General features: G+C 41.8%; 2 protein-coding genes across 4 annotated transcripts; both read right to left on the minus strand.

Annotated features, from left to right (window-relative positions):
- Positions 1 to 26,693: 26,693 nt before the first annotated feature.
- Positions 26,694 to 177,392, minus strand: LOC139161888 (A.superbus venom factor 1-like). 3 transcript variants are annotated; one of them, XM_070741584.1, is made up of 39 exons: positions 177,290 to 177,392; positions 157,080 to 157,272; positions 151,970 to 152,132; positions 139,424 to 139,494; positions 136,679 to 136,764; positions 134,121 to 134,203; positions 133,620 to 133,710; positions 132,767 to 132,869; positions 132,280 to 132,400; positions 130,062 to 130,177; positions 118,533 to 118,685; positions 114,751 to 114,960; positions 114,445 to 114,639; positions 114,059 to 114,220; positions 113,837 to 113,966; positions 112,733 to 112,807; positions 102,460 to 102,571; positions 98,061 to 98,146; positions 97,807 to 97,946; positions 96,756 to 96,968; positions 92,312 to 92,375; positions 83,695 to 83,781; positions 73,527 to 73,730; positions 72,860 to 72,935; positions 72,077 to 72,239; positions 62,712 to 62,807; positions 60,599 to 60,749; positions 56,500 to 56,663; positions 54,731 to 54,889; positions 50,215 to 50,365; positions 42,520 to 42,574; positions 41,706 to 41,793; positions 40,762 to 40,851; positions 36,502 to 36,607; positions 33,851 to 33,940; positions 33,604 to 33,687; positions 31,306 to 31,389; positions 29,597 to 29,732; positions 26,694 to 26,977 (listed from the first exon to the last, which is right to left on the minus strand). In XM_070741584.1, exons 1-39 carry the CDS (start codon positions 177,358 to 177,360, stop codon positions 26,836 to 26,838), a joined length of 4,764 nt encoding a protein of 1,587 aa, XP_070597685.1. In that variant the 5' UTR covers positions 177,361 to 177,392; the 3' UTR covers positions 26,694 to 26,835. The 3 variants fall into 3 exon arrangements, with proteins under 3 accessions (XP_070597685.1, XP_070597686.1, XP_070597687.1); XM_070741585.1 differs by lacking the exon at positions 73,527 to 73,730 and having other exon boundaries at positions 177,290 to 177,391; XM_070741586.1 differs by lacking the exons at positions 133,620 to 133,710; positions 134,121 to 134,203; positions 136,679 to 136,764; ... (2 more) ...; positions 157,080 to 157,272; positions 177,290 to 177,392 and adding an exon at positions 132,951 to 132,999.
- Positions 177,393 to 191,117: 13,725 nt separating this feature from the next.
- Positions 191,118 to 273,311, minus strand: LOC139161886 (A.superbus venom factor 1). The gene is made up of 40 exons (XM_070741582.1): positions 273,142 to 273,311; positions 259,812 to 260,004; positions 257,273 to 257,435; positions 255,358 to 255,428; positions 254,835 to 254,926; positions 253,511 to 253,593; positions 252,341 to 252,431; positions 250,937 to 251,039; positions 250,481 to 250,601; positions 247,793 to 247,908; positions 247,247 to 247,399; positions 245,743 to 245,952; positions 245,425 to 245,619; positions 240,450 to 240,611; positions 240,228 to 240,357; positions 239,106 to 239,180; positions 236,969 to 237,169; positions 231,690 to 231,801; positions 229,211 to 229,296; positions 228,961 to 229,100; positions 227,877 to 228,089; positions 225,339 to 225,402; positions 224,927 to 225,013; positions 222,766 to 222,969; positions 222,087 to 222,162; positions 220,520 to 220,682; positions 216,114 to 216,209; positions 214,719 to 214,869; positions 213,545 to 213,708; positions 211,994 to 212,152; positions 207,497 to 207,647; positions 204,402 to 204,456; positions 203,995 to 204,082; positions 202,812 to 202,901; positions 199,342 to 199,447; positions 196,458 to 196,547; positions 196,213 to 196,296; positions 193,884 to 193,967; positions 192,320 to 192,455; positions 191,118 to 191,419 (listed from the first exon to the last, which is right to left on the minus strand). Exons 1-40 carry the CDS (start codon positions 273,210 to 273,212, stop codon positions 191,278 to 191,280), a joined length of 4,971 nt encoding a protein of 1,656 aa, XP_070597683.1. The 5' UTR covers positions 273,213 to 273,311; the 3' UTR covers positions 191,118 to 191,277.
- Between the last annotated feature and the right edge of the window lie 15,047 nt (positions 273,312 to 288,358).

The raw sequence follows: 288,358 nt of genomic DNA on the forward strand, positions 1-288,358 counted from the left end.
TGCGGCAGTTTAGTTTGCGTCATCATTTAATCAGAAACTGTTCAAAAATTTAAAGACCGCAATGAAGTAGCTATATCGAAGCCAACTAGTGTTCATGTATTTTCAAACATTTCTTTAATGCCGTAAGAAGCTTTGTAGTTAATGAGTTGCCTCGGACAGGAAATGAACACTTGGACACCAAGCTGGGTAAAATGGGTCACTTTATTAAATATTAACAGAAAGACCTGCAGGGGTCGCTAACTGGGGTGGAGTTTCCTGAACATAAATATGCTTGGGCAACTAAATGGGCGTAACTCCATGCCTGGTCAGAGTGAGGCATGCCCCGCCTACACCCAGCCCGTAAAGCCACACCTGGCATGTGGGAGAGCTCACCTGCATGACCCGGAACCGGAAATGACATAGGTGAGACCAAAGTGCACCCCATTCACACATGAGTTGTGCAACGGGGGTGCCAATCATCTTACAAAAGATGCCCAAAAGAGAACACACAGGTGCTACTGCTATATCTTATTAGGCTGTTTAAAAGCTGATCATTGATTGGTTAAGGCGCAGCAAGTCAAATAGACTTGCCGCCAAAAACAAATAACTGTCAAAAGGTTTTCCCGCACTTTTGCAAGGTATAAATAGACGCGGCTTGTGCCGCTGTTCTCTGTTGGAGACTGTGAACTGAGCTGAACACCTCTGATCATTCTCTGCAAATAAAAGAGCTGTTATTAACCTGTGGTCTCCAGTCTCCTGATTTAACAGTGGCGATGAGGGTGCCCAACCACCACGTTCCTGATGGCCTCCTCCATGGCACAGGCACTGGCCTTCTTCAACCCTGATCAAGATACTTGGACAGCCTACATGTCCAAATTCAGAATATTTCTCGAAGCAAGCAACCTCCAAGACGCATCCGATGACAGGAAGCGCACTATTTTCCTGAACTATTGTGGCCCCGCGATCTACAGCCTCTCAGCCACACTAGTCGACCCTGGCTCCATGGAGACTGTTGCCTGGACGGCCCTCCAAGAGAAACTGGCTACCCATTTCCAGCCCACCACCCCTGCCCGCATCAGCCGGAACCAATTCGCACACATGTGGCAGGCTGACGGGGAATCCATCAACGACTTCGCAACCTGACTCCGAGCCCTTCCATCAAAATGCAAGTTCAAAGACCCAGAAGAGCACCTCACCGATCGCCTCATCTTCGGCATGAGCAACATAACCTTACAGAAGGAATATCTCATAGACGAGGACGCTACCCTCCAAGACATCCTAAAAGCTGCCAAAGCCGCAGAAATCTCAGACGCCTCCGTCTCTGAAATAAAACAAGTGACCTCCTCTGTCAACCACCTTCCAGATGACACCAAAAGCCACTTGGACTCCCTCGATGAAAGGCAACTCGATCCTCCCACAGAGGACAACTCCTGTCTTCAGATTCAATGATCTATTGCCTACTGCCGCCGACTACCTGTAAAATGTAACAGCTGCAACAGCAACCACTCCAGAGCGCGATGCCCCTTCAGAGATTCTTACTGCCGTCGCTGTCAAAAGACAGGACACATTGCCAAAGCCTGCTGAGCAGCCCTCTCCGGAGATTTTCCTCAACCCAACACGCACCCGATGATGACGTCTCCAAGCGCCAAACCTTCCTTCAACCACGCCAACTTCAAACCAGCCACAGGACCCAGAACTGTCAACTGCAGAGGTAACCCATCCATTAACATTAACTATAACTCTTCATTGATGCAAGGCAAACTTTTTACCTCTTTGTTTATTAACAGTAAGCCTTGCAAAATGGAAATAGTCACTGGATCCAAATACTCAATTATGCCTTGGCATAAATTTCGGCTTTAGATGCCACACATTCAAACGGTGCATTTGCGCCCTTGGACTTCCAGATTGTCTGATTTTCAAGGGAAATATATTCCTGTTGTGGGTTGTTTTGATGTACCAATATCTTGTAAAGGGTGTCAAGGGAAACAATTATTGTGGTTGATGGCCACAAGCACACCTCTCTTGGCTTACAGTGGTTTGACCCCAGCCCTCGATGTTTTACGCTTGTTCCCTCTCTCACTTGAGAAAGAATTCTACAAGGTTTTTGAGCCCGGTCTTGGCACCTACATAGGGATGCCTGTTTCCTTTAACCTTGACCCACCGGTCACCCCTACCTGCCTTAAGCCCCGCCGCGTCCTTGTTACCTAAAGTGGACGAGCAGATCGATAAATTAATCGCCCAGGGAATTCTTGTCCCCACCGATCATGCCAAATGGGAGACCCCTATTGTCCTCCCTTTTAAACCCGATGGCTCTGTCCGCATATGCGCAGACTATAAACCCACCATTAACAAGGCTCTGCAACACAACGCCTCCCCAATCCCCATCGTGCAACATTTATTGCACACCTTGGGCAGTGGCTCCATTTTTGCCAAAATTGACCTTGTGCAGGCTTACCAGCAGTTTCCCGTAGATGCAATCACTGCTGAAGCCCAGACCATTGTCACCCATAGAGGGGCTTTTAAATGCACCAGATTGCAGTTTGGCGTCTCCACCGCCCCAGGCATATTCCAGAGCCTAATGGAACGCCTCCTTAATAAAATTCCTGGTGTGGTGCTCTACTTTGATGATGTCCTAATCTCCGCCCACTCAGAATCCCAACTGTGGGACAGGGTTCGCACCATCCTTAATAAAGTTAAAGAAACAGGGCTGCGCATAAAACCTGACAAATGCTCTTGGGCAAGTTCCAAGTGTAGAATTCTTAGGCTTCCACATAGACAAATCTGGCATCCATCCCACAGACTCTAAAATAGCCGCCATCCAAAAAGCCCCCACCCCCCTTAAAAAATGGATTTACAAGCATTTCTTGGCTTGCTGATTTTTTACTCCATGTTTCTTAAACAAAAAGCTACAGTGGCGGAACCTCTGCATTGCCTTCTTAAGAAAGGTGCAGCCTGGACATGGGGACCCACTGAACAACTCGCCTTTCAATCCATTAAAAATTTACTTTCATCTGAAAGCGTCCTTGTGCAATATAATATTACTATGCCTGTTACCCTAACCTGCGACGCTTCCCCCTTCAGCATAGGAGCTGTCCTAAGTCACACTTTCCCTGACGTTACCGACGCTCCTATTGCCTTCTACTCTAAAACACTTTCTCCTGCAGAAAGAAATTACTCGCAACTAGACAAGGAGGCTCTAGCTGCTGTTGCAGGCGTTAAACGCTTCCATAGCTACCTTTTTGGCTGCCCTTCACCCTGGTAACTGACCACAAACCATTGCTGGGAATCCTAGCTGGGGACAAACAGACTCCCCCATTCCTTTCCCCTTGCATGACCCGTTGGGCTATTTTCCTGGCAGGGTACAACTATGTCCTTACCCACAGGGGGGGGGAGGAAATAGGACACGCAGATGCATTAAGCAGATGCACACAACCTGAACTGGTTTGTGACCCAGCACCTGTATCAAGCATATTACTTATAGAAATGAACGAGTCTCCCCTCCTAACTGCAGAAGAGATAGCTAAGGAAACAGCAAAAGACCCATCACTATCCCTGGTGAAACAATGGATTCTAAAAGGTTGGCCAAACAACAAAGTTAATGATGTATTGCAATTGTATAAAAACAAACAAACAGAATTAAGTGTATTAAGGAATTGTATACTATGGGGGGCCCGTGTTGTAATTACCCAAACAATTCAAAAAAGAGCTCTGAAACTCTTGAACCAAGGCCACCCAGGCATGGTAAAAATGAAAAGCCTGGCCAGAAGTCACTTATGGTGGCCAGGCTTAGATAAAGACATTGAATCCTGGGTGGCTACTTGCTACCCTTACCAGCAAACGTGCCCAGAGAACCAAGCCCAGAGAACCAAGCCAGCCGAATGGGATACTCCAAGGGGGCCGTGGTGCAGACTTCATATTGATTTCGTAGGGCTCATAGATGGACAATCCTTTCTCATCATTGTAGACGCCTACTCAAAGTGGTTGGAAGTCGTTCGCATGACCACCACTACAACAGCAGCCACAATTAAAGCCCTAAGGCACCTCTTTGCAACTTACGGTATCCCCGACATCTTCGTTTCCAATAATGGCCCCCAACTAACTGCCAATGCACCCCGTAACCACAAATCCTTTCCCTCGTCCAGGATGGAGTAGGCAAAAAACAATCCGTAGCAAATGCTATAAGATTGCAAAAATTCCTACTCGGCTCCAAACCAGGCGACCTATAAAAACATCCTGGATTGAACAGAGGGTGGGTGGGTGCCCATCTTGTGGCAAGCTCGAGGGCAAGAGGAGCCAGGGGGGCAAGCAAGCCCTGATAAAGGGCGCATGCCCCCGCCCCTGGCTTCCCAGAATGCCCGAGCGGCCACTGTGTACTCTGGGGCATTCCCGTGCTACTGCGTGGTGGTGCCAAGTTGGTTCCCACCATCTCCAACTCTCCGCCAAGCATTAATTCGCCTGGCCTCTCATTAAAATTGATCTTCACAGTAGCATCTGTTGTTCATACAAGCCAGAATTTAGTTGGCTACGACCACCTAGGCATTGATGTCTGAATTTAGTATGCCATGTTTATAGAATATTATATTCTGAGCAGAGCCTGGTTACAAGCGATGTGCCACAAGGGTCTGTTCTGGGTCCTATTGTTTTTAATATGTTTGTGAGTGACATAGGGGAAGGTTTGGTACAGAAGATTTGCCTATTTGCCGATGACTCTAAAGTGTGCAATAGGGTTGATATTCCTGGAAGCATCTGTAATATGGTAAATGATTTAGCTTTACTAGATAAATTGTCAAAGCAATGGAAACTGCAGTTTAATGTTTCCAAATGTAAAATAATATAAGGGCACACTAGATGGATCATGAGGTCTTTTTCTGCAGTCAATCTTCTATGTTTCTATGTTTCAAGATCATTGAGTTGTTGGGATTGGAGTGATATATAGATTTATAGATTTATAGATATATAGATTTAATAAATAAAAAGTGAATAATTTTATATTTATATTTTACCTAATGGATACTATGAGGACAAAGACTTTTCTGGACAATGACTGCCACTCTACCACCCCTTCCCTGGAATCGTGGCTGATGTAAAATCTGAAACCCACCCGGGCAGATCTCTGAGAGGGGAACATCCTCCTCTTGGCCCAGCCAGGTTTCAATTATGCATGCCAGGTCAACCCCCTCTTCCAGAATTAAATCCTGAGTGGGGGGGGGCTTTGCTGACAACAGACCTGGCATTAAGCAACACCAGCCTGAGGCCAGGGCCCTGACATCCCAAGTCACCAGGTATATAAGTGATGTCAGAACAAATAATCGCTTTGAAATAGCGACTCCTAGTTCCCTGAGAGAAGCCCACCCCTTGCTCACCATATCTACCTTTCCCAGTTACAACAATGATACTCCAGCTCTCAAATAACCTACAAATCTTCCCCCTACACACACACACATTTACAGCCCTCCTCTTTCCTAGCAGCTCGGGTTCACCACTCATACCAAGCGGAGAGTTATATCTGGGTCCCCATCTGCTTCTGTTTACACACTCAGCAGAGAGGACTCCATTCTTTGCCTCCGTCTCACTCATTCTCCCTGAAACACAGTCACTCCCAATCCATCCCAACACTCTTTCCACACACACACACACACACACACACACACACACACTCCCCTCCAAGATAGAACCAATCTGTAAATTAAAACAAGATGATAAAGCAGGATAATTAAGACAAGGTGATAAAATTCGTATGGTAACTGCAACCTTAGGTGGCTTGTGAGGGTAGTTTATAGGGAAGTGAATCAGAAAGAAGATACCACCCTGATATGGACTATCGTTAGGACCCATAATTGTGGCTTGCCAGTGAAACATGCCCTTTCCAACAGGGCCTGCAGAATACTGAATTAGTTTCCTCCAATAGAGGAAGAACAGGCAGGCTCAGACAGTGGAAACAAACCGACTCTGCATCAGGCAAACAGTTCTTTTTGTCTTTCTTCTTCTTTAATTCTTCCACAAGCCTCCTTATGGGTTTCCTGAAGTCCACCAAAATCCCCAAGCTGCCCCTGGACTACTCCAAAGTTTCTCATTAGGGTATGTGTGTGTCACGGAGATGCTGCCAATAATGTAGTGGACAAAGCTTCTCCACTCATCCACTGCTCCCTGCTGGTTCCTGTCCTCTCCCAAGCAATCACCACTGCTGCCACCGGCTCTCCTAAGCAAGCTCTCTGCCATACTGAAACTGGGCCTTGCCAGAACATTTACCCACATGCAGCGTGGTTCCAGGATGGTGGAGAACTTCCTTGGCCTTACCCCAACTCAGGCCTAGGCCTCCCTCATACAGTAGATGTACTGTGCAAAGGGAGCCTGATTAGACTAACCATATCCCCTTGCAGCTTAAAGGACAATGAAAGAACAGAGTTTGATCACAGATTTGAAGAAGAATAGAATTGTGCCTTCATCCAAGGCCAGGCAATTCCCAGCTTGCATACAGTCCTCCAGTAACCCATTTGCACAGCCCTACACCTGAAACTAAGTTGCTTGAATTTGGCTGCAAAATGGCTAGCTTTTGACAAAACAGGGGCATTTTTTTCTATCTCCCAGCACCCAGGAACTCCCTATAGGCTTCCCAGACCCTTTGCCCACCCATTTTTGGGAAAAAACGGGTGAAAAAACAGCCCATTTTCCACAAAACTGAGCTGTTTCTGCCTTCTAATTACCCCATCCAGCATGACTGGAGGAGGAATTCTGGGAGTTGAAGTCCACTAGTCTTAAAGCTGTCAAGTTTGAAGACCACGGATTAGGGGTTAGGGGTGCAAGAGTCTTCAAACTTGACAGCTTTAAGACTAGTGGACTTTTGGACAGTGATGGGCTACCAAATATTTTACTACCACACTGTGGGCTTGGCTTATGCATTTTGTTTCAACACCTTTCAGTGCAAATTTATTTATTTACTTACTTACTTACTTACTTACTTACTTACTTACTTACTTACTTACTTACTTACTTATTAGATTTCTATGCCGCCCTTCTCGAGGTGATTCAGGGCAGTGTACAACAATTGGGTGTTCTTGGGTGGAGCTTCATTTTCACTACCCCACTGCATTCTCCCCTGTCCGGACAGTAGCCCACTCCTGATTATCTACTATATAAAGTATATGTACACATACACACACACAACTCTTCTAAAATTATACACATTCAACCTCATTTACTGTGATAGGAAAAACATACCCAGAGCCCAAAACGGAAAACAAGAAAAAAAATGAAAATTTTGCTACCGGTACTGTGTATCTGACCGTACCCATAGGAGCCCACCACTACTTGTGGACTTCAACACCTATTCCTGAGCTAGCATGATTGGAGGAGGAATTCTGGGAGTTGAAGCCCCCAAGTCTTTAAGCTGTCAAATGTGAACTTTGTAAAAAGTGTACATGGTTGTAAAAAGTATTTTGCTACACTGGTATTTTATTAAATAATATATTACTAGACCATTTGGTTCAGAATACATTTTCCTTGTTTTGCACCACTAAAACCTAAGTGTGTCTTATACTCCGGTGCATCTTATACTCCGAAAAAATACTGTAGCTTTATATTTTCTTTATTAATTTTTCATCTGTCCCTGTTAATGTTCTGTTGGGCTCTCTGGTAGACTCCTCCCAAAAATTCACAGGTACACACACACGTTTGAAAATTCAAAACAATGTTCTTTATAATGAAAATTCACTTAAACTAAGCCCTCTTTTGGTATAGCAAAGAGCACTCGTCTCCAAACAAACTGGTAATTTGTACAAGTCCCTTATCAGTTCTGTGATACTTAGCTTGCAGCTGTGAGGCAATTCACAGTCCTTCTTCTTTCACAAAGTGAAACACACTTTGCTCTGGTTTAGTTTCAAAGCGGGGAAAAATCAGCACACAAAAGGTCAAAGTCAGTAAAGCAGTCACGAAACACAACGATCAGATAATCCTCCACAATGGCCAAACCCACAGGCTGCTCTTTATAGCAGCCTCACTAATTACCAGAGCCCCACCCAACCACAGGTGGCTTCATTTTCTTTGATAATAATCTCTCAGTTGCCTATGCATTGCTCTCCACATGCGTGGCTGTATCATTAACTCTTGTTCTGAATCCAAGCAGGAGCCAGATAATTGATCTCCTTCTGAGCTGTCTGCCACACTCTCCTCCTCCCTGTCACTAATGTCTTCTTGGTCAGAGGAGACTTCATCACAGATTCCACTGGGGGCAAAATAGGCCTGTAGCATGTGGATGTCTCCCCCACATCCACAGTCCTTGGGGCAGGAGCTGGGCCAGAGCTAACCACAACAGTTAATATCTGATCTAATTCTGTTAATTCTTTATTTAAACCAATCCCTTGATTACCCAGTTCCTTTTTAGTTTTAAATTCCCCCTTTTCATGTAAAATATCTTTATATCTAGTAATATTCTCTATATCAATACCATTTGGATAAATCAGTGCCTTGTGGAAAGCCAGGCCTGTATTTTCAAATAATATTGTTCTTTAATTATCTCCCATATTATTCCTAATGTAGTGTATTTGGAAATAGCTATGTGTTTATTTTTTCCACAATATAAAAAAGCATGCCAGCCTAGTTCAAGATCATGCCCACCCCCCAATAAGTCATTCTGTGTCAAGTGGATCAATTTTAAAGATCATCCCCATCTTAACATTTCAGATTTTAATGAAATTTGGCACATGCTTTCTTTATGATATAAAACTATGCTGTGCGATTTACAGCTTCTGGAAGTTGGCCCAAAATGTCATTTTTGCTGACTCTGCATTTTGCAACCCTTTACTTGAGGTCTCCTAGAAGTCCCAATTTTTAGTCTTTTGAACTAAACTTTTCAACAGCATAGTTTTATAACCTACAGAAACTATGTGCCAAATTTCATCAAAATCTGAGATGTTAAGGTGGGGAACACTGGTTTACTTAACACAGAATGATTCATAATCTTTTGGTCCTCAAGCCAATCCATTATTTCACCCACATAAGTATAGAAGCCTGATAATATAATTCCCAATCTAGTAGCCCAAAACCACCTCTATTTTCAGAATCTTGCAGTATTTTAGAATCTTGCAGTATTTGCTTTTTTCATTAGGCAATTACAGTATTTGTTTTACTGATATTGCTATTCTTTCCATTATTTTAGATGATTTTTTCACTTCTCCACATCCATTTTAATTTGTTGCACTAGTTTATAGTTCCCAGTATGATGCTTTTTCAGTGTCTGAGATCTCAGATTTCACCCCAGCAGCTGGGACTGGGGGAAATTTTCTAATCTCATTATCCCTTAAATCTCCCTCTGCACCGCTCCTTACTATCAACATCTGCCTATGGCAGGGGTAGGCAAAGTTGACTCTTCTCTGACTTGTGGACTTCAACTCCCAGAATTCCTGAGCCAATCATGCTAGCTCAGGCATTCTGGGAGTTGAAGACACATGTCATAGAAGAGCCAACTTTGCCTAATCCTGGTCTAAGGGGTCACTGTTCTGTCCTCGCTACAGGTTATTTTGTGTGCAGCTTGACATGAATGTTGAATGCTGTTTCTCTCAGCCACAACATTTTCTGGATGGGACTTTGAATTACACTTTTATTTAACAAAAGCAACTGTAAAAGCAGGAAAGGTTTAAAAATTCAGGGAGTATTTTTCTCTGTTGCGAAGTTATCAGATAAGCTGCCAAGTTTCTGGCATTCCAGCAAGATAAGAGAGACAAAGTCATAGCATATAATAAATCAACTCACCACATTTTTGCCAGGCATGCAGCTTCTGCAAAGGGATTTTTGCAAATCAAGAATCAGGTTTTTAGGAAGATTTTTCTAAAGCCCCAAATCTAACACAGTGTCCATGAAAGAAACTGTTGTGATTCCGTCCGAGGCCCCTCAGGGAACGGCTGATCTTCTGTTGGTTTCCTGCTCAGAGGGGGAGGATGAGGAACAGGAGGTGCAGGCAGACGAGGAGGAGGAATCCCAGGCTGAGGAAGAGGGGGAACAGCCAGAGGCCCCCGAGAGGGAGCTCTCCCCAGCAAGCAGCCTGGATTCCTTAGAGGAAAATGCACAAGCAATAATCGATCTGCGACAGAGAAGAGCAACACAAAGAAGGGACCAATTGGCTAGGTACTTTCAGCACTAAAGAGGCAACAGCTGGGTTTGGGTGTGGTGCTCTCTGGAAAGGCTAAAAGGCAGACCCACCCTTCCTGGCTTGTGGAGTATTATCTTTGGGAGTCCTGGGACCTGGCTGTGATCTTTGGCGTCTTGGAATTCTGGTTTGTGACTTTGAATACTGAAACCTTGGGGGGAAAAGGTGGGGGTCTTATGCTCTACAGTGGTGGGTGTGCCAGCAAGAAGTTTGCTGTATTGTCTGGACATCAGGACTCTGCTGTAAAGTCTCCTAGCCTGCCTGTTGGGAAGAACAGGTTTTTCTCTGTGTTTATTTTTCAAGCTATAAAGTACTTTTGCTTTTACCAGCGTGTCTGGCTGTTTTTTCCAGTTGGTGTTGAGGTCTGGGGGAACCCAGACAGAACAGTATAATACTCCACCAACCACCAGACACCTGGTGCTCATTTTGGAGGGGTGGTTTGGTTGTTTATTTTTCTTGCTCTCTGCTGCTGGTTCCTTGTTGGACATTTTTTGCTTTTCGGCTTCCTGTTTTTGCCTGCCACCATGGATGTTTCTGCAGCTGACATGCAGGCTGTCTTTGCAGAGTTGCGAGGGGACATTGCTCAGTTGACCCAGACAGTCCTGCTATTACAACACCAAGTGGAGGTTTTGTCCCAGGCGGCCCCACCCCAGGCGGCACCTGTGGTACCTCCTCCAGCACCTTTGCCCAGAAGGAAATGTTTTGTGGCGATGCCGGAAAAGTTCTGGGGGGACCGGCGGCTGTTTTCTGCGTTCCAGAGCCAGGTGCAGCTTTTTATCAACGCCCAGATGATGCACTTCCCGGGGGATGACCACAAGGTGGCGTTTCTGTGTAGTTTGTTGGCTGGCCCTGCAGCGTCGTGGGTGGCACCTTACCTGGCCCGGGATGACCCGCTACTCCAGAACTACATTGCTTTCTGTGACCTGCTGCGTCACCAATTTGCGGACCCGGTGCAGGAGCAGACGGCCACGCGGGCGCTGAAGCAACTGCGCCAGGGTTCACGCCCCCTGGCGGACTACATGGCTGACTTTCGGTCTCTGGCCGGGCAAGTCCAGTGGAATGAGGTTGCCCTGATCGAGGCCTTTCAGGACGGACTATCAAACACTATGTTAGATGAACTGGTGCATGAGGTGCTGCCCGGCACGTTGGACGCTTTGGAGCGGCATTGCTTGGCAATAGAGGCCAGGCTGTTGGCTAGGGAAGTTCGTCGAGCGGGACGGTCCAACCCCCGTGCGTCAGGCGTCCCACCGACACCTGTTCAGCGGCGGGGGTTGTCGACCGCAGGCACCCCGGCTCCGGTCCCTGCGCCCCAACGTTTTTCACCAGCGCTGCCTCCACGCCTGATGGATCGTGCTGCCGCCGGGGAGCCGATGGACGTGAGTTACGCACGACCCCGACAGACCCCAGAGGAACGAGGGCGTCGGCGGGCAGCTGGGTTGTGCTTCTATTGCGGGGCCCCGGGACATTTTGCTGTCGTTTGTCCCCGCAAGAGGCGGAGCACGGTGGCTGCCGTCGTTCCCGTACCCTCCAGCTCTCCCGTGCTTCCCATGGCGCTCCCGTGCAGTCCCAGGAGACAAGCCCTTGTGTCCCCGTCCCTGTCATGAACTCTTTGATGGCGGGGCCTTCGTCTGGATGTCCTCCGTCGCCGGAACGATCAGGAAATGAGGAGGGCCCGGCTTGGTGGCAACACTAGGTCGGGCGGGGATCCCACTTTCTTCTGACTCCACGACTACCGACTCCGGACCATTTCGACACCTGACGCTTGCGGTGACTTTGCATATTGCGCAACGGACTCGGACTTATCCAGCGTTGGCCCTCGTGGATTCGGGGGCGACGACGAATTTCTTGGACGAAGCCTTTGCCCAACGCCATTCCTTGCCCCTTTGTCCTGTCATCCCGCCATTAACTGTGGAGACCATCAATGGGCGGGTATTGCTGGCTGGTCCCATCCGTTTCCAGACTCTGCCGGTGCGGATGTGCATCGGAACTCATGAGGAGGCCCTGCAGTTTTATGTTACCAAGGGGCTTCATTTTCCCCTCGTGTTGGGGTTGTCGTGGCTGCGCGCGCATGACCCGCAGGTGGTGTGGTCCCAGAACCTGGTCACATTCTCCAGTTTGCAGTGCGTGGACCACCACCGACATGTGTGCGCAGCCCACGGCCCAGTAGTTCCCGCGATCCAGTTACCCCGTTGCCTCGAGGAGTTCGCCGATGTGTTCAACGAGAAGGAGGCGGATCGGCTACCACCACATCGGACGTACGATTGTGCCATAGACCTGCTCCCTGACGCCAAGCTCCCGGCTGGTCGTTTGTACTCCATGTCCGAGCCGGAGCTTGTGGCTCTCAAGGAGTTGGTTGAGAAGAATTTGGCCAAGGGATTTATTCGGCCATCCAAGTCCCCTTTGTCTGCCCCTGTTTTGTTCGTGAAAAAGAAAACGGGCGATCTTCGCCTCTGCTGTGACTATCGCCGCCTTAACGCCATCACGGTGCGGAATAGGTACCCCTTGCCCTTGATCCCTGAACTCATGGACCGGTTGCAGACGGCAACGGTATTCACCAAAATCGATTTGCGCAGTGCGTACAATTTGGTCCGGATGCGGGCCGGGGATGAGTGGAAGACAGCGTTTGGCACGCATTACGGCCACCTTGAATACACAGTGATGCCATTTGGCCTCACCAACGCCCCGGCCGTGTTTCAACATCTGATGAACGACGTGTTCCGGGACATGTTGGACCATTTTGTGGTGATTTACCTTGATGACATTTTAGTGTATTCCCGGAACCATGCCTTGCATTTGGACCATTTGCGCCGGGTCCTGCTCCGGTTGCGGGAGCAGCATTTGTATGCCAAGCCGGAGAAGTGCCAATTCTTCCAGACTACCGTAGAATTCCTTGGGCACATTTTGTCTCCAGGTGGCATTTCCATGGACCCGGGCAAAGTGGCCGCACTTCAGTCTTGGCAACCTCCACGACGGGTGAAAGACGTACAACGTCTTTTGGGGTTTGCAAACTACTATCGGGCTTTTGTTCCGGGGTATGCCACGTTAACCACGCCCTTGACTCGATTGTTACAAAAACAAGTCCTGTTTGGTTGGGGGGGAGGCGGAACAGCGGGCTTTTGATGCCCTGAAAGCGGCGTTCATGGCGGAATCGCTTCTGCGCCACCCTGATCCCGCTCGGCCGTTTGTGTTGGAAACAGACGCCTCAGATGTAGCGGTTGGCGCAGTGCTCCTCCAAGCCCATCGTCCCGGTGACATGTTGTTTCCGTGTGCCTACTTCTCCCGCAAATTGTCTCCCTCGGAAAGGAATTATACTATTTGGGAGAAGGAACTCTTAGCAGTGAAGGCCGCCTTTGAGCATTGGCGGCATTACCTGGAGGGGGCCCGTCACCAAATCGAGGTACAGACGGATCACCGGAACCTCGAGTATTTGCAGACGGCTCGGAAATTGAACCAGAGACAGATTCGCTGGTCCTTCTTTTTCGCGCGGTTCAATTTCCACATCAGGTACACTCCCAGCGCCCAGAACTCTCGAGCAGATGCCTTGTCGCGCAAGCCGGAGTACACGCACCCGAAGGAGCCGGCTCCTCTGCAGACGGTTCTACCCCCTGCAGCTTTGGCTGCCACTCAGGACCCAGTGGACTTGCATCGCCGTTTACGGGAGGCACAGTGGGAGGATGGGTTTGTAGCGCAGAGAGTGCGGGAGTTAACACCCAATTCCCTCTGGACATTTCAAGACGGTCTGCTTCAGTACCGGGGGCAGCTGTATGTTCCCGCTGGCCCAGTGAGAGGGTTGATTATGACCCAGTGTCATGACTGTCCAGTGGCGGGGCATTTTGGCCTGTTCAAAACATTGGAGCTGGTCTCTCGGACATTCTGGTGGCCACGCATCCAAGATGATGTGCGTTCCTATGTGGCCACCTGTGTCCGGTGTCGTACGGCCAAGGGGGTGACTGGAGCCCCACCAGGATTACTGCAACCTTTGCCCACGCCTGAGAGACCCTGGGGTGCTGTGTCCATTGACTTTGTAACTCATTTGCCTTCCTCTGCTCGCTTCACGGTAGTCATGGTGGTGATGGACATGCTCACGAAGATGGTCCATTTTGTACCTTGCACTAGGGTGCCTACTGCCCAACTCACGGCCCAAATGTTTATCAGCCACGTGTTTAGGTTACATGGGCTTCCGGATCGAGTGGTCTCTGATAGGGGAACACAATTCACAGCCCGGTTTTGGCGGGAATTGATGTCGGCCCTGAATGTGTCCGTGTGCCTTGCATCGACGCAGCACCCCCAGACCGATGGAGGCACAGAAAAGGTCATAGGGATATTGGAGCAATACCTGAGGTGTGTAGTGGCGGATCGCCAGACTGATTGGTCCTGGTTCCTCCCTGTAGCGGAGTTCGTTTTCAACAACTCCCACCACTCATCGACCTGGCTCACGCCCTTTTTCGCCAATTATGGATTCCACCCTCGCTTCTTTCCCTTGACCCTCCTAGATTCCCCGGTGCCTGCTGCCGAGGACTTTCTCTCAGAGCTGCAGGCGGTCCACGAGATGGTGAAGAGGTACCTGAATAAAGCCAAGGAGGACTACAAGAGGGTGGCTGACCGCTCCAGACGGGAGGTGCCCACCTTGGTGGTGGGGGATCAGGTGTGGCTGTCCACGAAATACGTAGCCTCCGAATTACCCCGGCACAAATTAGATCCCCGGTTCCTGGGTCCTTTTCCCGTTGAACGGGTGATCAATCCGGTGGCCTACCGGCTCACCCTGCCGGCCAACTTGCGGGTTCACCCTGTGTTTCACCGTTCGCTGTTAGTCCCTGTCCCTCCTGATTGTCCGCTCCATCCCAATGTTCCTGTGTTTCCTGCCCCGTGTGTTCGTGACCATCTCCCTGACGCTATGGTACATGACATTTTGGATTCCCGTTGGGGTGGACGGTTGCTTCCAGTACAAGGTGCAATGGGTGGAGGGGGACCCTGATGATTGCTCCTGGGTGGAAGCAGCGTTGTTGGACGCTCCCGACCTTATTCGGGATTTTCACACCCAGTTCCCTCAGAAACCACGTCCTCTCCACTGGCAGGTGGGGAGGGGCCTTCCACGGGGGGATGGTGTTGTGATTCCGTCCGAGGCCCCTCAGGGAACGGCTGATCTTCTGTCGGTTTCCTGCTCAGAGGGGGAGGATGAGGAACAGGAGGTGCAGGCAGACGAGGAGGAGGAATCCCAGGCTGAGGAAGAGGGGGAACAGCCAGAGGCCCCCGAGAGGGAGCTCTCCCCAGCAAGCAGCCTGGATTCCTTAGAGGAAAATGCACAAGCAATAATCGATCTGCGACAGAGAAGAGCAACACAAAGAAGGGACCAATTGGCTAGGTACTTTCAGCACTAAAGAGGCAACAGCTGGGTTTGGGTGTGGTGCTCTCTGGAAAGGCTAAAAGGCAGACCCACCCTTCCTGGCTTGTGGAGTATTATCTTTGGGAGTCCTGGGACCTGGCTGTGATCTTTGGCATCTTGGAATTCTGGTTTGTGACTTTGAATACTGAAACCTTGGGGGGGAAAGGTGGGGGTCTTATGCTCTACAGTGGTGGGGGTGCCAGCAAGAAGTTTGCTGTATTGTCTGGACATCAGGACTCTGCTGTAAAGTCTCCTAGCCTGCCTGTTGGGAAGAACAGGTTTTTCTCTGTGTTTATTTTTCAAGCTATAAAGTACTTTTGCTTTTACCAGCGTGTCTGGCTGTTTTTTCCAGTTGGTGTTGAGGTCTGGGGGAACCCAGACAGAACAGAAACATTGGCTCTCCACCCAGAATTTTCCCAAGATCCTTTGCTTTTATACTTGCTGGGTGTGGTCAGAAAACCCCCAAGAAGTAAAGATGCAAGCTTATTTCCTTTTATCATACAAGTTCTGTTGTCTTCTCAGTAACCTCCTGTATCTAGCATCTTAGAGTGGCTCATCTACTCTAATCTCTTCTTCCTCCTCTGACTGGGACCACTCCCCCATTTGTATATACGCCTCCTATGGTGGTCCCTCAGTTTCATCCACGTCACTTTCTCTCTTACTCTCACTCTCTGCATCAGCTGGTAACCCCACTGGCCCAGGGTATCCAGAGGGGCCTGGCTCATCCTTCTCAGAATCTGACATTACCAGAGGTGGACAAGGAGCTCTTACAACAGTATGGATTGCAGATTTTTGTCTTAAGATGAACATGTGCCATTGATTAGATTGGAGGTCTTTACAAGAAAATATGTGAAAAACTAGTAACGTTGGAATATAATAATATATGTATAATTGGTGACTATAATGGGGTAGTAGATATAAATAAAGATTACACTACAGGGAAAAGAAAAGGCACCAAAAGAAGCTCACTACCAAATACATTTAAAGATATGGTAGATGAATTAAAATTAATAGATCTATGGAGAACTCTGCACCCAAACAAGAAACAATACACATTTTACTTAGTCATTGATAGGAAGAATATCAATTATTAAGATGAGCATACTCCCCAAATTTCTTTTCTTATTCCAAACTGTTCCTATTAAATTAGATCCTTTTTTTTTACAGATTTGAACAAAGTAACATCTAAATTTATAGGGTGAGGGAAGAAACTGAGAATTAGATTATCCAATTTACAGGACACTAAGAGCAGAGATGGCTTTGGACTACCGGACTGGAAGACATTATAAGGCTGCCTCTTTATCATGGATAAAGGAATTGATCAATTTTAAAAATGAATGTGTATTGCAATTAGAGGGACACGATCTTGAGAAAGGATGGCATGCCTACCTCTGGGATACTGAAGATAAAATGAAAAAATATTTTAACAGACATTTAATTAGGAATTCTTTATTAAGCATCTGGAAAGAAATTAAATGGAAACCTTATCTGAAAATCCCAAACTGGCTGTCAATTATAGAGGCCTTAATATATCCAAACACAATTGATATAACCAAAACAATCAAATATAAAGAAATTTTGGACCCATTCGGTAAATTAAAAAGCAGGGAAAAGTTGGCAATACAAACTATTAACATAGATTGATGGATTTACCTGCAAATCCAAATAAGATATAAAAAAAATTCAGAAGGGATGGTTATTGACAGCCAAACTCAGCAGTTAAACAAATTACTTATAGGCCCAGAGGAAAAAAGAATATCTAACATTTATAAATACTTGATTGAGTATGATAAACTTGAGGATGTAGTAAAGGGACCAACAATTGCCTGGGTGAAAATTTTTGGCCACACTATACACCTGGCAGACTGGGAGCAAATTTGGACTAGAAATATTAAATTGACTAAATCAACAGCTTGCAAATACAAAAAGTTTTATCAGTGGCATTTAGCCTCAAAAAGATTGGTGAAGATATACCCAAATTGTAATCAGGCATGTTGGAAGTGTAAAGAAGAGCAGGGCACCTTCTTTCATCTATGATGGTTATGTCCTGTTGTGGTTCCGTCTGAGGCCCCTCAGGGAACGGCTGATCTTCTGTCGGTTTCCAGCTCAGAGGGAGAGGCTGAGGAACAGGAGGTGCAGACAGACGAGGAGGAGGAATCCCAGGGTGAAGAAGAGGGAGGACAGCCAGAGTCCCACCAGGGGGAGCTCTCCCCAGCAAGCAGCCTGGATTCCTTAGAGGAAAATGCACAAGCCATAATTGATCTGCGACAAAGAAGAGTTACTCAGAGAAGAAATCAATTGGCTAAGTACTTTCAGCATTAAAGAGGCAACAGCTGGGTTTGGGTGTGGTGCTCTTGGGAAAGGCTAAAAGGCAGACCCACCCTTCCTGGCTTGTGGAGTTTTATCTTTGAGAGTCGTGGGACCTGGCTGTGAATTTTGGCGTTTTGGAATCCTGGTTTGAGCCTTTGACTATTGAAACCTTGGGGGGGGGTGCCAACAAGAAGCTTGCTGTATTGTCTGGACATCAGGACTCTGCTGTAACGTACTATAGCCTGTCTGTTGGGAAGAACAGGTTTTCCTCTGTGTTTATTTTTTCCAGCTATAAAATACTTTTGGCTTTTACCAGAGTGTCTGGCTGTTTTTTCCAGTTGGTGTTGAGGTCTGGGGGAACCCAGACAGAACATGTCCCGAAGCGAAAAAATCCTGGAGGAAACTCCAAAAATCGTTACAAGAAATAACAGACACTGTAATTGAATTTACACCAGAATTCTTTTAGTTAGGCATCATCAGAAAACCATATTCTAAAAATATTAAATATTTAATACTACATACAGTAGCTGCCGCAAGAATTGCCTGTGCACAAAGATGGAAAGACCCACAGACACCCGTTGAAAATGAGATAATTAAAAAAAATATGATTGTGTAGAAATGGACCGATTAACAATGTAACTAAATGATCACAAGGACTCGGATTGCTATTCTACTTGGACAAAATGGTACAAATGGGGAAAAAATGCAAAACAACAGTAAGAGATAGACAGAAAATAAAAGAATATCAAAAAGAATTGTGTATACAATGTATAAGTATATTATATATTAATATGAATGTAAATATATGGATGTCAACCCACCCAAAAATGTTAAGATGTAAATATTTAAAAATCAATTAAAATATGGCAAAAAAAAGTTATTTCCACCTAGCCAAAAAGGTTTTCTTCCACTTATTTACAATTATTTGTCTTATCTTTAATACAATATCCTTGAATCTTGGGCTTTAGTTACAGTTGTGAATCTGTAGTTTACACTTGCTATTATAACCGCTATTTTATTTTCAATTCCTTTGTTCTTCCCCCTTTAGGTTATAAGTTGCTTTAAAAGTCACTTTTATCAGCAAAAATTACCAACCTTGTAATATTCCTCCACCTCAGTCTCTCTCCAGCCCAGTGCTTGAATCTTCTGTCTCCAGATGACGAACCTCAAGAAACAAACAATCCTCTTGATGCGTAGCCTCTGCAGCTAAAACATCTGGGATAACTTGTTTCCAAGCCGACTTTCACTGGCGCCAGTCGAGGGCTCTGTGGCAGGATCCTGCGGGTTATGCCGACCCCAAACAGGACCTGTCAGTGACCCTTTTCTTCCCCTCCCCTTCATGGCATCCCTGGGGTTGGTTCTGTAAGAATTGCACCTCTCTGGACACCAGGAATTCGGGGTTCCTGTGGAGCATGGAGAACTCCTGTCCTGCTGCAGCGCCTGTCCATGCCCCTCTCCTCATTAGTAAGTTCTATGATGTGGAGATACCAGACAATAAATCTAATCTGTATATTTTATCTATTTGCATGGAGTTTCATCTGAGAAAAGCACTGAGCTTGGACCAGAACAAAGTATGTTAAGATCCATCTGGATCTTGAGCCTGTCTTCTAGGGTGTTAGCTATTCCCACGATCTTAGTATCATCAAATTAGGTTAGTTCCGTTTCTATTCCCTCATCTAGGTCCTTTATGGAGATAACTGGGCCTAAGACAAAACCTTGATTGCATCAGCAGAATCCCGCCCGGCCGCTCTGTTTAGGTGACCCGCTTCCTTCTAAATCAGGGGGGAGTTGGGGAGCTCTTGCAGGGCAGTGCTGAGGAATTTAACTCGTTTTTCGCTGATAAAGTCGCTTGGATCTGGGCGGACCTTGACTCAAATTGCATAGCAGTATCGGCTGACAACGAGTCAGTCAAGATGACTGGGGCTAAACATCTTTGTCCATCTGTCTGGGAGGAGTTTGGCTTGGTGACACCTGATAAAGTGGACAACGCCATTGGAGCTGTGAGTTCCGCCACCTGTTTACTGGATCCGTGTCCCGCTTGGTTGGTTTCGGCCAGCCGAGAGGTGATATAGAGCTGGATCCAGGAGATTGTCAATGCCTCCTTGGGGAGGGGGTCCTTTCCGGCTCCTTATAAGGAGGCACTTGTGTGCACCCTCCTCAAGAAGCCTTCCCTGGATCCAGCCATGCATAATAACTACCGTCCAGTCTCCAACCTTCCCTTTATGGGGAAGGTTGTTGAGAAGGTGGTGGTGCTCCAACTCCAGCGGTCCTTGGAAGAAGCCAATTATCTACGCCCTCGGCAGTCTGGGTTCAGCCCCGATTACAGCATGGAAACTGCTTTGGTCGTGTTGATGGATTATCTCTGGCGGGCCCGGGACAGGGGCTTGTCCTCTGTCCTGGTGCTTCTCGACCTCTCAGCAGCTTTCGATACCATCGACTATGGTATCCTTCTGCACCGGCTGGAGGGGTTGGGAGTGGGAGGCACTGTTCTCCAGTGGTTCTCCTCCTATCTCTCCAGTCGGTCACAGTCGGTGTTAGTGGGGGGTCAGAGGTCGACCTCTAGGTCTCTCCCTTGTGGGGTACCTCATGGGTCAGTCCTCTTCCCCCTGCTATTTAATATCTACATGAAACCGCTGGGTGAGATCATCCAAGGGCATGGGGTGAGGTATCATCAATATGCGGATGATACCCAGTTATATATCTCTACCCCATGTCCAGTCAATGAAGCAGTGGAAGTGATGTGCCAGTGCCTGGACGCTGTTGGGGTCTGGATGGGTGTCAACAAGCTCAAACTCAACCCAGACAAGACGGAGTGGCTGTGGGTTTTGCCTCCCAAGGACAATTCCATATGTCCATCCATCACCCTAGGGGGGGAATTATTGACCCCTTGAGAGAGGGTTTGCAACTTGGGCATCCTCCTCAATTTTAACATTATCTTTCGGCTGTGGCAAGGAGGGCATTTGCCCAGGTTTGCCTGGTGCACCAGTTGAGGCCCTATTTGGACAGGGAGTCATTGCTCACAGTCGCTCATGCCCTCATCACCTCGAGGTTCGATTACTGCAACACTCTCTACATGGGGCTACCTTCAAAAAGTATTTGGAAACTTCAGATTGTGAAGAATGCGGCAGAGAGAGCCATTGTGGGGCTTCCTAGATTATCCCACATTTCTACAACACTCCGTGGCCTGCACTGGATGCCGATCAGTTTCCAGTCACAATTCAAAGTGTTGGTTATGACCTTTAAAGCCCTACAGGGCAATGGACCAGAGTACCTCCGGAACTGCCTGCTACCGCACGAATCTCAGCAACCAATAAGATCCCACAGAGTTGGCCTTCTCCGAGTCCCGTCGACTAAACAATGTCATTTGGCAGGCTCCAGAGGAAAAGCCTTCGCTATGGCGGCCCAGGCCCTCTGGAATCAACTCCCCCTGGAGATTAGAACTGCCCCCACCCTCCTTATTTTTTGCAAATTACTCAAGACCCACCTATATTGCCAGGCATGGGGGAACTGAGACGCTTCCCCCAGGCTTTTATATTTTATGTTTGGTATGTGTTCTGTCGGGCTCTCTGGTAGAATCCTCCCAAAAATTCACAGGTACAAATTTCAGACACACACACGTTTGAAAATTCAAAACAATGTTCTTTATAATGAAAATTCACTTAAACTAAGCCCTCTTTTGATATAGCAAAGAGCACTCGTCTCCAAACAAACTGGTAATTTATACAAGTCCCTTATCAGTTCTGTGATACTTAGCTTGCAGCTGTGAGGCAATTCACAGTCCTTCTTCTTTCACAAAGTGAAACACACTTTGCTCTGGTTTAGTTTCAAAGCGGGGAAAAATCAGCACACAAAAGGTCAAAGTCAGTAAAGCGGTCACGAAACACAACGATCAGATAATCCTCCACAATGGCCAAACCCACAGGCTGCTATTTATAGCAGCCTCACTAATTACCCCAGCCCCACCCAACCACAGGTGGCCTCATTTTCTTTGATAATAATCTCTCAGTTGTTATTGCCTATGCATCGCTCTCCGCATGCGTGGCTGTATCATTAACTCTTGTTCTGAATCCAAGGAGGTGCTAGATAATTGATCTCCTTCTGAGCTGTCTGCCACACTCTCCTCCTCCCTGTAACTCATGTCTTCTAGGTCAGAGGAGCCTCCATCAGTAGATTCCACCGGGGGCAAAACAGGCCTGCAGCATGTGGATGTCTCACCTACATCCACAGTCCTTGGGGCAGGAGCTGGGCAAGAGCTAACCACAACAGTATGTATGTGTTTTATGGTTTTAATTGTTGGGGTTTTATATATCTTTTCTTTTAATATTAGATTTGTTCACTGTTATATTGTTTATATTATTGTTGTGAGCCGCCTCGAGTCTTTGAAGAGGGGCGGCATACAAATCTAATAAATTGAATTGAATTGAATTGTGGTACCCCCCTGCTTACTTCTCCCCTTGTGGACTTAGACCCATTAAAGACTATTTGTTGAGTAAGGTTTGTTAGCCAGTTGTGAATCCATCTGATGATGAAGCTGTCTATCCAGTGGTGGGCTACTAGCTGAAATGCTAAATTGCACTCGCTGCCGCAGTTCATAAGTGCTTGCGGTGCCAGCATGATTTTGCTTCTGCACCTGTGGAGGTAGCAAAATTGCGCATGGAGCCGCAGGTGAACCTGTGTTAGGCAAGGTTTTTTTGCTTCCGCGCATGCTGAAACACGGGTGCACCTGCTGCTCCATGTGCAATTTTGCTACCTCCACAGGTGCAGAAGCAAAATCGCACTGGCCCCGCAAGCAGTTACAAGCTGCCGCAGCAAGCACAATTTAGTGTTCTAGCTGGTAGCCCACCCCTGTGTTTATCCCACTTTTTTCTAGCTTACAAAGAAATAGATTGTGGTCTACTTTGTCAAATGCTTTGCTGAAGTCTAAGTATATTATGTCCACAGTATTTTGCTAGTCTACTAATTTAGACACTGTGTTGAAGAATGAAATGAGATTGGTTTGGCATGATTTCTTTTTAACAAAACCCTTTTGGCTACTGGTTATTACTTTACTTGTTTCTAGGGTTGGCAGATCTGTTTTTTAATTATCTTTTCCAGTTTTTTCCCTGGTATTGATGTTAGACTGATTGGTCTGTGTTATGAGAGCTCCTTGTCCACCTCTGATAATGTCCGATTCTGAGGAGGATAAGCCAGGACCCTCTGGATACCCTGGGCAAATGGGTTTGCCAATTGATGCAGAGAGTGAGAGTGAGGGGGAAAGTGACTTGAGTGAACCCCAGAAACCACCAGAGGGGGCTGATATAACAATGGGGGAGTGGTCTCAGTCAGAGGAGGAGGAAGACATTGATGCTAAAGATTGAAGATTTCTGAGAAGGCAAGAGGATTTGCATAGTAAAAGGAAATAAGCTTATAACTTTAGCTCTTTGGGGTGTGATGTTACTGCCAGGCAGTATAAAAGCAAAGGATTTGGGATAATTGGGTGTGGAATTTCAATGCTGTTCATGGAAGAGATGTTTGAGTGGGGGAGGTGCCTGATAAAGACTCCAAAAGCATGGCTCCTGCCTTACTAAAAGACATTCTTTGCTGGATGATGTTTGTCTTAAATTCCAGTGAGCTGTTTTATTCTCTTGAATGATAAATTGCCTCTGTTATCACTAAAGAATGCAATTAGGCCGAGTTGGTGCTTTTCCCAGACTTTGTTTATGTTTCACTTATTCCCTTCTTCTTGCCATTCAATTTGCTTTTCACTATGCTGCTTTTGCCAATTAAGAGTGTAATTTTATCATGAAATAGTAATCTTTTGGGTTGGTGGTTCCATTCCGAGAGGCCATGCACAGAATAGTCTGTAGTTTCCTGGGTGTATTTTTCTTTTCCTTTTTTGAAGATGGGAACCACATCAGCTCTTTTCCAGTCCTCTGGTAGCTACCAGTCCTACTAAACCGGTACAAACCAGCTGAGTCCTACCACTGCATACCCAGTTCTTGCAACAATTCTTTATATATTTTAGTCTCTAAGCCTGTGATAGTGACTCTATGGCACGCATGCCACCTGTGGCAGGTGGAGGAATATCGGAGGGCACACAAGGCATGGCTCTGTGTTAGCTCCAGCGCACATGCACATGCTAACCAGCTGACTTTCTGCCTTGGGGAAGGCTGTTTAGTCCTACAGAGGAGTGCAAAACATGGCGAAATGGACAAACTGGAAGTTTGGAAAAATGGACTTCCGGTTTGCCCATTGTTCTGTTTTTTGCTCTCCGGAGGCTTCAGGAAAGCTTCCTAAAGTCCTGGAGTGTGAAAAACAGCCCAATATCCAAACCAGAAGTCCATTGTTCTGAACTTCCGGTTTGCCCGTTTGGACATTTTTTTTCACTGTGCCAGGTTTCAGTGAGATTGGTGCACATGCGCAGAAATGTGGGGTATTGTGTGCAGGGGCAGTGCAGGAGGAGTGCGCATACATGGAAGAAAGGAATTGTTGCTAGCACATGCATACACATCCTTTTGGCACATGAACCAAAAAAGATTTGCCATTACTCTCTAGGCTTTTAATCATCCTTGTTGCTCTTCTCTGCACTTTTTCTTTTTGTAATGTGGTGACTAAATCTGGACGCATTATTCCAAGTGCAGTACAACTAAAGTTTTAAGTTGTACTAATACTTTTGTGATTTTGATTCCATGACTCTGTTTATATAACCAATTTTTTGGTTGCTGTCACATAATGTCACCAGTTGGCTCATAGTTAAGTGATTGTCAACTAGCAATCCAAGGTACCTCACTGTTACTGTTTTTGAGCCAGGTTTTACCTAATCTATACTTGTACCGTGGTGTGTGTGTGTTATTATCTAAATATAAACCTTGCTTTTCTCCACATTACATTTCTTTGGGGGGGGAGAATAGGGCTCATTATTCAACTCTGTCAAGTTCTTTTAGGATCCTGAGCTTGTCCTCTAGAGTGTTGGGTATTCTTGCTAGGATAGTGTCATCTGCAAATTTGATATGTTCCCCTTCTATTCCCTTTTCTAAGATATTGAAGCCTAAAACTTTGTGTTACTGCACTGCTTATATCCCTCCATGTAGATGTAATACCATTAAAGACTACTTGTCGAGTGTGGTTTATCAGCCAGTTACAAATGGTGGTGATGCTATCCCATATTTTCTAGTTTATCAAGAAGTAGGTTGTAATACTTAGTTGAATGTTATACTGAAATCTAAGCATATTATGTCTGCAGCATTTTCCTGGTCTACTACTTTAGTCATATTGTCAAAGAATGAAATAAGATTGGTTTGCATAATCTATTTTAAACAACAGATTCTAGATGTTTGCAGATCTATTTTTTACTATCTTTTCCAGCATTGCGTGCTCAAAACCAGTGAACTAATGTGCGGAAGCTGACCAGTTAGCCAGATGAATATCTGGAAGGCAGATTCCCCCCCCCCCCTATTTTCCTCCTCAAAAACTAAGGTGTGTCTTATACTCTTGAGAATCTTATATTCCAAAAAATATGGTACATCTATTTTTTTAATGACTTGGTTATAGTATACATCTATGGCAATATCTATTTTCTTTTTTATTGACCATATGCATTCTAGGTTTTCAACTTCGGTTTTGGGCATTTCTGTAGCAATACAGTGGTCCTTTATATACAATACAACTCTGCCTACTCTTTTATGGGGTCTGGTTTATAAAACATTACAAGTTTATGTTAGGATCTCCAACTTCATCTGGAGAGCTGCTGTGCACTTCCTTGCAATCGTAATACATCTTTTTTTAAAAAAAAAACTTCTCAAAGGAAAGTATCTGTAGACTCTGATCTTCCTTGATTAATTCTTAGTTTAGGCTCTAAAACTCTAGTTCTCCGCAAGCTGCAGTGGCTACCAGTTGGTCTCCAGATGCAATTCAAAATGTTGGTTATCACCTTTAAAGCCCTGCATGGCTTAGGACCAGTCTACTTATGGGATAGTCTGCTACCTTATATTTCCCAGCAGCCAATAATGGCCCACAGAGTTGGCCTTCTCCAGGTCCTGTCTGCCAAACAATATCAGTTGGCAGGACTGCAGGGAAGGGCCTTCTCTGTGGCAGTTCCGACCCTTTGGAACCAACTGCCTCCAGAGATCTACACCATCCCTATCCTACCGGCCTTCCGGAAAGACCTGGCTTTTCTGGCGAGCCTTGGACCATGAATGACTGAGTGTATGTTATTTTAAGGGATATTATTTGTTTCTACACTCTTACTGTGATATTGTAATTTTTAATATTTGTTTTAAATTTTGTTAGCCGCCCGGAGTCCACTGGAGTTGGGCAGCATATAAATCTTGTTAAATAAATAAATTAAATAAATAAATAAATGTTTCTAATTTTTATACATTATAACTATACATACAGAGTCCGCAAGCAGTTGGGTGGCTTATAAATTTAACAAATAAACAAACAAATAATTATTTATAACTTTGAAGAACATTAAAGAGGGGATAGCTGCAACTAATATTCAACATTACTTTTATGACCTAGATATGAACTTGTGATGTAATTTGTAATGGATAGAAAGTTATATGCATGTGAGAATTATATATGTGCACGCCTTTCCAATTTGCAGGAAATGAAAAAAATGGAAACTCAGCAAAATGCAGAGATCTATCTCTTCTATTTACAGGAATAAATTTACAAGGAAGTAAATTTATATTCTGCATTCCATTGAGCTGTGGCACCTAATTCTGCCCCTCAACCTTATTAATTCCAGTTATTATTCATCCACTAACTCATCCATCCATCACTAAAACAGTACTTTATGATCTTCTTCTAGAACTTCAATTAATAAAAGAACTAGAAGAACAAAAAAGAATAATTCTGAAATATCACTGCTTATTAACAATCAACAGAATACCAAAGTAAGAAATCAATTATTTATTTTATGTATGAACAATTTTGAAGGAAAATAGCAGAGCAAAATAATAAAAACTAAAAAAATCAAGAGGCAAAGTAACATATATGTATTTGCTCAAAAATCTGTTTTCTGAGACTGTTCTTAGTATCATTGTTTGCAGCCAAAAATAGTCAGTGTGTTGGACAACTGAGTAAAGTCCTCACACAAGTTCTGGAATTCGTCATCCTGACATTCATCGGCATTGGGCCATCTCTCGATCCAGGTGTTCTTTGTAATGAGGTAGGAAATACTGGAAAGAGAAACAGGATAGCTAAAAACAGCCCTGCAAGGAAATTAGTTCAACTGTCTCTTGTAACAATGCACAGGACTGGGATTGAATCCAAATATAGTTTTTAAACATTTCATGCTACGAATATGGCATTTCAATTTAGATTTTGTTTTTAGGGTGAGAAAAGAAACTTTTCTTTTTCCTTAAAATCCAAATCCTCAACCGAATTCTGGAAAATTCAAAGGGCTCCTGACGTAAAACATGACTGCTATCATGACACCCTTGGGAATTGCAAGATTTGGCAGTATACAGCACAGATGAGCTGGCTGAATGAATTAATGAATTAATTAATGAATTAATTAATTAATTAATTAATTAATTCAATGATAAATCAGTTTTATCTCATAGATGGCTTCTCCCCAGTCTAAGATTTTTTAACTTTCAGTTGGGACGAATAGCCAAAAATTGGATCTGAATGTTAAAGGTGTATATTCTCAACAAAAAAATTGAAGTATGCAACCCAAGTGGAATGGGAAAAAAACTCAAGATAGAACTTCTCAAAGTCAACCAGGCAAGGAGAATAAGAGATGTATCAGGTTTGTGGCAGTTAAGACAATCCTAAACTCAGGGAGATTTTAAGAAGTGTGAAAACCTTATGCTGCTTTGAAAGGTTAAATCACCCAAGCAGTGTTTTGATTTTCTTCAGGTAAATGAGTATCAACCTTGATGTTTCCAAAAACACCTAAAACAACAGGTTTATGTTCCTAAACACACCGTGATAATCTGCCAGAGATTTTACAGATATATGTTTGAGTGTATAGAGAGGAGCAGCCCTTCCCCTGCTAAACTATCTGTTCTATGAAAACAATGCTGGAAATAATTCAGCCCAAAGTGAAATAAAATGATGGGACTAACTAGGTCTGGACTGCAAAAATTTGGGCAACCACTGGACAGTAACAAAGACATGCAGACAACTTTTATTCTTTGCTGAGTGAAAGTTCTCACATGTATGGATTCTTGCAGGCCTGAACTGGAGGCACTGGGAAATTTGAGGTTGTGATAGAAAAGACTCCTCCAGACCAGCACAGCTCTTCAGCAGCACATAGAGCATATGGACTGTGTGGCTTGAAGCATCTTGGCAATAGATATAGATAATAGATATTCCCAAAGAGATTTTGTTGGGCAGATGGTGCTATCCTAAGGTGACCAGATGTCCCACTTTTGGCGGGACAGTCCCACTTTTTGATAATTTGTCCCGTGTCCCACGGCATTTGAAAAATGTCCCTGCTGGGCACAGGTAGCTGGCATGACAGTCACTTCCGCAGTCATCAGCGGTTCCAGGCCAGGTAGCCTCCCATCAAGCCACCCCCACCAGCCTAGACCCTCTCCTGGATAATCCCCAGGTGGGTGCCTCTAAGTCCAGCTGAGCCGGGCCCCTCCCTGAAGAGGCAGGCAGAGCTGGCAGCTGGTAGGAGAAAGCCAAAGCAGCCGGGTGTTTGACAAGTCTCGGCAGCTTGGGAAGTTCTTTTTCTTCACCTCCCATGTGACTCCTTCTGGCCAGGTCCTTCTCAGCTCCTGAGCCCCTTCTCCTTCCTTCCCTCCTCCTCTTCTTACTCCACCCTCCCCCCCACTCGGCCAGGGCACAATCTTCAAAGGGACTCTCCATTTTAGACCCTTTGCTGATCCCTGCCCTGCTGAAAAAATGGGGGAGGGAGGAAGGAAGAGAAAGAGAGAGAGAAAGAGTGAGAGGGAGGGAATGAGGAAGAGAGAGGGGGGCTGCTGAGCCCCTTCTCCTCCCTCCATTTCTTCCTCCACTGTCACTCAGCCAGGGCACGATCTTCAAAGGGACTATTCAAAGAAAAAAGAGGGAGGGAGAGACAGAGAGATAAATAGAAAGAAAATGAGGGAAGAAGAAAGTGAAAGAGAGTGAGAGAGAAGAGAGGAAGGAAGAGAGAGAGAGAAAGAAAGAAAGGGAGAGAGAGAGAAATAGAGAAATAGAAAGGGACAGAGAAAGAGAGAGAGAGCAAGAGGGAGGGAAGGGGTGATAGAGAAAGATAGTGAAGGAAGAAGAAAGAGACAGAGAAAAAGAGAGAGAGGAAGGAAGAGAAAGAAAGAGTGACGGAGAGAGAGAGAGAGAGAGAGAAAGAAAGAAAGAAAGAGAGGAAGGAATGAAGAGAGAGAAAGAAAGAGGGGGCAGGAAGAGTGTAAGAGAGAGAGAGAAAGAAAGAAAGAGAACTTTTTTCTCTGTGTAGACCAATTTTTTAATCAAGAAACCCCCCTCACCCCCATCAATTTTGTCCCTCTTTACAAATATGAAAATCTGGTCATTTTATGCTATCTATGCATAAAGGAATCTGAAAATCCTAGTTAAGGTTATTCTATAGTCTTCCCTACAATGTCATAGATAACATACACAAGTGACATTCAATAAATCTGAAGAATAATGGCGGCATACAAATCTAATAAATTGAATGGAGTTGAATTGAATTTTGATATTAAATGATCCAGATTATGATTGCTTTCAAAGATGTAACACGGCATTCTATGGTACTGTAAATATATTGTTAGGTGTTCTATGAATTTGATAGCAGAAAAACAAACTAAAATTTTAGAAAATTTAAAAAATAGTGAAATACATACCCATCTTTCATGGGCCACAGGTCACTGCTGAGACCCCAGATCAAATAATAATTGTTCAGCTTCAAATTCAAAGCCTCCTGGCATTTCCTTTGACTTATATACTGGCGGGCCTTTGCTTGTGGATTTTGGTCAGTGCCTGCAGAAATTAGATAGAATCTGAATAAATATTTCATTAGGGATATGGTCTTTCATTGGCAAGTAATGTTAAATAGCCAGAGAAGAGGGAACAGCTCTATTTAGTGGGTGCATTGGTTCTTTTTTCAACTGCTATTGGTCCATATTTATCACCCTGGGGCAAATAAACCATCTTCTCAGCTCTACTTTTTCCTCAGAGAGGCCAATTATATGCAACACAGATACTGGCTCCTTCCTTTTTTTCTGATGTAACTCATCCTTAGCTCCTCATCCTCACAGACAAAATCCTGAATTTTTATTTAAAACAGAAACATTGTTTAGAAAAACTCTGTGATGAGTTTGAATAACAGTTATAATGATGAGGAATAATATGTATCTTCTCTTTAAAACACAGAAAAAGAGTGGAGATATCAATTTAAAGGCATACTCCTCTTACAAGCAAAAGAATTTACCAGACCTGCATCTATTTCTGCATCCTGACTGCAACCAGAAGCATTAAAAGGGAGACTTTGTTTTAAGAAAGCAGACTGAAATCCCATTATTCTTTTTGATAATTCATGAATATGGGAAGTTTGAAGGAATTACTGAAACACATTCAATCATACCTATTTTGAGAGAACTTTTGTCTGACTGCCAATGGGAAATACTTTATGGTTCCATAGAAATGTGAGCTTCTGTGCAATAGAATATGTCCTACTGACACTTGAGGTTTTTAATGCCTGCCCTCTTTTACTTTTTGAGAGAATTACAGAATTCTTACTCAAGGCAAATTCTGGAAACATTGAGAATGTCAACACTCCAATTAGCATCTGAGAAATAAATCATATTCCAGTCCATTTCTCTCATCCAAGGTTCGATTTATTAACAGAGCCATGTTGTTTACACTGTAGCCATACCGATACTAACTTATTTCCAGTACCCCACCCAGGATAAGGTTCCCCCCTCGTCCCCACACCCACAAGTTCATCACATGGACCAGTCTAGTTGCAGGAATTCCACCAACCTCCTTCGTACAACCGTTGGTGCAGAACAAATGATGACCTTGGACTCTAAGAAAGGAATTTGTTGTGGCTAGTAACTTTCCATCTCATGCAACCACTTCTCCCAGTACCCATGATATTATTCTATTATGGAAGGTCAAAGTCTCTAACTCCAAAAGATGGCTTCGGCCTGACAGAAATTCTGACCATAGAGATGAAAATTCAGCAGGTAGTTGAAGTCAATATCTCTGCAACAACTGCAACTCTGCTGCCTTCCCTAGAAAGCTTCAAGCTCTTGGGGTGCCTGGGCTCCTGTCTGATACATTTGGGGGTATGGATGATATCAGCTGGATTCAGCATCTGTTTTTGCTCTTTATTCTTTTTTTCTATTCTGTTAGTAATTTTACTATATTGCATTTATTGTTTTTGTTTGCTTTTATTCTACATTGCCTAGAATCAATTGAGAATGGGGTGGCAATTAAATTGAATAAATCAAATCAAATCAAATCAAACAGACCAATGTGAACTTTCAAATAGAGTTTAAATTAACTTTCAGATTTAAAGAAAATGTTTGTTTTAGGGAAAAATTCTTACCTCCTTTAATAACTTCTATAACTTCCATGACATAGATATCATTACCATCTTTTTCTTCTATTCGAAGCAGCTTGGTTTTGTAGACTTATAAGAACAAAGACAGAAACAATACTCATTAAAACAGCTGATTATTTTTCACCACCAGTGGCATAATCAGTGAGGCACAGGTGCTGCTAATTTTCTATGGAGATTCCCAATCATACAAGTAATGGTTGTCCCAAAGGTGCTTTTCCAAAAAGCAACTAGATTTCCTTTCATACCAAGAATGTCCAGTTGCTTTTTGGAAAAGCACCTCTGGGACAGGTACTGCTAACGTTTCCACCTATGGGCACTTCCAGGCTGGATTTTTGTGGCAGTCTAGAATCCTCCAGGTGAGGCCACTGAGTACTAGCTCCAAGGTGGGATACGTGGAAGCAAATTGTGTATTTTCTCTTAAGGTGCCATGGTTCTATGAGTGCAATACTATTATCAGTCATGTGAGGTAGCCCAGATATGAAGTATGGCCAGATGGACTAAAATTATTTTATTGTAAGGTTGCATTAACAGAAGCTTGGCTTTACTGAGGGCAAATCATGTCAGACTAATCTCACTGATGTCTTTGACTATGTCACAAAGATGTTGGATGAAGGTGTTGCCATGGATATTGCCTATCTGGACTTCAGCAAAGCCTTTGATATGGTTCCACATAAAGAGCTATAGATATGTTAGTGAAGATTGGACTTAATCCCTGGATAGTTCAGTGGATTTACAACTTGTTGAAGCATAGATATCTGAAGGTTGTTGTTAATGGTGAATATTCTGAGCAGAGACTGTTTACAAGCAGTATGCCACAAGGGTCTGTTCTGGGTCCTATTGTTTTTAATATGTTTGTGAGTGACCTAGGGGAAGGTTTGGTAGAGAAGATTTGCCTATTTGCCGATGGTTCTAAAGTGTGCAATAGCATTGATATTCCTGCACTTTAATGTTTCCAAATGTAAAATAATGCACTTGGGGAAAAGGAATCCTCAATCTGAGCATTGTATTGGCAGTTCCGTGTTAGCAAAAACTACAGAAGAGAAGGATTTAGGGGTAGTGATTTCTGACAGTCTCAGAATGGTAGTAAAAGTGTGGTAGTAAAAATTTTGGTAGCCCATCACTGACTAAAATTATTTTATTTTAAGGTTGCAATAATAGAAGCTTGCAAGGACATTACTCCCCTTCCCCTTTAACAGCACAGGAAACTAGAGTGGGTCTTTTGGGGGACATCTGCCACACTTGAGTTCCTTTTGTGTAGGCTGAGCTGCCCCTTGTTTAGCCATCTCCCAAGATTTTATTTATTTTATTTATTCATTTGTCCAATACACAAGTACATAGGAAGAAAATAGACATGTGATAATATAAAAAGGGTGAAAGTGGGCTTAGAGGAGAGGAAATATGACAGGAAGAGAATATATAAGATAGGTGAAAGAAAGGAAAGACAATTGGACAGGGGACGAAAGGCACACCATGTACGCCCTTTACTGGCCTCTTAGGAATCTGGAGAGGTCAATCATGGAGAGTCTGAGGGAGATCCTTCCCAGATACCATTACAGGTTTGTTGGACTGACCTCGGGAGACAAGAGGACGACATGCAGCCTACCTAGGCAATGGTTTGATGAGAGGCAGCTCAGTATGTAAATGTGGAAGAAACATAGGAAGTTTTTCAGAGGAGACCCTCCCTAGTTTTCCAGAGACTAAAAAAAGAGGATGCGAAAAATACTTTCAGTCTTCATGAATCTGTTTAATGTAACTTTATGCTAAAGATCCTGCTGATGTGCCTGGATGCTCTGAATGCTCTCTGGACTACTGCACAGGGCTAAGCTTCCAAGAAGTCCTTTCCCCCTTTTGTGAAAACTTTCACCTCACTCCACTTCACAGCACTGTAGTGTTTAAGCTCTGGGTTTTGAAGTTGGGGCCATGCAGATTACTGAACTTTGGCTTCATGCTGCTTTTTGAAGAATTGAGAGTGAAAACAGTGAGTGTGTACAGCATGGAAATGTTCTCCGAATTGCAGTCTTTTGGCTCTGCTTACTCATTGCTACAAATCTATTTCTAGGAGCCCTGAATTGTTATATGATGCACACCAACAAGCAGCACCATGCTAACTAGAAAAATATCACTGCAGGTTGAAGGTGTGTATTCTGAGGGTTAAAAACAAATCCATCTTGTTATGAATAAATTCAAAATGGCTGCTACAAATCATGAGTTCTTGATGATTAGTAGAGCATGAATAATGAAAGACACCACTACATTATTAATAAGATTCTACAATATAAATACCATAATCCACATTAGGCTTGCAGGCTTCTTTAATTCGTGACTGAAGAGTAATATTTTTCTGCTGGTTGAACAAGGAACAGGTTCCTTCAAGAAAGGAAAAGAAGAAGACAGAATGTTGGACTGACTGTTGAGGGTACATGTTCTCATTTAAAAGACATTGCCAAAGAGAAATATTCCATACTATCTCTTTCCCAAATCTTTCATTTTGGTGCTCAGATACAAACTTTATTTAATTATTCCAACTTACCTTCTGCACATCGGCAAATGTTACCACGACATATTTTATTGAGAAGGCCTGTTCCGTTATCTGGACGGTAGAACTTGGAACACTGTTCATCTAAAGGAAGAATTAAAAGTTGTGTCCATAGGTCACATCAATAAATCTATGATGACTATTTATTTACTTACTTACTTGGATTTTTATGCCACCCTTCTCTGGATGCTTACAACAATAAGAACAAAATGCAATAAAATACGATAAGTAAAATTCAACCTAACACTAAAACTAATTCCTATAATATAAAAAAAAACTATAATTAAAACCCCTATAATATAAAAAACATTCATTCCACAACATTCATGCAGTCACATCTACGACTGAAGCAAGATGTTAAGTTCAACAGCCCTAAGCATGCTGACACAGGTAAGTTTTTAAAGCTTGCAAAAGGCCAGGAGGGTGGAGGTGGTTTAGATCTCTGGAGGGAATAGGTTTCAGAGCTCCGGGGCAGCCACAGAGAAGGCTCTTCCCCTAGGTCCCACCAGGTGACATTGCTTGGCTAACGAGACCTGGAGAAGGCCAACTCTGTGGGACCTGACTGGCCGCTGGGATGTATGAGGGAGAAAACGGTTCCATATGAAGACGGTCCTATAACAAGGAAATTTCAAATTTGGTGCATGTCTGACCTGACATGGCAATGGAAACTTATCAAGAAAGTGGGTTGGCTGATTGAGTTATGTAAAGCATTTGCCTGAGAAGCAGAGAGTGCTACAATGCATCAATAAATGTAAGAGAGGATATCCCATTATCTCATGGGGTTAGGAAGTTGGAACATGAATATCTATAGAATTCTGCTCCTTTTGTCAAAGGGCATTGCCAGTTTTGAGCATGCATGTGATGCCACAATTAACATACAAAAGGGAACTTGTGGTGTGACAGTACAATGTTTACTTTTGTCATTATAATCCTCCTTGATGTATCATATACATGCCACTTTTCAACAGTGTAAAATAGACTATTGGTAGTCCTCAATTTATGACAACAATTGAGCCCTAAATTCTGGTCATAGGTTGTTGCTATTGTAAGTTGAATCGTCACATGACCAGACTCAATTTTGTAATTATTTCAATTATGGTCAGTAAGTGAGTTAATGCAGTTGTTTTCTAATCACATGGCCATTAAGCAAACCATGTGGTTGTAAGTTTGAATCCTGCTTATCAAAACGGAAGGGGTTTTGCCAGAGGACTATCTGTAGTCATGCTTCATATGGAAACCAAGGTCTCCTAGTATTAAAGTCTTCAATTTTAGGCAACTTCTGTGCAGCATTACAGATAATACCCTGACTCTGGCATTAGCAATACCAATAGCAATACAGAATCTTATTATAGTCCTCACTTAGTGATCAAAACTTAGTGATCAAAATTTAGTGATCAAATCAGAAAATTGTGTGACTAAAATTGATAATCCATTGATTTGTGCAGCCAACAAAACTGAATTAGAACGGACCATGGATGTTTGTCAGTTTTGGTTTTTCAACTTTCCAAAAACTATTAGTTGGATTAGAGATTTTTTTAAATAGTTATTTTATATTTTAAACATTTAATATTTTATAAATGTGTATGCATTTGGGGATTTTTTTTTCAAAACAAATGTCTTCTTGGAATATTGCCTATTATGTGTGTGTGCCTGTGTGTGTGTGAGACATATTTTTGCTGATAATGAAAAGGAAGGGAGACTACTATAGATCGACTATAGATATGTTTAATTTTCTCTAAAATAGCATTACTTTTGTCGTTAAAGAGCTGCACTGAAAATGCTATTCAGAAATAAAAACGATAATGAATTTTCAAAATATTAATCAGAATGGCAAAAATCTTCCTTAGCCAGGATAAGCTCAGTTTTCTAAATCTCGACACCACTTTTTTTCTCTAAGATGAGCATCATGTTGCCCACCAGACCAGAGAAAAACAGGATCTTGGTGTCACTGGATTCAGAATGGAATAACTTGCAACAGCCATTTTGCCACGGCCAACTAACTGCTGCCAACATGCCACATGACAATTCACTGTGGGACAATTCACAATTTCAATTTAATTATTTCAAATAATTTTTGCATCCTTTCTCAAATGATTCTATTCCACCATTTCTTTAATATTAGTGTAACTCTTCCTCTGCAATAAGTTGTGCCATGGCAAGTTGGTGGTGGCAGGTTGGTAGCACTGAGGTGGCCATGGCGAATTGACTGCAATGAGTTGTCCTAGACTCCACTAGCTTTGTTTTCTGCTCTTCAGGAGGCAGGCAAAGGAAACTCATGCCAGAAGGCTGCCAAAATATTACACAGAGCTCTGTGTCAATACCTTTCTCAAGTGACTAATTCTTTACTTCAGCCTTTATAAAATAGATATAAAGAGACCTTTGCAAAGTCAAGAATATTTTATAAAGTATCAATTATTGTTGGATAGTTTTGCCTAATTTTGCCAAGCTCCAGTGTGTTGAGTTCCTTGGAAAGAGCCAATTTGGTCTAATGGTTAAGGCACCAGGCTAGAAGAAGGGAACTGTGAGTTCAGCCAGGAAAGCCAGCTAAATGACCTTGTTTTCTCTCAACCTGATTCACTTCATAGGGGGAAATTGTTGTGGAGGAAATGGGAGAATGAAGGAGTGTTCAATACGTCTGCCATTACCTAGATTGTAGTAGCTGTACACCTTGACTGTTCCTGGCTGAATGAAGCCAACTTCAAAATGCTTGTGAATCTTAAAATGCAGGCATTCATCCTCCGAATGGGAGAGCTAGGATGGAGAGAAAAGATAATCTTGTCAGTGCTAGTTTGCCCATGGAAGTAGTAAGGATTTTTAAAAATAAAATCTCCATCTTTATAACCAGAGATGCAATGGTGCAGCTGCATAAGGATGCTGGATCTGCCCACCAGAAATGGCTGACATTCAAATCAATTGAAGGGCTGGTAGTATTGTGGGACAGGGTGAGTTACCGTCACTATGCCATACAAATTAAATAACATAATTATGAAATAAATAAAATAAAATCTGTATAACTTCAATGAAACTACTTATTCCAAGTTGGGTGCTCAAGTTTGACCCACTGATTGAAGGACTAAGTTCTATAAGTCTGTCCAAGTTGTGCAGAGCAAAGATTAACAATGGGAAAGGTTCATATATGGAGAGGAGCAGCAGGTTGAAATGATGCCACAGAAAATACTGGTCAAAAGTTAGAGTACTAAAACAATTCTGTCATATCTTCTTTTTGTTAATTAATTAATCTATTTATATTTCATGTTTCTTTTTAATATCCAAAGTTCCCCATTTTGAATCAGCAGGAAATCACACTGGCACAAAATTGGCCAATCCCCATCCTACCCCTGTTGCCCCCCTATTAAATCCCTGGACTCCCACACCCTCCAATGGAATAAGTGCTAAAGGCTAATTTCACATGAGTTGAAGATCCCCCTGAGCAGTGATTGCATGAAGGGGAAAATACTGTTTTGGCATGGGTTCAAGGAAAGATCCCTTCAGTCTGTCTTAACCAGAAACTGTGAACCACATGCAGGAACTATATAGAGCAGAGGTTCCTTGAGCCATTCGGAACTGGGATGCAAAAATGAGAGGCGAGTGTGCACGCCTCCCCATTTGTGCAAGCAGTGGGTGAGCAGGCTCAAGGAACTCTGCTCTATATAGTTCCTCCGTTTGCATGTGCAATATGCATGCGTGCATGCTACTTGCGCAAAAGGAGCTCTGTGTGTGCACATCCCTGCCACTCGCATAGAATCATCCCCACTTGCACCACTTGTACTGAAATTAGAGAAAGGCACAGAGTCTCTGAATATCAATGAAAGATATTTTTATCATGATGATTGCTAGACTTATGGTACATAGAGATCATGATAATAAACCCACAACTCTGATAGTCAGCTCTAGCATGCTACCGTGTTTCCCCGATAGTAAGGCAGTGTCTTACTATCTTTTTACCCCCAAAAGCCCCACTGTGTCTTACTTTGGGGGTATGTCTTATATTGTCCTGGGCACCGGGGCCGGCTCGTCTTCGGGCTTTGGCCCGGGCGAGGCCTCTTCTCCTCCGGGCGGGCGGCGTTAGGCGTCCACCCACCCCCGTACCGCTTTACGGGCCGGACGATTGGGGGGGCGGGGCAGACGCGAGGCAAAGGAAGTGAAGGGAACTACGGGCGCCGGGAAGGCGCGGAGCCAGGTGCGAGCGTCGCCTTTGCCCGGGAAGCCCCGCTAAGCCTTCTGCGCCTGACTGGGCGAGGCAAGAGGGAAGAAGGAGAAGCGCCGTCCTTCGCCTTGCCGCGGCGCCACCGCCTCTTCCCCGCTTGGCAAAGTCAAGGACGGCGCTGGTCCCCGCTAAGCCTTCTGCGCCTGACTCGGCGAGAGGGAAGAAGGAGAAGGCCAAGTGGATGCGGAGCGCCCGGGAGGCATTTATCCGCCCGGGAGGCATTTATCCGTCCTTCGCTTTGACGGCGCTGGTCCGCCCGCTCGGCTCGCTTCGGACCAGCGCCGTCAAAGCGAAGGACGGATAAATGCCTCCCGGGCGGATAAATGCCTCCCGGGCGCTCCGCATCCACTTGCGCTTCTCCTTCTTCCCTCTCGCCTCGCCCAGTCAGGCGCAGAAGGCTTAGCGGGGACCAGCGCCGTCCTTCGCTTTGCCAAGCCGGGGAAGAGGCGGGTGGCGGCGAGGCGAACGACGGCGCTGGTACGAAGCGAGCCGAGCGGAGGGGAGCGCCGTCCTTCGCCTCGCCGCCACCGCCTCTTCCCCGGCTTAGCAAAGCGAAGGACGGCACTGGTCCCCGCTAAGCCTTCTGCGCCTGACTCGGCGAGGCGAGAGGGAAGAAGGAGAAGCGCAAGTGGATGCGGAGCGCCCGGGAGGCATTTATCCGCCCGGGAGGCATTTATCCGTCCTTCGCTTTGACGGCGCTGGTCCGCCCGCTCGGCTCGCTTCGGACCAGCGCCGTCAAAGCGAAGGACGGATAAATGCCTCCCGGGCGGATAAATGCCTCCCGGGCACTCCGCATCCACTTGCGCTTCTCCTTCTTCCCTCTCGCCTCGCCCAGTCAGGCGCAGAAGGCTTAGCGGGGACCAGCGCCGTCCTTCGCTTTGCCAAGCCGGGGAAGAGGCGGCGGCGGCGAGGCGAAGGACAGCGCTGGTACGAAGCGAGCCGAGCGGAGGGGAGCACCGTCCTTCGCCTCGCCGCCACCCGCCTCTTCCCCGGCTTGGCAAAGCGAAGGACGGCGCTGGTCCCCGCTAAGCCTTCTGCGCCTGACTCGGCGAGGCGAGAGGGAAGAAGGAGAAGCGCAAGTGGATGCGGAGCGCCCGGGAGGCATTTATCCGCCCGGGAGGCATTTATCCGTCCTTCGCTTTGACGGCGCTGGTCCGAAGCGAGCCGAGCGGGCGGACCAGCGCCGTCAAAGCGAAGGACGGATAAATGCCTCCCGGGCGGATAAATGCCTCCCGGGCGCTCCGCATCCACTTGCGCTTCTCCTTCTTCCCTCTCGCCTCGCCCAGTCAGGCGCAGAAGGCTTAGCGGGGACCAGCGCCGTCCTTAGCTTTGCCAAGCCTGGGAAGAGGCGGTGGCGCTGCGGCAAGGTGAAGGACGGCGCTGGTCATCGGGCTCCTCCCCCCGGCAATACCCCCGTGTTTCCCCGAAAGTAAGACATATGTCTTACTTTCGGGGTATGGCTTATATTAGCCAACCCCCCTGAAACCCCCCATATGTCTTACAATCGGGGGGGTCTTACTATCGGGGAAACACGGTAGTTCTCCTTGGCTGTTCTCTGGTTACTTCAGGTTTGCAGGCCTCAAGATCAGAACTCAAAGCTTTGGATGCTTGCTTGGATACCATCATTATTTGGGTACCATCATCCTATTGCAGCATTAATCAGGGATGTAGCTCTCTCGTTATCAATTATGCCTTCCTATTTCAACCTGACTGCCCTTCATGCCTTTAACTGGTGAGGCAAGCTATTCATTAACCATATTTATCTCTTTCGAGAAAGTGTTGGAGCTGTGTTCACAAATAGCTGAAACAACATATTTATTTATTTTATTTATTTATTCAATTTTTATGCCGCCCTTCTCCTTACACTCAGGGCGACTTACAACATGTTAGCAATAGCACTTTTTTTAACAGAGCTAGGCTATTGCCCCCACAATCCGGGTCCACATTTTACCCACCTTGGAAGGATGGAAGGCTGAGTCAACCTTGAGCCGGTGATGAGATTTGAACCGCTGACCTTCAGATCTACAAGTCAGCTTCAGTGGCCTGCAGTACAGCACCTTACCTGCTGCGCCACCTCGGCTCATATATCAGGGTGGGCTTGAGATTTTAAAATGGATGGGGTGTATTGGCTCATCCCATGCTTCCTTTTACCCAAGATACCTATCTGCCATTTGTAAGTCAGGCCATCTTATAGATAGCAAGATATGCTGCTCTAAGTATCCACTGAACCTGTTAGAGAGTGGCTGAGGTTGTTTCCCAAAGACAGATGGCACTTGGTGGAAGGGAAAACAAAAGTTAAGGAATCTACCAAGGACATTGCCATTCATCACCCTCATTCAACACCTATTGTTATGGCAGAAAATAGATTGGTAGCAGAATTTGAAGTAGCATAGTTTGCTGGCTCAAGGGCTGGTAGCAGGCACATCACTGCAATCATGGAAAACAGACAGGAAGTAGTACTACATTTATGCGTATGGATAAATATGGCAAAATGCGATCTTTAAATATAATGCAAGAGATCATTATATCTCTTTCTTACTAGATATATAATCTGTTACAATCAATGATGAATTATGTAGATTTATTTTACTGAATATGCACACTATCCTGTTCAGTATAACACACTCCAATGTTTGCCTAGCAAACCAAATAACCAAACATGGAACTACTCAAATATATTGATTCCAGAAGTATTTACCTTGTCTAAGTAAATGACAACAGTTCCTTTCTGAGCCATATTATTGTCAACTTCAAACTTGGAAATATATCTGTCGACTCCTTTAGAAAGCTAAATAATGAAAGGAAAGAAAGGATGATATTTACTTCAGGATGATTCAAATACATGGAACTGCAGATAACTGAAGCCATTTGTACTGACACTGTGTTACATTTATAGCAAAATCTGAAAGTATTTTCAAGGTTCCAGGATGTAGCTATGAGAAACTTTAAGATAGTCAAAAGCTGTTTTAATATTAGTAATTTGCCAAAGAAATTCCACACAGCCTTGTACAAATCAAATTATTCTGACAATCAAATTCTGGTCAATATAGAAATCACTGCCTACAGTCAACACCAAGAAAGTTGAACTAGTTAAAAGTTAAAATTATCTCAAGTAGACTCACAAAGTTTTGCAGAATCAAGTCTGCAGCCATTGCCCATTGTTCTTCCAGGTTCCAGTGCGCCAGCTGGTCTTTGCATGTGTGGGAGCGCCAGAAACTGAAAGTGAGCTCCATGGTGCACAAGTGCATGCCAGAAAGCTGAACTTCTCATTTCCAGCACACACATTAGTAGTGGGTTCTAAATCCCATTGCTCCTGGTTTGTAAGCATGTGCGCAGAAGTCGGAGCCTCCCACCACTGCTACTGGCTCATCAAACCGGTCCAAACCAGGAGCAACCCACCACTGGCAGACATGCATGCCAGCCAGCTGGTCTTCGTGCATTCATGCATGCCAGAAACCAGGAAACTGGTCTTCTGGTTTCTAGCATTCCCACGTATGTGCACGCTCCCATTTTGGCACTCAGTGCCAAAAAGGTTCGCCAACATGATATAGGCAAATGACTAATTATAACTCATTCTCTAATTCAGCATCTTCACTGAACAACAGAAACAGCCATGTCAAGCTCCACAGAAAGCTTGCCTACCCTTGTAAGGTCTTCAGCATCAGGGAGAAAACCAGTCAGCATAGAAACATCAATTATTGTCATTGCAGAATCAACTTCTCCCAGATACCTAAAATCAAGAATGGAGAAAAAAATGACCAAAGATGGATTTCCTAGTTCAGACAGTCTTCTTCGTTGCTGTAAGAGCGGTGCTGTGTTTTTTAAAATGTTTTCTCTTGAAGGGGAGAAATATAGCTATCAACAAATCTTATAAGCTGGCACAGGAGCCACTGTGTACATGCTCCTAACTCACAAAACAATTTTCATAAATGTTTTTACAAGGTTCATGATTTTGGGTGAAAACTGAGTCAGAAGCATTAGGACATAAAATGGAATGTATTTTTCATCTTTAAATGGCAAAACCAAACTATGGTTTTCTTGAGTCTAGCTCAACCTCTGTGGAATTTTCCCATCAATGTGGTATATATTTGCACTTACCTTCCCCTGAGTTATTTTTCTCAACATCGGAGTCTAGCCTACAGTTCTAGAGTCTCCTGGAGGTTTCCCATTCATCTATTGGCTATTGTGCTGCAGCGTATTGCAACTTCTATATCCCTAAATCAGTCTGAAGGACCTGCGGTGACTTAAATCATGCTCTTCATTTCAACCGCTACCAACAAAGTGTTATAAAATAGGACAATGCACAGAAAACAGATCAATATACAAGCAGAGATAGAGTGTAAAGTTGGGGGAAATATAACTATTTTCTTGAAAAGTAACAAAATTGCCTCTCCAAGTTATTACTCTAAATATTCAATTACAATCCAAAGATTTATTTAACATTCAACATTCTTACCTAGTGCAGATTTTAAGCATGAGCGCTGCCTTGGCTCCCTTTGCCTGTTTTAAGTCTAAAAATTACAAAAGAAATAAGGAAAATCAGACCCTGCACAAATTCTTAGCAGCTTTTTTGAGTGAAAAATTTGATTGTCTAACTGGCCATAACATCTTCTTGGAAAACAAAGCATTAATATAATTGTTTTTACTTTCTATTTCTATAATTAATTGGGTTTTGAAAGAAGTCTCGAAGGAAGTAAATGGGGAACGTTTAAACAAATAATAATAAATTCAAATCCAGATCAAAATTCAATAATTGAAGAACTGGTTGTGTAGGTTCTAAAGTGTGGGAGCTAGGAATTTTCAACCTGGGTGTAAAATGCCTCTCACCCATCATTTTGCAAAAAACAGATTTATGTTTTTTTCTTTACATCTTTACATCTGTACATGTGCATATCTAACATTGAACCCAATACTGTTCCTTGCCAAAGAATTATTTTCCCCAAGTTCATGATCTTACATTTAGAAACATTTAGAAATAGTGGACTTCATTTTCACCAATTGTTCAACAATGCCAATTTGTTTTCCATATTACAAATACCCCCAGGAATTTCAGCCCCATTACAAACCCAAGTGTTATCAGCAAAAAGAGAAACCTTACCTACCAATCCTTTTGTTATATTACTTACAAACACATTGAACAGAGCAGGATCTAGGATTGAGTCTTGTGGTGCACCGTTTGTGCCCAATTAACACTGGGACCAGTCCCTCAGCCAATTTCCTATGCATTGAATCAATCAGTGGTTCAACTCCAGGGTGAGCTACTGCCCAGATGGGGGGCACGGGACACAGTGGGGTAGCGAAAATGGAGCTCCACCCCAGAGCACCCAATTTGCACTGAAAGATGTTGAAAGAAAATGCAGGGTGTCCTGCATAAGCCACGCTCACAGTGTGGTAGTAAAAAATTTGGTAGCCCTTCACTGTTCAGCTCTAACCTGTACAACTTTTATGAGTTCATTATGTGGGACTGTATCAAATGATTTGATAAAATCCAGATAAGTTATGTCCACAATTCCATCCTCGTCTAAATATTTATGTCATAGTTGAAAAAGTCTGTAATACTGTGAACCTGTAATGTTTGAAGTGATGAGTGATGAGTGAGCCCCATTTATAGCATCCTGTGTTTAACTCAATGCCAAGGGGAGGAATGTGTGAGATTAGGCCAAGCCACCATGCCTAAAAGTGAAGGCACGTAAGCAGGGTGGGCAAAGGCCAGGAAAAGTTCCCTTTGGGAAGTGTTTCTCAATTATTTTCTTGTTACGCTCCCCCCCACACACACACACACATAGGAGGAAGTAAGCATTTTGTGCCCCCCCCCCAACTCTCCGCCGGGATGATAGTTTCCAATATTCAGCACAACTCATTAAAGGAACAAAAGGGCAAATGTTGGGTCTGACTCTGAACACATGGCAAGTCCCTTCCCTAATCTCACAAACAAAGGATTTGGGCCTGCATGGGAACCCCCATCCCACCAATTCTGTGGGATAAAAAGAGGTCCTGAAGCGTGCCCAGCTTATTGAATCCTTTTTGGATCCCAGACTTGGTGGGATGATGGGTAAGTATAGATAAGAGGAAGAATGTTTGTGTGTGTGTATATATGTTTGTGTGTAAGATCAAAAATATATCAGTAAAAGTTTGCTGTTATTTTAAATTCACCGGATCTCTGTGTATTTTAAAGAACTGTTTGTTAAGTTGATTTGGGATTGAGTGTGGCAATTTTCCAGGCCTATGAGTGTGTGAGTGAGTGGCTATAAGCTGAACCTGAACATGATAAAAGTATTCCAGTATTCAAAGAAGAGGGGTCAACGTATTTTCCAAAGCACCAGAAGGCAATTCAAGAACCAATGGATAGAAACTAATGAAGGAGAGAAGCAATCTGCAATTAAGAAGAAACTTCCTAATGAGGACAATTAACCAGTGGAACAGCTTGTCCTTTAGAACTTGCTTCACAATGAAGACCTACTTGTCTTTGGTACTACTGGTGTGCCCTCCGAGGCTGTCACAGGCATGGATGTGTCTGGCACATACATGTGCACCCATCAGAGTGAGATTTGGCTCCTGTGCATGCACAGGAAGCGAAATCTCATGCAAGGACAAGCACACGAGTGAGATTTCGGCAATTTTCGCTGATATTTTTGCTTCTGCACATGCACAGAAGCAAAAAAATCAGTGAAAACCACCAAAATCTTTCTTGCACGAGCATCTTCATATGAGGCTTTGCTTGCTGCACATGCACAGAAGCCAAATCTCACATGGAGGCCTGCGTGTGTACATCGTGGATGCTCAGCTGCCTGCGCATCCTGGAATTTCCTACTAGGACGGAGCCCCTGACCGCACCGGTTGCTGCTCACTACTGGTGCTTCATCACTGGACACTGTTTTTAAGAGACTGTACAGCTACCAGGAGTGGGCTCTTCCCAATTCAGACCGTTTCTTCCGAACTGGTACTGACCTGCTGGTGACACCACAATGAGGTTATCAACCTACTTCAGTCAGTGCCAGTCCATGGGCACCATCATCTTTTATTTATTCATTATTCATTATTCATTATTCATTATTCATTATTCATTATTCATTATTCATTATTCATTATTCATTATTCATTATTCATTATTCATTATTCATTATTCATTATTCATTATTCATTATTCATTATTCATTATTCATTATTCATTTACTTTTTCTTCTGAACTTGCACAAAAACCGAGTTTCCATCACTGTGCCTGTGGTCGCCATCTCATTTTTGTTATTTCCCCCCAGATTTTTTGGTCCTATGCCTAACCCTAACCATGAGGCATGCCCATGTAACATGGGAGGAAGCGAACTGGCAGTGAGATAATTAAGAACCCACCCTTGACAGCCATCTATTTGAAATGGAATAGGATCTCCTGCTTGAGCAGGGGGTTAGACTAGAAGACCTCCAAAGTAACTTCCAGTCCTATTCAATGTTCCCTGTAATTTTTTTTCGGTGTGGGCAGAAAAGTATGTCTGAGTGGTACATTAGGTGAGTCATTCAGGATTGGGCGGTATAGAAGTATAAATAAATAAACAAACAAACAAATAAAGAAATAAATAAACAAATAAACAAATAAACAAATAAATAAATAAATAAATAAATAAATAAATAAATAAATAAATAAATAAATAAATAAATAAATAAATAAATGTTCATGTCTGAGCACCTTATTTTTTTTCACAAGACAACTTGCTGAGTAATTATTTGGGGCTTATTGCATCTGCAGATTCTCGCCCAGCCGTCCTGTTTACGGTGACCCGTTCTCTCTTATACAAGGTGGAGATGGTGGAACTCTTGCAGGGCCGAGCTAAGCAATTTGTTCAGTTTCTTGTAGATAAAGTCGCTCTGATTCAGAATGACCTGGATTCCAATTGAGCAGTACAGACTGAAGTGATAGGGTCAGGTCTTAGTTCCATCATTTGGGAGGAGTTTGACCTGGTATCCCCTATGTAACCCCTGAGGAAGTGGACAAGGCCATTGGAGCTGTGAGTTCCTCCACCTGCCTACTGGACCTGTGCCCCTCCTGGCTGGTCTTGGCCAGTCGGGAGGTGACATACAGCTGGATCCAGGCATTGATTAACACTTCCTTGAGAGAGGGGTCATTTTCGCAGCTGTTAACGGAGGTGGTTGTGCGACCCCTCCTCAAGAAACCATCCCTGGATCCAGCCGAATTAAAGAACTATAGATCAGTCTCCAACCTGCCCTTTTTGGGTAAGGTTTTTGAGAAAGTGGTGGCACTCCAGCTCGGGTGGTCCTTGGAAGAATCCGATTATCTGGACTCTTTTCAGTCTGGCTTCAGGACTGGTCACAGCATGGAAACCGCTTTGGTCACGCTAATGGATGATCTCTGGTGGGCCCAGGATAGGGGATATTCCTCTATCCTAGTGCTTCTCACAGCAGCCTTTGATACCATCAACGATGGTATCCTTCTGCAATGACTGGAGGGACTGGTAGCAGGAGCCATCATCTTACGGTGCTTCTCCTCCTATCTCTCCAGTCATTTGCAGCAGAAGTCCACTCCTCAGCCTCTCCTGTGTGGGGTGCTACAGGGGTCTGTCCTCTCTCCCCTACATTTCTACATGAAGCCCCTGGGGTGAGATTATCCATTGGCATCGGGTGAGGTATCACCAGTACGCTGATGATACACAGTTATACATCTCCACCCCATGCCAATTCAGTGAAGCAGTGGATATGATGTGCTGGTGCCTGGAGGCTGTGAGAGTCTGGATGGGGGCCAACAGGCTCAAGCTCAACCCAGATAAGATCGAGTGGCTGTGGGCAATTCCTCCTAAGGACTATTCTATCTGTCTGACCATCATCCTGGGGGGAGAAACTTTAACCCCCTCAGATAGGGTTCACAACTTTGGTGTCCTCCTGGATCCACAGCTGAACGTAGAACACCATCCTTCGGCTGTGACCAGTGGGACCTTTGCCCAGGTTCACCTGGTGTACCAGCTGTGACCCTATTTAGATATGAAGGCTCTGTCCTCATCACCTCCCGTCTTGTACATGGGGCTACCCTCAAAAAGTGTTAGGAGACTCCAAACGGTCCAGAATGCAGCTGCATGAGTTGTCATGGGTGTACCTCAGTACACCCATATAACACCTATACTCCGCGAGCTGCACTGGTTCCCTATTAGTCTCTGGGCACAACTCAAGGTGTTGGTTATTACCTATAAAGCCCTATATGGCTCAGGACCAGATTATTTATGGGATCATTCCTGCCACATACCTCCCAGAGACCAATTAGAGCACACAGAGTCGGTCTCCTCCAGGTCCCATCAGCCAAGCAATGTAGGTCGGTGGGACCATGGGGGAGGGCCTTCTCTGTTGCTGCCCCAACATTATGGAATCAACTCCCCCCTGAGGTCCGTACGACCCCCATCCTGTTGGCCTTTTATAAGGCCAAAAACACCTGGCTATGCCACCAGGCCTGGGGGCCCTAAAACAACCACCAGATTGTCCACATATATGAATTTGGTATGAATGATTAATGCATGTTGTTAAATTGTTTTTTAAATTTTAATTAGGATTTTAGTAATTGCTCATTTCTTCTTTGACTTCTTTTTATTATTGTCATTGTTACTGTAATTTTATATTGTTGTGAGCCGCCCTGAGTCCTTTGGGATTGGGCGGCATAGAAGTCAAATTAAATAAATAAATAAATAAATAAATAAATGCCACACTTGGAATACTGCATTCAGTTTTGATTGTCTCAATGCAAAAAGGATGTTGAGGCTCTAGAAAAAGGGCAGAGAAGAGCGTCAAAGATGATTAGGGGACTAGAGGCTAAAACATATGAAGAATGGTTGCAGGAACTGGGCATGGCTAGTTTAATGAAAAGAAGGACCAGCGAAGACATGATAGCAGCCTTCCAATAACTCAGGGATTGCCACAAAGAAGAAGGAGTCAATCTATTTTTCAAAGCACCTGAGGATAGGACAAGAAGCAATGGGTGGAAACTAAACAAGGAGAGAAGCACCTTAGAACGAAAGAGAAAATTGCTGACAGTTAGAACAATGAAGGAATCTGTGGAACAACCTGCCACCAAAAGTTGTGATTGCTCCAACACTGGAAGTTTTAAAGAAGATGTGGGATACATCTGAAGTAGTGTGGGTTTCCTGCCTAAGCAGGGGGTTGGACGAGAAGACTTCCAAGGTCCCTTCCAACTCTATTGTTATTATTATACAAGGCAGTTAGAAAATGTTTCACATTTTGAAATATTTGTACAAGCCACAAGAGACATCTCTTTAAAGGAACACCTTGTAGACAATATTTCCAGAAACCAAGAATGATCATAAACAACTTCTACATCTAGTATCCATATGCTTCACTTCAGGAAACTGATCCAAACTATACTGTATAGTTCCAACACAGATCAGTTTGACATGCCTTGATTGTTAATGAATTGTCTACTTGCAGTCTTTCTAAGACTTTCAGCTGACTTGCACCTTAAGGAGGTTGTTTTGGTTTTTCTTTTTGCAAAAACAAAAGCAACATTATTTAGCAGCATTTAAAAGCACTTTCAATGAGACTTAAAAATACAATATCCAATTAGAAAAAGCCATACTTTTAAACATTTGTACAGAAATAAGTTGCTGAATTTTTTTTAAACTGAAAATATGATATCTGTATAATACATTTACAATAAAATTAGAAGGGAATTTGTCATTATCCTGCATAGAAACAATAAACATGACCAATTTGGTTTTGGTTACATACATGGCCTTGTAAATCCTCTACAAAAAGTCTGGATAGCAGATAATCAGATGACGACTCTGCTAAGTATCAAAATGCCACTTAAATAGTTGAGCTAGTTTCAAACTAGATTTTGCTCTCCCTCTTCCTTCCTTCCTTCCTTCCTTCCTTCCTTCCTTCCTTCCTTTCTCTCTTTCTTTCTCTCTCTCTTCCTCCCTCCCTCTCTCTCTCTATTTCTCTCTTCGTCCCTCCCTCTCTCTTTCTCTCTCCCTCCCTCCCTCTTTCTCACTTTCTCTTTCTTTCTCTTTTCCTTCTTTCCTTTATTTTTTCCCTTTCTCTCTCTCTCTCCCTGCTTCCCTCTCTCTTGCTCTTTCTTTCTCTCTCTCTTCCTCCCTCCCTTTATTTTTTCTCTCTCCCTCTTTCTTTCTTTCTCACTCTCTCTCTCTTACGAGCCCCAGTGCTTCCACTGCTCCAGCTCCTGCTGAGCAGCTCCTGAATCAAAGTTAGTGTGTGAGTGCCACTGAGAATTGGCATCAGAGAGACAGATAGAGAGCGGCAAAGAGAGAGACTTGGCCTTAGGAGGGGACAAGGAAGGCAGGGAAGAAGGCAGGCAGTCATGGTGCTGCGGGAATCTGCCGGTCATCCAATCTTAGCCCAGAGCTGCATCCGGTAGGATTTGAGAGAGGGATGATGGGAGGAAGGTCAACAGCCTTCCACCACCGCCTGTCAGCCATCTGTGGGAGACCCGCCCATTGTCAGCCGGGGCTTTAAGGAGGGGGGGGGAATCTACGAGCATGTATCCCTCTTATGTTTGGCAGGGACATTATAATTTCAAGGGTACACCCAAAGCATATTTTTATGGTCCGTTGCCCTTCTCCTGCAGTCTTTGTGAAAGACAGGACTGAGAGCCCAGTAGAACACACCGGCAGAGTCGGTCACTAAAGCAAACTCTAACAAATCAATTTCTTCATGTAAGCCTGCATACAAATAGTGCAGTATCCTAGCTTAAGAAGAGTACCACAAAAGACAGCTGCAAAATAAATGTTATACTAAATATATTAAGGTATTACAAGAATTCCATAGCAATATTAACTCAGTTGCCTTGAATTGCGAGATAAGCTGCATATAAATTTGACAAATAAATGTGGGTTCTCCAAAGGAAAAATGAGGTGAACATATAATAGTGTCTCAGGATGGTACACAGATATAAAACCAGTAATAAAAATGAATCCTGTTGCAAACCCATCAACATGAATTGAAAACAGTCAATAATCTCTGGAGTTAATCTTTCTTTCTGGAGTTTCTAAAATTAAGAATGCCATTAAGTAATTTTTTTCTTTTTTGGCATCTTTTACTTCAAATCAGGTGAACACTAAAATTTTAATCCCTGCGCCCTTCAAAATTTCATTACAATGTACTATTTCTAGGAAGCCAAACTTACTCATGTGCAGATTTTCAACAGAAACTTCAAGATGGAATTTGTTGCAAACATTTGCTTCCTCCCGCAACTGCGCGTTATAGACCGTCAAAATTGTCATTGTTGCTTTTCCATCACCTGATGCTGACACAGTGAAGTCTTCATTGAGTTTGGTCTGAAAAACAACCACAGTTAGCAAGACCATCAAGTGCAGTTTCTTAGCTATTTTTACTTTATTTGATTGTATCTATCTATCTATCTATCTATCTACCTACCTACCTACCTATCTATCTATCTATCTATCTATCTATCTATTTATTAGATTTGTATGCCGCCCCTCTCCATTGACTCGGGGTGGCTAACAACAGTAGTAAACAGCATATAACAAATCTAATGTTTAAAATAATTAAAAAACCCTTATTTAAAACCAAACATACACACAAACATACCATGCATAAATTGAAAAGGCCTAGGGGGAAAAGGGTAGTTCAGTTCCCCCAAGCCTGATGGCAGAGGTGGGTTTTAAGGAGCTTACGAAAGGCAAGGAGGATGGGGGCAATTCTGATCTCCCGGGGGAGCTGGTTCCAGAGGGTCGGGGCCGCCACAGAGAAGGCTCTTCCACTGGGTCCCGCCAGATGACATTGTTTAGTCTAGTCGACGGCACCCGGAGAAGACCGACTCTGTGGGACCTAACCGGTCACTGGGATTCGTGCGGCAGAAGGCAGACCCGGATGTATTCTGGTCTGATACCATGAAGGGCTTTCTAGGTCATAACCAACACTTTGAATTGTGACCGGAAACTGATCGGCAACCAATGCAGACTGCGGAGTGTTGGTATGACATGGGCATACCTGGGGAAGTCCATGATTTCTCTCGCAGCTGCATTCTGCACGATCTGAAGTTTCCGAACACTTTTCAAAGGTAGCCCCATGTAGAGAAAGATGTTTCTCTAATGTGAGCTGTGGATCTAGGAGAACGCCCAAGTTGCTGTAACTGAGGGACGTGTGTATGTTTCTTAAATCAAGAATTCCTAAGACTGTGAGATCCATCGCTATAGAGAAGGTAATAACAAGTAATACTTTGATGTACAACCACAGTTGGACCCGAATTTTTACCTTAAGGTGATGCATTCATTAAGGGAGTCATCATGTGACTGGATCCAATATTATGACCCTGCAGCTGTTAAGCAAATCTGGTTTCCTCAGCTTGTCAGATAGACGTAGTCTTTCACGTATGACTGTTCATTTAGCAACCACTCAAAGTTATGGCACTGAAAAAGGTGACTTAGGACATCGCAGTTACAACATTGCCCCTAGAGTCAAGTAATTGCTTTTTGCAACTTTCCCAAGGGGCTTCAGACAAACTAAGCCCATAGAGGAAACTGAATTTGCTTAACAGCTGCATGATTCACTTATTGACCATGTTTATTTGCTTCATGGCTGGGGCAAAAAAAGTCATAAACTTGGACATGATTCATTTCACATCCACATCAGTTAATGACAGAAGTTCAGATATTAACATCTGGCTGACTGTGTGACGAACTATGATCATTCTCGACTTTACTTTCACCATCGGTTCAAAGAAAAATAATGTTTAACCAGATATACAAACATGTCGGGCCACTTTGTCATTATTATTGGTTATTTGCACAATCACCAGATATTTATACTGGATTTAACATTTCTATCCACCTGGTGAGTCATTTCCAAGGACCAGAGATAGTCAGATTTTGTTCTTTGTTGGTGTTAAAGGTATAGTCACAAGATATAAGCTGTTCTAAGTAAAGCTGCCTTTTGCAACTGATTGACTGATTAATCAATGCTGCAGATGATTAAATGGTGCTCCAGTTGTTGTGCAATTGCACCCAAGGCCCCTATTGCTATTGGTAATAATTCCTGCCATAATTTATGTTCCTTCATGTGCTTTTCCTTCAGATGCTGTTTCACAATATTTCTTTCTACTTAATTGTACCAGCTTTTTATATAAACTTATTTAAACTCTATTAGTATCATGCATCTACACTGGCTCTAAATTGCTTCTGCAAAATCAGAAATAGCAAATAGACTTAGATCTGTGATGGCAAACCTATATGGCATGCGTGCCACAGGTGGCAAGCAGAGCCATATCTGCAGGGCACGCGAGTCGTTGCCCTATATCAGCTTCAGCGTGCATGCACTCACTGGCCAGCTGACTTTTGGCCTTCTGGATAGAGGAGCCCATTTTTGGTCTCCCCAGGCTTCAGGAAAGCCCCCTCCAAAAGCGGAGTGTCACAGCTGGGCTGCCTCACCAAAGGAAGCAAAGCAATATAAGCTATTTCCTGGTGCCAGAGCTGAAAGGCCCAAGCAGAGTAGCTATGAAAGCACGCCAAAGTGCCGGAGTCTGTCTGCAAGGGAGTGACTGTCAAACTGTATTTTGGGTGAAGCAACAGGTGTTAATTGGGGTCCAGGATATTTTTGGTGGGGGAACTCAATGCAAAGAGCTGAGCCAGAAAGGAGCAGAGGGCAAGGCAGGTGGCTGCCCAGCCAGCAGATGCTTCCCTGGGTGGCTGAGTCAGCTCCCAGCATTCCTCATGTACAGCCCCACCACCTCAGAAAGGAAGCATCAATGCCAAGCCTCTTTGTGGCTGCAGTGGTTGGCAATGGGCCCAACCGTGGGCTTCATGGCGTCCCCGCCCAACCCCTTCCCCTGCATGGGGAAGGTGGGGAAGCAAAGATGGGGAGGCAGGCTGGGGTGGTCTCCTCACCTTAGTAGCCATGGTGGGTTTTGGCAGTGTGTCGCCACATTTCAGGAGGGAGCTTGATTAGCAACTCAGCTTTTAGGCTCCCTCCTAATAGCTGGTAGTGCCCTGGGGGAGAAGGAAGGCACTAGCGGTGGCAAAGCTCTGGCTCCATTTTCAGGCCAGCCATGGCCTCCCCTTCTCTTCCTGCTGGACCTCCAAGCCACAAGAAGGCAAAGAGCAGAATCCGTGCGATCTGAAAGGCAGGCAGGCCTGACCGTAGCCTTTCCTTCCTCCATCAGCACCAGGTGCTCACCAGAGCCTTTTGGATCTCACTCTCCTTGTGGCAACTGTGATGCAGGTAGACAGGCAGGCAGGCAGGTGACTGAGCTGGCCAGTGGCCAGGCACTTGTGTGTTTGGGGAAGCAGCAACAGCAGTGAAAGCTGAGAAGGAAATAGGGTGCACAAGGGAATCCCTGGAGGAGGGAGAATAGCTCTTGCCCTTCTACCCTGTAGTTGCCCAAGCTTTTGGGACACCTTCATGGAAACCCCGCCCCTGGCTAAGGGCAAGGTAACCAGGAAGAAGCAGGAGGCAAGAGGAAGCACAGGTAATGCTTGGCAGCCCAGATTCTGCTCTTAGCCTTCTCAGGCTAAGTCCAACAGGAAAGGAAGGAGAAGTGGTGGCTGGCCTGAAAATAGAGCCAGAACTGCACCAGTGCTGCCAGCCAGTAGGAGGGAGCTTAAAAGCTGAGTTGCTAGTCAGGCTCCCTTCTCAGGTTGGGAGACATGCCACCAAAGTCCACCATAGGCACTAAAGTGAGGAGACCACTCCCGCTGGCCTCCCCACTTGCCTGTCCCCCCTCCCCCACCCCCTTGTGTTTTGATTTGTGTTTTAAAATGAGCCAGGTGCATGTGCTCATGGAAGTCACAGCAGCAGCAAAAGCGGATAAGAAGAAGATGGGACATGCAAGGGAATCCCAGGAGGAGGGTGAGGTGCACGTGAGCTGGCCGGTAACTCTTGACCTTCCCCCTGCAGCTGCTGCTGATTTTCCCGGGTGGCGGGGCTAAGCACAAGGAATGCTGAGAGCCAACTCAGGTACACAGGGCAGCATTTGCTGACTGGGTGGCCACCTGCTCCACCCTCTGCTCCTTCCCTGACTTGGAATATCTGGTGGCAGGCATGGTGGGGTCACGCGGGGATGTTGCACCAGCTGTGGTTGACTTTGCATCAATTTTTATCAAGCAAATTCTGAATAGGGCGCATGCACACTGCAGTGCGCGTGCAGAGGGTTGCATGTGCACTTGGGAACCGTGTTGCATTATGGGAACTGGCATGAGTGTACATGATAGCATGCACAGCTGCCTTTTTTGGCAGATAACAACAAAATGATTTGCCATCACTGCCTTAGATTGTTTTAATGACTTTATCTTCATATACTAAGGGAAGGTGTTGTGAGTGGTCCGAAGGTCCCTCAGAACCATTAAAATTGCTTTCCTAGGAATAGTTCTTGGTAGTACAGACACAATTTTGCAATATTGTCTTAAATACAGCCTTTTACAGATTTATGTGAGGAAAGGGAAGCCATTTAAAACTACATTGTATGTTGACAAAGAAGCTAGTAGTCTTAAACCAATCTCCCCCGATCTGATGCTTGAACATGGGCTAATCTCCAACTACCACAATTCCAATAGTGAGAGCTGATTTAGGTTTTCTTTTTCTTTTTTCCCATTCTTGAAAAAAGATGCATTTGAACTTTAAACTCCAAAATAATTACTGTATTTCTACTGAAAGGAGTAATAAACTAACTTGCTGAAATACTGTACCTCTGTTGTCTGGGCTTGGAGAGCATTGGTATTATTAATTCTGTAGTTTATAGGTATTTCTTGTTCTGGCAGCTTAATAACAATATATAAGTTGAAGTTCTTGTGGGTAAAAATCTGAATCTCATATTCAGCAAGAGCTTGAAACATAATAACTGTTGCCTGGAATGGGAGAAGGAAGAAATATAATAGTTTTTCTTGGAGTATTTCACAAAGGAACTGAATGTCCAGTGATGTTTTTAACTAGAGAAATAAATGTTTAACACATAGGGAAGAACATAGTGATGGGGCTTGTAATAAATACCCAAAATATCTTTCTAATTTTTACAATTGTCTGTCAGATCATTTGATCATAAATGAGAAGATGGGCTCCACACTGAACGAGTAAACGAACAAAGGAGGATTGGCTTATATACACATATATACATCTTTAAATAGCCTTTTATCTGTAGAACTAAATTATCTAGGGCAGGAGAGTCAAACTCACATCATCACAGTGGTGTCATGTGACATATTGGGACTCCCCCACACACACACTAAAGCAGATGTTGGCGTGACCAGCATGTGATGCATTTGACCCATAGGCTGGGAGTTTGACAGTTCTGATCTAGGACAATAGGAAGTCTATGGATGAGATTTCCCTTGGTTCCCTTAATTTCAGTATGGATGAAAGGCATAAACCTTAGATAATCTTCAGGTAAAAATTCCTTTCAAAAACTATTCTTTGTTCTACACATCAAAAGATTCATGCACTTGTCTGCTAACCAAGTAGAGATGTTGGAAATTCAGGCAGCCTCATCACCAGTAGCTGTGGCAGCAGCACCCGGGATGGGCAGAGTGAAATCCCTCACAGCATTAGTCACCTTGCCTCTCCCTCTCCTGCAATCCACAACCCAGACACTGAAAGCATGATCGGGGTGCTGGTCAAAGGGTTGGCCAAGGCAGGACTTGCCAGACCACTGCCAGCAGAGCAGCAAATGATCCCACTGGTTCTGGCAGCAGCAGGAATACTCACACATGCACCAGTGGCCATTGCTGGACTGCTGCCAGGATGTCGGGAAGAGTGTCCACCACTTGCTCTAGTGCCCCGCTTTGATGTGCACCTAGACAGTCTAATCTATTTCCTTCCCCAGGTTTAGCACCACATGGAGCATTATGGGGGGGATGTACCCAGAAGATACAGCCCGTGTCTATGCTGTTGCAGCCAATCTGGAAGAAGAGCATAAAGATGACTGAGGTTATGGAACTGGTCTACCTGGATGCTTTCATGCAAATCCTGTAGGAGAGGTTCAAAGATCCAATGGCCACTCAGCACACAGAGACCCATATATGAAACCTCAAGCAAGGCAAGCAGCTGATAAAATAGTATATTCAAGACTCCTGGAGCATGGCTAGCCTCCTGAGGGATTGGCCCAAGCACATGCTGCCCTATCAATTGTGAGACAGACTGAATAAGGAACTGTATCATTACTGCCTATCCTGGGGGGGTGGGGGTTGCCACATAATCTGCAAGAATGGTGGAGTGGCCTCAAAGGTGGAAATCTGATGGAGTACCACGAGCACACAGTGCAGGTGAGTCAACTTCATGGATGCCCAAGAAACAAAGAAGAAAAGGAGAAGAAAAGGAGGTGCTGGGTAGCAAAATGCCTTGTGCCAAGACTGGCATCCATTCCCCTGCCCCCAAGCCAGCCCAAGAAGAGTCTGAAACACTTTGATCCAGATGAACTATTTCTCATACAGGAAGATGTCAGTGACAATAATAAAAGACTCACTTGGGTTTGTCCATATGTTCCCCCATAATATTTCTGATCTATCAGCCATTTGACTATAGGACCGGCCTCCTCAAATTTCTTCATTTTCAGCAGGGCCAACAAGGCATAGGAAGTGCCTTCAATGTTATAGGTGCGAGCATTATATTCTTCCCAACGATTCCTTTCTTTAAAAAAGCACAGAAACAGAATTAAGTCAAACATAAAAATATTGGTTATTTACCTTGCAGGTGAGTTTTGGTTAGAGTGAAAAGATTGGGAAACTTAACAATTAAGTATCCAATTCTTCAAGAAAGCAGATGCTACATGTGAATCGTTGGGTGAGGTTAGGAGTTGCTGATTATACCCAGTTATGATCAGCTTTACTAAATAGACCAGATGAAGAATCAATTTGACAGAAAGGCTAAGATTGCTTATACTGATATTGGCATCAAGGTCACTTTTTTACTCCCTATAGTTAGTCTATCTCTTTACATCCACCCCTGACAGCATAGATGGTGCTGCTCTGATACTGACTCAGTGCTTGGGGGATGTGAGTGTCTAGATGGAGAAAAATTGGATTCTGTGTGTCCTGGTTCTATCTCTGATTCTCAGTGGGGTAGCATTTTCCTGAACAGAGATTGTGTACAGTTTGGGGGCCCTCCTCATATGTGGCTCCTGCTTGAAGAGCAGGTGGCATCTGAGACTAGAGGTGCCATTGCATCGACCCATCTTGTGCAGCAATTTGCCCATTCCTGGATTGGGAGACCTTGCTCATGGTCACTCCTGCCTAAGTTACATCCAAACTGGACTACCTCAATGTGCTCTATCCTTGAAGGTCACCCAGAAGTTACAACTGCTCCAGAATTCAGGGAGGTTGCAGATTCAGGTGTCCCTTGCGTTACCCATATCACATTATTTGTCATGGGAATTGCACTGGGTCCATTTCCTTTCTGTATGCAATACAAGATGATGAGTATCACATATAAAACATCCGTGGCAGGGAGAGGGGTGGGGTCAATGGCGCCGGCCACATGGAGTTCCCATTCAGCTACGGGAGAACTCCAAATCCCCATCACCCAGGTGGCTCTGGTTCTGATGAAACCAGGCCGGATCCTTCCTGAAGGGGAGATGATGCTATGGATGCTGCCAGGGGTCTGGTTTGGGGTCAGCATACCCCACCAGATAAATCAGCTTGTCTCACACCGGTAGTGGTGTGAAATTGGCTAGGCTGCCATGCCTAAGCCAACAAAACCAAGCCAACAAATGCAACAAAAGGATTTAAAAGTAAGGTTGAAGTCATCTGGAGAGAGGAACTAAGGAACATGCTGGAGCAAAAGGAACAGAATTAAGAATGGTGCTGGTGAGTGATTTGGCTGATCGGAGCTTGGATTATTTTTCTTTTCGACTTTAAATGGAAACAAAAGATTTTGGGGGGGGGGAATGGAGAGGAAGCCGCTAATTGGCAATGGATACAATAGTGGAAAGCTTCTGAAAGGAAAGTAAAAGCCCAAGATTGAAGATTTTAAAAATTTGATTATTGAATTATCTTCATGAATTTTAGTAAATTGGTTTTAATCAGATGAGAAAATTAAGTTTTAATATATAAACAAGTCAAAATATATTTGTGGAATTAACAAGATTGCCACCTGCTGGTTGGAGGAATAATTGCAGGAGAAGATTTTCTATTTGCTGGACTTGGCTCTTGGAACATCTTATCTATGTTGACTCTGAATATTTTTAATTATTTCCATCTGGAGGCTACAACACTTTGAAGAGGAAAATTTACATTGTTTTAGAAGGATTATTCTAAAGAATAATTCTACAGAATTATAGAAATATGTGGGATATTACATTTAACTTTGTGGATATTACAGATTTGTTATATCCTGAAACTGAACTGAGAAAGTAAAGAAAATAAAAGAAGAGCAGAAATAAGAAGGAGCAGGAGGAAGAAGATTCGGACAATGATAATCTGTAGAGATAAATTTGAATTTATTGATTATCTGAACTATAAAATTATTATAATGGGAATTATAATGGAAAAGAGAAGCAGGGGTAAAGGGAAAATGGATATAATAAAGGTATGATTATTAAAGGGGGACTAATTTGGGGAAAAAACAGTATGGAGTATGATTGACATTTTTAATATAACATATTATGGTGGGAATGACAGTGAAAACAAATAGATGAAGGAAGACTATCACACTGAGATGATAAGTGGAAAAGTAGATTAGGGAAGATTATTACGCTGGGATGATAGTGAATACAAATAGATTAGAGAAGATTATTACACTGAGTTTGACAGTGGAAGATACATATAATAGGGAAGATACATAGATTAGGGAAGATTATTACACTGGGAATTACAGTGAAAATAAATAGATTAGGGAAGATCATTATACTGGGTTTGACAGTGGAAGTTATAGATTATTACATTGGAAATGACAATGAAAAATATATAGGTTAGGGAAAATTATCACATTGGGATTAACAGTGAAAATAAATATATTAGGAAGATTATTATACTGGGATTGATAGTGTAAGATATTTTCAGTGAAAAATACATAGAAAAATATGTTATATTATAATTATGATTTGCTAAATTTGAAATGATATATTTGAAAGAAATAATATAATGTGTAAGCACAGAAAGAAAATAATGCAATTTAAACTCTTAATAATATTTTTTGTTTTTTCCTTATGTTGCTATGGTTAAGGCATGAAAGAGCTGATATGAATTGATTTTTTTTTTGTGGTGTTGGTTTGAAGAGAAGTAAATTTGGAATTTTCCTCTTAAAGGGCATTTATATAAAAATGAAGGTTTAAAAACATGAATGAGATAAGTAAGAATATAAGAAGTGGACTGAAGTATTATGGCATAGATTTAGTAGAAAAAAGCAAATAGCCAATAGAAATTTCAATAGTTAATAGTGTTTTAAACCCAAAGGAGAATAGAAAACAATATTTTAAATCCAGATGACAAAATTAGAAAATGAGGTAGCACAAGATAAATAATGTATACCAAAACAAATTAGATACAGTATATAATTAAGAATGTTAATTTTAAAAATGGTTATTGATACTATATTGTATCAAAATTTGAAGATATGTGAATTTGTATCTTTGTAAAGTTTTAGAGAGAAAAATACATACCCTAAAACATATGTGGTACACTGCCACCTAATTTGGAGGACTGCCTCTCCCTGTGGGTATCTGCCATTGTACCAGATTGGTTAGGGTTGCTCTGCTCCAGTTTCCGTCCCTTAAATATCACCATCTAACGAGGCCCAGAAAGAATATATTTTCCATAGCAGTGCCTACCCTGCAGAACACTCATCCCATGGCATCTGGCAGGTTCCCACCCTTCTAGCATTTCAGAAAGCTGAAAAGGCTTGGCTTTCTTCTCAGGCACTGCAGTAGCACTGCAGGAGGACACAGGGGATTCTACTTCTTAGTGGACCAGATAATGTTGGTTGAAGTGCCAAATCTTCATTTTACTGTTGTTTTCATTTTTATTATTGTGGTGAACTGCCCAGAGTTTTATTTCATGGAAGGATGGGCATATAAATATTATATACAAACAATAAAACAAAGCCACCTGCATCTGTATAATCACCCTTTCTTCCTCTCCCTTCTCTCACTGCAGCTCTTTAAATCCATGTAACCACTCCATGCATCTCATGAAATGAGCTGTAGCTAATAAAAGTTTGTGCCTTTTAAACTAATACAGTTTCCTCCTACAGCAAATGAGTTGGAAATTAAAATGGTAAACACTTTCTGAAGCTAACTAGGCTCTTAGTAGAAACACAATGAAACAGTCCTATAGATTGTCTGGTAAAAATAAAGGAATGATTTGCTACAACTTTCTTCAGCCTTTTGTTGGGATGAACAACTGGCACCCTATATTAAAAAAAGAGCTTTATATCCATTTTTATTGATATTGTTTTCTACCTGACCAAGCAGCTAAAAGCAAACCGATGCCACTTGCATGTGGCTCTTGATTTTATTTTTGGTCACTGCAATTTCTAAAAATTGATCCACTGTGTGTCATGTTCCAAGCTAATCTTTCAAAACCCAACCACTCCTAGTTTCTTCTATTTAAAGCAAACCTGTGTATTACCTGTTGATGCTGCCATGAGTACCCTGTCATCATTGAGTCGGTCTGCAGCAGCCAAAGCATAGGCTGTGAGGGCCGTAGTGTAAGGCCTTTGCAGTTTCTCATACGTTTTGAGTAAATAATTTGCAGCCTTGTTGATGCTGCTGTATAGGATCTAGAAGCGAGGACAGGGGAAGGAGAAGAGATCCATTAGGAATGTTTGGAGGACAATTGTGGGCATCTCTGTGGAACATCATTTCCCTGAGGTATGATTGGTCCCATCTAAGTTGCTTTTCTGAAAGGCCCCACAAAACATGGCTTTGTCAGTGAGACTGACGACCACAAATGGAGATGGAGCTAATCAAGTGCTTGATCTGATTGTGTTGCTGCTGCCATGGGTGCGTGTGTGTAAGGGTTATGTTGTAAGCTGCCCAGGGTCACCTATTTGTGGTGTTCAATAAATAATAAATAAAGTGAATATGTGCTGCCCTCTTCCTGCTTGTATGTTTTACATGCTAATAATGCCTGTTTCGTCATAATATTATACTAGGACTATTTAAGGACTATCATTAAGTGTTGTACCTTATGATTCTTGAATAACCTATCTATTCTTTTATGTGTATCAATACAAATTCCTTGTGTGTCCAATCACACTTTGCCAATATAGAATTATATTCTTTTCTAATTTTAAGGAGAAAATTAAGGAGGAAAGGAACGGAACAGGGGAAAAGAAAGAAAACAAGGAAAGGGGAGGAGAAAAGAAGGGAGGTAATGGAAGGAAAGGAAAGGAGGAAAGGAATGGAACAAGGAAAAGGAAAGGAAAGGAGAAAGGAAGGAAATGGAAGGAAAGGAAAGGAGGAAAGGAATGGAACAAGGAAAAGGAAAGGAAAGGAGAAAGGAAGGAAATGGAAGGAAAGGAAAGGAGGAAAGGAATGGAACAAGGAAAAGGAAAGGAAAGGAGAAAGGAAGGAAATTGAAGGAAAGGAAAGGAGGAAAGGAATGGAACAAGGAAAAGGAAAGGAGAAAGGAAGGAAATGGAAGGAAAGGAAAGGAGGAAAGGAATGGAACAAGGAAAAGGAAAGGAAAGGAGAAAGGAAGGAAATGGAAGGAAAGGAAAGGAGGAAAGGAATGGAACAGAGGAGAGGAAAGGAAAGGAAAGGGGAGGAAAGAAAGGAAGAGAGAGAGAAAGAAAGAGAAAAGAAAGAAAGGAGGAAGGGAGGAAGGAAGGAAGAAAGAAAGAAAGAAAAACTTATGACCACAATTGAGCCCAAAATTTGTTTGCTAAGCAAGAGTACTCTTGCTTACAGTGAGATTCACCACAATTTACTCAATCCATGAGATTTCCTAGCTGTAACAATGCAAGCTAGGGAAGTACATCTGAAGGCATGTGTAATGTTCTAATATACAGAGGTTATGGTTAAATGTGTGGCAGAAAGTGGACTCTGGGTATGTTTTTCCTATCGCAGTAAATGAGGTTGAATGTGTATAATTATAGAAGAGCTGTGTGTGTGTGTGTGTGTGTGTGTGTGTGTACATATAGTATATAAAGTATATTTTTGAGTGCCTGTGTATAATATGTATGAACACATATGGCATATAGGATTAAATAGTATATTTTGGATGTTCAGTAATAGTAAATATCTTGTATCTCTTTGAGGCGAGGAGAGGCCAGGCACCCTAACCCAAACCCTTGACATGAGTGATATCAAGTTCGCCACCTTTAAGCCAGTCACATGACCTTTAAGCCCCCCGGTCACATGATCATCAGGCCACTCCCAACTGATCACAAGGCCAGCAAGCCACTCCTATCCAGTCACATGATTGACAAACCACTCCTACCCGGTCACATGGTCATCAAGCCACATCCACAAAATAAGCCACACCCATAGTGTGGTAGTAAAAAAATTTGTGGCCTTTCACTGCTTGAAAGTATATGTGCATTTTTTAAAGTATCCGTATTGAACTGATTATTTTGAAATGAATAATGCCCGTTAGGCTACTTTGAGATCCTGAAGGCTTCTAATATTGAACCTGGGGTCAAGAAGGTGGGAAAATGGAATATTATAATCATAAAAAAGCTAGAGATGTGCTCATATTTTGGCCCCCTCAAACCACTTCCCATTACAGCATCACATACACTGATGTGTTCATTGCAGATTGATCTGGATTCCAATAATGAAACCAGAATGAATGCTGTTAAAGATACTTCTGGTCCATCACGTTGAGTTCCTCCCTAAAAGAAAACAGTAGAGGGAGGGGGAAAAAGAAGATAAAATTGATGCTAATAAATAAACACTTCTCTGTATTTATTCATTGGGAGTACACAGGGGAGCAACAAAGAGTTAAGGGGTTGGTTTTTTTAATCTCTAACTCCATTCACATTTCACCAATCAACTTGCAGTGATGTTGAAGAGTTGGAATTTGAGAAAACATTCAACTTTGCATTTCCATATGGGAGCTATAAACTAACCTAACATTTTGTGAGGAGAGAAAGAACAAAGGGCAGCAAACTTTGTGAAAGGAATTTTCTGTCAGACTATGTACAAAAGAACAAGTAATTAGTCCTTTTAATGAAACTTTAGATTATTTGCTTTAACACAGAGTTGGCCTAGGCAATTTCAAGGCTTTATATAGTCTGAAGTTGATTAGTTGATGCTACTTCATAAAGACAAATAGAATTCTATGTATGCCAGAACTCCAGCCGCTTTATTTATAGAGGGCTGATGGGCAGGAAAGGAGTAAAATGGGACAACTTGCTGTGGCTAGCTCCCCACAGCCAGCTTACCATCTACCAACTCCATTGTTACAGTCTCAAGCCCTCACAGCTTCAACCTCAAACTGTCTACTGTAGACCTCACCCCATTTCTAAGAGATCAATAAAGGGGGCATGCATAAGCGCACCAGCGTGCATGCCACCCCTGTTTTACTGTCCCCATTTATCTGTACTTATTTACTTTGTTATATAAATAAATAAATAAACAAACAAACAAACAAATCAATCAATCAATCAATCAATAAACTAAACTCTCCCTTTCCAATTTGCTGCCACCAAGTTGCTGCAGGACAATTCCACATAGTCAATGCATCACGGGGAGAACTCCTCCAAGGCAGGTGGAGGAAGAGCCAGGTGGGAGGGGGAAGGAGAGGCAAGCAAGCAGTGGGCAGAGCACAAAGCTCTATTCTCTTACAGAGCTTATTATCTCATTAAGTCAAACCTTATTGAGAGGGCATGGTCATCCGCCTCGCTGCCACAGCATTCCTCTTACTCTTGCGGAAGAATTGCTGAACCTCTGCTGTTTTGGGCTGCTGATTGTATTGAATCAGCCCAGAACATCCCTGAAGGGGAGGGGAAGAAGGGGACCCGTTTTGGGGTCTGCATATCCCCTGGGTGCAAACCGAGAGCCTCCACCAGCAGCGGAGTGGAAGCGGCTTGCCGCTCTTAGCCAAGGCAACTACAGACTAAAGGATAGAAAAAGAGTGAAGGATGTTATCTGGAAAGTGAGGCAATGTAAGTTTTGTGCTGGAGCTTGAAAAGAAGAAAAGCTCTGAATGAGAAAGTGAGCACTTTGCCGGAGGGGAAAATACTTTAAAAGACTGCCTTTGCTTGAGATTGGGAGACAAGCTATAACGGAAGTGGGGAAGCATCTATATTAACAATGGAATTCTTCAATTGAGTTTAAATGGACATGAAAAGCTAATTAAAACTAAAACTAAAATCCAAGAACTTCATAAATTTGGTGTGGAGCTAGAAAGGTGGAAATAAAATTGATTTAAAACTTATTATTTTGATTGTACTGGAATGTAAAAGAAAGGAAGGCAACTGTGAGACTGCATTTTGAGATATTTGCTGGCGAAGTTGAGACGGCATTTGGCTGGGATATATGCTCCACCAGATGTGACCTTGATTCAATGGAACTAGCCCAACTGTTTTATATAATAACTGATAAAAAGAGGTGAGAAATGAGAAAGAATATTTTTGTGCTGAATTTTATATTTATATACATAAATATAAGAAAGTAAGGTTTAAAAGCTTGGATTGGTAACTGTTGTTCTTTTTTTGATTTAATAGTAAATATGTAGATTTGTTTTTTATATATATTTCTTTATTTTTATTAATTAGGAGAAGGTTATATAAGGGTTTTTGTTTTTAAAGAAAAAAAGTAGAAGAAGGCATGACTTATATAGATTTGTAAGATGAGAAGCACAATGAGTTAACAGTGTTAAAAGGAAGTTAATGGTGAATCTAGTATGAAGAAAATTGGTCATCTAGATGTCAAAATTAGAGGCTGAGGTTTGGAAGTTTGATATGTACCAAAAGTAAATAATTTGGAATTAGAAATTTATTCTTGAGATTATACATGACTAACTAATGAGATACTGTTTTTATTGTAACATAAATAGAAGGTTTTTTGTAACGTATTGTAAAAGTTTGTACGGAGGAAAAATAAAAAATATATACTCTAAAAAAATCTTATCAAAGTTACTCTTTTTCCCTTTCATCCTGCTTCTACTGGTGACATTCCAGTCCTGTTTTTAAAATTATTTTATACATACTTGACCTATTGTTGCATATTCTCTAAAAGGCTACACACTTTTTGTGGTTTTGCTTTATTATTTAGTGCTATAAAAACATTTCATTATAGGGAAATAATAATAACAATAATAATACAACATAGAAATATTTTCATATTCAATTCAATTATTTTTGTATGTAGATTCACATACAACTTATTTTGACATTCATTTGGTGCATAAATTGCCACTAATAATATTTTTTTTGTCATTGTTAAAGAAATTACAAAAAATTAAGAGAACTGTTTAAAGAAAACAAAGGGGAAAAAACCCTGAACTCTCAAAACGAAGGTGTGTCATTGGAAAGGTATTTTTAAATACTGGATTTGGAACTAGTTATTCTTATAGCTATCAAACTGATTATTATTTATTCACCCATATATTGGATTTATAATTTAAACATTTAAAACTGGATTATTAACATACTAGAGCGATGTAATACTAAACTGAAGTGAGAATGCCATCCGTTGCCAAGAGGAGAATCGTGCAACGCAAGGAACTTTTATTTTGAAGTGGGTAACTCCTTCAATTCTTTTCTTAAAACTGGTTTGTCATTAAAATGGAAATAGTGGAGTTAAAGAAATGGAGCAAACATATCAAGACATCCAAAACGTTATAAAAGAACAATGTAAGGAGATGGTGGAAGTAGCATCTGTATGGATTGTATAGAGACAAAAAGGAAACATGTAATACCAGGAACAACAAGCATAGACCAGAACTATGGGGAAGAATGGTAGAAGCTGAAAAAGTGGAGGAAGCAGTTGAAGTGGGAAAAGGAGGAGGAGGAGGAGGAGGAGGAGGAGGAGGAGGAGGAGGAGGAGATAGAAGACAACCAAAACATAATAATAAAATTTATGGAGAAAAAGGGATTAGAGCAGAAGGAAAATATATTAGAGGACATGAAAGAGAAGATATTTGTGGAGAAAAGATAAGGGGAAATAAAAAAGAGATTATAGTCAAAATACAGATTTAAAAGCAGTTGAAATAAAAGATACAAAAGAAATATATGGGAGACAATATAAGGGGGGAAAAGAGGAGAATAAAAATCTGGTGGGATAAAGATGTGGGATAAAGGGAAATGGAAAGAGAAGGAATATGAAGTACATCCTAGTTCTGGCTAGATCAACAGCAGGACAGAGGTAGATCCGCTGCTCTGCTGAACTACAGTTTAACATTGAAAAATATTAATTCAGGTCAGGATTGTGTTACCCCTTGAGTAGCTGAAGATCCCTCACTTTTTGGAATTCTAACACGGATGCTTCTTGTGACTTTTTGGGGTGCTTTGCAATGGCAGTACAGAGAATCCGGGATCAGCTGGAATGCAGAAGATGGTGGCTGAATGCGAGACTCAGCCCAAGCGCTGGAGGTGAACGAGACTGAGGTGACCAAGCGTTGGATGGCTGAACATTCCACGTGGCACCAGTGGGTGACAGCAATTGCTGCCAAGGTGATGGATGGGACGGAGAGCAGAGAGCACATATTGGGAGCTGGGACAAGTTGGAGCCACTGAGCAGAGCTGAGGACATTGGCTGATGGGAGCAGCCGGCGCCAGAGGGACTGCTGGGCAGAGTGACCAGCGTCTAGGCAAGCAAGCAAAGAAAAGGAAGCAGAGGCTGGAGAAAGCTGGAGTTGCCAGATAGAGTTGAGAGCACTGGCTGGTAAGAGTAGCCAATGCTGAGGATAGTATGAGGCAGGAAACGGCACTGAAAGAAAGATACCGAGCTAATGAGACACTGGGTCACTTGGATGTTTGAGGTGAGCTGATTGTACTAGGCAGAGGCCCTTAGCACAAAACCAGGCTTGGAGGTCAGTGGGAGAGGCCAACAGTAGAAGGGACACGAGAGAAGGGCTGAACTGCGTAGGATTAAGCCTGGAGGCTGACCCAAACTGTGTATGCTGGCTGGGGGGACGACCAGCATTAAGAACAAAGCCTCATTAAACTCCCTTCCATTTTTATACGGAGAGCCTCAGGAAGCTCACCTTTAAGAAGGTGTGTCTCTGGATGGGTGGTAGGAAAGGGGGAATATGGATGTTAAAACACCCTATTATACCTAGTATTATTTTAATTATAATGGCTAGAGACATTGAAATAAGAGGGAAGGGATCTGGAAAAGAACTCTTACATGTTTTCCATTTAAGAACTCACCTTTGTGAGAACTGCTCCCCTCAAGAAGCGCACAGAATGAATTTATGTGTCAGACTTATTGAAGAACCTATTGAAAAGGGGACAATTCACATCCCCAATGAAAGATCTTGTGGCTAGGCTGACCCAGGGGCTTATATTCATTTTAGATACTGGCTTGAATTAATTTTGATTTAATTTATATTAATTGTAGTTTTCATGTTTTAATGCTTTCATATTTTAATGTTTTATTGTTGGATTTTAACTAATTTATACAGGGGTTAATTTTAGAGATGGGTGATTGGGAATGAATGGATGGAAATCATATATGGGATGAATGGGATAAATGTTATGAATGGAAGGGTCAGTTTGCCTGGTGGTGTGGAGGTGGGAGGAGTGGGGGAGCCTATCTCTGGGGTGGTAGAGGGCTAAAATATTCCAGTCTTGCTGGGGAGAGGCAGATATGGTGGGAGACATGGGGTAGGCTGCTCCCAGGATAAGCAATCCCTTGTTCCGGCCTCATGAGCTTAGCCCGGGGTACTGGTGACAAACGAAACCCCTACATCTCCTCCCCTCCAGGGAAGATCGGGCCCGGTTCTTCTGAACTGAGACCCCCGGATGGTGGCGATTCAGGGCTACCCTCAGTGGAATGAGGGCACCTCCATGTTGCCACGGCCATTGACCCCACCCCTCTCCCTCAGGGGGCTACCTTTGAAGAGTGTTTAGAAACTTCAAATCATGCAAAATGCAGCCGCATGAGCAGTCATGGGCCTTCCTAGACATGACCATGTTTCTCCAACACTGCGCAGACTGCATTGGTTGCTGATTGGTTTCTAGACACAATTCAAAGTGTTGGTAATGGCCTATAAAGTCCTACATGGCATTGGGTGAGATTACTTGCGGGACCGCCTTCTGCCGTATGAGTCCCAGTGACCAGTTAGGTCATACAGAGTTGGCTTTCTCCAGGTCCCATCGACCAGACAATGTCACTTGGTGGGGCCAAGAGGAAGAGCTTTTTCTATGGGGGCTTCGGCCCTCTAGAATCAGCTCCCCCCAGAGATTTGCACTGCCCCCACACTCCTTGCCTTCCACAAGAGTCTAAAGACTCACTTATATCACCAGGCTTGGGGCAATTAGATCTTGCCCTTGGCCGATGAATGTTATGTATGGCTGAGGTCTGAATGTGTACGATTGATTTTTTAAATATATGGGATTTTAGGTTAGATATCTAATTTAATTAATTGTATTTAGCCATTGTATTTTATAAATAAATAAATAAATACATTTAAAACTTATTAATAATGTGTATGAATAAATAGAACATTAGAACCATATAGTTGTATAAGCTGAATAATTGTTTATATATGCTAAAAGTTGTAAAAGATAAAAATTACATTTGAATATTTGTTAAGATAGTAGAGGAATTTATACTTTAACTGGAATGGTATATTAGTATATGGAAAATGAGTTTATATTAATAGTAAGAATACAAGAAATGAAGAATGGGTGAGAATGTTCTTTCTGCGCCAGCTCAGGAAGCTCAAACTGCCCAAGGAGCTGCTGAGTTCTACAGAGGAATCAGTCTGTCATCTGCACCTCTATAACTGTCTGGTTTGGTGCTGCAACCCAACAGGACCGACACAGACTTCAGAGGACAATCAGAACTGCAGAAAAAGCAATTGCTGCCAACCTGCCTTCCATTGAGGACTTGTATACTGCACGAGTCAAAAAGAGGGCGGGGAAAATATTTACTGACCCCTCACATCCTGGACACAAACTGTTTCAACTCCTACCCTCAAAACGTCGCTACAGAGCACTGCACACCAAGACAACTAGACAGAAGAACAGTTTTTTCCCGAACGTCATCACTCTACTAAACAAATAATTCCCTCAACACTGTCAGACTTTCTACTAAATCTGCACTTCTATTCTGCTACTTTTTCTCATCATTCCTATCACCCATTTCCTCCCATGTTGACTGTATGACTGTAACTTGTTGCTTATATCCTGAGATTTTTATTAATATTGCTTCTTCTTTGCTTATTTGACCCCTATGACAATCATTAAGTGTCGTACCACATGATTCTTGACAAATGTATATTTTATTTTATGTACGCTGAGAGCATATGCACCAAGACAAATTCCTTGTGTGTCCAATCACACTTGGCCAATAAAATTCTATTCTATTATATTCTATACTATGTATAAAAAAGTTGTGAGTAATAATGGAAAGTTTAAAAATAGATTATGATTAATATAGGGTACGAACATTAAAATATCAAAATTATAAAAGTTGAACAAGTGTTTATATGTGGTGTAAGAAATACAAATTATTTTTGAATATTTGCTAGGAATGCAGTAAAATAATATATATTACTACTTGTTCTAGGCACAGGCCTCTGGAGTGAACCCCAACTCAGAAATCACTTATTTTATGATAAAATCTCACTCCTTGTTCGAACTCAAGCATCCATGATGAAATGAAGGGTTTAAAACAGCACAGAAGCAGTTATTTTTCTCTTTAGAGCTAGCTGTAATCTATGTCAGTGCCAGAAACTCAGTCTTACCTGCATTCCTCAGACAGAGCCCATTCATTTACTTAAACATATGTGTTTGCTCACCGAAAGCTTTCCCCAGCATAGTGTCCAACAAAGATTGTCTTTTTGAAGCAGAAATCATGGTTTAAAGCTTCGATCAAGCACATCTACTTGCAAACTTAATTTGTTCTATGACCAGGTTCTTAAGTATTGCAATTTCAATGATTTTTTTTATTTTCCACAACAGAGATGTCAGCCGTATTGTGGGCCAGATTTCTGTCTTTTGCGTTCGAAAGTTCCACCTGTTTGTAACAAGTTTGACCTGTTAATTTTCAAGGACTTTGTCAAGTTGGTGTTCCTACTCATTTTTGCTGCATTCGAACACAAGATCTGGTAGATTCCAATGTATAATTTTGGAAATTTGATCATAATGTTGTAGATAATCAGTTTGTGAGATTTTGCTGCAGTCACTGATAAGATGATCCACTGTTTCATGTTTCTCATTGCATAAGCAACATTTGCTATTGTTACTGACATGTTAAATTTTTGCTTTCATGGAATTGGTCTGCAGGACTTGTTCTTGAGCAGCTGAAATGTAGCCTTCAGTTTCTTTCTCCAGCATCCCTGATCTCAACCAACTCCATATTTTATTTTATTTATTTTTATTTAATTTATTTTATATTTTATTTTTTTTATTTTTTTATTTTTTTTTTTATTTTTTTTTATTTTTTTTTTATTTTTTTTTTATTTTTATTTATTTTTATTTTTTTATTTATTTTTTATTATTTTATTATTTTCTCCTATTGTTCTTGTTACAAAAGACAGGATCTTTCCTTTTTCCATTATTCAATTTTCCATATAACAATCATCCATTCTCTAGTTTCTCATTATTACTCATAATTTTTTTATTTCTAGAGAATGGATGATGGTTATATGGAAAATTGAATAATGGAAAAAGGGAAGATTCTGTCTTTGGTAACAAGAACAGATGTACTTAATTCATTCCATGACCAGGTTCTTAAGTAGAAAAGTTTGTAAGTAGAAACAATTTTTCCCATAGGAATCAATGTAAAAGCGAATAATGTGTGCAAACCAATCCCAAAAGTCACCCCTTTTGCCTTATTACAGCCGGGATTCTGATCCATGTTCGGGGGCAGGTGGAGGAGGTGGGGGCCAGGGAAAGACAGTAAGACTGCCCAGAGGGAGCCTCGTGGGTGGATTCACACACACGGAAAGCTGCCTGGCGACTTGTCAGCTGGTAGGGCTTCCACCTCCTTGAAAGTGTTTTCGGTGGCAGTGGCAGGCAAAGGGGAAACCCCAGCGCCAGCAAGGACAGGTTTCCTGACTCTCACTCCATGCCTGGCACCCACTTCCTCTGAGGGAGTCCCTTCAAGGCTCTCAAAGCTGCTGGCTTTAATTCCTCCTACTATCCATCTCTGCGGACCCTTCTCAATGCTTCCCCGCCAACTGCCGAGGAAGAAGAAGAGAGCAGAAAAGTTGTGAGGGACAGCATAAGGGCGGACAATGGCGGCACACACACACATGTGACAAACTCCCCACTCCCCCCCCCCACAGGTTTGAGAACTGCCTTAATTGGAAGAAGGAGCAGCGGAAGGAGATTTGGAAGCGAGGAGGAGAGACGCGCACCCTCCTCCTCCTTCTCCTATTGATCCCGCTCCCCATGGAACAAACAAGAGGCCAAAAAAAGTAAAATTGTACTAATAGTAATAGGAGCTCTTGGAGCAATATTCACAGGGTTGCCTAGGTAACATGGAAATTTTGAACTTATCAGAAGTGAATATTCTGATTGAAAAAAACCATCTTATTCAGAACTGCCTATATATTCAGATGTTACCTTAACAGCTCTTAGGTTCTTGGTTAGGACTTGAACTATTAAGTTTTTACCATTCCCAGACTGAATCAAATTGAAGATTACATTTTAATTATACTAATAATACTAAAGATACTAATGATACTAATGATGCTAGTGGTGCTAATGATATTAATAATAATGATAATGATAACAATAATACCACCCAGTTTGAATATCTGACTAACTGTGCAACAAGCAATAACAATGGCATATACTGTAACCTCATGTCCTGCCTGAATTCCTGTACAGTTGGCCAATATCATTAGAGAAAAAGCTAGCAATGAAATCCTTGCACAGTACAATCTTTTCTTTAATGGCCAGGTTTGGGTTTTTTGTTAAGAACTTAAAAACCTCTGGATTTATTTAAATCAAACAAGGAGGGAGGGAGGAAACCATACCAGTATTTCTCTATGGATTACAGGGGCATTTTCTTTGAACACTCCATCTGGTTGTTGCTTGTTCTCAATCAGCCACCTCACACCTCCACAAATGATTTCAGGGTTAATGTCGTTTGCAACTTTGGTAGCCATGGCAAAGATTTTTACAACGTATGCTGTGAGCCTGTAAAGAAGATAATGTATTAACTAGCCATTTCAATGCAGAACATAATACAAGTAGTTGCTTTCTTGGTTTTGTAAGCCAAGTATGACTAGGTTGCTGCTAGTTAGGAGGGAGAGGGGAAGAGTGGTTTGTCCAGAGTCACCACACCACTATATTATGATACAACAAAGGTCAAGTCCTCATCTCTCATCTGCCCTTCAATCTAGGAAGGAAAAAGAGCTCAACTAATCCAGGTCTCAACCCAGGACTCAGGGAAGCAGGATAGTCTGATTCTTATTTTAATGGGGGAGGGTGGAACAATAGAACTGACTGATACCAAATTTTAGACATGAGAAGACAAGAGGGAGACATATTATATGGGCAAGCCATTATCAGAAAAGCGTATTTTGTCTGAAGGCTGAAAGGAATTTGACTGAAGGATGGGCTAGAAAGGAGCTACAAGGAAGAAGGGAAAGGTGGGTAGGTAGAAAAGAATGAAGAAAGCAAGAAAGGAAATGGGAAGACAGAGAATCAGATGCCTCAGCAGAAGTTAGAAAATGAAAATATATGAACATTTATAGAGAAAGTTAGCGAAAAGCTTTTCCAGGATCTGAAAGTTATGGCTATATTTTTGTCCATACCAAGTGCTAGATGCACGGTGTGTAAATGCTGCATAGGAATGGTCTGCTTTCTTGTACACCATCTGCCGGGCATAACCTGAAAAGGAACAAGATAAAAAGAAATTTAGCTCCAGCCATAGAAAATCACACTTACATCCAGACTGGCATCCAGAACAGTTTTGCACTCTTCTTTCTTAGCTGTGTGTCTCACTGTAGCTGCTTTTCCTTCGCACAATTGTTTTGATTTGTGTTCTGGTCTCAGTATAAAACCATCATACTCTTCAGATGAGATTCTGAAAGCAGGCAGCCTTAACAACAGCAAAAGGAGCTGAAGACTGCTGTCCTGTATGCCTGAAAACCAGAATTTGGTAGCAGTACAATACTTCTAAACTCACTACAAAAGAGATTCCAAAAGAGTCTTTTCTTTTATAGAATATTGTGATAATTCTGTGAGTCCATATTTAAATATTTCTCAGCAGTTACTATGGCTATCTCCATCCTTCCAGGTTAAAGAAGTGATATCCTTACCTAAGCCTATATCTTGTGGGGGAAAACAATAACAACAAAAAGTCTCACCATTCATTTAAGAACATTTGGCTTCTTGATTTTATATTTGTTTATTTAGGGATTAATGAATCTCACATTTCTGTCTACTGAGCAAAACGTATCTGGAGACTATTTGCCTTACCAGTCATGATCTGTTTGATAGCTTCAGTTCTGCGATCCACGCCAAGAGTCTCCCACTGCCCTGTTGTGTCCAGGTAGTAGGTAGCAATAACCGATGGAGTCATGGTGATCATATTTGACTCCCCAGAGCCAGAAGGAGTGATAATGAGATGTCTGAGATTACTTCCATTAATTGAGTTTTCAATCATCTGAGACACATGGTCAGCTGAATGTAAAAAAATTGCCAAGCACATTAAAAAACTGTGTAGTTTGTGATCTTTCTTTAAGCTTCAATATCTTTAAGTCAAATGGTTAGTCTAATTTTGCTTCCAACTCCACTATCCTTCCTTTAGAGTATTGAGCATAGAATAATTAGGTTCCAGGACTAATTGGAAAGTTTATTGACTAACTTATCTACAGTTAATAGTGTATTTCAGTTTCAAGATTACCAGACTTCTTAGCATTTCCGTGTGGCTTATGGTTAAAAAGAAGAAACAATATATAAATAAAAGGATAAAGCTGACCAAAAGATTGTCAGGCCTGTCCTAGCTTGAGAATTTAGGGAAGAAAGACCCTCAACTCCATTTGCAGTGAAAGGCATGCTTTTACCAAAGCAAAGTGGTTACAGTGTAGGAAAAGCCAGATCTGAGGATTCACACATAAAGCCATTTTTCCTCTCTCCCAGCCCCCCTCCCCCCATCCTTGCCCATCTTAGTCATGTCCAGTAAAGTTTAAATTAGTTGTTTTGGTAACAGGTCTGAGGTTTTCCATTTGCATTCTGTTCCTGTCTGTGTCCTTGAATTCTTCAAGTGGTGACTCTGGTTGGCACTCCTGGCTCCTGTCATGCCCCCTCCCTGCATTCACTTTTCCCTCCCCCCATATTTCATGGCAGGCTGCCATCAAAGTGAAGTAAGTTTGAAGTGGTGTGAGGGCAGATCAACAGTAACTCAATACTAGTAGAAAACCAAACTTTTACAGGGACTTCCAAGGAAAACCACAATTTTTTTAATGAAAGTCACGTCATCTTCAGGCTGGTGTTTCTGTCCTTGTCTAAGGCGAACACTGCGAGACCTGAGCTGCTTTCCTTCTATAAATACTGGTGGCTGGGTGTGGTTTGATGGCTCAGCAATTGCCTGCTGTGTAGAAACTTCCTGGTGAGTCAGTGGGGTAACAATTGGAGTCGTTGATGTAGCTGAGGTATGCTAATTAGTTAATGGTTGTAGATTAGGCGTGATACCCTGAGTAGTTGGAACTTGCAGGCTACTTGATTGTTTTACAATGTGTGTTCCCAGCCATAGAAACCAGACTCAGAACACACATTGTAAAACAATGGTAAGGCAGTGGTTGGTAAGGTCTAGGATATATCAGTTGCTAATATTCATTTGCAAAAACACAAAGATTGGAACTCCAGCCTGATGATGGTGAATGTGATTTCGCCGAAACGTCGCATAGACATGCAAAACATTACACAGGGCAAAACCCGAACTCAGAACAATCTACATACATATACCCGTGAAAATTTACGAAAACAAATATATATATATATATATATATATACACACACACACACACCGTATTTTTCGCTCTATAAGACGCACCTGCTGATAAGACGCACCTAATTTTTAGAGGAGGAAAATAGAAAAAAAATATTTTGAGCCAAAAAGTAGGCTAAAATATTTATTACAATAACACTGCCCTAGGGGAATTGGGAAAATATACAAACAAGCCCCCCTCTCTCTTTCTTTCTATCTCTCCCTCTTTCTCTCTACCTTTCTTTCTCTTTCTCTCTCTCCCTTTCTCTGTCCCTCTCTTTCTTTCTCTCTGTCCCTCTCTTTCTTTCTCTCTGTCCCTCTTTCTTTCTCTCTGTCCCTCTCTTTCTTTCTCTCTGTCCCTCTCTTTCTTTCTCTCTGTCCCTCTCTTTCTTTCTCTCTGTCCCTCTTTCTTTCTCTCTCTTATCTCTCCTTCTCTCACTCACTCTCTTTGTATCTCTCTCTTTCTCTCTCTCCTTCTCTATCTCTCCCTCTTTCTCTCTCCCCCTTTCTATCTTTCCTCTTCCTTTCTCTCTCTTTCTTTCTCTTTCTCTCTCCCTTATTTTTTCTGTTTTTCTGCTGTGGGCGGTTTAGGGCCCCTCAAACCCCGACGACCTCGCCCCCGGATCCTGGCCGGGACAGGGCAGCTTCCTCTGACAGGCGCTGCGCGGGGCCGAGGGGGCTCAGCAGGAGGCGCAGCGGTGGGTGGAGAGAGGGAAGGGGGGCAGCGGCATCCCTCCTGGCCTTGGCGGGCCGCCCGACCCTCCCCACCTCCTGCAAACGTGGCAGGTGGCGGGGGGAGAGCGAGGAGCGGGCTCCGGCGGGCACGGGGCTTGGCTGGCTGGCTGGCGGGGGGAGCGCCGCTGGTGGTGCGAAGGGAGACCCTCCTCCGGGAGGGAGGGGGCCAGGCAGCAGCTAGCCAGCCGAGTTCGCAGCCAAACTTTGCACAGGCGGCGGCCGGCTGCGAGCGACTGGCTGGGTTTTGGGTCTTCGAGACCTCCCCGCCTCCTGAAGCGATTCCCGTAGCCTTCCCAAAGGCTCGGAGCCGCCAACGCTCCTCCGGTGCCGCTCCGCCTCCTAAACCTGCGGGGTGGAGGCGTCCCCCGGCCCAGCACTTCCGGAGGCCGAAAGGCGCGGCTCTCTTCGGGGTTGGGAAGAGGAGAGGCGGCGACAGAGGCGGCGGTCTCCAGATGAGTATATTGCCGCCGCCCCCTCTGCTCCAGCGCCTCCCCCCCCCTCCCTGCCTGCATCTTCGCTCCATAAGACGTGGCTGATTTTTCATCCTACTTTGGGAGGAAAAAAACTGCGTCTTATGGAGCGAAAAATACGGTATATATTTCGTAGATTTTCACGGGTATATGTATGTAGATTGTTCTGAGTTCGGGTTTTGCCCCGTGTAATATTTTGAGTGTCTATGCGACGTTTCAGTGAAATCACATTCATCATCATCAGGCTGAAGTTGTAAGCTTCGTGCTGCTGTAAATATAGTTTGTTTGCAACTGCCATTTGTTCCTTATAAATAGTGGTGGGGGTGGAGATTTGGTTTGAATGTAGCAAATAGATTGGGTGGCTATGTTTTAATGATTTGATTGGTTGGTGGAATCACATTTAATTGAAGGATTGACATGGTGATGATTATGATATGTTTTTTTGTTTAAGGCTGGTTTCCAAATCTCTGGTAGGCGGGACATGTCATCTCGTTTGTTCATGCTGAGGGGATGTTTTTCTATCTCTATGGCCTCCATGATTATTCTTTTATATACGTGTTCTGTTTTGGAAAGTAATTTAGTTTTTTCAAAGTCAATTTCATGCCCTGTTTTTTTAATGTGCTGGACAAGGGAGGAAGTTTTTTCTTCTTTTTTGACTGCATTCTTATGTTATGCAATGCGTGCGTTTATTCTTCGATTAGTTTGTCCAATGTAGGTGGCTGCACATGTTTTGCAAGGGATTTCATAGATTCCTTGGTTTTCGAGTTGGATTTTATCTTTTGGGTTTCTTAGGATGTTTGATATTTTTTGGTTAGTGACAAATGAAGTTTTGATATTATGTTTGTGGAGAATTTTACTAATTTTGTCTGTGGTGCCTTTGATGTAAGGGAGGAGGGTGGTGCCATTATCCTGTTCTTGGTCTTGATTTTTTGGGGATGTCTCTTTTTTTATTAGGTTTGTAATTGTTTTTCTTTCGAATCCATTAGAAATTAATACATCTTTGAGTTTGTTCAATTCAGTTTTTAAGTGCTCCTGGTCAGCTAGATGTTTGGTTCTGGTGATGAGAGTTTTGGCTACTGAGGTGATCTGTGCAGGGTGGTGGTGGGAGTGTGCATTTAAATAATGGTTGGTGGGGGTTTTCTTTTGGTAGATGGTGTGTCCTAGGGTGCCATTGGGTTTTTTATAGATTAGGACATCCAGAAAGGGAAGTTGATCATTGGCTTCTGTTTCCATAGTGAATTGTATTTTGGGGTGTAGGCTATTGAGATGTGTGAGGAAATTGTCCAGTTTTTCTTTTCCATGTGGCCAAATTACAAAAGTGTCATCTACATATCTCAGCCAAAGTTTGGATTTGTGTTTAGATTGCTCCAATGCATTGTTTTCAAAATATTCCATGTAGAGGTTTGCGATGACAGGTGAGAGGGGTGATCCCATGGGGGCCCCTTCTATCTGTTTATATCTTTGTTCATTATAGATGAAATATGTATTTGTCAGACAGTGGTTGGTCAGATCTAAGATATACTTGGGGGGCTTGTATTTGTTTTGGATAGCTGTTAAGGCTTCTTTAATTGGTATTTGGGTGAAAAGGGATACGACATCGAAACTCACAAGTAGGTCACCAGGTTGTAGGTTTTGTTTTTTAATTATTTCTATAAAGTGGAATGAATTTTGTACATATGAGGTGACATCATCTGCAAAGAGAGCGCAATTGCTAGTGATGCAATCGCAATGATCGTTTATGTTTAGTATGAATAGTGTGGGTCCTAAAACACTACCTTGAGGGACACCACTGTTAACAGGAGCAGGAAGAGAAGTGGCACTTCCTATTTTGACCACTTGTTGTCTGTTACATAGGAATGCTGTTAACCAATTGTGTAGTAGTCCAGAGATGCCGTAGGATTTGAGTTTCAGAAGAAGTTTGTCATGGGCAACTGAGTCAAAGGCTTTGCAAAAGTCGATATAGATTGCATCAACTGGATTACCTTGGTCAAGTTGAGTGGTCCAAATGTTTTTACAGTGTAAGAGTTGTAGATTACAGGATAATTTTTTTTCTGAAACCAAATTGTTTATTGGAAATTAGGTTATTAGTTTCAAGGTGGAGTGTAATGGATTAGTTTATGATTGATTCCATAACTTTGCAGGTGACACAACACAAAGAGATAGGTCTGTAATTTTCAACGTTGCTTGGATCTCCTTTTTTGAAGATAGGGATGACTGTGGCAAGTGACCATAACTAGTACTGAAAGATTTATTAAAAATTATGCTCAAAGTTTCAGCCAAGGTGGAGGAGAGCTTTTTCAAGAAGTATGCACATAGTCCATCTGGTCCAATAGATAAAGATGGTTTTAGGTTGTGTAATGCCTTTCTAACGTTATCTTATGTGAAATCAATTCCTGTAAGATCATTGAGGTTATTTGTGGCGCGATTAGGAAATGTTGGGCATGAGCCATTGTTGTTAACAAAGACTGAGCTGAAGAAGGGTCTAGAGTCTTTGAGTTTGGGATTGGTCTAGAGTCTTTGAGTTTATTGTTAACAAAGTTGTAGAAGGCATGAGTAGACTTTGTCCATAGAAGGTTTTCTTCTTGGATGATGTGATAATTGGTACATTCAGTCTTTATTTGGTGACACAAATTTTTATAGCAGCTTTTAAAGTTTGAAACATGACCTGCTTTATTTTTGCACCAAATAATTCTTTTTTTGGTTTAGAGCTTTCTTATTTTTATGGGTAATTTGTTTTTCTTAGTTTTGGTGAATATTAGTGGTACGTATAATTTGATGACTCTTTGGAATTCAAGTAAAAACATATTGTAGTGGTCTTCAGTAGTGATGCAATCAGAGAAAATTGTGTGCCAGTCGAGAGGTGAGAGGTAGGCTTCGATGAGATCGGAATTGGCCTTTTTGAAGTTATAGTTGGTTGTCCTTTCATTAAGATGGTTTTTGTGAGGGTGTATGTTTAGGTAAAAGTCAATCATGCTATGGTCACTGTTAGGAAAGGGTTCTTTTATTTAAAATCCGTAAATTGAGTGTAAACTGTTGCAGAAGATGAGGTCAAGACAATTGTTAAGTCTAGTGTTGTTAGTAACTAGTTGATCTAGTCCTAGGCTAGTAATGGCATTGTAAAGGGTTGAATGCATGGGTTCAGTGGAACATTCGTTTAGGATCCAGTTTATATGTAGAAGGTTTAAGTCTCCAAGAAATATAAGAGGATGAGGGTGGGAGCTTGCCCACGTTAGTAGTGAGGTTAGTTTGTTCGCGTGTGTGATATAATCTGGAGCTCTATAACATAGAAAGAAGCGAAGTGTGGTATCTAAAGTCAGTTCACAGATGATGGTTTCAGGAAGATAAAGTTCTTATTTAACTTGCACTTTTTTAAGGATGAGTGATTTCTTGTTGAAGATTGCAACACCACCTCCTCTGCAGGATTCGCAGTCAGAACGGTAAACTTGATAATCACTTACTGTGATAGTGGAGTCTGGGAGGGATTCATTTAACCATGTTTCACAAAGAAATATGATGTCAAATTTAGCAGTTTGTAGTAAGAGAAGGAGTTCAGATATTTTATTAACGATACTTATTGAGTTCTTCAGTTTACATTTGAGATTAGCAGTGGATGTTGTTGAGGAAGTAAGGGGTGTGCATACCTAGTCTTGGTTTATTGAGAGTTGGTTTTGAGTAGTGATGGATTGGAAGTTAGGATGGTTGTGGGCGATGGTGGTTTAAAGGTAGTGGTTAATGAGGGGTTGATCTTGGTTGAGGGTAGATTGGAGGTTGGGGTGGTTTTGGTTGATGATGGTTTGGGGGTTGGTTGGTGGATTGCATAACTTGGTTTTGATGCAGCCGGCATGGTAGTCAATATAAAGATCAGTTTGGCCTTGGTCTTGATGTGTTTTTTAGATCAGCTCGTAATTCACAGGATTTGATACGTTGTAAAATTAATAAGTCCGGTCTAGAGCGAAGTTTTTTAGGATTTGAGTCATCTCTGGTTAATGAGTTTATGGTCTTAATGAATTTGTGTTTGCTGAGTTCATTTGTGAGAACCACTCTGCAGAATTTGGGGGCTACTGAACCATCTCTATATTTGTATTCCGGGCCATCTCTGGTCACTTCAATTATTTCATCAGCTGGAAAATTGGATGCAATTATTTTTTGAATTTGGTCTATATCAGGTTTGTTAGTGACTTCGAGCCAAATACAATGGCATTATTCCGTTTTTGTTCACGTTCCAGGGTGTCTCTGATGAGTAGGGAAATATCATTAGGATGATTTGAGGATAGTTGAAGTAGTGGATGTTGTGACTGAACATATGGTGGAGGTGGTGATTGTTGTTGCTGAGTTGGAGTATGGTTTAGATGAACTGGGTTTCCTTTTGATTGTGCTGTGACTTTGTTATCCAAAGATGTGAAACATGCTTGCAAGCGTTCTTCAATGTGGGCTTGCAAGCGTTCTTCAATGCGTGATTCGATGTAATTTATGGTTGTTTTGAGGTTTTGAAATTTTATTGACATGGTGATTAGGTCATTCATTTTAGGTAAACATAAAGGGCAGAAATGTAGAAATGAGGAAGTTTTTGGTAGGAAGTTGGTGACATTTTTGCTAATTTCCAGGCAAGTATTGTGGATGTAATTATGGCATATTTGGCATTTAGTGCATTCTTCTTTATGTATGGTGGATTTGATGCATTTGTAGCATAAATCATCATTGTTGGTGAAATCACCATCCATTTGTGTGTGGGGGGGGGGGGTTGTGGCATTTTTTGATTTTTTGTTTGGCATTCTTGTTAATAAAATAGTGTTTGCCAGTAGGTAGGGTTGAAGTAGAATGCTGTTAGACAGTAGATAGTAAACGCTGTTTCTTTGTTAAGGTCAGTGAGATTAAGTATCTTGGGGCTTGCTGATGGGTCTATTGTGTTTCTGAAGCTAGAAGCAATCAGGGATGATTATGCTGGGCTATTGGAGTTTATGGTAGTCTCTGGAGACTGAGATGATTCTGCTAAGGTCCAGTGCCCCTCACAGCCACTTGATTTATTTATTTAAATTATTTGGTTATTTGGTCCCTTTCACCTATGGGATCACAAGGCCTCTTTGTTAGAAGAGTGGCTTTGTTTGAAGCCACGAGGTTAATTTTTTTTTAAATGGTGGATACAACTTTCAACAGAAGCTAGATTTGCAGGATGGGTCTTTGGGAGTCAGAGCTTTGAGGAGAGATCTCTGGGCTTCTCGAGTTTAGAGGTGGAATCCTCCTGAAGATTACCTGATGGCTCTGTAAAGGTGAGGGGGGAGGAAACAGTTGGGCGGCAGGGGCTCAGGCAGGCAGCTTAAGGAGAGGGGGGGATCCCAAGCTAACGGAGGCTCCGGGGGAGGAAATCAGCTGGGTGTCTGTCTCACGAAGGTTCTTTTGAAGGCTCCGTGAGGGGGGAAGGAATCAGTTGGGCAAAGGGGGATCAGACTGGTAGCATTGGCTTTGGGGAGTACCAGGGGAAATCCCAGGTTGATGGAGGCTATTTCCCGGTTGTCGGTGGCTGCTGGGAGGCATCAGCTGGGCGTCGGGGAGATCAAAGCTAGTGACTCCTTGCTTCCTTTCCCGGATAGTGGCTTCCTTTCACAGCACAAAAATCCTCTCCCTCCCCATGGTAGTTTTGGCTGACTTAATTAACTTGAACGTTCTCTCCCATCCCGCACAATCTCTTCTATAGTCCATGCTTACCCTCTGTCCAGGATAGCTGAACTTTGAGCCTGTGCGTGCTTGCAAGTATCTGACGGTTTTTGTTCTTGATTTCTTCTTAGCTGAGCTTTGCAGAGGGTTTTTGCTAGAAGTCCTTCAGGGTAGGAGTTTGCGGGCGTTCCTTCAGTAGTTATTTTAGTAATATTTGTTATTTATGTACTTTTAAAAAGTCTTTTCCCTACTTTGTTTGCTAAGAACTTCCTTGATGGGACTAGACATCTGCTTCCGTCGCCATCTTGGTGTGACTTGTATGGATCTGGGGTAGAATGGCATTCCTGAGCAGAGAAGGAAGGCTTCCTAGGTCCCATAAGATTACATTGTTTAAACATCAGGATCTGGAGCACATGCACTTTGATTTTGCCACATAGAGAAAAGTAATAAGGTTACATGTCGAAAATGGGACAGATCGATTGTGTTTTGCCGGGCTCTCTGATAGAAGCCTCCCGAAAATTCAAGGGTATAAATTTAGGACACACACATGTTTGAAAATTCAAATTATCACAAAATTCAAAAAAAACAAAGCACCCTTTTTGTATTGCAAAGAGCACTCTTCCCCAAAACAACCTTGTAGACTATACAAGTCCCTTAATCAGTCCTTAAGTACTTAGCTAGTAGCTGTGAAGAAACGCCATAGCCCTCCTTCTTCCCATGAAGTGAAACACACACACACTTTACTCTGCTTTGGTGTCAAAGGCGTGAAAAATCCACAAACAAAGTTCAAAAACAGCAAGGCACGATCCTGAAGAACTGCAATCAGATAATCTTTCACAACGGCCAAACTAGCACGCTGCTATTTATAGCAGCAGCCCTAATTACTGGAGCCCCACCCAAACACAGGTGGTCTCTCTTATCTCCTGTAATATGTCCTCATTTGGTCTTTTCTACGCATAACACTGCGCCTGCGTGGGTCCAAGACTTCCTCATCCGAAGTGACCGAAGATAACGAAGATTGGTGTCAACCTGCGCTTGCTGCTGCTGCATTCTTTGCTTGGTTGTCATAGAGACAGGGAGGGATAGATATCAAGGGGGGTTGGGAAGTGTGCAGGAGGAGAAAAGTTTCAATTAGAATAAGTTTCGATTTCCCAGATGGCGGTGAAGACCGTTAGAAGGGCAAATTCCTAAGAAGCCCGGGAGGAGCATCTTGGACCACCTGATGCGTCTGGACAAAGAAGATTGGGCGGATGTCCAACAGGGGGATGGAAAAGGGGGTTTTAGTATGTGGGGTACACGCCATTTTTCCTCAGACTTTGCTTTGCTTTCGATACTTCAAGTTTTGATTTTGATAAATTCACTTTGAACCTTAACCTAAAGGACTCTGAGTTTTATTTGTCTGAATTCTGACTGGCAGCCTTGACAATTGGCTTCCTGGGCTGTGTGCCAAGCCCCCCTCTTCCAAGTCATCCCCATCTTCTTCTTTATCCAAGGAAACTGCACTTCCTGACTTTGCCGGAAACAAAACAGGCCTAGGACATGTTGATGGTTCCCCTGCCTCCACCTCCACATTCCCTGGGGCAGGAGCTGGACCAGAGCCAACCACAACAGATTGTATCTGTGAATCCAATTAGGAAGGCTCTGATCTATGCTCCATCTATCCGGGAACAGAAAAATAGGTTGTTCTATCCAGGAGTCCATCTACAGCACCAGTAGATTATAGCAAAATTGGGCTGATGACTATTTCATCTTCTATATTTAACAGATGAGGGAGCCTGGATTTCAAATAGCTAGTTCTTACCTTGGACAGAAATCTTGGTTTCTATTTCTGTGTCAGGCACCTTGTCATCTAATTTATTGGCTACAACCGTTTGTTCCTGGATTCCACCTGATGCATGTAAAAGAAAATGAGGAAAATTACAAGAAAAGAAAAATATCCCATTCCACATTAAGTACCTCTTTGACATTGTTTCTAATAATCAATTTATTTATTTATTTATTTATTTATTAGTTGGACTTGTATGCCGCCCCTCTCCGAAGACTCGGGGCGGCTCACAACAAGTAAAAACAGTCACAACAATCCAATTAATTAAAATATTTAACGATTTAAGAAAAACCCCATGTAATAGCAAACACACACACAAGCATACCATGTATAAATTAACATGCCCAGGGGAGATGTTTAGTTTCCCCATGCCTGACGGCAAAGGTGAGTCTTAAGGAGTTTTCGGAAGGCAGGAAGAGTAGGGGCAGTTCTAATCTCCGGGGGGAGTTGGTTCCAGAGAGCCGGCGCCGCCACAGAGAAGGCTCTTCCCCTGGGACCCGCCAACTGACATTGTTTAGTTGACGGGACCCGGAGAAGGCCACTCTGTGGGACCTAATCGGTCGCTGGGATTCGTGCGGCAGGAGGCGGTCTCGGAGATATTCTGGTCCGATGCCATGAAGGGCTTTAAAGGTCATAACCAGCACTTTGAATTGTGACCGGAAATTGATCGGTAGCCAATGCAGACTGCGGAGTGATGGTGAAACATGGGCGTACCTAGGTAAGCCCATGACTGCTCTCGCAGCTGCATTCTGCACGATCTGAAGTTTCCGAACACTTTTCAAAGGTAGCCCCATGTAGAGAGCATTACAGTAGTCGAACCTCGAGGTGATGAGGGCATGAGTGACTGTGAGCAATGAGTCCCGGTCCAGATAGGGCCGCAACTGGCGCACCAGGCGAACCTGGGCAAACGCCCCCCTCGCCACAGCTGAGAGATGGTTTTCTAATGTGAGCTGTGGATCGAGGAGGACGCCCAAGTTGCGGACCCTCTCTGAGGGGGTCAATAATTCCCCCCCCCAGGGTAATGGACGGACAGATGGAATTGTCCTTGGGAGGCAAAACCCACAGCCACTCCGTCTTATCCGGGTTGAGTTTGAGTCTGTTGACACCCATCCAGGCCCCAACAGCCTCCAGGCACCGGCACATCACTTCCACCGCTTCGTTGACTGGGCATGGGGTGGAGATGTAAGCTGGGTATCATCGGCATATTGATGATACCTCACCCCATGTCCTTGGATGATCTCACCCAGCGGTTTCATGTAGATGTTAAATAGCAAGGGGGAGAGGACCGACCCCTGAGGCACCCCACAAGGGAGAGACCTCGGAGCCGACCTCTGCCCCCCCACTAACACCGACTGCGACCGGCCAGAGAGGTAGGAGGAGAACCACTGAAGAACAGTGCCTCCCACCCCCAGCCCCTCCAACCGGCGCAGAAGGATACCATGGTCGATGGTATCGAAAGCCGCTGAGAGATCGAGGAGCACCAGGACAGAGGATAAACCCCTGTCCCGGGCCCGCCAGAGATCATCCATCAATGCGAACAAAGCGGTTTCCGTGCTGTAACCAGGCCTGAAACCCGACTGCTGGGGACCTAGATAATCAGCTTCTTCCAAGGACCGCTGGAGCTGGAGTGCCATCACCTTCTCGACAACCTTCCCCATAAAGGGAAGGTTGGAGACTGGACGATAGTTGTTAAGTACGGCTGGGTCCAGGGAGGGCTTCTTGAGGAGGGGGCGCACAAGCGCTTCTTTATAGAGTGATGGAAAAACTCCCCTCCCCAAGGAAGCGTTGGTAATCTCCTGGGCCCAGCTCCGTGTCACCTCCCTGCTGGCCGAGACCAACCAGGAGGGACACGGATCCAGTAAGCAGGTGGCAGAACTCACAGCTCCGATGGCCTTGTCCACTTCATCGGGTGTCACCAGATCAAACTCTTCCCAGACAGGTGGACAAGTACGTGCCCCAGTCACCTCAACTGACTCGTTGTCAGTCGACTCTGTTTTACAATTGGAGTCGAGGTCGGCCCGGATCTGAGCGACTTTATCAGCGAAAAACGTATTAAACTCCTCGGCACTACTCTGCAAGGGCTCCCCAACTCCCCCCTGATTAAGAAGGGAGCGGGTCACCCTAAACAGAGCAGCCGGGCGGGATTCCGCTGATGCAATCAAGGCGGCATGGTACGCGCATCTTGCTGCCTTGAGCGCCACTTTGTAAGTCTTAATAAAAGCTCTTACAAGTGTTCGATCAGATTCGGACCTACTCTTCCTCCATCGCTTCTCTAGACGTCTCTTTTGGCGTTTCAACACCCGGAGCTCCTCGTTGAACCATGGGGCTCTACAGGGTCTAGCGCCGCAGAGAGGTCGCAAAGGCGCAATCCGGTCAAGAGCCCCTGCCGCAGCCCTGTTCCAGGCCTCAGCGAGGGACTCCGCCGAACTGTGGACGAGTGCCTCTGGAATAACCCCAAGCGCCGTCTGAAAGCCCTCTGGGTCCATCAGGCGTCTGGGGCGGAACATCTTAATTGGTTCCGCCTCCCTGCGGGGAAGGATTGGAGCCAGGAAGTCAAGCCATAGCAGAAAATGGTCTGACCATGACAAAGGCAACGCTTCTAAGCTCCTTAGTCTCAGACCATTGCTCAATTGCTCGGAAAGGAATACCATGTCAGGTGCGTGCCCTCCCTCGTGAGTCGGACCCTGTACTACTTGAGTCAGGTCCATGGCTGTCATGGTGGCCATGAACTCCTGTGCCAGCCCAGAGGTTTCGCCGAGTGACAGCAGGTTGAAGTCCCCCAGGACAATAAGTCCGGGGAACTCCACCGCCAACCCGGCTACCTCCGCGAGTAGCACAGGCAGGGCTTTTGACACGCAGCTGGGAGGCAGGTACGTGAGAAATAAGTCCACCTGAACCCCTAAGTCCAACTTCAGCAAGAGAGACTCGCAACCTGCAATTTCCAGAGCAATGAGTCTACGCAGGCAAAGGCTCTCCCTGGCTATAATAGCCACTCCTCCCCCCCTTCCCTGGGGTCGAGGTTGATGCCATATCTGAAACCCGGCTGGGCAAATTTCAGAGAGAGGGACACCTCCCTCCGGGCCCAGCCAGGTTTCAGTAATACAAGCCAGGTCGGCCTCCTCATCCAGGATCAGATCCCGGATGAGGAGAACTTTATTTACCACCGACCTGGCATTGAGCAGCAGCAACCTGAGTCCAGGGCCAGAGTTACACTCATCACCAGTACCCAAGATTGGGCTCACAGAGCCGGAACAAGGGACCGTTATTAAGCAACGGTCTCTCGTTCCCCTGGAACGGCTAACTCTGTGGCCCCCACCATATCTGCCTCTCCCCAGCAACACAGGGATATTCCAGCCCTCTGCCACCCCAGAGATCGGTGCCCCTTCCTCTCCTGTCTCCCGAGCGTCAGGTGGGCCAAACCTATCATTCATACTACTCACAATCATCTCATCCATACTGTACTCCCACCCACCCCAACCATCACACTCATACCAATCATTCATTCCATGCACAAGATTAACTCCATTCCAATCATCCATTAATTAGCGAACCCTCCCAATATTAAAAAAGAGATTAAATTAGTAATAAGTAAAAAGCTAATAAAATGTGGCACAATATAAATACATATAAATAGAAATAGGAATTCACAAAATTAATAATTAGTAGTATAAAATGGTAAAAATGGTAAAATAGTAAAAATCAGATCTTAATTCTAATTATTAGTTAGTTAATCATTGCAAATTGAATTCAATACAATTATCTTAACAGGCACTTAACAGGAAGGAATATAATTGTAAGCACATAACTTTTGAAAGATAAAATATATTTTATTTTAAATGCCATAGTAAAAACCTCCTCTCCTTTCCCTGGAAACTATAAAGCACATGAGTGAAAGGACTTTGCCATCTGCAGGACTTAGTAAAAGTTTAATTGGCAACCTTCAGTCTTGAAAACTATGGTATCGTGCTCTGGAAAGAGTTCCTAGAAAAGCATCTAGTGTGGCTAAAAAAGCCAATCTGAAAGTGGCAATCCCTTCCACACTGAGCACAGATCCATTCTGTCTCCTGCCTAGCCCCTGGAATTCACTGGTTCTGGGACTGCCTTTTTGCCTCAGCCTGACAAACAAGTGTCTCCTCAAAATAGAGAAGGCCATGCTGCATCTTTAGCCTCTAAGCTGAACGATCAAAGGTCAAGTTTTCCCAGCTGTTAATGTCCATTCCCAAGGCCTTTAAATTCCTCTTACAGATATCATTATATCACAGCTGTGATCTCTCTCTGGGGTGCTTTCTCTACATTAATTCACCATATAGGAGATCTTTCAGAATCTGTCCATCATCCATTCTCACAACATGCCCAAGCCAGCGAAGATGTCACTGTTTCAATAGTGCTTACATGCTAGAAATTCCAGCACTTTCCAAGATTGTGCTATTTGGAACATCATGCCAGGTGATGACAAGGACACTTCAGTGCATATGGAAGGTGTTCAACTTTCTTTCTTGCCATGCATAAAGGGTCGCTGCAATGCAAGTGTGTGCTCAGGACATAGGCTCTGTAAACCTGGATCTTTGTATGTTTTGTCAGCTTCTTATTTAGCCATACTCTCTTTCTGAGTCTAGAGAATGTGACAGTTGCGCTTTACCAATATGTTTATTCAGCTCAGTATCTGTTGTGAGTTGTCCATGACCAGCTTAATCACAGATTCTGAGTAGGATGAAATGGGCCTGTCTTGGTACACCAAGCCAGTGTTCTTGACAACTGAATCAGAGAGTGAGGGTGAGGGAGAATTGGGACCTGTGAAACTTGAGGAACCACCAGAGACTTTAGAAACCCCAATGATAGTAATGTCTGGCTCAGAGGAGAAGGGAGACATTGGGGATCAGGAGCCCCTATTATATGCCAGAGTCAGAAGGTCATGAAGCAGATAGGAATATCTGTATGGGAAAAGTTATAGAACGTGATATCTCTATGAAAGAAAAAGTCTAGACAATGAATATATCTAGGAAACTGTATATAAGTGAGGATTTATGGGTAGAGGTATGGAGTTTCAACGTTTGTAATGGTGAAGGTTCTAGATCTGGGGTTCCAGAAATGCTTTGCTGGCAAACTGCTGTTATCCCTTTAAATTCATCATGCAGAGATGCAGCTGTCTGAGGAACACCTGAAGCTTCACGAGTGTGTGTTCTGCCAACATGGACTAAGAGACTGAATTTGTTTTGTACAAATCATTTTTAAATATACTGTACATGTGTTTGATTTGAAATTTTTGTGAGTGGGTTCTCCTTTGTTCCGATCTGATTAGACCTGAAGCAGAACAGTATCTAGAAAGAGAGTATTGGTGATGGTTGAGCCAAGATACACGAAGTCATGGACAACCTCTAATTCTTGTGCAAAGATTGTAATATGGGGAAGTGAATCCACATCCTGACCCATGACTTGCATTTTTTTCAGGCTGATTAAAATCTTGGCAGGCCTTTCTAAAATAGTCAATGAGTTGTTGAAGGTCTTTGGCAGGATGAGCAGTAATGGCAGCATCGTCAGCAAAGAGGAAATCCCATAAACATTTCAGCTGGACTTTAGACTTTGCTCTCAATCTAGAGAGACTAAAGAGTTTTCCATCTGATCTGGTCTGGAGATAGACTCTCTATGCTACAGTTCCAAAAGCATGCTTCAGCAAGACAGCAAAAAAGAGTTGGCGCAAGGACACAGCCCTGTTTCACTCCACTTCGAATGTCAAAGGAATCTGATGTAAAGCCGATCAATTTTGTTCAGCCTTGGCCAGTGTTCAGGAAAAAATAGATTGGCACCTTGGTGCCATTGGGCAGTCTGTGGCTTAATACTGCACAAAATCCATATGGGGAAGCATCACAAGTGAGAACGAGTGGTAAATGAGGTGAGTACTGAGCTAGAACAGCGGTAGATATAAGTACACTTTAAACAGTTGTGAAGGCGGCCGTCTCCCATGGCCCCCACGCCCACCTAGCATTTTTATCAAGTAGGCAATGTAATGGTTCAGCCAAAGAAGCTTTGTGGGGAATGAACACAGCGTAAAAATTGAGGAGACCCAGGAAAGCCTGTAATTCCACTCTAGATCATGGTGTGGGAGCGTTCTGAATGGCAGCCATCTTTTCTGGAGTGGGGTGAATTCCGGCAGCATCAATAATGAACCCTAAGAACTCAACCTGTGGAACTCCAAATTTACACTTATGAGCCTTCATTTTTAACCCTGTCTCTTGGAATGTGGATAATATAATTTTTACCCTAGTTAGCAAAATAAGGCACAGTTCTGGGGACCCCATAAAGCAATCTCTCCATTAATGCCTGAAAAATGCCTGGGGCTATGGACACCCCGAACTGCAAGCGATGGCACCTGAAACCCCCCCCCCCTGTGTATTGTAATGGCTTGGGCGTCTGCTGCCAGGGGATCCACAGGTAACTGCTGGTATGCATGGGGTAAGTCTGATTTCATGAATATAGTGCCATCACCCAGCAAATGCAACAAATGTTGGACCACAGGAACTGGGTATGCATGATGAGCTAAAGCCCGGTTAACAGAACATTTATAGTCCCCACAAATGCAAATCGCCCCATCTGCCTTAATTGTGTGACAATTGGCATCTCCCATGGTGCCTGATCAATAGGTTCGAGCACCCCCTGGGCAATTAAATGGTCCAATTCAGCATCCACCTTAGACTGAAGGATGAGAGGCACCTGACGGGGTTTGAGGTGAACAGGAGGAACAGACGGATCTAAGTTAAAAGTGACAGGGGAACCCTTGTACCAACCCAGTTTACCATCAAAATCCTCAGGAAATTGTTTAGCCAATTGTGAAAATGACCCGCCTTCCCCCACTGTGTTAATGCCGGTAACAGAAAGGCCCAAAGGAGTAAATCAGTCTAACCCAAGTAAGCTTTTAAATGGTCCATCGACCACAATAAGGGGCAGCCTCCCTGAAAATGCCTTATAACGAACTGGAAACCGCCCCTGCCCAATAACCTAAATTGCGGTCCCTTGGTAATCATGAAGATTCGTAGGGCAGACATACAGATCATGTTTAGACAAGCGAGGAAAACAGCGCTTTGCTGTGCTCCATGAGACTAGCAAATAAGCCGAGCCCATGTCCACCTGCATCAGGCAGGTTTCAGAGCCCAATCTTATGGTGAGTTCAATCTTCTCAGAAGGCGAGGCCGATGTCTGGTGGATGACAGTGGCAGCAGGCTTGCCGGTCCAGAAAATGGCGTTGCAATCAAAACAGTGTGATGCAACATCATGGGACGGCCAACGAAGAGACATCAGGGCCCGATCATGTGACAAAAATGAAGAGGACAACACAGATGACGAAGGAGGTTGATGGCGAAATCTACAAACCCTTGCCAAATGGCCTCGGTTACCACAGCGATGGCAAATTGCGTCTTTAAAGGAGCAATTTGCATGGAAATGATCACCACCACAGCCGCGGCACGGAGTAGGAGGAGGGCGAGGCCAATCCCTTGGCAGCTCCCTAGTAGGGGCCGTGGAGAGGTGGCAAACATCTTCCAGGGTGAGAGCCCATTCCAAATCCTGGGGAAGACAGGAGATTTTGGAGCTGGAGCATGAAGACGTGGCGCTTACAGGGGAGTCCATGGCCGCCAAAGACTGCACAGACAATTCAAACGCCCGGGCCTCCGCCAAAGCTGACTTGAAAGTGAGCTCTTGTATGGAAACAAACGGTGCTTTAGGCGGCCATCCCATACCCCCAAAACTAGGTGATCTAGGAGGTAGTCTTCCAAATTCTTAAATTCACAGTAAAGTGTTGCGCGACGCAGCACAGCCACAAATTCATTAATTGTCTCCCCCTCATTTTCGCCATTATGGAAAAACTTATAACGGCATGCACAATGGGAGGGGACTGGAGCATAATGGTCCTGGAGGGTTGATAAAAATTCCAGCCATGGAACATCATGGCAGTCTCGAACGTTTCAGTCCCACAAAAACCCAGGATGTAGGATCGCTTGAGGTCACCCGAGACCTCTGTATACCCGTTCGAAATCAAGAAACAATCAAAATGGGCAACATACAAATCCCAGGTTTTCCCTTGAGGGTTAAAAGGGGGAAAAGTCAATTGCATGGACATCTTGCCTTGCAGGGACTTGCACTTCCAGGAAAAGGATGAATAAGTCATGTGGAGCAGTCCGGACCCCTTGTTGCCAATAATATGTCGGAAGAACACCCAGGAGGCAAGCAGCAGTAAATGGAGGTTTATTGAACAGTAGGCAACAGAACAGAAAACCCCTTTTGACAGGTTATTTATACTCACAACTAACTGACAGAACAACTAATCAAATAACAGTAACGATCCCGCCAAAACAAAGCTCCCCAACAACAACCAATGGCTTAAGGAGAAGGTTTACCCAATCAGGTCCCAGGGGATACATAACATGTGGTAATTCTTCAATAACTGGGACGCCTATTCCTTATGACATCAGGAACGGGGGGGAAGCTGCCTAACTGCCTGTTGATGGCAGAAGGTAGGATAATGAATGGAGAAGGGAGAAGGCTAACTGCTTGTTGTAAAAGGTATAACAGGAATTAATGAGAAAGAATTAGAGTTACTCACCGACTCCTTTTGTACGTGGGTCCAGTTCAATAATAGTCACAATCTCTTTCCATACCCCTTCAGGCTGTTACAGAAAAAGATACCAGAACAATCTCTTATAGGAGCCTCATTGCAAATAAAAATATAATGCATGACAGCAACAAGTACTTCATAAGAACAATTACAAAATACAAAGACTCCCCTGTAGCATCTCTTACAAATGTAGTAAAATATTTAGTAATAGAATTGGTGCTTGGATGCAAAATAGGAAAAGACTTAGGTCAGCCTCATATCTCCTCTATAGCCAAATCAGCATTGCCCTCTATTCTGGGTTAATTTCTAATTAGTAATCCACCTGTCTACCATCAACTCTTAATGGATCCTGGCACTCTTGCTGAATATCCTGGAAGCTACGAGATTCTTTATTTCTTCCTCACTCAAGACATTCTTACTGTACTGCCTCCTATGCTTTTTTCCTCCCCAATAATCGTTGCTATATGTGGTCTGAGTAGCCTGCCTCTCACAGAGTGATATTCCACATATTTGATGAAGTTTAGATGATGAAAGCATGCCCAGTGTTTAAAATGTTGCAATGCTGATGGGACTTTTGTGGCACAAGAGCAACACTCTTCATCATCTAGAAACAGCTTAACAATGAAGTCAGCCTGGTACTATTTGAGCATAGCCTAACTTGAGTGACTTCCAGATAAGTTAGACTTGCGTGCGGTAATTGTGAATATTGGAATCTGTTTTGGAATTTATTGTCATAGCACATACTTTGGTAAGAGTCCCCAAGGGCCTCCCCCCCACACACACACACACATACATGTGACCAGAAATATCTAAACAACAGGAAGCAAAAGTATCCAAAAGTATTTTTCTCCAAAAGTAATTGAAATTCATGGGGGTTCTGGTTTTCTCCTTTTTTTCTTTAATTTTTTTTATTATTACTACTATTTCTATACAAAATACAATCCTATGCCACTCCATTCAACAGTCTTTTCTATTCTGCAACATTAAATACTGTTTGCATTATTATTATTATTATTATTATTATTATTATTATTATTATTATTATTTTATTATTTATTAGATTTGTATGTCGCCCCTCTCCGCAGACTCGGGGCGGCTCACAGCAGTGATAAAAACAATATACAGTAACAAATCTAATATTAAAGTTTAAAATAACAATTTTGCATTAAAAAGCCTAAAAACCCCAGTATATAAAAAAGCATACACACAAACATATCATACATACAGCTACATAGGCATGGGGCGATGTCTCAGTTCCCCCATGCCTGACGGCAGAGGTGGGTTTTAAGAAGTTTACGAAAGGCAAGGAGGGTGGGGGCAGTCCTGATCTCTGGGGGGAGCTGGTTCCAGAGGGTTGGGGCCACCACAGAGAATGCTCTTCCCCTGAGTCCCATCAGATGACATTGTTTAGTCGACAGGACCTGGAGAAGGCCAACTCTGTAGGACCTAACCAGCCGCTGGGATTCGTGCGGCAGAAGGCAGTCTCACAGATATCCTGGTCCGGTGCCATGAAGGGCTTTATAGGTCACAACCAACACTTTGAATTGTGACCGGAAACTGATCGGCAACCAATGCAGACTAAGGAGTGTTGGAGTAACATGGGCATTCCCAAGGAAGCCCATGATTGCTCTCGCAACTGCATTCTGCATGATCTGAAGTTTCCGAACACTTTTCAAAGGTAGCCCCATGTAGAGAGCATTACAGTAGTCAAACCTCGAGGTGATGAGGGCATGAGTGACTGTGAGCAGTGACTCCCGGTCCAAATAGGGCTGCAACTGGTGCACCAGGCAAACCTGGGCAAACGCCCCCCTCACCACAGCTGAAAGATGTTTCTCTAATGTGAGCTGTGGATCGAGGAGGACGCCCAAGTTGTGGACCCTCTCTGAGGGGGTCAGTAATTCCCCTCCCTGGGTGATGGACGGACAGATAGAATTGTCCTTGGGAGGCAAAACATCCAGCTGACCATGCCCACCTTGGTCATGACCACCCTAGCCCACCAAGGTCAAACACAATTCTGAAGCGGCCCTCAGTGAAATCAGATTTGACACCGCAGGTTTACAACATCTGCCAAACTTCCTTGGATAAAGAACTGCAAGAATGGCTTCCTATGGACAAATAAGTTTGCAAGAATAGGTAGTTCTTGACTTACAATCAGAATTGAGCCCAAAATTTCTGTTGTTAAGTGAGACATCTGATAAGTGACTTTTGCCCCATTTTACAACTTTTCTTGCCACTGTTACTAAGCGAATCACTGTAGTTGTTAATTTAGTAACATGATAGTTAAGTGAATCTGTTTTTTCCATTGACTTTGCTTATCAAAAGGTCACAAATGGTGATCACATGACCCTGGGAAACTGCAACCATCATAAGTAATTGCCAAGCATCACATGATCAGGGGATGCTGCAACAGTCATAAGTGTGAAAATGGTCATAACTCACTTTTTGCAATACCATTGTAACTTCAAATAGTTACCAAATGAACTGTTCTAAGTTCAGGATTACTTGTACCAAAAACTAGCAGATCACAACTTGCAATACTAATGGCAGCTAATGTTGCATTGCATTTTTATTATACTCATTCTTCAGTATGAATTATTTTTGAAGGGACTTATCTGCACTCACTTCCTAGTGATTGGCAGTTATTTTCACATTTGTTTGCAACCACGGATCTCCAATTTTCTGCCCACAAACTTCATTTTGAAAAGCACCCAGCTAGCATATTGTTGTTAATCTGGTTCTCACTAGCTGAGATCTATCCATCCATATCCAGCTTCAGCTGTTGTGCATAGATGAGTTTGAATGGATTCTATGGCTTTGAAAAGGCTGGTTTGATATGTCTCTTCTCAGAATCCAATAGCGTGGTTATTTTTTAAAAAAAATTTGTGGTGAGCAAACATTTTATGGGTTAAGACAAAGATGTCATTCCATTCCAGTCCAAGGATAGAAGGGGAAATGCATGACTACCCTGGCAATACATAATACAATGCATAAGCTCCCTGTGCTTTCACCACCTCCACACATGTGCATGGCCTCCCATGCATGCGCTTTAGTCATGCGCACACATCCATGCATGCACCAGGCCTTGAAAATGTGGCTAAACAGGACAGCATTAGGTCCTGCAGTTGGCACTACCAGTTCACTCAAACCAGTCCAAACCGGCTGAATATCACCTCTGCCCTTGTCTTGTGCTCAGGAAGACAGACCAGCCCAGGGAACTCCTAAATTAATCTGACTAGTCATCCAGCATACTTTTTTTTCCTTTTTGGCATATTGCTGTTGTTGTGGACAATTTTATCCATTTGGTCATATCTCCCAGCCATCCACAAATGTAAAGTGTAATCATTTCATGTGGCAGGAATTTTTTTAAAATTACAGCTGGGGGAGGAATTGGAAGAGATGAGGGAGAAAAACTGGACTAAAAGAATCCTGGATGCAACACTGAGCATATTTGCCTTGCAAGAAGGAACTCCCCAAACAGTGAGCTCTGCCCCCATTCTGCCATTTCCAAAGCAACCAAATTTTGACATGAGAAGATTCTAGGAATTTTCAAAAGACAATCAGAACAACTATAGTACAAGATGAATAACAAACAAGACCAATTCTTCTCAAATAATGAGGCGTGTTACCCCCCCCCCCCCCGGAGGGTGCGGAGCAATGCCAGGGGGACACGTTTGACCCCGGGAAACATGTGTGGTCCCTCTCAATTGATTCCCCAGACAGGGAGCGTTTTCTTAGTTGCATGCTACTCTGAGCCCGGAAGAGATGGTGGTCAGGTGTGGTGGGGTGGCTGCATGGGTTCTTGTTGTTCTCAGCGGGCACCACGGTAGCCATGAAAAGCATGGTGAACTTCCTGCTGGACAAGGAGGAGCTGGGTAAAAGATTTGAACAGCACTCTAAAGCCTCCTTCCAAACCATTCGCTGTGAGTGTCTGGCAGAGGTGGAACTTATGGGCCAGGCTGGCAACCCCAAAGCATTGGCTTGGTTAAGCTGACCTGGCCCCATGTCAAAAGAGGGCCGTAACCACGGTAGCCTATGCCTGCCTAACCAAAAACAGGCTCCACTGAGTTCAGTGTGACTTACTCCCCAGACAATAGTTTGCTTGTAGCTTATAATAAGCAAAATAATAAATATTAACACTAAAATTCCATTGGGGCCTAGATTGGAGAGTTGGGGGGCATGAAATGTTTACTTCTTCCTATGGGTGACGTAACAGAAAATAATTGAGAAGCACTGAACTAGACCATTTCAACCATGGTAGATATGTCATTTTGTGTTGTTACAATTAAGTTTTGAGGCCAAAAAGCCTTTTTGTTGCAATGGATAAAGGGTGCATTCATTAATAAAATTATGATAAATAGGCTTTATCTGCAGCAATCTCTGGTTATTGTCTCTCTTTTCCAAGAGACATAATGTAAAGCTACTTGTTACTTACTACAACTTTCAGCTTCTTCCTCACACCATCTGCTGCCAACTCTCCACGGACACTTGCTCTGACCTCAATATCATGCAATCCTTGCTGCAATGGGACTATCACAAAAGGTACTGCCATGGAGGACAGAGCTTTAATAGTGAACTGCTTTTGGTATCTTTGACTTTCTGTGGAAGCACTGCAGAAAGCTGGATTGTACAACAGTTCCACTCGTACCTAATTGGGGATGAAAAAAAGCAGATGAGCTACAAGGCAGGTTCGGCCATAAGAATCATTTAAAATCCAGCTTTCCCACAGATGACACAAACACATTTCCCATTAAATCTGTTCCTGCACCAGCAAATCATTGTGATACATGGAAGGAAAGACAGAAGAGGGGTACACATAGAGCACACATACACACACATCGTATCATGCAATTTATTCTTCCTGTCCCTTCTTCATAGATTGATAGAAAATAGGACTGTGTGAATAATTCAGTACATATGCAAATAAGGCCACCCAAATACCTGAGCCCCTTAAGAGCACTTCTCAATAGAAAAAACAAATGGAGCAGAGATGATGATCTAAACCCAGAGTTTCTTAAGGTGTGATCTGTGGAGGGGTCCTCTAAAAACCCTCACAGGGTTTTAAATATCAGAATTATTTGCCAGGCAATAAAGGTATTTGCAAACATTGAAAATAATGTTACTCTTCTCATTATTATACTATTTCTTCACTAAAAATATTCTATTGGTTGATATGTGATGGATTTAATATTATTATTTTTATATTATTCAATAAATGAATATTCTACAAATGCATCAATTTCAATTTTTAATATGGTAAAGATTGATAAATATAGGAGTAAAAGCTGTTCATGCTCCATAATGTTCAAAATTGGGAAGGGGTCCTGACAACAAAAAAATTAAGCAACTCTGATCCAAAGAGCCTTAGCCACCATTGCCTCCATCAATGGCTTGGATTTGGAAATACATAAAGTTTGCCTGCCAAAGAACTGATAGCAACACAAGCCACATTTCCTAATTTCTAAACTCATAGTCCCAAAACTTACATAAATATCCACTTCAGCGTAGTTGTACACAATAGCTCGAATCTCCACCTGCTCATTCTTCACTACTGAATACGGCAGTCGAAGGTCAACGAAGAAGTCGTTCACGACTGTTATTTCATAAGGTTCAGCCACACAGATCCCTACAAGTAAGGCCAATGGCAAAGTCCCCCCCCCCAAAAAAAGTTAATTCTACTTTAATTCTTAGATGCTTTTTATATCTCCCAATTTTAGCTCCATCGTTCATAATTCTTTACCTTTGGTAGGTGAAATGCTCACAGCCAGCACCTCCCAAGTTGTGATGGAATCTCTCAGAAAAAAAGTCAGTGTCTTGCTTGAAATCCTAGGGACAAAATGAAATATGTTATGTCAGTGGTTCTCAACCTGTGGTCCCCAGACCCGGGGTGTGTGGAGGTGGGGGTGCAATATCATCACAGGAGGTCCACAAAGGATTGAAGAAATGTTATGATTTAAATATTGAGTTACATCTTGAGGGTCCTGGCCACAAAAGGTATTTAAAGAGGGCCATGGTGAAGAAAAGGCTGAGAACCACTGTATTGCATCATTACTATACAGAGCTATTACAGTGTGCACTTGGAAGCTCATGTCAGGTAGACAACTCCTGCAGCTACCAATCATATGGTGGCCTTCCTTCTAAAAGGATCTGAGAATCAATGAGAAATACAAATAAGTTCCTAAAATAAGCTGTCATCAACTCTTTCCTCCTTTAACTTCTAGGTTTATGACAGTAGGATTTCATAATAAAATACTCTTTTTGAAAGCAATCTACCATAATATTGAAAGTAGATATGACAATGCAATTCGATTGCTGCTGGATAAATAATCCCCAAATGCTTATTCGTAACTTTGAAATCAAGTTCAAGGTGACTCACTGCCACATTTCCTTCACCTGCATTTCCTTCAAAGTTCTACTGATAGCCCTGTGATGGGAGACGATGCACAACAAACTGATCTAGCCCCAATGGCAAGAGCTGAAAAGCAACTTTCTCCACAACTACCATTCCCTGGTAGTGTCCATATAGTAGAACCCAGAGGTGGGCATCACATACCATAACAATGGTTCGCCCAGTACTGGAAATGCGTGTATGCGCCATCTGCATACACATGCAACATTACAAAACATTGGAATTTGCACTCACGAACCATTCTCACATGTGTGTAGCATAAAAAAACCACAGGAATTCATTCATGTATGTGGTCCACACGTATGCGGCATCAAAAAACACAGTGATATAGGATGGGATTGTGCCCAGGCCAGACCCACCTGCAGGTCGCAACTACTGGTTCACCCAAACCTGTCCATACCGGAAGCAGCCCACCACTGGTAGAACCCAAGAGGAAAGATGCTGTTGCCACTAATGGGGTCAACATATATCCCCTTTTCCATATGTCAACGTATATCCCTTTTTGGCTGAAATTATTCCACCCCCCCCCCCAATTGACCTAGGTCCTTTGATCTTGGCTGATAACTCTGGATCAACTTGGCTAAAATTAATTTATTAAAATTCATGGCTTTTCACAAGACAATGTGAGTTTAAGCAGGGTGTATCAAGCCTCAAACAATCAATTATGGATGCAGAAAGACAAATACATTTGTCAGCCCTGCTGACAAATTGATTTTGTTAAAGCAGCCACTTTTTAGAAACATAGAAGACTGATGGCAGAAAAAGACCTCATGGTCCATCTAGTCTGCCGTTATACTATTTCCTGTATTTTATCTTACAATGGATATATGTTTATCCCGGCATGTTTAAATTCAGTTACTGTGGATTTACCAACCATGTTTGCTGGAAGTTTGTTCCAAGGATCTACTACTCTTTCAGTAAAATAATATTTTCTCATGTTGCCTTTGATCTTTCCCCCAACTAACTTCAGATTGTGTCCCCTTGTTCTTGTGTTCACTTTCCTATTAAAAACACTTCCCTCCTGAACCTTATTTAACCCTTTAACATATTTAAATGTTTCGATCATGTCCCCCCTTTTCCTTCTGTCCTCCAGATTGAGTTCATTAAGTCTTTCCTGATATGTTTTATACTTAAGACCTTCCACCATTCTTGTAGCCCGTCTTTGGACCCGTTCAATTTTGTCAATATCTTTTTGTAGGTGAGGTCTCCAGAACTGAACACAGTACTCCAAATGTGGTCTCACCAGTGCTCTATATAAGGGGATCACAATCTCCCTCTTCCTGCTTGTTATACCTCTAGCTATGCAGCCAAGCATCCTACTTGCCTTTCCTACCGCCCTACCACACTGCTCACCCATTTTGAGACTGTCAGAAATCACTACCCCTAAATCCTTCTCTTCTGAAGTTTTTGCTAACACAGAACTGCCAATGCAATACTCAGATTGAGGATTCCTTTTCCCCAAGTGCATTATTTTACATTTGGAAACATTAAACTGCAGTTTCCATTGCTTTGACCATTTATCTAGTAAAGCTAAATCATTTACCATATTACAGACCCCTCCAGGAATATCAACCCTATTGCACACTTTAGAGTCATCGGCAAATAGGCAAACCTTCCCTACCAAACCTTCCCCTATGTCACTCACAAACATATTAAAAAGAATAGGACCCAGAACAGACCCTTGTGGCACACCGCTTGTAATCTGTCTCTGCTCAGAATACTCGCCATTAACAATAACTCTCTGATGTCTATGCTTCAGCCAGCTTGAAATCCACTGAACTATCCAGGGATTAAGTCCAATCTTCACTAATTTATCTATCAGCTCTTTATGTGGAACCGTATCAAAGGCTTTGCTGAAGTCCAGATAGGCAATATCCACAGCACCACCTTGATCCAACACCTTTGTGACATAGTCAAAGAACTCAATGAAATTAGTCTGACACGATTTGCCTTCAGTAAAGCCATGCTGATTTGGGTCCAATAAGTTATTGTTTTTTAGATGCTGATTTATCCTCTTTTTGAGTAGAGTCTCCATCATTTTAACTACAACTGATGTCAAGCTAACTGGCCTGTAGTTACCAGCTTCTTCTCTACTGCCCTTCTTGTGAATAGGCACAACACTGGCCATTCTCCAATCCTCAGGAACATCTCCTGTTAACAGGGATTGGTTAAACAAATCAGTCAGGGGTGTAGCAATGACAGATCTGAGTTCTTTAAGAACTCTGGGGTGGATGCCTTATTTATCTTTAATCGTTTAAGTTCTTCTAAGACACCGGCTTCTAAGATCACTGGAGCTGAATCCGTACAGCTGGAAGCCATGCTATATCCCTCTATAGTATTATTTTGTAAGGTGTCTTTTGAGAAAACTGAACAGAAGTAGCTATTGAAATGGTCAGCGATCTCCTTATTCCCATCAATGCATGTATTATTCCCGGTACTAAGCTTTGTGATGCTGCAGTTTTTCTTCTTCCTATCACTAATATATCTGAAGAAGGTTTTATCCCCCTTCTTTACACATTTTGCAATTTCTTCCTCTTTTGAGGCCTCCTTCTGTCTCATTTTATACACCTCTCTATCAGCTATACTTCCAGACTCTTTATACCTCCTATAGGCAGCCTTTTTTTCATTGACTATACATCATTGCTAAACCATAGCGGTTTCTTCTTCCTTTTACCTTTAGTTATTTGCTTTACATAAAGTCTTGTGGCTTTTAAGATGGCCTTTTTTAATACAGTCCACTGGGTGCTCGCTCCTGCCATTTTATCCCTCCCCTTTAATTCATTATTTAAATATTCCCCCATTGCATTAAAATTTGTTTTTCTGAAATCCAATACTTTGGTTGCAGTATAGGATTGCTCACAATCAGTTTTTACATCAAACCACAAACATAGATGGTCACTGCAACCTACATTTTCTCCCACCTTGATCTCTGAAACCCTTTTTCTTTTTTAAACCAGCAAGATATTATAAAACTAAATCTTCTAAATAAATTAAATATTGAAAAATGTAAATGTTAATGATGTAAAAAAGATGTTGAGACTCTAGAAAGAGTGCAGAGAAGAGCAACAAAGATAATTAGAGGACTGAAGAACAGCTGCAGGAACTGGATATGTCTAATTTATGAAAAGGAGGACTAGGGTAGACATGATAGCAGTGTTCCAATATCTCAGGGGCCACCACAAAGAAGAGGGAGTCAGGTGCGTCTCCAAAGAACCTGAGGGTAGAACAAGAAGCAATGGGTGGAAACTAATCAAAAAGAGAAGCAACCTAGAACTAAGGAGAAATTTCCTGACAGTTAGAACAAGTAATCGGTGGAATAACTTGCCTCCAGAAGTTGTGAATGCTTCAACACTGGAGGTTTTTAAGAAGATATTGGATAACCATCTGTCTGAAGTGGTGTAGGGTTTCCTGCCTAAGCAGAGAGCTGGACTAGAAGACCTCCAAGGTCCCTTCCAACTCTGTTATTCTATTATTAATTGTAATTAATCATCATTTCTACCTTTTCAAAATGGAATTATTGTCATTGGCCATAATAAAGAACAGTGATTAACAGGTAGCTTTCATCTTCATAGGAGGGTGGAAAATAAACCTCAGGTTTCATGCAAGACCTGTTCTGAGGCTGTCCTCTTGGAAGAGACACCATCTTCCCCATTTCTGTATACATTTTATAATCATTACATTTTCATTTCAACTGAAAAGTGGGATAATATAAACAGCAGAATTCTAATACCCTTGAATGTTAGGCTGCTCGGGCAGGTTCTCTGTTAGCCACAACCAACTCTCAGGAAAATAAGACTTTGTGAAAATGATGTCTTCTCCAAAGAATTCATCTTCAAAATCATCTGGAAAACAGAAAGCAAGTTGGTATAAAGTACTGTTTTTTAATAATACTTTATTAAATAAGCCACAGTTAATTAGATTTATTTTCAAAAATAGCAAAATAGTAGGCAACTCTGTGATTTTGGTAATCAAACTATACAGTCCCTGGCTTGCTATTCTGATAGAAGTACTGAACATGAAAACTGGCACAATGGTTCAACATTTCTTTCTTGAAAACTGAAGCTATTCAGAATGAGGCATTCTGTTGGGCAACAGGTACTGTTTCCATCATATAATTAAATGTAGTAGCAAGGACATGATAATAGGGAGGGAGACACGCTCCATGTCCACAGCACTTGGCTAGCTGGCTGGCAGGTGGAAGATAACGGCGGGGCAGATCTTGCAGGGTGGGAGTCATCCACCAAGCCTTCTCCTTGGTCACTGGGGCCAAGAGAAAGAAGGGGGAGTGTGATGAAGTGCGCCCCACCCCTGCCAAGTGCCAACTACAACAGCCCAGGAGGGGAATGGCCCAGCAGAAGTGCCCCCATTGGGGAGTTGGCATGGTCCGGCTCTCACAGCAGAACACTGTTCATCACTTTTGAGCCACACTGTTTTCTGTTTCCTATGCTTTCCCCGGAAAGCGATGGCTGGGGCCATGAGTGGGGAGCAGAGGCATCAGGGCTGCTTCTCTCCCTCTGCGAGCTGGGCCTGGAGGAGCATGGAGAGTTGCAGGTGAGCACCAGAGTGTCAGAAGATACACTCCGACATTGCCGCAACATATGTTTCCAGTGTGCGCTCCTTTGTCCCGAAGTAGGGTTGAATGGGGGGAAGGGAGCAGGGAGAGGATAGTGTCAAGCCACTGCAGAAGTTGGTGATAAACAAACAGCTTGCCACATTATCTATAGAATACCTGAACTTGGGAGGGGGGGAATAATAGGAGGAAACAGATGTAACCACCGGGGCCGGAAGTGAGGATAGGACGGCCAGGTTGGCACAATCTGACTGGACAATGTGACAAGTTTCTGGGTGGGGGACAAAGGATGTGAACTTTCAACTGAGTGGGAAACTCAGATTCAGTTTTCCCTGTGTAGGTGCCAGAATGGCTCCAGAAATAAATTGGAGCTTTGAGGAATACTTTGACTCGGAGTCTGATTTAGTTCGGATGTTATCGGGACCCTTGACATCTTTAACCAAAATCTCATAAATTCTCACCCAGCTACCTTTAGCAGGCACTAGGAAGGGGAACTGAGTCCCCACATTCGACCCAGCGGTGGTGTAAAACTCAGAAAAAAGAAAAAACTGGAAGAGAAAGAGCAAACTGCTGGGGAACTCCCGGTCCTCCACAATCACTCCCAGGAATTCACAGCTGCCAGAAAGGAATGGAAATGGCAGGAATTTATGCTCACATCACTCTGAAAGTGAAACAATCCAGCTGAGGTTGACCATAAGGTTAATCGTGGGTTGGATTAACCCTATATCACAGCCAAAGTTCTCCTTTCCACAGAGGCACCAGGGCCCCTTATCGAGTTGGGGCACCTGTTCTTCCCACATGAAGGCAAGTGGAATACTAGGGGGCCTCCCCACTGGGGTGGATCCTACTTGGACAACCCAATATCACCTCCAAAGCCAGCTGATCTCCCAGGCCTGGGAGCAGCGCCATTATAGCAAGCCATCTCAGGATGGGTTTTCTTCCCTGGCGTGGGGTGGGCACAGAGCCAGTGGAGCCTGGGATACCCCCTGCAACCAAGCATTGCACTATGGATGGGGCCAGCACAGCAGATCCCTGCAATGTCAGATCTAGGCGATCCCACCCCTCCACCAGCATACGGGCCTCTCCCTGCAGATTTGGCTGCATGGGACCTAGGCCAATAGAGTCAACAGGGAGGGAGGCAAGTTGGAGCCCCCCCATCAGGCTTCCACTTTATCAGCCACACTGGGCCACCTCTCACTTCCAGGAAAAGGGCCCCAAGACCACGAGAATTGACGCTGCAGTCAGAAGAGTCTCCTGAAGATGACCCGGTGGTGGTGAGTGAAGCAGTTCACCATTCCTCATAAAGACAAAGAATAAAGTGCCTGAAATGGGAAATGTAGATGTCATAATAGATACGGGTTGCTCGCAGTGCCTAATCAGCAAGGTGGTAGTGGAAAAACTAGGAATCCGTACCAGGACCTTAATAAGCCCCATCTGGTTCCAATAGCTGGATGGATTGAGCCCATAGAGTTAAGGATGGGCTGACATCATGAAAGACTTTGTTACATAGTAACCCCAAAGATGTCAGAGGCCATCATCCTGGACCTATTGTGGCTAGACAAGTGGACACCCACCATAAGCTGGAGAATATATACCAGAAATTAACCATGCATATCGGTCCAACACTCTAAGCGACCAAAAGCCCCCAAAAGGGCTAAGGCCTGGGGTGCTGACATCAGGGCTGCCATCAGGAATTTTGGGGCCCCATATAGCCTAAGTGTCTGCCCCCCCCCCCGCCATTTTAAAACTACTGCCCCCAAATCCCGTGCCATGCCCACCATGGCCACACACCCTGGGCAAGCCCTCCCCCGGCCCTCTGAGATCAAACACAGCCCTGATGTGGCCCTCAATGAAATTGAGTTTGACACCCCTGGCCTAGAGGCTAAATCCTATGAACAAGGCCTAAGAGAACGAGTATGTTTAGCTCAACAAATAGAAAACTGAGGGGGAATATAATAGTAGTTTCCCAATCTTTAAAGGGCTGCCACAGAGCAGATGGCATCTATTTATTCTCCATGCCACCTGAAGGTAGTACAAGAAGCAACCTCACCAAGAGGAAATGCAATCTGGAAATAAGGAAAAACTTGGGACTGGGCGGCATAAATATGTAAATATGTAAATATGTAAATATGTAAATATGTAAATATGTAAATATGTAAATATGTAAATATGTAAATATGTAAATATGTAAATATGTAAATATGTAAATATGTAAATATGTAAATATGTAAATATGTAAATATGTAAATATGTAAATATGTAAATATGTAAATATGTAAATATGTAAATATGTAAATATGTAAATATGTAAATATGTAAATATGTAAATATGTAAATATGTAAATATGTAAATATGTAACTATATAACTATATAAATATATAAATATATAAATATATAAATATATAAATATATAAATATAAAAATACATCCCTTCTTTTTTATTAAAAGAAATTAATAATTAAAAAAGCCAAAATCCATTACTATTAAAACTAAAACAACCAGCAAAACTATTAATAAAAACAGGTGAGGGCTGGGGGATTTTTCTGTTACTATTTAAGTGCTTTTACCATATGCTTTAAATCAAGAGTCACCTCTCTCTTTCCTGTCATTCTCTGCCTCAATCATTTTCTCGTTTCTCTTTTTTCTCCCCTTTATTCTATCATTTCTCTCTCTCTCTTTCTTCCACTCTCTCTCTCTTCCTTCCTCTCATCTCTCTTTCTTTCTCTTTCTCTATCTTGCTTTCTTCCTCTCTCTCACTCTCTTCCTCTCTCATCTCTTTCTTTCTCTCTCTTTCTTTCTTCCTCTCTCTCACTCCCTTCCTCTCTCATCTCTCATCTCTTTCTTTCTCTTTCTCTATCTTGCTTTCTTCCTCTCTCTCACTCTCTTCCTTTCTCTCTCATCTTTCTTTCTTTCTTTCTCTCTTTCTCTATCTTGCTTTCTTCCCCTCTCTCTCTCTTCCTTCCTCTCTCATCTCTCTCTCTTTTTCTTTCTTTCTCTTTCTCTCTCTCCCCCTCTTTCTCTATCTCTCCCCCTCTTGCTCTCTCTCTCTTTTTCTCACTTTCTCTTTTTTTCTTTCTCTCACTCTTTCTCTCTCTCGTTCTCTCTCTTGCTATCTCTTTCTCTCCCCCCTCTGTCTCTCTCTCTTTCTCACTTTCGCTCTATCTTGCTCTGTCGCTCTCACTCTCTCTCGTTCTCCGGACGCTGGCGAAAGTGATTTTCAATGTCCCTGCCAGCCCGCCCAGAACATTCAAATTAAGGGGGGGGCAAGCCGGCGGAGGAGAAAGAGAGGCGGATTGGGTGGGTGGGCGGGTATGCGGGGGGCAGTGTGAGTAGCCAGGGGCGCGAGGGGGCTAGAGGCGTGGGGGGGCTGGGGGCGGCCGCGGCATGCGCGCCCTTGGAAAAGGGTGTGCGGGGCCGGGGGGGCATTTTGGGGTGCGCTGGCTAAGGCGTGCGCAGCCTACAGCTACAGGGAACGCCCCAGCCACCCAGGCCTCGTTCCCCAACGCCGCCACCCCGAAGGGGCTCCTACCTTCGCCGCGCGCTTCAAGAGAGGCCCGGTACTGCGCCTGTGCCACCGGGAGGCTTGAGTAAGCCATCACCAGCCCCTGTTAAAAATATGGGCTTTAAATCACCTAAAGGCCCTTTTCTTTAGTTTTCCCTCTTCTTTCAACCAAGCCCTCCTGCAACCTTGCATATGGAAGAGTCCAAAGGACAGTTCCTGTGTATGTGCCTTGTTTAGGGCCTTTGGGCAGGGAAAGGGATTGGGGTGTGCTTGAGAAAGATAATGGCCCCAGTCCAGCCACCAATTCATTTCTAGCTGAGAGGCATGGCCACTTCTCATGGCGCTTCTTGTTCTGCACTGACCCTGGACAACGTCTTCCAGGATCAGAGCTCCCCTTGGCCTTTGAATGGCATGCCAGGGGGAGGAGGGGGACACTCCTAAAAACTACTGGGTAAATCAAGGAGAAACCCAATTTGTTTCACTTATTTTGTATGTAAATATAATCAAAATTTATTTATTTATTTATTAGATTTGTATGCCGCCCCTTTCCGTAGACTCGGGGCGGCTCACAACACAATTAAAAACACAATACAATTCTTCTTCAACAAAATTCTCCCCCTCTCATAACAGGCAATGGTAATAATAGGAGAAGAACTTTTGGAGGCTTTCAGTGTTTATTCCCAAGGCTTCTGTGAACGGAATGCTCTTCGAAGGCTTCCAGTTCAGCACCTGCATGCAGAAAATTTCTTTGGCCCCTAAATTTGGCCCCTTTCACTGAAAGTTTTACTTTGTATATATATATTTTTTAGAATAAAGCAAATAATTGATTATATCACCAAACAGGAAAGGCAGAATTTTTTAAAATTTTGAATGTGGTGTTTTTCAGGTTATATTTATAAACCCATAACCTGTGCTTTAAGATTACTAGAGAGTTTAACACAGATGGGCCCCTACGGGAACGGTCAGGAATGCAGTTCCGGTAGCAAAATTTGGAGCTCCACCCCAGAGCACCCAATTTGCACTGAAAGATGTTTAAACAAAACACATAAGCCATGCCCACAGTGTGTTAGTAAAAATTTTAGTAGCCCATCACTGGTTAAACACATTTATTCTTAGCTTTCTCCTGAAATAAAAGATGTTCCGGATGTTCTGCTATTGTTTTTTGTGGTCCTGGTAATTTACAACTTGCAAAAAAGGCACTGGAGCATGGATGTCCTTAGGAGGTTGATGATTGGAACCCTATACAGCTCTCCACAGAGATTTGCACTGCCCCAACCTCCTTGCCTTCCGAAAGAGCTTAAAAACTCATCTTTGCCACCAGGCTTGGGAATTTTAGATCTTCCCCCTGACCATTGAATGCTTAAGTATAATTGTTGAATGATTGGCTGATAAGTTTTTCTTTTGATTGTTTTTAAATGTAGCATTAATTGGATTTATATTATTGTTCTGTTTTTTATATGTGCTGTGAGCCGCCCTGAGTCCTCGGAGATGGGTGGCATACAAATCCAAATAAATAAATAAATAAATAAATAAATAAATAAATGAATGAATGAATGAATGAATAAATAAATAAATAGGATGGATGGATGGATGGATGGATAAATAAATAAATAAAAAAATAGATGGATGGATGGATGGATGGATGGATGGATGGATGGATGGATGAATGAATAAATAAATAAATAAATGGCAGAGCTTTGATTGTTCAGTTGGAACTGCCATGTTGATACGCAGGCATCCCCGCAGGCGTTCCTGATTTTGGGGTTGCTTGTAATTCACCGACCATTGCTTACTTCCTCCTCACCAAGAACGATTGATCAGTGCTGCAATCCGATAACACTCAAAAGACAATGCTTAAAAAGTACATATAAAAAAAAGTAATCGGAACTTATTGCTAAATAATAAAATTGGAAATATGTATGCTGCATTAGCAGATCAAAGGAAAAGAGGAGTAGCAATGTACGTTGAGAATTCTATAAATTCCAAACAATTATTTAGTGACAACGAAGGTAGAATTTTGATTGTCCAGGTTAATATTGAACCTAGACCTCTTGCTATTGTTTCTATATATGCCCCAAACGATGATCAAATTGCATTTTATAAAAAACTATACCAAAAAATTATAGAGCTAAATTTGGAAAATATGTTAATTATTGGAGATTTTAATGCCATAACAAATAGGCAATTAGACCACTCGGGGGAGAAGAAAAATAGTAAAAAGGAAAAAAAAAGAATTTACTACCCTCCACTTTTCAAAAAATGAAAGCAGAACTGTTATTGAATGATATCTGGAGGGAAAGACATCCCCAAAGAAGGCAATATACTTTCTACTCAAACCCCCACAAAATTTGGACTAGAATAGATATGGTGTGGGTTCCTAAAACAACAGCAGAGTATATACAAGAGGTGGAAATAGATGTTAATACTTGGGCGGACCATAACCCAGTTATAGTCTACATGAGAAATAGTAAAAAGCATTACAACTGGCAAATGAATAGAAATATTTTGAAAGAGAAAGAATATAAAGAATGGATTGAAAAGGAATTAAAAATATTTTTCGAAATTAATAAAAATACAGATACTACTCCCCAAAATTTATGGGATGCAACTAAAGCATACATAAGAGGATTAACAATATCCTATACAGCAAAATATAACAAAGAAAAGAAAAGAAAATATGAACAATTAACGAATGAATTAAAACAATTAGAATTTCTATCACAACAAAATATGAAAAATAAGGATTTGGGGAAAAAAATTTAATCAAACATAAAATTAGACTGGAAGAACAAAACCAGATACTGGAAAAAATAAAAAGAGCTAAGCAACAATATTTTGAACATGCCAACAAACCAGGTAGATGGTTAGCATATAAACTGAGAAAACAGAGACAATCTAAATTAATTAAATATTTAGAAGACAAAGACGGAACAATAAAATATGACACAGAGGGAAAAGCAAACATAGTACAAAAATTTTTTAAAGAATTGTACAAAGATGATAATATCGAGAAAGATGAAGTATTTAAATACTTAGAGAGTTCAGAGTTACCACAATTAACAGAAGAACAACAGGAGAGGATGGAGAGTCCCATAACAATGGAAGAACTCCTTATAACTATTAAGAAGCAAAAAAACAACAAAGCCACAGGGCCAGATGCTATCCCAGCAGAGTGGTATAAAATAGAAAATGAAACATTAAGAAATAATATGCTGCAAATCTTTAATGAATGCAGGTTAGATGGTAAAATTCCCAAATCATGGTCTGAATCTTTGATAACTTTAATTCACAAATCAGATACAGCAAAGGAAAAAATTAAAAATTATAGACCAATATCATTATTAAATGTAGATTATAAAATATTTATTGCAATATATGCAGACAGGTTGAAAACGGTAATAAATAGTAAAATCCACTCAGACCAAAATGGTTTCCTGCCAGGTAGACAAATTAAAAATAATCTTAGAACAATTATCAATGTATTAGAATATTATGAGCAACATTCAGATAAAACATTATCATTAATGTTCTTAGATGCTCAAAAAGCTTTTGATAATGTCAATTGGACATTTATAAAGATGCAACTAAATAAAATGAGATTTGGCCCTAAATTTGTTAATTTAATAGACGCTATTTATTCAGAACAAACAACAAAAATTATATTAAATAACGAGCAATTGGAAGTGTTTAAAATAAATAAAGGAGTTCGGCAAGGATGTCCTATTTCACCCCTCCTGTTCATTATGACTTTAGAAACACTATTAATAAAAATAAGAGCAGATTCAAAGATAAAAGGGTTAACAGTTGGAAAAGAGATATATAAAGTCCAGGCTTTTGTAGATGATCTGACCTTTATAATGGAAGATCCGATAGTCACAGCACCAAGATTAATCCAGATAATAGAACAATATGGCAAGGTAGCAGGTTTGAAAATAAATAAAAATAAAACAAAATTTATAACCAAAAATATGAATAAATCACAAGAAAGTAATTTAGAATGTATTACTGGAATACAAATAGTTAAAAAAGTAAAGTATCTGGGAATATGGCTAACAGCCAAAACAATAACATTAAAGAATGATAATTATATAAAATTAATTAATGAAATTAAAAAGGATTTAGAAATATGGAATAACTTAAAAATATCCTTTCTGGGATATTTCTAACAAATGTGGTTAGAAAATTTTTATGGCAAGGAAAAAAGGCAAGAATTAAGATAAATATGTTAGAAGATATAAAAGAGAGGGGGGGGGGTTCCCATCCCAAATTGGAAACTATATTACCAGGCAGCCGCCTTAACATGGATTAAAAATTGGATAACCCTAGAGGACACGAGAACATTAAAATTAGAAGGACATGATCTTATGCTTGGCTGGCATGCCTTTGTTTGGTACGATAAAGACAAAAATCATTCTTATTTTAAAAGACATACATTAAGAAAATATTTATTTGATGTATGGAAAGATATAAAGAAAAACCACTTCTTAACAATTCCGGATTGGGTTGCCCCATTAGACGCAATAATACATCCAAATTCCATCAAGGATACAAGAAAAATAAGATATAAAGACTTGTTAGATGATCAAATGAAATTAAAAACTAGAATTAAATTGCAAGACGAAGGGATACAAATCGATTGGTGGCACTATGCACAGATTAGATCTAGATACCAGAAAGACAGTATACTTTATATATTCAATAAAAATAAAAATTTGTTAAGTGATTTAATTACTAAAAATCAAAACAGGGTAATTGGGGAAATATACAAATATCTGATTGCTCACAAGAATATTGATTTAACATTAAAAGATAGTATGATACTGTGGTGAAGAAATATAGGCAAAGAAATAGATTTAGACACATGGGAGAAAGTTTGGATGTGCAATTGGAAGATGACAAAATCAGTTTCTTTGAAAGAGAATCAAATTAAAATGTTCTATAGATGGCATCTCCCACCAAGTAGAATAGCAAAAATGTTCCCTAAGACATCACCTTTGTGTTGGAAATGTAAGAAAGAAATAGGATCCTACTACCACCAATGGTGGACATGTAATAAAGCTAAAATGTACTGGAAAATGATAGAGAAAATGACAAAAGAGATTACAAAGCAAAAAATAGAAATTACCCCGGAGTTCTGTTTACTAGGAATTACTAACCAAAATTATAAAAAAGAAATCTTGTACTTAATTATACATATTTTTATAGCGGCAAGGATTATTTACGCGCAAAATTGGAAAGGGGAAAATATCCCCAAAGAAGAGGCAGTTATTACAAAAATATTAGACTGCGCGGAGATGGATATGATGACAAGACGCTTGAATGATCAAGAAGAAACGAAATTTTATGAAACATGGAACAATGTTTATGAATGGATAGACAAGGAAAAAAATATAATAATAGAAGATTAATAATAAGTATAGATATTTTGGTTTAAATCTTTCTTTTCTTTTTATTGAGATTAATATTAGATTTAGTTTATATACATAGAATTGACAAGATTGTTTGACTTTATATTAGTTATAACTATTTTTCTTTTTTATAATATCACTTTTTCCTTACTAGATATTTTTGTATTAGTAGTATTGAACTACGCATTTAACCATGTATTCCTTTTTCTGTATCTGCATTTATACTTTTGAGAAAAGCGGGGATGATACATCCCCACATTCTATGTTGAATGTTTGTAAGTCTGTGTGTTATTTTAAGAAAATTAATAAAAAAATATTGAAAACAAAAAAAAAAATTGTTTAACAAATGTAATCTCTTTAGCTGGAACCAGTTACTATCCTCTTGCTTGAGAAACAAGGGAAAGAGGGACAATCTTCCTCCATTTCTTTATCCATTTCCTGACTGATTCAATATATGCAAATGGACTGCAGTTTTATTCTTCTACCTCAGAGTAAACAGAAACTTCATTATTTTTCACATACCTTTGCTTGCCTTGCTGTCAAGCAGCAAAACAGAGCTGCGACGCCTCCGGTTTGCAGGCTGAGGACACTTTACATCTGAAGGAGGCAGGGGAGAAGATAAAGTAAGAAGAATTAGTTCAACACTAATTCCTATGAAGATTAATTTTACAATCATGTTACAGTAGGGGAGTAAGGGAGTTCTGTTCCCTTCTCTAGAACTTTTCCCCATTTAAAATAGATTGGAAATTCAGTCTGAAACCTAAATTATGTGTTACTTAGATCTATATCTAATTGATCCAAAGCAGCTCATAGAAAGTTCACTTTAGAATTGGGAAGTTGCAGTAAGGAAGAAAGCTTAGCAAGTTAAGCCCCTGTTAAAATCATAGGAATAAAGTAGAAATCCTGCATTATAATTCCCTCCTCTGGAATCATCATTGGAAACAGTGATCTGGAATTTTCCTACAATTCGAATAATCATATGGTAGAAGATGTTGGAAACCATGGCATGCAGTTCAAGAACCCAATGGCCAACATTCTCTGCTTCAGATGCTGAAACATACTTTTCAAATGGGAGGAAAACAAATCCTTAGGGAAGTGGGACATTTTAGCAAAAGAGAAAAACATAAAAGGAATGTATGCTAATTGGCACATGAAACAGGCAACCTTGAAGTTCCTGGTTCTCTGTAAACCTGATCAAGATTTCTATGGCAAATAAACTGATGTGTTTCTTTTATTAATACAATATTTTTTCTTGAATATAGAAAGTGGAGTAGTAACATGAGGTTTGATAATTATGAATGTTTATGCTTATATCATATATTCCTCTTTTCTGAAATGTATAAATATGGGTGAATCTTTTTGTCTGCTGGAGCTTCTTCTACTATTTTCTGGAGGTCATTCCTCCAGTGCACACTGATAACAATACATGTTGCTTCTTTGTTTAATGAATTAATTGATTGATTTCTAAAATGACCATCTCAACCAAATAATTCTGCAATGAGCCTTGACTATTTGCTTTGGGTCTTGTGAATTGAATCTCATATGATGCCAGTAGTATTTGATGGCTTGTACATGGATTGGAAAACTTCTGCCATCTCCCAGACATTAGCACCCATTCCCAAATACCTGATCTTTGTTTGGTTTTGAGATTAGTGCTAGTTGTCAGAGCCAGTCCAGCATCTTCAAACACACCCAGATTATTCTGACCACTGCCAGCTGTACAGCCAAAGTCACTCTTCTCTATTGTGTCCCATATCTAGTGCACATCACAGGGGAAAAAAAGGTTTCTCTAAGTTGGAAAACCCTTAAAAGGTGATTATTTGTAGCTTAAGAAATTTCTGGCCTTACCTTAGCTTGGCTAATCTTATATTTATCATTGAGAACATATACTGCTTTGTCCACAGCCACAAGACCGACCCGAGCACCTGGATCCCCTTCCAATTTGATTTTCATTCGAGCTCCTGGCTTTTGTATTTGATTGTCTCTGGAAGATGCTCCTTTCACAACCAACTGTTTATACAAAGCAAAGAAAAGCTCAGGTCTCTAAGAAACAGCAAAAATGCCACTTCAAGGGAAAAAAAGTTGGCTTTCTCTATCTGAACAGAAATTAATATTTGGGGGAAATACTATTAAAATGCTTTAAAATAAGCACATCTGATTCATGCACTTCTGATGCAGCTATAATAAGGTGTTTCTCATGACTGTTGAGAAAGCTACTGGGAAGGCTGACTTACCTTTCCCATGCAGGTATCCTTCACATCCACCCAGACAGAGTCAGCCACAATTTCATTGTTTCCCACTTGGTAGTAAGCCACAAACCGGAAGGAAGGGATGAGATCTGGAGTGATACGCAGATTCATGGTTACCAGATTCTGCCCAGCTCCCCTGAGTTGTCTGCCAACCTTGAAAATCTTCCCCTTAGTCAATATCTGAGAGTAAACAAATACTGATTAATGGAAAGGTTAGAAATGATAGATTAAGCCAGTGGCTTCAAGTCTACAGTATGAATTGAAATGCAGCCCCAGATCTATAATACTTACAAGGTATGTGAAATATTGGATCTGGTTCAATGAGTTTGCATTGCCCCTCACAAAGAAAAAAATAGATAAGTTATCTCCAGGCTTAATATCTGTAGATGTAATGATTATATGAAGATAGTTTCCAGATCCTCCCTGGGTTTGGTAGGCTGTGGCTGTCATGGACATTGTTGCCTGACGTTCTCCTGGGAGGTCTTCATGGTTCGTTCTAACCTAGACAGGATAAATATGAAGTAGTAACCTAATTAAGAAGCAACTATGACTCCTTTTAAGGCTGGCACTTAGCGATGTCTACATGAAGACTTCTGAAAGAATACAGTAATGGCTAGAAAGGAATTGGCTAGGATCCTGTTTTCATTAAAAAAAACCTGAGATCCTGTTATTTGATCTTCATCTTAAAAAGAGCCTTGTGTTACTATGACTGTAGCAAATTCTATATTGTAATTGGGATTTGGGGAGCGGGCATAGCTATTGAATTAAACAATTGCAAAGTGAGTTGCAGCCTGAGGGTCAGATGGGATGTTGAACTGGCTACAAAAAACAAATTGAATATTTAATGTCAAACCAAATCAGGGATTGTCAGGAACAGTGTTCCCTCTAATTTTTTTTCGCGATGAGCGGAAAAGTATAGTGTCTGAGCGGCAGTCCCTTTGGGACTGGGCAGCATATAAGTATAAATAAATAAATAAATAAATAAATAAATAAATAAAGAAAGAAAGAAAGAAAGAAAGAAAGAAAGAAAGAAAGAAAGAAAGAAAGAAAGAAAGTGTGGGTGTGCGCTATCACACATGAGTGAGTTCTTGCATCCATAATTCTATCCTTTCTATGTCTCCCTCCCTCTTTCCTCCCTCCCTCTTTCCTCCCTCCCTCTTTCCTTTCTATCTCTCCCTCCCTCTTTCCTCCCTCCCTCTTTCCTTTCTATCTCTCCCTCCCTCTTTCCTCCCTCCCTCTTTCCTTTCTATCTCTCCCTGCCTCTTTCCTTTGTATCTCTCCCTCCCTCTTTCCTTTCTATCCCCCTGCCTTTCTCCAAGCCCTTCCTTTTCTCTCTCCCTATCCTACTGGCTACTACCCCCCTCTACCTCCTTTCTATCTCTCCCTCCCTCTTTCCTTTCTATCTCTCCCTCCCTCTTTCCTTTCTATCTTTCTCTCCCCCTGCCTTTCTCCAAGCCCTTCCTTTTCCCTCTCCCTATCTAACTACCCCCTCTCCCTCCTTTCTATCTCTCCCTCCCCCCCCCTCTCTCTCTCCCTTCCTTCATCTTTCTTTCCCTCTCTCTCTCCATCCCTCTTCCTTTCTTTCTTCCTTCCTTCCTCTCTTTTTTGCTCTTTCTCTCTCCCTCCTTCCCTCCCTCTATGTCTTTCCCTCTCCCTCCTTCCCCCATCTCTTTCTCTCTCTCTTGCTTTCTTTCCCTGTCTTTCTCTCTTGCTTTCTTTCTCTCTCATTCTCTCTCCCCTCCTTTTTCTCTCTCTCTCTTTCTCTCTCGTTCACCACGCCGGCAACAGAGAGAAAAAGAGAGAGAGAGAGAGAGAGAGAGATGGAGAGAGAGTGGAGGGCACCATTGTCTTCGCCTCCGCCCGGCTCTGCAGCTAAGAGGCAGTAACCATCAACCCCCTCACCCTCCCAGGCATCCCCAGCACCCAGGACTGTGTGGCTTTGCGCCATGAAGAAAAAACAGCTCCAGCAGCAGGGAAAAGTCGGCCGGGCTTCAGGAATGCCTGCCCTGCCTCTACTGCAGCCCCCTTGCTGGAAGTCTGGGACGAAAGCGCTCCCAGCGAAGGGGCTGCGAGAGGGGCGGGGCGGGCATTCCCAAAACGGACGGAGAAAGCCCTCTCTCGCAGTGAAAGCACTCCCAGCCAGGGGGCTGCGAGAGAGGGCTTTCTGTGTCCGTTTTGGGAAAGCCCACCCTGCCCCTCTCGCAGCCCCCTGGCTGGGAGCGCTTTCGGCCCAAGGAGCTGCTGCCGTGAGATAAGTCGCGCCCCAAGGCAGGGGGTGGCGGAGGAGGAGAGGGGGCAGATTGGGTGGGCAGGGGGCAGGGCCGAGAGGCCAGGAGCGTGAGGGGGCCGGAGGCACCATGGAGAGGCAGGGGCGGCCACGGCTCCCTTCTACTGCCCGCGCCTCCCTGCCCGCCCCCTCCATGGGCTGGCAGGGGGATGGGGAGCGCGCAACCGAGGAAAAGGGTGTGCGCAAGGGTATTTTGGAGCACACGCGCGCTCACACGCGCAGCTTACAGAAAACAGTGTTCAAGAATCATTGTTCCTGTGAAAGAGTATCACTACTTCTTAGTACTGAGAAATACTGAGAAAAGAGAAGAAATCACATTATTTTCACTGGTACTTATCCAGGGGTGGGCTACTGCCCAGATGAGGGGGAACACAATGGGGTAGCAAAAATGGAGCTCCACCCTTGAGAACCCAGTTTGCACTGAAAGATGTTGAATGAAAATGCAGGGCTTCCTGCATAAGCCAACCCCACAGCATGGAAGTAAAATTTTGGTAGCCCTTCACTGCACTTATCCATGGGGTATGTTTTCTATTTGTTTTCCCTTAAAAACAAACTTTATCCAGGGCATTTATTTCCCCACCTTCCTCTCTTTTTATAGATATCACCAGACATTATACTATGATCAACTGCCTTTTACAAGTGATCCTTGTAAAAAAAATAAGGATGAAGAAAGATTGCCTTTATATTACACCCAATTCAAGAGCAATAGGTGCAAATATATAGATATCAACCTATATACAATGATCTCGCTTACACTAACAGGCATACATAATGTATTTATCTCCATTCCTAGATAAAATGACTCTCCAGTGACACAATGTACAAAGGGGCTTCACAGCTTTTATTTCTTGCTTTGCCTTTCATAGTTGTGTGCACTGTTCTGCAAAAGTGCATAAAAACAGAGTTTGCATCACAGCAAATAAAAGCACTTGTTTCCTCTTGAGCAACAGCAGAGCTGCTGCTGGCATCCAAAGTGCCATTGTGCAGAATTCCATAATACATAGGCCTGCTAGATCTGTCTCTGCTCTCAGAGTCTGACTGTATATGGGCAAGATGGGTAAGCTTATCTTACTGACATGTATCTCCTTCGCTTTCTTTGCAATGGCTACTGATAATTCTCTCTTCAGCTCATTCCATTGGGTGGGTGCACAATTTGCACAACAGACTGTGATGGCTCTATGTTCTGACATAGATTTCAGGTCCAAAACCAAGAATGACACTTTCCCCAAGTTGAGTTATTTATTGCTTTCAAACCTATAGACAAAATCTTGCCAGGCTGTGGCGTCTACTATCTGTATCTACAATTCTCTCTGAGAATCAGAGGTGGGGTCCAGCAGTTTCTGGAGAACCAGTAGTGAAAATATTGAGTAATTAGGAGAACTGGTAAATACCGCCTCTGACTGGTCCCATCCCTATCTAGTCTCAGCTTCCCAAGTCCCAGCTAATTGGAAGGAAATGGGGATTTTGCAGTAATCTTCTCTTGGAGTGGGATGGGAATGGAGATTTTATAGTAACCTTCCCCTCCCATGCCTACCAAGCCACACTACACCCACCAGGCCATGCCCACAGAACCAGTAGTAAAAAAAAAAAATTGAATCTGCTGCTGAGAACCATTAGGGAGGTGCTGTCTTCACCCTATTTCTCGCACACAAAGCACCCAGACTGAGTTGCCACTTACTCATCTGCAATGCTCCTCTCCCTCCTGGGAATCCACCCCCTCACGACATTCCCTCTCCCTCTCATCAACACACTGAATGGGATTTAACAGAATGTCAGAGTGACTTACGGTAATCAGTAGGCTTTGAAGGTTCAGTGGTGTGTTCAGGATGAGTTTAGCAGTCCCATCGCCCAAAGTAGTTCCCTCAGAATGAAAGGCATCTGATGTACCAATCACTGGAACATTGGCAGCTGGTGAGCCATCGGGGTTGGTAACATACACCTAAAACAATCCAGAAGAGGTGATTTAGCCTGGAACATGGTAGCTTCCTTTGAATTTAAATCAGTTTATTCAACTATTACTTATTAAAAAGATTTATATTCCGGGTGGAGCCCGATCGCGCCGGAGGAGCGGAGGCTGAGCTCCGGCACCGCAGTCCTCCTTTCCACCTTGCAGGACACGGATTCGCGTTGTGCCGACACCGGAGGGGTCGGCCCAGGACAGGGGGTCTCCTGGACACCCTGGGACGGATCGCCGCGGTCCCAGGGGTTAGGGACAACCCCGCAGCTGCAGGCATGGAGAGCTGTGCTCAGGCGGCTGCCTGGACACAGCCTTAGCGGTCGCCGAAAGCGGAAGTTCAAAAATAGAAGAGAAGTCTACAAATAACAGATCAACAGATAAAGGAGATTGACAGCACCACACGGAACTCATTTGGTACCTATACAAGTTTGGGGAAAGAAGATCTTAAACTTTAAGGTGAATATAACAAAAGAATAAAACTGTAAGTGATATCCATACGCGAAGGAGAACATTAGCCGGAACTACTTGTCTTTGTTACAATTGAGTATAACTTTCTTTCTTTTTTTTTAACCTAAAGATATAGTGTGGTGTGTTTACTTTCCCTTTTTTCCTTTTATTTTTTCTTGTTATATTTTTTGATATATAAATTTTTCCTTCTTTTTTTACAAAATTAAAGTTTGATTTGGAAATTATGGAGTGGATGAAATAAATATATTTATTAATTAAATATTGTAGAACCAATGAACTGAACTAAATCCAATTTACGCTATTTCAACGGAATTTTACTGAAGTTATAAATATTTGAAATGATTTTTGGACTATTCATTCTATTTTTCTATTTTTAAAATTTTCGACATTATTTTTATTCCCCTTTTAATCTTTTTCTTGGACTTGCTGGGACTATTTTTTGTGTGACACTAGAGGCGTAAGGATATTTTTTGTATTTTTATTTTTCTATTCTTCATTGTTTTTTTATATAAAATAAAATAAAGAAACTTGGACTATTTTATTAGTATTTGAATTTGGAAATTACACTGGACATTGGTTTTGGATTCATATTTCTTCTTTTTTTTCCCTGGATAATTTTACTAGAGCATAAGTTAGGCTCACTTTATTTGGACTTATCAGAAATTTTTGGATTCTTTTTTCTTTAGAACTTTTGATATATTTCTCTTTTCTATCTAAAAGTGTGTTCACTATAACTACCCTCTTTATTTTTTCATTCTTACATATATATATATATACATTTTTTTTAAATATCAGAAATAATCTTATATATATTTTTTCATATTTTTTAAATTATAAAATATTTTCTTTTCCTTTCTCTTTTTTTTCCTTTTAAAAGAAACTCTCTCCAGTTGTTGTTTTTTTCTATTCACCTTTCTTTTAAGAAATCCTTTGATTTCTTCTGCCTCCTCTCTGATGAGAGGAAGACTAGGCCTGTCGAAGAGTCTATTATAGCGCCCAGATGGAGCAGGCGCATAGTCGGTTCTAGATGACTCTTGGCTCGGTTGATGGTAAACCCTGCCCTCTCTACTGAATCTATTGTCCGGGCCAGGTCTTGTCTGGCTTGTTGAGGGCTTCTGGAGAGAATGATAACGTCGTCTAGGTATGCTAGAAGACGGATGGATTGAGCCCTGAGGCTTGCTGTTAGAGCGTCCAAAATTTTGGTGAATGTCCTCGGAGCTGAGGACAAACCGAAGGGCATGGCCTTGTACTGGAAGTGATGGTTGAGAAGAGAGAAGCGGAGGAATTGTCGATGGTGTGGATGGACCGGGACATGGAGGTATGCCTCCTTGAGATCGATGGAGGTCATCCAGTCCCGGTGGCGGATAGATGCTAGAATAGTGTGCAGAGAATGCATTTTGAAGTGTTGGTACCTGATGTAAAGGTTCAGCTGTTTCAGGTTTAAAATTAGGCGGCAGCCGCCGGAAGACTTGGGTACCACAAACACGATGGAATAGAATCCCAGCATCCTTTTTATTTATTTTTCTTCCTTCTTTTCTTTTTTCTCTCTCTCCCTTTTCTATCTTTTATCTTCAATTATTATTATTTTTCCCCTTTCCAAATCACATTTATATCTTTTCTCTCTTTCATTATTAAATAGCTATGTGCTAGAACATTGGTTTCTTCCTTTCCCCCACCTGATCCCCCTTTTAAGGAGTCTAGGAACTCACTGAAATATTTCTTTTTACCTTTCCCCCCTCCTTTCTTTTTCTTTTTCTCCATTTTCCTTTTTAATTAAACTAAATAATTAATTATAGTAGTAATTGGATTGAATTGATATATTTAATTTCTTTCTCTTCTTTTTTCTTTTTTTTGTTCCATTTTCCTATTAAGAATATATAAGATTTAGACTAAAATAATTTTTAAAATAAAATAATAACAGTGATTTTGGATTATGAAAGGTTCCCACAGGGCACAGAGTGTGACTTCAGTGACTACAATAACAACGCGCAAACAACCAACTACTCCCGCCTCAACCTCTACACCCAGGGTCTCCCCAACTTCATCACCGTTACAACAAAGGACCATACCCACAATGATGGCCAAAGAGAAAGAAAAAGACAAGCCTACGATGGATCCTAGTTTCCAGATGATTCAAGAAGCACTAGCAGACATCAAGGCACTACAAACCCAGGCAAAAACTCAAAGTGACACAAACAAAGAAGAAATGAAAACTTACCTACAAGAACTGAGACAAGAGATGAAGGAGATGAAAGACGAAATTAAAAAAGAAATTGCGGATCTTAAAACTGATTTAACTGAAGTAAAAGGGAATGTTGTCGAAATGGACGGAAATAGAAAAGTCATGCAACAAAAACTACAAGATAGCGAAAAGAGAATACAAGTGACAGAAGAAAAAATCCAAGAGGCGGGACAGAGAGTAGAAGAATATGAAGACCGTAACTATGCAGCCCGTAGAGACTTCGATATAGCAATAACTAATCTAGAACTCCACTCCGCACAACATGGTTTGAGGTTCCAAAATATTGAAGAAGAAAGAGATGAAGATTTGCCTTCAAAAATGGCAGAAGTCATGGGAGCTATTTTGCAGTTAGACCCAGCAGACCTGGTAAAAGAAATCGACGAAGTCTACCGAGTCCAGACTGGCTATGTAAGGCACCATAACTTACCCAGAGAAGTCCACATTAAGTTCACAAGAAGAATTGTCAAAGACGAGATATTGAGATACACAAAAAACGAGTCCTATCAACGCGACGGGAAATAAATCATGATTCTGAAACAAGTTCCGAGGAGAGTCCGAGAGAGTAGAAGACAATATTATTTTCTTACAAGTATTTTAATCAGAAAGAACATTGTTTTCAGATGACTGATACCAGAAGGGTTGACTCTAACATGGCAATCAACGAGAGTGAAAATAGAAAGTGTAGAACAAGCAAGATCTTTCCTAGCACGCAGTGGACTGGACAGCACCGCTCAAATTCAGACTCAACCAAAGCCTAGCGATGATATGATGGGGGCCACAGGTGGCGGAGGGGAAGAAGCATTGGTGGTGAAGCAGAAACAACTACAGATTTCACAGGATTTAATTTTGGACACTCGACTCCGAGAACCAAAAGAAGCTAAAAGGTACTACAAATAAAGATGACACATGATTTGAAAATATTTTCAGTCAATGTAAATGGATTGAACAACCCAAGGAGGAGAAACCAAGTATTAACTAAACTTACAAAACAAAAAGCCCAGATAAATATTCTACAAGAAGTTAATATCAAAAAATCAAAAAGAAGTCTCCTTAAAAATTCAAAACTGGGAAAATTATTTACCAGCTTGGCTAATCAAAAGAAAAGAGGTGTAGCAATGTATATTGATGAACTAATTGAATCAAAAGAAATATATAACAATGGGGATGGAAGGATTTTGATAGTACAATTAGATTTAGAAACAAAACCATTAACAATTGTCTCAATTTATGCACCAAATGATAATCAAAAACAATTTTATAAAGATTTACATGAAAAAATTAATGAGTTATCAATTGAAAATATGATAATAATAGGAGATTTTAATGCAATCTCAGATGACCATATGGATTATAATGGGAAAAGAAAAGAAAAGGAAAAAAAAGGTAATTTTACCAGCCTCATTTTGGAAAATGAGTTCAGAATTATTATTAAAAGATGTATGGCGAGCAGTGTTCCCTCTAATTTTTTTTTTGGGGTGGGCGGAAAAGTATAGTGTCTGAGTGGCAGTCCCTTAAATAAATGAATGAATGAATGAATGAATGAATGAATGAATGAATAAATAAATAAATAAATAAATAAATAAATAAATAAATAAATAAAGGGTTATCTCTACTAATGGGCAACTCTATCAATATCAAAATGCCACTTAAATAGTTGAGCTAGTTTCAAACTAGATTTTGATTTTCTTTCTCTCTTCCTTACTCCCATTCTTTTTCTTTCTCTTTTCCTTCCTCTCTTTTTTCTGTTTCTCTCTCTTCCTCTCTTCCTCTCTCTCTCCTTCCCTCTCACTCTTTCCCTCTCGGCTTCTGGGCAGGTTTGGAAAACTCTGAGTTGATGATGATTTTTAAGTGAGCGATTGCTCACAGCTCAGCTTAGAGGGAACTATGATGGCGAGAACTGCATTTAAAAGATAAACAGTATACTTTCTATTCTATTCCGCATAAGACATGGTCCAGAATTGATGTGGCTTGGGCCCCTACTCGCATAATGGAACAAATAAGTGAAATAGAAATAGAGACAAATACTTGGGCGGACCATAACCCTTTATCCATATATTGGAAAGGTAAAAGGAGAATAAAGAATTGGTCAATGAACAGAACTATAATAAAAGATTCTGAATATAAGAAATGGATAGAGAAGGAATTAGAGATTTTTTAAAAAATAAATAAAAATATAGATACCACTCCACAAAATTTATGGGATACAACTAAAACATATATACGTGGACTAACAATATCATTTATAGCAAAAAATAAATAAAGAAAAGAAAAAATATCAAGGAACACTAGTAGAAGAATTAAGAAAATTAGAAATTTTAATGCAAAAAGAGGACAAGGATGATAAATTAAAAAACCAGAGAGAATTAATAAGACATAAATTGAGATTAATAGAACAAGAACCAATTGTAGAAAAGATAATGAGAGCAAAACAAGATCACTTTGAGCATGCAAATAAACCTGGAAGATGGTTGGCATACAAACTAAGAAAAGAGAGAGAAAATAAAATTATAAAAAATTTGACAGATTCAAAAGGTATAATAAAATATAGAATAGAAGATAAAAAGGAAATAGTATTGGAATTTTATAAACAATTATATAAGAAAGAAGAGATAAGTGAGGATTTAATTTTTAAATATTTGGAAAAAATAGAACTTCCAGTTTTAACCGAAACACAACAGCAAAGATTAAATAGACCTATTACTGATATAGAATTAAAACAAGCTATAAAGAATCAAAAAAATAACAAAGCGACTGGTCCAGACGCAATACCAGCTGAATTTTATAAATTAGAATTAGAAATTTTTTCTCTAACATGCTTGAGATATATAATCAAATATTGACAATAGGTAAATTACCAAAAACCTTAATAACCTTAATACATAAGGCTGATACCAAGAAAGAAAAAATCGAAAATTACAGACCTATCTCATTGTTGAATGTCGATTACAAAATTTTTATATCAATATTTGCTAATAGACTTAAAAGTATTATAAATAATATGATACATAGTGATCAAAATGGATTTTTACCAGGAAGACAAATAAAAAATAATTTAAGAATAATAGTTAATACTTTAGAATACTATGAACAGCATCCTGAAAAGCAAATGGCACTTATATTCCTGGATGCCAAAAAAGCGTTTGACAATGTGGATTGGAATTTTATGAAAATACAATTAAATAAGATGGAAGTAGGAACAATTTTTTTTAATATAATAGACGCCATATACTCTGAACAAACTGCTAAAATTATTATAAATGGTGAACAGACAGAAAATGTAGTTATACAAAGAGGAGTAAGACAAGGCTGTCCAATATCACCATTGTTATTTATTTTAACCTTAGAAGTATTGTTGATAAAAATAAGAGCAGATAAGGAAATAAAAGGATTGAAAATCAGGAAAGAAACATATAAAACACAAGCATTTGCAGATGACGTAGTGTTTGTTTTGGACGACCCAATAGAATCTATTTTAAACTTAATAAATGTGATCGAAGAATACGGGAAAGTTGCAGGATTGAAAATAAATAAGGATAAGACACAGATATTAACAAAAAATATGACTGAAATACAGAGAAAATATTTAGGATGTTTAATATTTAGAATATCAAACATGAAGATCACAAAAAAAGTGAAATATTTAGGGATATGGATGACTTCCAAAGCTGTATCTTTAAAAAATGACAATTATCTAAAATTATTAAGTCAGATCAAAAAAGATTTAGAAATATGGAGTAATTTACAATTATCATTTGTAGGAAGAATTTCCACAGTCAAAATGAATATCCTTCCAAAAATATTGTTTCTTTTCCAAGTGATCCCAATAAATCCAGGAACGAAATTCTTTGCCGAATTGAATAAGATAATAAGAAAATTTATTTGGCAAGGTAAAAAATCAAGAATAAAACAAAATTCATTAGAAGATCGTAAGGAAAGAGGAGGCCTCGGTCTCCCAAATTGGAAACTATATTATCATGCCACGGCCCTGACATGGATAAAATAATGGCTGACATTAGAAAATCAAAGATTGCTCAACCCAGAAGGTCACGACTTGATGGTCGGTTGGCACGCATTTGTATGGTATGATAAATTAAAAACCCACTCATATTTTAAAAATAATGTTATTAGAAAAGCATTGATAGAAGTGTGGAATGAAATAAAGAAAAATCACTTTTTAGTAATGCCAGAATGGGTTTCACCCTTTGAAGCCATTGTACACCCGAATCTTAAAGGAAAAGGTAAGATATGGAAATATAGTGATTTGTTAGATAATCAATTAAAATTAAGAACAAAACAAGAGTTATACGAGTTAGGTATAGATTTAGATTGGTGGCATTATATGCAGATTAGTTCTAGATATCAAATAGACGTAAAGACTTATATTTTTAAAAAAGAAAATAATGTATTGAGTAAATTATTATTTTAAAATCAAACAAAGACAATTGGAAATGTTTATAAATATTTACTAAACCATAGAACGATAGGTTGGATATTGAAAGATAATATGATCAGTTGGTGCAAAACTTTTGGTAAAGAGATTAATTTAGAAACTTGGGAAAAGATATGGACGTATAATTGGAAAATAACAAAATCAATTTCTTTTAAAGAAAATCAAATTGAGATGTTTTATAGATGGCACCTTCCACCACATAGAATTTCTAAAATGTTTCCATCTGTATCGCCTATTTGTTGGAAATGCAAAAAAGAAGTTGGTATATATTATCACGCATGGTGGACCTGTTCTGAGACAAAAATATTTTGGAATAAAGTAGAGAATTGGATAAATGAAATAACTAAGGAGAAGATTAAAAAATCTCCTGAATTTTTCCTATTGGGTATTTCAAATACAAAGTCTAAAAAAAAGAAATTTACTATTTAATAATACATATATTGGCGGCGGCACGAATAGTATTTGCACAGAAATGGAAAGAAAAGACGATACCGAAAGATACGGAGGTATTCAAAAATATTATAGAATGTGCAGAATTAGACATGATGACTAAACGTTTGAATAACCAAACCGAAACAGAATTCTACAAAATATGGGATAAAGTATATGATTGGTGGAATGTTAAAAATAGAATTAAAAATTAAATATGCAAGAATAAATGATTATTTGAAAAATTATAAGATAGAATCAAATAGTTTATATGATAACTAATTTAGAAGTGTTTATTTTATTCTCTTTTCGTATTACTAATAATCTGTCTATTGCTCTCTATATATATACAAGTGTATTACTTTTTAATATATATATTAAAGAGCTGTGATGTTCCTTCAATATACCAGGGTGATTCGACACAAAATGTAACCCTTCCCTGGTACAGAGCTGAAGGGATTGGATACTGTAGCCTAGAGGATAATTCTCTGCCTTACAAGGCAAAGGTTGCAGGTTCAAGTCCCAGTGGGTATGGCTAGCGGATGAGGCCAAAATAAGGCCGAAATAGATCTATCCTAGTCTCCCTTAATTTTCAAATTCAGCTTAAACATGTGACACACACACACACACACACACACACACACACACATATATATATATATATATTTGTTTTCGTAAATTTTCACGGGTATATGTATGTAGATTGTTCTGAGTTCGGGTTTTGCCCTGTGTAATGTTTTGCATGTCTATGCGACGTTTCGGCGAAATCACATTCACCATCTTCAGGCTGAAGTGAATGTGATTTCGCCGAAACGTCGCATAGACATGCAAAACATTACACAGGGCAAAACCCGAACTCAGAACAATCTACATACATATACCCGTGAAAATTTACGAAAACATATATATATATATATATATATATATATATATATATATATATATATATATATATATATATATAGTTCTGAGTTCGGGCTTTGCCCTGTGTAATATTTTGCATGTTTATGCAACGTTTCGGTGAAATCACATTCACCATCATCAGGCTGAAGTTTCCAAGCTTAAACAAAAAACACTTCATAAAAATCACCATGTCAATCCTTCTAATAATTATGATTACACCAACCAATCAGATCACTGAAACATAATCACCCAATCTATTTGCTACATTCAAACCAAATCTCCACCCCCACACTATATACTAGGAAGAAATGACAGTTGCAAACATTCCATTTTACAACAGCACGAAGCTTGGAAACTTCAGCCTGATGATGGTGAATGTGATTTCACCGAAACGTCGCATAAACATGCAAAATATTACACAGGGCAAAACCCCAACTCAGAACAATCTACATACATATACCCATGAAAATTTACGAAAACAAATATCTTACCTCTACGGGGAGGACACTTTCCTACTGACTAGGACCTATGAAAAACTTGAAGTCAGAAAAGCCTCCATCTTATGTGATCTCACATTCCTACGCAACTGCAGGGACAAAAGAATAATTCCCAAATACTTCCAACTAAAATTCCACCCAAAAACCCCAACCATTGAGAGGATCCTAAAAAGAACTGAATTAGCCCTAATCAGAAATGAACTCCACAAAAAAAGATTCATACTACTAGTCTACTCTCTCTTCACCTTAAAACCAATTACACCCTATACTCTGGGATAAATTCAAACAAATATCAATCTGGAGAGCAGAAACAGAAACCCAATATAAGACAGACACACATAATAAAAAACTCCAAAAACTAGAAATACAGCAGAAACCCAGCCCTCCACAACAACTTATGACCAAAACAGTACATAACATATCAGACAGGATACTCACCACTACAGAAACCAATATTCTTTCAAAGGATTCAATTTTGCAATAACCCCCAAACGTATCCCAACTGAAAACATCATATATGGAATTGAAACAAATCTAAATAAAATAAACCCAGATACAGCCAACAAAATCAGACTTAAAGTCACTAATATTCTCTGCTCTAGTAAACCTCCTAAAAGCAACATACAAAAGGAGGAAAGAGATGCACTTATCAATTTGAAGAAAGACAATCATATAATCATCTTCCCAGCCGACAAAGGAAACTCCACAATAGTAATGAATAAAGCAGACTACAAAGAAAAAATGACAACTCTACTACAAAACCCAGCCTACAAACTCCTAAGCACAGATCCTACCACCTACCTAGAAAAAACTACCAAATCCAAAATCAAGGCCTCTCCCATCAGCGAAGAAATCCAGCAAAAAATCATCCCCAGAGAAAAATCAGCCTTAAATAAAAAAACACTTCATAAAAATTACCATGTCAATCCTTCTAATAATTATGAATTTGGAATTTTGAAATTTGGAAACCAGCCTTAAACAAAAAACACTTCATAAAAATCACCATGTCAATCCTTCTAATAATTATGATTACACCAACCAATCAGATCACTGAAACATAATCACCCAATCTATTTGCTACATTCAAACCAAATCTCCACCCCCACACTATATACTAGGAAGAGACAGTTGCAAACATTACATTTTACAACAGCACGAAGCTTGGAAACTTCAGCCTGATGATGGTGAATGTGATTTCACCGAAACGTCGCATAAACATGCAAAATATTACACAGGGCAAAACCCGAACTCAGAACAATCTACATACATATACCCATGAAAATTTACGAAAACAAATATATATATATATATATATATATATATATATATATATATATATAGAGAGAGAGAGAGAGAGAGAGAGAGAGAGAGAGAGAGAGAGAGAATTTAATCAATAATCTTAATCTTAAAAACATAGAATCAAATTTAATGATAATGTAATTTGCAAGTGTGGCATTTCTGCTTAGATCTGGTAACAGTTAGAGTTTTTTTAATATTCTGTATTAGTTAGACTTCTAAGATAAGCGGAGCAATGGTAGCTCCTCAAATGTTTAATGTTGTATGTCTTTGTCTGTCTTTTTTGAAAATAATAAAAAATATTTTTTTAAAAAATAAATAAAAAGATTTATATTGCTGCATAACTCACTCAAAATGACTCCGGGCAGCTCAGAAATTGATTTACCACAGCTTTTTTATAATTTATACTGTATGTTCTATGCCAAGGATATCAAACGTGATTTCATTAAGGGACGCATCAGAGTTGTTTTTTACTTTGGGGGGCTGGGGTGGGCATGGTCAGCTTGACATCACTCATGTCAGGAGCACCCGTGGTGGCCCAAGTGCTTTGCCGGTGAAAACAGGTTCCCAAGCTCTATTTTCAGCTGTGAAAGCCACTTGCAACCCTCTGCCGGCCAAAAAAAAAAAAGAGTTCAGGAGGGCTGCTTACAGCTGTTGTGAGCTCCGTTTTTGCCTACAATGGTCTCCTGCAGGCCTCTCCAGCAAAAACAAAACTTGGGAGGGCTGCACACTGCTCTCTTGAGCTGCATTTTTGCTGGTAGAGGCACTGCAGGCCAGTCTGCTGTTGCCAGGGTGTCCCCAAGGGCCAGATTTAAGCACTCTATGGGCTGGGGCTGGCCCATGGGCTTTGAATTTGACACCCTTGTTCTATGCAGATACATTACAGTGAAACATACAATATACAAATACCAATCAATCAATATACAGTGCCAGAGTCAGTCCCAAGGTAAACTTAAGCCTCCACATGATCTTGAACAACCAAGTCTGGACAGTTCTTCAGAAACCCAACAAAGTGAGTGAAGATATTGCTAAGGTGATTTTTTGACAAAATAGGAGACCTCAGTTTCTATTACCGTCAGTTCATATGGCATTCCTGGCTTGAAATATTTGGGGGTTTTTCTGAAGGAGATCTGATAGGGGAATGTCACAATATGAATGCTGCTTTGCTCAGTCACTACCATATCACTGCCTGCAAAACAAAAAGAATGAATTCAACTTAAAATAGGAAATCAAACTGAGAAATGCATTATTAGTTTCAAACCTAAAAAACCAAGTACATTCAGAGTTTGCAAATTGCCTCTCAACTTCTATCTTTGTATCCCTTATTTCCCCTAGAAAACAATGTTGCATGATATTATGTGCTGATTGTAAGTTTTATTATCCTGTAAATGGTCTTAAAAAGTTAAAGAAAATAATGCAGCAAGTGATCATTTATAAATAAAAAAATCACATATTAAACTTCAGAAGATGTGGAGTGGGAATTTATTAATATATTGTTTTATCTTGTGTCTTTGAGACTAGACATGTGTTTCCCTTAAAAAGCTTCAGAAACAAAGCCTGGCTGTAATTCCACACAAGACTACTGCTTGAAGAAAATTGACAAAAAAAATAAAATTGGAAATTGAAATTTGACAAAAGTGATGTGAAGTATTAGCACTGTAACTTTTCTCCAATTATGCCCCTGATATAAGTTCAATATTTTCTAGATATTTTAAAGCACTTCAAAGAGATGAATAAATGCAAGTTTATAAAGGACTGATTTATAAATGGAGAAGTAACTTGTGATATAGAGAAAAGGCAGAGATCTAATGGTTTAGGACTAAATATGAACGGGCTCTATCATTTGTTAAAGTTGAAAAAAATAAAGAAAAGAGTGTTATGCCTCTTGAATGACTTTAAAAAAGTAATGTCAAAACTTTATATGATATCATTCAAGAGTTCCAGAATGCAGTAAAATGTCTATAGAAATAAAAGCTTGGAATCAATACTGAGAATATGAAATGGAAAGCTTTATGGAAAGCTTTATCTTACTGTGGAAGAATGTTAAGTGTTAAGGAGTGTGCAGAGTGACCCTTGAATTACCAAGGATTCACAGAGGAAAGCATGGAGGTGGCAGATATCCAGCAGATAGCCCAGAAATACAAGTAGTAGTTTAGATAATTTAGATAGTATTTCAAATACATTAAGTGTATAAATATTATTTACTTTGACAAATAGCTTAGTCAAGAACAATCCTAGTAATACACAATTACATCAGTCAATACTCTCAATACATATACAATATTATAAGCCTTACTTACAGAATACATTAAGCCATCATTTGAACACACAGTTCTGCAACATAGTCATACAGACAAACCAGAAATAGCAGAAGGTAATCAGAGAGAAAGAGAGAGAGATTTCTGGTTCCCTCTTATGGTTAACTGCAACACTAACTCTTATAATTCATTTAAACATACATTGATAGTTTGTTTATATACAGTATTGCCAAACCCAACCAGTTATGTACATAATACTAACAAAGAATATGAAATGGAAAGCTTTATGGAAAACTTTGCCTTACTGTGGAAGAATATGAAATGGAAAACTTTAGCTTACTGTGGAAGGATTATAAAAAAATATTCACATTGTATTCCAATTTTTAACAAATATTTGAGGACAGTATCTAATAATGATACAAACTGACATATCTGGTAGCATTGCCTAAAATCCAAAATTTTCATTATTTTTTATTTTTTATTCATTAATAAGATCTGTTATACCACCTGCCATAGCACTTAGTTAATTTATTGATGTTTCAAAAATAAAATGAAAATTTTAGAAACAAAGACACGATCAGATTGATACTGGTGTCAGGAAACACATGTATAAGCCCAGGAAGAGAAGGACATTAATATTCCAAATTTAGACCTAACACTCCAAATAATTAGAAACAGATTTAATGGAAAAATGAATAGATACAGTTCACACATCACACAGGGCAACATTTTAGATAGAACATCCCTTTTAATCTTATATGGAAAGTTTTGGTTCACTTTACTAAACATTTAGAGTGAATTAAGAGAGATTTATCCACAATAATATTGTGGATTTTGAGGGATTTTGTATGAAAGGTGAGGATTTAAAAACCAATTCATAAATCAATGATGTATTCTGGTGATAGTTTGTTTTCCTTTATTTTGTTATTTTCAGTCCCTGGTATTTAATATTGTAGTCTGTTAATTTTTAAAAGTGTAATATGTTTCACTTCAAAGAAAGAATTTACTCTTCTCTTCTCCCACTCCTGCTCACCTGATTTTGTTATCACTGTTACAGATACATACATAGTATGCCCAACAAGTTCATTGAGATTTCGAAATCGGGAACGTAGTTTCTCTCTTTCTAGTGTTGCATGCCCATTCCCTTCAATAATCTGAAAATAAATGAAAAATAAGTAAAATCAAGGAAGGAAATCAGGTGGTCTGCCACAATGTAAAATAAGGAAGATGACCTTGATGGAGAGATGCAAGCTCTTTGGGCAAAGTAGCAAGGGGTGAAATATAAACTCAGAACATTTAGATAAACTTCAGAAGAGACTCAGGCACACACTCCCTTATTCACTGAATTATTAGAAGGAAGGGGAATTATAGCACAACCAAACTGACAAAATTATGTTATTACAGTATAACCAACCTCAATAATGGTAGCTTAGCCTTCTAGTGGAATTGTTCTACCTAACAGATCTGGCACACAACCCACAAGCACACTCCTTTATGCAAACATTCCTTTTATATTTTACCGGAATTCTTGTGAGTGACTCTGGAATGCTCTTTTTAACACCATCTATTTTCACTCCAAAGAGGACAAAGGCCACACCTTCCACTTTCTTTCCATACAAATACCTGTAATGACATAATGGAAATAAAGGCCCAATTTTACATCTTTGTTTTTCCTACTGATCTCCTTTGACAGAAATGGGGTACCTCAGTGAGGGCATTGACCTATTTCTCATAGCTCCTTATTTTCTCAGCTCTACTCATTCAGGCATCTTTCTCCAAGTCCTTGTCACTTCTGATGCTCAAGCTGGGCAGGAAAATTGGAGAGGGGAAGTGTTCCTTCATCCTTTGCCCATTTTATTTTCTGATTTCTAAATTATACTTCACCATTCTCTTTTACTTGCAAAAGTAAAAAAGTATGGAGTAGAAAATATACCACAATTAAAGACTTAATACAATTGAAATCAATCATTAAAATAACTAAGAGATTGCTGAAAGAAACATATTTGTAATTTCCTAAACAGTGGGGAAATGGGATTAGGGCATTTTTTTATTATTGTTATCATTTCCCTGAAAAATGAATTTTATTATTCTCCCTCTGATCATTTTTATGACTGGGCTACCACCCTACCCTTGACACTAAAAAGATGCAGTATTAAAGCTATAAGTGATAATTGAGTTTGGTATCATAAGTAATCAGATTAATAAAGCTAAATAAAATCTATTAACATCTGCATGAAAGGGATTTTTCTTTGGATCATAATATTCAGAAAAATAAGATTTGGAGACTAGTACTGATCTCAACATATTTATTTGAAATTTAGTTCACAAATACAATAGTACAAAATTGCTTTAGCTACTCATAAATAATAATACCTTGCAGTGATAGACACTTGAAAAATTTTATTGCCATCAATGTAAAGAAACTTCTCTGATGGTTGCAGGCGGACTTCAAAGCTTGGCAACACTACAGAAAAAAAAACCCATATGAAAGGGTAGAAATCTAGCTCTGACAGAGGATGTACCCGCTGGATTTAATTCAATATATTTTATTATTTATTTATATCCTACCTTTATTATTTTAACAAATTACTCAAGGCAGTGAACACATCTGACATATCTTTCTCCTCCTATTTTCCCCACAACAACAACCCTGTGAAGTGGACTAAGCTGACAGAGAATGATTGGCCAAGGCCACCCAGCTGGCCGATTTCATGGCTAAGACCATAGTAGAACTCCCAGTTTCTAGCCTGGTACTTTAACCACTAGACCATACTGGCTCTCATAACTTTCTAGGAGAGATCATAGCAGCCATCAAAGGGGATAAAACCCAGGATCAAAAAAATAGATATGTTGGACAGAAATTATCTTTCTTACCATATTCTCTGACATCAAAATATGCAGTATAAATCTCCTCTGGTGAATGTTCATATTTGGCCACAGCCTTCCATGTCCCAAAACTATAGGAAGAAAAAGAAGAGATTTTTCATTGCTTTGGCTTTACAATCGATTTATGACAGAAGAGAATAAAGAATAACAAACTTAGGAGTAGGGGTGGTTTCCAGTGGTTCAGACCGGTTTGTGTGAACTGGATGTTAATTTTAACCTGGTTCACTGAACCAGTTGTTCCAAGGACGGGCTGACCCTGACCACTCCCTCCCAGGAGTCTCCACATTGCCCATTTTGGATGCGAGGTAAGCGCAGGGACTGCACGGAGGCTCTGGGAGGGTGAAAAATGGGCATAGCAGAAGTCCAGTAACGGTTCTGTTTCTGGTCTTGGGAGGGCCTCCTGTGCCCAGGGAAGGCTGTTTTTGCCCTGGAGGCTTCAGGAAAGCCTCTGGAGCCTCAGAAGGCAAAAAACTGGTCTACAAGAAGTACGAGAAATTAGTTTGTTTTAGGCCTCCAGATGGCCTCTGATGTCTGAGGGATGCCAATTTCACCCCCTTGGAGACTTGAGGAAAATTTCTGGAGCCTCGGGAGGGCAAAAATGCCACACACCCATAGCCATACTCACCCAGCAACTAGGCAGTGAAACAGTTGCTAATTTTTTCCAATCCCACCACTGCTAAGAAAAGATTTTGAAAGTCTTCTAATCCAATTCTCTGTTCAAGCAGAAGACCCTATACCTGTGAGGTATAGGCACGCAGAATCATATCTGCTGGCATGCGAGCCATTGCCCTAGTTCAGCTGCAACATACATGTGTGGGCCAGCCAGCTGATCTTTGGCTTTCACAGAGGCTCTGGGAGGGTGCTTTTGGCTCCCAGAGAGTTTTTGGAGAGATGGGAGTGGGTGTTTTCACCCTCCCCTGGCTCCGGGGAAGCCTTTGGAGCCTGGGGAGGGTGAAACACGAGCCTACTGGGTTCACCGGAAGTTGGATAATAGGCCATTTTCAGAGGGGAAATTGTTTTCCCCCTCCCCAGGCAATGAATTATGGGTGTGGGCACTCTTGCATGCGCAATAGGGTGCACAGACACTCTTTCAGCACCCAAGGCAAAAAAGCTTCACCCTATACCATTCCACACATATGGCTGTCCAATCTCTTCTTGAAAACCTTCAGTGTTGGAGCACCCACAACCAGGGCCACCATCAGGAATTTTGGGGCCCCATACAGCCTAAGAGTCTGGGGCCCCCCGCCATTTTAAAATTACTTTATTTTGCTACATACCAATTATGTATTAAATTTACCTTTCACAAAAAAAAACTAAACCCTGCCACTACAACAAGGTACACTTGTTTGACAGATTAATAATATGAGTCATTTTATTAAATCTTTTGGTCAAGTATGTTTATTACTATAGTGCAAATATGACATCATAAAGGAAAGCACTTATACTTGTTTAGGGTGCTTTCACATGTAGCAGATTTTACGTGAGGATTTTCAGCTGGCTAGCCAAAGTCAATCAGAAGCACCAAATCCACAGCAGGAAATCTGCACGTAAAATCTGCTACATGTGAAAGCACCTATAGAGAGCCAACACCATTTAAAAGAGCCCTCTTAATAAATCCTCAGGGCTTTTTCACATTGCGTTTTTGGCCTCCCTTGCCGGGATACGTTGGTAACCAGTCAGAATCAGCTGTCAACTTATCCCTGCACAAAGAACTGGCCAAGGGAGGCCAAAAACACAATGTGAACACTCCTTTAAAGTGAAAGTCCCACCCCCAAACAGGCTGCTATGCTAGTAGCATAGCAGCCTACATCATTATTAATACAAATCACACATACCTTTGGAGGTATTGTGTGCTTTGTAGTTCTCCAGCTAAAAACCTATATATTATATATTATTGCCCCAGGCCCCCAGTTCCCTCTCCGCAGTGCCGCACACCCGATGCCCTAACAATCCCCCCCATCCACCTTCTAACATTTTTCCATTGCCCCCTGTACCTATAAATGATGTCCCCTGGTCCCCTGACGGCCACAGCAGTGCTACCCGCTCGCCGGCTTCAATACGGGTAGTACTGCGGCTGTGCGAGGAGCTGGAGCTCGGCGCTGCTCACTGGGCACAATGACTGCTGCAGGCGCCAGGGGGCCAGCACACGGTGGTGGGCCAAAACCGCCCCCCCCCCCCATTTTTCAATTTGGGCGGGCCCCTGACACCAGTAGCAGTAATACTAGCCTATCGGCAGCCATGCCCACAACTTCTGAAGCCAAGGCAATATCTATTATTTGCCCACTCAATTTCATTGAATTGTATTCCCACATGTGCTGCTCCAGGCTCCTCCAAAAAACAAGAAGAAATTGAAATGTGATGGACAAATGCAAAATATCAAACCTGAATTTTTCTTACTTTAATAATCAATCTGAAAAGCAAATTAAAAGGGAACATACAATACGGCTTTATTCTATATCCAGTCTTTAATAGCTGAATGTTTTTCCCCCACATCAGAGTTTAACTTTGTCTTCAAAACAGGTTGCCTTATGACAATGTTCACTTACCTGACAAATTCTGGTAAACTGTAAGATCGGGTCAAGAGTGAAGATGGGTTGACAGGATTAGAACTGACAACAATGCCTCGTGGGGTCTGGGCACAAGGAAATAAAATACAGGTGTGTTAAAAAAAATACCTGTTACATATTATTTCCTATATATTCTGTATCATCAAACTCCAGCCGGAATATTAGATTTTATTGATTTGATTTGATTTGATTTGATTTGATTTGATTTGATTTGATTTGATTTGATTTCTATGCTGCCCTTCTACTTAGACACAGGGCAGCTCACAACATAAGTTTATACAAAACATGTAAGAAAGCTGAATTAAAATACACTCTAAAAATCCCAATACTTAAAATTAATCAATCACATTCATCCCACCATGCACCATACATTCAATCATTGGCCAGGACTAGATGTTAAGACTCAGTGGGGCCAAGCCTGTCAGCAGAGGTGAGTTTTTAAAACCTTGCAGAAGGTGGAGAGAGTGAAGACAGTGCGAATCTCTGGAGGGAGTTCATTCCAAAGGGCTGGGGCCGCCAGAGAGAAGGGTCTTACCTTAGGCCCTGTCAGACAGCATTGTGGCTGACAGGACCTGGAGAAGGCCAACTCTGTGGGATCTGACTTGCCGCTGGCTAATGTTTCCTCTAATTTTTTTTCCGGTGTGGGCAGAAATGTATAATGTCTGAGCGGCACATTTTCATGCCTGGGCATGGACCAGTTAGAAACCCAGAGATAAAGTGAATCTGGCTTCCCCACCCACCACCCACCACCCATTGTCTTTGCTTGTGAGACAGTCACAAAAGGGGGTCAGGTGACCTCAGGACACAGCAACGATCATAAATATGAAACGGCGGCCAAGTTTTGATCACGTGATCGTGGGGCTGCTGCGAAGGTCATAAGTGTGAAAAATGGGCATAAGTCACTTTTTCAGGGCCATTGTGACTTTGAATGGTCAGTAAATGAACCATGTAAGTCAAGGACAACCTGCCTTCCCCCCTAGATGTTTTCTGTGAAGCTTCAAAATGGACTCCTGATCTGCTTCTAAAAGAGCGCATTGGTCAGACAAATAATCCTTGGCTTCTGACCTCAATGGAGGCCAACGTTTCTATCTTCTGAGTAAGATGGTTATTAAGTGAGTTCTGGATCACTTTAACACCTTTCTTGCCACAGTCGTTAAGTGAATTCCTGCAGTTGCTTGTCAGAAGATCCCAAAAGATGTTCATATAACCCAGGGACATTGCCACCATCATAACTATGGACCAGTTGTCAAGTACCCAAAGTTTGATCCAATAACCCCTTTATTTTTCTAACAAAGTCCTTCCTTCCTCCATCCCTCCATTCATTTCATTCTTCCTCCTTCCTTCCTTCCTTGTTCCCTCCATTTCTCCTTTCTTCCTTCTCCCACGGGTGGCAGACAGTGGTGGAAGGCTGTTGACCTTCTTTCCTTCCTTCCTCCCTTGAACCCTGGGCTGGGATCGGGTGATGGCAGGTCCCCGCAGCCCTGTGCCTGCCTACCTTCCTCCCTGCCTTCCCCATCCCCTTCTATAGCCAAGTCTCTTTTTTTACCTCTCTCTGTCTCTGACTTGGCTTCCCCTCAAGAGGACCGCAAGGGTGGTGGGCGGCCGCACAGCCGTACACCTTAGAGGGAACAGTGCCACTGATATACATCAGAAGATGGTCCTGTATGTAGTCTAGTCCGATGCCATGTACGGCTGTATAGGTCATAACCAACATTTTGAATTGTGTTCAGAGGCTAATCAGTAGCCAATGCAGCTCACGGAGTGCTGTAGAGACATGGGCATATCTCAGAAGGCCCATGGCTGATTGTGTGACTCCATTTTGCACTATCTGCAGTCTCCGAACACTCTTCAAAGGTAGCCCTATGTAGAGAGCACTGTAGTAGTTGAACCTCGAGGTGATAAGGGCATGAGTGACTACGAGACTCCCTGTCCAAATAGGGCTGTAACTGATGCACTAGGTGGACCTGAGCAAACTCAGCTGTGGATTGAGGAGGATGCCCAAGTTGTGGACCCTTTCAAAGGGGGTCAAAAGCTTCCCCCACCCCTGAGTAATGGACAGAAAGGTGGGATTGTCCTTAGGAGGCAAAACCCACAGCCACTCCATCTTGTCGGGGTTGAGATTGAGCTTGTAAGCACCCATCCAAACCCTAACAGCCTCCAGACACTGGCACATCACTTCCACTACTTCACTGAGTTGACACAGGGTATAACTGACCATCATCAGTATACTTATGATAACTCACCCCATGTCACTGGATGATCTCACCCAGAGGCTTCATGTAGATATCAAACAATAGGGGGAAGAGGACCAACACCTGAGGAACCCCACAAGGGAAGCACCTAAGAGTCGAGCTCTGGCCCCCTTCCAATACCAACTGCGACAGACCAGAAAGGTAGGAGGAGAACAACCGCGGTATGATGCCTCCCATTCCGAACCCTCCAGTCGGCGCAGGATACCGTGATCGTTAGTATTGAAAGCCGCTGAGAGTTCAAGAAGCATCAGGGCAGAGAAATGACCCCTATCCCAGGCCCACCAGAGATAATCCATCAGATTTTCTATGTGAGGACATAATATAGAGAGCAAATGCAAACCAGCTGGTGGGGTTATAAAGTTACTTCATATAATCTAGTACCCAGCAGGTACTAAGTTATAAAATGAATCAACAACCACTCCTTGTTCAGGGGATTATACTAATCACACAGGACTGCAGACATGATTCTCACCTGAAACTCGACAATCACAGTTTTGTCCATCCTGTGCATGTTGTGATCCATAGAAAAGACACGATATCGCACTAAGAGAAAAGATACTAACTGTAATTTGTGATAGCATTCAGAAGACCACATGCTGGTCTGTGACCGTTATAAAAATAGATTGATTGAGGTGCTTGCATCCTAAAAAAAGTATTGTCATAAATTCTCTGATATTTTGTTATCTGTCAACCGCCCACATGATTCATGCAGCAAATAAAGATTCCTGGAACATTTTTATTACCAAGAGTATAATTTACTGAGGCAACAAGGATATGGAAGTAGCAAACAGGGATACAGAAGTAGCAAAGGCAATACTAATGTTTTGCATGCAAACAGCATAGTTAAAAGTTCCCCTTTTTCCATCCAATCAGTATGGTCAGTTCAATTCAGTTTGTTTGGCTAATGTAGTTTCTACCTGATAGACTTTCTCAGCAGATGAGCTTGGTTCTCAGACTCTAAGTCAGTGCTCTTTGCATTCTTTTCCCTCCCATTATGCCTCCCCTGCATTCCAATCTATTCCTTCCCCCCATTCTTCTTATCTGGCTGTAAGCGGGTTTGCAAAGTGAGCCAAGTCTCAACCATGACAGCAGCATCCTCAGGCACTTTAAAAGGCTAATGGATTTATTCTGGTGTAAATATTTCTTGATTACTTCAGTCTAGGTCTCCTGTATCTGAGACAAAAACACCACCTAGTTCTTCAAAGGAAAGCTAAAGAAAAGACTTTTCTGGAAAGAAAAGGTCTTCAAGGTTGCATATTTAAAATTTAAGAAATTTTCTTAAAGAAACACAGTAACAATTGGCTCAACTTAACTGGCTCCTTATCAGGAGGGATTTAAACTAAAATTGAGGGGGGAGGGTGACCAATCTTTAGGATCTCCAAGACTTAATTCCAAGCAAAAAACCCATAGAAAGCAAGGCAAATAACTAAGTAAGGCGAGATGTGAAGGAAGATAAACTCAAACACAAAATAGGAGAGTTTGGAAGTACACCCAGAGTTAGGCAGAAAGAACTCAAGTGCCTATATATAAATGCCCAAAATCTGAGGAACAAACAGGGTGAACATAAATGCCATTTGTTTACTGATATACTGTTAATAGATAAATTGGCATGATTAATGCAATCTATTAATTAATTAATATCCATTAATGCAAGATTAATTAAAGTGATTATGCAATATTGACTAATTGTCTAATTGACTAATCGCAACAGAATACCCTACGCAACTAGATTTACAATTCTAGGTTTAGAAAGCTTAGAAGTACGCCGTCTTAAACACAACCAAAGCGTAGCCCATAAAATCATCTGCTACAATGTCCTTCCTGTCAACGACTACTTCAGTTTCAACCACAACAATACACGAGCACACAACAGATAAAAACTTAAAGTAAACTGCTCTAAACTCGACTGCAGAAAATACGACTTTAGTAACCGAGTAGTTGATGCATGGAACTCATTACCAGACTCTGTAGTATCGATCTGGCATGTGTGACTGAAACCTGGCTGGGCCCCGAGGGAGGAGTACCTCTCTCGGAATTATGCCCAGCCGGGTTTCAGATATGGCATTAGCCTCGACCCCAGGGAAGGGGGGGAATGGCTATTATAGCCAGGGAGAATCTTCGCCTGCGTAGACTCGTTGCCCCTGAGATTGCGGGTTGTGAGTCACTCCTTTTGAAGTTGGATTCAGGGGTTCAGGTGGGCTTGTTACTCATGTACCTGCCTCCCAGCTGCGTGTCAACAGCCCTGCCTGTGCTGCACGAGGAGGTGGCCTGGTTGGCAGTGGAGTTCCCCAGACTTATTGTCCTGGGGGACTTCAATCTGCCGTCACTCGGCAGTTCCTCTGGATTGGCACAGGAGTTCATGGCCACCATGACAGCTATGGACCTGACCCAAGTAGTTCAGGGTCCGACTCATGAGGGTGGACACACACCCAATATGATATTCCTCTCGGAGCAATTGAATAATGGTCTGAGACTAAGTGGCTTAGAAGCATTGCCTTTTTCATGGTCAGACCATTTTCTACTGCGGCTCGATTTCCTGGCTCCAATTCCCCCCCCCGCAGGGAGGCGGAACCGATTAGGAGGTTCTGCCCCAGACGCCTGATGGACCCTGAGGGCTTTCAGAGGGTGCTTGGGGTTTTACCAGATTCACTCATCCACAGCTTGGCAGAGTCTCTTGCTGAGGCCTGGAACAAGGCTGCAGCGGAGGCTCTCGACCGAATTGCGCCTTTGCGACCTCTCTGTGGCACTAGACCCCTTAGAGCTCCATGGTTCAATGAGGAGCTCCGGAAGTTGAAACGCCAGAAGAGATGCGATGGAGGAAGAGTAAGTCTGAATCCAACCGAACATTTGCAAGAGCTTTTATTAAGACCTACAAAGTGGCGCTCAAGGCAGCAAGATGCGCGTACCATGCTGCCTTGATTGCATCAGCAGAATCCTGCGCAGCTGCTCTGTTTAGGGTGACCCACTCCCTTCTAAATCAGGGGGGAGTTGGAGAGAACTTACAGGGTAGTGCCGAGAAATTTAACTCATTTTTCTCTGATAAAGTCGCTCGGATCCGGGCTGATCTCGACTCCAATTGCATAGCAGTATCGGCTGACAATGAGTCAGTCGAGGTGACTGGGGCTAAACATCTTTGTCCATCAGTCTGGGAGGAGTTTGACTTGGTGACACCTGATGAAGTGGACAAGGCCATTGGAGCTGTGAGTTCCGCCACCTATCTACTGGATCCGTGTCCACCTATCTACTGGATCCGAGGGGTGACACGGAGCTGGGCCCAGGAGATTGTCAATGCCTCCTTGGGGAGGGGGTCCTTTCCGGCCCTTTATAAGGAGGCACTTGTACGCCCCCTCCTCAAGAAGCCTTCCCTGGACCCAGCCTTGTTTAATAACTACCGTCCAGTCTCCAACCTTCCCTTTATGGGGAAGGTTGTTGAGAAGATGGTGGCGCTCCAACACCAGCGGTCCTTGGAAGAAGCCGATTATCTAGGTCCTCGACAGTCTGGATTCAGGCCCGGCTACAGCATGGAAACTGCATTGGTCATGTTGATGGATGATCTCTGGCGGGCCCGGGACAGGGGCTTGTCCTCTGTCCTGGTGCTTCTTGACCTCTCAGCGGCTTTCGATACCATCTTGTATGTTGTGTCCTGAGGACAATCAGGGTTTGTAACTACCCATAATTGGGGTGTGGAACGATACTGTAAGCTGATTGGCTAGTGAGCTAGGTGGAGCTGGGTTACATGTATATAAGCAGTCAGTTAGATCAGCCTGTTGCTCTTTCTTCTGATGATGTCTGTTACCTGTTTTTAACTACAATAAAGAACTGACAACTGCTCCAGGCTGGCTTTTATCTGTATGCGGATATAACATTTGGTGACGAGGATAAAAAAGTGTTTTATGGACTTAAGGTAACCAGGATTCCTGCTTAGTCACCACTGTGTTTTTTTTCTTCTCCTTTTCGGGTTGCTCTTTTCTTCCTCAGCTCTGTTGTTATTGAGCCGGGTTTTTTGGACAATTCTATTGCTAAGTTTGCGACAAACCATCTGCACTGGGGGGTTGAGAGAGCTATTTTAAGCCTGCATGCAATCATTGCTACTACTGGAGAAGAAGATTCCAAGTTCAGTTCTTTTAGGAGCCGTTGTTGCCTCCCATGCTGCTGCTGCTAGCACTCAAGGTCTCAGCTGTTCTAATTGAGTTTTTTTCTGTGTTGCTACCGCAGTTTTTTTTCTACAGCTGCATTTGACGGCCGGAGGGGAAAACCTCCCAAAGAATCATTGTTCTGCTCCTGTGACTGCTGGAAATTTTGTGGGGCCATCTGCATTGCCGCCAAAGGACTCAGCTGCCTGACAGCTCAGGAAGGATCTTGTTTTTTTCCCTTTCTTAATTATTTATTCTTTTTTTTCCCTTTGGAGCCACCTGGGTTGTGCTACTATTGTTACTAAAAGCCACTTGTGTATACTAAGAGGATTAGTTATTAATATGGCGAGCCCAAATTCATTTCTTGTGCCTTTTGACCCATTTGACCCTAGTAGTGATACGTGGGAAAGTTTTTTGGACCGTTTTGAATGTTATCTAAAGGCACAAGATCTTAGGGAATTATCAGAAGCTCGCCGCATTGCTTGTTTCTTAAATGCTTGTGGCAAAACCATGTTTCGTATGGCACGCGCTCTTGTAGCACCACAGGTGGTTTACGAAGTTCCATGGGAAGAGCTGATGGACAAACTTAAGAGACACTATGCGCCAGCTCCGTCCTTTATTTTAAGTCGTTTCCATTTTAGACGCCACATCCAAGCTGAGGGAGAATCAATTACACAATACGTGGCTGCCCTTCGTGACGCAGCAAAAGACTGTGACTTCGAAAATTTAGAACGTTCGCTATTAGAACAATTCGTTTGTGGGGTGCGAGATCTCCAACTTCAGCGCCGCCTCTTGGCCCACCCTAAACTTACACTAGCTATAGCTAGTGACGATGCCTGTGCTGCAGAGATGTCACTTCACTCTTCCGCGAATATACAACGACGTATTCCGGAAATGAAAGAAACTCTTCCACAAATAAGCATCTATGCGACAACTTACCCCCTTATAGACAACACAAATTATGGTGAAACAGTTGCCCGCCTACATACCACCACCAACTGCCATCGCACATCAAACTTTGGAACCAAGCAGAGGATTACATCGGTGCGACGATCAAACTACCCACCGTGTTTCAGCTGTGGAGACCTACATCTTCGCTCTTCGTGTCAGTTCTGCACTGCAATCTGCTACAGCTGCGGAAGGAAGGGGCATCTATCTAGAGTCTGCCGTTCAACATCTAACCAAACCGCCAGGTGTGGTACACCTTCACGTCACACGCAACAACATCTGTCGGGACAACGAAGTGATTGTTTCGCCACAGAAACAGATCAGGAATTGTGCAACGGAGAGGAGGAAGTATTTCTAGCAGCTGGATGTGGGACTAAGAAAATTTCAATGGTTGTAACTATTGAAGGGTCATTCCTAGAAATGGAAGTAGACACTGGGTCTGCCAGGAGTTCGATTTCCTGGGACACACTTGCCCACCTGGTCGTGGACCCATCTAAAGTTAAGCTGGACCCAACAAGTGTGAAACTGAGGGATTATCAAGGAAACCTAATTCCAACCAAAGGGGAGGGAAAATTCCATGTAAAAAAGGGAACATTTTCTGGGATTCTCCCATTGATAATTGTAACTAATCCCCTACCATCGTTATTGGGGAGGGACTGGTTTACCAAATTAGGTTTGTCCATATCAGGAATTCATTCAGTAGCCTCTGATGTATATTCATGTATATTTGATGCAGTTCTTATTCAATATAATGATCAGTGGCCATTGATACTCGCGGCAGATGCTTCCCCTTATGGTATAGGTGCCGTGCTTAGCCATCAATTACCTAATGGCTCACAGGCCCCCGTGGCATATTTCTCTCGGACTTTGTCCAACACTGAGAGAAATTATAGTCAGACGGACAAGGAGGCCTTGGCCCTTGTCGCATCTGTTAAAAGGTTTCACGACTATTTATATGGCAGACCCTTTGTCCTGCAAATGGATCATAAACTGTTATTGGGTATTTTAGCGGGTACTAAGGAATCCCCACAATTCACATCCCCCAGGATGATTAGATGGATAGAATTTCTAGCGCCCTATAATTATCAATTACAATATCAGCCTGGAAAGAGCATGGCACACGCAGATGCTCTTAGCCGTTGCCCTCTACCAGTACCAGTTATGGACCCATCACCAACATCACAGGTCCTCCTGATAGAGGAACTTAGTAACTCACTGTCTGCAGCCGACATAGCAGCCCACTCATCTACGGATAATACTATTTCACAAATCATTGATTGGGTGATACGGGAGTGGCCCACGGAAACCATACCTAGTGAATTTAGACAATTCCAGACAAGGCAAAGCGAGTTATCTACACGTAGAGGGTGCTTGCTGTGGGGATCAAGAGTCATTGTTCCCCCGTCCTTACAGGACACAGTTTTAAGCCTACTCCATGAATGCCATCCAGGCATAGTCCGGATGAAGGCCTTGGCTCGTAGTTATGTCTGGTGGCCGGGGTTAGATAAAGCCATTCAGATGTGGGTAGAGCGCTGTAGGGAGTGTCAGAACTCCAGACCTATGCCTCCGGAGACACACCCAAGGCAGTGGGAATTACCTAGAGGACCATGGTCTAGGGTCCATCTTGACCGGGCCGGCCCTTTCCATGGGCATCAATTTATGGTATCAGTAGATGCTTATTCAGGCTGGGTGGAAGTAGATATCTTACAGTCTACGACATCGGAGAGTGTAATCAATATCCTATCGTGACACTTCTCCACACATGGGTTACCCGATCAGTTGGTGACCGATAATGGACCGCAGTTTACATCTGCACAATTCCAAGTATTTTTAGCCACCTTGGGAATTAGGCAAACGTTAACAGCCCCTTGGCATCCGAGAAGTAATGGCCGGGCGGAGAGGGCTGTGCGGTCCACAAAAGAGGCCTTAGGCCGCCTTAAAGGACTGGATTGGAAAAGTAAAGTGAACCTTTATTTAATTACGCAACATTCAACTCCCTGCCCTACCACAGGCAGGAGCCCAGCAGAGGTTCTTATGGGCCGGCGTCTGCGTACGAGATTAGATCGGATCCACCCTACATATACTCCTGACATAGATAAGGAACCACCAAAATGTACGAGAGTATTTGCCCAAGGAGATCCAGTATATGCTAGGAATTATGGGGGGGGAGAACAACGTTGGGAGCTAGGTTGGGTTTTGGATGTAACTGGACCTTATTCTTATAGGGTCCAGCTAGGGGATGGAAGGATCTGGCGACGGCACATAGATCAACTACGCTGTCGAACTTTAGAAGCCATTACACCAGCATTACAAGTACCACCTGTCCAACCAACCAGCATTGCATTACCCGATTACACAGAGATTACCCCCTCCAGGGGAAATCAACATCCAGGGCCAATACCGAAATCACCACATCAGGAAAGTCACACAGAAGCACAATCAAAATCCGTGCCTAGAGAAACAGAACCATCAGTTCCCTCACCAGTTCCCTCACCAGAGGTTGAACTTCGCCGTTCTCTAAGGTCACGCAAGCGACCCACGTATCTAGAGGATTTTGTGTGTACTAACCAGGTGGGAAGGGGTGTTGTGTCCTGAGAACAATCAGGGTTTGTAACTACCCATAATTGGGGTGTGGAACGATACTGTAAGCTGATTGGCTAGTGAGCTAGGTGGAGCTGGGTTACATGTATATAAGCAGTCAGTTAGACCAGCCTGTTGCTCTTTCTTCTGATGATGTCTGTTACCTGTTTTTAACTACAATAAAGAACTGACAACTGCTCCAGGCTGGCTTTTATTCTGTATGCGGATATAACATTGTATACTACCAATACATACTTGACTAAATAAATAAGTAAGTAAATAAATAAATAAATAAGTAAATAAATAAACAAACAAACAAACAAACAAGTAAGTAAGTAAGTAAGTAAGTAAATAAACAAACAAACAAACAAACAAACAAACAAACAAATAAATAAATAAATAAATAAATAAATAAATAAAAATAATAAATAAATAAATAAATAAATAAACAAACAAACAAACAAACAAATACTGTATTGGGAAACTCTGAAAAATATGGTCATTAAAAAAACCCATACCAGGACAACACCGCTGAGAAAGAAAAGCAAGAAATCCAGGAACCAACCAGCATGGCTGCACAAAGATTACTCTGACAGAGATAGGGATAGGGATAGAGAAAAAGGACAAGTACAAAAAATGGAAAGAGGGATATATAACTAAGACAGGATATCAGCCGATAGCCAGAATTTGCAAAGAGGTAGTCGGGAAAGCAAAGGCTCAGAATGAACAAAGACTTGCAACAAAAGTCAAAGATAATTTTTAAAAAAAATCTTCTAGCATAAAAATAGCAAGAAAAATCAGTTAGTCCACTAAAGAGAGAAGACGGCAAGGAAGTAGCAGGCAGCAGAGAGAAAGCAGAGGTGATTAACTCAATCTTTGCATCAGTCTTCACGCAAAAAAAAACCTAAAACCCAACCTACCAGAAACATAACTGAAAAAAACAGGCTGGAAACAAAAGTTAAAATAAACAAAAAAAATAGTAAGAGGACACCTGTCTGATCTTGATGAACACATATCACCAGGATTTGACAGATTACTTTCCCAGTCCTAAAGGAACTGGCTGGCAGATGTCATTTGAGAACCACTGTATCACATCTTTCAAAAATCCTGGAACACCAGGAAACTACCAGAGAACTGGAAAAGAGCTGACGTGATTCCCAAAAAAGTGGAGGGGGAACTAACCCAAGAAACTACAGAGCAATCAGCCTAACATTAATACATGGGAAGATACTGGAAAAGGTAATAAAAAATCAGATCTGCCAACATCTAGAAACAAGTAAAATAAAAACTAGCAGCCAAAAGGGGTTTGTTAAAAAGAAATCATGCCAAACCAATCTCATTTCATTCTTCAATACAGTGACTAAATTAGTAGACCAGCAAAATACTGTGGACATAATATACTTAGACTTCAGCAAAGCATTCAACAAAGTAGACCACAGCCTACTTCTTTGTAAGCTAGAAAAAAGTGGGATAGACAGCTTCATCATCAGATAGATTCCCAAGTGGCTAACAAACCATATTCAATGAGTAGGCCTTAATGGGTCTAAGACCACATGGAGAGAAATAAGCAGTGGGGTACCACAAGGTTCCATCTTAGGCTCAGTACTCTTCAATTTCTTCATAGACTACTTAGATGAGGGAATAAAAGAAGAACTTATCAAATTTGCAGATAATACTAAGCAGGTGAGAATAGCTAACACCCTAGATGGCAGAGCCGAGATCCAGATGGATCTTGACAGACTTAAATACTGAGCCCTATCTAACAAAATGAAATTCAATGTTGAGAAAAGCAAAGTTACACTTAGGTAAGAAAAACCAAATGTATACATATACACTGGGTGAAACCAGGTTTGGTAGCAGTGATTGTGAGAGAGATCTTGGAGTCTTAGTGAAGAACCAGCTAAATATGAGCCAGGAGTTTGCAATAGCAGCCAAAAAAGCCAATGCAATCCTAAATTGCATTATTTATTTATTTTATTTATTTATTTATTAGATTTGTATGCCACCCCCAGAGCCACCATCAGGAATTTTGGGGCCCCATGCAGCCTAAGTGTCTGCCCCCCCCCGCCATTTTAAAACTATTTTAAGTCGCCAAGCCACTCCATCCCCCGGGGATCATTTCCCGCCTCACGCCAAGCGAGGCGGTCCCATAGGCCAGTGTTTCCCAACCTTGGCAACTTGAAGATATCTGGACTTCAACTCCCAGAATTCCCCAGCCAGCAAACGCGAGGAGCTGGAAAGGACGAGGGGAGAGAAAAAGCAGGGTACCAGCAGTCAGGCGGGTGTCTTGAGGGGGCACTCCCATCTGGAAGGAAGGGAAGAAAGGCGAGGGCGAGTTATGAAGGAAGGAAGGAGGGAGGGAGGGAGGAAGGAATGGTAAAAGGGGCGATCAAGAGAGGAATGGGTGAATGAATGGACGGAGGGTGGGAAGGAAGGAAGGAAAGAGGGAAGGGACAGGAACAGAGGAAGGGTGCAAAGGAAGCAAGGAAAGGTGCGAAAGGGGAGAGTAAGAGAGGAAGGAGTGAAAGAAGGGAATGAGGGAGGAAAGAAGGGAGGAAGGAAAAGGAAAGCAAGAAATGGAGGGAGGAAAGGAAGGGAGGAAAGAAAGAAAGAAAGAAAGGGGGAAGGGACAGGAACAGAGGAAGGAAGCAAGGAAACTTATGAAAGGGGAGAGTAAGAGAGGAAGGACTGAAGGGAGGGAGGGAGGGAAGAAGGTAGGAAGGAGAAAGAAAAGAAGAAATAGAGGAAGGGAAGGTAAAAGAGAGAAAGAAAAAGAGCAAGAAAGAAAGAGAGAAAGAAAATGAAAGAGAAATAAAAATAGAGAGGGGGAATGAAAGAAATGGAAGGAGGGAAGGAAGGAGAGAAAGAAAGAGAAAGAAAGAAAGAGAAAGAAAAAGAATGAAAGAGCAAGAGAGCAAGAGAGAAAAAGAAAGAAAGAGAGAGAGAAAGAAAGAAAGAAAGAAAGAAAGAAAGAAAGAAAGGCAACTTCAAAGAAAGGCTCACTGAGCATCTCTCACTCTCTCTCTCTTTCTATCCCTCTTTCTTTCTCTCTCTCTTCCTTTCTATCTCTCCTCTTCCTTTATCTCCTCTCTCTCTCCCTCTCTCTTTCTCTCTCTTTCTCTCCCCCCTCTCTCCCCCTTTCCCTCTCTCTTTCTCTCTCTCCCTCTCTTGCTATCTCTCCCCCCTCTCCCTCTCTTTCTCTGTCTTTCTCTCCCCCCTCTCTCCCCCCTTTCCCTCTCTTTTTCTCTCTCTCCCTCTCTTTCTATCTCTCCCCCCTTTCCCTCTCTCTTTCTCTCTCTCCCCCTCTCTCTTTCTCTCTCTCCCTCTCTTGCTATCTCTTTCTCTCCCCCCTCTCTCCCTCTCTCTTTCTCCCTCTCCCTCTCTTTCTCTCCCCCCTCTCTCCCTCTCTCTTTCTCTCTCTCCCTCTCTTGCTATCTCTTTCTCTCCCCCCTCTCTCCCTCTCTCTTTCTCTCTCTCCCTCTCTTGCTATCTCTTTCTCTCTCTTTCTCCCCCCTCTCTCCCTCTCTCTTTCTCCCTCTCCCTCTCTCTCTCCCCCCTCTCTCCCTCTCTCTTTCTCTCTCTCCCTCTCTTGCTGTCTCTTTCTCTCCCCCCTCTCTCCCTCTCTCTTTCTCTCTCTCCCTCTCTTGCTATCTCTTTCTCTCTCTTTCTCCCTCTACCTCTCTCCCTCTCTCTTTCTCTCTCTCCCTCTCTTGCTATCTCTTTCTCTCTCCCCTCTCTCCCTCTCTCTTTCTCTCCTCGGCGGCAAGGTCGTCAGCTGTGAGGCGGAGCTCCGGAATGGAACACTGACGGCGGTGGCTAGACATGTTGCTAGACACCGTAAATGCCGTCCAGCCGCCGCGGTCAGTGCCTCTGTTCCAGAGCTCAGCCTCCGCCTCACAGCTGACCACTCTGCCGCTGCCCCATGGCTACTACCTGCTGCCTGCGACTGCTGAGAGAAAGAGAGAGGGAGAGAGGGGGGAGAGGGGCCTACTACCCGCTGTGGCTGTCGCTGCCGCCGCCATCACCCTCCCGCTGCGCGCCGCCCTTCCGCTGCCGCTACCCTCCCACCAGCCCCAAATTGGAGGAGGGGAGGGGAGGGAAAGGAGGAGCCACCCCGCCGTAGCGGCTTGTAGAAGAGGGGGGCAGTGGCGCACCCAGCCGATCAGGCAGGTGTGTGTGTGTGTGTGAGTGAGTTGCGAGGAAGGGGCTGGAGCAGCGGCTGCATTGCCCAACGCCGCCACCCCGGGAAAAGGTAGAGCCGCGTTAAGGTCCCGCAAAGCAGGGCCGAAGCGGCAGCCCAGAAGCCGGTATGCAGAAGCCCACGGAGAAATCCCACAACTTCCGCATCGACGCTCTCCTGGCCGAGGAGCCGGCGCAGCCGGTGCCCAGTGTCTCCCCGGAGAGCTCCGCCAGCAGCCCCGGCGCCTGCCTGCACCCCGCCGGGCTTGGTCCCCCTGCCCGCCGCCGCCTTTGTCCCCAAGCCTGGCTTGCTCAACCTGCCCCCGCCGGCCTCCCTCGGCGGCTTGCCAGCCATCTACCCGCCTCTGCTTTATCCAATCCCGGCTCTGGCCGGCCAGCACGCCGCCTTCGCCTACCCCACCAGCCCCAAAGCTCACCTGCTGCAGCCGCCAGGGAAGCTCCAGCCGGGCGGGGCGCTGCAGTTGCCGGAAAACGTGAAAGGCGCTAAGAAGGAAGCTCAGCTTCCTCTTCTCACAACTTTTTGAACAATTAGGGGCCCCGGCCTTCTGGCGCCAAATTTGCAGCTCCTTGCACATGCGCAAAAGGGCCCGGCCTTTTTCTTTTCTGAGGTGACAGTCTGCGCATGTGCAAGGAGCTGCTGACTGCGGGCCCTCTAATTGGTCAATTTCACTGGGCCCGGTACGGGACTCCCAGTAGTACCCGTCTATCGGCGGCCCTGGCCACCCCTCTCCGTAGACTCAATCAAGTGAGGTACTAATAACACTCTATAAAACCTTTGTTAGAGCACACCAAGAGTACTGCATCCAGTTTTGGTCACCACACTATAAAAAAGATGTTGAGACTCTAGAAAAAGTGCAGAGGAGAGCAACCAGGATGATTAGGGGACTGGAGACTAAAACATATGAAGAACAATTACAGGAACTGGGCATGAACAGTCTAGCGAAGAGAAGGCCCAGAGGAGACATTACAGCAGTGTTTCAATATTTGAGGGGCTGTCACAGAGTCACAAGACATACATCTTTCCATTCCTCCACTCTCTGGAAATATCTAAAATAAATGACAAATCCCAGGAATTGTTTTGTTTATAGCATTATTCATCACATAACCACAGTGGCAACCCAGGGGAGTGAAGAAATAGATACAGAAGAAGAGTTTACCTCGGGAGCCTGGTGTATAGATGCCTTTATCTGTCTGGACCAACAGAAAGCCACTCTGGTAAGAAAGGAGAACCACCTTTTCCAAGCTCACTGGAAGACCAGTTACTTGTACAACCACATACTTATTTTGCCTGGAGTCCTCATTCAGTTCTTTTGCAGGAATCTGAATGGTGAGATGAGGTAGAGCAGAGCTTCAAATGTAATCATTACTAAAGGCCACCAGAGGCCTCATTCCGTTCAATATTCATATTTACATAGTCTTATATCTATAAAGTATAGTAGTTTAAGAATAAAGTAGAGCTTTGCTATATGCATTGATAGATAGGTATTATAGTAAAGATTTTAGATGAGATGAGAAAAGAAAGGGGGGTAGTACCTGCATGCTAGCAGGAATATGTATTGTGACAACTTAGTTTGGTTATGCTTATTAATTTTGTGGATAAAAGATATTTGTGAGTTATGTTATTAGTATATTGTCAGTAATTATCGGATGGATTGAACTCAGACAGAGATTGTATCAGTTTTGATCAGAATTTCTGTTGTGTATACCTTCCTCTTGATTTATGTTGAGGAGTTTTAATTGGTTTTTATTTTATTGTTTTTAAAATTAGATAACCATCTATACCACTTCTCCCAGGCCTTGTAGAACTCTGGATCGTTTTTGTTTTGTATTTCCATTGTTATTTTTGATAATTCAGCGCGTTCCATGATTTTACTAATAATGGTTAAATTTGTCGGGGTGTCTTCTTTTTTCCAATGTTGTGCGTATGTTAGCCTGGTGGCCATCAGTATTTGGATAATAAGATATCTGTCTTCTTTGTTTAATTTCTGTCTAAAAATGCCTAGAAGGAACAGTTCTGGTTTGATTGTGATCTTTGTCGATATGACTTGGTCCATTATTCTTTTAATTTGTGTCCAAAATTTTTGGGCGTATGTACAAGTTTACCATAAATAATAGTATGTATCCTGATTCTTCTTGCATTTCCAACATAGGGATGATACGTTTGGGTACATTTTAGAGAGCCTAGCTGATGGTAGGTGCCATCTATATATCATTTTAATAGATTTTCCTTGTAGGATACAGCAGGTGTCATTTTATAGTTAATTGTGAATATTTTTTCCCACTCTGTGAGTTTTATTATATATCCGAAGTTTTGTGTCCATGCAATCATGGATCCTTTGACTTGCTCTTCTATAGTGTCATGTTTTAATAGATAGCTGTATAATTTGGAGATCATTTTTATGTTAGGTCCAAATAATGTTAAGTCAAGAGGGTTCGGGTTTTGAAAGCCAAGGGTATTTTTGTGTTGTTTGTATTTTGTGTTTATTTGTGTATAAGTATTCCGTTTTCTTCTAGTTGTTGTCTAGTGAGAATATTATCATTAGGATCTAGTAATTTGGAATAGGTTATTATTTTTGGTGTTGAGAAAGCGATCTGATAGGTAATGGATTCATTTGGGGATAGCCATTTTGGAATTGCTAGATAGTGATTTTTTTTAATCTGTTGCCAGGTTGATATTAATGTATTTCTTATATAATGGTTTTAAAAGTATTTTGGTATTTTGTTTGGTTCTGCCATTAGGAATGTGTGCCATCCTGATTGTAGATTGAATCCTTCTAAAGAAAGTAATCTTGTGTTTTGTAAGGTTATCCAGTCTTTGATTTTAGTTAAAATAGTGGCTTGATAGTAAGGATAAAAGTTGGGGAGGCCAAAGCCTCCCCTTGATCTATGATCTTGCAGATTTTTTAGTTTATTCTTGCCTTATTTTTGGTCCAAATGAATTTATGAATTAATTTATGTAATTGTTCAAAAAATGACTTGTTCAGTTTGATTGGAGCTGCCTGGAATAAATATAGATATCTGGGAAGAATATTTGATTTTATTGCGGCAATCTTACCCATCAGAGATAGTTTTAAATTTGTCCATCTGGTTAGATCTTTTTGTATGTCATGTGTAAGTTTGTCGTAGTTATCTTTTTTTAAAGTACTATTATTCGCTGAGATCGTGATGCCAAGATATTTAGGTTTTTTCACTGCTTTTACTTTAAGAGCTTGCTCTAGTATGGAGTTTTGTTCTGTTGTCATGCTTTTGGTTATGATTTTGGTTTTATCTAGATTGATTTTAAGACCGGTTATTTCCCCAAATCTATAAAGTTCGTTCATTAGAATATGGGCTATTTTGAGTGGGTCTTGAATTGTGAATACTATGTCGTCTGCAAAAGCTTGAAGTTTAAAGTGTTCCTTTTTTATTTTTGGCTTCTGCTAAATCAGTTTCTGATCTTTCCTCACAGAAGGCTATGGAGAGGCCCTATAGTGTCCAGCTAAAGCAACACAGTCAATGAAACTAATGAAGAACATATCCACGAGATCTCGGCTTGCCATTCTGCTCTTCCAACTTACATTTGGTGTCCTTTTCCCACTGCCATGTACCCACAACTTTTTTCTCCTTGGCCTTTTTCCTTCCTAATTTACACACCAAGAAACCTCAGCCACTAATTCCAAGTTCAAGACAAATGAAAATGAGAGTGAGGGAATCCTCACCCCAAATAAATTTTTACTGGTCGACCGTCTCAACCTGGAGAAACGTGAATCCCAGCACATAATGAATTCTGCCATCTGGGCTGCACACTGTAACTCTGCAATCATATAAGAGCTATTCTCACTTTCCCTTTATCATGCTTCATTTGGCAATTATAGGATTATCCAAATATACAGGAATACACACAGGCTAACACCTACCACTTTTACCAATATGAACAAATCTGTCCAAAATTCCAACTTGAAAGTCAGAAGGTTAATTTCTATTGATGAGATTATGGTCCAATTTGCAGAACTTTTCTCAGTATCTATTCCTCCAGATGCCAGCAGCTGTTTGATATTCTTTGGGTTCAAGTACTAGCAGAGTTGGATTAATGAAACCTTGGATGGGATTTGGTCAGGGAATAAGATTTCAACACTGAAGCCCTCTGGACTATCCAGGACTATTGGAAACAGATCAGTTATAGAAATATACTATTTAGCATTCTTCTTTTTCTCTCCCTTACCATTGTTCATGTTGAGAGTAAACACAGTTCTATCAGCACACAGACTAAACCCAATTTCTCCTCCCTGGATAAGGGTGAACTAAAATTGTCCAGAAATCTTTGGAGTTTCCTCGAATGTCTATTCTGTGACCCCTCGCCACTTTAGGGGTCACCATTCGTGGCTTCAGTGCATCGTGTGTTTTTTCCTTCCCCCCCCCCAACACACACATTGTCCCTCACGTGCTCAGTGTTGTCACATCTCTCCCCAGAGGACCCCCCATGCCAGGCAAACTGGCTTCCAATCCAGATCCTGAAGATACTGAGCAACAACAACAGTCACCTCCTGCACCCAGAATACCTGCAGCCGCTCTCCTCCATGCCAAGTCTGAGCCTCCTTTTGCCTGCCTAGCTGGGGCTTTTTTCTTTTTGCCTCTCAGCTATGCATGCTTCCAGCTCCTTGCCCAGCTGCTTCCCCGTGCCGCAGCACTTCCAGAGCCCCATCTGGCTCTCCTTCCGCCCACCCACTCCCTTAGTTCAGGGATCTCTGCTCCCCGCTGCCATCAAGCCAAACTGATTTGACTGGCCAGCTTGTTGATGGCAGGGGGGTGGACAAAAGAAAGATGCAGCAGAATTAAATTGCGGTGCAAAGTTCAAAGTTGGAGAAGAAGGAGCCAAAGAACTTGATGCATCTTTCTTTCATCCCCTCCCCCCCCCCCCCCCCGTCCTTGCCATCAACAAGCCGGCCAGCCAAATCAGTTCGGCTTGATGGCAGTGGGGAGCAGAGATCCCCAAACTAAGGGGGTGGGGAAGGAGAGCTAGATGAGGCTCCGGAAGTGCTGCGGCCCAGGAAGCAGCCCAGCAAGGAGTTGGAAGTGTGCACAGTCGAAAGGCAACAAAAAAAGGGGGGGCAGCTAGGCAAGCAAAAGGAGGCTCAGACTTGGCGTGGAGGAGAGCGGCTGCAGGTATTCTGGGTACAGAAGGTGATTGCTGTGGGTGCTCAGTATCTTCAGGATCTGGATGGGAAGCCATTTCGCCTGGCACCGGAGGTCCTCCGGGGAGATGTGCAAAAACACCAGGCATGCGAGGGACAATGTTTGGGAGGGAGAGAAAAATAATCCTACTTCACGGATTTTTGTTTATCGCGGGTGGTCCTGGAATGGAACACCCGTGATAAATGAGGGACCACTGTATGCAAAATCTGAAAATTCAGCTCTTTGGCCCAATAACATTCTACTTTTACTAATCACTAAATTTAGATTGATTCAGAATCTTTAACAATCTGTTTTAAATGTTAACTTAGCATCTTGATTTATTAATCACTTTAATTTTGCTATACTTTGTATCTGTCAGGTTTTCTTTTGGTTTCTTCTTATGGTTGACTTTTGGTTTTGATACTGATTTTGATCTACATATTTATAATATTTTACTTGTTTGATGTGAAATGCTATGCAGAATCTTTCAGCAATTGTGTCAATAAGAACTGTAAAATAAATACATATGAATCCTATAACTTTGTTTTTCTTTGCTCCCTCGAGTTGTACTCTCAATTTTTTGCAATATTTATTTATTTTATTTTTATATATTTGTTTTGTCAAGTACATATTGGAGATATGTAAAGATATAATAATATTTATATACATGATACTAGTAAAAAGAAAAATAAGAAAAAACATTAGATATAATAATACTCATATACATGATACTTGTAAAAAAACTATAAAGAAACATTAGGACAGGGGACGGAAGGCACACTGGTGCACTTATGCACTTATGAACGCCCTTACTGACCTCTTAGGAATCGAGAATCGGGACTCGGGAGAGGTCAGCAATGAATAGTCTAAGGGTAATGTTTTGGGGGTTAGGATATGTTACTACAGAGTCTGAAAGTGAGTTCCATGCCTCAGCTACTCAGTTACTAAAGTCGTATTTCCTGCAGTTGAGTTTGGAGCATCTAATCATGTTTTTTCTTCTAAAGTGCATGGCACTTTCTCTCAAGTAGGATGAGCAGGATATTAGCTTGATTTTTTGGGGGGGAGTGTGTGGCAGGGATACAATAGACTGTACTGCAATTATCAGCATACACCCACCTTTATAGTTGGAGTGACAAGCATGCCTCCTGCTGGATTCATATCTACTCTTTTTTGGAACAAGGTTTTCTGCTTCCATGGAAAATCCTGAACCAAGATGTCAAGCTGTTTTGGAGCATTGTCTCCATGGGCCTCCACCAAAATTTGCTCATCTGTATCTGTTCGCAGAACACCAGGGGTGATGAGGGTGTAGCTGCAGAAGAAGAAAAGAACATCTTTTGAGTTAGTCTGCTTAGGAAAAGTGAGGCATTTCATGAGGCATCTCCATAATCTCTTCTTTTAGAAAAATGGAGAAATAAATGGTTAAAACAACTAGAAAGCTTCCAAATACAGTTTAAAAAATGGTAAATCTTTATCTTTTGGGGGGGGTATTATTTTTCCTCCACACCTTACAGAAATACAAATTCACATACCTTCAATTATAATACAATACAATATAATATCAATTGCCAAATTCTTAATCAAAATTCTTAATTATTTATCTGTTTTGTTTTGGTATACATCATTTATATTGGGCTACCTCCTTTTCTAATTTTGTCATCTGGATTTCAAAGAATGTTTTCTGTTCTCATTCAGGCTCAAAATGCTATTAGCTATCAAAATTTCTCTTGGCTATTTGCTTTTTTCTACTAAAACTATGCCATAGTGCTTCAGTCCATTTCTTATATTCTTACTTATCTCATTCATGTTTTTTAAACCTCATTTTAATATACCGTATATACTCGAGTATAAGCCGACCCGAGTATAAGCCGAGGCACCATTTTTTGGCACAAAAACTGGGAAAACTTATTGACCCGAGTATAAGCCGAGGTTAGAAAATGTAGTGGCTACTGGTAACTTATAAAAATGGAAACCAATAAAATTACATTAATTGAGACATCAGTAGATTAAATGTTTTACAATATTTATTTTAAAGAGGGTAAACAATATTTATTTCAAAGTGGGTAAATAAAAGGAATCTGATATTTACAATAAATTAAATAAAATTAAATAAATTAAAAAGTAAAAAAAGTAGTTCAATCAGCAACCAAGCTAAAACCTATGAGTCAAAATCCCTCAAAACCGGATTCTTCCTCCTCATCTGTTTCTCCAAATAGAGCTTCAGCATTAGCTGCTGTGAGATTATCAGCATAGATGTTATCATCATCGCTGAGTTCACAGTCATCACCATCACTGCCATCATTCTCAAACAAAGCACTGTCTTCATTACCGTCCATGGCATTACTAATGCCACATTTCTTGAAAGCACGTTGTACCATGTCTTCTGGGATGTCTTCCCAGGCATCACGGACCCACTTTGTTATTAGTTCTATGTCGGGCTTCTTTAGATTTCCGACTTTTGTTAGATGGGCTTCACCAGATGACATCCATTCATGCCACATCTTCCTAACACGATCCTTGAAAGGTTTGTTTAAGGAAACATCTAGGGGCTGCAATACAGATGTAAGCCCACCTGGAATAACGGCCAAAGTGACTTGGGAAGATTTTGCCAGTTTTTTAATGTGATCAGATATGTGGGCTCTGAACATATCCCAAACAAGCAATGATGGTTTTTTCTTTAAGGCTGCTCCTGGTCGTCCGTTCCAAATCTGTTCCAGCCATTTTTTTGTTCCGTCTTCGTCCATCCAGCCTTTTATGTGCGCACGCACAGTAATTCGTGGTGGGAATTTTACATGCTTGGGCAAGGTCTTTCTTTTAAAAATAATGACAGGCCGTAGCTTTGTTCCATTAGCCAAACATGACAGAACAACTGTGAAATGGTTTTTTTCATTTCCTGTGGTTCTGAGTAAAATAGTTTTATCTCCCAAACTTGCCACAGTTCTGTTGCTTGGAAGATCAAATGTCATAGGTGTTTCATCCATATTCCCAATATCTCCCAGATCATAATTATGGATCTTTCTTTGTTTTATGATGAATGAATGAAACGACATCACCTTTTCATCAAGGTCTTTTGGCAATTTTTGTGAAATCTTTGTTCTTTGCCGCAAACATAGGCCAAACCTGTTCATGAAACGGGTACACCATCCTGCTGATGCAACAAAATTTTCAATGCCTGGTGCTTTCAATTTGTCATCTTTAGCCATCTGAAGGGCACGCAGGCGAATTCCCATTCGTGTTACACAGTAGCCATTTTGACGACACTCCATAACCCATTCATACAACTGATTCTCTAGAGCCCCATATGACGTTGATAAACCACGACGAGCTTTTTTTGTCTTTGGAATCTTCTCCAAGTCAGCTTTCATTTTTCTCCACTCTCTCACTTGCTTTTCGTCAACACAAAATTCCCTACTTGCAATACTGTTATTGCTTGCTTCTGCTCTTGACACAACCTGAAGTTTAAAACTAGCTGCATATGACCTCCGTTTTTGTTTTGGTCCAGGATTACCGGTAGATGTACTGGGATCCATTTCTAAGAGGATAAAAAAAAATTGTTTTAATAAACCCTCTGCTTATGTCAATCCCCTGCTGCTCTGCCTCCCTGCTGCTCTGTCTTCTTACCGGCACAGAGCGTGTGATGTTATCATGCTGCCTGTGCCAGATACCGGTACTCCAGACAGCCGCAGGTCTGCGGCTGTCCAGAGTCCACTGTGGAGCAGGGAGCGCTCACTCTCTGCCCAGTAGTGGTAGCTCTTCACCTGTATGCACCCCCTGAAGAGTTGCATATACGGTACTGTATTTTTCAGACTACTGTAGTATAATAGGCACAGGAGCATAACAATCGCATAGATTTTAGAAGTGGAAAACAAGGAAAAAAGTACAGTACCATATTCTGAACAAAAAGGTTTAGTAGGTATTGTTTAATAAAATACCAGTGTACAACCATGTATACTTTTTAAAACCATGTACACTTTTTACAAACTTCAAACTTGACAGCATCAAAGACTTCAACTCCCAGAATTCCTGCACCAGCCATGCTACCTCAGGAGTGGGAGTTGAAGTCCACAAGCCTTCAAACTGTCAAGTTTAAAGACCCTTTGCACTTCTAACCCTAGTTTTAAGGCTAGTGGACTTCAACTCCCAGAATTCCTGCACCTCTTGCAATAGACTGGCTACTGGTAATGGGAACTGCCTGATTGATAGGATTTATACGGTACTGTAAAAGGTGGTCGGGAAGGGAGAAAGATCCCCAGGGGAGTGGGAGAGGCCCATACACAAAATACTTTTGCAGCACAAAAGCCTCAAATCTCCCCCACATGAGCGCAGGAACCGTTGTCTCCACGGCAAGCACTTCAGGAGCCAAGCACGGGAACTGAAGGGAACCGCGCATGCGTGGGCATGCACTTTTCCCGCCCAATCCCTCTCGAGCAATTGCATTATTCAGGGAGTTTGCAACAGATTGCATTATTCAGGGAGTTTGCAATAGATTGCATTGCTCGGGGAATTTGCAACAGATTGCATTATTCAGGGAGTTTGCAACAGATTGCATTATTCAGGGAGTTTGCAATAGATTGCATTGCTCGGGGAGTTTGCAACAGATTGCATTATTCAGGGAGTTTGCAATAGATTGCATTGCTCGGGGAGTTTGCAACAGATTGCATTATTCAGGGAGTTTGCAATAGATTGCATTATTCAGGGAGTTTGCAATAGATTGCATTGCTCGGGGAGTTTGCAACAGATTGCATTATTCAGGGAGTTTGCAATAGATTGCATTATTCAGGGAGTTTGCAATAGGTTGCATTATTTAGGGAGTTTGCAATAGATTGCATTGCTCGGGGAATTTGCAACAGATTGCATTATTCAGGGAGTTTGCAACAGGTTGCATTATTTAGGGAGTTTGCAATAGATTGCATTGCTCGGGGAATTTGCAACAGATTGCATTATTCAGGGAGTTTGCAACAGATTGCATTATTCAGGGAGTTTGCAATAGATTGCATTGCTCGGGGAATTTGCAACAGACTTCATTATTTAGGGAGTTTGCAATAGATTGCATTATTTAGGGAGTTTGCAACAGATTGCATTGCTTGGGGAGTTTGCAACAGACTTCATTATTTAGGGAGTTTGCAATAGATTGCATTATTTAGGGAGTTTGCAACAGATTGCATTATTTAGGGAGTTTGCAATAGATTGCATTATTTAGGGAGTTTGCAATAGATTGCATTATTTAGGGAGTTTGCAACAGATTGCATTGCTTGGGGAGTTTGCAACAGATTGCATTGCTTGGGGAGTTTGCAATAGATTGCATTGCTCCATGCATTCGGATCAGAGGGCACCAAAGAGAAGTGGCGAAACAGAAGGACCAGGATTCCCATTTTTGAGAGTCAGACGTGGAGATCGGGCTGTGGAGGTCGCGCTTTTCCACCCTTCGGGGCTCCAAATTCCAATGTAAGAAAGAAAGGTGGCGTGGAGGGACGATAAAAGTGCTGAGGCACTGCCTTTAAGGCAAATTTAAGGTGTTTTTTATTCTTGCTTTTCATAAAAGGGACAGGCAAAGGCTTCCCTCAGAGCTACCACGAAAGAAGCAAGGCTGCTGCCAGCGCCACCATGCCCGCCCCCTCCTTCAGCCTCCAGCCCCATTCTCCTTCCTCTTGGTTTGAGAGGCGAAGGGCACTCCGATCGAAGCGGCTGTGGGAGGGGTGGGGCAGGTGCCTCCTCTCCCGGGCTGAGGTCCACCCATACCGGTAATTGCCCAAAGCTGAGAACCCCTGCATTCAAACTTAAGAAACTTGGCCAGTTTTAACCCTGCTGTTCTGTTCGGGTCATATGTGACCCGAAGCCAAGTTTGAGTCCCCTCTAAAAAAATTTCCCTGCATATCTGAAACTTGCAATTTCATGACTTTTCATCATTTCAGGGGTTCTCTCTATGAGAATTTTTTTGGGGTGGGGGGTTTCTTTCTTGCTGAAAAAAAAAGTCACACTTCTGTTCCCGGGTCACCCTTGACCCGGACCGACAACTCTTCATTTGAAGTGCTTATGTTTGGTCCATTTGAAAACTTTTTTCACTTGGAAAATAGTCTGAACATTTCTGCACACAATGATATGAAAATTGAACTGAAAAAAATTATGCATATTGCTTTAATTTGGTTATAAAAGGCAGACACCCCCTTTTTTCTGAATTTTTTTCAATTTATAGATAGTTTAGCTTGCAAAATATGTTCAATTTTACTAAAGTTGGTGTGGGATTGGTAGTTTGAATATTTCTGAATACCATATAAGAAAAAATATAAATGAACTGAAAAAAAAATGATTCTTATTTGTTTATTTTGCCTCAAAAGGGCCACACACCCCTCGGCCTTGCCTCAAAATGGCACACCCCCGTGCCATTATGTTCACTTTTTATATATATTTGGCTAGAAATATTTGGAATATCCTTTTGAAAATCAAGCACATTGTAGCCAGAGAACTAATTTTATGAAATAAATCCATGTTACTAAAAAAAAGTATGTAAGTTTGAAATTAACAGCATAATTTTTATATAAATTGAAATAATTGAACACGGGGGGGGGGAGGCATACTTTTATGTGCAAAATAAACCAATATGCATCAATTTTTCCAGTTCAATTTTCATATTATGTTCAGAAATGTTCAAGCTACCAATCCCACACCAAATTTAGTAAAATAGAATGCATTTTGCAGGCAAAATTATCAATAAACCTAAAACAAATTCACAAAAACGGGAGGGGGGAGGCACATTTATGTGCAAAATAAACCAATAAGGATTAATTTTTTCAGTTCAATTTTCATTCCATTGTGCGCAGAAATGTTCAAACTTGTTTCCAGGTGAAAAGAACGTTCAAAAAGACCAAATGTAAGGTACCTAAAATGATCAATTTGCAGTCCGGGTCAAATAGACCCGGGAACATAAGATTAGGGAGTTTTTTCGAAAAGAGCAGCAGGGTTAAAAGGGGGGTTACATAACTCCATCAAAGTGGTATCAGACACAAATCATGCCTTAGTTGTCCCTACCAGTTTGATCGTGCGATCTCTGCCTTTTTTGCTCACTTGCAAAGAATGGACGTGTTGCCTCTAGCTCCTGCAGGCACTCACGGGGAAACCAAAGCAGCACCGTTGAAAGGTTAAAACACGCATGCCTGTTGCCAACGCTTCTCTCCCTCTCCCCCTCCCTAAAGTTCCTCAGGAAAAGACATTTTAGACTACGGTACCCTTCTCCTCATTGGCCGCTTTCCTCCCATCACGTGCATCTACCATAAGTCCATACTCCCCCCTGGGTCTCATTCTCTTTCAGAGGCAATGGGCACCAATACCTTTGCACCCCTTCCTATCTCTGTCTCTCTCTCGCGTGCACTCAGTTTCTTCGGCTTGGGCTTGGGTTACATGTACCGGTTACATGTGTGCGCCTTTTCTCTCCACCTGCCCCACCAGCGTTCCTGTTAACGTGTCCCCCGGCTCCAGTTCCAAGAGGAGAGGCAAAGGGGGCTCCGAGCTGTGGGAAGGGTAGGGAAGGTACTTCTCCGTTCCAGCAAAGTTGCCAGCCAACTGCTCCGACGAGAGAGGAACAGATGATGCGAAGGTGGGGGGGGGATCATGAAGCAGGAATCCCCCCCCACCTTCGCATCGTCTGTTCCTCTCTCGTCGGAGCAGTTGGCTGGCAACTTTGCTGGAACAGAGAAGGGAAGGTACCTTCCCTACCCTTCCCACAGCCGCGTCACTCGGAGCCCCCTTTTACTTCCTGCTTGGAGCTCCTGCAGCTACGGTACTTCTCCGTTCCAGCAAAGTTGCCAGCCAACTGCTCCGACGAGAGAAGAGCAGACGATGCGAAGGTGGGGGGGGGGAACGGAGAAGGGAAGGTACCTTCCCTACCCTTCCCACAGCCGCGGAGCCCCCTTTTACTTCCTGCTTGGAGCTCCTGCAGCTACGGTACTTCTCCGTTCCAGCAAAGTTGCCAGCCAACTGCTCCGACGAGAGAGGAACAGACGATGCGAAGGTGGGGGGGGGATCATGAAGCAGGAATCCCCCCCCCACCTTCGCATCGTCTGCTCCTCTCTCGTCGGAGCAGTTGGCTGGCAACTTTGCTGGAACGGAGAAGTACCGTAGCTGCAGGAGCTCCAAGCAGGAAGTAAAAGGGGGCTCCGAGTGACGCGGCTGTGGGAAGGGTAGGGAAGGTACCTTCCCTTCTCCGTTCCAGCAAAGTTGCCAGCCAACTGCTCCGACGAGAGAGGAACAGACGATGCGAAGGTGGGGGGGGGATCATGAAGCAGGAATCCCCCCCCACCTTCGCATCGTCTGCTCCTCTCTCGTCGGAGCAGTTGGCTGGCAGCTTTGCTGGAACGGAGAAGGGAAGGTACCTTCCCTACCCTTCCCACAGCCGCGGAGCCCCCTTTTACTTCCTGCTTGGAGCTCCTGCAGCTACGGTACTTCTCCGTTCCAGCAAAGTTGCCAGCCAACTGCTCCGACGAGAGAGGAACAGACGATGCGAAGGTGGGGGGGGGATCATGAAGCAGGAATCCCCCCCCCACCTTCGCATCGTCTGCTCCTCTCTCGTCGGAGCAGTTGGCTGGCAACTTTGCTGGAACGGAGAAGTACCGTAGCTGCAGGAGCTCCAAGCAGGAAGTAAAAGGGGGCTCCGAGTGACGCGGCTGTGGGAAGGGTAGGGAAGGTACCTTCCCTTCTCCGTTCCAGCAAAGTTGCCAGCCAACTGCTCCGACGAGAGAGGAACAGACGATGCGAAGGTGGGGGGGGGATCATGAAGCAGGAATCCCCCCCCCCACCTTCGCATCGTCTGCTCCTCTCTCGTCGGAGCAGTTGGCTGGCAGCTTTGCTGGAACGGAGAAGGGAAGGTACCTTCCCTACCCTTCCCACAGCCGCGGAGCCCCCTTTTACTTCCTGCTTGGAGCTCCTGCAGCTACGGTACTTCTCCGTTCCAGCAAAGTTGCCAGCCAACTGCTCCGACGAGAGAGGAACAGACGATGCGAAGGTGGGGGGGGATCATGAAGCAGGAATCCCCCCCCCTTCGCATCGTCTGCTCCTCTCTCGTCGGAGCAGTTGGCTGGCAGCTTTGCTGGAACGGAGAAGGGAAGGTACCTTCCCTACCCTTCCCACAGCCGCGGAGCCCCCTTTTACTTCCTGCTTGGAGCTCCTGCAGCTACGGTACTTCTCCGTTCCAGCAAAGTTGCCAGCCAACTGCTCCGACGAGAGAGGAGCAGACGATGCGAAGGTGGGGGGGGATTCCTGCTTCATGAGTCCCCCCCCCCCCCACCTTCGCATCGTCTGCTCCTCTCTCGCGCCGTCGGAGCAGTTGGCTGGCAACTTTGCTGGAACGGAGAAGTACCGTAGCTGCAGGAGCTCCAAGCAGGAAGTAAAAGGGGGCTCCGCGGCTGTGGGAATGGTAGGGCAGCTGCCGGGCTCCCGCGGTGCGCCCTCTTGTGGTCACCCGGCGCCCTCTTGTGGTCACCCGAGTATAAGCCGAGGTCGGGTTTTTCAGCCCATTTTTGGGACTGAAAAACTCGGCTTATACTCGAGTATATACGGTAACTGCCCTTTAGGAGGAAAGTTCCAAATTTACTTCTCTTCATACAACAAGGAAAAAAATTATTGGTTCATATCATGCCTTAAATCTAATTATAGCAATAGCAATATGGAGGGGTGGGTATTATTAAGAATTTAAATTATATTACCTTCTTTCTGTGCTTAAACATTATATCATTCCTTTCATTTTACAAATATATCATTTCTAATTTAGCAAATCATAATTATAGTGTAATATATTTTCTATTTATTTTTCACTAAACGTATCTTCCATTATCAATAATTAGTACAGTAATAATTTTCCATAATATATATGTTTTTCACTGTCATTCCCAATGCAATAATCTTCCCTAATCTATTTGCTTTCACTGCCATTCGCAGTGTGATAATCTTCCTTAATCTATATATCTTCCCTAATCTATGTATCTTCCCTATTCTCTATATCTTCCACTGTTAAACTCAGTGTTAATAATCTTCCCTAATCTATTTAATTTCACTCTCATTCCCAGTGTAATAGCCTTCCCTACTCTATATATCTTTCACTGTCATGCCCAATATAATAATAACCCCTAATCTGATTTTCACTAATCATCTCAGTGTAATAATCTTTCATCTATTTGTTTTCACCATATTTCTGATCTTCCCTAATCTATTCGAAATCCCAGACCTTTCCAAAATAATAATAATAATAATCAGTACTATTTATTTTTCCCATAGTAATCCTCCTTTATTCATAGCTTTATTATATCCCTTTCCCCTTTCCCCCTATTTTTCTTTTACCATTATAATTCACATTATAATAATCTTATAGTTCAGATAATTAATAAATTAAAATTTATTAATTGGATTTCTATGCTGCCCCTCTCCGAGGACGCTGTTTCTACAAATCCATTTAAGAACCTTATACAATTTATCACTATCTAAGTCTTCTTCCACCTGTTCCTTTCCTTTCAACTCTTCTTTTATTTTCTTATTTATATTTACCAAATAGCTGCTAGCTTTTCACAATTCAATTTTAATATTTCAATTAATAGTTCAATTAATAATTAAATAACTATTTATCAATGTTATAAATTTGTAGTTTTATCATTGTCCAAATCTTCTCCTCTCTGTTCCTTCTTATTTGAGTTCTTCTTTTACTTTCTTGGTTTTATTTTTATTTTTATTTTTTATTATTATTATTATTATTATTATTATTATTATTATTATTATTATTATTATTATTATTTTAAAATGTCTAGTCCCCTTTCTCAATTCAATTTCTGTGCTGAAAATAAAATCTGTAATATTCACATGTTTCTGCAGTTCTATAAAATAGTTCTTGTAGAACAATGTAAATTCTCCTCTTCAAAGTGTTGTAACCTCCAGATGGAAATAATTTAAAAAGTTCACAGTCACAATCAGTTTAGAAAAGATGATCCAGGAGCCAAGGTCGAAAAACACATTATATATCCAACAAATCTTCTCCTGTCATTATTTCTCCAACCAACAGGTGGCAATCTTATTAGTTCCACAAAAAATATTTTAAGCTTATTTATATAATTAAAAATTTAATTTTTTGATTAAAACTAATTTGCTAAAATTCATGAAAATAGTTCAATAATCTGATAAACAAATTTTAAAATCCTCAATTTTGGGCTTTTATTGTCCTTCCAGAAGCTTTCTGCTATTCCTCTCCATTTTTGCTTCCAAGTTTTTGTTTCCATTTTAAAAATCAAGAAAGTCAATCCAAGCTCTGATTGGCCGAATCACTCACCAGTACCATTCTTAATTCTGTTCCTCTCGCTCCAGTGTATTTCTTAGTTCCTCTCTCCAAATGACTTCCAGCTTACTTTTAAATCCTTTCGTTGCGGTATCAGCTCGGCTTCATTGGCTTAGGCACAGCAGCCTAGCTGATTTCACACCGCTGCCGGCCCCAAACCAGACCCCCAGCAGTGTCCCCAGCATCACCTTTCCTTTCCATCGGATCCAAAGCCCCCTGGGCAGCGGGGATTTGGAGTTACCCCATGGGTGAGAGGAAACTCTGTGCCACTGGCGCCATTGAGTCCACCCCTCTCCTTAAATCTTTATTTTTATATCACTTGAAAGAGATTTGGGGAGCTGTATGGGGGTTATAAAATGGGAGTGATCATTACAGTAAAGTGGGTGGTATTGTGATCACATTATAATGAGCAGTGCAGTATCCATTGCAGCTTAAAGGACAATGAAAGAACAGAGTTTGATCACAGATTTAAAGAAGAAAAATAGAATTTTGCCTTCATCCAAGGTCAGGCAATTCCCAGCTTGCAGAGCCCAGTACCTAAACCCAGTGACCCATTTGCAGAGCCCTGTACCTGAAACTATGTTGCTGAAATGTGGCTGCAAAATGACTAGATTTTGACAAAACAGGGCATTTTTGCCATCCCCCAGCACCCAGGAACTCCCTATAGGCTTCCAAGACCATTTGCCCACCCAATTTTTGCAGGAAGGGGGTGAAAAATGGTTCATCTTTCACACAAATAGAGCTGTTATTGCCTTCTAATTACCTAATCTAGCATGACTGGAGAAGCAATTCTGGGAATAGAAGTTCACTAGTCTTAAAGCTGTCAAGTTTGAAGACCCCTGGGTTAAGGTTTAGGAGTGCAAGGATCTTCAAACTTGGCAAGTTTAAGACTTGTGGACTTCAACTCCCATTTACTTATTTTATTATTTATTAATTGGATTTCTATGCTGCCCTTCTCCAAGGACTCGGGGCAGCTCACAACACATAAAATACACAATATACAATGTCTTCGATCCAATTAATTACTTAAAAATGTTAAAAAAAAACAAAGAACCATGAAAAGAAAACAAGCATTCCATTCACTCCACATTCTCTCAACACACTCATTGGCCAGGGGGCAAGATCTAATAGCCCCAGGCATGGCAGCATAGATGAGTCTTCAGACTCTTATGGAAGATGAGGAGGTTGGGAGCAGTACAAATCTCCACGGGCAGCTGATTCCAGAGGGGTGGGGCCAACACAGAGAAGGCTCTCCCTCTAGGCCCCACCAAATGACATTGTCTACTTGATGGGATCTGGAGAAGGCCAACTCTGTGGGACCTGACCGGTCACTGGGATTCATGCGGCAGAAGGCGGTCTCAGCGGTATTCTGGTTCCATGCCATGTAGGACTCTATAGGTCATAACCAACACTTCAAATTGAATTCAGAAACCAATTGGCAGCCAATGCAGACTGCTCGTGCAGCTGCATTCTGCACAATTTGGAGATTCTGAACGCTTGTAGCCCCATGTAGAGAGCATTGTAGTAGTTGCACCTTGAAGTGATAAAGGCATGAGTGACTGTGAGCAGAGACTCCTTGTCTAGGTAGGGCCACAACTGGTGCACCAGGCAAACCTTGGAAAACATCCCCCTCACCACAGCCAAAAGATGATGTTCTAAAATCAGCTGTGGATTGAGGATGATACCCAAGTTATGGACCCTCTCTGAGGGGGTCAAAAGTCCCTCCATTAGGGTGATGGATGGACAGATGGAATTGTTCTTGGGAGGTAATATCCACAGCCACTCCGTCTTGTCAGGGTTAGGTTTGACCCTGTTGGCACCCATCCAGATCCTAACAGCCTCCAGACACCGGCACATCACTTCCACTGCTTCACTGAGTTGATATGAGGGTGGAGATGTATAACTGGGTATCATCAGCGTACTGTGCATGTAGCTGTGCATGTGTGGAAGCCACATGCCTATCCGTGAAAGCTACACACCCATTCATGCGCACACTCACATTTTCAGCGAACTAGTGGTGGAATTATTTGAATTCTACCATTGCTACTTATCCTCCAACAAAAGACTGTGGTATAGATCTGGAAGCTTTTTTAAAGAAACAGAATGGGTGAAACATGGAAAAATAGAAACACATACAATAAGAACCCAAATACAAAATAAATAGTTTTGAGGTGCTGGCGAGCATAACAATTAACACTTGCTTTTTTGCTTCCAATAGAGTGATGTAACTGCAGTTTCCAATAAATCTGGAAACCTGATAGTGGTCTAAGTTTCGAATATAACATCCCATTTTTAGCCTCGTCCTTAGAATTGCTGAGGTTATCTGATATATATCCAGCAACATTCTGTAGCAACAGAACAAGAGTCACGTCTGAGGGAATCTGGGCAGTGACTTAGTTTTGAGGCTGGAACATCACTGCTCCTGCTGCTATACGGCTGCCCTCAGATTCTGCATTGTATGGACGATTTCTATTCATCAAGGATCTGTAAGATGTTGAACACTCTTCCTTCGGAAAATATTCTTGATTGCTCCAGATCCATCTCTGAAAGAAGGAAACTAATTTGTTTTGTTGATGTAATAGTCTCTGATGTATTTGTCTTACACCGAGTGTTAGGATCCTCTGGTGACTGACTGAATAGGGTTCCTCTTGAGCAAATACCATGGAAAACAGTGCAGAAAACTGCTTCAATTGCTTTTTGGCCTTTACTGATGTTTGTGGTGTAATTGTAGGCTGTTGCAACAAACACAAACTTTGTATTGGAGCCAGGGGTGGGTTCTACTTACTTTCCCTACTGGTTTGGGGTCGCGTCAGAAGTGCTCCCGGGTTAAACTCATCTGTGCATGTGCAGGAGGCTTTGTGCATGCGCAGAGGGTTATTTTCATGTAAATTTGGCTCCGGTGGATGAATTTCAAGTCGAAGGACCAGTTCGGGGTCATTTCCAACCGGCCATCTCTGCCAGTTCAGTGACGGGTGGAGAATTCCCACTACCAGTTCTAAAGAACTGGTCTGAACTGGCAGGAACCCACCTCTGGTTGAAGCTGATTTGTGGTTTTCTGCCGCACACAGAGGGCTTGCTTCCACAGAGACCCTCAAATCAGGTTCATCATCATTAGATTTATATCTCACTTTGGTTTTGTACAATTCAAGACAGCAGCATATATAAGTTTGCTGCCTCCCATTTCTCCCACAAAACCCACTCTGTGAGGTGAGTTGGGCTGAGAAAGGGGCCAGCCCGAAGTTCCCTGCCTAAGGAAGCGCTAGAACTCAAAGACTCTTGATTTCCAGGCCGGCACTTTAATCACCACATCAAACTTGCTATACTAATGTTAAAGCAGTATCTACCCACCTGATCCAGCATTCTCCAAAGACAGCCCTCAGTTCTACAAATTTGGTTTAATTTGTCAGCCCCAAGTAAGGGTCATGAGGAGAAAGGCACTGTGTTGCCATTTTGTAATATCCAAATGTCAACAGTTGAAGCCTTTTACAAAACTTACAGGGAAAGAAATGGGAGGTTTTGTTGCCAAGCTGTATCCATAATAACACCATAAGCATATTTACTACAAAAGTAAAAGTAAAGCAATGGGGAAAAGAAAAAAAAAACATTTTTAGATGGCAGATTAATGAGTACATTGTCTTGTTTGAATGGGAGATTAAGGCTGTGTAAATCAAATCCCTCTAATATTATATATTGCCAACAAATGCCTTATCACATCATGATATCTTTAGTCACATTTTATTGGCTCTGGCTCTGTTTACATTTAAACAAAGCAATTTGAAAGTGAGGCCTGCTGGCATTTCCTCCTTGCAATCTGATAAAGGTGCAGTTTTGCATAAATTGTCTGCAGTGTAATTTAATAGGGTTCTCAGACCTAACTGATTACTTTTGCAAACTACGGGATATATGGAGATTGAAGTAACCAATAGTACCTGCAGGAATGTATCCTCATATAGACATAATAGATGATAATAGATAATGTTATCTATGTTATCAGAGTGCATGTTTTGTCAGAATTGGCTGTTACATTATTTAGATGATACCTGTATGTAGGAAAGTTGGATGTTGGCAAAGTGAGGTGATGGGAAATTATTGGTCAGGGAGGCAATAGAGACAGGCTAAAATCCACAATGGCACAGCCAATTTCAAGCTGAGGTTTATTTCTGAGAAAGAAATACTACGTATGTGTGTCATGAAATGACATTAGAAACTCATGCATGGCTCCTGCTATTAAAATTCTCCAGTGCTTGAGATCGTTAATGCAAACAGTATTAGAAATTGTATTTATTTATGTATTTATTTATCAATCCATTCAAATCTATACAAATTATTGCCATCTAATGAGGGCCCCCATTCCAAAAGCCCTAAAAAGAGGATTCTTTTCACTTTCCTCCCTCAAATAGGCATTTGAGTTGAATTGAATTGAATACATTATTTGGCCAAGTTTGATTAGACACTCAAGGATTTTTTTCTCTGGTACAGAAGCACTCAGTCTACTTGCAAGGCAACAGAGAATATAATAACTTGAGGATCGACCTACTCTAAAGTAAAACTGCTACTGAGAAGGCAATGTTAAGAGGGACTTTCTGGTGAAAAGTGGGCTTCCTGGAGAGGGGCGGCATACAAATCTAATAAATAATAATAATAATAATAATAATAATAATAGACATTTATTTGTTTGTTTGTTTGTTTGTTTACTTACTTACTTACTTACTTACTTACTTACTTACTTACTTACTTACTTACTTACTTACTTACTTACTTACTTATTTGTATGCCTCCCCTCTCCAAAGACTCAGGGTAGCTTACAACATATAATAAAAAACTATAAAATACAATGGCAAATCCAATTACTGTATTTTTCAGAGTATAAGACACACCAGAGAATAAGACGCACCTTAGTTTTTGGGGAGGAAAATAGGGGGGGGTCTGCTTATCAGGTGTTAATGTGGCTGGTGTCCTTAGTCTGGTCAGCTTCAGTACATTATTTTATCCCCTGGTTAAGGGCTTAAAAAAATATTCTCAGAGAGTAACAATGAAAGAGCTTGCAAGCCAATAAGAGCTAGGAACACCATTAGCACCTGGAAAGAAATGGTCTGAGCAAGTAGAGCAATGGGAAAAACCCTGCAAAGACTTAGGGCTTGGACAACATTCTTCTTTGCAGAGAGTAACAATGAAAGAGAGCTTGTAAGCGGATAAGAGCTGGGAACATTTTTAGCACCAGATTAGGGCTGGAAAGAAACATTCGGAGCAAGTTAGACCAATTGGGGGGAAAACCTGCAAAGACTTAGGGCTTGGAAAACATTCTTCACAGAGAGTAACAATGAAAGAGCTTGGGTACATTAATAGCACCTGGTTAGGGCTGGAAAGAAATATCTGGAGCAAGTAAAGCAATGAAAACCCCCCCTATAAAGACAGGGTTTGGAATACATTCCTGGCAGAGAGTAACAATGAAAGAGCTTGCAAGTCAGTAAGAGATGGGAACATTGTTAGGGCTTCAAAGAAATTTACTCAGAGCATGTTAAAGTAATGAAAAAAAACCTGCAAAGACTTAGGGCTTGGAAAACATTCTTCGCAGAGAGAAACAATGAAAAAGTCTGCAAAGAAAGAGCTGGGAAGATCGTGAGCAGGTAGTTATGGCTGAAAAAAAGCTGCATTCAGAGTATAAGATGCACCCTAATTATCAGCCTTTTTTAGGGAGGAAAGGGGTGTATCTTATTCACTAGAAAACATGGTAATTAAACTAGATAACTAACCTAAAATCCCCAATATTTTAAAAATCTGTACACATTCACACCTCAGCCATACATAATATTCATCGGCCAGTGGGCCAAAATATAATTGCCCGAAGCTCGCTGACATAAGAGAGTCTTACAACTCTTGCGGAAGGTGAGGAGGGCCAGTGCAATGCGAATCTCTGATGGGAGCTTATTCAGAGGGCTGGGGCCCCCACAGAGAAGGTTCTTCCCCTTAGTTGACGGGACCTGGAAAAGGCCAAATCTGCGGGACCTAACTGGCCACTGAGATTCATACAGCAAAAGGCAGTCCCGCAAGTAATCTGGCATGATGCCATATAGGGCTTTATAGGTCATTATCAACACATTGAATTGTGTCCAGAAACCAATCAACAACCAATGCAGTCTGTGGAGTGTTGGAGAAATGTGGACATGTCTAGGAAGGCCCATGGCCACTCACGCAACTGCGTTTTGCATGATTTGAAGTTTTGAACACTCTTCAAAGGTAGCCCCATGTAGAGAGCATTGCAGTAGTCGAATCTTGAGGTGATAAGGGCATGAGCGACTGTGAGTAGAGACTTCCTGTCCAAATAGGGCTGCAACTGGTATACCAGGCAAATCTGGGCAAACAGCATGGGACAAATGATGGCGAACCTTTTGGGAATTAGCATGTCAAATAATTGGGAAATGCCTAATTTGACTCTTATTGCACCTTTATCACACTCACGCACTTGCATGCCACTTGCATGCCTCTAACGAAACAAGCTCAATCTTTTATATATTATTTTTTTTAAAAAAAAATACAGTGCAATTGTGTGGTTGTGTGATTCCCCCAGGATCTGTCTTGTGCCACTTTCCTTCAGAAGACTTTCTGTTGAGAAGTCCCTGAGGTCTATTGAGGCTGCTACGTGTTACCTATGGCCTTTATTTATTTATTTATTTATTTATTTATTTATTTATTTATTTATTTATTTATTTATTTATTTATTTATTTATTTATTCTTTGTCCAATATACAATACATATGGAATGAAATAGACATTAAGTAGTATATACAGGGATAGTAAGTAAAAAAGAAGAGGAGTGGATGAGAGGGAGAGAATATATAGGATATATGAGAAAAGGAAAGGTAATTGGACAGGGGACGTTAGGCACATCAGTGCACTTATGTACGCCCCTTACTGGCCTCTTAGGAACCTGGAGAGGTCAATCGTGGAGAGTCTAAGGGAGAAATGTTGGGGGTTGGGAGTAGACACTATAGAGTCCGGTAATGAGTTCCACGCGTCGACGACTCGATTGTTAAAGTCATATTTTTTACAGTCAAGTTTGGAGTGGTTAATATTAAGTTTGAATCTGTTGCATGCTCTTGTGTTGTTGCGGTTGAAGGTGAAGTAGTCGTTGACCGGAAGGACATTGCAGCATATGATCTTGTGGGCAATACTTAAATCGTGTTTTAGGCGCCGCAATTCTAAGCTTTCAAGACCTAGGATAGTTAGTCTGTTTTCGTAAGGTATTCTGTTTCGAGTGGAGGAGTGAAGGGCTCTTTTGGTGAAATATCTTTGGACATTTTCGATAGTGTTGATGTCTGAAATGTGGTGTGGGTTCCAGACAGATGAGCTGTCTGGCATAAGTTTTGTAGGCTCTAGTCAGTAGTGTGAGATTGCCAAAGCAGAAGCTACGTAGGATCAGGTTAACAACTCTGGAAGCCTTTTTGGTGATATAGTTGCAGTGGGCTTTAGCACTTAGGTCATTTGATATTAGTATTCCAAGGTCTTTTACTGAATGTGGGTTGGCTGTGAGGGTTTGTTTATTCAGTTCATATATGAGGTTTGGATTCTTTTTGCCGATGTGGAGGGTAGAGCATTTGTGGGTTGATATTTGAAGTTGCCAGGTGTTAGACCAATCTGAAACAAAGTCAAGGTCTTTTTGGAGAGTGAGTGTGTTGTCAGTGGTGTTGAAAAGTTTCACGTCGTCAGCAAAAAGCACACAGTTGCTTGTGATATTATCGCAGAGGTCATTGATGTATAGGATGAAAAGGGTAGGACCTAGTACGCTGCCTTGGGGAACGCCACTTTTGACAGAGACGGGGGTGGAAATGGCGCTTCCAATTTTGACGACTTGTTGCCTGTTTGACAGGAATGCAGTAATCCAGTTGTGTAGGAGTCCTGAGAGGCCATAGGATTTGAGTTTTAGGAGAAGTTTGTCATGAACCACTGAGTCGAAGGCTTTGCAGAAGTCAATATAAATTGCATCGATGGATTTTCCTTGATCAAGGTGGGTGGTCCAGATATTTTTGCAGTGAAGTAGTTGTAGGTTGCAGGATAGTTTGTTACGGAATCCAAATTCTTGAAGTGGCTTTGGAGAAAGCTCTTCCATGGCCTCTGCAACCCCGGAAAACCCTGTGAAAGCTGATCCCTTTCCCGCTGAGCCACTCAGCGAGGCTTTGTTTGAGTATGGGTTGGTGTGGGACGTGTGCCCCTATATGTCCCATTCCCACATCAGCTGAGCTCCACAGGGGCTTTGAATCATCCACAGGTTGTGAAAACAGATCGGCTTTGTTGTATCATGATCATCTTTTCACCTGCCTGCCTGCTCGCTGTCTCCAAGCTGTTTCCCACACAAAAGTGGCATGTATTTTAGCATTGAGGTCCAGCATCCAACTTAGAGCAGATATGGGCAAGTTAATCTGTAAAGTGCCTGGCCAGCAGGATCTCCCAGACCCAATATACTAAAAAAAGTACAAGACACTTCAATCCACAGAGTGCAGAAGAATATAGTATGAGAGATTAAGAATGATAACCATCCACATCTTTATATGTTCCCTTGGATTAACAAAAATGTACTTCCTCTTAGCTAACAACTGAAGCTCAGATAAAGCGTCATGGTGATAATTGTCCAATAATTAACTTAATTGTGCTAATCCACATATGCCTTTATAAAACACTACTTTCTTCTGCTGCAATGATCATATACCATTATTGCACAGCTGTTGTTTGTGTTATTGTAATGGTCTGGCAGCTGTAACCATTCATATATTACATTGTTGTCTTCACATCAATCCAAAGAGCAATTGAGCATGAACAATTTGGATTTACAATTCTTTTTATGGACTTTTAAGAGCTGCTCCTTTAAAACAACATCTAGGCAGCCTGACCATGGATTTTGTACATCTATAGTGTAGTTTCACCCATTATTATTGTTAAATAAACACACCCAACAAAATCATTCCTGAGTTTCTGCTTCCTGAAACCCTAACAAGGAACTAGCCATAGATGATCATACTCTGGAGGGAAAGGTAGGAGGACGTGTCTAAAATCACAAGCCTTGCTTTTTACAATACCACTTGAACACATACCTCAAACACAAATCCTGCCCTTCCAACAGCTTTCCCAAAGTGAAAAGGAAGTGGACTCTACGTTAAAGGTCTTAAACATTGTCTTTTATTTGTTGTTATAGCGTTTAGGTTTCTGGTTCCTTTAAAAGCAATAAATCGATTTGGATTCCGGTCCCTAACAAATCCACATCTAGCATACTGTTGAGATTTGTTCTTCTCTCTTGGATGTCCCTGCTTTGGGTTTACATTCCCAGAGAGTTTGCTTGCAATCCCAAATGGGACCAGAACTGACTGCTTACTTTTCTTTCCTGCAATAAGGATTGTTATATATGTATACTGACAAATCACCTTCTCTGCCTCCCTCTTCTCTTGTCTTTTGCTTTTTCAGTAGCTGATTCTCCATACTGGAACCAGAGACATATAGTCAGCCTCATTGCTGCTATCACTGATATGTCATTTAGCTACACATACAGTGTGCCTGCTGCAAAGTCATACCTGGTTCTCCAGTATATGTACACACAGCAAAATAAATAGTTTCTCAAAACAAGCAGGTAAGCTGGTCTCTATGCCACTGAAATCTTAGCCACGATGGCAACAAGTTGTCAGAAACAAAAAATGTGGGATGGTTGTTTTCTAGATATTCAGCCTTATTGTTTTCTGGAAGTGGTCGAATCTGCTTAGCATTGGTAACATAGATGGCTCCCCAGCTGTAACGGAGAACAAGAGAATCCAGAGAATCTTAACTCCAAGAAAAATTCCTCAGCTTAGAACTTCGGAGCCTGTCACTTCTTATTGATTAATATTTGTATTCCTGTCATGGGATATATTGGACTTTCTGAGAAAGCTCCAAAATGTTTGGAGCCACCTGCAATGAAATTCATTACCCTGCAAAGGACCACAAAGATTTACCAGCGTTGCTTTATCCCCCACCCTGCTGAAATATCTATGATACTTACAGCCCCCCATGGGAAGACCCTGGACAACCAATCAATAGAGCAACCACCAGGTACAGAGCCATCCCCTTCATGGTAGTCCAGAAGGGCAAGAGAAGTGTTGACAACTCCAGTACTTATCCAGAGAGACTGCTTTGAAGCCAAGCCCCTTTGCAATTGGTGAATGTTTAATCAGTACTTTCGGGGGTTGGGGGAGGGAGTGAAGCGAATTTCTGAGGAAATTAATAAGGCTCTTAAAAACCACAGTGGATTATTTGTCTTCTCTCTCTTAGTTCAACATGATTGCTAAGTAGCATTTTTGTACAGTCAGTTTCACTATGTTTTTTATATATATGCTGTGAGCCACCTTGAGTCCTCAGAGAGGGGCGGCATACAAATCCAATTAATAAATTGTGCAATTGTAATTCTTGCTGCCGTTAATATATGCAATGTTATATAGTACTGTTCCCATCTTTTGATCAATTATGCCTAATATAAATGCTTCTGGTTTTTTATTAATTTCCAGTTTTGTCAATTCCTTTAACCAATTTTGTATTTTGTTCCATAATTTCTTGATGTATGGGCATGTCCACCATATATGAAAGTAGTTTTTTTCATTACATCCCCAGCAATTTGGTTTAAATTTTGGATACATTTCCGCCAATTGTGCTGGTGGGAGGGTGCCACTTATAATACATTTTATACAAGTTCTCCTTGCATGCAGCTGATTTGGTCAGTTTGTAGTTTTTATGCCATATTGCATCCCAATTGTCTAAAATTAGATTATATCCCAGATTTTTATGCCAGCTATAGATGTTCCATTTTACGATGTGATCTTGCATCTTATATTTTAACAAAAAATTGTATATTCTAGATATCATTTTTTTAATCTTATCCTAATATTATCTAGGCCTTCAACAGTCAGGGTTCAGTTGGAACTTATTAACTTCCAACCTGCCATACACCTACTATTGGCTTACATTGATGGTACCCATTCTGAATGACTGCTTTATAAGGGGCTTGGCCACTTATGTTAACCATGGTTTATTTTTCAGCATGTTCCCTTTTATTTTGAGCAGAAACCTAGTCAAAACCAGGCTACAATTAAGCTCTTGAGAAATCAGAAAGTCTATGTAGGAAGAAAAGTTTCAAGGCTTAACCCATGGGTTCCCAACCTTTTTTTAGCCATGCCCCACCCAAACATCTCTAAAATCCTGATGCCCCTCCACCCATGACATATAATTCTAACTATTCAAAAAGTGAACTACTACACATGCAGAGGAAACCTAGTTTAAAGCCATTAACTTGGTTTAAACAAGGTTCCAATTGCCCCCATTAAAAATAAAATTGGAAAACAGGGCTTTAAACACTAGAATGGTTTATTGACTCGAGTACTGCACAACAGAAAAATCCTACGGTGCTCTAAAACTTCCATACCAGGAGAAAATTATACCCCAACATTTGATCAGCCCTTTTAATCTGAGGCTATGCAAACAGCTCCACTCTGCAAACAATATATTTAAGCTGTGGTTTTATGCCGGCTACATGCTGGTAGTGGTAGCACTAATAGAGCCATGGGAGAGTGCATTACAGCGCAGCTGATTTCCAAAGGAAAACAGCAACTTATTCAGGACCCACAATGCATGTTTATTCCAAAAATGCCCTTTGGGCCTTCAGTTCCAAGCAAACATTGTCCAGCTGGAGCTGGAGGAGCAGTTCCTCAAGAAGGACTTCAATTTTTCTTTAGAATTTTTTCCCCTTGACCAGCTTTTGTGCAACTTAACAGGAGAGGGCGTGAAAAATGTGGGGGGGGGGAGAGAAAGGGAGGGGGAGTTAGAGAAGCCTGGAGCCAACTTACAAGCCCTAGTAAATGCCTCAGAGGGGGAGGGAGCCAAAGGGCCACTAGGCCGTCCTGCAACTAACTGCCCGCTTCAACACTGAGGGGGGGAAGATAAAACCAAACCACAGTTTACACACAGTTTTCTCTTCACTTGTTTCAAGTGGACCTATAAACTGTGCCTTTTCACCTGTTTGCCTCCAGTGCAACACTCCACCACAAAAAACTGGACAGTTGTCTGCCCTCTTTGATATCTCTGGAATGTAACTGACAATGAATTAAGCTGCCATTGGCCAGGGGCTGTTGAGGCAAAGTCTTCCTAAAATTAATAGGAGCACAGGCAACATCAAATCGCATCCTAGAAAAAGGTACACCTGTGTATTGAAGTACAGTACTTTATGCCTCTTAGCTCATTTAAATAGGATTTGATTGCCTAGCTGCATGGGCTGGCATCACTTGAACCTGGGTTACTCTGACTGTGGAATTCCTTCTACATCTATATTCTGACCTTTTCATTTTCCCCTTTGGGAATGATTTGATATTGAGAATCTTGTCATCAAGTGAAGTGTAAGAGAAGATGACCTTCAAGATTGCTGTAACCCTACAGGGCTGCCATGTCTTGAAGAGCTGAGCTAGTAATGCTAGTAACAAACAGCACCATTGCAAGTCCATGTCAAGGTTCTGGATTTTAAGTCAGGCTGCTTAAACACTACCCAAATCAGTCAAGTTTAAACCACAAGACTGATTGATTGACAGGATTGTTTCCCATTTCTCGAAAGAGAGGGAGGGAGAGAGGGGGGGAGGGAGGGAGAGAGAGAGAGGGAGGAAGGGAAAGAGATATTTTAATTCTATATTGAATCTAAATGACTCTTGTTGTTTTATTTTGCATTTAAAAACTGCAACGGTTTGGGCAAAACATATGCACAATTATATAATGCCAAGATGGAGGGAAGAGTTAATATTTTATTTTCCTCCTTCCAGTTCAGATCAAGCCAGCAGTTATCTCAATATACTGGAATCTGGCTACTTGTTCACAGTTAGATGTAGAGCTTTACGTTAAACCAGTGTTTCCCAACCTTGGCAACTTGAAGATATCTGGACTTCAACTCCCAGAATTCCTTAGCCAGCATTCACTGGCTGGGGAATTCTGGGAGTTGAAGTCCAAATATCTTCAAGTTGCCAAGGTTGGGAAACACTGCGTTAAACAGTTTTTCTCAAATTCTGAGCCCTATCAAGTATTCCAGCAGATATGCCTATGGGGGGGTGGAAAGCAGGGACGCCCAATATTCACGCCGCGCGTGCCGGCCAGGGCCCGGATGAGGCGAGCGCCCGGCCACCCAAAAGCCTCGTTTCCAATTCCCAACGCCACGCCGCCACCACCCTGAAGGGGCTCCTACCTTCGCCGCACAGCACGCAGGAGCGGGAGGACTGCTGCGCTGCCAAAGGCTCCGGGGCTTCGAGTTCTGCCTCGCGACAAGGACCAGAGCAGAGGGCGCGCCTTTTACTTTGCTGAGGTGAGGCAGGCGGCCGGCAAAAGAGGGCGGGTACAGTCTGCGCTGCGCATGTGCAAGGAGCTGCTGACTGGGCGCCAGGAGGCCGGCCGGCGGGCCCCCTTAATTGTTCAATTTGGCCGGGCCTTTTACTTTGCTGAGGTGAGGCAGGCAGCCGACAAAAGAGGGCGGGTACAGTCTGCGCATGTGCAAGGAGTTGCTGACTTGGCGCCAGGAGGCCGGCCGGCGGGGCCCCCTAATTGTTCAATTTGGCCGGGCCCCTGACGCCACTCCCAGTAGTACCGGTCTATCGGCGGCCCTGCACACCTCCATGCTGTCTTCTCTCCCTCCAATACCAAAGCAAAGTGACAGCAGATCAGCAGTCCAGTCGCTGCTATTAAGTATGGTTTTGCCCAGTTTTTATGTGTGTTTTTTATTCTTCTGTCCTCTGGGGTGTTTGCTACTCCTGCCGGCTTAACATCATCTGCAATTTTGGTTAGTTCTCCTGCTATTCCCTCATCTAGATCATTTATGAAGATATTAAAGAGTACTGGGTCTAGGTCGGAACCTTGTGATGCCCCACAGCTTACTTCTCTCCATGTGGACTTAGAGCCATTGAGGACTACTACTACTTTGAACAAGGTCTTTATACTTTTAAAACCCTGTAAATAAAATTGCTTTGATTTGACACTATAGATATAATTAATTCCTTTTCCTGTCTTATACAAGATTGGGATAAATAAATACCCAGGCAATGGTGGGTAATCAGCTAGTTTACAATAAAAAGGAGTGTGTGGCTCTGAACTTTAGAGAAAAAAATAGTTCTATTTTCAAACATTGATCAGAGTTCAAGATTAATGGCATTTCCTTTTACTTTAACATTTCCTTGTTGCTATTGTGGTGCTGATATGCACACAATTAAATAGATTGTATGAGATCGCGCATAACAGTGATAGTGAACCTTTTCTTCCTCAGGTGCCAAAAGAGTGTGGGTGTGCACTATCAGATATGCGAGAGTGCCTATACCCATAATTCAATGCCTGGGGAGGGTGAAAACATCTTCCCCCACCCCTCTGGAGGCCAGAAACGGCCTGTTTCCCAACTTCTGGTGGGCCCAGTAGGCTCGTGTCTTGCCCTCCCTTGGCTCCAAAGCTTTCCTGGAACCAGAGGAGGGTAAAAACACCATCCCCCACCCCCCCTGAAGGCTCTCTGGAAGCCAAAAACACTCTCCCAGAGCCTCTGTGCAAAAATCAGCTGGCCAGCACACACATGCACATTGGAGCTGAGCTAGGGCAATGGCTTGTGTGTCAGCAGATATGGCTCATGCTACCATCACTGGCCCATAATATGCATCCTCTGGTTCACTAGAAGATCTATACAAAACATACCAAAGGTGATCACTTGGATAGCTGAATTGGACATCCAGTTATGAGGCCACTGCCATATTCTTATAGAAGTTTTGTATATAGTTACGCGGATTGAGTGGGTATGTACTTCTCTTCTGTCCAAAGGCGAGTTCCTCCTGGTTCGGACTGGTTTGCCCAAACTGGTAGCAACCTGCTGGTGATCTCATGATGACATCACGGAACCGGTTCGGTTGGTGCTGGTCTGTAGACATTATGTTTTTTTGAATATTTTTAAAATTTTCTGGTGATGGGGGGGTGCATGCATTGCCATCACTTTTTTTTTTGTCTTTTGGGGTGAAGCACAGCCACACAGCCCGGGAGGAAGCAAACCAGCCGAGCAGTTATTTGCATAAGTGATGTTGTATCAATGCAATAAAGTTTCAGGTTGCTATGGGACTCCAAGCCCAAGACTATAAACCTGTCACATGATAAGAACATTCTGCAGAAATTCTAGAGAACTCTCTACTGATGACCTGAAAGGAACCAGGAAGCTACTGCTCAGGTTCAATCTGAGCAACAAAATCCATTTTCATAGATCTCGTGGCCAAAAAGCTCACATAACAACAGTCCATGTTCTGTCATTTTACCCTGGCAATGCATTTCTTTGACATTCAAAGCTTAATGCCAAGCTTAACTTATAAGATTTCCAACAACCAAAGCCTGTACTCTAAATCTACTTTAGTTTCAGGTTTAAGATGACAGGCAGGTAATCCTCAACTTACAACCTTTCGTTAAGTAGCTGTTCAAAGTTACAACGGTATTGGAAAAAATGATTTGGGGTCATTTTTCACATGGCCATTGCAGCATCCCCATGGCCACATGATCAAAATTTGAATGTTGGCAACTGATTCGTATTTTTGATGTTTGCAGTGTCTCGGGATCATACAATCAACTTGCACCATTGTGGCCCATTTGACACAGCCTGCTCCACCTGCCCACCTTTACTGATGCAATTTGGGATGGCAGATGGGGAGGGGTGGGCTGAGGGAGGAAGGCTATACAGCTGGTTCGCCAAACTCCAGAAAAATTTAACAGATTTTAACAGATAACAGAGTTGGAAGGGACCTTGTAGGTCTTCTAGTTCAACCCACCTGCTCAAACAGGGGCCCCTACACTGACAAATGGCTGTCCAATCTCCTCTTGAAAGTCTCAAGTGCTGGAGCTCTCACAGCCTCCGAAGGCAAGCTGTTCCATTAGTTGATCACTCTCACTGTCAGAAAGTTTCTCCTTATTTTCCAGGTTGAATCTCTGCTTGGTCACTTTCCATCCATTTTTTCTTGTCTGCCTTTCTGGTGCTTTGGAAAATAGCCTAACCCTCTCCTCTCTCTGACTGCCCCTCAGGTATTGGAACACTGCTATCATGTCTCTCTTGGTGCTTCTCTTTGCTAGACTGGCCAAGCTCAGTCCCTGCATCCACTCTTTGTATGTTTTATTTTCCAGAACCAGTTCAGGGGTGGGTTCCAAATTTTTTTACTGCAAATCTGTGGGCTTGGCTTTATTTTGTAGGTGTGGCTTAATTTTGTGGGAGCTGCTTAATAATCATATGCCTAGGTGGGAGTGGCTTAGCAGTCATATCACTTGATGGCCATGTGACCAGGTGGAAGTAGCTTCATGGTTATGTACCTGGATGGCCAAGTCAATGTCACTCATATCAAGGGGTACCTCATCAAGCCCCTCGCCTCCCAGCTATTCCTTGTCACACCCAGCCTCAATGAATCTAGTTCTGTAAAAATGTTGTTCACATTTTTTCAACTTTATTATCTACATAGATGTACTTTCACGGATCACTAAAAGGAGGAAATGGTTCACATGTTTTGCCCAAGAGTGTGATAGGCAACAGGCTTTTAAAGGGCTACCAGAAAGAAATGGGGGGGGGGAATGTATTTTGCAAAGCACCAGAAGGCAAAACAAGAAGCAATGGATGGAAACTGAACAAAGAGAGAACAAAGGAGAAACTTGCTGACAGTGAGAACCAATATAGGTGCAGACATATTTCAGTCATAATTTCAGACAGAAAATAGCCATTTGTGTAATACAACCTGCATATTGTTCAAAACAGTAATTAGTATTATGGCTGATGTTGCTGATTATGGAATAGCATATTAAGTTGGACTTATGCAACCTGATGTGACAAAATAAACATAAACATATTTTTACTCTGGACTATAAACATTGAATGAATGTAAATCCCTAAAAAATATGTGGTAGCCCCGGGGAAAAGAAGGAGAGCAAAATCACTCTAAGTGTAAAATAGAACAGTAGATAGGAGAGAATATTATTTTTCCAGGCTGGTTCTTAAAAAATCCTTGTAAAAACCTAGTGTTCTGGGGTTCATAATAGCAACAATAATGAAGAAGCTAAAGCAGACAGACCGGTACTACTGGGAGTGGCGTCAGGGGCCTGGCCAAATTGAACAATTAGGGGGGCCCGTCGGCCGACTTCCTGGTGCCAAGTCAGCCTTGCACATGCGCAGACTGTACCCTCCCTCTTTTGCCGGCACCTCAGCAAAGTAAAAGGCGAGGCAGAACTCGAGTCGAAGCCCCGACGGAGCCTTTGGCAGCGCGGCGGTCCTCCCGGTCCCGGTCCTGGTCCTGAAATAAAGCGTGGTGCCGTGCGTGTGGCGAAGCAAGGTAGGAGACCCTTTGGGGTGGCGGCGGTAATTGCAATTTGGAAACGAGGCTTTTCAGGTGTGCCGCGACAAAAGCAGCTCAGCTTCTGGTCTCGAAACTTTTTGCAAAGAGCAAAATGTTGTGAGAACGGAAGCTGATCTTCCTTCTTAGCGCCTTCCAAGTTTTAAGGCAACTGCAGCACCCCACCCGGCTGGAGATTCCCTGGCGGCTGCAGCAGGTGAGCTTTGGGGCTGGTGGGAGGGTAGCGGCAGCGGAAGGCCGGCGTGCAGCGGGAGGGTGATGGCGGCGGCAATGACAGCCGCAGCAGGTAGTAGCCCCCCTCTCCCCCCTCTCTCCCTCTCTCTTTCTCTCAGCAGTCGCAGCGGGTAGTAGCCGTGGGGCAGCGGCAGAGTGGTCAGCTGTGAGGTGGAGCTCTGGAACAGAGGCACTGACCATCCATGGCGGCTGGACAGCATTTACAGCGTCTAGCCACACGTCTAACCGCCGCCGTCAGTGCTCCGTTCTGGAGCTCCGCCTCACAGCTGACGACCTTGCCGCCGCCGAGAGAAAGAGAGAGGGAGAGAGGGGGGAGAGAAAGAGATAACAAGAGAGGGAGAGAGAGAGAGAGGGAGAGAGAGGGGAGAGAGAGAGAAAGAGAGGGAGAGGGAGAAAGAGAGAGGGAGAGAGGGGGGAGAAAGAGATAGTAAGAGAGGGAGAGAGAGGGAGAGAAAGAGAGAGAAAGAGATAGCAAGAGAGGGAGAGAGAGAAAGAGAGAGGGAGAGAGAGGGGAGAGAGAGATAGCAAGAGAGGGAGAGAGAGAAAATGAGAGGGAAAGAGGGGGGAGAGAGGGGGGAGAGAAAGAGAAAGAGAGGGAGAGGGAGAAAGAGAGAGGGAGAGAGGGGGGGAGAAAGAGATAGCAAGAGAGGGAGAGAGAGGGAGAGAAAGAGAGAAAGAGATAGCAAGAGAGGGAGAGAGAGAAAGAGAGAGGGAGAGAGGGGGGAGAAAGAGATAGCAAGAGAGGGAGAGAGGGAGAGAGAGGGAGAGAAAGAGAGAGAAAGAGATAGCAAGAGAGGGAGAGGGAGAAAGAGAGAGGGAGAGAGGGGAGAGAGAGAGATAGTGGGAGAGGGAGAAAGAGAGAGGGAAAGAGGGGGGAGAGAAAGAGACAGCAAGAGAGACAGAGAGAGAAAGACAGAGAAAGAGAGACATAGCAAGAGAGACAGAGAAAGAGAGAGAGAGAGAAAGAGACAGCAAGAGGCAGAGAGAGAGACATAGCAAGAGAGACAGAGAGAGAAAGAGAGACATAGCAAGAGAGATAGCAAGAGAGAGAGAGAGACAGAGAGAGGGAGAAAGAAAGAGATAGCAAGAGAGACGGAAAAAGAGAGAGAAAGAGAGAGAATGAAAGAGAGATAGCAAGAGAGGCAGAGAGAGCAAGGGAGAGAGAAAGACATAGAGGGAGGAAAGGAGGGAGAGAGAAAGAGAGCAAAAAAGAGAGGAAGAAAGAAAGAGGGATGGAGAGAAAGAAGGGAAGGAAGGAAGAGAGAGAAAGAGGGAGGGAGAAATAGAGCGAAATGGAGGAAGAGATATTTTTTTTGTCCAAACTTTTCTTTAGCGCCCCCCCCCCCTTCAGTGTTCCCCAGGATTTTGAAAATATGAATAATGTGCCACGGCTCAAAAAAGGTTGGGAAACACTGTACTAGGGCTTGTAAGTTGGCTCCAGGCTTCTCTCACTCCCCCTCCCTTTCTCTCCCCCCCACCCACATCTTTCACGCCCTCTCCTGTTAAGTTGCACAAAAGCTGGTCAAGGGGGAAAAAATTCTAAAGAAAAATTGAAGTCCTCCTTGAGGAACTGCTCCTCCAGCTCCAGCTGGACAATGTTTGCTTGGAACTGAAGGCCCAAAGGGCATTTTTGGAATAAACATGCATTGTGGGTCCTGAATAAGTTGCTGTTTTTCCTTTGGAAATCAGCTGCACTGTAATGCACTCTCCCATGGCTCTATTAGTGCTACCACTGCCAGCATGTAGCCGGCATGAAACCACAGCTTAAATATATTGTTTGCAGAGTGGAGCTGTTTGCATAGCCTCAGATTAAAAGGGCTGATCAAATGTTGGGGTATAGTTTTCTCCTGGTATGGAAGTTTTAGAGCACCATAGGATTTTTCTGTTGTGCAGTACTTCTTTCCCCCCTTCCATTTCTTTCATTCCCCCTCTCTCTTTTTATTTCTCTTTCATTCTCTTTCTTTCTTTCTTTCTCTTTCTTGCTTTCTTTCTTGCTCTTTTTCTTTCTCTCTTTTACCTTCCCTTCCATTATTTCTTCTTTTCTTTCTCCTTCCTACCTTCTTCCCTCCCTTCCTTCAGTCCTTCCCCTCTTACTCTCCCCTTTCATAAGTTTCCTTGCTTCCTTCCTCTGTTCCTGTCCCTTCCCCCTTTCTTTCTTTCTTTCTTTCTTTCCTTCTTTCCTTCCTTCCCTCCCTCCATTTCTTGCTTTCCTTCTCCTTCCTCCCTTCTTTCCTCCCTCACTCCCTTCTTTCACTCCTTCCTCTCTTACTCTCCCCTTTCACACCTTTCCTTGCTTCCTTTGCGCCCTTCCTCTGTTCCTGTCCCTTCCCTCTTTCCTTCCTTCCTTCCCACCCTCCGTCCATTCATTCACCCATTCCTCTCTTTATCGCCCCTTTTACCATTCCTTCCTTCCTCCTTCCTTCCTTCCTTCATAGCTCGCCCTCGCCTTTTTTCCCTTCCTTCCAGATGGGAGTGCCCCCTCAAGACACCTGCCCGACTGCTGGTACCCTGCTTTTTCTCTCCCCTCATCCTTTCCAGCTCCTCGCCAGTGGCTGCCAGGTGTGGGATCCCCCTCCCCTCTCCCCTCACTAGAAAGCATATGGTTTTGTCAACAAGGCCTCTTCCAAGAAGGGAGAAGTGCCAAGGAGCCATAAATAAGCCATGCTCCGCCTGACCGATGCCAGGAGGCTCTTTCTTTCCCTCGCCGCTCCCGCTTCTTTCTTTCTCCTGGATGAGTCCACACAATCAGCTTAACCCAGTTCCTGAAATAGCCTTTGGCAGTGTTTCCCAACCTTGACAACTTGAATATATCTGGACTTCAACTCCCAGAATTCCCCAGCCAGCATTCACTGGCTGGGGAATTCTGGGAGTTGAAGTCCAGATATCTTCATGTTGCCAAGGTTGGGAAACACTGGTCTATGGGACCGCCTCGCTTGGCGTGAAGCGGGAAATGATCCCCGGGGGATGGAGTGGCTCGGCGACTTAAAATAGTTTTAAAATGGCGGGGGGGGGGGCAGACACTTAGGCTGTATGGGACCCCAAAATTCCTGATGGTGGCCCTGATTATGTCTACAGTATTTTGCTGGTCTACTTATTTAGACACTGTATTGAAGAATGAAATGAGATTGGTTTGGCATGATTTCTTTTTAACAAAACCCTTTTGGCTACTGGTTATTATTTTACTTATTTCTAGGGGTTGGCAGATTTTTTTTTTAACTATCTTTTCCAGTATTTTCCTGGGTATTGATGTTAGACTGATTTGTCTGTGTTGTGAGAGCTCCTTGTCCATCTCTGGTAATGTCAGATTCTGAGGAGGATGAGCCAGGTCCCTCTGGATACCCTGGGCAAGTGGGTTTGCCAGCTGATGCATAGAGTGAGAGTGAGGGGGAAAGTGACTTGAGTGATCCCGAGGAACCACCAGAGTGGGCTGATATAACAATGGGGGAGTGGTCTCAGTTGGAGGATGAGGAAGACATTGATGAACAATTCATTATTAGATGCTAGATATAGAAGATTTCTGAGAAGGCAAGAGGACTTGCATAGTAAAAGGAAATAAGCTTACAGCTTTACCTCTTTGGGCTGTGATGTCACTTCCAAGCAGTATAAAAGCAAAGGATACTGGATAATTGGGTGTGAGATTTCAATGCTGTTCATGGAAGAGATGTTCGAGTGTGGGGGGGTGCCTGATAAAGACTCCAAAAGCATGATTCCTGCCTTACTAAAAGACATTCTTTGCTGGATGATGTTTTCTTTAAATTTTGGTGAGCTGTTTTATTCTCTTGAATGATAAATTGCCTCTATTATCACTAAAGAATGCAATCAGGCTGAGTTGGCACTTTTCCCAGACTTTATTCCCTTCTTACCATTCAATCTGCTTTTCACTTTGTGCTCATTTTGCCAATAAAGAGCATAATTTTACCATGAAATAGTGGACTTTTGGCTCGGTGGTTTCGCTCCAAGAGGCCATGCACAGAACAGTCTGTAGTTTCCTGGGTCTGTTTTTCTTTTCCTTTTTTGAAGATGGGAACAACATCAGCTCTTTTCCAGTCCTCTGGCAGCTATCAGTTCTACTGAACCAGTACAAACCAGCGGAATTCTACTACTGCATACCCAGTTCTTGCAAGTTCTTTATATATTTTAGTCTCTAGGCCTGTGATAGTTATTCCCTTTTCTAAGTCACAGAGTGAGTGGTAATGAATGTTTTTTAATTATGTTAGAACTTTTAGGGTTTTTAATTATATTAGTTAGATCTCGATGTATTGTTATGTTTCTTTGATATGTTGTGAGCCACCCTAAGTCCTCGGAGAGGGGCAGCATACAAATCCAATTAATAAATAAATAATAAATAAATTTATGAAGATATTGAAGCCTAGATATTACTGCACAGCTTACCTCTTTCCATGTAGATGTAATATCATTAAGGACTACTTGTCGAATGTAGTTTATCAGCCAGTTACAAATACATTTGGTGGTAATGCTGACTATCCCACATTTTCTAGTTTATCAAGAAATAGGTTGTAATACTTTGTTGAATCTATACTGAAATCTAAGCATATTATGTCCGCATAATTTTCCTGGTCTACTACTTTAGTCATATTGTCAAAGAATGAAATAAGATTGGTTGGCATGATCTGTTTTAAGCAACAGATTCTAGATGTTTACAGATCTATTTTTTATTATCTTTTCCAGGATTGCTCAAAACCAGTGAACTAATGTGCTGAAGCTGACCAGGCTAAGGAAGCTAGCCAGATGAATACCTGGTAGGCAGATTTTTTTTTCCTATTTTCCTCCTCAAAAACTAAGGTGCGTCTTATACTCTTGTGAATCTTATATTCCAAAAAATACGGTACATCTAATTTTTTTTTTTAATTTTATGGCTTGGTTGTAGTATACATCTATGGCAATGTCATTCTATTTTCTTTTTTATTGACCATATGCATTCTGGAGGTTTTCAACTTCTGTTTTGGGCATTTCTGTAGCAATACAGTGGTCCTTTATATACAATACAACTCTGCCTCTTTTTTGGGGTCTGGTTTATAAAAGATTACAAGTTTATATTAGGGTCTCCAACTTCATCTGGAGAGCTGCTGTGCACTTCCTTGACAATCTTAATACATCTTTTAAAAAAACTTCTCAGAAGAAAGTATCTGTAGACTCTGATCTTCCTTGATTAATTCTTAGTTTAGGCTCTAAAACTCTAGTTCTCCGCAAGCTGCAGTGGCTACCAGTTGGTCTCCAGATGCAATTCAAAATGTTGGTTATTACCTTTAAAGCCCTGCATGGCTTAGGACCAGTCTACTTATGGGACAGCCTGCTACCCTATACTTCCCAGCAGCCAATAATGGCCCACAGAGTTGGCCTTCTCCAGGTCCTGTCTGTCAAACAATATCAGTTGGCAGGACTGCAGGGAAGGGCCTTCTCTGTGGCAGTTCTGACCCTTTGGAACCAACTGCCTCCAGAGATCCGCACCATCCCTATCCTACCGGCCTTCCGGAAAGACCTGGCTTTTCTGGTGAACCTGGGACCATGAATGACTGAGTGTATGTATGTTATTTTAAGGGCTATTATTTGTTTCTACATTCTTACTGTGATATTGTAACTTTTTATATTTGTTTTAAATTTTGTTAGCTGCCCGGTGTCCACTAGAGTTGGGCAGCATATAAATCTTGTTAAATAAATAAATAAATGTTTCTCATTTTTATACATTATAACTATATATCCAGAGTCCACAAGCAGTTGGGTGGCTTATAAATTTAACAAATAAATAAGCAAATAATTATTTATAACTTTGAAGAACATTAAAGAGGGGATAGCTGCAACTAATATTCAAGATTACTTTTATGATCTAGATATGAACTTGTGATGTAATTTGTAATGGATAGAAAGTTATATGCATGGGAGAATTATATATGTGCACGCCTTTCCAATTTGCAGAAAATGAAAAAGATGGAAACTCAAAATGCAGCAAAATGCAGAGATATATCTCTTCTATTTACAGGGATAAATTTACAAGGAAGTAAATTTATATTCTGCATTCCGTTGAGCTGTGCCACCTAATTCTCTCCCTCAACCTTATTAATTCCAGTTATTATTCATCCACTAACTCATCCATCCATCACTAAAACAGTACTTTATAATCTTCTTCTAGAACCTCAATTAATAAAAGAATTAGAAGAACAAAAAAGAATAATCCTGAAATATCACTGCTTATTAACAATCAACAGAATACCAAAGTAAGAAATCAATTATTTATTTTATGTATAAACAATTTTGAAGGAAAATAGCAGAGCAAAATGATAAAAACTAAAAAATCAAGAGGCAAAGTAACATATATGTATTTGCTCAAAAATCTGTTTTCTGAGATTGTTCTTCATATCATTGTTTCTTCTAAATTTTAAGTAGGGCAGCCAAAAATAGTCAGTGTGTTGGACAACTGAGTAAAGTCCTCACACAGGTTCTGGAATTCGTCATCCTGACATTCATCGGCATTTGGCCACCTCTCGATCCAGGTGTTCTTTGTAATGAGGTAGGAAATACTGGAAAGAGAAACAGGATAGCTAAAAACAACCCTGCAAGGAAATTAATTCAACTGTCTCTTGTTGGAACAATGCACAGGGCTTGGATTGAATCCAAATATAGTTTTTAAACATTTCATGTTACGAATATGGCATTTCAATTTAGATTTTGTTTTTAGAGTGAGAAAAGAAACTTTTCTTTTTCCTTAAAATCCGAATCCTCAACCAAATTCTGGAAAATTCGAAGGGCTCCTAACGTAAAACATTACTGCTATCATGACACCCTTGGGAATTGCAAAATTTGGCAGTATAGAGCACAGATGAGCTGGCTGAATGAATGAATGAATGAATGAATGAATGAATGAATGAATGAATGAATGAAACAATAAATCAGTTTTATCTCATAGATGGCTTCTTCCCAGTCTATGATTTTACAACTTTCAGTTGGGACGAATAGCAAAAAATTGGATCTGAATGCTAAAGGTATACAGTAGAACCCCGACTTACGAGACTAATTGGTTCCGGAAGGAGGCTCGTAAGTCAGAACGCTCGTATGACGAAACATTGTTTCCCATAGGAAACAATGTAAAGTCAATTAATCCGTGCAACAACAAAAAACCCCGCTGCCGCCGAACGCGGAAGTTAGCGTTCAGAGACAGCTGCGAAGCAGTGCGCGTGTTTTAAAATGTCAGAGCCGGCCTGGGGGGCTTGGGGGGAAGCCCCCGAGTTCCCCAGGCCGGCTCTGACGTTTTAAAACACGCGCGCTGCTTCGCAGCTCTCTGCTGAATCCGGAACGCTAACTTCCGCGTTCGGATTCAGCAGACAGCTGCGAAGCGGTGCGCGTGTTTTAAAACGTCAGAGCCGGCCTGGGGAACTCGGGGGCATTTTAAAAAACATTTTAAAAAATAGTGAAATACGTACTCATCTTTCATGGGCCACAGGTCACTGCTGAGACCCCAGATCAAATAATCATTTTCCAGCTTCAAATTCAAAGCTTCCTGGCATTTCCTTTGACTTACATACTGGCGGGGCTTTGCTTGTGGATTTCGATCAGTGCCTGCAGAAATTTGATAGAATCTGAATAAATATTTCAATATGGTCTTTCATTGGCAAGTAATGTTAAATAGCCAGAGAAGAAGGAATAGCTGTATTTAGTGGGTGCATTGGCCCTTTCTTCAACTGCTATTGGATTGTATTTGAGGCAAACAAACCATCTTCTCAGCTCTACCTTTTTCCCCAGAGTGGCCAATTATACGCAACACAGATACTGCAGCATCTGACCCTGAAAAACCAGTTTCCTATCTCAATACTAGAGCACTTTTCAGGCTAACCTCATCTGTCTGTGGATCACCCAGGGAAGATTCCCATCAACAGAAGTGAAAGGAAGGCCATTGGCAGCCCCCTACAACAGATCCTGCCCAAACTTTGGAGGATCTTCTGATTCACTGGAACAAATTGATCAGGATACAAGAAACTGGTAGAATGAACAAAATGGCTCCTTCCTCTTTTTTTGATGTAACTCATCCCTAGCACCTCATCCCCACAAACAAAATCCCGAATCCTTATTTAAAACAGAAACATTGTTTAGAAAAACCCTGCTGTGAGTTTAAATAACAGTGATAATGATGAGGAATAAGATATTTCCTCTCTTTAAAACACAGAAAAAGAGCAGAGAGATCAATTTAAAGGTATACTCCTCTTACAAGCAAAATAATTCATTAGACCTGTATCTACATCCTAAATGTAACCAGAAGGATTAAAAGGGTGACTTTGTTTTAAGAAAGCAGACCGAAATCCCATTATTTCTTTTGATAATTCATGAATAAGAGAAGTCAGAAGGAGTTACTGAAACACATTTGTGAAAATGATGAATCCTAAAGTGCTACAAACAATTTTGGGAAATATTCAATCAATCACATTTTGAGAGAACTTCCTGCCAATGGAAAATACTTTACGGTTCCATAGAAATGTAAGCTTCTGTGCAATAAAATATGTCCTACTGACACTTGAGGTTTTTAATGCCTGCCCTCTTACTTTTTGAGAGAATTACAGCATTCTTACTCAAGGAAAATTCTGGGAAACACTGAAATTCTGACCATAGAGATGAAAATTCAGCAGGTAGGTAAAGACAATATCTCTGCAACAGCTTTCAACAATTCTGCTGCCTTCCCTAGAAAGCTTCAAGGTCTTGGGGTGATCGGGCTCCTGTCTGAGATGTTTGGGAGTATGGATGGTATCAACTGGATTCAGCATCTGTTTCTGCTCTTTATTCTTTTTTCCTAATTTTTAGTAATTTTACTATATTGCATTTATTGTTTTGTTTGATGTTATTCTACATTGCCCAGAATCAATTAATACCGAGGTGGCACTTAAATTGAATAAATTAAATCAAATCAAATCAAATAGACCAATGTGAACTTTCAAATAGGGTTCAAATGAACTTTCAGATTTAAAGAAAATGTTTGTTTTAGGGAAAAATTCTTACCTCCTTTAATAACTTCTATAACTTCCATGACATAGACATCATTACCATCTTTTTCTTCTATTCGAAGCAGCTTGGTTTTGTAGACTTATAAGAACAAAGACAGAAACAATACTCATTAAAACAGCGGATTATTTTTCACCATGAGTGGCATAATCAGTGAGGCACAGGTGCTGCTAATTTTCTGTGCAGATTCCTAAAAAGCAACCAGATTTCCTTTCATATCAAGAACGTCCAGTTGCTTTTTGGAAAAGCACCTTTGGGACAGGTCCTGTTAACATTTCCACCTAGACTATGGACACTTCCAGGCTGGATCTTTGTGGCAGTCTAGAAACCTCCAGGTGAGGCCACTGAGTACTAGCTCCAATGTGCGATACATGGAAGCAAATTGTGTATTTTCTCTTAAGGTGCCCTGGTTCTATGAGTGCGATACTATTATCAGTCATGTGAGGTAGCCTAGATATGAAGTAAGGCCAGATGTTCTAAAATTTATAATAATAATAATAATTTATAATAATTTATTAGATTTGTATGCCGCCCCTCTCCGAAAACTCGGGGTGGCTCACAACAATAATAAAAACAATGTTACAGTGGAAAAAATATAATATTAAAAGAGAAAAAGACATATAAAATCCTATCGTTTAAAACCAAACAACACATACATACCAAAGAAAATATAAAAGCCTGGGGAAGGTGTCTCAGTTCCCCCATGCCTGGTGATATAGGTGGGTCTTGAGTAATTTACAAAAGACAAGGAGGGTGGGGGCAATTCTAAACTCCAGGGGGAGTTGATTCCAGAGGGCCGGAGCTGCCACAGAGAAGGCTCTTCCCTTGGGGCCCACCAAATGACATTGTTAAACCGACGGGACCCGGAGAAGGCCAACTCTGGGGGGCCTTATCAATTACTGGGATTTGGGCGGTAGCAGGCGGTTCCAGAGGTACTCTGGTCCAATGCCATGTAGGGCTTTAAAGGTCATAACCAACACTTTGAATTGTGACCGGAAACTGATCGGCAGCCAGTGCAGCCCATGGAGTGTTGTAGTGCAGCCCATGGAGTGGGCGCACCTGGGAAGCCTCACAATGGCTCTCGCGGCCGCATTCTGCACAATCTGAAGTCTCCGAACACTTTTGAAAGGTAGCCCCATGTAGAGAGTGTTGCAGTAATCGAACCTCGAGGTGATGAGAGCATGAGCGACTGTGAGCAATGACTCCCTGTCCAAATAGGGCCGCAACTGGTGCATCAGGCGAACCTGGGCAAACGCCCTCCTCGCCACAGCTGAAAGATGGTGTTCCAATGTTAGCTGTGGATTGAGGAGGGCGGCCAAGTTGCGAACCCTCTCTGAGGGGGGTCAATAATTCCTCCCCCAGGGTAATTGACGGACAGATGGAATTGCCCTTGGGAGGCAAGACCCACAGCCATTCCGTCTTGTCTGGGTTGAGTTTGAGTGAGCATGTTGACACCCATCCAGACCCCAACAGCCTCCAGCCACCGGCACATCACTTCCACTGCTTCGTTGACTGGACATGGGGTGGAGATGTATAACTGGGTATCATCAGCATATTGATGATACCTCACCCCATGCCCTTGGATGATCTCACCCAGCGGTTTCATGTAGATATTAAATAGCAGGGGGGAGAGGACCAACCCCTGAGGCACCCCACAAGGGAGAGACCTAGAGGATGCAAAAAATATTTTCAGTCTTCATGAATCTGTTTAATGTAACTTTATGCTAAAGATCCTGCTGATGTGTCCGGTCTGGACTACTGCACAGGGCTTTAGCTTCCAAGAAGTCCTTTCCCCCTTTTGTGAAAACTTTCACATCACTCCAGTTCACCCTACTGTAGTGTTTAAGCTCTGGATTTTGAAGTTGGGGCCATACAGATTACTGAACATTATTATTATTATTATTATTATTATTATTATTATTATTATTACTATTATTATTTAGATTTGTATGCCGCCCCTCTCCGCAGACTTTGGCTTCATGCTGCTTTTTGAAGAATTGATAGTGAAAAGTGAGTGTGTGCAGCATGGAAATGTTCTCCAAACCTCAGTCTTTTGCCTCTGCTTACTCATTGATACAAATCCATTTCTAGGAGCCCTGAATTGTTATATGATGCACTGGAGGGTAAATAGCACACCAAAAAGCAGCACCATGCTCACTAGAAAAATATCACTGCAGGTTAAAGGTTAAAAATGCTGAGGGTTTAAAAAAATCATCTTATTAGGAATAAATTTAAACTGGCTGCTCCATTTCTTCTTGATAATTAGTAGACCTTTAACAATGAAAGACACCACTACCTTATTAATAAGATTCTACAAGATAAATACCGTAATCCACATTTGGCTCGCAGGCCTTTTGAATTCGTAACTGAAGATCAATCTTTTTCTGCTGGTTGAGCAAGGAACAGGTTTCTTTAAGAAAGGAAAAAGAGAAGACAGTATGTTGGATAGACTGTTGAGGGTACGTGTTCTCATTTAAAAGACATTGCTAGGGAAAATATTCCATACTATCTCTTCCCCAAACCTTTTATTTTGGTGCTCAGATATAAACTTACTTAATTATTCCAACTTACCTTCTGCGCATCGGCAAATGTTACCATGACATATTTTATTGAGAAGGCCTGTTCCCTTATCTGGATGGTAGAACTTGGAACACTGTTCATCTAAAGGAAGAATGAAAAGTTATGTCCATAGGTCACATCAATAAATCTATGATGACTATATTATTATTTAGAAGAACAAAGGGTAACATGTTTTGTCAAGGAAATTTCAAATTTGGGGCATGTCTGACCTGACAAGGCAATGGAAACTTATCAAGAAAGTGGGTTGGCTGATTGAGTTTTGTTAAGCATTTACCTGAGAAGCAGAGAGTCCTACTATGCATCAAGAAATGTAAGAGAGGATATCCCATGATCTCATGGAGTTAGGAAGTTGGAACATGACTATCTATAGAATTCTGCTCCTTTTGTCAAAGGGCATTGCATTGCCAGTTTTGAGCATGCATGTGATGCCACAATTAACATACAAAAGGAATGGGACTTGTTGCATGACAGCACAATGCTTACTTTTGCCATTCTAATCGCCCTGTACATGCCACTTTTTCACAGTATAGGTAGTCCTCAATTTATGACTACAATTGAGCCCTGAATTCTGATAATAAGTCATTGCTTTTGTAAGTTGAATTTTCATAGACTCAATTTTATAATCTTTTCAATTATGGCTGGTAAGTGAGTTACTGCAGTTATTATCTAATTACATGGTCATTAAGCAAACCATGCAGTTGAAAGTCTGAATCCTGCTTATCAAAACAGAAGAGTTTTTGCCAGAAGACTATCTGTATTCATGATTCATATGGTCTGTTATAAAATCAAGGTCTCCTTGTATCAAAGTCTTCAATTTTAGGGAGCTTCTATGCAATATTACAGATAATACCCTGGCTCTGGTATTAGCAATACCAATACCAATACAGAGTCTTCTTATAGTTCTCACTTAGTGATCACAACTTGGTCACTAATCAGAAAATCGTGTGAATACAATTGGCCTTGTATGAACTTATTTCGCCTTTGGTTGTTAAGCCAAGAGATGCAGTTGCTATGTGAAAAATACAATTTTACTTCCATCTTCCAAATTATACAATATTGTTGCAAGCAAATATGTATGCTAGTTTCAAAGTAGCAATCACATGACTGAGGGGTTCTACAATGATTGTGAATGCAAAGATTGATCACGAAGTTAATTTTTAGCCCCATTGTGTCTTTGAACAATTGCAGTGTCCCATGGCCGTTGTAAGTAAGGACTACAGTTGCCTTATAAGTGAGATTACAGGCCAATAATCTTGCACTTTCACTGGAGTTAACAAGACCTAGCAAGAATGAGATCAAATGGGAACAAATTGACCTTTCAGGTAAATTAGGTATCCCTGTGACAGAGTAAGCGATCTTACGGTTGCACCTATCGGCAAAAATCACTGCAAATGATTTGTGCAGCAGAATGTCTTAAGAGAACACATCCTTTCCTGAAATTAAAGCATCATCCATTGATTTGTGAAGCCAACAAAACTAAATTAGAACTGACCATGGATGTTTGTCAGTTTGGGTTTTTCAAATTTCCAAAAACTATTAGTTATTTTATTTATTTATTTTATTTATTCCATTTTTATGCTGCTCTTCTCCTTAGACTCAGGGCGGCTTACAACATGTTAGCAATAGCACTTTTTTTAACAGAGCTAGGCTATTGCCCCCACAATCCGGGTCCTCATTTTACCCACCTCGGAAGGATGGAAGGCTGAGTCAACCTTGAGCCGGTGATGAAATTTGAACCGCTGACCTTCAGATCTACAGTCAGCTTCAGTGGCCTGCAGTACAGCACTCTACCTGCTGCGCCACCCCGGCTCTTGTATTAGAGATTTTTAAAAAATGGTTATTTTATATTTTAAACATTTAATATTTTATAAATGTGTATGAATTTTGGAATATTGGTTACTGTGTGCGTATGTGTGTGTGTGTGTGTGTGTGTGTGTGACATATTTTTGCTGATAATGAAAAGGAAGGGAAACTACTATAGATCTAGTGTAGATATGTTTTACAGGTAATTCAGAAATAAAAATAATAATGAATTTTCAAAATATTAATTGGAATGGCAAACTCTTCCTCAGCCAAGATAAGTTCAGTTTCCTATATCTTGGTATCACTTTTTTTTCCTCTAAGATGAGCATCATGTTGCCCACCAGACCAGAGAAAAACAGGATCTTGGTGTCACTGGATTCAGAATGGAATAACTTGCAACAGTCATTTTGCCATGGCCAACTTACTGCGGTCAACTTGCCACATGACAATTCATTATGGGACAATTCAACATTTCTTTTTAATTATTTCAAATATTTTTGCATCCTTTCTTAAATGATTGTATTCCACCATTTCTTTGATATTAGTGTAACTTCCTGGGCAATGAGTTGTGCCATGGGGAGTTGGCTGTGGCAGGTTGGTCGCACTGAGGTGGCCATGGCGAATTGACTGCAATGAGTTGTCCTAGACTCCACTATCTTTGTTTTCTGCTCTTCAGGAGGCAAGCAAAAGAAACTCATGCCAGAAGGCTGCCAAAATACTACACAGAGCTCTGTGTCAATACCTTTCAATGTTCTCAAGTAATTCATTTTCATTTCAGACTTTATAAAATAGATATAAAGAGACTTTTGCAAAATCAAGAATATTTTATAAAGTATCAATTATTGTTGGTTAATTTTGTCTAATTTTGCCAAGCTCCAGTGTGCTGAGTTCCTTGGAAAGAGCCAATTTGGTCTAGTGGTTAAGGCATCAGGCTAGAAGAAGGGAACTGTGAGTTCAGCCAGGAAAGCCAGCTAAATGACCTTGTTTTCTCTCAACCTGATTCACTTCATAGGGGAAAATTGTTGTGAGGGAAATAGGAGAATGAAGGAGTGTTCAATACGTCTGGCATTACCTAGATTGTAGTAGCTGTACACCTTGACTGTTGCTGGCTGAATGAAGCCAACTTCAAAATGCTTGTGAATCTTAAATTGCAGGCATTCAGACTCCGAGTGGGAGAGCTAGGATGGAGAGAAAAGATAATTTTGTGAGTACTAGTTTGCCCATGGAGGTAATAAGGATTTTTTAAAAATAAAAGCTCCATCTCTATAAACAGAGATGCAGTGGCGCAGCTGCATAAGGAGGCTGGATCTGCTCACCAGAAATGGCTGACATTCCATCTATTCAAGGCCTGGTGTGCCATACAAATTAAATAACATAATTACAAAATAACTAAAATAACATCTGTATAACTTCAATGAAACTACTTATTCCAAGTTGAGTGCTCAAGTTTGACCCACTGATTGAAGGACTAAGTTCTATCAGTCTGTCCAAATTGCGCAGAACAAAGATTAACATTGGAAAAGGTTCATATATTGAGAGGAGCAGCGGGTTGAAATGGTGTCACAGAAAATACTGGTCAAAAGTTAGAGTATAAAACAATTCTGTCATGTCTTCTTTTGTTAATTAATTAATCTATTTATATATCCTTGAGTACAGCTCATCTGTTTGGAACCCATATCGCATTTCAGACATTAACACCCTTGAAAATGTTCAAAGATAATTCACAAGAAGAGCCCTTCACTCCTCCATTCGAAACAGAATACCCTACGAGATTAGACTTTCAACCCTGGGTCTAGAAAGCTTAGAACTAAGACGCCTTAAACATGATCTAAGTATTGCCCACAAAATTATATGCTGCAACGTCCTGCCTGTCGGCGACTACTTCAGCTTCAACCACAGCAACACAAGAGCACACAACAGATTTAAACTTAATATTAACCGCTCCAAACTTGACTGTAAAAAATACAACTTCAGTAACCGAGTTGTTGAAGCGTGGAACTCATTGCCGGACTCTGTAGTGTCATCCCCAAACTCCCAACACTTTACCCTTAGACTATCCATGGTTGACCTCTCCAGATTCCTAAGAGGTCATTAAGGGGTGTGCATAAGTGCGCTAGAGTGCCTCCCGTCCCCTTTCCTATTGCTCTCCTATATCTCCTACACCATTCTTCTTTCCTATATTTATTCTATTCTTTCACTTATATATTTTATTCCTATTTCTTCTCTTCTATTCTTTCTTAGATATATTTTACTATGAGTATATCCTCTATAACCTTCATTATATATTTACTATATGTATACCCAATATAACTCTCATTGTGCAATGGACAAAATCAATCAATCAATAAAATAAATAAATATTTCATGCTTCTTTTTAATATCTAAATTTCCCCCAGTGCCTAGACACAATGCTGTCTTCCTCGTTTTGAGTCTGCAGGAAACTACACTGACACAAAATTGGCTAAGCCCATTGCCAATCCCCATCCTGCCCCTGTTGCCCCCTTATGAAATCCATACAGTCCCTGAACCCTCCCCCCAACAGAATAGGTGTTAAAGGCTAATTTCATATGAGTTTGAAGATCCTCCTGAGCAGTGATTGCATGAAGGGGAAAATACTGTTTTGGCATGGGTTCAAGGAAAGATCCCTTCAGTCTGTCTTAACCAGACACTGTGAGCCGCATGCAGGAACAGAGGTTCCTCGAGTCATTTGGAACTGGGATGCAGAAATGGCAGGTCACTGTGCACGCATCCCCATTTGTGCAAGCAGTGGGTGAGAATGTGTGTGCACGCTCCATTTGCATGTACAGTATGCATGCATGCCACCTGTGAAAATGGAGTTGTGTGCACATCCCTGCCACTTACATAGAACCATCCCCAGTGAGCAAACCTTTTGGGTGGACGGGGTGCACATAAGACACAGCACCAGGAAAGGAACCTTTTGGCTACATGCTGCATTCAATAAATCTCTCTCCTCTTTTGCTCCAAGAAGCTTCACAGGCACATGAGTCTCACAAAGACTCATCTCTGGCTGAGTTTGGAGGAGAGAAAAATTTCTTGCTTTCAGCCAAAAGGTTCCTTGTCCTGGTGCTGCATCTTATGTGCAGTCTCCCTTCCCCACCTGAAAGATTTGCTCACCGGCTGCTTCTGCTCAGCGAGGATGGCTGAGGCACTGCGGGTGTTGCCGCTGCCCTCGTCACCGCTGCCTATGGAGGCCCCAGCAGGCCCATTGCAGGCCAAGCTCAGCTGTGGGCATGGAGCATTGGCCATGGTCGGGCCGGCTGAGCTGCGTCTGTCGGGGTGCCCTCAATGTTGCATGTTGGCGGACCCACAGGGATATTGGAGTGAAGAGTACAGTAAGGCCTGGGAGGGGCATGAGTGGGGCATGAGTGGGGCATGAGGGTGGAGCTGGGGGCAGGGGCCTTCAGGCTGCTTGTGCTCACACAAACACAGCTGTGGGAGGGGAGAAGCTTGATGGCGGCATGCAGAAGGAGCCTCTCTGCTAGACTCCCAGCTCTGAGTGTGCAGATCGCCTGGGGCTTCTTGAACCACCAAAATAATAAGAACTCCCACCCCATCCCCAAATAATAAGACCAAACCCTTAATTCAGTCTAATTTATTTTCTTTTAAAAATAAAACCCTGTCTTAGTTTCGGGAAAACACAGTACATAGGGATCACGATAATAATCCCACAACTCTGATAGTCAGCTCTAGCATGCTAGTTCTCCTTGGCTGTTTTCTGGTTACTTCAGGTGCTGCAGGCTTCCAGGTCAGAACTCAAAGCTTTGGATGTTTGCTTGGATACCATCATTATTTGGGTATCATCATCCTATTGCACTCTTAGCCAGGGATGTAGCTTCCTTGTTATTGATTACACCTTCCTATTTCAACCTGACTCCTCTCCATGCCTATAACTGGTGAGTTAACCATATTTATCTCTTTCAAGAAAGTGTTAGAGCTGCTTTCACAAATTGCTGAACCAACATATATCAGAGCAGGCTTGAGATTTTAAAATGGATGGGGTGTATTAGCTCATATTTCCCTCTACCCAAAATACTCATTTGACAGATGGCGAGATATGCTGCTCTAAGTATCTGCTGAACCTGTTACAGGGAGTGACTGAGGTTGTTTCCAAAGACAGAGGGTGCTTGGTGGAAGGGAAAACAAAACTCAAAGAATCTACCAAGGATAGTGCCATTCATCACCCTCATTGTTATGGCAGAATATAGATTGGTAGCATAATCTGGAGTAGCATAGTTTGCTGATTCAAGGACTGGTGACCCGCACATCACTGCAATCATGGAAAACAGACAGGAAGTGGTACTACATTTATGCGTATGGATAAATATGCAAATATGCAATCTTTAAATATAATGCAAGAAGAGATCATTATATCTCCTTGCTACAATCAGCAATGAATGATATAGATTTATTTTGCTGAACATACACACTATTTTTTCAGAATAGCACACTTCAGTGTTTGCCTTGCAAACCAAATAACCAACTATGCAACTACTCAAAGATATTGACCCCATAAGTATTTACCTTGTCTAAGTAAATGACAACAGTTCCTTTCTGAGCCATATTATTGTCGATTTCAAATTTGGAAATATATCTGTCGACTCCTTTAGAAAGCTAAACAATGAAAGGAAAGAAAGGATGATATTTACTTCAGGGTGATTCAAATACATGGAACTGCAGATAACTGAAGCCATTTGTACTGACACCATGTTACATTTATAGCAAAATCTGAAAGTATTTTCAAGGTTCCAGGATGTACCTCTGAGAAACTTTGAGACAGCCAAAAAGTGTTTTAATATTAGTAATTTCCCCCCAAAATTCCACACAGCTTTCTACAAATCAAAGTCTTCTTTACAGTCTAATTCTGGTCAATATAGAAGTCACTGCTTACAGTCAACATCAAGAAAGTTAAAATAGTTAAAAGTTAAAATAACCTCGACTAGATTCACAAAGTTTTGAAGAATCAAGTCTTCAGCACAATATTTTCTTATTTTTTAAAAAAGAAAATAATGTCTTGTATTTGTCCTTGAAATAAAATTCAGATTCATTTACTGGTAATGAAGATTCATTATTTCTCTCTGCAGTTTTAACCATATATGCCCATGATACTGAACCTATGGCAGACGTGCCGGAAGTGGCACACAGAGCCATCTCTTCAAGCACACCAGCCATCGTTCGTTGCTCTTCCAGGTACCGGTGCGCCAGTTGGTCTTCGCGTGTGCAGGAGCACCACAAACTGAAAGAAACTGAAAGAGCAGCTCCATGGCGTTCATATGCATGCCGGAAAGATGAGCATCTGGTTTCCAGCACACACATCAGTAGTGGGTTCTAAATCCTATTGCTAGCAGTTCATATGCACGTGCGCAGAAGTCAGAGCCTCCTGCTGCTGCTATTGGTTCATCAGACCAGGTCGAACCAGGAGCAACCCACCACTGGTGCACATGTATGCCAGCCAGCTGGTCTTCATGTGTGCATGCACGCTAGAAACCCGAAGACTGGCGCACATGTGCATGCCGGGGCCCAGAAGTTCAGTTTCCCAGTGCACACCTACACGTCAGGGAACTGCTCTTCTGGCTTCCGGTGTTCTCATGCATGTGCATGCTCCCATTTCAGCACTCGGCAAATGATTAATTATAACACATTCCGTCAGCATCTTCACTGAACTACAGGAACAGCCATTTCAAACTCCCACACAAAGCTTGCCTACCCTTGTAAGGTCTTCAGCATCAGGGAGAAAACCAGTCAGCATAGAAACATCAATTACTGTCATTGTAGAATCAACTTCTCCCAGATACCTAAAATCAAGAATGGAGAAGAAAAATGACCAAAGATGGATTTTCCTAGTTCACACACAGTTTCCTCTTCATTGCTATCAGGACAATGCTGTGTATTCCAAAATGGCTTAAATCTTGCTCTTAATTTCATTCACCACCAACAAAGTGTTACAAATGAGGACAATGCACAGAAAACAGATCAATATACAAGCAGAGATAGAGCGTAAAGCTGGGAAATGTATAACTATTTTCTTGAACAGTAACAAAATTGCCTCTCCAAGTTATTATTCTAAATATTCAGTTACAATCCAAAGTTTTATTTAACATTCAACATTCTTACCTAGCGCAGATTTTAAGCATGAGGGCTGCCTTGCCTCCCTTTGCCTGTTTTACGTCTAAAAATTACAAAAGAAATAAGGAAAATTAGACCCTGCGCAAATTCTTAGCAGCTTTTTTTAAGTGAAAAGTTTGATTGTCTAACTGGCCATAACATCATCTTGGAAAACAAAGAATTAATCAAATTGTTTTTACTTTCTATTTCTATAATTACTTGGGTTTTGAAAGAAGTCTCGAAGGAAGTAAATGGGGAACATTTAAACAAAAAATAATAAATTCAAATCCAGATTAAATTTCAAAATTGAATAACTGGTAGTGTAGGTTATTATTATTATTATTATTATTATTATTATTATTATTATTATTATTTATTGGATTTGTATGCCACCCCTCTCCGCAGACTCGGGCTGTAAAGTGTATGAGCTTAGAATTTTTAACCTGGGTGTAAAATGCCTCTCACCCATCATTTTGCAAGAACCAAATTTATATTTTTCTTTAAATCTAAAGTAATTGTTATTGTACATATATGTTTGTGCAGTGTTTGTGTGTGTATATTATTGTTTATCCTAGAAAAATAGAAAATTGGTGGCAGAAAAAGGCTTCGTGGTCCATTGAGACTGGGGATTTTGTTTATTTTTAATTGTATTATTTTTATTTTGGTTTATCTCAGGCATGTTTAAACTTAGTTACCGGTGACTGGTCTACTAACTCTGCTGGAAGTTCAGTCCTTAATTCTAGATTGTTTCTCTCCTTCATTAGTTTCCATCCATAATTTCTTGTCTTGCCTTCTGGTGCTTTGGAAAATAGATTGACTGCCCCTTCTTTCTTCAAATATTGAAACACTGCGTCATCCTTCTTTTCAAAAGACTAGGCATACCCAATTCCTGCAAGCATTCTTCATATGTTTTAGCCTCCAGTCAGCTAATCATCTTTGTTGTACTTTTCTGCACTCTTTACATACTTTTTTAATATGGTGAGCAATCTGGATTCAGTATTCCAGGTGTAGTCTTACTTATAAAGCAATACTAATACTTTACATGAACTTGATTCTATCCCACTATTAATACAACCTTGGATTACGTTGAGGGTTTGGGCTGCTGACACACACTGCTGGCTCATATTTAAGTGATTGTCTACTAGGGCTCCAAGATCCAGCTCACAATTTATTTAATTTATTTATTTATTAGATTTGTATGCCGCCCCTCTCCGTAGACTCTGGGCGGCATACAAATTACTGCTATTAAGTCGAATTTCTCCTAATCTTTACCTGTACATTTGGTTTTCCTTTGCTGTGTAAAATCTTACTTTTCTCTGCACTAATTAGATAGGGCCCAGTGTTTAAGCCTGTCAAGATCCATCTGGATCTTTAGCATATCTTCTGAGTTTTTGCTATTCCTGCCAGTTTAGTGTCATCTGCAAATTTGATGAATTTCCCTTCTATTCCCTTATTTAAATTGTTTATGAAGATGTTGAAGAATACTGGGCCTAAAATAGAACCTAGTGTACCCCACTGTTTCCTACTTTCCATGTAAATGTAATTTCATTGAGGGCTACAAGTTGAATGTGATTTGTCAGCCAGTTACAAATCCATCTGGTGATGATGCTTTCTATCCCACATATTTTTTACCCAAAGTAACTTGTGTCTACTTTGTCAAATTCCTCAGAGAGGGGTGGCATACAAATCTAATTAATAATAATGATTATTATTATTATTATTATTATTATTATTATTGAAATTCAAGTATATGCATAATTTAGTCACGTTGTCAAGGAATGAAATAAGATTTGTTAGGCTGCAAACATTAATGCATATGGTCAAAAGCTTATTTTTTTCTTAACACCAACCTTAGTATTATTAACTGCAGAAAGATCCATGTTAGGAATACAACAACTATATTAATTTTAGATTGCTGGGGACAACAACTCTGTTTTAAATAATAAGACTATAGCCTATCCTGCTAAGTTCCTGTCCAAAACTCTGGAAATCCTTCTGTACAGAAAATACATATTTTTTGGACAGATCATTAGTACCAAGACAAGATGCACACCAACACCAACATCACAATCCTTAGTACCGTTCTTGACAGTCTTAACAATGTACTTCTTTTTTCTGCAAGCAGTAGAACCAGGCAGATATCTCAGTCTCTTACAAAACATGCATATTCTGTCCTCAATAGACACCTCTTACAGTTGTCTCATCAACCAAATTATGGACCACAATGCCCTGCCCAGTAGAGTTGTTATCATCATAAACAGGTGTATCTACCATCTCATATCCCTCTTAAGTTTGGCAGGGACATTATTATTCAGGGATACACCCAAAGCATATTTTTATGATCCACTGCCCTTCTCCTGCAGAGTCTTTGTGGGAGAGAGGGCTGAGAGCAGGGCAGCCCAATAGAACGTGCCGGTGGAGTCAATCACTAAAGCAAACTCTAAAAAAGCAATTTCTCCATGTAAACCATCAATCTGCATACAAATAGAGCAGTATCCCAGTTTAAAAAGAGTACCACAAAAGACAGCTGCAAAACAAATGTTGTACTAAATATATTAAGGTATTACAAGAATTCCATAGCAATATTAACCCTCTGACAGTTGCCTTGAATTGCGAGATAAGCTGCATATAAATTTGACAAATAAATGTGGGTTCTCCAAAGGCAAAATAAGATAAACATGTAACATGTAACATGGTATACAGACATAAAACCAGTAAAAAATTGAATCCTGTTGTAAACCCATCAACATGAATTGAAAGCAGTTAACAAATTTTCTTTTTTAGCATCTTTTACTTCAAATCTTAAGATTTGATGCAACTAGTTAATTGATAAGAGAAGAGTGGAGACTTAAAGGACAACAAAAGTCCTTCTGGCCTATGGCTATTTGACCATCTTTCCAAACTCAATTGGTTTGTTGACTGCCAATATTCAACCTCAACTAAGTATGGTTAATAATATTTTCTATCTAATGAAAAAAAAATTATGAATAAATAGCAGAGAAAGTTTGTTCCAAATTGAGATTCTGACACAGCGAACACTAAAATTTTAATCCTACTCCCCAAAATTTCATTACAATGTACTATTTCTAGGAAGTCAAACTTACTCAACTGCAGGTTTTCAACAGAAACTTCAAGATTGAATTTGTTGCAGACATTTGCTTCCTCCCGCAACTGTGCGTTATAGACCGTCAGAATTGTCATTGTTGCTTTTCCATCACCTGATGCTGCCACAGTGAAGTCTTCATTGAGTTTGGTCTGAAAAACAACCAGGATTAGCAAGATCATCAACTGCAGTTCCTTGGCTATTTTGATTTTACTTGATTGTATTTATTGTAACTCCATATGAGCTAGAGGTGGAATAGTATCAAATATTTGGAAGAAAAAACAATACTATATGGGCAAAGTATCAACAAAATCAAATCATAAAGAAAACTCCTTTCCTTCCACCTTCTGAAGATACAAAGAATGTAAAAATAACAAAATTACTGTGCACCCATCTTTGCAATTTCTATGTATGTGTACATTCAAATTAATAGTATAATGTATTTAAAATAAATGGATTTAATTTGCTGACTGGATGCAATATTATGACCCTGCAGCTGTTAAGTGAATCAGGTTCCCCCCACTGACTTTGCTTACCAGGTAGAAGTAGTCCTTGACTTGACATCCAAAGTTATGGCACTGAAAAGGGTGACTTAGGACCTTGTAGTTATGACATTGCAACGTCACTAGAGTCATGTAATTGCCTTTTACAACCTTCCCAAGGGGCTTCAGACAAACAAAGTCAATAGGGGAAGCTAGATTTGCTTAACAGCTGCATGATTCCCTTATTGACCATGGTTATTTGCTTCATGACTGGGGCAAAAAAGTCATAAACTTGGACATGATTCATTTCACACCCACATCAATTTATCACAGAAGTTCAGATATTAACATCTGGCTGACTGTTTGATGAACAATGATCATTCTCAACTTTACATTCACAGTCGGTCCAAAGAAAAATAATGCATCACTCGATATACAAACATGTTGGGTCGCTTTATCATTATTATTGGTTGTTTGCACAATGAGCCAGATATTTAGACTGTATTTAACACTTCTATCCACCTGGTGAGTCATTTTCAAGGACCAGAGATAGCCAGCTTTCGTTCTTTGATGGCGTTAAATGAGCAGATATAAGCTGTTCCGAGTAAAGCTGCCTTTTGCAATTGATTGACAGTGATTAATCAATGTTGCAAATGATTAAGTGATGCTCCAGTTGTGGGATTGGAACCAAGACCCCTATTGCTATTGGTATATTAGTAATAATTCCTGTCATAGTTTATGTTCCCTCAAGTGCTTTTCCTTCAGATATGTTTCATAATTCAGTGGTTGGTAAATCCACAGTAACTGAATTTAAATATGTCTGGGATAAACATATATCCATCCTAAGATAAAATACAGGAAATAGTATATGGGCAGACTAGATGGACCATGAGGTCTTTTTCTGCCGTCAGTCTTCTATGTTTCTATAATATTTCTTTCTAGTTGATTGTGCAAGGTCTATTTCAGTGGTGGGTTACTCCCAGTTTGGCCCGGTTCTAAGAACCGATAGTGCTAGTGGAGGGAGGCTCCACCCATCCACCTGGAATGCTTCTGCATGTGTGCAGAAGTTTCTGCTCATGCGCAAAAGCATTGTATGCAAGCACAAGCGTGAACCTGTAGTTTCAGAACTCACTACTCATCTATATATAAACATATTTAAACTTTATTAGTATCATACATCTACATTGGTTCTAAATTGCTTCTGCAATATCAGAAATCACAAATAGAAATACAGTGGTACCTCTACCTAAGAAGTCTCTACTTAAGAACTTTTCTAGATAAGAAACGGATGTTCAAGATTTTTTTCCCTCTTCTCAAGAACCATTTTCTACTTAAGAACCCAAACCTGGAAAAATTTCCCAGCACAAAGGCCGGGCCAGTTTCCTGCCATTCCCCCTTTAATCCCAGCCACCTCAGGCTTTTCTGGGCTGCCAGAGGAGCCTTTCAGTGGTGCTTAAGGAGGCTTTGACAGTCCAGAGTGAACAGAGCATTTTCCTTTCTTTGGGTGTTTGGAGAGGGAATAAACCACTTCACTGTGGTGACTCCTTCGCACTATCTCCCTTACACCCGGCACGAGATTGCCGCCCCGAGTGAGTGAGGGGAGAGGGGAGCCCTTCAGCATGGGAAGGAAGAGCAAGCAGGTAGCAGCAGCAGCAGTCGCCTTTCGGTCAAAGGAGCAAGAGGTTCCCCCCTCTCACCCACCTGGGTTTCTCTCTCTGGTGCAGTGTATGGGAGGCAGCCTCGTGCCGAGGGTATGGAAGGTGCGTGCTCCTCCTCTCCGCCTCAGAGTCCCTCTTTTTTTTTTAAGCCTTAAAGTTTTGGATTATTTTTATTCCCCTCACCTCACCTTCTTCATTCAGCAGTGATTGTCCTCCTCTCCTCCTCCTCCACTCCCCCAAATTCCAAGCTTTTATTTCTTTGCTAATGGATTTGCATGCTTTATTTGCTTTCACATTGATTCCTATGGGAAAAATTGCTTCCACTTACAAACTTTTCTACTTAAGAACCTGATCATGGAATGAATTAAGTTCTTAAGTAGAGGTACCACTGTAGTTTGTTTTAATGATCTTATCTTTATGTTGCAAAGTGCTCCAAAAGTCCTTTAGAGCAGTGTTTTTCAACCGGTGTGCCGCGGCACACTGGTGTGCCGCGAGACATGATCAGGTGTGCTGCGAAGCTCAGCTTCTGAGACCGGAAGCTGAGCTTTATTCTTCGCGCCCAGCTGGAGCTTCCCTGGCAGGGGCAGCAACAAATCTCCTTTGGGGTCCGGCGGGAGGGCACTGGCAGCGGGAACGGGAGGCTGCCAGCTGCAGCAGCCCCGGGCAGTCGCCGGGGAATGGCGTCGGCAAGCAAGAACTCCAGGGCGGAGGCAACGGCAGCGCCCTGCCCAGCTGGAGCTTCCCAGTGGAGGCGGCAACAAGTGTCCTTTCGGGCCCGGCAGGAGGGCAACGGCAGCAGGAACGGGAGGCTGCCGGCTGCAGCGGTCCCGGGCAGTTGCTGGGGGATGGCAGCGGCGAGCAAGAGCTCCAGGGCGGAGCCACCGGCAGCACCCCGCCCAGCTGGAGCTTTCCTGGCGGGGGTGGCCCTGGGCACCATTCCCTGTAGGCTGCGCACGCCTGCGCCAGCGCACCCCAAAAGGCCCCCCCGCGCACCCTTTTCCAGGGGCACGCAGGGAGCCGCGGCCACCCACCCGCCTGCCCAATTTCCCTCTGCGTGGCTGGGGACGCGGATCCACCGCCCTCGCCAGCCCGATCTCCCTCCACCCGGCTGGGGAGGTGGATTCGCCGCCCCCGCCAGCCCGATTTCCCTCCAGTGGCTGGGGAGGTGGATTCGCCGCCCCAATTTCCCTCCGGTGGCTGGGGACGCGGATCCACCGCCTTCGCCAGTCCGATTTCCCTCCGCCCAGCTGGGGAGGTGGATTCGCCGCCCCCGCCAGCCCGATTTCCCTCCAGTGGCTGGGGACGCAGATCTACCGCCCTCGCCAGCCTGATCTCCCTCCGTGGGGGGGGGCGACGAACCAACGACCGGGGGCTGTCTGTCCGTGTTGGGTGGTGCAGGGCAGGCACAGGCAGCCCCAGGGGAGAACAAGGGAGGGAGAGAAAGGAAAGAGAGAGAAAGGGAGGGAGAGAAAATTGAATGAAGGAGGGAGAGAAAGAAAGAGTAAGAGGTAGAAAGGATAGAGAAAAAGGAAGAGAAAGGGAGGGGGAGAAAGGAAAGAGGGAGGAAGGGGGAGAGAAAGAAGATATGAAGGAGGGAGAAAAAGAAAGAGAGATAGAAAGGAAAGAGGGAGAGAAAGGAATGAGAGAGAAAGGGAGGGAGAGAAAGGGAATGAAAGAGGGAGAAGGGTGAAAGATAGAAAGGATAGAAAGGGAGAGAAAGGAAAGAGAGAAAGGGAGGGAGAGGAAGGAAAGAGAGATGAGAGAGGAAGGAGGAGACAGAAAGAGAGGAAGGAAGGAAGAGAGAAAGAAAGAGGGATGGAGAGAGAAAGGAAAGAAGAGAGAGAAAGAGGGAGGGAGAGAGAAATAGAGCGAAAGGGCGGAAGAGAGATTTTTTTGTCCAAACTTTTTTTACACCCCCCCTCAATGTTCCCCAGGATTTTGAAAATATGAAAACTGTGCCGCGGTCCAAAAAGGTTGAGAAACACTGCCTTAGAGACATTAAAATTGCTTTCCTGGGAATAGTTCTTAGAACTACAGACACAATTTTGCAATATTGTCTTAAATACAGAATTTTACAACTTTGTATGAGAAAAGGGAAGCCATTTAAAACTACATTGTATGTTGACAAAGAGGTTAGTAGTCTTAAACCAGTCTCCCTCGATCTGATGCTTGAACATGGGCTAATCTCCAACTACAACAATTCCAATAGGGAGAATTGATTTAGGTTTACTTTCATTTTTTTTGCTAAATTCTGTATCTTTTTTCGCGCTCTTGAAAAAAGATGCATTTGAAGTTTAAACTCCGAAATAATTATTTCCAATGAAAATTGTAATAAATAAATTTGCTGAAATACTGTACCTCTGTTGTCTGGGCTCGGAGAGCATTGTTACTATCAATTCTGTAGTTTATAGGTGCTTCTCGTTCTGGCAGCTTAATAACAATATCTAAGTTTAAGTTCTTGTGGGTAGGAATCTGAATCTCATATTCAGCAAGAGCTTGAAACACCATAACTGTTGCCTGGAATGGGAGAAGGAAGAAATAAGATTGTTTCTCTTGGAGTATCTCACAAAGGAACTGAAAATCCAGTGATGTATTTTACCAGAGGAATAAATGTTTAACACATAGGGAAGAACATAGTGATGGGGTTTCTTGCGATAAATACCCAAAATATCTTTCTAATTTTTGCAATTGTCTGTCAGATCATTTGATCATAAATGAGAAGATGGGCTCCAAACTGAAGTAGTAAACAAACGGAGGAGAGTTGACTTATATACACATACATACATCTTTAAAGAGTCTTTTATCTGTAGAACTAAATTATCTAGGACTGTGATAGCGAACCAATGACATGCATGCCACAGGTGGCACGTGGAGCCATATCAAAGGGCACACAAGGCAGTGCCGTAGGTCAGCTCCAGCACACATGCGCGTACCTGCCAACTGATTTTTGGCCCTTTTTCAGTCACTTTCACTCCTGTTTGGCCATTTTTCGCTGTCCCCAGGCTTCAGAAGTCCATTGTGAGGTCTGTGTGCATGGGGGGGGCTGCATATGGGCACAGGGTCCTGCATGCAGGCATGGGGGGCAGAGAGGGGTGTGTGCAGGTGGGGGGTCATGGGTGTGGTCTTCAGAGATGGGCGGCATACAAGTCTAATAAATTATTAAATTATTATGTACATGTGCACTAGCGCACACACTCTTTTGGAACGTGAACCAAAAAAGTTTTGCCATCACCAGTCTAGAACAATAGCAAGTCTATGGATGAGATTTCCCTTGGTTCCCTCAATTTCAGCATGGATGAAGGACATAAGCCCTAGATAATTTTCAGGTAAAAATTCCTTGCAAAAGCTATTCTTTGTCCTGCACATCAAAAGATTCATGCAGTTTCTGCTAACCAAGTAGAGTTAAGTAATTCTCTATCCACCATGTAAGCATATACTCTGATCTTTTCTCAGCCCAAAACATTTTCTCCTAAGGATATTTTGTGCCAAAAAAAGCTTAAGGATGACTAAAATGAAACCTTCTTTCTGTCTACTAGAGTTAGTTCTGAGTAGTATACAAAGTACAGTAAAAAAACACTCCTTCTTGGGGGGTTTTGGGGGGGTTTGGAGAGGGGGGAGGTCTCTCTCTGTAAAGCTTCCATTCACTGTTTCTTGCCGTATCCTTAGGCACTATGCAGAATAAATCCACAACCTATTCCCTGTGACAGCACTTCAAATATTAAAAGACTGCTATAGTCTCTGGAGAGGGGCGGCATACAAATCCAATAAATAAATAAATAAATAAATAAATAGTGTCTTGGCTTTGCCTTCTCTTCCCTAGGTGAAATATGCAACAATTCAGACTATTGTTTTGTTTTAAGCAGCCTAATTTAAAATGGAACTCAGAAAATTATAATATAAAAGGCTCACTTGGGTTTGTCCATATGTTCCCCCATAATATTTCTGATCTGTCAGCCATCTGACTATGGGACCAGCCTCCTCAAATTTCTTCATTTTCAGCAGGGCCAACAAAGCATAGGAAGTGCCTTCAATGTTGTAGGTGCGAGCATTATATTCTTCCCAACGATTCCTTTCTAAAAAAAAAAGCACACAAACAGAATTAAGACAAACAGATAAAAATATTGGTTACTTACTTTGAAGGTGACTTTGCATCGATCCATCTTGTGCAGCAATTGTGCCCATTACTGGATTGGAAGGCCTGGTCATTCCTGCCTAGGTCACTTCCCAGCTGGACTACCTCAATGTGCTCTCTCCTTGAAGGTCACCCAGAAGTTACAACTTCTCCAGAATTCAGTGATGTTGCAGTTTCAGGTGCCCCTTGCTTTACCCATTTCACATTATTTGTCGTGGGAATTGCACAGGGTCCATTTTCTTTCTGTATGCAATACAAGGTGATGTATTTTAAAACATACATACGTGGCACACATACGTTTTAAAACATAGGTGGCACACGGCCAAGTTATTTGGAGGACTGCCTCTTCCTAAGGGTATCAGCCATTCCACCAGATTGGCTACGGGTGCCTTGCTCCAGCTCCCTTCCTTTAAATATCACCATCTAGTGGGGCCTAGAAAGAGTATAGATTTTCCATAGCAGTGCCTGCCCCGCAGAACACTCATCCCATGGCATCTGGCAGGCTCCCACCCTTCTAGTCTTCCAGAAAGCTGAAAAGGCTTGGCTTTCCTCCCAGGCACCACAGTAGCACTGCAGGAGGACACAGGGGATTCTACTTCTATGTGGACCAGAGAATGTTGGTTTGTGGTGAACTCCCCAAATTTCTATTTCACTGAAGAATAGCTATATAAATATTGCATCTCATGAAATGAGCTGTAGATCATGAAAGTTTGTGCCTTGTAAACTAACACAGCTTTCTTCTTACAGTAAAAAAGTTGGAAATTAAAACGGTACACATTTTCTGAAACTGAACTAGGCTCTTAGTAGAAACACATAGAAAAAGATTTTCTGATAAAAATAAAGCAATGAAGGAATTCTTCAGCTTTCTGTTGAGATGAACAACTGGCAACCTATGGTGGGGAAAATAGCTTTATATCTATTTTTACTATTTAAAACAAACCCATATATTACCTGTTGATGCTGCCATGAGTACCCTGTCATCATTGAGTCGGTCTGCAGCAGCCAAAGCATAGGCTGTGAGGGCTGTAGTGTAAGGTCTTTGCAGTTTCTCGTACTTTTTGAGTAAATAATCTGCGGCCTTGTTGATGCTGCTGTCTAGGATCTAGAAGTGAGGGCAGGGGAAGGAGAGGAGATCCATTAGGAATGTTTGGAGGACAATTTTAGGCATCTCTATGGAACATCATTTCCCTGAGGTATGATTGGTCCCATCTAAGTTGCTTTTCTGAAAGGCCCCGCAAAACATGGCTTTGTCAGTGAGCCTGAGGACCACAAATGGAGATGGAGCCAATCAAGCGGTTGATCTGATTGTGTTGCTGCTGCCATGGGTGTGTGTGTGTGAGGGTTATGTTGTAAGCTGCCCATAGTCACCTATTTGTGGTGTTCAATAAATAATAAGTAAAGTGAATATGTGCTGACCTCTTCCTGCTTGTATGTTTTACGCGCTAATAATGCATGTTTAGTCATAATATGCGTAGTTTTAAGGTTTTTATGCAGGAAGAGATGTTGAGGATAAATTCATTAAGAATGTCTTAAATGGGGGGTTCGACTAGAGAATGTCTGTAAAACCTGCAATCCTGTGTGATCCACTTGGAGAAAACCTTCTGTACAGATCTTTCTAAATCCTTTGAGGAATGCTGATGATAAAAATTACACTGCAGCAGTGAAAAAGCCCTTTGATATTTATGGATTATTAACTGATCTAAATACCTTGCTGGCTTGAAAGTACCATATTTTTTGGAGTATCAGACGCATCCCCCCCCCTCCAAAAAAAGAGGGTGGAAATGTCAGTGCGTCTTATACACCATATACAGCCATTTTTGGCCTCCCAAAGTCCTTCCCAAGCAGTGATGGGCTACCAAAAGTTTTACTACCACACTGTGGGCGTGGCTTATGCATTTTGTTTCCCAAATCCTTTGCATGCTCCATTTTCCCCTAAAACAGGGTCTGTTTTTGCAAAAATCAGGGTGTACAGAGGGTTTGGGAGACTTGCAGTCTGCTCCTGAGGGGCAGGGAGGACAAAAACCTTTTTTTTCTTACTTACTTCTTTGAAATCTTGGTGCATCTTACACACTGGTGTGTCTTATGGCCCGAAAAATATGGTATATGTATATTTTTTTTTAAAGTATCCTTATTGAACTGGTTATTTATTTTGGTTTCATTTGATTTGAAATGAATGAAGTGTAAACCACAATTATGCCAGTTAGGCTATTTTGAGATCCTGAAGGCTTCTAATACTGAATCTGGGGTCAAGAAGGTGGGAAAATGGAATACTATGACCATAAAAACCCTAGAGATGTGCTCGTATTTTGGGGGGCCCGTAGTACGTCCCATTACAGCAGCACATACATTGATATGTTCATTGCAGATTGATCTGGATTCCAATAATGAAACAAGAACGAATGCTGTTAACGATACTTCTGGTTCAGCACCTTTAACTCCTCCCTAGAAGAAAGCAGTGGAGGGAGAAAAAAAAAAGAAGATAAAATTAATGCTAATAAATAAACACTTCTCTGTAATTATTCATTGGAAGTAAATGGGGGAGCAGTTAAGAGTTAAGGGGGTGATTTGTATCTCTTGGCTGCCATCCACATTTCACATTCAACTTGCAGTGTTGTTGAAGAGTTGGAATTTGAGATAACATTCAACTTTGCATTTCCATATGGGAGCTATAAACTACCCTAACAACATTTTGTGTGGAGAGAAAGAACAAAGGGCAGCAAACTCTGTGAAAGGGACTTTCTGCCAGACTGTGTAAAGAAAAACAAGTTAAGGAAACTTTAGATTATTTGCTTAAAGCCATGCATGGCCTAGGCAATTTCAAGGCTTTATATACTCTGAAGCTGATCAGTTGATGCTAGTTCATAAAGACAAATAGAATTCTATATATGTCAGAACTCCAGCCACTTTGTTTAAAGAGGACTGAAGGGCAGGCAAGGAGTAAAATGGGACAACTTTCTGCGGCTAGCTCCCCGCAGCCAGCTTGCCATCACCAATTCCATTGTTACAGACTCAGACCCTCACCGCTTCAACCTCAAACTGTCTACCTTAAATCTCACCCCATTCCTAAGAGGTCCATAAAGAGGGAGTGCACAAGAGCACCCAGTGTGCATACCACCCCTGTCTTACTGTCCCCATTTATATGGACTTACTTCCTTTGTTTATGTTTATGTTGTACCTGTACCTGCTAACTTGTATGGGAGGGGGAAGGGGAGGCAAGCAAGCAGTGGGCAGGGCACAGAGCTTTATTCCCTCATTAAGTCAAATCTTATCAAATTAATCTTTTTGCCCTACATCCAGCTTCTACTGGTGACATTCCAGGCCTGCTTTTTAAATTATTTTATACATACTTCACCTCTTGTTTCATATTCTCTGAAAAGCTACACACTTTTTGTGGTTTTGCTTTATTATTTAGTGGTATAAAAATGTTTCATTATAGAGAAATAATAATAATAATAATAATAATAATAATAATAATAATAATAATAATAGAGAAATAATAATAATAATAATAAATAATAATAGCAACAACAACATCGACATCGCAATCCCAGGAGACAGCAGAATTGAGGAGAAGCAGCTAGAGAAATTATTGAAATATTAAGATTAAAAAATCGAGCTGCAACGATTCAGTGAAAGTGGTCCCAGTGGTCCTTGGCACACCGGGCGCAGTGCCAAAGGATCTCAGAGGACATTTGAAAACCATCAGAATTGACAAAATCTCCATCTGTCAATTGTAAAAGGCCGCTTTACTGGGATCGGCACGCATAATTCGCCGCTATATTGCGCAGTCCTAGGTGTTTGGGAAGCGCCCGACTGGTGATGAAATACAAAATCCAACATAGTGATCTCATTTGCTGTGTTGTATTGACAATAACAACAACAACAACAACAACAACAACAACAACAACAACAACAATAATAATAATATATCCTGACTTCGCAAAAAACTACCCTACCCAGAATTGCCTATATACTCAGACTCTACCTAAATAGCTCTTAGGGCCTTGGTTTAGACTTGAACAGTTTTTACCAGTCTCAGACTGTGAATCGAAGTGAAGATTAAATCAATATTAATAATAACAATAGCCAGAATCATTTCCCTAAGATCTTTGAAAGTGGACATGGTACTTCCACAAGTGAAAAACCAAACAAGGAAAATATCCTAAAATTTTGGAAAAACAAGAAGCGCAATGAGAATGCAAAGTGGATCAAGAGGGTTAAAAGCACTGTAAAAGTGACTAGAATGGAAAATGTACACACAACAAAAGAAATGCTGCAAAAACAAGCAAAAAGGTCAAGAATTGGGGTTTAGATGAGCTGCATGGAATCTGGTTGAAATAACCAACAGGTTTGCATGCAAACTTAGCAATCCAAACAAATCAGGTTCTAGAAACACCAGAAGGTGAAAAATGGCTAACAAGTAGAAGAACCTTTTTGATTCAGGAAGATATGGAAAGGGGAAATAAACCTGAAAATTACAGGCCAATCATTTGTCTGCCAACAACATACAAATTACTTACAGGCATTATTGCAAACCAAATTTATGGATATCTAGAAAATAAGGATTTGCTACATGTAGAACAGAAAGGGTGCAGCAAAAATTCAAAAGGAACCAAAGTCCAACTGTTGATTGATAACTGGTTTTGAGGAATTCAAAGAAAAGACAAACAAATTTGTTCATAGCTTGGATTGATTATAAGAAAGCATTTGATTCTGCTCCACCATACAGCTGGGTTGAGAAATGCTTATATGTTTTTGGAATTAGCAGCAACATCCAGAAGTTAGATAGATTAGATAGACTAACAGAGTTGGAAGGGACCTTATAGGTCATCTAGTCCAAGCCCCATCCACCCAAGTAGAAGAGCCTACACCATTTCTGACAGATGGCAATCCATTCTCTTCTTGAAAGACCCCAGTGATGAAGCTCCCACAACTTCTGAAGACAAGCTATTCCACTGGTTGATTGCTCTCACTGTCAGAAAATTTATCCTTGTTTCCAGGTTGAATCTCTCCTTGTTCAGTTTTCATCCATTATTCCTTATCTGGCCTTCAGGTGCTTTGGAATTTGAAAATTCCTGAAGACTTCCATGAAGCTATGGCAAATTAAGTTGATGCCCCGTGGACAAGAACTTGGTGAAGTTGAAATCAATCAATCTTTCAAGGTGACCCATTGTCATATCTGTTGTTTGTACTTTTGATGGCACCACTAACAAGCATTTTGAACAAACCAAACTGTGGCTATGAATTGGCAAAAAAGGGTTGAAATTTCCCATTTGTTCTACATGGATGATTTAAAACTGTTTGGAAAAACAAAATCTGAGCTAACTGCTGAAAAACACTGAGGAGTTTAGCAGAGACATTGAGGTGCAATTTGGCACTGATAAATGTGCAACGATTGCTGTTAAGGCAGGAAAAATGTTGAAGATGATGGATTAAAACTTGATAATGAAGAGTTTAAAAGCAGTAGCACCAGAAGAAGGGTACAAGTACTTAAGAGTTTTTGAAGCCTCTGACCTGTTGCATAACCAAGCCAAGGAAATTACTTCAACAAAATATATAAAACAAGTCCAGAAATTTTTGAGATGAAAGCTAAGCCGAGAACATATAATTACACAATTAACACTTGGCCAGTACCCATAATACAATACACAGCTGGAATAATTGATTGGGCACAATTAGAACTTGATAACTTAGATTGAAAGACAAGAAAACTAATGACAATGCACCATGCTCTACACCCAAAAAGTGGTATTGATCAATTGTACTTTCCAAGATGACAGGGTGGCAGAGGATTCTTACAGGTGAAACAAACAATGGGAGAGAGAAAAACATGGTTTAAATGATTACATTTAAAAAGTGCCTCTGCTGAAGAAGGTGAAACTCTTGAAAACAAGAAGATTGAGAGCAGACTATCAAAAGGGTTAATAGTCAATACCTGAAGGACATTGAAGGAAAGTTAGATACAAAGGTAACATGGAGCTGGTTGAGATCAGGGGTGCTGAAGAAGGAAAATGAAGGTTACATTTTGGCTGCCCAAGAAAAAGTCCTACAGACTGTTCTGTCTGGGTGCCCCCAGACCTCAACACCAACTGGAAAAAACAGCCAGACACGCTGGTAAAAGCAAAAGTACTTTATAGCTTGAAAAATAAACACAGAGAAAAACCTGTTCTTCCCCACAGGTAGGTTATGAGATTTTACAGCAGAGTCCTGGTGTCCAGACAATACAGCAGCCTTCTTGCTGGCACACCCACCACTGTAGAGAATAAGACCCCCCACCTTTTTCCCCCAAGGTTTCAGTATTCAAAGTCACAAACCAGAATTCCAAGACACCAAAGAGCACAGCCAGGTCCCAGGACTCCCAAAGATAATACTCCACAAGCCAGGAAGGGTGGGTCTGCCTTTTAGCCTTTCCAGAGAGCACCACACCCAAACCCAGCTGTTGCCTCTTTAGTGCTGAAAGTACCTAGCTAATTGGTCCCTTCTTTGTGTTGCTCTTCTCTGTCGCAGATCGATTATTTCTTGTGCATTTTCCTCTAAGGAATCCAGGCTGCTTGCTGGGGAGAGCTCCCTCTCAGGGGCCTCTGGCTGTTCCCCCTCTTCCTCAGCCTGAGATTCCTCCTCCTCGTCTGCCTGCACCTCCTGTTCCTCATCCTCCCCCTCTGAACAGGAAACCGACAGAAGATCAGCCGTTCCCTGAGGGGCCTCAGACGGAATCACAACACAGACCAATTACATGAAAGCTAAATCCATACCAGCATTTCTCCATGGATTACAGGGGCATTTTCATTGAACACTCCATCTGGTTGTTGCTTGTTCAGAATCAGCCACTTCACACCTCCACAAATGATTTCAGGGCTAATGTCTCTTGCAACTTTGGTAGCCATGGCAAAGACTTTTACAACATATGCTGTGAGCCTGTAAAGAAGATAATGCATTAACTAACCATTTCAATGCAGAACATAACTGTATGACTGTAACTTGTTGCGTATATCCTAAGATTTTTATTAATATTGCTTCTTCATTGCTTATTTGACCCCTATGACAATCATTAAGTGTTGTACCACATGATTCTTGACAAATGTATATTTTATTTTATATACGTTGAGAGCATATGCACCAAGACAAATTCCTTGTGTGTCCAATCACACTTGGCCAATAAAATTCTATTCTATTCTATTCTATAATACAAGTAGTTGCTTGTTTGGTTTTGTAAGCCAACAGTATGAATGGTTTATCCAGAGTCACCACACCACTATATTATGATACAACAATGGTAGAGGGTGTACATGTGTTGATGGGAAACTATCAAGATTAAAATGTGTTGTCCTCATTTCCAAACTGTCCTTCAACCTAGGAAGGAAAAAGAGCTCAAGTAATCCAGGTCTCAACCCAGAACTCAAGGAGGTTATCAGGAGAAATAATGTATCAAATCAGAGAAATTGCACTGTTCTTACATCACAACAGTGCTCAAGAACAAGAGTTTTGGAAGAATTCTAGGGTAAGAGAGAATGAGAATTCCTTAATTCAGTTATTGTGGCTACCAAAGATGAATTCTTAACATTTGCTCGATACGTGTTAGTAATAGTCAGTGGAACTGAGTACTTTCGGAGGACAGCTCCCCACTGAAGTAGGATAATTACCGTATTCAGACAGCCACTTTACAGTAATGGTGACCTAGAGAGCAGGAGATTGTGAATTTCATTGTATGACAATAAAGTATTTATTTATTTAAAGTATTTATTGTGCATTCTAGGTCTCCCTTAGGCATGAAAGCCAGCTGGGTGACTTTGGGCCTGTCACAGCCCAATTCACCTTACAATGCTACCATTGTGGGGGAAATAGAAGGCAAGAATGTTAAATATGTTCATCACCATGAACAAACCAAAGGGGGGGGGGAATCTAGTTACAATAACAGCAACAACAATTCAATCCCATAGAATCAGTATTTCAGGTTTTCTACTCTCTTGAAGCAGGACATTCTGATTCTTATTTTAATGAGGGGAGGACAAATAGAACTGATTGACAGAAAATGCTAGACATGTGAAGACATATTATATGGGTAAGCCATTATCAGAAAAGCGTATTTTGTCTGAAAGCTGAAAGGAATTTGATTGAAGGATAGGCTAGAAAGGAGCTACTAGGAAGAAGGGAAAGGTGGGTAGGTAGAAAGGAATGAAGAAAGCAAGAAAAGAAATGGAAAGACAGAGAATCAGATGCCCCAGTAGAAGTTAGAAAATGAAAATATATGAACATTTATAGAGGAAGTTGGAGAAAAGCTTTTCCAGGATCTGAAAGTAATGGCTATATTATTGTCCATACCAAGTACTGGATGGACGGTTTGTAAATGCTGCATAGGAATGGTCTGCTTTCTTGTACACCATCTCCCGGGCATAACCTGAAAAGGAACAAGATGGAAAGAAATTTAGCTCCAGCTGTACAAAATCACATTTACATCCGGACTGGCATCCAGAACTGTTTTGCACTCTTCTTTCTTAGCTGTGTGTCTCACTGTAGCTGCTTTTTCTTCACACAACTGTTTTGATTTGTGTTCTGGTCTCAGTGTAAAACCATCATACTCTTCAGATGAGATTCTGAAAGCAAGCAACCTTAACAACAACAAAAGGAGCTGAAAACTGTTGTCTTGTATGCCTAAAAACCAGAATTTGATAGCAGTACAATACTTCTAAATTCAGTACAAAAGAAATGAAAATGTTTTTCATTTTATAGAATATTGTGATAATTCCATGAGTCCATATTTAAATATTTCTCAGCAGTTACTACGACCACCTCCACATTTCTAGGCTAAAAAAGTGATATCCTTAGCTAAGCTTATACCTTGTGGAAGAAAAACAATAACTACAAAAAAGAATCCTACCAAGCATTTAAGAATATTTGGCTACTTGACTTCTGTGGGTCTTATGTTTGTTTATTTTAGGGATTAATGAATCTCACATTTCTATCTACTGAGCAAAACGTATCTGGAGACTATTTGCCTTACCAGTCATGATCTGTTTGACAGCTTCAGTCCTGCGATCCACGCCAAGAGTCTCCCACTGCCCTGTTGTGTCCAGGTAGTAGGTGGCAATAACCGATGGAGTCATGGTGATCATATTTTGCTCCCCACAGCCAGAAGGAGTGATAATGAGATGTCTGAGATTACTTCCATCAATTGAGATTTCAATCATCTGAGCCACAAGGTCACCTGAATGTGAAAAATTTGCCAAGCATGTTAGAAACTGGGTAGTTTGTGATCTTTCTTTAAGTTTCAATATCTTTAGGGCAAATGGTTAGTCTAATCTTGCTTCCAACTCCACTATCCTTCCTTTAGAGTATTGAGCATAGAATCATTAGGTTCCAGGACTAATTAGACATTTTATTAACTAACTTATCTATTTCATTTTCAAGATTGCCAGGCTCCTTAGAAATTCTGGGTGGCTTATGGTTAAAAAGAAGAAACAATATATAAAGAAAAGGATAAAGCTGACCACCGTTCCCTGTAGGCTGTGCGCGCCTGTGCCAGCACACCCCAAAACGCCCCCCCACGTGCCCTTTTCCAAGGGCGCGCACAAAGCTGCCCCTGCCCCCCCCGCGCCTCTAGCCCCCTCGCACCCCTGGCTACTCGCCGCTGCCCCCCACCCACCCGATCCGCCTCTCTTTCTCCTCCACTGCAAGAGAGGCGGGGTAGGCGTTCTCACAGCGGGGGGCCAGCGAAGGCGATTTTCAATGTTGGACGCACGGGCCAGCTCACGCTCTCCCCATCCCCCTGCCAGCCTGCCCAGAACATTCAAAGTAAGATCGAAGGGTTTTCTTATTTTGAATGTTCCAGGTGGGCTGGCAGGGAGATGGGGAGAGCACGTGCCGGCCCGCGCGCCCGACATTGTAAATCACTTTCGCCAGCCTTCAGAGAACGAGAGTGAGAGCGACAGAGCAAGATGGAGAGAAAGTGAGAAAGAGAGAGAGAGAGAAAGAGGGGGAGAGAAAAAGATAGCAAGAGAGAGAATGAGAGAGAGAAAGTGAGAGAAAGAAAACAAGAGAAGGAAAGTGAGAAAAAGAGAGAGAGCAAGAGGGGGAGAGATAGAGAAAGAGAGAGAAAGAAAGAAAGATATGAGAGAGGAAGGAATAGAGTGAGAGAGAGGAAGGAAGCAAGATAGAGAAAAAGAGAGAAAGAAAGAAAGAAAGAGATGAGAGAGGAAGGAAGAGAGTGAGAGAGAGGAAGAAAGCAAGATAGAGAAAGAGAGAGAGAAAGAAAGAAAGAAAAAAGAGATGAGAGAGGAAGGAAGAGAGTGAGAGAGAGGAAAAAAGAGAGAGAGAGAAGAGTGGAAGGAAGAGAGAGAGAGAAATGGGAGAAAAAAGAGAAATGAGAAAATGATTGAGGCAGAGAATGACAGGAAAGAGAGAGAATGACAGGAAAGAGAGAGAAACAGAGAGAGAAGTGACTCTTGATTTAAAGCATATGGTAAAAGCACTTAAATAATAACAGAGAAAAAAACCCAGCCCTCACCTGTTTTTATTAATAGTTTTGCTGGTTGTTTTAGTTTTAATAGTAATGGATTTTGGGTTTTTTTAATTATTAATTTATTTTAATAAAAAAGAAGGGATTTGTTTGTTTGTTTGTTTGTTTATTTATTTATTTATTTATTTGTTTGTTTGTTTGTTTATACTTCTATGCCGCCCAGTCCCAAAGGGACTGTCGCTCAGACACTATACTTTTCTGCCCACACCGAAAAAAAATTAGAGGGAACATTGAAGCTGACCAAAAGATTGTCAGGCCTGTTCTAACTTGAGCATTTAGGGAAGAAAGATCCTCAACTCTATTTGCAGTGAAAGGTATGCTTTTATCAAAGCAAAGTGGTTAAAGTGGAGGAAAAGCCACATTTGAAGATTCAAATCAGGATCTGGAGCACACCCACTTTGATTTTGCCTGATAGGCAAAAGTAATAAGGTTAAATGTCAAAAGTGGGACAGATTGATTGTATCTGTGAATCCAACTAGGAAGGCTCTGATCTATGCTCCATCTATTCGGGAACAGAAAAATAGGTTGTTTTATCCAGGAGTCCATCTACAACACCGGTAGATTATAGCCAAATTGGGCTGGTGACTATTTAATCTTCTATATTTAACAGATGGGGGAGCCTGGATTTCAAATAGCTAGTTCTTACCTTGGACAGAAATCTTGGTTTCTATTTCTGTGTCAGGTACCTTGTCATCTAATTTATTGGCTACGACCGTTTGTTCCTGGGTTCCACCTGAAACATGAAAAAGAAAATGAGGAAAATTACAGGAAAGGAAAAATATCACATTCTACATTAACTATCTCTTTGACATTGTTTCTAATAATCAATTCTAAATTTAACTCAATACAATTATTTTAACAGGCAATTAACAGGAAGGAATATAATTGTCTGTAAGCACATAACTTTTGAAAAGTAAAATAACTTTAATTTTAAAATGTCATGATAAAAAGTTCCTCTCCTTTCCCTGGAAACAATAAAGCATGCGAGTGAAAGGAAGTTGCCATCCTTAGTAAAAGGTATAATGGGAATTAATCAAAAAGAATTACGAGTTACTCACCGACTCCTTTTATTTGTGGGTCCAGTTCAATAACAGTCACAATATCTTTCCGTACCCCTTCAGGCTGTTAAAGAAAGAGACACCAGAACAATCTCTTATGGGAGCCTCATTGCAAATAAAAATATAATACATGACAGCAACAAGTACTTCACAAGAACAATTACAAAATACAAAGACTCTGTAGCATCTCTTAGAAATGTAGTGAAATATTCAGTAATAGAATTGGTGCTTGGATGCAAAATAGGAAAAGACTTAGGTCAGCCTCATATCTTCTCTATAGCCAAATCAGCATGGCCCTCTATTCTGGGTTAATTTTTTAAGTTTTTTTTTTATTTTTTTCAGTCTCCATATATTACCATACATCATATCAAAATATGCATAATTATACATTTCTATCCAATATATCATAAACCAATATTCTAATTTTGCACCTATTGTACTTCTAGTGTCAATCTGTTTCCCCTCATTTCATAACACTCCCCTCCCTCTCTCTCTCTCTCTCTCTCTCTCTCTCTCTCTCTCTCTCTCTCTCTCTCTCTCTCTCTTTGTTCTACCTTCTTTCTCCTTCTCTCCCCCTTCTACTTTCCTCCTCCCCTTCCTTCCCTTTTCTGCTTTCTCCTCCTCCCTCCTAACCCTTCCCTGAGTGATTCTAATCATAGTTCATCTTATGTTTGACAGACTGGTAACATATACCCCTACTTCCTTTAATTATTAATGCTCCTTTTAGACTTGTATATTTTCTACATACATATCTATACTGTAACTTCTTTTCCCTCCCAGGTATATATTACTATTCTAATACTGCCTCCTTCACTACCTAATTTTGCCATCTGGGTTTACCATCTTTAATTCTCCATTTTCTTCCAATATAATCAGTTTTACTTAACTTCTATACATATTCATTTTCTATCCAAGGGTTAATTTCTATTTATCCCACTAGACTACCATTGGCTCTTAAGGAATCCTTGCCCTCTTGCTGAATATCCCGGAAGCCCTGATCTCAGATTAAAGATGAGGGGTTGGCTATTATTTTCACATTTATTTGTAACCATTGTTCTGTTCCCAAACTTCATTTTGAAAAGCACCCAGCCGGCACATTGTTAGTAATCTTGTTCCCATTAGCTGAGACCTATCCATGCAGCCCCATCTTGAACTGTTGTGCAATGTGCATAGTTGAGTTTGAATGGCTTCTATGATTTTGAAAAGGCTGGTTTTATATGCCTTTTTTCAGAATTCAATACTGTTATTAATTCTTTTAGAATTTGTGGTGGGCAAACATTTTATGGGCTAAGACAAAGATGTCCAGTCCAAAAATAAAAGAGAAAATGCATGACTACCCTGGCAATACCACAGTGCCAACCAAATTTTGCTATGGAAAGATTCTAGAGTTTATGGAGGAAAAGATTGAAGGGCGCTGCTTGCACCCTCCGCTAGGCTGACAGGAACCACCATCCTTGGGGGCGAGACCGGCGCCAGTGAAACCATCCTAGCAGGGGAAGGTGCTGGTTGATATGCAATGAGCGATTGGAAGGTTAACTGGAATAGGTGAAGGTGGCATACTAGGAGGCTGGGTGGTATCAAGTACATGGCAGCAAAGCTGGTTTATGTGCCACCGCCGGGGTCGACCATCCTCTAACTGTTACAGAAGCTTTTAGGAACAGGGTCCTGTTATTTGAGAGATGTGCCTGGGACCCAGTTAAGCCCAGTCCCTAAGTTCAGTGCAAACACGAGATCCCCAAGTTGTAACCATCTCAAAGTGGTCTGCTTGCGGGGTGGCTGTAAGTCCACACATCTGGGATGGAGATGATTGAGTGTTGTCCCATTAGAAATTCAGCAGGACTTAGGCCTATAGTCTGGCACGAAGTTGTATGCTGGGCAAATAGGTAGGTGGTTAAGCTAGTTTGCCAATTAGAGGTGCCCAATTGACTTAGGGCCTCTTGGGCAGATCTCACGGCAATTTCTACTAATCCATTAGTGGCAGAGTGAGCAGGAGCAGTTTTAGCATGACGCACTCCCATCCGAGCTAGGTAAGCCTCAAACCCAGAGCAAGTAAACTGTGGTCCATTATCTGTAACTAATACATCAGGAATGCCATGTGTGGCAAAGATAGAGTCCAGGATTCAACAGTTATTAATTTTTTTTAGAATTGTGGTGGGCAAGCATTTTATGGGCTAAGACGATGATGTCATCCCATTCCAGTTCAAAGATAGGAGAGGAAATGCATGACTACCCTGGCAATACCACAGTGCCAACCAAATTTTGCAATGGAAAGATTTTAGGAGTTTTCAAAAGACAATCAGAACAACTATACAGTCCAAGATGAATAACAAACTAGACCATTTCAACCACCACGGTAGATATGTCATTTTGTGTTATTACAAGTTACATTTTGAAACCAAAAAACCTTTTTGTTGCAATGTGGGAAGATAAAAGGTGCATTCATTAATAAAATTATGGTAAATAGGCTTTATCTGCAGCGATCTCTGGTTATTGCCTCTCTTTTCCAAGAGCAATAATGTAAAGCCACTTGTTACTTACTACAACTTTCAGCTTCTTCCTCACACCATCTGATGCCAACTCTCCACGGACACTTGCTCTGACCTCAATATCATGCAATCCTTGCTGCAATGGGACTATCACAAATGGTACTGCCCTGGAGGACAGAGCGTTAATCGTGAACTGAGTTCGGTATCTTTGACTTTCTGTGGAAGCACTGCAGAAGGCTGGGTTGTACAACAGTTCCACTCGTACCTAGTGGAGATGAAAAAAAGCAGATGAACCACAAGGCAGCTTTGTCCATGAGAATCATTTAAAATCCAGCTTTCCCACAGATGACACAAACACATTTCCCACTAAATCTGTTCCTGCACCAGCAAATCATTGTGATATATGGAAGGAAAGACAGAAGAGGGGTACACATAGAGCACACATACACAGACATTGTATCATACAATTTATTCTTCCCTTCCCTTCTTCATAGACTGGTAGAAAATGGGACTGTGTGAATAATTCAGTACATATGCAAATGAGGCTGCCCAAATACCTCAGCCCATAAGTGTACTTCTCAATAGAAAAAACAAATGGAGCAGAAATTATGATCTATACCCAGAGTTTCTTAAACTATGATCTGTGGATGGGTCCTCTAAAAACCCTCACGGGGTCTTACAATATCACAATGCCAGGCAGTAAAGGTATTTGCAAACATTGAAAATAATGTTACTCTTCTCATTATTATACTATTTTTCATTAAAAATATTCTATTGGTTGATATGTGATGGATTTATTATTGTTTTTATATTATTCAACAAATAAATATTCTACAAATGCATCAATTTCAATTTTTAATATGGTAAAGATTGATAAATATAACCCATAGGAATAAAAGCTGTTTATGCTCCATAATGTTCAAAATTGGGAAGGGGTCCTGATAACAAAAAAATTAAGCAACTTTGATCCAAAGAGCCTTAGCCACCATTGCCTCCATCAATGGCACTTTTTTTAATTAGTCAGAAAATGCTGTGGCTTGGATTTGGAAATACATAAAGTTTGCCTGCCAAAGAACTGATAGCAACACAAGCCATGCACATTTCCTAATTTCTAAACTCATAGTCCCAAAACTTACATAAATATCCACTTCAGCGTAGTTGTACACAATAGCTCGAATCTCCACCTGCTCATTCTTCACTACTGAATACGGCAGTCGAAGGTCAATGAAGAAGTCTTTCATGACTATTATATCATAAGGTTCAGCCACACAGATCCCTGCAAGTAAAGCCAATGGCAAAACCCGGCCCAAAAATGTTAATTCTACTTCAATTCTTAAAGGCTTTTCATACCTCCCAACTTTAACTTCATCATTCAAAATTCTTTACCTTTGGTAGGTGAAATGCTCACAGCCAGCACCTCCCAAGTTGTGATGGAATCTCTCAGATAAAAAGAAACTGTTTTGCTTGAAATCCTAGGGACAAAATGAAACGTGTTATGTCAGTGGTTCTCAACCTGTGGTCCCCAGACCTGGGGGGTGGGGGTGCAATATCATCACAGAGGTTCCACAAAGGCTTAAAGAAATGTTATGATTTAATATTTAAATGAGTTACATCTTGAGGGTCTGGCCACAAAATGTATTTAAAGGGGGCCACGGTGAAGAAAAGGCTGAGAACCATTGTGCTGCCACAAGGGTCTGTTCTGGGTCCTATTCAATGGAAACTGCAGTTTAATGTTTCCAAATGTAAAATAATCCACTTGGGGAAAAGGAATCGTCGATCTAAGGATTGTATTGGCAGTTCTGTGTTAGCAAAAACTTCAGAAGAGAAGGATTTAGGGGTAGTGATTTCTGACAGTCTCAAAATGGGTGAATAGTATGGTCAGATGGTAGGGAAAGCAAATAGAATGCTTGGCTGCATAGCTAGAGGTATAACAAGGAGGAAGAGGGAGATTGTGATCCCACTGTATAGACCACATTTGGAATACTGCGTTCAGTTCTGGAGACCTCACCTATAAAAAGATATTGATAAAATTGAACGGGTCCAAAGACAGGCTACAAAAATGGTGGAAGGTCTTAAGCCTAAAACTTATCAGGAAAGACTTAATAAACTCAATCTGTATAGTCTGGAGGACAGAAGGGAAAGGGGGGACATGATAGAAACATTTAAATATGCTAAAGGGTTAAATAAGGTTCAGGAGGGAAGTGTTTTTAATAGGAAAGTAAACGCAAGAACAAGAGGACACAATCTGAGGTTAGTTGGGGGAAAGATCAGAAGCAACGTGAGAAAATATTATTTTGCTGAAAGAGTAGTGGAACAAACTTTGAACAAACTTGCAGCAGACATGATTGGTAAATCCACAGTAACTGACTTTAAACATGCCTGGGATAAACATATGTCCATCCCAAGATAAAATACAGGAAATAGTATAAGGGCAAAATAGATGGAAAATAGGAAAATAGGTCTTTTTCTGCCGTCAATCTTCTATGTTTCTATATTAAAGGCCTCAACGAGACACAATTTTCCTGTCTATTTAGTACTACTGAACATCCAAAATATATTATTTAATATTTTGTATATATGTCTTATGTGTACATACTTATTACACAGAGATACACAAAAAGATACATTATCTATTATATATACTGTATGTGTAGGTGTGTGCATGCACACACACACACACACACACACACACACACACACACACAGAGCTCTCCTAAAACTATACATTCAACCTCACTTACTGCATTTGGAAAAACACACCCAGAGTCCACTTTCTGCCACACATTTAACCATAACCTCTATACATCAAGAAGCAAGGATAGCTAACAGCACTTTCAATGAGCTCTCAACTCAAGTTCAGTGCACATACGGATGCCCAAATAGTGAGGACGAAGTGTGAGTAAAAGGATTTGCCCTTCCCTCCCACCTTCCCTGTGAAGAACCCCAGAAAGTCTTTGGTAGCAGGAAGAAAAATCAGACGTTGTGAAACTGAGGACATGCCCATTGATCATTTGGTATTCTTGGAGCTCCAGTGTTGATTAGCTTATCTTGAGGAAGGACAGCTTAGCAGTCACTTACAATAAGCTCTCAATTCAAGCTCAGTACACCTGAAGATCCCCAAACAGTGCGGATTTCTTTCTTTCTTTTTCCTTGAAGACCCCACTGCACCTGTTTTGGATCTAGCAAGCCTCCCTACAGCCCGTTGGGAGCCAAAAGGGACACCAGGGGACCCTGGAATAATGGGTATGTTCTAATTTACCTCACTTCTGATTCATTTCCTCCCACGCCAGATGGCAAAAAAGCAAGTAAAAAAAAAGATGGTGACCACATGCACAGTGCCAAATTTGGCTTCTGCACATGTACAGAAGAAAAAGATTTTTAAATTTTTTTAAAAAAATTTTAAAAATCCCCCCAAAAAGATGGTGATGCCCACGGACCGGAACCACCCAAATCTGTTTGGTGATATCAGCATGACCGTCACCAACAGGTCAGTACCAGTTCAGGCAAACTGATCCAAACAGGAAGAACCCAACCCTGGCCTAAAGTGGTGTAGGGTTTCCTGCCTACACAGGAGATTGCACTAGAAGACCTCCAAGGTCCCTTCCAACTCTATTATTTGGTTATTAATTGTAATTAATCATCTTTTCTATCTTTTCAAAGTGGAATTATGGTCATAGGCCCAAATAAAGAACGGTGGTTAACAAGTAGCTTTTCTCAAATAAACCACAGGTTTCATGCAGGACCTTTTCTGAGCCTGTCCTCTTGGAAGAGACACCATCTTCCCCATTACTGTATAAATTTTGCAATCATTATGTTTTCCTTTCAATTGAAAAGTGGGCTAATATAAACAGTAGAACTACAATACCCTTGATTGTTAGCCTGCTCGGGCAGGTCTTCTGTTAACCACAACCAACTCTCGGGAAAATCAGACCTTGTGACAATGTTTTCGTCTCCAAAGAATTCATCTTCAAAATCACCTGGAAAACAGAAAGCAAGTTGGTATAAGGTACTGTTTTTTAAAATAATACTTTAGCAAATAAGCCACAGTTAACTAGATAGTTATTTTCAAAATAGCAAAATAGTAGGCATCTCTGTGAGTTTATTATTCAAAGTATACTTTCCTTCGCTTGCTATTCTAACCAGAAAGTACTGAACATGTATACTGGCAAAATGGAGCAACATTTCTTTCTTGAAAACTAAAGCTATTCAGAATGAGGCACTCTGTTTCTATCACATACATTATTGGATGTAGTAACAAGGACATAATGAGAATTAATAATTGTTTTCATAGCCATCTATTTCTTCCATCCTTATTTTACAATCTCTATTAGATTAGCATATATGAAATGAAATTAAGGGAAGTGTATGGCCAATATCCCAGCGGCACAGTGCTCCTCGCACTCAGCAGGGAACCTCGAATATCAACTGCTTGGAGACCTTGGAACCAATTGATTCCAGGTCAGATCTGCCCTGGAGGGGCAGTGAAGAAGTGAGGCACCTGTCTGGGATCTGGGGGTCTTGCAAACCCCCCACCCACCCACCCTCAGAGAACTGGCACCAGCCTCTCAGCCAGCAGTTGAAGACGATGACCCTGTCATCATTAACTGGGACAGTCACAAATGAACAGATTGTTTTAAGAGATTGTGGATTGCCTGGGTGAAAAGATCTAAATGCATGTGCTGGAGAGAGGAGAAGAAGTACTGAAGCTGGTGAGTGCTTAGCCTATATAAAGATTAAAAGAAGAAAATTATTATTATTTATTAATAAAAGGTTAAATCTAGAAAAAATAAAAAAATTAAAGAAGAAAATTAAAATCTAAAGGGGAATAAAAGAGGCTTCAAAATGGAGGGAGCAGCTATTTAGCAATTTGAAAGATCATACAGAAACTTAAAGGAATGGGATTAAAAGTCCGACTTTGAAGACGTTTTTATAACACACAGTGGAATATTTTTTTTAAAATGCTAGAGAAATAAGAATCTGAAAAAAACAACTTACAAGTGCTAAGTGGATCCAAAATACATAAATACAGAAACTTACTTGGTGTTGTTTTTTTTTAAAAAAAGAGCTGTTTTGTTATACTGGGAATTTACAGGGCCATCTGTCCATTAGAAGTAAATACTGCATTTTGAAAGACCATAGAGAGACTTAAAGGAACAGGACTAAAAGTCTAACTTTGAGGGGGGGTTTACAATAGACTTGGTGGAAATTAAAATGCTCAATGATTTAGAACTTGATGAAAACAATCTACAAGTGCTAAGTGGATTTGAAATATAGAAATATAGAAACTTACTCTTTAAAATGAGCTATTTGTTGGTTAAAAGAAAACATTGTAATAGATTGTGGAAGTATATTTATGCTAATAGCTGGAAACTGACCTTGGCTAAAAGAAGGTATCTACAAGACTGAAAGAACTTAAGTACCTAGTTATTGTGTTTGATGGTATAATGCTTTGCTGAAAGAAGATAAGAAGATTTTGAATTGGATTGGACAGATTAATAATAATCCTTTGCGAATTGTGAATTTGACAATATGGAGGCGTGTGATTATGAGGAATTGGTTTGAATGCTAAAATACACCTTTCAAGATTTAAAAAATTGCTTTTTAGAAATAAGAGGTGGAAAGAAAACAGAAAAAAGATGGATTATAAAGAATACTTAAAAGCAATAATGGTAAGAAATGGAAACAAAGAAAATGAAGAACAAGAACGTTGCAAAGACGAAAAGAGAATTGAAGAGAAAACACAGATTGATGATCACACTGGGATTTACAGTGACAAGAAAAATGAAAAAGAAATTGTCAACAAATAACAGATTGATGATTATACTGGGGCTGTCAACGATTACACTGGGATTTACAGTGAGAGGAAAAATAAAAAGGAAATCATAAATAAAGGAATGACTGATTAATATATTGGAACCTACAATTATTACACTGGGATTTACAGTAACAAGAAAAAAGCAAGAGGGGATAAAAATGAGGGGGGTAACAGAGAGAACAGATTAAAGAAAGAAAGCGAGAAAGTTAACAGAATTGAGTTAGAAGGTCGGAAGGGAGATATTTAGGGCACTTAGAAATGATGAAATTTTTAAAAATGATGAGTAAATATATCAATTGAGGAGAGGGAAGAAAACAGCCTAAAATTAAGAGATATAAGAGATAACAAAGATTCCTGGAAGCTAAGTCATAGCAATTAATTTGGAAGAAAATAGAAAATTAGAGGTGGTAGACCCAGGCGACAAAAATAAGAGGATAGGGGCAGCATTAGAACAACAGTAAAACAATCTGGTAGAATGTATTAAACAATAAGTATAGATAAAGGGAAAGATGCAAGGTTAAGAAATAGCTCCGAAGTTGGAATGAAGTTAGGATTTTTGAATTACTAGTCTAATGCTAATGACAGAATGGATTATGAGTAGGGAAGATGTACTCGGGGAAGGATAAGAGGGAGAAATAAGAAGTAGAAAGGGAGGGGAGAGGGAGAGGAGAGAAATAGGAAAGAGGTGGAAAGGGAGGAAAAAGGTAGAGGGGAGAGAGGGAGATAGAGGGAGGAGAGTAGTGTGAAATATAGGAGGAAAGCAGATTAGAAATAAAAATATAAAAGGAGCAATTAAAGAGATATGTTTAGGATAGAAATATATTACTAGGGATGTTCTTTTTGAACTGTTGCCTTCTGGCAGAAGATACAGAACAACTAGAACTCGGACCACACGTTTCCTGAATAGTTTTTATCCCAGAGCTGTACTCGCACTTAACAACGAACTAAAGGGTCACCATCAGTGAACTGTTGGACAATATTACTCGGGTTGTCATGTAGATGGTTGAGTGGTTTAGGGTGGTGAATTTGTAGTGGCTGGGACATTTTATTCTATTTTTTATTCTATTTTTAAATTTACCTATTCTAATTTTATGTATGGTGGGACTGGTCTCTGGGTGTCACACGACTTTCGTTGCAAATGACAATTCGTTGTTTTGACAATGACAATAAATTTATTATTATTATTCTGATTGTATGGTATATACAATACAATACCGGAGAGGGGTGGCATACAAATCTAAAAAATGAATGAATGAATGAATGAATGAATGAATGAATGAATGAATGAATGAATGAATAATTTTATTGGATATTTTTATTTAAATAATATTTCCTGGAGACAGACCAAGCTTTGGTGGTTGCGGACTAATAAGGCATGGGGAAAAGAAAGCAGCACCATGGAACCAGCCCAGGATCTCTCCCACCAGAGAAGAATGCAAAACAACCTAAAATTGAAGAGCTCTTTGCTGGCAAGAGGCTTGTAAGTAAATCTACCCCCCCCCCTCCGCTTTCAACAATCTAGAGAGGCCAGAACAGGGCCTGCCAAACACCCAACAGTTTCTACAACCAAGAAGTCCAGTTACAGCTACGGCTGATATGGAGGCTGAAGAAAAGACTAAAAAAAGAGCAAGAAACAAACTAATTCAGAATGTGGAGAGCTTACCGTGGGAGAACACAACGGAGTTTATGGCAAAACAATGCCTACTCACAGTGCAAACAGTTGTTTCAATATTTGAGCAACTGATAACCATTCAACATGATGTAGAGACAATGCAGGCTCAACGACAGGCTACAGTCACTCACACTAAAGTTCTCACAGCAGATATGGATAAACCCCATAGTCAGGATAAGGAAGAGGAGAAATTTATAGAGCCCACAAAAAAGAGGCAGCCCACGCAGAAAATTAGGCCTTCACCAAGCAGGGCTGCAAGAGGGGGAGGCACTAATAGAAAAGATTTATTAGAAGATTTATTAGAAGACAGAAAAGTATCTCCCCAACTACAAACACACCAGGTTGCTCTTAGAATTCATTTGATTATAATTAATTATGGACATTGGAATACTAAGAATGCCATACTAATTTCCTTAAGCCAACTTCTCCATTGTCAGAGGGGGCAGATAGATCTACGTGCTGTGGAGTGGCTTCCAGAGCCCCTAAATTGGAAAAGATTACTTCTGACTTTGAAACAGCTCACCATTCCACTAATGTTACTTAAAATGAAGGCACATCTAGTCTCCTTCCAAATTTTTCCAATCAGAGTTTTCTGTGAGGAAAATGTTAAATCCTTAATTGTCAACATGGGAGCCTCTAAAGACGCTCCCTCTTCCACTCTCTCAACCTTGGGAAAGAGAGATGAAGAAAGCGGGAGTAAACCAGCATTGCTCAGTGATATGTATGTATATTTGTGTATGTTTGGTGCAAAAATTTAAAAAAAACTTTATAAAAAATGAAATTAAGAAATGATGAATTTTCAGTCAGACAAGGAAAACAAAAACTAGAAAAAGTTATCTATCAAGGCAAGGAAATCAAGGTAATATGTGTTTCTAATCCTCTCCAAATCTTGTAACAAACTCTTGTAGCTCTCTCACAATATTGACACAATGCTTATTTCTCCTCTTTTCTTCAGAACATAGCAAACAGCCAGAGTTTCAACCACCCAACCCAACTTGAATTTTTTTATCTCAGACTTTTTTTAAAAAAAATCACTTTTAAACTCATTTTTAAATCAAATTTTTAATTTATAGTTCACTGTTCCAACTAGAATAAAATTGAAACAATCTAACATTAAACTATCACCAAAGATAGATCTCTACTGCCACCACTTTCACTCAACAAGTCCTCCAAATTATTTCGCACCAACCGCTTTCTTGAAGGCTGAGACCTCCCCAAAAGTTGCTGACGCTTTAGCTGAACCAAAAGGTCAGTAATGTTTTTTAAAATGTGGTGGTTGTTTAGAGAGGAAGCAGAAGATCTTTGAGTCTGCTTTAATTCAAAACAGTTATGTAACGAGAGCATGGCTGCATGCTGTGTAGACCTGACCTTGATGGGGACTGAGAGAGTCCAAGGACTGGGAGGCTGGATGTGATGGGATTCTCACGAGTGAGGCCTCATTCAACCCAAGTTTTAATGTTCCTCCTTCAATTACAGAGCTGTATTTTGCACTAAAGCCGAGCTATAAATTAGCAACAATGACATATAACTACCTAACAATAACAATATATTCCAAATCCGTTTTTTAAATCTTAGTGATGCTGTAATATGCCATGTTTTCTAGATATTAAGAACTGAATGTTCCTTTCTTTCAATAAACCAAGACCTTGTTACTTACTTCTTGCCAAAAGCAACTCATTCTCCCGTTTGTTTTCATCTTGGATCCCTTTGATGTAGTGACAGCATTCAAGGAAGGCAGCCTTACAAGCATCTCCCTCCTGGATATAGTTTGCACGCTTTTCACAACTGTACCCCATGGGGTTCTCATACATGCCATCTTCGCAGCATTTACGCAGGTCTCGATCCTGAAACTGTGCCACTAAAATATGTAAAATTTTTGAAACATTAGACAATCCTATTTCTCATAGTTATAGGCATAAAGGGAAACAAGAGACAATGAATATTTACATAAATTAATCAAATGAGTTAGTTGTTTGTCTTGTCCCAGACAGTTGGAAGAAACAGCTGAACAACCTTTTATTTTTCACTACTATAGTTAATAGGGTCTGTCATTTTCATAAGATTGCTTTATGGCTTATTACTATATCTCCAGTTTTGCCAGGACATTCAAACTTATCTTCTGTTTTTGAAAATCAATAAAATGTTGCAGTGTATCTCTAACTCTTTAATGGAGTATTCTAGGTGCCATATTCCACAAGGAGGCTTGAGTAGGCCATCACCAGCTCCTTGTAAAAATATGGGCTTTAAATCACCTAAAGGCCCTTTTCTTTAGTTTTCCTTCTTCTTTCATCCAAGCCCCCCTGCAACCTTGCATATGGAAGAGTCCAAAGAACAATTCCTGTGCATGCGCCTTGTTTAGGGCCCTTGGAAGGAAAAGGGATTGGGGTGTGCTTGAGGAAGATAATGGCCCCAGTCCAGCTACCAATTCATTTCTAGCTGAGAGGCATGGCCATTTCTCATGGTGCTCCTTGTTCTGCATCGGCCCTGGGCTCAATGCTCCCCTTGGCCTCTGAATGGCATGCGGGAGGGGGGGATGCTCCTAAAAACTACTGGATAAACCAAGGAGAAACCCAATTCGTTTCACTTAGTTTGTATGTAAATATAATCAAAATTGAAAACAGTTAATACAATTCTTCTTCAACAAAATTCTTCCTCTCTAATAACAGGCAATGGTAATAATAGGAGAAGAACTTTTGGAGGCTTTCAGTGTTTATCCCCAAGGCTTCTGTGGACGGAATGCTCTTCAAAGGCTTCCAGTTCAGCACCTGCATGCAGAAAATTTCTTTGGCCCCTAAATATGGCCCCTTCCACTGGAGGATCACTTATCTCTCTAGGTGTAGCCATTTTATTTTACTTTGTATTATTTATTTATTAATTAGAATAAAGCAAATAATTAATTTTATCGCCAATACAGGGGAGGAAAAAATTTTAAAATTTTGAATGTGGTGTTTTTCAAGTTACATTTATAAATCCATAATCTGTGCTTCAAGATTTCTAGAGAGTTAAACACATTTATTCTTAGCTCCTGAAATAAAGACATAAGTTCTGGGTGTTCTACTATTGGTTTTTTGTGGTCCTGGTGATTTATAACTTGCAAAAAAGGCTTTGGAGCACGGATGTCCTTAGGAAGCAGATAACTGAAGCCCCATACATATAAAAGGGGCAGAGCTTTGATTGTTCAGTTGGAACTGCCATATTGATATGCAGGCATCCCCACAGATGTTCCTGATTTTGGGGTTGCTTGTCGTTCACTAGCCATTGCTTACTTCCTCCTCACCAAGTATTATTCTTGATCAGTGCTGCGATCTGAGAACACTCAAAAAACAATGCTTAAAAATTTTGTATAACAAACGTAATCTCTTTAGCTGGAACCAGTTACTGTATAGTCTACATTAAACCAGTGATGGGTTGCTCCCAGTTCAGCCTGGTTCAGCAAACCAGTAGCAGCGATGGAGGGAGGCTCTGACTACCAGGGTTCTTCTGTGTGTGCGAAACCAATAGTGATGGGATTTAGAACCCACTATTGCATTAAACAATTGGGCCATTTAAGTACTTCCCCCTCCATTGCACTCAGAATTCAAACGCTCCAATTTATTGATAAGGGAAGCATCCTATTTATTCCTATTTAATAGAGATCATTTATTTTCTATCCTCTTGCTTGAGAAACAAGGGAAAGAGGGACAACCTTCCTCCATTTCTTTATCCATTTCCTGACTGATTCAATAAATGCAAATGGACTGCAGTTTTATTCTTCTACCTCAGAATAAACAGAAACTTCATTATTTGTCACATACCTTTGCTTGCCTTGCTGTCAAGCAGCAAAACAGAGCTGCGACGCCTCCGGTTTGGAGTCTGAGGACACTTTGCATCTGAAGGAGGCAGGAGAGAAGATAAAGATTAAAGTAAGAAGAATTAGCTCAGCACTAATTCCTGTGAAGATTAATTCTACAATAAATTTATAGTTGAGGAGTAAGGGAGTTCTGCTGCCTTCTGTGGGACTTTTTCCCATTTAAAATAGATTGGGAATGCAGTCTGAAGCCTTAGTTATGTGTTATTTAAATCTATATCTAATTGATCCAAAGCAGCTCATAGAAAGTTCACTCAGGCCCCTCTTAAAATCACAAGAATAAAGTAGAAATCCTGCATGATAATTCACTCCTCTAGAATCATCTTTAGAAATAGTGATCTGGAATTTACCCTGCAATTTGAGTAATCATATGGTAGAAGATGTTGGAACCATTGCATGCAGTTAAAAACCACAATGGCCAATATTCTCTGCTTCAGATGCTGAAGCATACGGTACTTTCCAAATGGGAAGAAAACAAATCCTTAGGGAAATGGGACATTTTAGCAAAAGAGAAACATAAAAGGAATGTGTGCTAATTGGCACATGAAACAGGCAATCTTGAAGTGTTTGGTTCTCTGTAAACCTGACCAAGATTTCTATGGCAACCAAACTGATGTGTTTCTTTTATTAATACAATAATTCCTTCTTGAATATAGAATCTGGAGTAGTAACATGAGCTTTGATCATTATGAATGTTTATGCTTATATCATGTATTACTTAGGCATATGTATGACTATTATTTTTTCCTCTTTTCTGAAATGTATAAATATGGGTGAATCTTTTTGTCTGCTGGAGTTTCTTCTACTATTTTCTGGAGGTCATTCCTCCAGTGCACACTGATAACAATACATGTTGCTTCTTTGTTTAATGAATTAATTGATTGATTTCTAAAATGACCATCTCAACCAAATAGCTCTGCAATGAGCCTTGGCTATTTGCTTTGGACCTTATGAATTGATTCCATATGATGCCAGTAGTATTTGATGGAGAAAATGCTTTTCTCTTGGCTTCTAAATGGATTGAAAAACTTCTCCCATCTCCCAGACATTAGCACCCATCCCCAAATACCTGATCTTTGTTTGGTGTTGAGCTTAGTGCTAGTTATCAGAGCCAGTCCAGCATCTTCAAACACACCCAGATTATTCTGTCCACTGCCCGCTGTACAGCCAAAGTCACTCTTTTCTATCGTTTCCCATATCTAGTGCACATCACAGGAAAAAAATGTTCCTCTTCAGTTCTATAAGTTGGAAAACCTTAAAAGCTGAGTGTTGGGGGCTTTTCTGGCCTTACCTTAGCTTGGCTAATCTTATATTTATCATTGAGAACATATACTGCTTTGTCCACAGCCACAAGACCGACCCGAGCACCTGGATCCCCTTCCAATTTGATTTTCATTGGAGCTCCTGGCTTTTGTATTTGATTGTCTCTGGAAGATGCTCCTTTCACAACCAACTGTTTATAAACAAAGCAAAGAAAAGCTCAGGTCTCTAAGAAACAGCAAAATTGCCACTTCCAGGAAAAAATAGTTGGCTTGCTCTATCTGACCAGAAATAAATATTTAAATGCTTTAAAATTAGCACATCTGATTCATGCACTTCTGATACAGCTATAATAAGGTGTTTCCCATGACAGAAAACAAAAAAAATGATTTAAAGACACTTTTAAACATACAGGTAGTGAAGAGGGTAAAATATTTGGAAATTCAGTTAACAGCAAGATGTTTGACATTAATGGAAGAAAATTATATCAAATTGAAACAAATTGAAACTGATTTGCAAAAGTGGAAAAACTTCCAGTTGTCATTGATGGGCAGGATTGCACTAATTAAGATGAATATCTTACCACGATTGCTTTTCTTATTTTCAAACATACCAATTAAAGTTAATAAAACCTTTTTTAATGACATGAATAAGATGACAACTAAATGGCAAGGAAAAAGACCAAGGATTAGAAATGTACGAATAAGAGGAGGATTTGGATTTCCAAACTGTATTTGTATTATCAAGCGGCGGCAATGACTTGGATTAAAGAATGGATAACACTCAGAAACAAAAGATTTTGACTTTAGAAGAGCACGATTTACAGATAGGATGGCACTCATTTGCATGGTATGGAAAACGGACTATACATAGGTACTTTCAAAGACATAGCATTAGAAATTCTTTAATTGAAACTTGGGGAAAAATTAAAAACAAACATTATTCTAAAGCAGAGGTCCCCAACCTTTTTTGCACCAGGGACCGGCTTTAAGCTAGACCAGTTTTCCATGGCCCGCTGGGGGGGGGGGGAGCTAGCTGTCAGCGGCGCCGTAAAAGGGGCGATCAGGAGAGGAATGGGTGAATGAATGGACGGAGGGTGGGAAGGAAGGAAAGAGGGAAGGGAGAGGAACAGAAGAAGGGTGAAAAGGAAGCAAAGAAAGGTGTGAAAGGGGAGAGTAAGAGAGGAAGGAGTGAAAGAAGGGAATGAGGGAGGAAAGAAGGGAGGAAGGAAAAGGAAAGCAAGAAATGGAGGGAGGGAAGGAAAGAAAGAAAGGGGGAAGGGACAGGAACAGAGGAAGGAAGCAAGGAAACTTATGAAAGGGGAGAGTAAGAGAGGAAGGACTGAAGGGAGGGAGGGAGGGAAGAAGGTAGGAAGGAGAAAGAAAAGAAGAAATAGAGGAAGGAAAGGTAAAAGAGAAAGAAAAAGAGCAAGAAAGAAAGCAAGAAAGAGAAAGAAAGGCAACTTCAAAGAAAGGCTCACTGAGCATCTCTCACTCTCTCTTTCTATCCCTCTTTCTTTCTTTCTCTTCCTTTCTCTCTCTCCTCTTCCTTTCTCTCCTCTCTCTCTCCCTCTCTCTTTCTCTCCCCCCTCTCTCCCCCTTTCCCTCTCTCTTTCTCTCTCTCCCTCTCTTGCTATCTCTCCCGCTTTCCCTCTCTTTCTCCCTCTCCCTCTCTTTCTCTCCCCCCTCTCTCTTTCTCTCTCTCTCCCCCTCTTTCTCTCTCTTCTTCTCACTTTCTCTCTCTTGTTTTCTTTCTGTCTCTTTTGCTTTCTCTCTCTCTCTCTCTCACTCTTTCTCTCTTGTTTTCTTTCTCACGCTCTTTCTCTCTCTTGTTCTCTCTCTCTTGCTATCTCTTTCTCCCCCCCCTTTCTCTCACTCTCTCTTTCTCACTTTCTCTCTATCTTGCTGTCTGTTGCTCTCACTCTCGTTCTCTCTCCGTTCTTCTCAGCGGTGACGCGCGCACGCCCTGCCCGCCTCACCTTTGCGAGAGCACTTTCGTCCCGGGCTCTCAGCAAGGGGGTTGCAGGAGAGGCGGGGGCGGCGAAGGTGATGTTCAATGTCGGGGGCGCGCGCTCCCTATCCCCCTGCTAGCCCACTCGGAATATTCAAAATAAGAAAAACCTTCGCCGGCAAAGGTTTTTCTTATTTTGAATATTCCGAGTGGGCTAGGAAGAGAAGGGGGAGAAAGTAGAAAGGAGGATGGGGACCAAGAAACGAGGAGGAAGAAGAGGCGCGCGATCCTTCCGAAGGGCCGAGGAAAGACCGGAGCGCGCAGCCTAGCGGGGGCTTCTCTCCGCTCCGCCGGCGCCTCCAGACCTCTGAGTTCCTCGGGCTGCTTGCGGACAGGCTGGCCTCCTCGCGTGGAGCCAGCCAGGCTGATGTCAACGCGTAGGGCTGGTCTTGCCCGGCCGTGGGGTGGAGGGGGGGATAAGACTTGGGGGGGGAGCTTTTACAAGGAAGCGCGGGCGGGAAGGGGCGCGCGCAAGGCAGAGATGCCGCTCTCCAGCGGCTGGGGAAAAAAAACAGGGCAGGGGGTGGCGGCCACGGCGCCCTATGTGGGGTGGTGGTGGTGGCCTCCGCTGAGAAAAACCTTTGCCGCCATTCCCTCTCGGCGTCAAGGACGCGCAGCGGCGGAGAGAGGGAAGGGGGGGCAGCAGCATCCCTTCTGGCCTTGGCGGGCTGCCCGACCCTCCCCACCTCCTGCAAACGCGGCGGGCGGCGGGGGGAGAGCAAGGAGCCGGTTCCGGCGGGCGCGGGGCTTGGCTGGCTGGCGGGGGGAGCGCCGCTGGTGGTGCGGAAAGGCCGAGGGGGCCCTGGCGCCGCGGACCGGCTGAAAAACCCCAACGGCCCAGTCCCGGTCCGCGGACCGGCGGTTGGGGACCTCTGTTCTAAAGTACCTTATTGGACTGCACCTTTGGAAGCTCAGATACACCCCAGCAGAGTACAGTGGAACAAAATTTCAAGATATAAAGATTTAATAGGACAGTCAAAAAGATTGAAAACAATGACAGAATTAGAAAAACAAGGTATAAACCTTGATTGGTATACGTATTGGTATACAATTGCAGGCAAGATATAATGAAGATTATAAAGAAGAAGGTATAAATCTTGAAAAAACTAAACTAGATGAAATTTTATTAGGCTCAGATGAACATATGATTAAAAGTTTTATGGCTATTTTTTGTCTACTGATTTAGAATTTGAACAAGTTAAAGATACAATGATAAAGTGGATGAAGAATATAAGATATTCAATAGATATTGATAAATGTCAACATATTTGGGAAAGAAATTATAAAATGTCAATGTCAACAGTGTATAAGGAGAATATATATAACATGTTTTATAGATGGTATGTCACACCAGAAAGATTAGCAAAAATGTTTAAGAATAGATCAATGAAATGCTGGAAATGTAATCAGCTACCAGGCTCTTTTTATCATATGTGGTGGACATGAACAGAAGTTTAGACATTTTGGAAAGAGATTCAGCAATGGATACAGAAGATTTTGAAAAGGACTATTGAATTTAAACCAGAAATATTCTTATTAGGTATTTTACCAGAAAATTTTAATAAAGAAGAAATATATTGGATTATACATATTTTAACAGCAGCTAGAATAGCATATGCACAAAATTGGAAGCTGAATAAAATTCCAGATGAAAGAGAAACATTATGTAAGATTTTAGATTGTGCTGAAATGAATGGGCTTACTTTAAAACTTAAAGATAAAGAGAGTGTGATTATTATAAGATTTGAGGAAAGTTTTATGAATGGTTGGAAACTAAAAATAATTGAGAAGTATTTTTTAATTATTTTTGAAGAAATACATGATGATTTAATTTTAATCTATTAAAGATCCAGATGACGAAATAAGGATTGGTGGCAGCATTGGATAGGGCAGCGGTCCCCAAACTACAGCCCATGGGCCACATGCGGCCCGCTGAGGCCATTTATCTGCCCCCCGGGTCTTTTCCAAGGCCGCACTGGAAAAGCAGTGAGAACGTCCCTCTCAATCTCATCTCACCCGAGGTAAAGTAAGGCTTGCCGAAAGCCAAGCTGGGCACAACACTCACACATACACACACACACCCGCCGCCTCCTCCTCTTTGAGTTGCTAGCTCCTGTTTTCTGAATAAGGATTGAATGGGAGTCCGGGGTCAGAGGGTGGAGGCTTGTCGGGTGAGTCCTCCACAGGGAGAGAAGAGGGAGGGTGAAAGAGGGAAAAGAGAGAGAGAGAAGTGGAGAGAAAGAAAGAAAAGGGAAAGAGAAGGAAAAAAGAGCGAGGGAAAGAGAAGTGGAGAGGAAGGACGAAGGGAAGGGAGGGAGGGAGGGAAGGAAGGAAGGGGGAGAAAGAGAGGGAGAGAAAGGGAGGGAGGGAGGAAGAGAGATAGCAAGAGAGAGTGAGAAAGAGACAGAGAGAGCAAGAGACAGAAAGAAAGCAAGAGAGAGAGAGCAAGAGAGAGAAAGAGAAAGAAAGCAAGAGAGAGAGAATGAGTGAGAGAGAAAGAAATAAGGTATGTGCAGTGTGCACAGGAATCTGTTCATAAGTTTTTTTATAGTCCGGCCCTCCAACAGTCCGAGGGACAGTGAACTGGCCCCCTATGTAAAAAGTTTGGGGACCCCTGGGATAAGGAGTTAACAAGAGATGAAAGGTAGATACTGAGTTAAGATGTTAAGATGTTTATGTTTATGTAAATAGAAAAAGGGAATATAAGGGACTAGATTTCATAATATTGTTATTTGTAGATGAAATATATCTCATGTGTGGTTAATTTTAATTAACTTAGCAAAGAAGAGGATAAAAAGTACATATAGAAAGTATTATTAGCGGTCTTTTTTCTCTCTGAATGTTTAACATATCTAAGAAATATTATTAATTATTATTTTAAACATTGATTCTGTGTTTTTTATTGCTCATGTTGTTTTATTGTAAATAAAGAAACATTTTATAACTCTACCCCCCCCCCCCAAAAAAAAAGAAACCTACTGGGAAGGCTGACTTACCGTTCCCATGCAGGTATCCTTCACATCCACCCAGACAGAGTCAGACACAATTTCATTGTTTCCCACTTGGTAGTAAGCCACAAACCGGAAGGAAGGGATGAGATCTGGAGTGATACGCAGATTCATGGTCACCAGATTCTGCCCAGCTCCCCTAGGTTGCCTGCCAACCTTGAAAATCTTCCCTTTAGTCAATATCTGAGGGTGAACAAATACAGATTAATGGAAAGGTGAGACCTGATAGATTAAGCTAGTGGCTTCAAGGCTACAGTATGAATTGAAATGCAGCCCCTGGATTTCCTCCAGTTCTACAATACTTACCAGGTATGTGAAATATTGAATCTGACTCAATGAGTTTGCATTGCCCCTAACATTGAAATTGACCGGTAAGTTATCTCCAGGCTTAATCTCTGTAGATGTAATGGCTACATGAAGGTAGTTTCCAGATCCTCCCTGGGTTTGATAGGCTGTGGCTGTCATGGAGTTTGTTGCCTGACGTTCTCCTGGGAGGTCTTCATGGTTCGTTCTAACCTAGACAGGGTAAATATGAAGCAGTAACCTAATTAGGAAGGAACTATAATCCCTCCTAAGGCTGGCACTTAGTGAGGTTCACATGAAGACTGCTGAAAGAATACAATAATGGTTAGAAAGGAACTGGCTAGCATCCTGTTTTTGTTTTTAAAAAATCTGAAATCCAGATATTTACAAGTGATCTTTGTAAAAAGAAAAAAGGATGAAGAAAGATTGCCATTACATTCCACTCAACCCAGCAGCAATAAGCTCAAATATACAGATATCAAGCTATATATAATGATCTCCCATTTATTTATTTATTTATTTTACTTTATTTTATTTGTCATACAAATATAGTATTGTATTGTAGTATGTTTAACATAATATAAGTATAAAGTAGAGATAGAAAAGATAAAACGACATTAGGATAGGAATAGTAGGCACAAATTAGGTCTATTGTAGATAATGTAAGGTTGAAGATTTTGGGATTGGAGGAAGAAACAACAGAGTCCGGTAGTGAATTCCAGGCATTGACCACTCTATTGCTGAAATCGTATTTTCTGCAGTCTAGTTTGGAGTGATTTACATTTAATTTGTATCTATTGTCTCAATTCCTAGACAAAATTACTCTCCAGTGACACAATGTGCATAAGGGCTTCACAGTGGGGGGGGGGGGTGTTTCTTGCTTTGCCTTTCATAGCTGTGTGCACTGTTCTGCACAAATGCATAAAAACAGAGTTTGCATCACAGCAAACAGAATCACTTGTTCCCTCTTGAGCAACAGCAGAGCTACTGCTGGCTTCCAATGTGCCATTGTACAGATTTCCACAATGCATAGGCCTGCTAGGTCTGTCGCTGCTCTGAGTCTGACTGTGTATGGGCAAAGTTTATGTTACTGACACTGTATCTCCTTTGCTTTCTTTACAACTGGCAACTGATAATTCTCTCTTCAGCTCATTCCACTGAGTGGGTGCACAATTCTCGCACCAGACTGTGATGGCTCTATGTTCTGACATAGATTTCAGGTCCAAAACCAAGATTAACACTTTTCCCAAGTTGAGTTCTTTATTGCTTTCAACCTATAGATAAAATCTTGCCAGAGTGAGGAGTCTACTATCTGTATCGACAATATACTCTGAGAACTATTAGGGAGGGGCTGCCTTCATCCTATTCCTCTCACACAAAGCATCCGGATTGAGTTGGCACTTCCTCCTTAGCAATGCCACCCTCCCTCATGGGAATCTAACTCCTCACAACTTTCTCTCTCATCAGCACACTGAATGGGATTTGACAGAATGTCAGAGAGACTTACAGTGATCGGTAGGCTTTGAAGATCCAGCGGTGTGTTCAGGATGAGCTTAGCAGTCCCATCGCCCAAAGTAGTTCCCTCAGAACGAATGGCCCCTGATGTACCAATCACTGGAACATTGGCAGCTGGTGAGCCATCGGGGTTGGTAACATACACCTAAAACAATCCAGAAGAGGTGATTAAGCCTGGAACATGGCAGTTTCCTTTGAATTTAAAACAGTTTATTCAACTATTATTTATTAAAAAGATTTCTTATGGCTGCCCAACTCACTCAAAGTACTGTACCTCCAGGCGCCTTAGAAAATGTTTTTCTAAGGTTTTTTTGTAATGTATTTTGTAAGTTCTATGTGGATACATTACAGCAAACCATCCAATATACAAATACCAATCAATCAATCAATTTACAGTGCCAGAGACAGTCCTGAGGTAAGCTTAAGCCTCCACATGATTGTGAACAACCAAGTCTGGACAGTTCTTCAAAGGCCCAGTAAGGTGGAGGAAGATATTGCTGAGATGGTTCTTTGACAAAATAGGAGAGTTCCATATTACCGTCAGTTCATATGGCATTCCTGGCTTGAAATATTTGGGGGTTTTTCTGAAGGAGATCTGATAGGGAGATGTCACAATATGAATGCCGCTTTTCTCAATCACTACCATATCACTGCCTGTAAAACAAGAAGGAATGCAACTTAAAATAGGAAATCAAACTGAGAAATCCAAGAGAAAAATTCTGAAACACTATTAGTTTCAAACCTAAAAAACTGAATACCTTCAGAGTTTGCAAATTGCCTCTCAATTTCTTCTATCTTTGTATCCATTTTTTTCTAGAAAACATTTTGCAAACATGTGCTGATTGTAAGTTTTATAATCTTGTTATGTAAATGGTCTTAAAAAGTTAGAGAAAATAATGTGGCAAATGATCATTTATAAATAGAAAATTAGCATATTAAAACTTCAGAAGATGTGGAGTGGGGATTTATTAATATATTGTTTTATTTTTTGGCTTCGAGACTAGACATGTGTTTCCCTTAAAAAGCTTCAGAAACAAAGCCTGGGTGTAATTCCACACAAGACTACTGCTTGAAGAAAATTGACAAAAAAAATTGAAGTTGGAAATTGAAATTTGACAAAAGTGATGTGAAGTATTAGCACTGTAACTTTTCTCCAGTTGTGCACCTGAAATGCAAATTTATAAGGACTGATTTATAAATGGAGAAACAATTTCTGATATAGAGAAAAGGCAGAGATCTAATACTTCAGGGCTAAATATGAACAGGCTCTACCATTTGTTAAAGATGAAAAAAATAAGAAAAAAGTTTTACACCCCCTAGGTTAGGTTAGGTTTATTGGATTTATATGCCGCCCCTCTCCGCAAACTCGGGGCGGCTCACAACAATAATAAAAAACAGTACAGTACACAATACCAAATCCAATGCCCACCCATCCAGTTACAATTTAAATTAATAATCTCATAAAAACAGTATATATAAAAAACAGGCACACAGTCAATCAATCAACAAAACAACATGGGCAAGGGGGAGGTGTTTTAGTTCCCCCATGCCTGACGGCAAAGGTGGGTCTTAAGGAGTTTACGAAAGGCAGGGAGGGTGGGGGCAATCCTAATCTCAGGGGGGAGCTGGTTCCAGAGGGTCGGGCCCCCCACAGAGAAGGCTCTTCCCCTGGGTCCCGCCAGACAACATTGTTTAGTCGACGGGACCCGGAGAAGGCCAACTCTGTGGGACCTAACCGGTTGCTGGGATTCGTGCGGCAGGAGGCGGTCCCGAAGATATTCTGGTCCGGTGCCATGAAGGGCTTTATAGGTCATAACCAACACTTTGAATTGTGACCGGAGTGTGGAGTGTTGGAGTGATATGGGCATACTTGGAGAAGCCCATAATTGCTCTCGCAGCTGCATTCTGCACGATCTGAAGTTTCCGAACACTTTTCAAAGGTAGCCCCATGTAGAGAGTGTTACAGTAGTCGAGCCTCGAGGTGATGAGGGCATGAGTGACTGTGAGCAATGACTCCCGATCCAAATAGGGCCTAACTGACTTTGAACCAATAACATTTGAACTAAAAGAAAATACCAACGAATCATGTCAAAACTTTATATGATATCATTCAAGAGTTCCAGAAAGCAGTAAAATGTCTATAAAATAAAATCTTGGAAACAATACTGAGAATGTGAAATGGAAAGTTTTATGAAAAGCTTTATCTTACTGTGGAAGAATATGAAATGGAAAGCTTTACCTTACTATGGAAGGATTATAAAAAAATATTCGCATTGTATTCCAATTTTTAGCAAATATTTGAGTACAGTATCTAATAATGATACAAACTGACATATCTGGTAGCATTACCTAAAATCCAAATTTTTCATCAATTTTTATAGAACGAATAAGTTATGTTATACCACCTGCCTCAGCTTAGTTAATTTATTGGTATTTCAGGAAGACAATGAAAATATTACAAACAAAGATAAGATCAGATTGATACTGGTGTCAGGAAGCACGTGTATAAGCCCAGGAATAGAAGGACATTAACATTTGTTTGTTTGTTTGTTTGTTTGTTTGTTTGTTTGTTTGTTTGTTTGTTTGTTGGATTGATGGATTGATGGATTGATGGATTGATGGATTGATGGATTGATGGATTGATGGATTGATGGATTGATGGATTGATGGATTGATGGATTGATGGATTGATGGATTGATGGATTGATGGATTGATGGATTGATGGATTGATGGATTGATGGATTGATGGATTGATGGATTGATGGATTGATGGATTGATGGATTGATGGATTGATGGATTGATGGATTGATGGATATGCCACCCCTCCTCCAAATTTAGGCCTAACATTCCAAATAATTAGAAATAGTTTTAATGGAAAAATGAATAGATACACTTCACACAAGGCAACATTTTAGATAGAATATCCCTTTTAATCTAATTTAGAAAGTTTTGATTCACTTTACTAAACATTTAGAGTGAATTAAGAGAGATTTATCCACAATTGTGGATATTGTGGATTTTGTGGGATAATGGTGAATAATCATTATGAAAAGGGAGGATTTAAAAATCAATTCACAAATCAATGATGTATTCTGGTGATAGTTTGTTTTCTTTATTTAGTTATTTTCAGTCCCTGGTATTTAATATTGTAGTCTGTTAATTTTTAAAAATGTAATATGTTCGTATTCAAAGAAAGAATTTAGTCTTCTCCCACCCTTGCTCACCTGATTCTGTTATCACTGTTACAGATACATACAGAGTATGCCCAACAAGCTCATTGAGATTTGGAAATCGGGAACGTAGTTTCTGTCTTTCTAGTGTTGCATCTCCATCCCCTTCAATAATCTGTAAATAAATGAAAAATAATTAAAATCAAGGAAGGAAATAAAGTGGTCTGCCACAATGTAAAATAAGAACCTTGATGGAGAGATGCAAACTCTTTGGCCAATGCAGCAAGGGGTAAAATATAAGTCTAGATAAAATTCAGAAGAGACTGGGGCACACACTCCCTTATTCACCAATTATTTGAAGGAAAGGGAATTATAGCACAACCAGGCTTGCAAAATTAGACAACCTCAATAATGATAGCTTAGCCTTCTAGTGGATTTATTCTACCTAAAAGATCTGACAGGTAAACCACAAGCACACTCCTATATGCAAACACTCCTGTTACATTTTACCGGAATTCTTGTGAGTGAGTCTGGAATGCTCTTTTTAGCACCATCTATTATCACTCCAAAGAGGACAAAGGCCACACCTTCCACTTTCTTTCCATACAAGTACCTGTAATGACATAATGAAAGTAAAGGCCAATTATACTAAGGCAGGACTTTGGCGGGACGGTCCCGCTTTTGAGCATTTTGTCCCGTTTCCCATGGCGTTTTTTAAAATCCTGATTTTTGGGAGATTGTGTTGGAGCCAGAAGGACCAGCTCTTCATCCTTTGATGCTGGGCAATGACCTGGCTTGAAGGGATCACCCAGGAAGCAGCTCAGCTGCCTGAAATCAGCCGATGCAAAGTAGGGTGTGGAATGAAGCGGTGTCCTGAAACTTTGGTGCTATCAGCTACGGGCTGCTTTGTGCGTGCACAACGAGAGAGAGAGAGAGAGAGAGAGATCAGCGGGTTGGAGAAGAGACCAAGCATGCACCTTTCCGGCGTTGGGGGAAAAGAGATGGGAAACCACTTTCTTTGAGGTGAAGCCCCACCCTAACACTATTAAGTGGGAAAACAAATGCTGAGGTTAAATTCTGTAGAATTTTTTCAGCCGTCTGTCCCCCACCCCTCCCGTCAATGGTGTCCCACTTTACAGAAGTTATAATCTGGTCACCTTAAATTATACATCTTTGCTTTTCGTAATGATCTCCTTTGACACAAGTGGGGTAAATCAGTGAGGGCATTGACCTATTTCTCATAGCTCCTTATTTTCTCAGCTCTACTCATTCAGAAATTTTTCTCCAAGGCTTTGTCTCTTCTGATGCTCAAGCTGGACAGGACAATTTGAGGGGAGGGGGGTGTTCCTTCATCCTTTGCCCATTTTATTTTCTGATTTCTAAATGTATACTTCACCATTCTCTTCATTCCAACACTCAATAATGCAACAATGAAAAGTAGCGAGTAGAAAACATACCACAATTAAAGCCTTAATACAATTGAAATCAATCATTAAAATAACTAAGAGATTCCTGAAAGGAACATGCCTGCAATTTCCTAAATAGTGGGGAAATGGGATTAGGACATTTTTTATTATAATAATTTCTCTGAAAAATGAATTTGATTATTCCCCCTCTGATCATTTTTATGACTGGGCTACACTCTACCCTTGACAGTAAAAAGATGCAGTGTTAAACCTATAAGTGATAATTGAGTTTGGTATCATAAGTAACCAGACTAATAAAGCTAAATAAAGTCTAAACACTATTTTGTAATATTGTATTTGTGAAATAAATTTCAAGTAAATATGTTCAGATCAGGACTAGTCTCCAAATTGTATTTTTCTGAATATTATGATCCAAAGAAAATCCCTTTCATATAGATGTTACGCAGTGCCAAAATAAGTTGCTTTAGCTACTCAAAAATAATCATACCTTGCAGTGATAGACACTTCAAAATCTGTATTGCCATCAATGTAAAGAAACTTCTCTGATAGCTGCAAACGGACTTCAAAGCTTGGCAACACTACAGGAAAAAAAACCCAGGTGAAATGGTAGAAGTCTAGCACTGACAGAGGATGTATCTTCTGAGTTTAATTCAATATATTTTATCATTTATTTATTTATATTTTACCTTTATTATTTTTACAAATAACTCAAGGCAATGGGCACATCTGACATATCTTTCTCCTCCTATTTTCCCCACAACAACCCTGTGAAGTGGACTGAGCTGAGAGACAATGATTGGCCAAGGCCAGCCAGCTGGCTTTCGTGGCTAAGATCATAGTAGAACTCAGTCTCCCAGTTTCTAGCCTGGTACTTTAACCACTGTTCTGCCTGGCTTCTAGCCACCCAAGAGCAAGGTAATAAATCAAGCACACAACAGGGGAGCAATAAAATAAAAAGGTTTATTTTGTATAGCGAGGCTGTATGCCTCCTTGAATGCAAGACCAATGCTGATTTATTAATCCAGAAGGTCAGAGGTACACACTCAAGTCTGCACAGCCCTTCCTGCTTGAGTGTCAAAGAAATCCAGACCAAAACAAAACCATGCTGCAACAATATTTCTCTCTTCAAAACTCAAATGATAATCACCCATACAATGCACTCCGACCCTCCCTTTTTAATCAGGGTCTCAGCAGCATCATTAAATCTTATCAGCTGTGTTCTATAATTTGTTTCTAAACTTGCGCAGCTGCTTCTGCTTTCCCAATATTCTCCTCACCCTAGGAATCAGAATAGGGTTACTCATTACTTCTTCCCCTTCTGATTCCGAGGAACCTCTGGCTGGAGGGCTGGCAGAAACCATTCCCCTGTCTGTCTCTGCTGTCTCTTCCTGCTCCCTGTCTTTCCCTACATCTGACTCTGGTTCGCTGTCTGACGCTTCTGCCTCATGCTGCAGCCAGACCGGTCTTCTGTAAACAGATGACTCCTACCGCTCTTCATCAAAATCCCCAGCCACAGGAGCTGGCCTGAAGCCAACCACAACAACCATTAGACCATATTGTCTCTCATAACTTTCCAGGAGAGATCATAGCAGCCATCAAAGGGGATAAAACCCAGGATCAAAAAATAGTTATGTTGAACAGAAATTATCTTTCTTACCATATTCTCTGACATCAAAATATGCAGTATAGCTCTCCTCTGGTGAATGTTCATACTTGGCCACAGCCTTCCATGTCCCAAAACTATAGAAAGAAAACGAAGAGATTTTTCATTGCTTTTGCTTTACAATCAATTTATGACAAAAGAGAATAAACAATAACAGACTTAGGGGTGGTTTCCAGTGGTTCAGACTGGTTCGAGTGAACCAGATGTTAATTTTAATCTGGTTCACTGAACCGGTTGTTCCCAGGACTGGCTGACCCTGCCCATCCCCTCCCAGGAGTCTCCACATGGCTTATTTTGGATGCGAGGTAAGTGCAGGGACTGCATGGAGGCTCTGGGAGGGTGAAAAACAGGCACAGCAGAAATCTAGAAACAGTCCTGTTTCTGGCCTCTGGAGGGCCTCCTGTGCCCAGGGAAGGCTGTTTTTGCCCTCCTGGAGGCTTTCGAAAGCCTCTGGAGCCTTGGAGGGCAAAAAATGGGTCTACAAGAAGTACCGGAAATGAGCTTGTTTTTTGCCTCTAGAGGGCCTCTGATGTCCGGGGGATGCCATTTTCACCCCCTGGAGACTCAAGGAAAGCCTCTGGAGTCTGGGGAGGCCAAAAATGCCCACCCCACCATAGTAGGCTATACCCCACGCCCACGGCCAAACAGCAACTGGGCAGTGAACCGATTGCTAATTTTTTCCAATCCCACCACTGGTAAGAAGAGATTTTGAAAGTCTTCTAATCCAACTCTCTGTTCAAGCAGAAGACTCTGTACCATTCCACTCAAATGACTATCCAATCTCTTCTTGAAAACCTTTTGTGTTGCAGCACCCACAACTTCTGAAGCCAAGGTAATATGATATGAACAAAGGATCCAAGGCCTCTTCTTGATATTAGTAGAATTATGGAGAATAAGTGTAAAAGAGGAAGAAAATGCCTGATTCAGAAATCTTCAGATTCAAATACTATATGTAGAAACTGAAATGTGCCTCTTACTTTGGCAAATAATTTCTTTTTACTCATTTAACTTAAATGGTGGTGATGAAATTCTATCGATTTTTTGTCCACTCAATACAAATAACATTATATCCCACATGGGCTGCTCCAGTCTCCCCAAAAAACAAAAGGAAATAGAAATGTGATGAACAAATGCAAATGCAAAAATGCAAGATTTTTCTTACTTTAATAATTAATCTGAAAAGCAAGCTAAAAGATAACATACAGTACAACTTTATTTTATAGCCACCAGTCCTTAATAGTTGAATGTTTTTCCCACATCAGAGTTTAACCTTGTTTCCAAAACAGGTTGCCTTATGACAATATTCATGTTAAATTACCTGACAAGTTCTGGTAAATTGTAAGGCCGGATCAAGGATGGGTTGGAAGATGGGTTGACTGGATTAGAACTGACAACAATGTTTTGTGGAGTCTGGGCACAAGGAAATAAAATAGATGTGTGTTGAAAAAAATGTTGCATATTATTTCCTATGCATTCTATATCATAAACCCCAGGTGGAATACTAGATTTTCTACGTGATGTCATTTCTGTGTGAGTCCTCGGAGAGGGGCAGCATAAAAGTTCAATTAAATAGTAAGTAAGTAAGTAAGTAAGTGAGTGAGTGAGTGAGTGAGTGAGTGAGTGAGTGAGTGAGTGAGTGAATGAATGAATGAATGAATGAATGAATGAATGAATGAATAAATAAATAAATAAATAAATAAATAAATAAATAAATAAATAATATAGAGAGCAAATGCAATCCAGCAGGTGGAGCACTAGGTTATCAACAACCAAACAACAAAGAATCAATCTTTGTTCAGGGGACTATGTTAATCACACAGGATTGCAGACATGATTCTCACCTGAAACTCGACAATCACAGTTTTGTCCATCCTGTGCATGTTGTGATCCATAGAAAACACACGATATCGCACTAAGAAAAAAGAAATTAACTGTAATTTGTGATAGTATTCAAAAGATATTTGCTTGCATCATGCTGGTCTGTGACCATAATAAAAAATTGATTGATTGATGTGCTTGCATCCTAAAAAAAAGTATTGCCATAAATTGTCTTATATTTTGTAGCTGTCAACCATCCACATGATTCATGCATCGAATAAAGATTTCTTGAACATTTTTATTACCAAGAGTATAATTTATTGAGCCTGAGCCAACATGGAGATGGAAGTAGCAAAACCAATACTAACGTTTTTGCATGCAAACAGCATAGTTAAATGTTCCCCTTTATTCCATTCAATCATTATTGTCAGGTCAGTTGAGTTTGTTTGGCTAATGGATTCTCCACCTAGTAGATTTTCTCAGCAGATGACTTTGGTTCTCAGGCTCCAAGTGCCCTTTACAAAACACACACACACACACACACACATATTATACCTCCCCTGCATTCTAATCTATCACCTTCTCCCATTTTACTTGTCTGGCTGTTTGCAAAGTGAGCCAAGTCTCAACCATGACAGCAACTGTCTGCCAGACTCACTGTAAATCCTAAAAAGTAGATGTGGGATAGTTTCTAGAAAAACAGCTGATTTGGCTAAAACAGCAGCATCCTCAGGCACTTTAAATGCTAATGGGTTTAATATGGAATAAATGTTTCTAGAGTACTTCAGTCTAGACTTTCTGTACCTTAGACAAAAACACCACCAATTATTCAAAGGAATGCTAAAGAAAAGTCCTTTCTGGAAAGAAAAAGCCTTCAAGATTACACATTTTCTTCTCTAAAAAAATCTTACTGTGTTTCTTTTAAAAGACCACTCAAATAATCTTCAAGGCTTTCCCCCTTTTATAACTTGCAATTAGTCAGGGTGACATCTTCTTGGACTTCTTGGACTCTAGGTGGCCCCACGATAGTACCGAGAGCTATTGTGGGGCTACCTAGATTCGCCCACGTCTTCCCAACACTCCGTGGCCTGCACTGGCTGCCAATTAGTTTCCAGTCACAATTCGAGGTGTTGGTAATGACCTATAAGCTCTATATGGCATCGGGCAGAATACCTCCAGAACCGTCTTCTGCCACACGAATCCCAGCAACCAATAAGGTCCCACAGAGTTGTCTTTCTATGGGCCCCGTTGACTAAACAATGTTGTCTGGCAGGCCCTAGGGGAAGAGCCTTCTCTGTGGTGGCCCCGGCCCTCTGGAATCAATTCCCCCCAGAGATTAGAACTGTCCCCATCCTCTTTGCCTTTCGTAAATTGCTTAAGACCCACTTATGTCGCCAGGCATGGGGGAATTGAGATACCCCCCAGGCTTATATAGTTTATGTACGGTATGATTGTATTGTATCTTTTTAATGATGAGTTTTTAGATGTTTTAAAATATTAGTTATATTGTTATGCAGAGAGGGGCGGCATACAAATCTAATTTTTATTATTATTATTATTATTATTATTATTATTATTATTATTATTATTATTATTATTACTACTACTACTACTACTACTACTACTACTACTACTCCATTCCCTTCCTAATTTGTGATTATAATCATGCTAGCTCAGGAATTCTGGGAGTTGAAGTCCACCTATCATCCATCAATGGGTTTCTTAAATCTTTTCTGAACTTTATAAGCTTGATTTCTCAATATCACCAATGCCAACATTCACAAGACATACATTCTTCCATTCCCTCACTCTCTGGAAATATCTCGAATAAATAACAAATCCCAGGAATGGTTTTGTTTATAGCCTTATTCATCACATACCGGTAACTAGAGTGGCAACACAGGGGAGTGAAGAAATAGATACAGAAGAAGAGTTTACCTGGAGAGCCCGGAGTATAGATGCCTTTATCTGTCTGGATGAACACAAAGCCACTCTGGTAAGAAAGGAGAACCACCTTTTCCAAGCTCACTTGAGGACCTGTTACTTGGATAACCACATACTGATTTTGCCTGGACTCCTTATTCAGCTCTTTTGCAGGAATCTGGATGGTAAGATGAATAGAGCAGAGCTTCAAATGTAATCATTGCTAAAGGCCACCAGAGGCCTCAATCCTTACCACTAGGCAACAACACTAAAACATTCTAAAATGCTCTACTGGGCCAAAAATGAAAACAAAGAGGATCACAGAATGCCACACATAGATTTATTAAATATTTAAAATCATATTTCTGGCTTCTGCTAAGTCAGTTTTTGATCTTTCCTCGCAGGAGGCTATGGAGAGGCCCTATAGTGTCCAGCTAAAGCAACACAGTCAATGAAACTAATGAAGAACATATCCACGAGATCTCGGCTTGTCATTCTGCTCTTCCAAGTTACATTTGGTGTCCATTGCCCACTGCCATGTACCCACAACCTTTTTCTCCTTGGCCTTTTCCCCTCCTAATTTACACACCAAGAAACCTCAGCCCCTAATTTCAAGTTCAAGACAAATGAGAATGAGAGAATCCTCATCCAAAATAAACTTTTCTGGTCGACTATCTCAACCTGGAGAAACATGAATCCCAGCACATAATGAATCCTGCCATCTGGGCTGCACACTGTAGTTCTACATTCATATAAGAGCTATTCTCTCTTTCTGTTTATCATTTTTCTTTGGGCAATTATAGGATTATGCAAATATACAAGGATACACACAGGCTAACTCACACCACTTTTACCCATATGAACAAATCTGTCCGTAACTCCAAACTAGAAGGTCTGAAAGTCAGGGGATTAATTTCTTTTGATGAGATTATGGTCCAATTTGCAGAACTTTTCTCAGTATCTGTACCTCCAGATGCCAGTAGCTGGGCTTCTTTGGGCTCAAGTACTAGAAGAGTCAGACTTAGTGAAGCCTTAAATGGGATTTGGTCAGGGAATAAGATTTCAAAATTGAAGCTCTCTGGACTTTCCAGGACTATTGGAAACAGATTGGTTTTATATGCTATTCAGCATTCTTCTTTTTTCTCCTTTACCATTGTTCATGTTGAGAGTAAACATAGTTCTATCAGCACACAGACTAACCCAATTTCTCCTCCCTGGGTAAGGAAGAACAAAAGTTGTCCATAAACCTTTGGAGTTTCCTCAAATGTCTATACAGTGATACCTCGTCTTACGAACTTAATTGGTTCCGGGACGAGGTTTGTAAGGTGAAAAGTTTGTAAGACGAAACAATGTTTCCCATAGGAATCAATGGAAAAGCAATGAATATGTGCAAGCCCAAAACTCACCCCTTTCGCCAGCCGAAGCGCCCGTTTTTCCGCTGCTGGGATTCCCCTGAGGCTCCCCTCCATGGGAAACCCCACCTCCGGACTTCTGTGTTTTTGTGATGCTGCAGGGGAATCCCAGCAGCGCAAAAATGGGTGCTTCGCTAGCAACGGAAGTCCGGAGGTGGGGTTTCCCAGTGAGGGGAGCCTCAGCAAAATTGCAGCATCGCAAAAACATGAAAGTCCTCGAAATCCCACCTCCGGACGTCCGTGTTTTTGTGATGCTGCAATTTTGCTGAGGCTCCCCTCGCTGGGAAACCCCACCCCTGGACTTCCATTGCCAGCGAAGTGCCCATTTTTGAGCTGCTGGGATTCCCATGGAGTTTCCCATGGAGGGGAGCCTCGAGGGAATCCCAGAAGTGCAAAAATGGGCACTTCGCTGGCAACAGAAGTCCGGAGGCAGGGCATCCCAGTGGCGGCGGCTTGGGTTTGTAAGGTGAAAATAGTTTGGAAGAAGAGGCAAAAAAATCTTAAACCCCAGGTTTGTATCTCGAAAAGTTTGTATGACAAGGGGTTTATAAGACAAGTTATCACTGTATTCGAAATCTGAAAATTTGGCTCTTTGACCCAATAACATCCTACTTTTACTAACCAGTTAGTTGGACTGATTCAGCATCTCTGGCAATCTGTTCTAAAACCTAGCTTAGCAGTTTTGATTTATTAATCACTTTAATTTAACTATACTTTGTATCTGTCAGGTTTTCTTTTGGTTTCTTCCTATGGTTAACATTTGGTTTTGATACTGATTTTGATCTAAATATTTATAATATTTTACTTGTTTGCTGTGAAATGCTGTGCAGAATCTTTTCTCAATTGTGGCAATAAGAACTGTAAAATAAATACATATGTATTCTATAACTTTGAGTATAACTGGAGGGAGGAAAGAAAATCAAAGTTATAGGATACATATGTATTTATTTTACAGTTCTTATTGCCACAATTGTTAAAAGATTCTCCACAGCATTTCACAGCAAACAAGTAAAATATTATAAGTGTGTGTGTGTGCGCGCGCATGTGTGGATACATACACACACACACACACACACATATATATATATATTTGGTGGGGGGGAATACAATAGACTGTACTGCAACCATCACCATACACCCACCTTTATAGTTGGAGTGGCAAGCATGCCTTCTGCTGGATTTATATCTACTTTTTTTTGGAACAAGGTTTTCTGCTTCCGTGGAAAATCCTGAATCAAGATGTCAAGCTGTTTTGGAGCATTGTCTCCATGAGCCTCCAGCAAAATTTGCTCATCTGTGTCTGTTCGCAGGACACCAGGGGTGATGAGGGTATAGCTGCAGAAGAAGAAAAGAACATCTCCTGAGTTAGTCTGCTTAGGAAAAGTGAGGCATTTCATGAGGCATCTCCATAATCTCAACTTTTAGAAAAGTGGAGAAATAAATGGTTAGAAAAACTACTCTTTTGTGACCTAGAAAGCTTCCAAACATAGTTTAAACATTAGTAAATTTTTATCTTTATATCACTTAAAGGACATTTGGGGAGCTGTTTGAGGGTTATAAAATGGGAGTGACCTACCAAAAATTTTACTATCGCACTGTAGATGTGGCTTATGCAGGATGCTCTGCATTTTCTTTCAATATCTTTCAGTGCAAATTGGGTGCTCTGGGGTGGAGCTCCATTTTCAGTACCACACTGCATTCCCCCCACCCCCACCATCCGGGCAGCAGCCCATACCTGGAGTGACCACTTCAGTAAACTGGGTGGTATTGTAATGTGATTACATTATAATGAACAATGCAGTATCCCTTGCAGCTTAAAGGACAACGAAAGAACAGAGTTTGATCACAGTTTTGAAGACGAAAAATAGAATTGTGCCTTCATCCAAGGTCAGGCAATTCCCAGCTTGCATACAGTCCTCTAGTAACCAATGTTCCCTCTAATTTTTTTCTGGTGTGGGCGGAAAAGTATAGTGTCTGAATGGCAGTCCCCTTGGGACTGGGCAGCATAGAAGTATAAATAAATAAATAAATAAATAAATGAATGAATGAATGAATGAATGAATGAATGAATGAATGAATAAATAAATAAATAAATAAATCCCTTCTTTTTTTATTAAAAGAAATTAATAATTAAAAACAAAACAAAACCCATTACTATTAAAACTAAAACAACCAGCAAAACCAAAAACATAACTATTAATAAAAACAGGTGAGGGCTGGGGTTTTTTTCCCTGTTATTATTTAAGTGCTTTTACCATATGTTTTAAATCAAGAGTCACTTCTCTCTGTTTCTCTCTCTTTCCTGTCATTCTCTGCCTCAATCATTTTTTCATTTCTCTTTTTTTCTCCCCTTTTTTCTATCATTTCTCTCTCTCTTCCTTCCACTCTTCTCTCTCTCTCTTGCTTTCTCTGTCTCTCTCTCTTGATTTCTTCCTCTCTCTCACTCTCTTCCTTCCTCTCTCATCTCTCTTTCCTTCTTGCTCTCTCTCTCTCTCTTCCTTCCTCTCTTCTCTCTCTCTCTCCCCCTCTTGCTCTCTCTCTCTTTCTCACTTTCTCTCTCTTGTTTTCTTTCTCTCTCTCTCTCTCTTTCTCTCTTGTTTTCTTCCTCTCTTTCTCACTCTTTCTCTCTCTTGTTCTCTCTCTCTTGCTATCTCTCTTTCTCCACCACCACCCTCTCTCTCTTTCTCACTTTCTCTCTATCTTGCTCTGTCTGTTGCTCTCACTCTCTCTCCATTCTTCTCACAGCGGAGGCCGGCAAAGGTGATTTTCAATGTTGGGTGCGCAGGCGCGCGCGCTCCCCATCCCCCTGCCAGCCCGCCCGGAACATTCAAAATAAGAAAAACCTTCGCCTGCATGCCCAACATTGAAAATCACCTTCGCCGGCCTTCGCTGTGAGAAGAATGCCTGCCCCGCCTATCCTACAGCCCCTTCACTGACAGCCCAGGATGAAAGTGCTCTCGGCGAAGGGACTGCGAGAGGGGCGGGGCGGGCGTTCCCAAAGCGCTTGGAATGGCTAGCGGCTGGATGAGGAGAATGAGAAGCTGCTGCGGGAGGAGCCACGCCCCAAGGTGGGAAGCAGAGGAGGAAAAAGAGAGGCGGATCGGGCAGGCGGGCGGGGGCAGCGGCGAGAAATCAGGGGCTCGTGGGGGCCGGAGGCGCTGGGGGGGCAGGGGCGGCCGTGGCTCCTTGTGTGCCCTTGGAAAAGGGTGCATGGGGGGTGTTTTGTGGTGCGCGCACGCATGCGCGTGCAGCTTAGAGTGAACAGTGCGAGTAACCCATTTGCAGAGCCCTGTACCTGAAACTGTGTTCCTGAAATTTGGCTGCAAAATTTCTAGATTTTGACAACATGGGGGTATTTTTGCCATCACACAGTATCCAGGAGTTCCCCATAGGCCTCCCAGACCCTTTGCCCACCCCATTTTTACGAGAGAAAAAACCCAGGGGAAAAGCAGCCCATTTTTCCAAAAACAGAGCTGTTTTTGCCTTCTAATTACTCCATCTAGTTTAGGTTATAGGTTATAGGTTTATTGGATTTATATGCCGCCCCTCTCCGCAAACTCAGGGCGGCTCACAATAATAAAAAAAACAGTACAGTACATAATACCAAATCCAATGCCCACCCATCTAGTTGCAATTTAAATTAATAATCTCATAAAAACAGTATATATAAAAAACAGGCACACAGTCAATCAATCAACAAAACAACATGGGCAAGGGGGAGGTGTTTTAGTTCCCCCATGCCTGACGGCAAAGGTGGGTCTTAAGGAGTTTACGAAAGGCAGGGAGGGTGGGGGCAATCCTAATCTCAGGGGGGAGCTGGTTCCAGAGGGTCGGGGCCCCCACAGAGAAGGCTCTTCCCCTGGGTCCCGCCAGACGACATTGTTTAGTCGACGGGACCCAGAGAAGGCCAACTCTGTGGGACCTAACCGGTCGCTGGGATTCGTGCGGCAGGAGGCGGTCCCGAAGATATTCTGGTCCGGTGCCATGAAGGGCTTTATAGGTCATAACCAACACTTTGAATTGTGACCGGAAACTGATCGGCAGCCAATGCAGACTGCGGAGTGTTGGAGTGATATGGGCATACAGTGGTACCTCAAGATACGAACCCCTCGTCTTACGAACAACCCGAGATACGAACCCGGGGTTCAGAAAAATTTTGCCTCTTCTTACGAACATTTTTCGTCTTACGAACGGCAACCCCCCCGGCTGTTTTAAAAGGTGACAGCCGGGTGGCGGGGCTTCTCGGCGACCTCCCGAACACTGAACCCGGAAGTTCGGGTTCCGGAGGCCTCTGAGAAGTCCCGCTGCCCAGCTCTCGTCTCCCACCAGTACTTCTCCCAAGACAACGTGGTTTCAGCCTCCCTTTGCTCCACGCTGCTTCGCCCTGCCTGTCATCCTGGCTCAAGCAGGCGGCGGCAGACCGTCTTTGTGTTTTTTGCTGGGGGGGGGAGCAGGAAGACCTTCCTGACTCCCTCCCCCCAGCCAAAAACACAAAGACGGTCTCCGCTTGAGCCAAGATGACAGGCAAGGGCGAAGCAGCGCTCAGCAAAGGGAGGCTGAAACCGCCGGCGGCTTCAGCTTCCCATTGCCCCGTGGGCGGCGGCAGACTCCCTTTGTATTTTTGGCTGGGGGGGGAAGGAGGAGGCGCAGGATCGGGGCGGCGACGGGCGCGGGGCGAGGCAGCAGGTCAGCATCCTGGGCGGGCGAGGAGACGCGGCCGAGCGGGCCCGGCTCCGGCTCCGGCTAGACCTCCAGCAAGACGGGGTGGGCAGCGACTGGGTGCGGTGGTTGTGGCAGCGAGGGTGTGTCTGACTCGGGGCTGGCAGCGCCTGACGCAGCGGGGAACATTGGTGCGGGAGGCAGGAGAGGACCGGGTGACCGGAGTAGCAGCGCCGCCGCCGTCGCCGCCACGCCCGGCTCGGCTTCCCTGGCTGCTTGGCCGTGGAGGCTCGGCCGAAAGGGGCTGGAGCCACAGAGCTTTGCCTTCCGCCCCTCGCCCCTGTGCCGCCAGCGCGTCATCTTCCCTCCCAGACAAAAAGGCCGGCCTTCGGGGATGAGGGGGCGTGCTTGGCTCTGCTCCGGTCCCCCGATCGTCTCCTGCCTCCCCGCTGATGTTCCACGCCACACCCGGCTCGGCTTCCCTGGCTGCTTGGCCGGGGGGGCTCGGGCAAAAGGGGCTGGAGACGCAGAGATTTGCCTCCCACCCCTCGCCCGTGCCGCCGGCGCGTCATCTTCCCTCCCAGACAAAAAGGCCGGCCTTCGGGGATGAGGGGGCGTGCTTGGCTCTGCGTCTCCAACCCCTTTCGGCCGAGCCCCCCCGGCCAAGCAGCCAGGGAAGCCGAGCCGGGCATGGAACATCGGCGCGGGAGGCAGGAGACAATCGGGCGACCGGAGCAGCAACACTGCCGCCGTCACCGCCACGCCCGGCCCGGATTCCCTGGCTGTTTGGCCAGGGAGGCTCGGCCGAAAGGGGCTGGAGACGCAGAGCCGAGCACGCCCCTTCCTCCCCGAAAGCCGGCCTTTCTGTCTGGGAGGGAAGATGATGCGCCGGCGGCACGGGCGAGGGGTGGGAGGCAAATCTCTGCGTCTCCAGCCGATGTTCCCTGCCACGCCCAGCTCGGCTTCCCTGGCTGCTTGGCCGGCGGGGCTCGGAGGAAAGGGGCTGGAGACGCAGATTTGCCTCCCACCCCTCGCCCGTGCCGCCGGCGCGTCATCTTCCCTCCCAGACAAAAAAGCCAGCTTTCGAGGAGGAAGGGGCGTGCTCGGCTCTGCGTCTCCAGCCCCTCACCGCCACGCCCGGCCCGGATTCCCTGGCTGTTTGGCCAGGGAGGCTTGGCCGAAAGGGGCTGGAGACGCAGAGCCGAGCACGCCCCTTCCTCCCCGAAAGCCGGCCTTTTTGTCTGGGAGGGAAGATGACGCGCCGGCGGCACGGGAGAGGGGTGGGAGGCAAATCTCTGCGTCTCCAGCTGATGTTCCCTGCCACGCCCAGCTCGGCTTCCCTGGCTGCTTGGCCGGTGGGGCTCGGAGGAAAGGGGCTGGAGACGCAGAGATTTGCCTCCCACCCCTCGCCCATGCCGCTGGCGCGTCATCTTCCCTCCCAGACAAAAAGGCCGGCTTTCGGGGAGGAAGGAGCGTGCTCGGCTCTGCGTATCCAGCCCCTTTCGGCCGAGCTGCCTCCCGCGCCGATGTTCCACGCCCGGCTCGGCTTCCCTGGCTGCTTGGCCGGGGGGGCTCGGCCGAAAGTGGCTGGAGACGCAGATTTGCCTCCCACCCCTCGCCCGTGCTGCCGGCGCGTCATCTTCCCTCCCAGACAAAAAGGCCAGCTTTCGGGGAGGAAGGGGCGTGCTCGGCTCTGCGTCTCCAGCCCCTCACCGCCACACCCGGCCCGGATTCCCTGGCTGTTTGGCCAGGGAGGCTTGGCCAAAAGGGGCTGGAGACGCAGAGCCGAGCACGCCCCTTCCTCCCCGAAAGCCGGCCTTTTTTGTCTGGGAGGGAAGATGACGCGCCGGCGGCACGGGCGAGGGGTGGGAGGCAAATCTCTGCGTCTGCAGCCCCTTTCGCCCGAGCCCCCCCCCCCCGGCCAAGCAGCCATGGAAGCCGAGCCGGATGTGGCGGCGACGGCGGCGGTGTTGCTGCTCCGGTCGCCCGATCATCTCCTGCCTCCCGCGCCGATGTTCCCAGCAACCCCCCCAGCCCGGCTGTCACCTTTTAAAACAGCCTGGGGGCTTCTCGGCGACCTCCCCAATGCCAAACCCGGCGTTGGGGAGGTCGCTGAGAAGCCCCCAGGCTGTTTTAAAAGGTGACAGCCGGGCGGCAGCGGGTTTTTTTGCGGGTTTTTTTTTTTGGTTGCACGGATTAATTGACTTTACATTGTTTCCTATGGGAAACAATGTTTCGTCTTACGAACCTTTCGTCTTACGAACCTCCCCCCGGCACCAATTAAGTTCGTATCTTAAGGTTCCACTGTACTTGGAGAAGCCCATAATTGCTCTCACAGCTGCATTCTGCACGATCTGAAGTTTCCGAACACTTTTCAAAGGTAGCCCCATGTAGTGAGCGTTACAGTAGTCGAGCCTCGAGGTGATGAGGGCATGAGTGACTGTGAGCAATGACTCCCGGTCCAAATAGGGCCGCAACTGGCGCACCAGGCGAACCTGGGCAAACGCCCCCCTCGCCACAGCTGAAAGGTGTTTTTCTAATGTGAGCTGTGGATCGAGGAGGACGCCCAAGTTGCGGACCCTCTCTGAGGGGGTCAATAATTCCCCCCCCCATCTAACATGACTCGAGGAGGAATTCTGGGAGCTGAAGTCCACTTTTGGATGGGACTTAAAGAAAAATGGCAGCTCACAGCTGTTAAATTGCACAAGATGCTCTCCCAGCAGTGTGGAGAGAAGCAGCTGCTGTCTCAGACAGCAGACATGGAGGGAAGCAGATCCCAAAAGGCTGCTCGGTGAAGCCTCAACACATGATGGAAGCTATGTAGGTGTGGAAGTGTGTGTGGAAGCTGTGCATGTGCACATGCATGGAAGCCATGTGTGGAAGGTGTGTGCATATACATTCACAGAAGCCATGCTTGTGTTCATGCACAGAAGCTGTACATGGGCAGAAGCGACATGCCCATGTGTGGAAATTAAACATGCATGCACACACACGCTCGCATTTTCAGCAAACCAGTTGTGCAATTATTTGAATTCTACCACTGCCACCTATCCTCCCAATAAAACATAAGAACATAAGAAGAGCCATACTGAATCAGGTCAAAGCCCATCGAGTCCAGCATTCTGTCTCACACAGTGGCCCACCAATTGTCCATGGGGATCTTGAGCAGAAAGACAGGCAAGACCCTCCCTTTCCCCTGACCCCCAACAAATGGTACCCAGGGGAATCTTACCTGCCTCAACCAACATAGAGGCGGCACATGGACATCCGTTTCAATAACCACCGATACACTTGACATCCATGAATCTGTCTAATCCTGCCTTGAAGCTATGAAGGCTGACAGCTGTCACGGCCTCTTCTGGAAGTGAAATCCATAAACCAACGACCCTCTGGGTGAAGAAATATTTCCCTTGATTTGTCCTCACTTTCTTACCTATGAGCTTTAGGGAGTGTTCCCTCGTCCTAGTATTGTGTGATAGAGAAAAGAATTTTTCTCTATCCACCTTTTCAACAGACTGTGTGTGTAGATCTGGATGCTTTATTAAAGAAACAGAATGGGTGAAACTGGGAAAAATAGAAACACATACAATAAGAACCCAAATACAAAATAAACAGGGTTGAGGTGCTGGTGAGCATAACAATTAGCAGGGGTAAATCTAAATCTCACCAGTGATGCTGTGTGTATGGGATGCGGATTTTTGTTTTAAGATGAACGTGTGCTGAACGTGTGCTGATTAGGTTGGAGTTTCCCTGGTGCTTCTGTTTCCTCCAAATGCTAAAGGAAGTGGAGTCTGGCTTCCCAGGATGCACTTGTTTTTTGGAATGAGAGATCCTGAGAAGATAACACTTAAAGAGCCAGGTCTCAATAAAGATTTGTGTCTGGCCACTAGGTGGAACTCAGGCTGACAATGGCATAATTACATACACAAACTTTTATGCTGGAGCCATGCACTCCCTGCCTGGGATCAACAGACGCTGCTGTTTGAGTCTGAGATAGTAGCATTAGGTGGTCTCCAGAACCAATGGAGGTTCTAGAAACCTGACAGTGATTGAAGTTTGGAATATAACATCCCATTGCTAGCCTCGCCCTTAGAATTGCTGAGGTCATCAGATACATATCCTGCACCATTCTGCAGCAACGGGACACGAGTCAAGTCTGAAGGAATCTGGGCAGTGACTTACTGTATAAGTAAGTAAGAGTATAAGACGCACCCATTCCCCCCCCCAAAGAGGTCTTATACACCAATTACAGCCATTTTTGCTATCCCGAAGCCCCGCCCCTATGCCCCATTTTTGGACAGAGGGTCTGGGAAGCCTGCAGAGAGCTCCTGGATGCTGAGGGTTTCCTGAGCTAGCATGACTGGAGGAGGAAATGGGGAGTTGAAGTCTACAAGTCCTAAAAATGTCATGTTTGAAGTTTATAAAAAGTGTACATGTTTGTAAAAAGTATTCTACTACACTGGTATTTTATTAAATTTATCAAGTACATATTGGTAGCATACAAAGATATTACAATGTTTATATACATTATATTGGTACTAATAAGAGAGAAACATAAAGACAGTGGACCGTAGGCACGCTGGTGCACTTATTCACGCCCCTTACTGACCTCTTAAGAATCAGATGAGGTCAACAGCAGATAGTCAAAGGGTAAAGTTTTGGGGGTTTGGTGATGTAACTACAGAGTCTGGTAATGAGTTCCATGCATTAACTACTTGGTTGCTAAAGTTGCATTTTCTACAGTCATATTTGGAGCAGTTTACTTTGAGTTTGTATCTCTTGTGTGCTCGTGTATTGTTGTGGTTGAAGCTGAAGTAGTCATTGACAGGAAGGACATTGTAGCAGATGATTTAATGGGCTATGCTTAGGTCATATTTAAGGCAATGTATGTCTAAACCTTCTAAGCCTAGGATGTCAAGTCTGGTTGTGTAGGGTATTCTGTTGCGAGGAGAGGAGTGGGGGGTTCTTCCCGTAAAGTATCTCTGGATGCTTTCTGTTGTGGTTGGCTCTGGCCCAGTTCCTGCCCCAGGGAATGGGGAGGTGGATGCATGGGAAAATTCAACATGTCACAGGCCTGTGTTATTGCCGACAGAATCAGTTCAGAGTTTAGTTTCCTCGGATGAAGAAGAAGGTGGGAGTGACTTGGCAGAGGAGGGCTTGGTACACAGTCCAGGCAGTCACTCTCCCTTATCTTCCGTTGATTCAGATGATGACATTTTGGGCCCACACAAGCACAGAATTATGCGTAGAAGAGACCAAATAAGAACATATTACAGGAAATAAGGGAGGCCACCTGTATTTGGGTGGGGCTCTAGTAATTAGGGCTGCTGCTATAAATAGCAGCATGTGGGTTTGGCCATTGTGGAAGAATGTCTGATCGAAGTTCATCAGGAATCTTGTGTTGCTGAACTTTGTTGCTTTTTCACGCCTTTGAAACCAAAGCAGAGCAATGTGTGTGTGTGTCTCACTTCGTTGGAAGAAGAAGGGTTGCGAAGTTTCTTCACAGCTGCTAGCTAAGTACTTAATGACTGCTTAAGGGAAATTGTACAGACTACCCGGTGGTTTTGGGAAGAGTGCTCTTTGCAATACAAAAAGAGTGCTTTATTTTGAATTTTGTGATAAAGAACATTGTTTTGAATTTTCAAACGTGTGTGTGTCTGAAATTTGTACCCTTGAATTTTCGGGAGGCTCCTATCAGAGAGCCCAGCAGAACACTTTCTAATGTATTTATGTCCGAAATGCGGTGTGGGTTCCAGACAGATGAGCTGTATTCAAGGATTGGTCTGGCAAAAGTTTTGTATGTTCTGTTTAGTAGTGTGATATTACCAGAGAAAAAGCTATGTAAGATTAGGTTAACAACTCTTGAAGCCTTGCAGTGGGCTTTGGCACTTAGGTCATTTGATATGAATATTCCGAGATCTCTGATGTATTTGTCTTACACCTTTTTAGGATTCTCTGGTGGCTGGCTGAATAGGGCTCCTTTCAAGCAAATACCATGGAAAACAGTGCAGAAGACTGCTTCAATTGCTCTTTGGCCTTTACTGATGTTTGTGGTGTGATTATAGGCTGTTGCACTATACAATAACTTTGTGGTGGAGCCAGGGGTGGGTTCTACTTACTTTCCCTACCAGTTTAGGGTCGTGCCAGAAGTGCTCCCGGGTTAAACTCATCTGTGCATGTGCAGGAGGCTTGGCGCATGCGCAGAGGGTTATTTTCATGTAAATTTGACACTGGTGGATGGATTTCAAGTCATAGGATCAGTTTGGGGGCATGTCCAGCCGGCCATCACTGCCAATTCGGCGAGGGGGGGAGAGAATTCCCACTACCAGTTCTAGAAAACCAGTCTGAACCAACAGGAACCCACCTCTGGTTGAAGCTGATTTGTGGTTTTCTGCACCTGGCCTGCTGCACACAGAGGGCTTGCTTCCACAGAGACCCTCAAATCAGGTTCATCATCATTACATTTATATCTCACCTTGGTTTTGTACAACTCAAGACAGCAGCATATATACGTTTGCTGCCTCCCATTTTTCCCACAAAACCCACTCTGTGAGGTGAGTTGGGCTGAGATAGGGACCGGCCCGAAGGTCCCTGCCTAAGGAAGCGCTAGAACTCATAGACTCTTGATTTCCAGGCCAGCACTTTAATCACCACATCAAACTTGCTATACTCATGTTAAAGCAGTATTTACCCACCCGATTCAGCATTCCCCAAAGGCAGCCTTCAGTTCTACAAATTTGGTTTAGTTTGTCAGCCCCAAGTAAGGGCCGTGAGGAGAAAGGCACTGTGTTGCCATTTTGTAATACTGGAATGTCAACAGTTGAAGGCTTTTACAGAACTTGCAGGGAAAGAAATGGGAGGTTTTGTTGCCAGGCCAGTTCCATAGTAACACCATAAGCATATTTATTACAAAAGCAAAGATAAAGCAATAGAGAAAAGGAAAACATTTTTAGATGGCAGATTAATGAGCACATTATCTTGTGTGAATGGGAGATTAAGGCTATGTAAATCGAATCACTCTAATATTATATATTGCTAACAAATGCCTTATCACATTGTGATATCTTCAGTCACGTTTTATTGGCTCTGGCTCTGTTTGCATTTAAATTTGAAAGCGAGGCCTGTGGCATTTCCTCCTTGCAGTCTGATAAGGGTGTAGTTCCATATAAATTGTCTGCAGTGTAATTTAATAGGCTTCTTGGAGCTAACTGATTACTTTTGCAAACTATGGGATATATGGAGATTGGAGTAACTAACAGCTCTTGCAGAAAGATATCCTCACATAGACCTAACAGATGATAATAGATAATGATTGCACTTGCACTACATTATCAGAACGCATGAATTGTCAGAATTGGCTGTTGCCTTATTTAGATGATGCCCGTATGTAGGAAAGTTGGATGTCGACAAAGTGAGGAAAGTCAGGTGATGGAAAATTATTGGGCAGGGGGCAATAGAGGCTAAAATCCTGTCTTCTGCAATGCCATAGGCCTCGACCAATCATATATGATCTAGCAGAACGTTAATTCTCATGTACCAGGGGAAGACCTTGCCAATCCAACTTAGAGCAGATCCAACTTAGAGCAGATATGAGCAAGTTGATCCATACGTGCCTGGCCAGCAGGATCTCCCAGGCCCACTATACTAAAATAAGGTACAAGACGCTTCAAATAACACCACTGGTCAACACTCCGCAGAATGCAGAGGAATATACAGTGGTACCTCTACTTACAAACTTAATTCGTTCCGTGCCAGGTTCTTAAGTAGAAAAGTTTGTAAGAAGAAGCAATTTTTCCCATAGGAATCAATGTAAAAGCAAATAATGCATGCAAATGGGGAAACCACAGGAAGGGTGGAGGCCCTGTTTCCTCCCCAGAGATTCTTAGAGAGGCCCCATGGAGGCTTCTCACCACCTTTTCTGGCCCTATTTCCTCCCAGGAGATTCCTAAATTCCAGTTACAGTTTTGGAGACTCGGGTTTGTAAGTGGAAAATGGTTCTTGAGAAGAGGCAAAAAAAAAAATCTTGAACACCGGGTTCTTATCTAGAAAAGTTCGTAAGTAGAGGGGTTTGTAGGTAGAGCTACCACTGTCGTATGAAAAACTAAGAATGATCACCATGCAAACCTTCATATGTTTTCTTGAATTAACCAAAGTACTTCCTTATAGCCAACAAATGAACCTCAGATAAGGTTTCATAGTGATAATTGCCCAATAATTAACCTAATTGTGCTAATCCACATATGTCTTAAAAAAACACTGCGTTCTTCTGTTGCAATGATCACATACCCATTATTGCACAGCTATTGTTTGTGTTATTGTAATGGTCTGACAGCTGTAACCATACATATATTATATTGTCGTCTTTACATCAATCCAAAGAGCAACTGAGCATGAACAATTTGTATTTACAATTCTTTTATTAACTTTTAAGAGTTGCTCCTTTAAAACAATGTCTTAGGCAGCCTGACCATGGATTTTGTACCTCTATAGTGTAGTTTCACCTATTATTATTGTTAAACAAACACACCCAACAAAATCATTCCTGAGTTTCTGCTTACTGAAATCCTAACAAGGAACTAGCCATAGATGATCATACTCTGGGGGCATAGGTAGGAGGACCTGTCTAAAATCATAAGCCTTGCTTTTTACAATACCACTTGAACTCACACGCCAAACACAAATCCTGCCCTTCCAACAGCTTTCCCAAAGTGAAAAGGAAGTGGACAGGATTGAAACGTTGTCTCCTATTTGTTCCTGTCTTCTGAAATTGGGAAACAGGCCATTTCTGACCTCCAGAGGGCCTCTAGAGGGGGGAGCTGTTTTCGCCCTCCCCAGGCATTGAATTATGGGTACAGGCACTCGTGTATGCACCATAGTGTACGTGCACAATCTTTCAGCACCCAAGGAAAAAAAGGTTCACCATCACTGTTCTAGATCCGCAGCTGAGATTGGAGCAACACTTCTCATCTATGGCTTGGGGGACCTTTACACAGGTTCCCCTCCTGCATCGATTGTGACCCTATCTGGATCAGGAGGCTCTTCTCATGGTCACTCATACCCTTATCACCTCACGGTTCGATTATTGCAACTCGCTCTACATGGGGCTACCCGTGAAAAGTGTTTGGAGATTCCAAATGGGACCAGAACTGACCGCTTACTTTTCTTTCCTGCAATAAGAATTGTTATACATATACTGACAAATCACCTTCTCTGCCTCCCCTTCTCCTGTCTTTTGCTTTTTCAACAGCTGATTCTCCATACTGGGACCAGAAATATGTAGTCAGCCTCATTGCTGCTATCACCCATATGCCATTTAGTTATACATACTGTATGCCTGCTGCAAAATCATAGGTACACACAACGAAAATAAATACTTTCTCAAAACAAGCAGGTAGGCCGGGCTCTATGTCACTGAAGTCTTAGCCAGATGATAAAGGGTTACTTGAAGACATAGAAACAAAAAATATGGGATGGCTGTTTTCTAGATATTCAGCCATATTATTTTCTGGAGGTTGTTGACTCTGCTTAACATTGGTAGCATAAATGGCTCCCCCAGCCATATAATATAAAATTTTATATAAAATATAAAAGGTCTTTATATTTGTCCAGAGAATCTTCACTCCAAGGACAATTCCTCAACTTAAAACTTCAAAGCCTGTCACTTCTTCTTGATTACTATTTTTACTCCTGTCATGGGGTATATATCCAAAATGGTTGGAGCCACCTGCAAGGAAATTCATTACCCTGCAAAGGACCACAAGGGGTTTACCAGCACTGCTTTATTCCCCCTACTGAAATATCTATGATACTTACAGACCCCCATGGGAAAAGCCTGGAAAACCAATCAATAGAGCAGCCACCAGGTACAGAGCCATCCCCTCCATGATAGTCCAGAAGGGCAAAAGAAGTGCTGACAACTCCAGTATTTATCCAGAGAGCCTGCTTTGAAGCCAAGCCCCTTTGCAGTTGCTGAATGTTTAATCAGTACGTGGGGGGTGGGGGGGTGGGGGTGAGGAGGAGTTTGAGAAAGCAGGGAATTTCAGAGGAAATTAATGAGGCCCTTAAAAACTACAGTGGATTATTTGTCTTCTTTCTCTTAGTTCAACATGATTGCTAAATAGCATTTTTGTGCAATGTGTTCTAGATATTCTGCCTGCAAATATCTCTTTATCAAAAGATCAGGAACTCACAAACCCACTTTCCCTCCCTCCCTCACACAGATTTGGAAGGGCTTTAAAGTAGCCCAAATCTGCCCCTAAACAGATCACAATAAGGCTATTAAGGCATTGTTGTTTCCTCAGGTTTTTTGAACAGGAAATGTCATTTATTTGGAGCACCTGGTGATATGGGACAGTTATGTTGTAACTACTTCGATGTCTACAACCAGATATGGTAGCTCTGGGTATTCCTATTTTTGCTTTCCTCATAACTTCCCTTGAAACTACTGTGAGGTCCCATTTCAAATTTCTCTCCTTCCTATTCATGCACGTATGTACTGTAGGAAGTTATCACCAAACCCCATCCTAGAAAAATTAAACATTTTAGAAAATATTAAAAGGGCAGAATATTTCCCCTAAAGGGGAGGCAGAAACTCAGCCCCACCCCCTTTGTCAATGGGCCACTAAGCCCTGAGCTAGTCTATTCAACATAACAAAGATCTACCCCCTTCAGCTCCAGGGGGATGGGATTAACACATGGCCCTCAGAACATGGTAGCCTTGGCCCTCTACTCATGTCACCACATGGCACCTGGGAAGATGACATCAGCCAGCAAGGCTCAACCAAGCCTGGGAGACAGACAACCTTACTCCCGCCCTCTGGGAGTCTGGCCACAAATTAGAGTGCATTTCTTACACAGGGACAGGAAGCTCTAGGATGGGGCCCAGAGGAGAAAAAAACCACGACACTCCTCGCATCTCTTCCCTTTTCTGCTCAGGAACTCAAGCTATGTGACCCTGTCCACCATTAAAACCATCTTTCCAAACAACCACTAAGTTTCATGCAGCATAAAACAAATTATATGCTACATGACTCCCAATGATTATAGGTGGTTGGGAACTCAAAGATGTAGGACATAACATTGTTAAACTAGAAACTGAAGCTTAAATTACAGAAACTATTCAGTAAATGAAATAGGTAAGTTCACAAAGTCTCTTCATATAGAATAATAAGGTCTTGAATTTACCCCATGTAAAGCCTCACATGAAAATCCATGCCATACCAACCCTCCAAAAACCAGGGCTAATTAGCAAAGAATGTCTAAAGACACCTTTGCTTAAGCATATTTTATCATATATACTATAACTCAATGGGATTATGCCAAAGTTACAAAAACACATTTTCTGACATGGTCTTACTATGTTTAATTATTAGAGTGCACTTTAGAAATCAAATGGGCTGCAGTTATTGCCAGACCAAAGATACAAATAAGACTCTTAAGAAGCATTTTATAAGTTACATTTACAACTGCACATCAGTAAAGAGTTAATCAGGAAATATAATTCTTCAGATGGTTTCCAGTAAGAGTTTTTCTTGGCAGGATATATAAGACTGGAGCCTGGACAGTCTCCAAGAACAATCAATTGCATCATATTTACTCTGTTTACTCGGGCTTGCTGAAAAATATGTTTAGGCATCGAAAGTGTTCTGTGACCTCTACCTGTGTTTGTAACAGCAAAGACAGGTTGGGAGGTGGAAAAAGAGGCAGTGGACCTCAAAGTCTTACCTCTGAGACCGCCTTCTGCCGCACGAATTCCAGCACCTGGTCAGGTCCCACAGAATCGGCCTCCTCAGGGTCCCGTCAATTAGACAATGTCGTTTGGCAGGGTCCAGGGGAAGAGCCTTTTCTGTGGGGGGCCCAGCCCTCTGGAATCAGCGCCCCCCAGAGTTTGGCACCACCCCCATCCTTCTTGCCTTCCAAAAAAGTTTAAAGACCTATTTATGCCACCAGGCCTGGGGCCATTAGATCCTAGCCCCCTGTCCAATTAATATATTAGTGTATTTATGGAGTGAATGGTGATGAATGTTTTTAAATTATATTGGAGTTTTTAAGTTCCTTTAGTTGTATTAATTGGATCTTTTGAGATTATACAATAATCTCAAAAGATCATATAAATCCAATTAATAAATAATAAATACATAAATAAATAAATAAATAAGTGATTTGAATAGTCAAAAATAGACACAGCACCCAGCTTACTTTGCTTTTATCCTCCTGAGTTTGTGGCAGTTCTTAATTAGTTTGCTGTCATCATTTGATCAGAAACTGTTCAAAAATTTTAAGACAGCACTAAAGTGGCAATATTAAAGCCAACGGGTGTTCATTTTTATATATTTACTTCATGTCATAGGAAGCTTTGTAGCTAACGAGTAAAATTGATCCTCACAGTAGCATCTGTTGTTCATTCTTTATCTCAGCTACAACCCACCCTGGTATTCAATTATAGCACCACTGTAGGGTTGAATCTTGATGCTCGAAGTTAGTGTGCCATATATATAGAATGTTTGTCCCCAGCCAGGTTGCCTCTTGGGATGAATGCCAGCTTGGAGATTGGGCAGCCAGAACCCAGTACAGTAGAAGTGCTTAGTGCCTTTTCTTGTGTTGCTATGATCAGTGTTTCAGTGCTGCCTTATAGTCAGAGCCCTTTCCAAACATTGATAGGATTTCCCAATGTCAGCATGCCAGATATCTGTCGATGGTCCATCCCATGCAGAATCCTGTCTTGCCACAGAACTTCCCCTGCTTGATCTTCCTCCCATGTCTACTGCTGCATCAAGCATTCTCTCAGCAGCTCATCTTTGGGATGCCACCTTAATAATGTATTCCTCAATGCTCTAGGTTTTGCCCAGGACAGTGACTTTGACACACACATATACAACACACACATTTCTCCTTGATGTTTCCAATATTCTGCTAATTGAGTAAGACCAATTAAGGCCAATCAATGCCCTAAGGACAACCCAAGAAGGATGCCCCTTGCCCTTCCCATTGCTTAATTTACAAAACTTAAGACTCACTGAAAGTTGAAACTGAGTGTGGCAATGAAAGAATTAAGGGTATGATAGCTGGAAGAAAAAACTCTGTGATGTGTCCTTAGTGTCTTAGGCACAATCTTCTTTTGCTAAAAAGTTAATCTGGAGCTATTTAATAGCCACAAATAAAAATATTAACCATGCCTTCTCAGAATTTTAGACTTATCAAAAATAATGATGAAATACATAATTAATAAATAAATTGTAGCAGCCTTTCAGTATATATCAGGATAGTTTTCATTGGTTCTTTTGTGTCCATCATAAATCTTTGGAATGGATGTCCTCTACTACATAGACAAAAGCCACTGTTCCCGTCATTTCCACAATGATTGGAAACGTGTAATGTATCTGTTTTAAAGTACAATGTCCTCTTCTAATCAGAAAGTAAAACAATAACTTTACTCATAGCTTTTGTGACATCCTACAACAGTCGAGTAGTATTAAATTATTTGATCCAATTACATCTTTCCTGGTATTGAATAACATCATTACTCCCACAACAAAACAAAAATAAAACAAGATCCTGTCTCACAATTTATTGCTGTATTTAATCATAACAACAAAATAATATTATAAAGTACTTTTGTAAAGCAGTGATTTCTACATACTGTTTTATTACATACTTCAAACGCTCTACTATCATCCCAGGGCTGAAGAAGCCCTCCATCAAGTAACTGAATGACTAGGTTAAGTAAAGAATTAATACTTTATATTTGTATACACAAGAGACTGGTTATAAATAATAACTGGCAAGTCCAAAGGCAGAGCTTCCAATCACAAAGCTGCTCACCCACAGAGATTTCCTAGCCCGGACAAGCCTTGTTCAAGAAATCATGTCTTTATGTCTGTGTTTTCTACATCAGATGTTCATACAATAAACCAGACTGAGAACTGCACTAACTAAGACTGTAACTAAAACCCACAAGATTGGCATTGAGAGACATTGGAAGCAGATGGAAGAAGCTGAGAATCAACACAAATCACACAACAGTCTCCAATGGTGAATTAAGGAGGGATAATGGACCCTCAGACTGTTGAGGACTGGGTACATGAGGTTTTGCCAGTTTATAAAGCCTTACAAGGTGTGCAGGTTCTCCAAATATCTCCAATATACTACTGAAACTGCCACGTTTACAGCTTCTGGAATTTGGCCCAAAATGTCACTTTTGCTTACTCAGCATTTTGCAACCCTTTACTTGAGGCCTCCTAGAACTCCCATTTTTTAGTATTTTGAACTAAAATTTTGCACAGCATAGTTTTATATCATAAAGAAACTATGTGCCAAATTTCATCAAAATCTGAGATGGTAAGGTGGGAACCACTAGTCAATATGACACGGAATGACTCATAGCACATCTTGAAACCTCAGTCTGCTTTGAAATATTTGCCTAGGAGAGACCTAGACAAATATACAGTATAACTACTTTTTGTCTTGTTCCTCTGCTTAGTTTTGCCATGGTGTACACCTGTCACATGAAACTGGCTTCCACTGGCTTCCGGTGGCAACGCGACTGCGCAAGGAAGTGTCACAGCGGGGCTTGGCAGCTGGCCAAAGCAGCAGCACCCACACAGCAGGAAGATGAAGAGTGACAGATAGTAAATCAAAGGAAAAAAATACATCAAGAAGCAATCGAATTTCCACAAAAATTGAGTAACTCCAGGTACTGTTAAATCTTTAATACTTAAGGCGAAAAAGAATAGTGAGATCGGAGTGGCCACAACTGTCAAATCTACGAAAGAGATGAGAGAGCTTTAAATCGCATGCTGAGAAATCGCTGACAAGCCAAATGCTTAGCTTTCCATTCTATTTTTCCTGTTAAGTTTGATTATTATTTTTCCTATCTCCCCTCTGTTGGACTATAAGTAAAGAAAGAAGATTTAATTAGTTGCAGATTTATCTTGGAAGAGACTAAATATTTATATAAAGAAACGGAGATAGGAAGGAAGAAAAGGGAAAGTATTCAGGAAGTTATTGATTCCAGACCCCATTGCAACATAATTACAGCAAGAAAGTGACTGAGCAGAAAACGAAAGTGACTGGAATAAGCGACAGAAAGTGAGTTTGAGTTCCAAAAAAAAAAAAAAGGCGAAAAAACTTTTTTCTTTGACAAAAGAAGATACTAAGAATCTTTTTTTCCTTTTTTCTTATTTTCCTGGATTGGATAGTTCCTTTTTGTTTTGTTTTTTATTATTATTATTATTAATTTTTCTCTTTCCTTCTGTCTTTTGATAGAGGATTTTTTTCCTATTATTATTCTTCTTTTTTGAAACTTTACTGGATTATTCAAACAAAGACTGAAATAAACTGAAAATTTTCCTCCCTAATTTTATTTTTCTTTTGTTTTTTTCCCCTCCTATCTTATTGTAATAATTTTTTCAGATATAAAAACGCTATATACAATCTTTTTTTTTCTTTTTCCCATTTACATTTCTATTTTTGAAAAAATTGGACTTTACCCAGATATTAATCATTTTTTGGACATTATAATATTTGATCTTCATTTTTAATTTTATATTGTTTTTCATTTTCATTTTTTGGACTCCTTTCCTCCCCTTTTTCCACCCTCATAATTCCACACACACCACCTATATTTTTTTCTTTCTTTTTTATTTAATCCCATTTCTCTTTACATTTATATTCCCCCCTTCTTCTTTTGTCTCCCTTGCTCCTTTTTTATTTCTCATTCTTTTTTTAGTTATTTTTCTTTTTTTAAAAAAAATATCTATTCTTTGTATTTCTGATATGAATAATAATTAAATACCTTCTTCCTCACCCTGGCTTGAATTTAAATCTTTCTAGGTTTCCTTCATTTTAAGACTAGCTTTGCTTTGAAATTTTATATGAACTGTATTTTTTCCTGATAAATATTATAGATTATATTATATTTAGTAGAAAGTTGCAATTGTGTAAAGTGATTAATATTTCAATAAGTAAATAAGTGAATAGGATAGTAGGTTAAGATTGCTTATTTTATACTGATTATCTATAAATATTAATTAATTATATGTAAATGTATTAAATATCTACTTCTCTAATAGAAAACTTAAAGAACTTAAAGAACTTAAAGAAATTATATTGTAGTCAATACTTTTCTTATCACTTTTTCCCACCTATTATTGCTCTCTTTTCTCCTCCCCTTTATTGAAAGTAGTTTGAAGTTGTATGTAATATTCATAAGTAAGATAAAAGTCTGATTATAAGTGTATGATATTGTGAAAAAACATAAGAAGCCTGTTAAGTATGACTAGTATAACTACAACAATGAAAACTACCCAAAAGCAAAATATAGACTCACCAATCCACCAAAAGATATTAGATACTATGTTAACAAAAGATAAATCAGGATCCACAACTAACCTACAATCAATACAAGATATGATAATACAACTACAAGATACAATGACAAAAGCATTGGAAGGCAACAGAGAAGAAGCTAAAAAACAACACAAAGAATTAAAGACAGAGATGGGAGAAGTTAAAGAAAAGATTAAGGGACGAATGAATAATAAACAGAAAACAATGTTAATGACAAAAAACATGAGTAAACGACAAATTAGGAAATTAGAAGAAACTACTAAACTACAAACTACAAAAAAAATGAAGTACTTAGGATTAATATTAACAAACAAAACAATTACACTTAAAAAAGACAATTATGACAAATTATTGCAAGATACCAAAAAATTTTTAAAGAAATGGAAAGACCTACAAATATCAATGTTAGGCAGAATATCTGTAATAAAAATGGATATTCTTCCCAAATTTTTATATCTTTTTCAGACAGCTCCGATTAACTTGGAACCAAACTTTTTTAAAGAAATCAATAAAATCATCTCCAAATTCATCTGGCAAAACAAAAGGCCAAGAATAAAATATGTATATCTCTAAGATAATAGAATTAGAGGAGGCCTGGGGCTCCCGGATCTAAAATTATACCACAAAGCGGCAAGCCTAATTTGGATAAAAGAGTGGATTAACTTAAAAAATAAGAGAATACTTGTATTAGAAGGCCATGACTTACAAACAGGCTGGCATGCGCATTTATGGAAAGATAAATTGCAAAAACAAACTATATTTGACAGACACTTGATCCGTAAATCACTACTAAAAACCTGGTACGAAATTAAAAATAAACACTACGACAAAATTCCAAGATGGCTTTCCACTATGGAAGCCATCATCTACCCAAATTTGATTGACATAGCCAAAACCATCCAGTACAGAGACATATTACACCCAAACGGGGGAACTCAAATCTAGACAAGAACTGGAAAGATTAAATCATAAAATGGATTGGTGGACATACGCCCAAATAGAATCCAGATTTAAAAAAGACAATCAAACACCCGGTATTCAAAAATCTATGAACCCATTAGATAAGATTCTGATAGGAAATGAAAACAAACAAATAAGCAGAATATACCAAATACTTTTAGAACAGGAAAGAATCAAAGATACGACCAAAACACCAATGATAGCATGGGAAAAAAAATCTGCAACACGCCATCCATATTGCCGACTGGGAAAGAACATGGACCACAATATCCAAAATAACCCTTTCGGCAGCATATAAGGAAAACTATTACAAATTATTCTACAGATGGTACCTCCCACCGGCGAGATTAGCAAAGATCCACCCAACATTATCAGACTCGTGTTGGAAGTGTAAAAAGGAAAGAGGTACATTTTTCCATATGTGGTGGTCCTGCCCCATGATACAAAAAATTTGGACAATAACTCATACTTGGCTCACAGAGATTACGAAAGAGGAAATAGAACTCACACCGGAAGCTATGCTTTTAGGAGTTTGGAGAAAACATTATTCAAAACAACCAATGCTCCTCACAACACATATAAACACCGCCATAAGAATTGCGATAGCACAACTCTGGAAAAGTGATCAGATACCAACGGAAGTTTTAATTATAGATAAGATATATGCATGTGTAGAGATGGGCAAATTCACGAATTCAATTAAGGGAAATAAATTAATAGAATCAAAAAGAACATGGCAAAAATGGCATGAATGGGTTCAAAAGAGAACATAAAAGCAACATAATATGAAACAACAGTACAATTGAAACGACCTACAGTTACCGTGTATAATTAATGAACGTAATAGATTTTAGAATTTAAAAATATGAAATACAATGTATATAATGAAATGAAACCGGTCAAAACTTACTGTCAGAATGTTAACTGAGAATATCTATAATCTGTAATTCAAAATAATATGTGATAGGAATGATATAAGAAAAAGTAATAAAGAGATTTTCAAAAAAAAGAAAACTACCAAAAAGCAAAATATAGACTCACCAATCCATCAAAAGATATTAGATACTATGTTAACAAAAGATAAATCAGGATCCACAACTAACCTACAATCAATACAAGATATGATAATACAACTACAAGATACAATGACAAAAGCATTGGAAGGCAACAGAGAAGAAGCTAAAAAACAACACAAAGAATTAAAGACAGAGATGGGAGAAGTTAAAGAAAAGATTAAGGGAATGGACGAATGAATAGTAGCTATGCAACAGACATTAAAGGAAAATATACAAAAAATAAATGTAATAGAAGAGATGGTAGAAAAGGTAGAATAGAAGGTAGAGAGGATAGAAGAGAAAAGTGAGATGACAACTAAAAATATGGATCAATCCATTGCACAATTAGAATTAGACCACTCTGCGTACAGTTTATGATTTCAAAACATAATCGAAGAGAAGGACGAGAATCTAGGTGAAAAATGATAGAAATTCTAGCAAAAATTTTACATAAAGATCAACTACAGATGGCACGGGAAATAGACGACTTATATCATGTGCATACAAACTATGCGAGAAGGCACCATCTACCTCTGGAAGTACATATTAAATTTACTAGACAGATAGTTAAAGAGGAAATATATAAATGGTCCCGTCGCCAATCGATAGCCTATAGAGGGAAAGAAATAATAATCCTGAAACAAGTGCCATGCAGGATTAGGGAAATTAGAAAACAGTATCAATTTTTGGCAAGGAAACTGATTCAAAGGAATGTGATGTTTAGATGGCTTCTACCTGAAGGGATGATGATATCTTGGAAGGAAAGGAAAGTTAGAATAAACACATTAGAAGAAGCAAGACAGTTTTGTGAAGAAAATGATCTACTCTGTGAAGAACAAATTAGTAAAGAAAATAGGGGTAGTAGAGAAGAACTGGAGACAGCAAGTTGGGAGGAGGAAGAACCATTGGAAGAAAGAGAAAGACTAAGGGTAGAGGGAAGAACACAGGAACAGAAGGAGGAACAATGGGAGAGAAATCTAAGAGAAACAAGGAATCGGAAATACTATGCATAATCAATGTCAGAAGAGACAGGAATAATATCGATTAATGTAAATAGACTTAATAATCCGAATAAAAAAGATTAATATTTACAAAAATTTAAAAATTAAAAATGGATGTGATTGCTTTGCAAGAATTGCACATACGTAAACAAAATGTAGACTTATTAGAGAATAAGAAATTAGGAACACTTTACACCTCTCTAGCAGACAAAAAAAAGGGGGGGTAGCAATATATGTGAAAAAAAACGGTCAATTCAAAAGAAATATATAAAGATAAGGAAGGCAGAATTTTAATAATAGAATTAGAAAAAACCCAGAAACCCCTAACATTAATAGTAATATACACACCGAATGAAAATCAATTGGAATTTTACAAAAAACTGCATGAAAAAATTATCAAATTAGACTTAGAAAATATAATAATGCTAGGAGATTTCAATGCGGTATCAGATAAGAAATTGGACTATAAAGGGAACAGAAATATCAAGAAAAAGTAAAATCTTCCCAAAACATTTTGGGACATAGTTAAAGAGCTAAATTTGAAAGACTTTTGGAGAGAAAAACATGATAATGAAAAACAATACACACACTATTCAATTCCACATCAGAGTTGGTCAGGTATAGACATGGTATGGGCAACACCACAGACAAATAATGAAATTATAAAAATAGAAATAGAATCAAATACCTGGGCAGACCACAACCCAATATCTTTAATTTGGAGAAAGGGAAATAACAAAAAACAAATAAAATGGATTATGGATAGAAAAATAATAAAGAAAAAGCAGTACATTGAAATGCTAGAGAAAGAATTACAAATATTCTTTGAAATAAACAAAACAGATGATATTACACCACAAACACTTTGGGATATGACAAAAGCTTATATTAGAGGCCTAACAACATTATATATGGCAATGAAACATAAACAAAAAAAATTAAACAGGAAAAATTGGAACAAGAATTAAAACAAATAGAAACAGAACTACAACAAAATCCAAAAAATAAAAAAATTAAGGAGGAAAAAAGACCAAATTAGACATGCAATTAATTTGTTACACCAGGAAGAAATAGAAGAAAAAATTAGAGCAGCCAAGCAAGTATATTTTGACCAAGCAAACAAAACAGGAAGATGGCTAGCACATAAGCTAAAAAAACAAAAAGAAAGAAAAATTATAGACAGACTAGAAGATGAACAAGGTAATATAAAATATGATAAGGAAGAAAAGAAAAGAATAGCAGTACAATTCTATAAGAAATTATATACACATAAAAAAGTAAAAAAGGAAGAAATAGAAAAGTATATCAAATTATCAAATATGGAAACATTAACAGAAGAGCAACAACAAGAATTAAACAGACCAATTACCTTGGTTGAATTACAGGCAGCAATAAAACAATAAAAAAAACAATAAAGCAACAGGCACAGATGGTATACCAGTAGAACTATACAAACAAGAAATAAAAATATTAGAAAATAATATACTGGAAATAGCCCAAGATGCAAAGATACCCAAAACATGGTCAGAAGCATTAATAACACTCATACCCAAAACAGAAACAGAACAAGAAAAAATTCATAACTATAGACCCATATCTCTATTAAATACAGACTATCAGATATTCATTACAATGTATGCAACAAGGTTTAAAAAAAATTGAATCAATTAACACTCCGAGTCTACGGAGAGGGGCAGCATACAAATCAAATCAAATCAAATGAATGAATGAATGAATGAATGAATGAATGAATGAATGGATGGATGGATGGATGGATGGATTTCTCCCCAAGAGGCAAATTAGAGACAATTTGAGAATAATAACAAATGTACTAGAATATTGTGAAGAGCATCCTGGAAAGCAGATGGCATTGGTTTTTCTTGACGCATAAAAAGCTTTCGACAATGTAAACTGCAAATTCATGACAACACAATTAGAAATGATGAAATTCAGACAACATTTTATAAATTTAAAAAGTACAATATATTCTGAACAAAATGCTAAAATTATAATTAATGGAGAGCAAACAGAAAAATTTACAATTGAAAAAGGGGTGAGACAGGGATGTCCCATATCTCCATTTCTGTTTATTTTAACGATGGAAACACTATTAGTTAGAATAAGAAAAAATGAAGACATAAAAGGACTAAAAATAAGAAAAGAAATTTACAAAGTCCAAGCCTTCGCAAATGATTTGGTATTTATAATTGAAGAACCACTGATAACTACACCAAAATTGATTAAACAAATTGAAGACTTTGGCGAAGTAGCAGGACTTAGAATAAACAAACAAAAAACAAAAATTATAACTAAAAATTGTACAAAAAAACAAATACAGTGATCCCCCGGGTATCGCGACCCCGATCATTGCGAACGGGCTAAATCGCGATTTTTAAACCCGGAAGTCAAAACACCATCTGCGCATGCGTGCCCTTTTTTTTATGGCCACGCATGCGTAGATGGCGCCGGGCAGATCAGCTGCTGGGCGGCTTCCCTGGGTCTTCCCCCTCTTGCTGGCGGGAGGGCGAAGCCCCCCCCAGCACCCGCTTGCCCGCCGTTCGCCTGGCCACCCGCCGTTCGCCGCTCGCCCGCCCTTCGCCCGGCCACCCGCCGTTCGCCGCTCGCCCGCCCTTCGCCCGGCCACCCGCCCTTCGCCCACCGTTTGCCACTCGCCCGCCCTTCGCCTGGCCACCCGCCGTTCGCCCGCCGTTCGCCCGGCTCGCCCGCCCTTCGCCCGGCTCGCCCACCCTTCACCCGGGTTGGGGGCTCGGGGGTTGCTGGAAAGCCCCCCCAGGCTGGCTCCGATCTTTTAAAACAGGCGCGCGGCTTCTCCGCTGACTTCTGGCGAACTTCCCCGCTTTAGGAGTCAGCGGAGAAGCCGCGCGCCTGTTTTAAAAGATCGGAGCCGGCCTGGGGGGGCTTTCCAGCAACCCTCGAGCCCGGGTTGGGGGCTCGGGGGTTGCTGGAAAGCCCCCCCAGGCCGGCTCCGATCTTTTAAAACAGGCACGCGGCTTCTCCGCTGACTCCTGGCGAACTTCCCTGCTTTAGGAGTCAGCGGAGAAGCCGCGCGCCTGTTTTAAAAGATCGCCAGCACCCCCCCGGACCCCCAACCCGGGTTTGGGGGGCTGCTAGGAAGCCCCCCATGCCGGCGGCGACGTTTTAAAACAGCCGCGCGGCTTCGCAACTGAGTCCCGAAGACAAACGTCAAAGGCGAACTTCCGCGTTTGTCTTCGGGACTCATTGGGAAGCCGCGCGGCTGTTTTAAAATGTCGCTGCCGGCATGGGGGGCTTCCTAGCAGCCCCCCAAACCCGGGTTGGGGGTCCGGGGGGGTGCTGGCAAGCCCCCCATGCCAGCGGCGACGTTTTAAAACAGCCGCGCCGCTTCCCAGCTGAGTCCCCTTCCCAGGAACCCCAATCTTCGGCTCCTCGCTAGCGCTGCGGAAGTAAAAACACCATCTGCGCATGCCCAGATGGTGTTTTTACTTCCGCAGCGCTACTTCGTGAAAACCCGATCATTGCTAGGGGTCCTGGAATGGAACCCTCGCAATGATGGGGGATCACTGTAAAGCATTTGAAACAAATTACTAGTATGCAAGTAGACAAAAAAGTTAAATACTTAGGAATTTGGCTAACAGCTAAAATGGTGATATTAAAAGAAGACAATTACACAAGTTTAATAAATCAAATTAAAGTAGATTTTAAAAAATTGGCAAAATTTACAACTCTCATTAATAGGTAGAATCAATTTCAATTAAAATGAGTGTCCTGCCCAAGCTCCTCTTCCTCTTTCACACAACCCCAATAAATCCGGGCAAATTTTTTTTTAGAGAATTGGATAAAATAATACTAAAATATATATGGTTAGGTAAAAAATCAAGAATCAAATTAAAGGCTTTACAAGATGTGAAAGAAAGAGGGGGTTTGGGATTACCAAACTTCAAATTATATTATTATGCAACATCACTAGCATGGATTAAAGAGTGGATCACACTAGAAAATAAACACATATTGACAATAGAAGGGCATGACTTATTATTAGGCTGGCATGCCTATCTCTGGTATGAAAGAGACAAAATACATAATTATTTTAAAAAGCATATAGTAAGAAACTCGCTTATTCAAACATGGAAGATAATAAAAAAAACCAATATATTAAGTGTGTGTGTGTGTGTGTATATATATGGCCCTGGGTTGGGCCGAGAGGCAAAAAAGGAGCTGTGATGTTCCTTCAATATACCAGGGTGATTCGACACAAAATTGTAACCCTTCCCTGGTACAGAGCTGAAGGGATTGGATACTGTAGCCTAGAGGATAATTCTCTGCCTTACAAGGCAAAGGTTGCCGGTTCAAGTCCCAGTGGGTATGGCTAGCTGATGAGGCCAAAATAAGGCCGAAATAGATCTATCCTAGTCTCCCTTAATTTTCAAAATTCAACTTAAACATGTGACATATATATATATATATATACACACACACACTATATATATATATATATATATATATATATATATATATATATATATATATATATATATATATATATAGATTGTTCTGAGTTCGGGTTTTGCCCTGTGTAATGTTTTGCATGTCTATGCGACGTTTCGGTGAAATCACATTCACCATCTTCAGGCTGGAGTTCCAATCTTTGTGTTGTTGTAAATGAAATATTTGCAACTGACATTTCTTCCTGGTATGTAGTGTGGGGGTGGAGATTTGCTTTGAATGTAGCAAATAGATTGGGTGACTATGCTTCAGTGATCTGATTGGTTGGTGTAATCATAGTTATTAGAAGGAATGACATGAAGATTTTATGAAGTGTTTTGTTTAAGGTTGATTTCCAAATGTAAAATTCTAAAATCATAATAATTAAAAGGATTGACATGTTGATTATTATGAAGTGTTTATTTTGTTTAAGGCTGGTTTCCAAATCTCTGGCAGGCGGGAGGTATCATCCCTTTTATTTAAAGAAAAGGGTCTCCTTTCAATTTCGATAGCTTCTAGAGAGATTCTTCTATATAAATTCTCTGTTTTGTGGAGTAATTTAGTTTTTTCAAAGTCAATTTCGTGCCCTGTTTTTTTAATGTGCTGGACAAGGGATGAGGTCTTTTCTTGTTTTTTGACTGCATTCACATGTTCTGCTATGCGTTGGCTCACTCTTCGGTTAGTTTGTCCAATGTATGTGGCTGCACATGTTTTGCAAGGGATTTCGTAGATTCCTTGGTATTCCAATTGGATTTTATCTTTGGGGCTCCTTAGGATATTAGATATTTTTTGGTTAGTGCAAAATGAGGTTTTGATGTTATGTTTGTGCAGAATTTTACTAATTTTATCCGTGGTGCCTTTGATGTAAGGAAGGATGGTGGTGCCATTGTCCTGTTCTTGATCTTGTTTTTTGGGGGGTGTCTCTTTATTGATTAGGTTTGTTATTGTTTTCTCTTTGAATCCATTAGAAATTAGTACATCTTTGAGTTTGTCCAATTCAGTTTTTAAGTGCTCATGGTCAGCTAAGCGTTTGGTTCTGGTGATGAGAGTTTTGGCCACTGAGGTGATTTGTGCGGGGTGGTGGTGTGAGTGTGCATTTAGATAACGGTTGGTATGGGTTTTCTTTTGGTAGATAGTATGTCCTAGGCTGCCATTGGGTTTTTTATAGACCAGTACATCTAGAAA

This window comes from Erythrolamprus reginae, chromosome 2 (assembly GCF_031021105.1).
Source record: "Erythrolamprus reginae isolate rEryReg1 chromosome 2, rEryReg1.hap1, whole genome shotgun sequence".
NCBI lineage: Eukaryota > Metazoa > Chordata > Lepidosauria > Squamata > Dipsadidae > Erythrolamprus > Erythrolamprus reginae.

What these genes read in the sequence shown, in the direction of transcription:
- LOC139161888 (XM_070741584.1), bottom strand. Translation starts at nt 177,360, where the DNA reads ATGAAGGGGATGGCTCTGTACCTGGTGGTTGCTCTATTGATTGGTTGT. An exon ending in ATAAGATTAGCCAAGCTAAG is followed by an intron (nt 113,967 to 114,058) that starts GTAAGGCCAGAA and finishes GATGTGCACTAG; the next exon opens with ATATGGGACACAATAGAGAA. An exon ending in TTGTCATTTACTTAGACAAG is followed by an intron (nt 36,608 to 40,761) that starts GTAAATACTTCT and finishes TCTCCATCCTAG; the next exon opens with CTCTCCCATTCGGAGGATGA.
- LOC139161886 (XM_070741582.1), bottom strand. Translation starts at nt 273,212, where the DNA reads ATGGAGGGGATGGCTCTGTACCTGGTGGCTGCTCTATTGATTGGTTTT. An exon ending in GAGCAGGCTAACAATCAAGG is followed by an intron (nt 229,297 to 231,689) that starts GTATTGTAGTTC and finishes TTTTGTCCCTAG; the next exon opens with GATTTCAAGCAAAACAGTTT. An exon ending in AACCGTCCATCCAGTACTTG is followed by an intron (nt 220,683 to 222,086) that starts GTATGGACAATA and finishes TCTTCTTTACAG; the next exon opens with GCTCACAGCATATGTTGTAA.